Below are 265,202 nucleotides of genomic sequence, written 5' to 3'. Positions count from 1 at the left end.
AAAGGTAGCCCCACGTAGAGCGCATTGCAGTAGTCCAAGCTGGAGATAACCAGAGCATGCACCACTCTGGCCAGACAGTCTGCGGGCAGGGAGGGCCTCAGCCTGTGTACCAGAAGGAGCCACCCTGGACACAGAATTAAGCTGCGCCTCCATGGACAGCTGTGAGTGGCAGCTGTGAGTGCGGGAGGCAGTGAAAGACAGGAGGGCCTGGCGTGCTCTGGTCCAGGAGGTCACGAAGAGTCGGACATGACTAAACAACTAAACAACAACGATATCCTTTGCAGTGTTTTTCCCCCTGCATCTTCCCCCACTCCAGTTGAAGCCAAATAGAACATAATTTTCAGGCACAATATGCAACAATGTTGGAAATTTTTAGTGAAGTGTTCCTGTTAAAATATTTTCAACACTGATAACAACATTTCAAAAGCCGTTTCTCAGACTTGAAAAGAGAACAGTCAACCATCATCTGTAATTTGCTTCAGCTGAAAAGCTGTGATAAGGCACTGCCTCTTCTGTGGAGGGGTAGAAAATAAATATATATAAATCCGTCGTCATACATAAATCTCAGTTCTCAAAATAAACACCTGCCTCAATATAGAACTTCTCGTAACTATTTTATTAAAACATCATCCCGTTTCCTGCCCACCATAAAATGCATAACCGCTATTTTAATGAGCCTTTCAAAGTCTATTAAAAGTATGAAATCTGGAACATCAGTTGTTGTTTAGTTGTTTAATCGTGTCCGCCTCTTCGTGACCCCCTGGACCAGAGCACGTCAGGCCCTCCTGTCTTCCACTGCCTCCCGCAGTTTGGTCAAACTCATGCTGGTAGCTTCGAGAACAGTGTCCCACCATCTCGTCCTCTGTCATCCCCTTCTCCTTGTGCCTTCCATCTTTCCCAACATCAGGGTCTTTTCCAGGGAGTCTTCTCTTCTCCTGAGGTGGCCAAAGTCTAGGAGCCTCAGCTTCAGGATCTGTCCTTCCAGTGAGCATTCAGGGCTGATTTCCTTCAGAATGGAGAGGTTTGATCTTCCTGCAGTCCATGGGACTCTCAAGAGTCTCCTCCAGCACCAGAATTCAAAAGCAACAATTCTTCGGCCATCAGCCTTCTTGATGGTCCAGCTCTCACTTCCATACATCACGACTGGGAAAACCATAGCTTTTACTATACGGACCTTTGTTGGCAAGGTGATGTCTCTGCTTTTTAAGATGCTGTCTAGGTTTGTCATTGCTTTTCTCCCAAGAAGCAGGCGTCTTCTAATTTCATGGCTGCTGTCACCATCTGCAGTGATCATGGAGCCCAAGAAAGTAAAATCTCTCACTGCCTCCATTTCTTCCCCTTCTATTTGCCAGGAGGTGATGGGACCAGTGGCCATGATCTTCGTTTTTTTGATGTTGAGCTTCAGACCATATTTTGTGCTCTCCTCTTTCACCCTCATTAAAGGGTTCTTTAATTCCTCCTCACTTTCTGCCATCAAGGTTGTGTCATCTGCATATCTGAGGTTGTTGATATTTCTTCTGGCAATCTTAATTCCGGCTAGGGATTCATCCAGCCTAGCCTTTCGCATGATGAATTCTGCATATAAGACCAAATTGCATACATGTGCTGGATTATGGAGAAAGCTAGAGAGTTCCAGAAAGACATCTACTTCTGCTTCATTGACTATGCAAAAGCCTTTGACTGTGTCGACCACAGCAAACTATGGCAAGTTCTTAAAGAAATGGGAGTGCCTGATCACCTCATCTGTCTCCTGAGAAATCTCTATGTGGGACAAGAAGCTACAGTTAGAACTGGATATGGAACAACTGATTGGCTCAAAAATTGGAACATCAGTGCTCTGCCCCAAACATTGCTTTCCCTCCGCAAAATCCTGCCCCGTGCCAGGACAGCTCTGACGCTATCCCATCCATTGACAAGAGTCTCAAGGTCCCAAAAGCTAATCAAGATGTTTTATAGATGGTACTGAACACCTACCAAAATAGGTAAAATGTATAAGACAAAAACAAATCTGTGTTGGAGGTGTGGTAAAACAGAGGGGACACTTATACATGTTTGGTGGACCTGTGAAAAAATCAAAAGCTTCTGGAACATAGTACAGTGGTGCCTCGCAAGACGAAATTAATCCGTTCCGCGAGTCTCTTCGTCTTGCGGTTTTTTCGTCTTGCGAAGCACGGCTATTAGCGGCTTAGCGGCTATTAGCGGCTATTAACGGCTTAGCGGCTTTAAGAAAAAGGAAACAAACTCGCAAGAACTCGCAAGACGTTTCGTCTTGCGAAGCAAGCCCATAGGGAAATTCGTCTTGTGGAACGACTCAAAAAACGGAAAACCCTTTCATCTAGCGAGTTTTTCATCTTGCAAGGCATTCGTCTTGCGGGGCACCACTGTATATGACGAGCTTAAAAAAATGTTTAAGTATAACTTTATAAAAAATACAGAAGCTTTTCTGCTAGGGATAACAGACGCAGGTATAGCAAGAGAAGATCCGAAAATATTCCTCTATGCTACAGGAGCGGCAAGGATCCTAATTGCTAAAAACTGGGAAAAAGAAATTGTGCCAACAAAAATGGAATGGCAAGACAAACTGTTAGAGTATATTGAACTGGCTAGATTAGCAGAGGCAATTAGAGATCATACTAGACCAGAATTTCAAAAAGCATGGGGGAAACGCAGAGAATATTTCACAAAACAGGGCCCTAAAATACATACCTGGACTTGTTTTGATTAACGTCTGCAGGAGACTTTGTGGATATTTAAGTTATAATTAGAAAAATCTTAATAATTATTCATAAAGGAAACAGCTTATAAGAAGTAAATAAGGACGCCAGAAACAGGATAAAGGAAGTCTTTTATTTGGTTGTTTGAATTGTTGTATATTATGCTTGTTATGTTTGTGTCTGATGGGGGTGGATTTCTGTGTCGGGGGGTGGGGGGTTTGTGTTACGTTGTAAATAAAATTTCCCCCCCAAAATTATTATTTTTTTAAAAAGGAGTCTCAGGGTCCCTTTGTCCCGGCCAAAATATACTTCGAACCGCAGAACCACCCCCAAGCGCCAGATGGCGCCATGCTCCAGCTGCACCCGGCTCCAAAAGGTGGGATAAGATGCTCTCTGTTTGCCTCCATCACTTAAAGTTAAAAAGGTAAAGGGACCCCTGACCATTAGGTCTAGTCGTGACTGACTCTGGGGTTGCGGCGCTCATCTCGCTTTACTGGCCGAGGGAGCCAGTGTCCAGCTTCTGGGTCATGTGGCCAGCAGGACTAAGCCGCTTCTGGCGAACCAGAGCAGCACACGGAAACGCCGTTTACCTTCCCGTCGGAGCGGTACCTATTTATCTACTTGCACTGGTGTGCTTTCGAACTGCTAGGTTGGCAGCAGTTGGGACTGAGCAACAGGAGATCACCCCGTCGCGTCACTCCATCACTTGCCAATGCAAAAATCCTTGAAGATGAGCTCCAGGATCTCTTCAGACCCCACCTGTCCCGTCAGACGTCCCAGCAGTCGCCGGGCTTGCCGCAATTCCTCCGCGGCCAGAGCGAGGTCCACGGCCCGGTAGTGGCCAAAGCGCCCCAGGGCCTCTAGACATTTGGCTAAGCTGAGCTGGTGGCGCGCTTGCGTGGGGCTGGGGGAGCCTGCGAGAGGGTCGCCGCACCTGGAGGGCAATAAGACACATTAACTGTGGTTGGGTAAAAGGCTTTGTATGTACAGTGGTACCTCGGGTTACATACACTTCAGGTTACAGACTCCGCTAACCGAGAAATAGCACCTCGGGTTAAGAACTTCAGGATAAGAAATCCTGCTCCGGCATAGCGGTGGCAGCAAGAAGCCCCATTAGCTAAAGTGGTGCTTCATGATAAGAACAATTTCAGGTTAAGTATGGACTTCTGGAACGAATTAAGTACTTAACCTGAGGTACCACTGTATAGGGGGAACTGCAAACCTAGGAAGCTGCCTTAAAAGGTAAAGGGACCCCTGACCATTAGGTCCAGTCGTGGCCGACTCTGGGGTTGCGGCGCTCATCTCGCTTCCGGGTCGTGTGGCCAGCTTGACGAAGCCGTTTCTGGTGAACCAGAGCAACGCACGGAAACGCCGTTTACCTTCCCGCTGGAGCAGTACCTATTTATCTACTTGCACTTTGATGTGCTTTCAAACTGCTAGGTGGGCAGGAGCAGGGACCGAGCAACGGGAGCTCACCCTGTCACGGGGATTCGAACCGCCAACCTTCTGATCGGCAAGCCCTAGGCTCTGTGCGCTCCTCTGGTTCGTCAGAAGTGGCTTAGTCCTGCTGGCCACATGACCCGGAAGCTTTACGCCGGCTCCCTCGGTGAGTAAAGCGAGATGAGCGCCGCAACCCCAGTCGGCCACGACTGGACCTAATGGTCAGGGGTCCCTTTACCTTGAAACCCAGTCAAAAGCACTGGTCCACTTGGTTCAGTGTTGCCTACACTGACCGGTTGCAGCTCTCCAGAGTTGCAGGCAAGAGGGGCAAGCCCAGCCCAGCCCACCCCTCATGGCTCCTTCCCTCCCGGTCCTCACATGTCAGCCAGCTGCTTCCCCAACATGCTCAGGAAGGTAGCAATCCCTTCTCCCGTTTTGCAAGAGAGAAAGCAGGCCGGCGCCAGGTCCGAGTTGGCACAGTTCTCCAGCAGATCTGCCCGTTCCTTGTCGCCTAGCAGATCCATCTTGTTCAGAACCAGCAAGTACGGCCGGGTCCCTTTCGGGTCGTCTGGCGGCAAGATGTCCAGCAAGGCAGGGACCAGTTGGTTAGGCTTCTGGGCCACTTCCGCTGCATCCAGGACGGCAAGAACGAGGTCAGCAACCTCCACCCTGCAGGGAACAGAGAGCCAGTTAAAAGCCTTAGCTCAGTGCAACAAAATATAGAATCATAGAGTTGGAAGAGACCACAAGGGCCATCGAGTCCAACCCCCTGCCAAGCAGGAAACACCATCAGAGCACTCCTGACATATGGTTGTCAAGCCTCTGCTTAAAGACCTCCAAAGAAGGAGACTCCACCACACTCCTTGGCAGCAAATTCCACTGTCGAACAGCTCTTACTGTCAGGAAGTTCTTCCTCATGTTGAGGTGGAATCTTCTTTCTTGTAGTTTGGATCCATTGCTCCGTGTCCGCTTCTCTGGAGCAGCAGAAAACAACCTTTCTCCCTCCTCTATATGACATCCTTTTATATATTTGAACATGGCTATCATATCACCCCTTAACCTCCTCTTCTCCAGGCTAAACATGCCCAGCTCCCTTAGCCGTTCCTCATAAGGCATCGTTTCCAGGCCTTTGACCATTTTGGTTGCCCTCCTCTGGACACGTTCCAGTTTGTCAGTGTCCTTCTTGAACTGTGGTGCCCAGAACTGGACACAGTACTCCAGGTGAGGTCTGACCAGAGCAGAATACAGTGGCACTATTACTTCCCTTGATCTAGACGCTATACTCCTACTGATGCATATGTTTTATGGAATCGCTGTCTTGAGCACATGAGCAAAGTCTGTCCTGGTATGGAACTCCTCTCAACCTGCCATCCAACACTGCAGAAGGAAAGACGTTTAGTCTGGCTTTGGTGAAAAGCCTTCGATAATTTGGTACTGTCAGGTTTTTGATGTAAGATGTTAACTTAAAGACATGCCCATATTGTACTCCTACTGCCAGCGGACTACAGACTGCGTGTGATCGAGATCGCAAGTCACTGTATCCCATAATCTTTGCTTTAGCGTCTTTAGGGCACCTTCATAACCCAGGTAATACAGTTGGGGGGGAACAGACCAATAGAGGTGGTTTTCTGCCATTTGCTGACAAATTCCTCATTGGTCAGGTGTTGGTACCAACCCTTCCCTAGATCAAACACTGAAATCCTGAGCCAATGTTTCAGGGCAGCCCACCGCACTTTAGTTGAAATTGGGCGTTCACCAGCTTCTGACAGAAGTATGGAGTTGGGGACACAGTTGGGTACCTGCAGCAGAGATCGTAGAAATTTTGCCTGAAAGCCATCTAGCTTTGGCAGGTCCCCATTATGCCAGACATAAATGCTCGTTTAACCTGGAAGTAGGCTGCATGAATTGCGTATTGCTTTGTAACGATCTGTTGGGTCTCTGGACCGTAATAAAGGCTGATGATGATAAAAGCCTTAGCTCAGTGTTTCTTAAACTATGGTCTCCACCTGCCGTCAACTCCCATCATTGCTAGCTAGCAGGACCAGCGGTCAGGGATGTTGGGAATTGTAGTCCAAGAATGGCTGGAGACCCAAGTTTGAGAGGCACTGCAGCTATTTCCCAAGATTTCCTCCAGAGCTCTTCTGCCTGCGAACTTTGACACGCATGGCTCAACATGTTTTACAACACAGTCGTACCTTGGATCCCGAACGCCTTGCAAGTCGAACGTTTGAGCTCCCAAACTCCGCAAACCGGAAGTGGCTGTTCTGGTTTGCAAACTATTTTTGGAAGCCGAACGTCCGACGGGGCTTCCATGGCTTCTGATTGGCTGCAGAAGCTTCCCACAGCCAATCAGAAGCCGCGCTTTGGTTTCCGAATGTTCCGGAAGTTGAGCAGACGGATTCCATTCGACTTCCAAGGCATAACTGTAATTATATAGATGATTTTCAGGCAGATGAGCAAAACGTAATGGGTATTTCACGGTAGCAATCAAGCTGGACATAAAACATGCCATTTGTATGATGGTCTCCTAATCCGTCCATTAAGTCAATCTCTTAATTACGAAAAGTTCTTCCGTCACCTGAACTGAAAGCGATCATAATAAACCCCAATTGTCAAAATAAACTGCCATATTCTGTACCCTCTTTTCAATTCCTCTTCGGCTTTCAGCACTGCATAAATGTATCCCGCTGTCTGAGCAAGCCATTATTTGCTCCGTCCTTCCAAAATCCTAAAGGTCAGTAAGGTAAAGGTAAAGGGACCTTTGACCATTAGGTCCAGTCGTGGCCGACTCTGGGGTTGTGGCGCTCATCTCGCTTTATTAGCCGAGGGAGCCGGCGTTCAGCCGCCGTCGCCTTTTCCCACTCACCTCTGCCGAGCCCGGTTCACTCCCTCCATCTCAACAACATCGCTGGTGTCCCGCAGCCCGGCCGTGTCGCTCAGCACCACAGGGAACCCGGAGATGTTCAGCGCCGCCTCCACCACATCCCGTGTGGTCCCTGCTATGGGGGAAACAATGGCTGCCGGCTTCTGACCTGAGGGAGGACAACAGTTGAATGAGGGAGAGAAGGTAGACTTTAGAAGCAATCACCAATGCTCAGAAGATGGGAAGAACTCTGGAGCTGGATGATGAAGAAGAAGAGTTTGGATTTGATATCCCGCTTTATCACTACCCAAAGGAGTCTCAAAGCGGCTAACATTCTCCTTTCCCTTCCTCACTCTGTGGGGTGAGTGGGGCTGAGAGACTTCAGAGAAGTGTAACTAGCCCAAGGTCACCCAGCAGCTGCAGGTGGAGGAGCGGGGAAGTGAACCCGGTTCACCAGATTACGAGTCCACCGCTCTTAACCACTACACCACACTGGCTCTCAGGCCACACTGGATCAGGCCAAAGGTGGCCCGTCGAGTCCAGCGGCCTGTCTTCACAGGAGCCAACAAGATGCCCCTAATTATAGGAAGCCCCCAAAGAGAACCTGGGTAAAAAAGGTAAAGGACCCCTGGGTGGTTAAGTCCAGTCCAAGGTGACTATGGGGTTGCGGCGCTCATCCCACTTTCAGGCTGAGGGAGCCGGCGTTTGTCCGCAGACAGCTTTCCAGGTCATGTGGCCAGCAGGACTAAACCGCTTCTGGCGCAACAGGACACAGTGACGGAAACCAGAGCGCACGGAAATGCCGTTTACCTTCCCACTGCAGTGGTACCTATTTATCTACTTGCGCTGGCGTGCTTTCGAACTGCTAGGTTGGCAGGAGCAGGGACCGAGCAACGGGAGCTCACTCCGTCGCGGGGAATCGAACCACCGACCTTCCAGTCGGCAAGCCCAAGATGCTCAATGGTTTAGACCACAGCGCCATCCAGTGAACTTCCCTCTACTTGTGAGGCAGTGAACTCCCCTTGCGATTCTCAGCCACTGGTGTTCTTCGTGTTTACAGTGTTGGCAAAAGCAACCGTATGCAGAGGGAGCCGAGGATTATAATTATAATTAATCCATCCAGAGAACCAGCAATTAGCATAATGATCTATAGCACAAAGGGGCAGAGGTGGCGGACGGGTCTGGGCAGCAAGCCGTTTCGATGGCAGGATCCCCAACTCAGCTGCAGCCGCTGGGATAAAAATAAATAAATCAGTCCTCCACAAAACAGGGAAGAGAAATTTGGAAGGTTCTCTGTAAAGCAAGGGGTGGGGGCTGTATGGATTCCTTGCCTCCTTCACCAGCTCCAGTTTAAAAGGTTTCTGAAGGAAGTTGGGCAGGGGAGAAACCCCTCTGCCTCCCGAATCCGTGCCGAGCCAGTGCTGCCAGCCGGAGTTGACATTACTGGGCTATGTGGCTGTACGAAGCATTACAAGCAAATATCAACAGCTGCAGGGACGTGGGTGGTGCTGTGGTCTAAACCGGTGAGCCTCTTGGGCCTGCGGATCAGAAGGTTGGCGGTTCGAATCCCCACAATGATGGGGTGAGCTCCCATTGCTCGGTCCCAGCTCCTGCCAACCTAGCAGTTCGAAAGCAGGCCAAAGTGCAAGTAGATAAATAGGTACCACTCTGGCGGGAAGGTAAACGGCATTTCCGTGCGCTGCTCTGGTTCGCCAGAAGTGGCGTAGTCCTGCTGGCCACATGCCCGGAAGCTGTACGCCGGCTCCCTCAGCCAGTAAAGCGAGATGAGCGCCGCAACCCCAGAGTCGGGCACGACTGGACCTAATGGTCAGGGGTCCCTTTACCTTTTAACTTTTTTTCCCCATTCACGCCATGCCCAAAGAACTCCCCGCCACCACTCAGTGTCCTTCCTGCTCACATAGGTGGTTGAGGAGGCTGCTTTTCCCGGCGTTGGTGGGCCCTGCGATCACCACATGGACTCCGTCCCTCAGCCTCTCGCCGCGGCGGCCATCTTGCAAGTGCTCCCGCACCTCCTTCTCCAATGCCTCAACGGCCTCTTCCACTGTGAAGCAGTCAGAAGGAAGAAATAAAAGACAGAGCCTCTCCGATTATGGCTATTGGCTCAAAACTGCACATTTTCCCCCAAAATACTTCCCTTCCTGGCTTTCCAATGCTTTTCCTTCCTTCCCCCAGCCATGAGGACTAGCACCTTTCACATTTTATTTTAAATAATTTTTGTTGGTTTTCCAATAAAAAACATCCAATTAAATATCCAATCATAATACTTCAATTAAAACATAAAAGACTAAAATAAAGGAAAAGGTAAAGGGACCCCTGACCATTAGGTCCAGTTGTGGCCGACTCTGGGGTTGCGGAACTCATCTCGCTTTATTGGCTGAGGGAGCCGGCGTACAGCTTCCGGGTCATGTGGCCAGCAGGACTAAGCCGCTTCTGGCGAACCAGAGCAGCGCACGGAAATGCCGTTTACCTTCCCGCCGGAGCGGTACCTATTTATCTACTTGCACTTTGATGTGCTTTCGAACTGCTAGGCTGGCAGGAGCAGGGACTGAGCAACGGGAGCTCACCCCGTCGCGGGGATTCGAACCGCCGACCTTCTGATCGGCAAGCCCTAGGCTCTGTGGTTTAACCCACAGAGCCACCCGCGTCCCACCAAAAGACTAAAATAAAAAAGATCAAATTATAGTCCAAATAGTATTTATTAATTTCTTGGGGCTCCCCACGGTCTGGATCCCTGGAGCATATCTCCACATCTTAGTCCTCCATCTCCTTGCTGTTTCCATATTTTCCACATCTCGATTTTAATGCTTGGTAATCTTTTGTCCCTGGGTCCAGGATTCTCATTCATGTCAAACACCATATACAGTGGTAACTCGGGTTACATACGCTTCAGGTTACATACGCTTCAGGTTACAGACTCCGCTAACCCAGAAATAGTACCTCGGGTTAAGAACTTTGCTTCAGGATGAGAACAGAAATCGTGCTCCAGCGGTGCGGCAGCAGCGGGAGGCCCCATTAGCTAAAGTGGTGCTTCAGGTTAAGAACAGTTTCAGGTTAAGAACGGACCTCCGGAACGAATTAAGTACTTAACCCGAGGTACCACTGTACTTTCATCCGCTGAATATAGCTTTGTTAATATAAAGTTTTTCCAGCTGCCTTTTCATCAGCTCAGCTTCGTCTGATTCCGTTCCAATTCTGTCCAAATCTGTTATCTTTGATGGCGCAGAAACTCTTTTCCGTATTTTTCGCCCTATAGGACGCACTTTTCCCCCTCCAAAAATGAAGGGGAAATGTGTGTGCGTCCTATGGTGTGAATGCAGGCTTTCGCTGAAGCCTGGAGAGCGAGAGGAGTCGGTGCGCACTGACCCCTCTCGCTCTCCAGGCGTCAGGAAGCTATCCTTAAGCCTCCCGCGCCCGGCAGGAGGTCCCGGCAGGTACACGAGACTTGGGGCAGCAGCCTTCAGCCCGCAGCACGGGGTGCCCTCCGGAGGACGCCCCGTGCTTCGGGAAGGTGTCCGCAAGCCTGTTCTGGGGGCTGGGGTCGGGGGAAGCTCAGGCTTCCCCCGCGCCAGCCCTGCGCCTGGGGGGGGAAATAATTTTTTTTTCTTTATTTCCCCCCCAAAAAACTATGTGCGTCCTATGGGGCGGTGCATCCTATGGGGCGAAAAATACGGTAATTGTCCAACCTTTTATTTTAAAGGCAGGGGGGCTGCGCTTCTATCACTGCCGTTGGGGCGAAACCGTTGAGAGGTCAACATTTATTTGGCCGTGGGAGGAAGGGTTCTAAGTGGGGTCGCCCCTCCATGGCAGGCTCCTTACCTTGAGCAAGGACCCCCTCCTCAATGTTGTCGTCTTCGCTGAAGTCAATGTAGGCTTCAAGGTGGGCCAAGGCCTGCAGGAACAAAAAAGGTCAGCAGCTCCTTTTATTGGTCAGAGAGGAGGGAGTAATTATGTAAAAAGGTAAAGGGACCCCTGACCGTTAGGTCCTGTCGTGGCCGACTCTGGCGTTGCGGAGCTCATCTCGCTTTACTGGCCGAGGGAGCCGGCGTACAGCTTCCAGGTCATGTGGCCAGCAGGACTAAGCCGCTTCTGGCGAACCAGAGCAGCGCACGGAAACGCCGTTTACCTTCCCACCGGAGCGGTACCTATTTATCTACTTGCACTTTGTGCTTTCGAACTGCTAGGTTGGCAGGAGCAGGGACCGAGCAACGGGAGCTCACCCCGTCATTGCGGGGATTCGAACAGCCGACCTTCCGATCGGCAAGTACTAGGCTCTGTGGTTTAACCCACAGCGCCACCCGTGTCCCAGTAAGTGGCCCCAATTCCACCCAGTAAGTGACCCCAATTCCCTTGCCTTTGTGAGGGTGTCGCTCCAACGGCGGTAGAGTCGCCCCAAGTCCCCTTCCATCTGGCGGAGAGCCTGCCGGCGCTGGCTTTCCGTCTCGGCATGAATCAAGTCCCCTAGGCCTTCCGCCGCGGTCAAGTCCAGCTTGCCGTTCTGGAAGGCCCGTTTGGTGAACTCCCCGGGTTCGGCAAGGCGCAGCAGAGGGAGGCAGCCTGGAACCAAGAGAAGAGGCCTTCCTATTAAAAGCTTCTGGGAAACGATCTATAACGAACTGAAGAAAATGTTTAAAGTAACCTTTGCGCAGAAAAACAAACCCCAAAAGCTTTCTTACTAGGATTGATAGGAACTGAACTCCCTGAAGAATGAATGAATGAGAATGAATTTTATTATTACGGTCACAGACCAGTTCCGGCTCACTTACAATATCAGGAAAATCATAAAACACAACAGGAATACATTGAATTGCAATTGGGTATAACACAGAGAATTCAGATATAGTGGCAGTTAAAAATATATATTAAATCTTGATCACTGAAATATAACCTAAAATTGTCCTTTAAAACCTTAATCATTTTGGTAGTACAGCTTGTTCCCTAAGTTTTATGGCAGTCGCACAGCATTTGGCCACCCTTAGCATGATCTCTAGATCCTTGTCCTCTACCAGGAGTTTTAGACATTGAAAACTCCCTGAAGAACAGAAGAAAATATTTATGTATGCTACAACAGCCACCCAGATATTGTTAGCCCAAAGATGGAAGGAAGAAAAGATATCGACTAAAGAAGAATGGCAAATCAAGCAAATGGACTATGCAGAAATGGCAAAATTAACGGCCAAAGCTCAGAGACTATGACAACGAGAAGTTTAAGAAAGAGTGGGCATCGTTTACTATTTATGTGCAGAAATACTGCAAACAGGTTTGATACATTGGCAGGATTTTGAGTTAATGCTTGCAACCAGTAGAAAATTAGAGAGAAAAAATACGGGAAATAATAATTGGAAAAGTACAGTGGTACCTCTATTTACGTTCACCTCCGGTTACGTATACTTCGGGTTACACATGTGGCAAACCTGGAAGTATTTTTCCGGGTTACGCCGTGCGCACATGCGCAGAAGCGCTCTACCGCGACGCTCACATGCACAGAACAGGCACCTCCCGTTGCGGAAACCCCAGAATCCGACCGGAGCTCCGGAACGGATCCCGTCCACAACCGGACGTACCACTGTATAAATATGGAAATGCAGAAGAATTTGGATTATATATAAAAGAACCAGAAGAGAATATGGAGGAAAGTCTAGAGATTCAAAGAATCTCTAAGAGAAGTGTTATGTACTGAAGTTCTCACCCTGGGCCAGCAGGGGGATACTGTAGATAGTTATGCAAATGAAGGATCGAAAGTGACGTTCAGCGATTGGATAGTTTGTATGCAAATGAAGGATCGAAAGTGACGTTCAGTGATTGGGTAGTTTTAGAAAGTTGCTACAGTTACGTTGTTCTGGAGCTCTATATAAGCAGGCTGACTGAGCTCTTCAGTTCAGTTCTGTTCTGGCTTCTGAATAAACAAGAGCTGTTTGAAGAATCGCTGTGTCGTCTGATATGTCCACCCACAACTTAACAAGAAGGTTCGTGAAAATGTATTTGTATAAATCTAGATCCGGTAGAAATGTGAGTTAATTTTTGTTTTCAATTGTGAAAACGTAACTGTGAAAAATTAATTGAAAAAAATTCTTTTACAAAAAGCAACAAGAGAAGAGGTCTTCAAAACAGGGTCCTTCAGCCCAAGTCACCCAGCCTAACAAAGTCAGCATGGAACACAGGAAGGAAGACACACCCAAAGCCTTCAAGACACCGCTCACCACAGCCGGCCCTCCGTGGACGTGGAACTCTGCGCTGTCTTCACCCGTGAAACTGCCCGGCCCTGAAAAACAACAACACCACAGCGCTTGGGATTAATTACTCCTTTGCCGCCTGCTGCCCCGAGGTGCCCCGTGCGGGGAAAAGGAAGGGCAGAAATTTAAACAATGATTACTATAATTGCCGCGCCGGGCAGAGCAGATGCAAAGAATTGGAAGGCCTTGTCATAAGTCCATGTGGGGTCTACACCAGCGGCCAAAATTGGGGAAACCTTTTGGGGAAAGTGTGTTTCTGAGGTTTGATGGCTCGTAACACCCGATTGGCTCTCTAAACACTCATGCTCACTGGCTACATTCAGATGAAGGAAAGCTACGGCCTATCAACCTTAAGCAAGTTGCGCTTCCTTTTTCTGGTTATTTGGCTATAGCTTTTGGTAGAATTTATGGGACGTGGGTGGCGCTGTGGGTTAAACCACAGAGCCTAGGACTTGCCGATCAGAAGGTCGGCGGTTCAAATCCCCGCAATGACGGAGTGAGCTCCCATTGCTCAGTCCCTGCTCTTGCCAACCTAGCAGTTCGAAAGCACATCAAAGTGCAAGTAGATAAATAGGTACCACTCCAGCGGGAAGGTAAACGGCGTTTCCGTGCGCTGCTCTGGTTCACCAGAAGCGGCTTAGTCATGCTGGCCACATGACCCGGAAGCTGTACGCCGGCTCCCTCGGCCAATAAAGCGAGATGAGCGCCGCAACCCCATGAGTCGGCCATGACCATGGAAACGCCGTTTACCTTCCCGCCGGAGTGGTACCTATTTATCTACTTGCACTTTGACGTGCTTTCGAACTGCTAGGTTGGCAGGAGCAGGGACCGAGCAACGGGAGCTCACCTAGTCTCGGGGATTCGAACCGCCTACCTTCTGATCGGCAAGTCCTAGGCTCTGTGGTTTAACCCACAGAATAGTATAAAATAATAATATCAACATATAAAAGTTAAACAGAAATCCACTCAACAGTTACAGTAATATCTAAACTATAATCAATAAAACAATGGCAAGCCACAGTACATAAAACAATACAATTCACATTGAGAAGCAGAGACTGGAGGGTGTGGCAAGGCAGGTGGAAGGAGGCCTTGCCCGATGGGAGTCTCTCCCCTCACCCTCACAGATACATTCCCCGCAGGTGTCCAGATCCGATCACCTGGGAACCACAAGATGAGGCCGCGGTCCAGGGTTTCGGCAGACCGGGGGTCGCAGATCCGCCGCAGCGTGGCCACTCTCGGAGGAGGCACCTCCGCCCTCGTCAGGCGGACCAGGGCCATGCTGCTGGCCGGGCCGCTGGTTCGAATCACGGCCACCCCGCATTTCCCTTGGCCCGAAGACTGCGCAAAGATGGTATCCCTCTTCGCGGCTCGGCAGTACGACCTGCGGTGAAAGGAAATGGGACAAGTGAGATGGCTGGCGAGCGTCAGAACTGCCAAGCAGCAGGTGGACCGGGACAAAGGGAGCCCATCTAGTCCAGCCTCCTGTTCTTACAGTACCAGGAGAAGCCCAGAAGCTGGACCTGAGTGCAAAAGCAGCAACTCTCCCCTACTTGTGATTTTGAGCAACTGGTATTCAGAAGCATTTACTGCCTATAACAGTAAAGACAGCATCTTAAAAAGGAGACATCACCTTGCCAACAAAGGTCCGTATAGTAAAAGCTTTGGTTTTGCCAGTAGTGATGTATGGAAGTGAGAGCTGGACCATAAAGAAGGCTGATGGCTGAAGAATGGATGCTTTTGAATTCTGGTGCTGGAGGAGACTCTTGAGAGTCCCATGGACTGCAAGAAGATCATATCCATTCTGAAGGAAATCAGCCCTGAGTGCTCACTGGAAGGACAGATCCTGAAGCTGAGGCTCCAAGACTTTGGCCACCTCATGAGAAGAGAAGACTCCCTGGAAAAGACCCTGATGTTGGGAAAGATGGAGGGCGCAAGGCGAAGGGGACGGCAGAGGACGAGATGGTGGGACAGTGTTCTCGAAGCTACCAGCATGAGTTTGACCAAACTGCGGGAGGCAGTGGAAGACAGGAGGGCCTGGCGTGCTCTGGTCCAGGGGGTCACGAAGAGTCGGACACGACTAAACGACTAAACAACAACAACAAACAGTAGAGACAGCCATTGAAGCTGGAGCGTCTTTTCTGCCATGGATTTCCCTCCTTCTCTTGAAAAGGCATATATAACACTTTATTTAATCACTTTTATTTATTTATTCATACATACATACACACCCCACCTATCTGACTGGGCTGCCCCAGCCACTCTGGGCAGCCTCCAACACGTATAAAAACATCAAACATGAACAGTAACAACCTGATCCAATACAAAAAGTAACAAGAACTTTAAAATAAACAACAAAGCAACATTCAGCAACAAATTTTTACTTAATTTATACCTTGGCCTTCCTCCCAAAGAGGGGCGGCAAATAGATAATAGAACTCAAATAACAAATGGCAAACATTATAAAGCAGTTTTACGATTCTGAAAACGTCGTCAATTAAGAACCAACTCAAAGCAGTCAAGGGTTTGAAACATTCCAAGAACGTGTTTAAAGCGTTCTTCAGCTGGATAGCTCAGTCGGTTAGAGCATGGGTAGGCAAACTAAGGCCAGGGGGCCGGATCCGGCCCAATTGCCTTCTCAATCCGGCCCACGGATGGTCCAGGAATCAGCGTGTTTTTACATGAGTAGAAGGTGTCCTTTTATTTAAAATGCATCTCTGGGTTATTTGTGGGGCATAGGAATTCATTCATTTTTTATTTTATTCTTCAAAAGATAATCCGGCCCCCCACAAGGTCTGAGGGACAGTGGACCGGCCCCCTGCTGAAAAAGTTTGCTGACCCCTGGGTTAGAGCGTGGTGCGTGTGGCAGTTAGCACCCAGCTGCAACAGTTTAATAAAGATCAGGCTCACTAGCTGTTTTGCTTCTCAATATTCTCTGGTTGGCCTCTGTTATTTTTCTCCTACCGATAGAGAACCTACAAAAGGACTCCTGTATATGGGCTCTTGGGTACCCCATAAGGGAAAAGGAGCAGTTTTTCTTATAACAGGAATTAAGATTGCTGGAAGAAATACCAACAACCTCAGATATGCAGATGACACAACATTGATGGCAGAAAGTGAGGAGGAATTAAAGAACCTTTTAATGAGGGTGAAAGAGGAGAGCGCAAAATATGGTCTGAAGCTCAACATCAAAAAACGAAGATCATGGCCACTGGTCCCATCACCTCCTGGCAAATAGAAGGGGAAGAAATGGAGGCAGTGAGAGATTTGACTTTCTTGGGCTCCATGATCACTGCAGATGGTGACAGCAGCCACGAAATTAAAAGACGCCTGCTTCTTGGGAGAAAAGCAATGACAAACCTAGACAGCATCTTAAAAAGCAGAGACATCACCTTGCCAACAAAGGTGTGTATAGTTCAAGCTATGGTTTCCCCAGTAGTGATGTATGAAAGTGAGAGCTGGACCATAAAGAAGGCTGATCGCTGAAGAATTGGTGCTTTTGAATTCTGGTGCTGGAGGAGACTCTTGAGAGTCCCATGGACTGCAAGAAGATCAAACCTCTCCATTTGGAAGGAAATCAGCCCTGAGTGCTCACTGGAAGGACAGATCCTGAAGCTGAGGCTCCAGTACTTTGGCCACCTCCTGAGAAGAGAAGACTCCCTATAAAAGACCCTGATGTTGGGAAAGATGGAGCACACAAGGAGAAGGGGACGAAGGAGGACGAGATGGTGGGACAGTGTTCGCGAAGCGACCAGCATAAGTTTGACCAAACTGCGGGAGGCAGTGGAAGACAGGAGTGCCTGGCGTGCTCTGGTCCAGGGGGTCACAAAGAGGAGGACACGACTAAACGACTCAACAACATTTTTCTCCTACCGATAGAGAACCTACAAAAGGACTCTATATGGGCTCTTGGGTACCCCATAAGGGGAAAGGAGCCGTTTTTCTTATAACAGGGGGTTAGGGAATGCAGTGAAGCTGAGGCTCCAAGACTTTGGCCACCCCATGAGAAGAGAAGACTCCCTGGAAAAGACCCTGATGTTGGGAAAGATGGAGGGCGCAAGGAGAAGGGGACGACGGAGGGCGAGATGGTGGGGCAGTGTTCTCGAAGCTACCAGCATGAGTTTGACCAAACCGCGGGAGGCAGTGGAAGACAGGAGTGCCTGGCGTGCTCTGGTCCAGGGGGTCACGAAGAGGCGGACACGACTAAACGACTAAACAACAACAAGGAAATGCAACCGCTGGCAATTGCTGCGCCTGGAGAAAGCTACTCTCTGCGCGCACACCCACCCTCAGCCACCTTACCTGCACAACACCTTGGAGCTGCCAGGATTCCTCGCAAGCCACAGCCTCCCCTGCAAGGCACTCCACATGACCCCTCAGCAAGTCACTGGTGCAAAGCCCCGCCTCCCGCAAGCACGCTTGCCCCCTTCCCAGGCTCCATCCTGCGCGCAGCCTATTGCATGAATGAGCGCAGGCTTTTGCAAGCTCCCCTTGCCAGCACGGCAGTGACGCACGCTTTCGGCTTCAACTGCGGGCACGCGCCCTTCTGCGACGCGATTGGTGGATGTGGGAAAGGGGCGGGGGGAATGGAACGGAGAGGGGAGGAGGGGAGGGGCTTAGCGAAAGGGGCGGGGCCTCGAGCCTTCCCCCCCCCCCCCCCCCGCTATTGCTGCCGCCGCAGAGACTTTAGGTTTGAAATTGCACGGCTTTTAAGCTTGGTTAAAGTTTTCCTTTCCAAGCGGCGACTGATCCCAAAGCGAGATGATGGTGGAAACTTCAATATCTGCCATTTGAGCATCTTTTTCTTCTTCTATTATTATTATTATTATTATTATTATTATTATTATTATTATTATTATTTGGCTGATGGTTTTGTAAAGGTTTGCAAACGCTTGCCTATATAAGCTCGATTAATAATAATAATAATAATAATAATAATTTGGCTGATGGTTTTGTAAAGGTTTGCAAACGCTTGCCTATATAAACTCGCTAAATAATAATAATAATAATAATAATAATAATAATAATAATAATTTGGCTGATGGTTTTGTAAAGGCTTGCAAACGCTTGGCTATATAAACTCGATTAATAATAATAATAATAATAATAATAATAATAATAATAATAATAATAGAGGGCAATGAGTTTTCTTGGGGTCCTCAGCACCTTTAACCCAAGAGCTGCAAAATAATGGACCGCTTCCCGGCCCTGTAGCTCGCTTCCTGCTCTGTGAAGAAACGGGGGGGGGGGATGCACTCTGCGTATGCGCAGGTGCACGCTTGCCTCCCTTGCGAAACGAGCCCTCGCCTGCATTGCATCCCCCGAAAGGGAAGGCGCGTGCACCCAGCTGAACCCTGGGGTGACGTCACGTCCTTGCTGCTCCGTGGTGGGGGAGCCTTTTTGGAAATAATCCCTTAGTGATCCATTACGAGCTGGCCTGTCGCCGGAGCCGGGTGTCTCCTTGCAAAGCGAGCAACCCTGCAGCTGCAATCTTTCCTCCTCCCTCTCGGCGTCTCCTGCCTACTTTATGCAAAAAAAAGAGAGAGAAAACCAAACGGGCTTCTCCCCGCCTCAAACGCGCCCTCCCGCACCACAGCGCTTGCCTGTGAAACATAACATTTTATTTGGGATCTCGCCCTGGCGCTGGGTTTATGCAGGGCTGCATGGATCTCTCTCTCTCTTGCAAACACCGTTGCACAGGACTCCTGGGTCTCCTCCTTAGCCACAGGGTCGAGGAGGGTCTGGAAGGGTTGGTGGGGGCTCCCATCAGTTTTGAAGAAGAAGAAGAAGAGTTTGGATTTGATATCCCACCTTTCACTCCCTTTAAGGAGTCTCAAAGCGGCTAACAATCTCCTTTCCCTTCCTCCCCCACAACAAACACTCTGTGAGGTGAGTGGGGCTGAGAGACTTCAGAGAAGTGTGACTGGCCCAAGGTCACCCAGCAGCTGCATGTGGAGGAGCGGAGAAGCGAACCCGGTTCACCAGATTACGAGTCCACCGCTCTTAACCACTACACCGCACTGGCTCACTTTTGTCCTTTATCCTGGTCTGTGGGCGCGTATGGGGAAGATTGCAAAAAAGTTTTACCCTAGTGTTATAGGAATTCTAAGGTCTTTTATATCTACATCTATCTATCTATCATCTATAATGTTCATAAATGTACAAGGCAAACACATACAAAAGTGTACAAACCACGTGTCTGAAATAGTAAGTACAGTGGTACCTCGGGTTAAGTACTTAATTCGTTCCGGAGGTCCGTACTTAACCTGATACTGTTCTTAACCTGAAGCACCGCTCTAGCTAATGGGGCCTCCTGCTGCCGCCGCGCCGCTGAAGCATGATTTCTGTTCTCATCCTGAAGCAAAGTTCTTAACCTGAAGCACTATTTCTGGGTTAGCGGAGTCTGTAACCTGAAGCGTATGTAACCTGAAGTGTATGTAACCTGAGGTACCACTGTATCTATCTATCTATCTAGGCTCTGTGGGTTAAACCACAGAGCCTAGGACTTGCCGATCAGAAGGTTGGCGGTTCGAATCCCCGCCACGGGGTGAGCTCCCGTTGCTCGGTCCCTGCTCCTGCCAACCTAGCCGTTCGAAAGCACGACAAAGTGCAAGTAGATAAATAGGTACCACTCTGGCGGGAAGGTAAACAGCGTTTCCGTGCGCTGCTCTGGTTCGCCAGAAGCGGCTCAGTCATGCTGGCCACATGACCCGGAAGCTGTACGCCGGCTCCCTCGGCCAGTAAAGCGAGATGAGCGTCGCAACCCCAGAGTTGGCCACGACTGGACCTAATGGTCAGGGGTCCCTTTACCTTTATCTATCTATCTATCTATCTATCTATCTATCTATCTATCTATCTACTATCTATCTATCTATCATGTTCATAAATGTACAAGGCAAACACATACATAAGTATACAAACCATGTGTCTGAAATAGTGCCTGAAGGTACTCTGAAGCCGTTTTGACTCTCCCAAATTGACCTCAAATGCAGTGGCGTATCGTGGGGGGTGCAGGGGGGCCAGCCGCACCGGGTGCAACATCTTAGGGTTAGGGTGCGCAAATCCACGGGTTAGGGGGCGCAAATTACTTGCCTTGCCCCGGGTGCTGACAACCTACGCTACGCCACTGGTCAAATGTTTCTCTGCAAGGAGGAAGGAAATGGGAAAAGCTTTCCGATTGTCTTTGGACCATAGGGGCTTATGCTTCCCTTTGCAAAAAACAGTCTGGCAAGTATCTGTTAAGCTGAGCACACTCTCAACATGCGTAAGAGATTCAGGAACTAAGTATTTACCATCTCCAAGGAATGTCCAGGCTACCCAGAAAAGGCCATCAGATAAGGCATTGTCAGGTATCCTGGCAGACAGGAGAGAAGCAACACGCTCAAATTTCTGCTGGAGACCACCTCTTTCTGTGATGTATGCATGATGTTTTTTGGGGGGTGGTCTTGAGCTACAGGGGAGGCAGTTTCAAAAGTCTATATAAGAGCTTGCGCACCAATGTTCTGGGTTCCCATCCTCCCTCCCTGCATGCGGTGAGCAGGGGACCCTGTTGCAACAGTTTAATAAAGATCAGGCTTACTAGCTGCTTTGCTTCTCAATATTCTCTGGTTGGCCTCTGTTATTTTCTCCTACTGATAGAAAACCTACATAAGGACTCTATACAGGCTCTTGGATACCCCATAAGGGATAAAGGGGCATTTTTTTCTTATAACACCAAAGTAAAGGTAAAGGGACCCCTGACCATTAGGTCCAGTCGTGGCCGACTCTGGGGTTGCGGCGCTCATCTCGCTTTATTGGCCGAGGGAGCCGGCGTACAGCTTCCGGGTCATGTGGCCAGCAGGACTGAGCCGCTTCTGGCGAACCAGAGCAGCGCATGGAAACGCCGTTTACCTTCCCACCCCTTCTGTTGGGTCATCTGCCTGGGCACAGTGAGAACAGGACGCTGTACTAGCTGGGACCCTTTTTGGTCTGCAGCGCCTGATGTCCTTAACCACGTGGAGCATCAGCAACCAAAATCAATACAGTGGTACCTCGGGTTACAGACACTTCAGGTTACAGACTCCGCTAACCCAGAAATACCTCGGGTTAAGAACTTTGCTTCAGGATGAGAACAGAAATCGTGCTCCGGCAGCAGCAGGAGGCCCCATTAGCTAAAGTGGTAACACAGGTTAAGAACAGTTTCAGGTCAAGAACAGACCTGCAGAACGAATTAAATTCTTAACCCAAGGTACCAATGTATATGGGTTTCCTTTAAAAAAACGAGTGTGGGGTAAGCATTCTGAAAAACTGCCCCCCTCCCTTTTTTTATCAGGACTCATGAAATCTGCAAATTAGAAAGATGTATAATTGTAAAAAGAAATCAGCCCTGAGTGCTCACTGGAAGGACAGATTGTGAAGCTGAGGCTCCAAGACTTTGGCCACCTCATGCGAAGAGAAGACTCCCTGGAAAAGACCCTGATGTTGGGGAAGATGGAGGGCACAAGGAGAAGGGGACGACAGAGGACGAGATGGTGGGACAGTGTTCTCGAAGCTACCAGCATGAGTTTGACCAAACTGCGGGAGGCAGTGGAAGACAGGAGGGCCTGGCGTGCTCTGGTCCATAGGGTCACGAAGAGTCGGACACGACTAAACAACAACAACATAATTGTTTTTAAGGCAGTCCACTGACAACACGCAGAGTGCCTTTATTCCAAACAATGATTAAGCAACAAATACAGTGGTACCTCGGGTTAAGAACGTAATTCGTTCCGGAGGTCCGTTCTTAACCTGAAACTGTTCTTAACCTCAGGTTACCACTTTAGCTGATGGGGCCTCCGGAGCACGATTTCTGTTCTCATCCTGAAGCAAAGTTCTCAATCTGAGGTACTATTTCTGGGTTAGCGGAGTCTGTAACCTGAAGCATCTGTTACCTGAAGCGTCTGTAACCCGAGGTACCACTGTAAATGCTACACGGTGCTGGCAAATTCAAGTTTCCGGAATGATATGGAGCTTTAAACAATACCTCCAAAAAGCGCTCCCTTACCCACAAGGAAGCCGGTCCCTTGCAAAGTGGTCCTGTTGCCCAAAAATGACACTTCACACCTGCATACACTGAACCCAAACACATTGTTGTTGTTTAGTCGTTTAGTCGTGTCCAGCTCTTCGTGACCCCCTGGACCAGAGCACGCCAGGCACTCCTGTCTTCCACTGCCTCCCGCAGTTTGGTCAAACTCATGCTGGTAGCTTCGAGAACACTGTCCCACCATCTCGTCCTCTGTCGTCCCCTTCTCCTTGCGCCCTCCATCTTTCCCAACATCAGGGTCTTTTCCAGGGAGTCTTCTCTTCTCATGAGGTGGCCAAAGTCTTGGAGCCTCAGCTTCAGGATCTGTCCTTCCAGTGAGCACTCAGAGCTGATTTCCTTCCGAATGGAGAGGTTTGATCTTCTTGCAGTCACGTTACACAAACACATTACAGGCCTTAAATTCAACCTCAGCAAAGGGACCTTGTACATCCCAGGTCAAGTTACCTTGCTGGTATTTTTACACCCATCTCGGCTCCCCGTCTCTAGAAATAACAGCCTGACCTTTGGGGGACCCAAGGAGACGTCTGAGGTCAAGACAGGAAAACAACTCCGGAGAAAAGAGAAATCTGGGAAGGTTTTTATGGCAACTTCAGCAAAAAGAAGCGGTGAGCCGAAGTGGGGAAGGGCTAAGGCCCACTTTAAAGAGCAGAACAGCCTCCGAAGCGATCAGCAAGCTATTTTGGAGTTCTAACTCCCGGGAGGCCAAATATCACGACAATATCTAACAAGAGGGATTATTTAGCTGTGATTCCTTCATTGCATAGATGGTTCTTGGGTCCCTTTCAAGCCCACGATTCTGTGATTCGAAGAGAAACCTTTTCTCCTTGTCCCATAAATACCAAGGCTGGGAATAATAATAATAATTTCTTATTTATACCCCGCCCATCTGGCTGAGTTTCCCCAGCCACTCTGGGCGGCTTCCAATCAAGTGTTAAAAACAACACAGCATTAAATATTAAAAACTTCCCTAAACAGGGCTGCCTTCAGATGTCTTTTAAAGAGAAGATAGCTGCTTATTTCCTTCACATCTGAAGGGAGGGCATTCCACAGGGCGGGCCACTACCAAGAAGGCCCTCTGCCTGGTTCCCTGTAACCTCACTTCTCGCAATGAGGGAACTGCCAGAAGGCCCTCGGCGCTGGATCTCAGTGTCCGGGCTGGATGATGGGGGTGGAGACGCTCCTTCAGGTATACAGGACCGAGGCCGTTTAGGGCTTTCAAGGTCAGCACCAACACTTTGAATTGTGCTCGGAAACGTACTGGGAGCCAATGCAGATCTCTCAGGACCGGTGTTATGTGGTCCCGGTGGCCACTCCCAGTCACCAGTCTAGTTGCCGCATCCCATTGCCAAACCAGTTGGGCAGTAAATTCAAGAGAGAGGGTGTCCTGGAATTGTGGTGGCCTTTTTTAAAATAAAAAAAGGAAGATTGTTATTGTGGCGATGACAATTTGTCAAATAAACTCTGCAGAGGGTAGAGGCCTAGGCAAGCCAAGCCTCCATATTCAGGTGCAATCTTATCTCTCAGGAGCCAGATGGCCAAAATGAGATGTCCATTCTTGCCCCGCTGACAAACTCACACTGTTTCATTGATTTGGGTTCAACTGAGTTTTTTTAAAAACATTCTGTGCACATGCATTAAAAACAAACAAACCACCACTTCTTTTATTGTAAGCGCTTTTGGGTTGCCTTTGCAGGAAAGCAGGGTATAAATACGGTGTTTCTGTTTTGCTTTGTTTCGGCTAAAAATCCTGCCATGTCCTTCACTAGGAATGTGGGGGATATTAAATCAAACAACGTATTTTGGGTATATAGGATAAGTTATTCGAGAATTCAACCCGCCTCCTTCCATACGCTTCATTCCATAGGAGCCAACACCTAGGGGCCGAGGTCCCTTCAGCCCCCACCCACAATGAAATATTTGAGCCCCCTAAAGTTAAAGTTAACAAGGGACGCGGGTGGTGCTGTGGGTTAAACCACAGAGCCTAGGGCTTGCCGATCAGAAGGTCGGCGGTTCGAATCCCCGCAACGGGGTGAGCTCCCGTTGCTCGGTCCCTGCTCCTGCCAACCTAGCAGTTCGAAAGCACCTCAAAGTGCAAGTAGATAAATAGGTACCGCTCTGGCGGGAAGGTAAACGGCGTTTCCGTGCGCTGCTCTGGTTCGCCAGAAGCGGCTTAGTCCTGCTGGCCACATGACCCGGAAGCAGTACGCCAGCTCCCTCGGCCAATAAAGCGAGATGAACGCCGCAACCCCAGAGTTGGTCACGACTGGACCTAATGGTCAGGGGTCCCTTTACCTTTACCTAAAGTTAATGGGCATTGCCATTCAAATGGTGTGCTTGTCTCGCATTTTGTGATCAATTATGTGGGGTGTCAAGGATTACCTGCTCCTCCCATAATATTTTATTCAAGTCCCCCCCCCCCCGCCCATGCTTCATTCCAACTGGGTATAATTTTTTTAACTGAGATGGCATGTCAGTGGAGCATAGGAGACTCTGCATGACCTTTGGCTTGGAATCAACTTGATCCCCTCCCCCTCTTTCCTTTTTCCTTTTGCGATGGAACTCCTATTTGGGGATTTCCCTGGCTTTTTTCTGGCCCATGTAGGACCAGTCTGGATCGTTGGCCTTGGTGAAGACTTCACGTTTTCATCCCCAAAGAAGTTTCTACTGAAATGAGGCTGCATTTTAATGTTGTGTTCTAATCTTGTTTTTAAGTTGTATTTCAATCAATTGTTTTTATACCTGGTGTCAGCCACCCTGAGCCGGGTCTTGGCTGGGGAGGGCGGGGTATAAATAAAATTTATTATTATTATCATCTCTTAAGAGTCGTGGGTTCGAGTTCCCTTCCAACGCCACAGTCCGACGATTCTGACTTATCTGCTAGCTCTCAAGTCTCATAATCTTGAAGGAGGGAGGAAATTGATCCCTGGCAGGCTGCTGGCAGATGGCGCTGAGGAGACGCTGGCCAACCATACTATTAAAAGCTCCTTGCCTTTTAACTTAACAGCTCCCCCCACCCTCTCCTTTGTCCCTCCTTCTGGCTGGCTGGCTGCTCGCTCGCTCGGAGGCACCTTTGGCGCTGGTTGTGTTGGAGGCTCTCCGGCAGGGGCTCACCTGGCCCGGGAAAAGAGAGAGAGACCCCTCCTTTGCGCACCTGCCTCGGGTCTTTGCACCCCTCTCCTGCCAGCCAGGATGGCGCTTCGGATGCGGCAGGTCGTCGGCCGTCCTGCGCTCCCGCTGCAGCCGCCGCCGCGCTGGCTATTGTGAGAGCAGCAGCCCGGGGTTTCTTGGCTAGCGGGGAAGCCTGCATCCCGGCCTCTGCAATGCTGTCTTCTTTGCGGTCCAGCCCTCAACCTTGAGCTCAGCCGCGATGCCAGAGAGCGGGGCAGGAGCGGCGCCGGGCTCCCAGGACAGCGAGCGCCACAAGAGGGGCGCCACAGATGGCGAGGCGTCCGGGCCAGCCGCCACCGGGGTCCTGGGTGAGTATTTGGCGAGGTTTGGGCTACCTCAGTTGCGCTATCCCTTGGGAGGGTGGGGAAAACAGGGTGGGGAGGGGGGTGGACGAGAGATGAGGCCGGGTTTTCCTGCTTTTCGGGGGTGCCCAGCAGACTTTGCCAAAGTTGGGGGAAACCGAACCTTTGGACCCGACTAAACCCGGGATGGGGGGAGGAGGGTCGTCCGGCGCGAAAGGAGCGATGCGGAGCATCCGTGGTACCCGGGAAAGCGCATCTCTGGGGCGTCGAGCTATTGTCTGGCAATCGTTAAGCCCCTTCCGCTGTCGAGGAAGGAAGACCCTCGCCCCAGCCTTTTGTTGTGCAATGGCCAGCCACGGGTTTTCGGGAAGAGGGTCTCCGGAAGCTGTTTCGGGAGGGGGTCCTCCTTTCCACCGGTGCGTATTTTTACGCACGCTTGGACCCGACACCGTTTTGGTCCGGGCTCTCTCTCCCCGCCTGATGTCATCCTTCCACAACGTGCCGGGGGGGGGGGAGAGCGGGGGATGCTCAGCCCATTCAGAAATTCTCCTCCGCCGTACGCTCCTGCGGAGGAGGAGTGCGGAATTGCCGCCGCGGGCACAGCAGAGCGGGAGAAGCAGCCCCGGCGCTGCGGTCCACTGCGGATGCGCTCCTCGGGGTGGCACCGTCGGGGAGGCGTCCGAGGGGCTCGGAGGCAGCACGTGGCGCTTGAGCTGCGGGCGAGGAGGAGGCCGAGGGCCGTGGTCTGCCGCGGCGCCGAAGGACAGAGGAAGCGCAAATCCAAACGCCGAAGGCCTTTCGACCGGACCAACCAGCTTCTCCATACTGGACCCTTTTGGGTTGTCCGAGCCTTTGCGCCTTGACGCTTTTCGGCACGGTTCGTAGGTCCGGGAGGGTTGTTTCTGCCTCCAATGGCCTGGGATTTATTTACATTTTTTAATAAAATAAATAAACTCAGGCGTCTCCAGAAGAGAGTCCCTCGCCTTCACCGCAGGCAATTCGGATGCGCTTAACAGCTGGGGATGCCTTGACCAGTTTGGTCCAGCTTCTACAACTACAATGGGTGCAAATATCTCCATGGGGCAGATAGAAGTCTATCCATAGGTGCCAGTTCCTTGGGTGCCCGAGCACCCACAAATCCCCCCTAAAGGAGCCGGGCACCCACAAATATCTGGGCCAGGGTCATGCCTGCTGCATGATGGCACCCGCCGTTGAGAGGCCAAGCCGGCACACCTGAGTCTGACGGAGCTTTCGCTTCCACCACCAAGCTGCCAAACCACCCCAGTTGTCTGAGTGAGCGACAGCCCTTTGATTCTGCAGCAAAGGTGACCTTAATTCACGCTCCCCAAGGTTAGGAGTGGGGAATCTGGGGAGGGATGCCTGCAGATCTGACAGAAAGAGATCAGGGAGACGGGGCAGGCCTGCTAGGGACCCGAGGCTCAAGACCACTAGAACACCCACCTTCTTTACCCATTAAATTTTAATTAAATTTTCCAACATACATTTATAGTATCCAATCTAAATTTATCACATATTTTCTCTTTTAGACTTCCTTCAACCTCTCTGACAATCATCCATTATTCAAATTTTTAAATACGCATTTCCTAATTTTATATTGCATTTCATAAACCTTCACACACTTAGTTTTCATCAACACAATAGTCCTCTATCATTTACAGAACTTCTTGAAATCCCACTAGCGTTATTTGCTCATCACATACACATTTCAGATAGTCTGAAAATTTCCCCCAGTCTTCAATGAACTGTGGGTTAAACCACAGAGCCTAGGACTTGCCGATCAGAAGGTCGGCGGTTTGAATCCCCGCAATGACGGGGTGAGCTCCCGTTATTCGGTCCCTGCTCCTGTCAACCTAACAGTTCGAAAGCACGTCAAAGTGCAAGTAGATAAATAGGTACCACTCCAGCGGGAAGGTAAACGGCGTTTCCGTGTGCTGCTCTGGTTCACCAGAAGCGGCTTAGTCCTGCTGGCCACATGACCCGGAAGCTGTATGCCGGCTCCCTCGGCCAATAAAGCGAGATGAGCGCCGCCACCCCAGAGTCGGTCACGACTGGAGCTAATGGTCAGGTCCTTTACCTTTATATCTGATATTTCCTGTTAGTTTGTCTAGTTCTGCATACTCCATCAGTTTCATTCTCCATTCTTTGACCGTTGGCAGTTGTTCCTGTTTCCACCCACCTTCTGCTAATGAACACAACTGCCCCAGGACACGGTTGTGGGGTATAGGTGGGGGAGAAGTCCCCAAGCTATGAAGCAGGGCATCTTGGTGCCATGGCATGCTGCAGAGGTCCACTTTGGGTGTGTATTGTCCGGCCGCCCCCTCCCCCTTCCTCTTATGTCTTGGGCCTTCTGGGAACGGAGAATTATTCCCAGTGCAGCTTGTTGGAAGATTTGGGACAGCTTAAAGCAGGACTCAGCAAACTTTTTCATCAGGGGGCCAGTCCACTGTCCCTCAGACCTTGCGGGGGGCCGGACTATATTTTGAAAAATATAAATACCCAGCAAGCTGGGTTGCCTCCGGGCCTGGAGGAGGAACGCACTCTGCACGCACTCAGGAGCGCGTCTCGGCGCTCACCGGCGTTGTTGGCGAGCAGCGGCCGCTCCATTGGCCTTTCCCTGCAGAGCGCCCAGGCGGCGTGCACCAGCGCTGCGGCCCATTGTCCAAGGCCAGGTCGGTGGGCAGGCTGCACATGTGGAGTGCTGGGCAGGCGGTGGGCAACTCGCCCTCCAGCTGCTCCAGCGCGGCCGCCAAGCGCAGCAGCAGCGCCGAGCCAGGCGCCAGGCACAGGGCTAGCAGGTGTGCCAAGCTCTGGCTGAATATAATAATATTAATAATAATAATAATAATAATAATAATAATAATAATTTATTATTTATTCCCCAGCCACTCTGGGCAGCTTCCAACAAAGTATTAAAATACAGTAGTCTGTTAAACATTAAAAGCTTCCCTAAACAGGGCTGCCTTCAGATGTCTTCTAAAAGTCTGGTAGTTGTTCTTCTCTTAGACATCTGGTGGGAGGGCGTTCCACAGGGCGGGCGCCACCACCGAGAAGGCCCTCTGCCTGGTTCCCTGTAACTTGGCTTATTGCAGCGAGGGAACCGCCAGAAGGCCCTCGGCGCTGGACCTCAGTGTCTGGGCAGAACGATGGGGATGGAGACGCTCCTTCAGGTATATAGGACCGAGGCCGTTTAGGGCTTTCAAGGTCAGCACCAACACTTTGAATTGTGCTCGGAAACGTACTGGGAGCCAATGTAGGTCTTTTTATGTGGTCTCAGTGGCCACTCCCAGTCACCAGTCTAGCTGCCGCATTCTGGATTAGTCACGATGCCCATGGCACGGACCAGACCCGCTGCCCGTTCACTAACCTTGCTGTCCTTGGCCACGCCGGGTTTACCTCAGCGCACGGGTGGCAAGGCTTCGGATTGGCTGCAGGAGCTTCCTCTGGTTCACCAGAAGCGGCTTAGTCCTGCTGGCCACATGACCCGGAAGCTGTACACCGGCTCCCTCGGCCAGTAAAGTGAGATGAGCGCCGCAACCCCAGAGTTGGTCACGACTGGACCTAATGGTCAGGGGTCCCTTTACCTTTACTTAACTCTGGTGAAAACCCAGCAGTGTCAAACATTATTAATTGTGTGAGAGAAATGAGATCAGATGCCAGATGTACCTGATCACTTGCCAAAACAGTTGCAAAATATATATATATATATGTTTTTATTGCAGCAACTTGGAGGGGAAAGATTTGCTTTGCAGGAAATCTTGTGTGCCAAACCAAAATGCTTTGCAAGACCTCAGCTGCTTGTTTAGTCATTCAGTCGTGTCCGACTCTTGGTGACCCCCTGGACCAGAGCACGCCAGGCACACCTGTCTTCCACTGCCTCCCGCTGTTGGGTCAAACTCATGCTGGTAGCTTTGAGAACACTGTCCCACCATCTCGTCCTCCGTCATCCCCTTCTCCTTGTGCCCTCCATCTTTCCCAACATCAGGGTCTTTTCCAGGGAGTCTTCTCTTCTCATGAGGTGGCCAAAGTCTTGGAGCCTCAGCTTCAGGATCTGTCCTTCCAGTGAGCACTCAGGGCTGATTTCCTTCAGAATGGAGAGGTTTGATCTTCTTGCAGTCCATGGGACTCTCAAGAGTCTCCTCCAGCACCAGAATCCAAAAGCATCCATTCTTTGGTGATCAGCCTTCTTTATGGTCCAGCTCTCACTTCCATACATCACTACTGGGAAAACCATAGCTTTAACTATACTGACCTTTGTTGGCAAGGACCTCAGCTGCTAGGCCATCACAAACTACCAAGCAAAAGGTTTTTGTTTGGGTTTTAAATCCCCTCTGCCGGTTAATTGATGCCGCAGTCCTGTGTGCGCTTACCTGGGAGTAAGTCCCATGGGATTCAGCAGGACTTTTCTGCTGAGCAAAATGCACACAGCACCGGGCTCTGTGGGAAGAGACAGGTTGCAAGCTTTGCAAAAGGCGTTTGGGTTCTTGCTGGCAGTTTTGGTTAGCGACAAGGAAGTTTATCCAGAGCCGAGGTGTTAGAAAGGAAAAGCAGACCTCTTTGTCCCACGGGCTGATTTACTCGGAACTAAGTCAGGGAACAGCTAAAAAAGCCAATGCAATTCTGGGCTGCATCAATAGGAGTATAGCATCTAGATCAAGGGAAGTAATAGTGCCACTGTATTCTGCTCTGGTCAGACCTCACCTGGAGTACTGTGTCCAGTTCTGGGCACCACAGTTCAAGAAGGACACTGACAAACTGGAACGTGTCCAGAGGAGGGCAACCAAAATGGTCAAAGGCCTGGAAACGATGCCTTATGAGGAACGGCTAAGGGAGCTGGGCATGTTTAGCCTGGAGAAGAGGAGGTTAAGGGGTGATATGATAGCCATGTTCAAATATATAAAAGGATGTCACATAGAGGAGGGAGAAAGGTTGTTTTCTGCTGCTCCAGAGAAGCGGACACGGAGCAATGGATCCAAACTACAAGAAAGAAGATTCCACCTAAACATTAGGAAGAACTTCCTGACAGTAAGAGCTGTTCGACAGTGGAATTTGCTGCCAAGGAGTGTGGTGGAGTCTCCTTCTTTGGAGGTCTTTAAGCAGAGGCTTGACAACCATATGTCAGGAGTGCTCTGATGGTGTTTCCTGCTTGGCAGGAGGTTGGACTCGATGGCCCTTGTGGTCTATTCCAACTCTGTGATTCTATGATTCTAACAGGATACACTTTGCAGATGTTTCCGGATGTACAGGCAACAAGAATAAGAAATAAAAAACACAGGGCAAAGTCTTCCTGATTCAGGGCCAACATCGCTGGAACTGTGCTGATTCCGAGTGCCGAAGGGAGTCTGCAATATCAGAGTTCTGCACCGCATGAAACATTCATCGGAAAGCCAAGCTGTTGCTGCCCCAGCCCTGACTACCGTATTTTTTGCTCTATAAGACTCACTCTTTCCATCCTAAAAAGTAAGGGGAAATGTGTGTGCATCTTATGGAGCGAATGCAGACTGCACAGCTATCCCAGAAGCCAGAACAGCAAGAGGGATTGCTGCTTTCACTGCGCCGCGATCCCTCTTGCTGTTCTGGCTTCTGAGATTCGGAATATATTTTTTTCTTGTTTTTCTCCTCCAAAAACTAGGTGCGTCTTGTGGTCTGGTGCGTCGTATAGAGTGAAAAATACAGTATGTCCTGTGTTTTTCTGTCGCCTCTGCACTGCGATCAACGCCCTCCTCTAAGCCTAGGCTGCTGCCTGCCAGAGCGCATCTATCATGCACATATATTCGCCCAGCAATGCCAGCCTCTGCTCCCACTATTCCTGTGCCAAGGCTGTCCCTGGGCAGGCCACAATGCCTGGACTGTTTCCTTCCATGCTCCGAAAGAAGCAGTCTTTATTCCCGCCCAAACAGGACCCAGATGACTGCGATGGATGAAGAGAGGCCTTCTTTGTCAAGGCTCCGATCCACGCTGGATGAGTGGGTTTTTTTGGGGGGGTGAGGGCAGTTTTCAACGTCCTTCTCCAGATCCTCCCCAGCTTAGCAGGGGATGCCAAATCCTGAAACCGATTCAGCCTGGGGAGTAGGACGAGTTACAAGCCCGTCCCCATATCCCAGAAGAAAACTGGGTTTGTTGAAGCCTGCGAAAATGGACCAGATTCACAGATCATTTCGTAACCATCCCAGAAAGGATGGAGTTGGGAACCGTGCAAGATGGCCAGTGGTCAGAGACGATGGAAACTGGAGTACGGGAACATTTGGAAGGAGGCAGTCTGTTCTAAAACTAAAACGTTCCAAAACCGAGCCTCATTTTCCCATAGAAAGCAATGCAAAACAGATCAGTTCCCAGACTTTTAAAAACAACTCCTAAAATGACAATTTAACATGGGTTTTACTATCTAACGAGACCACAGATCCATAAAATGGAAGCAATAATCAATGTGCTGTACTATAAAATGAATAAGACAGTACATGGGATGCGGGTGGCGCTGTGGTCTAAACCACAGAGCCTAGGGCTTGCCGATCAGAAGCTCGGCGGTTTGAATCCCCGCAATGACGGGGTGAGCTCCTGTTGCTCGGTCCCTGCTCCTGCCCACCTAGCAGTTTGAAAACACAGCAAAGTGCAAGTAGATCAATAGGTACCGTTCCGGCGGGAAGGAAAATGGCGTTTCCATGCGCTGCTCTGGTTCGCCAGAAGCGGCTCAGTCATGCTGGCCACATGACCCGGAAAAACTGTCTGCGAACAAACGCCGGCTCCCTTGGCCAGTAAAGTGAGATGAGCGCCGCAAACCCAGAGTTGTCTGTGACAGTGACGACGACGACAACAAGAATAAGAATACAGTGGTACCTCGGGTTAAGTACTTAATTTGTTCCGGAGGTCCGTTCTTAACCTGAAACTGTTCTTAACCTGAAGCACCACTTTAGCTAATGGGGCCTCCTGCTGCCACCGCACCGCCGGAGCACGATTTCTGTACTCATCCTGAAGCAAAGTTCTTAACCCGAGGTACTATTTCTGGGTTAGCGGAGTCTGTAACCTGAAGCGTATGTAACCTGAAGCGTATGTAACCCGAGGTACCACTGTAATAGTAGTAGTAAAGGTAAAGGGGTAAAGGGACCCTTGACCATTAGGTCCAGTCATGACCGACTCTGGGGTTGCGGCGCTCATCTCGCTTTACTGGCCGAGGGAGCCGGCATACAGCTTTCGGGTCATGTGGCCAGCAGGACTAAGCCGCTTCTGGCGAACCAGAGCAGCGCACGGAAATGCCTTTTACCTTCCCACCAGAGCAGTACCTATTCATCTACTTGCACTTTGACGTGCTTTCAAACTGCTAGGTTGGCAGGAGCAGGGACCGAGGAACGAGATCTCACCCCGTTGCGGGGATTCGAACCGCTGACCTTCTGATCGGCAAGCCCTAGGGTCTCTGGTTTAACCCACAGTGCCACCTGCATCCCACAATAGTAGTAGTAGTAGTAGTAATAGTAATAATAATAATAATAATAATAATAATAATAATAATAATAATATACCCCTTCTGGCTGGGTTGCCCCAGCCACTCCTTTTCTACAGATGACTAAGGGCCGGGTGGAACTGAGCGGGGACTTTTGGGGGCCAAAGAACTGACAGGGAACGGATTTGGGGTGAAGGATCAACAGAAGGATTTTTCCGTGGGCACTGTGGGGCAGGAGGAGCCGTCAAGCCTTCCTTCTGCACGACGCTTAGGAGCCTGAACCTCCGTCTCTGCATATAAATGAGCATATATGTAAGATTTATGCAAATTTGTGTCTGCAAGCCAGGGTGGGGACGGGCATGCCCCAAATCTTGCTAAGCCCTTAACGAAGCGGACGGAAAGCTAGAATTAATTTTGGTCGGCGCAGAGCTTTCGAGAGGGAGGCGCTTCAGGCCCCAGGGAACTCCCTGACCCCATTATTCCCCTACTTAGGGCGGTGAACCTTTGCTTGTTATCGCTCTGCGAGGCCCGATCCGAGAGCAGCCGTGCTCTTTGCACCCTCTTGGCTTTGAACCAAAGCCTCTGGCCGTTCACACCCATTTCCTGCCAGCCTGCCACCCGTTCCAGTCCGGCCGGATATTTTTGATGTGGCGCAAGGTATCCGTGATGCCTAGAAGGTTTCTAACACCCTGCTGGAAGCAGTAAATGTCTCTAATAACCATTTCTGGAAATCACAAGTGGGGAGAGTAATAATAATAATAATAAACTGTTCTAAGGAGAACATGTTGGTGTGTATAGACTAAGTTTGTAAAGCAGACCTAGGAAATAATAATATTCCAAGAATATTAAAGAAGAGATGGGTAAGATGCAATGTAGAAAAGAACTTTAAGGGATAATGAGGATTGGAGGAGGGAAGTCACATGGGTCTATTAATATTTTCTTTTTCTTTCCCCCCTTTCTTTCTTTTTTGTTTTTACTTTATCATATGGGTTATTATTTGTATTATTTGTATTTCTGTTTATGTGAGTGATCAATGTTTGTTTGTTTGCAAAATAAATAGTTTTACAATAATAATAATAATAGTAGTAGTAGTAGTAGTAGTAGCAGTAGTAAGGTAAAGGTAAAGGGACCCCTGACCATTAGGTCCAGTCGTGGCCGACTCTGGGGTTGCGGCGCTCATCTCCCTTTATTGGCCGAGGGAGCCGGCGTACAGCTTCCGGGTAATGTGGCCAGCAGGACTAAGCCGCTTCTGGCGAACCAGAGCAGCGCATGGAAATTCTGTTTACCTTCCCGCCAGAGCGGTACCTGTTTATCTACTTTCACTTTGACGTGCTTTCGAACTGCTAGGTTGGCAGGAGCAGGGACCGAGCAACGGGAGCTCACCCCGTTGCAGGGATTCGAACCGCCAACCTTCTGATCGGCAAGTCCTAGGCTCTGTGGTTTAACCCACAACGCCACCCGCGTCCCTCTAGATAGGCCTCCTTTGGGCCGGATCCAGCAGCCGGGCTCTTATGAATCATACGAACATGTGGCAAAACTGAATGCCCTTTGCACCTGTGTGTATTTCTGCACAGACGGACATACAAAATAGCCAAGGCGACCTGTCTTTGCACGGCCTGCTGGCTTTGCTTTCGAGCCCTGGACCAAACCTTGGCCTTGCCCCTTAATTTTGGACTTTCCGTTGCTCGGGAGAAGCGGAACGGGTGGGAAACAGAACAAAGGAGACCGCCTGGCCCCGTGCATCCGTTCTGGTGGGAACTCCATCACCGGAGGCGGTTGCCATAGAGACGGGTAGCGTTTAGCATCCCTGCTCCTTCTCCTCCTTTCTCTCCCCCTTTCCACTGTTTTCCCAGCGGAAGGCACTGGCGTGGGGAACAAACTGCTGCTGGCATCTTTCAGCAACCAGGTAAGAGACTTCTTTGATCGAGTTGCCGAGGGGCGAGTTGTTCGCACAGCAACGTCCTTCAGAGATGAGACAAACTGGGGAGCTTGCAGGCGCTGAGTTTTAGGCCTGTCGTAAAACATTAGCTGCAGTTGGCTCGCGCTGCAAACCTTTCTTTCCGGCTGCAGAGCATGTTTCTGTTCCTATCATTGTGTCTCCGGTTTTCATTCTGACGGCTTTTTGAGGTTACCTGTTTCTGAACGTTGCTGCGTTTGTCCCTGTGCTGTGCACCTGGGTGGAAGGTCAGGACTGCAAATGAGCTGGGCGCGAGGTGGGCTGCAGGACAGAAAGCCATACCTGTTGGATTTTTGCTGCCAAGGTGGCCATTGAAAGCGCAGGAACACTGCCCTTGAGGGGAGGTTTGGCAACCCTGCAGAGAAGAGAACTATTGTGGGGGGACTCCAGAGGTGCTTTGTTGTCCATTTGTGATTATTTGTGCTCAGAACAGCACCAGGGTGGTTAAGCATCTTGTTTTCAAGACTTCAAAAGTTTCTGGGCAGGCGTTCCCTACCTGTGCGTGTCCCCAAACTTCCTTGCTGAAAGGGCTGGGACTTTTCATATCGTCAAAGTTCCGGTTATTTGTTTATTTTCTCCCGCTTTCGTTCTGCAAGAGCCAGTGTGGTGTAGTGGTTAAGAGCGGTGGACTCGTAATCTGGTGAACCGGGTTCGCTTCCCCGCTCCTCCACCTGCAGCTGCTGGATGACCTTGGGCTAGTCACACTTCTCTGAAGTCTCTCAGCCCCACTCACCTCACAGAGTGTTTGTTGTGGGGGAGGAAGGGAAAGGAGATTGTTAGCCGCTTCGAGACTCCTTAGGGTAGTGATAAAGCGGGATATCAAATCCAAACTCTTCTTCTTCATCAACATCCAGCCCCAGCGTTCTTCCCATCTTCTGAGCATTGGTGATTGCTTCTAAAGTCTACCTTCCCTCCCTAATTCAACTGTTGTCCTCCCTCAGGTCAGAAGCCGGCAGCCATTGTTCCCCCCATAGCAGGGACCACACGGAATGTGGTGGAGGCTATTATTATTATTATTATTATTATTATTATTATTATTATTATGATGCAGGAGGTACGAGGTTCAATCCCCAGCATCCTGTATATTAAAAAAGGGATGCAGGCATCTTTCTGCACAAGTCCCTGGAGAAGTTCAGCGTGTAGGTGTGCCAGTGTGGTGTAGTGGTTAAGAGCAGTAGACTCGTAATCTGGGGAACTGGGTTCGCTTCCCCGCTCCTCCACATGCAGCTGCTGGGTGACCTTGGGCCAGTCACACTTCTCTGAAGTCTCTCAGACCCACTCATCTCACAGAGTTTTTTTTGTGGGGGAGGAAGGGAAAGGAGAATGTTAGCCGCTTTGAGACTCCTTAGGGTAGTGATAAAGCGGGATATCAAATCCAAACTCCTCCTCCTCCTCCTCTTCTTCTTCTTCTTCTTCGGAAGCGCCCCCTCCCGGGTGGCATTAACACAATAACACTTGGCAAGCAGTGCAGAAAGGCAGATGAAGTTGAACAATGCATCGAAAGCGAAGGGTAAACCCCACCAGCGAATGCACAATTGTTACATCAGTGACATGTCGCAGCAGACCCCTGACATAGGCGCCAACTGCATGGGGCTGAGGACAGCTCAGCCGCCCCCCCCCCCCCAGTATGCAAGGATGGGGCTGAGAGGGCCTTCTCGGTGGTGGCGCCTGTCCTGTGGAATGCCCTCCCACCTTCCATCTTCCAGCCCGGACACTGAGGTCCAGCTCCGAGGGCCTTCTGGCGGTTCCCTCCCTGCGAGAAGTGAGGTCACAGGGAACCAGGCAGAGGGCCTTCTCGGTGGTGGCGCCCGCCCTGTGGAACGCCCTCCCATCAGGTGCCAAGGAATAAACAACTACCTGACTCTTAGAAGTCATCTGAAGGCAGCCCTGCTTAGGGAAGTTTTTAATGTGTGATATTTTATCGTGTTTTTAATCTTCTGTTGGGAGCCGCCCAGAGTGGCTGGGGAAACCCAGCCAGATGGGCGGGCTATAAATAATAAACAATTATTATTGTTGTTATTATTATTAATCTGGGCCTCCCTGTGGCGGTGGCAGGCCTCTCTTCGAGCCTCACGGCCATTTCCCGACGCACGTGATGTCACACGTGTGACATCATGCACACAGAATGATCTCCCCCCAAAATGTTGGGTGGAACTCGGCGCCTCTGACCCCCAAAATCCTCCAATCTGAAGGGACTCTCTCTGTGTGTATGTTTGTGGAGTTTATGAGCTTTAACCATAAAATCGCAGAAATGTGGAAGACACAAGATTTACCCACCATGGAAGAATGGCAGATGAAGGTGATGGACTACATGGAATTGGCGGAAATGACTGGCAGAATACGAGACCAGGGAGAAGAGTCGGTGGAAGAAGATTGGAGGAAATTTAAAGACTATCTACAGAAATACTGCAAAATTAATGAATGTTAGAATGATGTTGGATTGAAGTTAAGTGGTTTTTAGCAGTAATGTCATAAAGGAATGTGTAAAAGTGGATTGTTAACAGGTGATAATCTAAAGTTATAATGTATTAAGATTAAAGATTAGGATAAAAACAAAGAGGGAAAGGATTTGCTGAATTAACTAATTGAACTGGAATACAAAAATGGGAGGTGTGAGGAGGTCTGGGGAACAAGCAAATGAAAGATAAGATACGGAAAGATTGAATTGTTTTTAACTGTTTTTACTTTGTATTTTTTTCTTTTTCTTTTTTCTTTTTGTAATATTTTGAAAACTTTAATAAAAATTTTTAAAAAATAATAATAAATAAAATCGCAGAAATGTAGAGTTGTAAGGGACCTCCAGGGGTCATCCAGTCCACCCCCCTCTGCAATGCAGGAATCTCAGCTAAAGCATTCAGGACAGGTGCCCTCCAACCTCTGCTTAAAAACCTCCGAGGAAGGGAAGTCCACCACCTCCCGAGGGAGACCGTTCCACTGTTGAACAGCTCTTGCTTTCAGAAAGTTCAGTTGGAATCGCCTTTCCTGTAACCTGAATTCGGCAGAAAACAAGCTCTCTCCGTCTTCCATGTGAAAGATTATTCGGTGCCATGGTTTTTTTTGGCCGCCCTGAACCTCTCACGCCAGGCCTTCCTCCTGCGCCACAGCCTCTCTCTCGCACCTGCAAGAGAAATGTCCGTAGCTCCTTTGCCAGAGGAGCGAGAAACCCAGATCTCCCAGTGGATATTTTAAGCTGGCAACTGACCTCTCTCAAAACACGGTCAACGGTCAGGTGTCCAGCTGGGTCAAAACACAAGGGGGCCTGGCTGAACGAGGAACGGGGCCCAACCCTCACTGTCATCCAAATGCACTATTTTTAAATTAATCTTAAAAAAGGACCTCAGAAATGTAAACAGAAGCTTATTTATCAAGGCTAGCCTGATGGACTATTAATAGCTTTAGCATCATTCATTCAGAACTTGACACAGATCTGTTTATTTCATAAATTGGACACCAGAAAAGCCCAGGTGCGCATTTTGGACTCACAGCTGTCCATGGGGGCACAGGTCAATTCTGTGTCCAGGGCAGCTGTCCACCAGCTCCATATGGTACGCAAGATGAGACCCTACCTGTCCGCAGACTGTCTCGCCAGAGTGGTGCATGCTCTGGTTCTCTCCCGCTTGGACTACTGCCATGCACTCTCCGTGGGGCTACCTTGGAAGGTGACCCGGAAACTACAACTAATCCAGAATGCGGCAGCTAGACTGGGGACTGGGAGCGGCTGCTGAGACCATATAACACCAGTCTTGAAAGACCTACATTGGCTCCCAGTACGTTTCCGAGCACAATTCAAAGTGTTGGTGAGAGCCAGTGTGGTGTAGTGGTTAAGTGCGGTAGACTCGTAATCTGGTGAACTGGGTCCGTGTCTCTGTTCCTTTTTTCTTTCTTTTTTGATTCATTCTCACTCCCTTTTTTCTTTCTTTTCCTGTCTCCCTCTTACCTTTCTATACATGAAATTCATATATATTTGTATGGGGTTGGGGCAACTTTGTCACTGTGAGCCAAACTAGCTTTTAAAAGAGCAGGACGAGCATGCCTAGCTTTGCTTTCTGATAAGCTGGCAACCCGGCGGAGATGAAGATGCAATGCTGGACTTGTTCCCGCCTGCCGTCATATTGCACACCACTCTTGAAAGGCGGAATGTTTCAACTGGCTCATCCTTGCTCTTCTTCACCCCACAGATAAGCTCTTCGGGAAGAGGCTGCTGCAAGCCGGCCGTTACATCATGTCTCACAAATCGTGGATGAAAACGGTGCCGACGGAAAACTGCGATGTCCTAATGACCCTGCCAGGTACGTTTTCCCAAATTCGGCAGTTTCAGTTCTTTGGTTCGAAACAGAGGGACTTAGGAGGCTGCCTGCTGCCAAGTCAGAACTCTACTCCAACTAGTTCAGTTTTGCCTACACGGGTTGGCAGCAGCGGCCGTCCAGGGTTGCAGGCAGGGGATCAAGTGGTGCTGTGGTCTAAACCACTGAGCCTTTTGGGCTTGCCGATCGGAAGGTCGGCGGTTCGAATCCCCGCGACGGAGTGAGCTCCCGTTGCTCTGTCCCAGCTCCTGCCAACCTTGTAATAATTAAATAATAATTTATTATTTATACCCCGCCCATCTGGCTGAGTTTCCCCAGCCACTTCCAATCAAGTGTTAAAAACAATACAGCATTAAATATTAAAAACTTCCCTAAAACAGGGCTGCCTTTTAAAGAGAAGATAGCTGCTTATTTCCTTCACATCTGAAGGGAGGGCGTTCCAGAGGGCAGGCGCCACTACCGAGAAGGCCCTCTGCCTGGTTCCCGGTAACCTCACTTCTTGCAATGAGGGAACCACCAGAAGGCCCTCGGTGCTGGATCTCAGTGTCCGGGCTGGACGATGGGGGTGGAGATGCTTCTTCAGGTATTCTGGACCGAGGCCATTTAGGGCTTTAAAGGTCAGCACCAACACTTTGAATTGTGCTCGGAAACATACTGGGAGCCAATGCAGATCTCTTAGGATCGGTGTTATGTGGTCCCTAGCAGTTCGAAAGCACACCAGCGCAAGTAGATAAAGAGGTTCCACTCTGGCGGGAAGGTAAACGGCGTTTCCATGCGCTCTGGTTTCCGTCACGGTGTCCTGTTGCGCCAGAAGTGGTTTAGTCCTGCTGGGCACATGACCTGGAAAGCTGTCTGCGGACAAACGCCGGCTCCCTCAGCCTGAAAGCAAGATGAGCGCTGCAACCCCAGAGTCACCTTTGACTGGACCTAGCCGTCCAGGGGTCTTTACCCTACGGTCCTTCCCCCCCAGTGAACCCAGAGAATAGCAGGGACGGACTGCTAGGGATGGAGCCTCCACATCCAGGCACCGTCTACCTGCAAAGCCGCAAAGGAAAACGTGCAGGTGTAGAAGCTTCCAGATCAGTTCTGCGGGCTGAAAAAAGCCGACTTTGCCAAGGCCCTGGCGGGTGGGGGCTCCCTTGCTCCCCCCCCCCCCAATTCCGGGCAGGGAAACGAAGATCGCTGCCTGTTGGTTTCAGGCTGGATCTCTTGTAATCAGACACCAGGCTGGGCGAGAGGCCAGACCGTAATGTAGTATGGAGGAAAAGGATAGAGAGAGAGAGATGATTTTCTCTCCTTAAGCCTTCCGATGTGCCCCCCCCCGCCCCATTTTGATCAGGAAGGTCCCCCGAGGGAACCTGGCAATTGCGTCACTTGCCCGATTTATTTATTTTTAATTCGTTTCGTTTCGTAACGTACATGAAGCGGAGAGGGCGTAACAACACGTGAAAGTGCAAAAAGAGGAAAACTAAAATACGAAGCGGGCACGTATAATGCGTGCAGTGGGAGTTTGTTATGCAAGAAAAAAACGTCCACGTTATCGGATGATCAAGTCTGGTTACAGATTTTCCAGGCTTGGGTTCTTAAACCAGTGGTTCCGTTGTAAATAATAATAATAATAATAATAATAATAATAATAATAATAATAATAATAATAATTTATTACTTATACCCCATCTGGCCCAGCCAGAGACCAATAATACACTAAAATGTTACACATTAAAAACTTCCCTGAAAAGGGCTGCCTTAAGATGTCTTCTGAATGTCAGGTAGTTCTTTGACATCTGGTGGGAGGGCGTTCCACAGGGCGGGTGCCACCACCGAGAAGGCCCTCTGCCTGGTTCCCTGTAACTTGGCTTCTCGCAGCAAAGGAACCACCAGAAGGCCCTCGGAGCTGGACCTCAATGTCCGGGCAGAACGATGGGGGTGGAGACGCTCCTTCAGGTATACTGGACCAAGGCCGTTTAGGGCTTTAAAGGTCAGCACCAACACTTTGAATTGTGCTCGGAAACGTACTGGGAGCCAGTGTAGGTCTTTCAAGACCGGTGTTATATGGTCTTGGTGGCTGCTTCCAGTCACCAGGCTAGCTGCCACATTCTGGATTAGTTGTAGTTTCCGGGTCACCTTCAAATGTAGCCCCACGTAGAGCGCATTGCAGTAGTCCAAGCGGGAGATAACTAGAGCATGCACCACTTTGGCAAGACAGTCTGCGGGCAGGGAGGGTCTCATCCTGCGTACCAGATGGAGCTGCCCTGGACACAGAACTGACCTGCGCCTCCATGGACAGCTGTGAGTCCAAAATGACTCCCAGGCTGCGCACCTGGTCCTTCAGGGGCACAGTTGCCCCATTCAGGACCAGGGAGTCCCCCACACCAGCCCGCCCCCTGTCCCCCCAAAACAGTCCTTCTGTCTTGTCAGGATTCAACCTCAATCTGTTAGCCGCCATCCATCCTCCAACTGCCTCCAGGCACTCACACAGGACCTTCACCGCCTTCACTGGTTCTGATTCGAAAGAGAGGTAGAGCTGGGCATTATCTGCATATTGATAACTTCTGTCTTCTGTCTTCTCTCTTCTTCTTCTTCTTCTTCTTCTTCTTCTTCTTCTTCTTCTTCTTCTTCTCACCCTCCTTTTCCAAATGCCTCTCCAGACACGACCGACGACCACACGCTTCTATGGCTGCTGAATCACATCCGGCTGGGTATTCCGGAGCTCATCATTCAGATACGGCACCACAAGCACACCCGGGTCTACGCCTTCTTCGTCACAGCGACTTATGAAAGGCAGGTCCCGTTTCCGGTGGGCGGCAGGTTTTGGGCGTGCAGGCATGTGGTGGGCCGGCGGGAAGCAAGGAGGGTCTTTCTTCCTCGCTGGACAACCCTCCTTTCCCTGCCTTTTAAAACCATGTCAGAATTATGAAGAATTCCAGTCGCGCCTCGGATCCTGAACGCCTTGCGAGTTGAACGTTTCGGCTCCTGAACGCCGCAAAACCGGAAGCGAGTGTTCCGGTTTGTGAACGTTCTTTGGAACCCGAACGTCTGAGGGGGCTTCCGATTGGAGCTTCCTGCAGCCAATCGGAAGCCGCGCCTTGGTTTCCGGACGTTTTGGGAGTCGAACGGACTTCCGGAACGGATTTCTGTTCGACTTCCGAGGTACCACTTCTTGGGGAGGAGAGAATTCAGGATGCGGCCCCCAAGTCCACTATCTCCACTGCATATGGGCTAGAACTTTTCCCACGCTGACCTAAAGATGTTTTCAGAGATGCATGGCGCTTTTTGTATGGAAGGGAAAAGTGTAGGCAGCCTTCCCTTCTCTCTAAAAAAAAAATAGTATTTTTTATTATGTCCTGAGCAAATCTATCATCTGCTGCTTTAAATCAAGATCAAAAGTCGAAGCAAGCTCATTTCGCTCAAGTCTGATCGGCAGTGCAATATAGAAACTTATTTGGCAGGTCTGTGTCTCGAGGTATATTATGTATAAATTGGTCATCGCTGTAGTTTAATGGTGTATCTTTGTGTACAGTGGTACCTCGGGTTAAGTACTTAATTCGTTCCGGAGGTCCATACTTAACCTGAATCTGTTCTTAACCTGAAGCACGACTTCAGCTAATGGGGCCTCCTGCTCCTGCCGTGCCACTTTAGCTGATAGGGCCTCCGGGGCACGATTTCTGTTCTCAACCTGAAGCAAAGTTCTTAACCTGAAGCACTATTTCTGGGTTAGCGGAGTATGAACCTCAAGCGTATGTAACCTGAAGCGTGTGTAACCCGAGGTACCACTGTATTCCTCAGAAGTGTGAATAGAATATATTTTACAGTGGTGCCTCGCAAGACGAAATTAATTCGTTCCGCGAGTTTTGTCGCCTTGCGATTTTTTTCGTCTTGCGAAGCACGGTGTCGGGAAAGTTTTGGAAAAGCTTCAAAAATCACCAAAGTCTTCAAAAACCTCAAAAAAGGCTACCACACCGCGTGCTATGAGTTGCTCCTCGAAGTCAAGTCGCAACTGTATTAATGGTGTTAAGAAAAAGGAAACAAACTTGCAAGACGTTTCCATAGGGAAAATCGTCTTGCGAAGCAGCTCAAAAAACCCTTTCGTCTTGCGAGGCATTCGTCTTGCGAAGTACCACTGTATCTCCTTTTCTTGGCTGAAAGGCCGAAGGATGGTCGCAAACAACAACAAATAAACTTTGACTGAAGATCCTTGCTGTAGCTACCAGGGGCGAAACCCTGAAATTAGGTTAGAGAATATTAAGTCGCCAATGGGGTGCAACATCTTCTATTGGCAAGTTCTGGTGGGGATAATGCACAGCAACTCCCCTTTGAAGGGGAAATAAACTTTGACAGGAAATAAACGTTGCTATCGTGAAGTTAAGGGTGCATTCGGCACGCCTGGGGAATCAAAAAAGGAGGGAACGATTGCTTTGCAGACCGAAAGCTGCAATAGGCGATAGGTTTGTCTAGTTGCCGCTTTAGCTGCTTGGGCTTCAGAGCACGTGCAGACTTCCTGCCCTTCTTAGTCACCTTTCTCCACCCCCGTTCTTCTCGGCAGTTTGCTCCGAGGAGCCGATGAGATCGGTTTGCGGAAGCCTGTGAAAGCAGAGTTCGGAGGCGGAATGCGGAGCTTCTCCTGCGAGGAAGATTACATCTACGAGAACATCGAAAACGAACTTTATTTTTTCACTTCTCAGGTGGGTGCTGCCCCCAGGACTAGGCTGTGTGGGGTGTGGTACCGTATTTTTCACTCCATAAGACGCACCTAGTTTTTAGAGGAGGAAAACAAGAGAAAAAAATATTCTGAACGAAACAGTGGATGTATGATTTTTGTGGTTCATGCTGTGGTCCCAGACATGTGATCTGACGGTGAATTTGGGGTGACCCAATGCAAAAATCCTGAGGATCCATGTGGATCCGTGCTTTGTAACCACATTTTTGCACCATAGCAAGCCCCAGGAAACAGTAGATGGATGATTTTTTTGGTGCAGGCTGTAGCCATGGACATGCTATGTGATCTGATGGTGAATTTGGGGTGACCCAATGTAAAAATCCTGAGGATCCATGGGCTTTTACCTCCCCCTCCCAGGCAGCCTCCGCTAGGTCCCTTATCTCTCCTCCGATCCCACTGATCAGCTGTATCCTTTCAACACTCCTTTCCCTCTTGTTTGCCTTAGTGTCTTTTCCTTAGCTGGAGCAGTTTTTTGCTCCTTTTCTTCTAATTTCTCTCCTTATTGCTTTAGTCTTCCTGTTTCCCCCCTTTGCAAGTTTGCTGTCTTTACCTCCCCCCTCCCAGGCAGCCTCCTTTATCTCTAGAGTCCCTTATCTCTCTCCCCGATCGGCAAACGATCAGCGGAACTTCCTGGACTGGGACATCCTCTTGTGTGTGACTAGAGGTGGGCGTAACCTTACCTGTTCAGGTAACAGAACCACAAGGCACACAGCCCTCCTCCCCTCTTTTTCCATCTTCCTTTCGTCCTGTGAGCTGCAGTGACTGCCAGCCTGTAGTCACTGGGATTAACCCCCCCATATTGGGTACATCCACATGTATAAAACTAGGTCCCCCCCCCCTAAAAAATAATGTCCAAAATTTGAGGGTGTCTTATACACGGATAGATCTTCCCCCATTTTCTTAAATCGGAGTCCACCAAAATAGGGGGTGTCTTATAGACGGAAAAATACGGTATCTCTGTAACTAAGTCTGCCTTCAGGGATCCATCTGTGAACTGAATGTGTGAGTAAACTTCTTTTATATACCTTATTATTCTGTGTTTAAGATGCCCCCATGTATAAGACGTCCCCTATTTTTGGGGGGCTCAAAATTAAGAAAACACCCCCTCACCACTACCTGTGTTTAAGAAGAGCCCCAATTTTAAACCTAATTTTTGGGTTTAAAAAAACAACCCTAGCCTTATACATGGAAAAATACGGTACTTTACACAAGATTGTGTCGTGCCCATTCTTTTAAGAGGGATATAAGGGAAATTACCAGGCAGTCCGATGGAACAGTCGCCGCCCGCTTTGTAATGTTTCTTAAAAGATCCGTGGGTGCCAAGACCCAGTTGTGGCTCGAAGGGTGTGGGGCTGGTGTCCCCTGTGTGGTCCATTCACTGCTTTCCCCTCTCTCCTCTTTCAGGAACGCCAGAGCATCATCAGGTATTGGCTGGAGAATCTGCGAGCCAAACAGGGCGAGGCTCTGCACAACATCCACTTCCTGGAAGGCCAGCCAATCGGTGAGTGGGGATTGGGGCCAGAAGGCGGGGCATGTGGAGCGGCGTCTGTCTGTCTGAAGAGCTGAACTGAGATTTGTTCGCTGTCCGAACAACCGAACAGAATCCTTTGCTGGGTCTTCTGAATTTTGTAGAGTTTCCCATTTTGCTTTTGAAATTCAGCGGCGTTTTAAACTATAGAGCCTAGGACTTGCTGATCAGAAGGTCGGCGGTTCGAATCCCCGTGATGGGGTGAGCTCCCGTTGCTGGGTCCCTGCTCCTGCCAACCTAGCAGTTCAAAAGCACGTCAAAGTGCAAGTAGATAAATACCGTATTTTTTGCACCATAACACTCACTTTTTTCCTCCTAGAAAATAAGGGGAAATGTCTGTGCGTGTTATGGAGCGAATGCCTGCGGGTGGCGGGGGGGATCTGCTGCAGTCGTGAGCAGAGGATCCATGGTTCCCCTTCCTTCTCTCCTCCGTGGTTACAAAGCATGGATCCACATGGATCCTCAGGATTTTTGCATTGGGCTACTCCAAACTCACTGTCAGATCACATGTGGCCACAGCATGAACCACAAAAATCATATATCCACTATTTCGTTTAGAATTCCCCCCCCCCTTGTTTTCCTCCTCTAAAAACTACGTGCGTGTTATGGTCTGGTGCGTGTTATAGAGCGAAAAATACGGTAGTTACCGCTCCGGCGGGAAGGTGAATGGCGTTTCCGTGCGCTGCTTTGGTTCGCCAGAAGCGGCTTAGTCCTGCTGGCCACATGACCCGGAAGCTGAATGCCAGCTCCCTTGGCCAGTAAAACGAGATGAGCGCCGCAACCCCAGAGTCAGTCACGACTGGACGTAATGGTCAGGGGTCCCTTTACCTTTACATTACATAAAATAACCAACCAAGAAATAAAGCTCAGTTTAAAATCAGTAAACACAAACCGGCGACGAGCCCAACCAGAAGAAGGAAACATAACATGGCCATTGTCGTCCTTCTGCCACATCCTTCTAGTTCACCCGTTTGGCAGAAACTTGCTGAGGGAGGTACCACTTCTGAGGAGGGGGCTAGGCCTGCCCACCCACACCAAAAGCTCGTTCCACTCTTGGGGTCCGGCAGGGCAAAGTAGGTCTGTTTTTAAACTTTTAAATTGCAAAGGACTAGTGGCGCTGTGGGTTAAACCACAGAGCCTAGGATTTGTCGATCAGAAGGTCGGCGGTTCGAATCCCCGCAATGACAGGGTGAGCTCCCGTTGCTCGGTCCCTGCTCCTGCCAACCTAGCAGTTCGAAAACACGTCAAAGTGCAAGTAGATAAATAGGTACCGCTCCGGCGGGAAGGTAAACGGCGTTTCCATGCGCTGCTCTGGTTCGCCAGAAGTGGCTTAGTCCTGGTGGCCACATGACCCAGAAGCTGTACGCTGGCTCCCTCGGCCATTAAAGCGAGATGAGCGCCACAACCCCAGAGTCGGCCACGACCGGACCTAATGGTCGGGGGTCCCTCTACCTTTACCTACAGCTTTGGTAGCTCCTGTTGGCGCATCCAGGGTCGAAGGGGGGGGGGGTGTGGCACCCCTGCTCCACTTAACTCCTGCGCCCCCTTTCTTTTCTCCGCAGTTCCTGAATTGGCTGCCCGTGGCATTCTCCAGCAGGTCTTCCCCATCCACGAGCAACGGATCCTCAACCGGCTGATGAAATCGTGGGTACAAGCCATTTGCGAACCGCAACCTTTGGGTATGCAATTCCGTCCTTCCCTGTCTCCCTCCTGTTCTGAGAACACTTGGGGGGGCGCAGGTTCCCCTCCCTGCCCCTGATCTAAGGAGAGACATTACCCCCCCCCCCCAGGGACGCAGGGGGTGCTGTAGTCTAAACCACTGAGCCTCTTGGGCTTGCCGATCGGAAGGTCGGCAGTTGGAATCCCCGTGACAGAGTGAGCTCCCGTTGCTCTGTCCCAGCTCCTGCCAACCTAGCAATTCAAAAGCACGTCAAAGTGCAAGTAGATAAATAGGTACCACTCCAGCGGGAAGGTAAACGGCATTTCCGTGTGCTGCTCTGGTTCACCAGAAGCGGCTTAGTCCTGCCGGCCACATGACCCAGAACATGGCTCCCTCGGCCAGTAAAGCGGGATGAGCGCCACAACCCCAGAGTCGGCCACGACTGGACCTAATGGTCAGGGGCCCCTTTACCTTTACGATATCTGTATTGTCCCTGTTATACCTATTTGCAAATTCAAAGGTATCCCTATTGTGTTTTATGACTTCCTTGATATTGTATGACCAAAATAATAAAATTCATTCATCTCCTAAATAAAAGAACAGGATGCTGAATTAACTTTGGTCCAGCCAGGTTCTGATTTCCTTGCCCCTTGCCACCCCCAGATGATATCTGTGACTACTTTGGCGTGAAAATCGCCATGTACTTTGCCTGGCTGGGCTTCTACACATCGGTCATGGTTTACCCGGCTGTCTTCGGCTCCCTTCTCTACACCTTCACGGAGAACGATCAGGTGAGGACGGGTTACCTGTAGAACAGGGGAGGGGAAGAGAGAGTGAAATAACAAGGGAGGCAGGGCCGGATTTCGGTTTGATGCGGCCCTCAGCTCCTGAAGGTAATGGGGCCCTTTCTATGTCCAGCGGTCCTTTGTCAACAACAAATTGCCGCTGTGTTTTTGTGTTGAATACCGTATTTTTCGCCCTATAGGACGCACTTTTCCCCCTCCAAAAATGAAGGGGAAATGTGTGTGAGTCCTATGGGGCGAATGCAGGCTTTCGCTGAAGCCTGGAGAGCGAGAGGGGTCGGTGCGCACCGACCCCTCTCGCTCTCCAGGCTTCAGGAAGCTCTGCGCAACCCTCGGGAGACCGGCTCCGAGGGTTGTGCAGAGCTGCCTGCAGTCCCGGGCTCAGCGCACTTCTCCCCATCGCCAGCCCCACAAGCTCGGGGGACAGCGGGGAGGCAGAGCGCGCCTTCCCGCTGTTCCCCGACCTGGTTCTTCCAGCCCCGCACCGGGGGGGAAATAATTTTATTCCCCTTTATTTCCCCCCAAAAAAACTAGGTGCGTCCTATGGGCCGGAGCGTCCCATGGGGCGCAAAGTACGGTATATGCAGGCCTAGGCAAACTCGGCCCTCCAGATGTTTTGAGACTACAGTTCCCATCATCCCTGACCACTGGCCCTGTTAGCGAGGGATGATGGGAGTTGTAGTCCCAAAACATCTGGAGGGCTGAGTTTGCCTAGGCCTGCTATATGGTAATTTATGAACCTAAATGGGTATCGAAAGCCATTTGCACATAGCAAAATAAGTATTTTATCAAAGTAATTGTTGGACTGAAATACAATGAGGAAGAAGTATATGCGAATAGTGAAATACAGTGAAGGAGAAGTATATGAATAGTGGAATAATTTAAAATGATTTTTGTATTCATAGCAAACTTAATGATGCAAACACATTGGCATTTGGCAGTAACAAAAGTTCCTTTAGAAACACAATTTACAAAGACTCACAGTCGAGTCTCTAGAATCTTGCTATAACATGAAATAATAATAGGTGTGAATATTTGATGCAAACTACTAATCATTAGGGACGCGGGTGGCGCTGTGGTCTAAACCACAGAGCCTAGGGCTTGCCGATCAGAAGGTCGGCGATTCGAATCCCCACAATGACGGGGTGAGCTCCCGTTGCTCGGTCCCTGCTCCTGCCAACCTAGCAGTTCAAAAGCACGTCAAAGTGCAAGTAGATAAATAGGTACCACTCTGGCGGGAAGGTAAACGGCGTTTCCGTGCGCTGCTCTGGTTCACCAGAAGCGGCTTAGTCCTGCTGGCCACATGACCCAGAAGCTGTACGCCAGCTCCCTCGGCCAATAAAGCGAGGTGAGCGCCGCAACCCCAGAGTCGGCCACGACTGGACCTAATGGTCAGGGGTCCCTTTACCTTTATCTTTATTCCCCCACCAGACCAGCCGGGACGTCTGCTGTGTGATCTTCGCCATCTTCAACGTCATCTGGGCCACCCTGTTCCTGGAGGAGTGGAAGCGGCGGGGGGCCGAGTTCGCCTACAAGTGGGGCACCCTGGACACGCCGGCGGAGTCCATCGAGGAGCCGCGGCCGCAATTCCGGGTCAGTGGTGGCGCCGGATCCAGCCCTGGGAACTGGGGCAGGGGAAAGAACGTTGTGGGGAAGCCCAGACCATCCCCTCCCTCCTTTAAGAAAGAGGGTGTGGCCTAAGGAGTCCGCCGAGGGCCAGGTAGAAAGGCTTCGGGGGCCACATTCACCCCTCTGCTCCTGAGGTTCCTAAGGAGACCCTCAAGGGCCAGATAGAAAGGCTTTGGGGGCCATATTCACCCATATGCTCCTGAGGTTCCTAAAGAGACCCTCAAGGGCCAAATAAAAAGGTTTTGGGGGCCACATTCACCCTTCTGCTCCTGAGGTTCCTAAGGAGACCCTCAAGGGCCAGATAAAAAGGTTTCGGGGGCCACACTCACCTCTCTGCTCCTGAGGTTCCTAAAGAGACCCTCCAGGGCCAGATAGAAAGGTTTCGGGGGCCACACTCACCTCTCTGCTCCTGAGGTTCCTAAAGAGGCCCTCAAGGGCCAGATAGAAAGGTTTCAGGGGCCACATTCACCCCTCTGCTCCTAAGGTTCCTAAAGAGACCCTCAAGGGCCAGATAGAAAGGTTTTGGGGGCCACATTCACTCCTCTTCTCCCGAGGTTCCTAAAGAGACCCCCCAGGGCCAGATAGAAAGGCTCTGGGGGCCGCATCCACCCCCCAGGGGCCTGAGCTCGCCCTGCTGCAAGCGGACCCACAATCTTCCCTAGCTCCTCCGGGCAGGCAGGTCTCTGCGGCCGCCGCCTTGCTGACCCCTCTCCCCGCCCGCAGGGGGTGAAGCGCGTGAGCCCCGTCACCAACTCGGAGGAGTTCTACTACCCGCCCTGGAAGCGGCTGCTCTTCCAGTGCTTGGTCAGCCTCCCGGTCTGCCTCTTCTGCCTCTCCTTCGTCTTCCTCGCCATGCTGGGCTGCTTCGAGCTACAGGTGAGCGGGCGTTTTCGGAGGGGAGGAAGTTTCCGCAGGAGGAAGAGACAGATTACGGGGTTGTCATTGTCATCATCATCCTTATCTGTTGCTTTCTTCTCATTTTTACAAGAAGTAACTGAATCCGTTTGAAGGGACGCGGGTGGCGCTGTGGGTTAAACCACAGAGCCTAGGGCTTGCCAATCAGAAGGTCGGCGGTTCGAATCCCCGCAACGACGGGGTGAGCTCCCGTTGCTCGGTCCCTCCTCCTGCCAACCTAGCAGTTCGAAAGCACGTCAAAGTGCAAGTAGATCAATAGGTACCGCTCCGGCGGGAAGGTAAACGGCGTTTCCGTGCACTGCTCTGGTTCGCCAGAAGTGGCTTATTCATGCTGGCCACATGACCCGGAAGCTGTACGCCGGCTCCCTCGGCCAGTAAAGCGAGATGAGCACTGCAACCCCAGAGTCGGCCACGACTGGACCTAATGCTCAGGGGTCCCTTTACCTTAACTGAATCCGTTTTGGTTTCTCTGGACAAATCTCTCAGCTTATTTATTTGTCATACACAATGGACCCTCCGGATACGAACTTAACTCGTTCCGGCGGTTCTTAAGTACCCCAAAAAGTTTGCATCTAGAGGCGCCGCTTCTGCGCACGCGCACGGTATTGGTTTTGATTGGCATTTCCGAGCAGCGAGTTTTTTCGGGCGGGGGGAACCTCCTCGTTGCCCTCCCTGCGCGAACCCCCGCTTTCTGTCTTCCCTCGCCAGGAATTTGTGCTGAGCATTAAGGAGCTGCCGCGCATCGTGCGTTTCCTGCCAAAAATTGTGCTGGCCGTCATCGTCACCGCCTGCGACGAAGTCTACAAGAAGATCGCGTACTGGCTGAACGACATGGGTGAATTCTTTGCGGGATCTTCCTTCCTTCCTTCCTTCCTTCCTTCCTTCCTTCCTTCCTTCCTTCCCCTTTTCTTTCCCCTTCCTTCCTTCCTTCCTTCCTCTTTCTTTCTTTCTTTCTTTCTTTCTTTCTTTCTTTCTTTCTTTCTTTCTTTCTTTCTTTCTTTCTTTCCCCCTTCCTTCCTTCCTTCCCTTTTTCTTTCCCCTTCCTTCCTTCCTTCCTTCCTTCCTTCCTTCCTTCCTTCCTTCCTTCCTTCCTTCCTTCTTCTTTCTTCTTTCCTCTTTCTTCCTTCCTTCCTTCCTTCCTTCCTTCCTTCCTTCCTTCCTCCTTTACTTCCTTATTTCCTTCCTTAATTCCTTCCTCATTTCCTTCTTCCCTCCCTCCCTCCCTTCCTCTTTCTTTCTTTCTTTCTTTCTTTCTTTCTTTCTTTCTTTCTTTCTTTCTTTCTTTCCTCCTTCCTTCCTTCCTTTCCTCCCTTTTTCTTTCCCCTTCCTTCCTTCCTTCCTTCCTTCTTCTTTCCTCTTTCTTCCTCCCTTCCTCCCTCCCTCCCTCCCTCCCTCCCTTCCTTCCTTCCTTCCTTCCTTGAGATAGACATCCTAAACATGAAATTTCCTTCTCCTTGCAGAAAATTATCGCTTGCAGAGTGCCTACGAAAAACACCTCATCATCAAAATGGTCTTGGTGAGTTTGGGCTCCCCGGGTGCAACGGTTGGGCTGCCACACGTTTGTGGGAACGGTGGAGGGAGCCCCTGATTTGCATGCAGAATGTACCAAGTTCAGTCCCCGGAGACCCCCTGGGAACCTGGAGAACTGCTGGTGCCAGCCAGTGTTGACAGTACTGGCCTCGGTGGACCCGATGGTCCAAGTCCGGTGCGTCAAACTAGTGGGTTTGACGGTTTGTTGGGACAGGAAGAGGAGCCTTCGATAGCCTGCTTGAAACCAGCTGGCTTCCCCATGCAGATAGAAGTGGGCTGTGTTGTCCTACTTCACCTGTTGGACAGCAGCCTGGGGCCCCCCAAACTAGTGGGCTTGACAGTTTGTCAAGACAGCAAAAGGAGCCTTTGCTAACCGGCTTGAACCCAGCTGGCTTCCTCGCGGGTGGGAGGGCAGCTAGAAGTGGGCTGCGTTGTCCTACTTCACCTGTTGGACAGCAGGCTGGGGGAGAGAGGGAGCGGGGGAGAAAGGAAGAGGCAGCAGTATGTTTCCAAGCACAATTCAAAGTGTTGGTGCTGACCATGAAAGCCTTAAACAGCCTCTGCCCTGTATCCCTGAAGCAGCGTCTCCACCCCCATCGTCCAGCCCGGACACCGGGGTCCATCTCCCGAGGGCCTTCTGGAGGTTCCCTCCCTGCGAGAAGCGAGGTTGCAGGGAACCAGGCAGAGGGCCTTCTCGGTGGTGGCGCCCTCCCTGTGGAACACCCTCCCGCCAGATGTCAAGGAAATAAAGAACTATCTGACTTTTAGAAGACATCTGAAGTCAGCCCTGTTTAGGGAAGGTTGGAGAATCTATAGTTACGCCCGTCAGAGCACAACAGGAGTGTCTCTCAAGCAAGTTTACAGGAAATGTGTCTATCTAGGAAAAACACGAACGGTTGTTTTCAGCTGCCTTTTAAACAGCCCACACTTAATGTAGCCTTCCCATGTTAGGTTAACCGGGGACAGGGCCCAGGTGTTGGAGAGCACAGCACGGTAAAAGTACAGTGGTGCCTCGCAAGACGAAATTAATTCATTCTGCGAGTTTTGTCGTCTTGCGATGTTTTTCGTCTTGCAAAGCCCGGTGTCGGGAACGTTTCGGAAAAGCTTCAAAAATCACCAAAGTCTTTAAAAACCTCAAAAAAGGCTACCACACCGCGTTCTATGAGTTGCTCCTCGAAGTCAAGTCGCAACTGTATTAACGGTGTTAAGAAAAAGGAAGCAAACTTGCAAGACGTTTCCATCTTGCGAAGCAAGCCCATAGGGAAAATCGTCTTGCGAAGCAGCTCAAAAAACAAAAAACCCTTTCGTCTTGCAAGTTTTTTGTCTTGCGAGTTTTTTGTCTTGCGAGGTACCACTGTGTGTGTATATATATAACATCTCCTCTCTCTCTTTTTCTCTAGTTTCAGTTTGTAAATTCATACCTAAGTCTTTTCTACATCGGATTCTACCTCAAAGACATGGATCGCCTCAAGGAGGTACGGGATTCGCGGGGTATAAAGAATAAAATTATTATTATTATTATTATTATTATTATTATTATTATTATTATTATTATTATTATTATTATTATTATTATTATGTCACAGTGCCCGAAGCCGTGAGGACTGGGGAAGAGGGTGGGAACCCTCCATTTCAGTTTCTCTGGCTTTCATCACTTCCCTCCTCCTGGATTCCATCTTCCCCCTTCCCATTTCAGCCTGTGAATCAAGTCCCGTATTTTTCGCTCTATAAGACGCACCAGACCACAAGACGCACCTAGTTTTTGGAGGAGGAAAACAAGAAAAAATATATTCTGAATCTCAGAAGCCAGAACAGCAAGAGGGATCGCTGGGCAGCGAAAGCAGCAATCCCTCTTGCTGTTCTGGCTTCTGGGATAGCTGCGCAGCCTGCATTCGCTCCATAAGATGCACACACATTCCCCCTTACTTTTTAGGAAGGAAAACGTGAGTCTTATAGAGCAAAAAATATAGTATTTTAAAAAGTCATCATGAAAGCTAACCCTAATACTCACATTCCCATATTATTTGGCCCAAGCACCCGCAAGCCCGTTTGCCTGGCAGAGCAAATTTGTACGTGTGAATTGCACCAATATATGCCTTTTTAATGAACACTCCCCCCTGACACCACCCGCCCCCACTGGAGAACCAAATTGCAAAATTCAGAAAAGTGCCAATTTGAAACAATCGCAGCATTTCGGTCCCCTCCTTGTTTCGAGAAGAGGCAACCCGGGTGGGTTGTGCAAATGGAACCAAATTTCTTCCCATCCCCTTAAGGTAAAGGGACCCCTGACCATTAGGTCCAGTCGTGGCCGACTCTGGGGTTGCGGCGCTCATCTCGCTTTATTGGCCGAGGGAGCTGGCGTACAGCTTCCGGGTCATGTGGCCAGCATGACTAAGCCGCTTCTGGCGAACCAGAGCAGCGCACGGAAACACCGTTTACCTTCCCACTGGAGTGGTACCTATTTATCTACTTGCACTTTGTGCTTTCGAACTGCTAGGTTGGCAGGAGCAGGGACCGAGCAACGGGAGCTCACCCCGTCATTGCGGGGATTCGAACCGCCGACCTTCTGATCGGCAAGCCCTAGGCTCTGTGGTTTAACCCACAGCGCCACCCGCATCCCTTCCCATCCCCTAAGCATCCGCCAACTCCTGCTTTTATCGCTGTTCTTCCGCCGCGAGGTGCAATAAGAGCGTTCCAGCTTTCCGCTCGCTCCCCGGCGGACGCAGAGCCAACAATTACTCCAGAAATCCACTTTGGGGAGGTCCAAGAAAATGCATAGAGGGGGATACTATCGAAGGGCTACTCGCCACAGTAGAGATATCCTCCAACCACTGCTGGAGACAGTAAATGCCTCCGTTTCCCGACATCAGTTGCTTGGGGAACCACAAGAGGGGAAAATTTCTGCCCTTGTCCTCAGGCTCTGCTCAGGGGGCTTCCCTCCGGGGGGGGGGGGGAGCATCTAGGTGACTGTGAGGATAAGAGTCTGGCCTTAGATGGCTCCCCTTTGGCCCGATCCGGCTGCAGAACATGCCTTGGTTTCCTTTGAAGAAATGGGTTTCTCATTTCTTCTGCTATCCGGATAGCAGAAGGCACTTTTGTGGTCCGTCCACAGCAAGTCCAAAGAAATGAGAGATTTCATGCAGTATATATATATCCTCCAGGCACCCTCTCCCCCCTTCCCCAGGAATCCAACCACGTCAGCTTATACACGCAGGTTGACATCACAGATGTTCCTGCTTTGGGACTCTTCACCATAAAAGGGTGTTCCTCTTCCTGTACTCTTGACCATATAAGGGTATTCCTGTTCCGGCACTCTTATCTTGGGGTAAGAAGGTCACCAACTCTCCTGGCGCTGTTCCCGGACTAGGTCTGTGCGTCAGAGTGTGGTCAGGCGTAAGATAAGACCCAGACGTGCCATCCCTTCTCCACTGGAACAGCCAAGGCCACTCATTGCCGTCATGGACTGATAAGGGAGAGGGCTTTGAGCACTTGTTTATACAGCTTGGTTTTCTGTTTATACATTGATTCAAGCTCAAGCTTCCTGAGCTTGAAAAGCTCAAGTTAATGCATTTTAGAAGTGCTCCCTTGGAGGAGGAAAATGGGGATTTTGGGTCAGTTTCAAACTGACTGCACAGAAACCCATTCCTTCATTTTCGGTTCCTAAATGGAGCCTCCATGGGAAGGGGCAGTCTACCTTTGCCTGGCAGAACACCCCCCCCGAACGTGAACCCGACAGGCGTCCATCAGCGTCTTAAAGAACCCAGCCGGCGCATCCAACATGGGTTGCCAGCCACTTCGAACCCTTCATCTTCCCGTTTCGTTGCATCGTTTTTTGGTTGGGTTTTGATTTTGCATTTTCTCTCTCTGTGTGTGTGTCTCTCTCTCCCTCTGTCCGTCTGTCGGCCCTCCGCCTTCCTCAGCTCCTGCTCATCTTTTCCCTCTTCCAAAGCCTCGTGCGTCAGCTCAGAGACGCCCTCCTTCCCACCGTCATTCTCCAATTCCACCTCTGCCTCATCTCCTTTAAGGGTCTCCTGAGCTTCTGTTGGCAGCTGGCTGTCTCCAAAGTAGGAGCGCTGGGCTGGGGTCTTGGGGCAGAGGGATGGAGTGGGGAGCCTGGGAGAAAGACCTGATTTCCATCTCATGTTGGTTGGCCTCTGCCATTACGGGAACGTGCCTAGGGCCCAAGGGTCAAGGGTCGTGCCGTTCGAGACCCCGACAACATCTCGCACGAGGGAGACATGGGCACCCGTTCTCCTATCTAGGAGGGAGCTTACAGCTCGCTCCCACAGAAGACAGCAATGCTCCCAAACCTGGACGGTTTGGAGGGAGTAAAGGTAAAGGGACCCCTGACCATTAGGTCCAGTCGTGGCCGACTCTGGGGTTGCGGCGCTCATCTTGCTTTATTGGCCGAGGGAGCTGGCGTACAGCTTCCGGGTCATGTGGCCAGCAGGACTAAGCCGCTTCTGGCAAACCAGAGCAGTGCAGGGAAACGCCGTTTACCTTCCCGCCGGAGCGGTACCTATTGGTCTACTTGCACTTTGACGTGCTTTCGAACTGCTAGGTTGGCAGGAGCAGGGACCGAGCAACAGGAGCTCACCCCATTGCAGGGATTCGAACCGCTGACCTTCTGATCGGCAAGTCCTAGGCTCTGTGGTTTAACCCACAGCGCCACCCGCGTCCCTTCTTGGAGGGAGTCAATATCTCCAAATAGTCGCAAGGTATCACCAGCGAGGAGAGAGAGGATGTTCTTGTGTTCCCTTCTTGCTTTTAGGGTTCCCATTGGGAGGATGGGGTTGGTTCATCTGGTTCGACTTAGGTGGGCCCGACTCAGCTGCCTAGGGGCTCTTCTTATGGTTCCTAAATAGAGCCTCCATGGACATAGCCAGTCAACCTTAGAACAAGAGTGGGAGAAGGCTGTAGCTCTCATATCCTGGTTCACCAGGAGGCTGGACTTATTGGGCCCCCTCTGGCCCGACTGCTGCCTTGGGGCTCTTCTCGTTATTCCTAAATAGAGCCTCCATGGACAGAGCCAGTCTACCTTAGAACAAGAGTGGGAGAAGGCTGTAGCTCTCATATCCTGGTTCACCAGGAGGCTGGACTTATTGGGCCCCCTCTGGCCCGACTCAGCTGCTCTTCTCATTATTGCTAAATAGAGCCTCCATGGACAGAGCCAGTCTACCTTAGAACAACAGGCTGTAGCTTTCTAGGGGCTTCCCTTTTGGGGGGATCAGCTTGGCCGCTTATGAGGACAGAAGTCTGGGCCTCCTTGGGCCTGGCCCAGCTCTCGCTGCAGGGCTCCTCTTAAGTTAGAATTGTAGCGTTGGAAAGGACCCCCCGGGGTCGTCAAATCCACACACACCTGCAGGAATCTCAGCTCAAGCATCCAGGTCAGGTGGTCCACCCAAGGAAGGACGCTCTTGAGGTTCTCCTTTCCCTGACCAGCCTCTTTCTTCTCACATCCCTCCCACCAGATGCTGGCGACCCTCCTCATCACTCGCCAGTTCCTGCAGAACGTGAAGGAGGTCTCCCAGCCGCACTTGTACAGCAAATTCAAGCGCGGGGACCTGAGCGCGCAGAACTTCCGAGAGGCGGCACAGACTATTCTCCGCCTGCTGGCCCAGAAGTGTGCCCCGGCCAGGCCCCGCGGAGCCCACCACCGGGGTCCCCGGCACGGCGGGGACCCCCCGGCCGGCCACGGCCCGGAGGCCGCCGAGGGTCCGGAGGGGGCTCCCCGCGGGGAGAAGAAATGTCTCAACGGCGGCTGCGGCGTCCCTGAGGAAGAGGATGAGGAGAGGAAGGACTCCGACTCGGAGGACGAGAGCATCATCGACTGCGGGCTGAAGTTGAAGAAAGTGAGCTTCATCGAGAAGGCCGACCGCAAGGCCGGCGACCCAGGTCTGGAGGAAGGGGCCAGTTTCCTGGAGGAAGGCAGCCCCACCATGGTGGAGAAAGGTATGGACCCGGCCTCCGTCTTCGAGCTGTGCGAGGACGATGACGAGAGCGACGGGGCCTCCGGGAGTCCCCTGCGGGGAGCGCCGGAAGCCAAGGAGCCGGCGGTGACCATGAGAGCCCGGAGGCCACGGGGCGTCAGGAACCCCTTGGAAGAGGGCGAGGAAGGCGAGGAGGGAGAGGAAGGGCGGAAGTCCAGCAGGAGCTCCTGGATCGACCCACCAGAGGAGGTCTTCGCCGCCCAGCTGGCCCAGGCCGAGGTGGAGAGTTGCATGAAGAAGTACGAGGTGAGGCAGCCAGCACCCGGGGCAGCGCAGAGGAGGAGGAGGGAAGGAAGGCACATCGGGGTGAAGCACGGGGGGACGGACAGGGCATAACTGTCAAGTGTCCCTTATTTGGCGGGAAACTCCCTTATGCCAGCGCCGTGACCCGCTGCTGTCCCTTATTGATGATGTCCCTTAAAGTTCCCGGGTTTCAAAGGAAGCAGCTCCTCTCCCTCCCTCCCTGCCGGCCAGGGAGGAGGGAGGCTCCAACTGTGTTGCTTGGCTGCCCGGCCCGCCCCCCCCCCTTCGGCCTCTTCTCACCAGCCTCGGCCCCCGGGAGCGCCTCCCCGCCGGGACTGAGGAGCCTTGAGAGGAGAGCGAGGGCAACCATAGAGAAAGCAGTTCAGAGAGAGGAGGCGGAGGCGCGGGCAGGTGTTCCAAGAGCTACAAGGGAAGGACCGCAAGTGCTTCTCCCATAGATTTGTAGTGGTAGACTAGCATAGATGGTCTGATCTGCGGGTTTACTTTGGGCGCTATTTCCGCCCCCCCCCTCCTCCCGCCCCGCCTGATGGAACTGAGAGCTGCAGATGGAGCACGAGAGAAAAGATACAGAACTGCAGCAGCATCTTCATAGCTCGGACTTCGTTTTGCGCAAAAAGTGGTTGCTGCTTGTAGTTATTTAATTGCAGTGTTTCATCGGCTGGTGTCTTGAGCAGCAACCTCTGGAAACGAAGGGCTAAAAACCGGCGCTGCTCTCCCAAATTATCTGGTCCCTTTTAACTTTGCATTTCAGCTGGTTGACTAAAATCCCTTATTTTGGCTGCTGGTCCCTTATTTTCGAGGCTGCTGGTCCCTTATTTTCAAATCTGTAAGTTGACAGCTATAGGACAGGGAAGTGACTGGGGACCTCAGGAATGAACGAGAGATAATAACCTGGTAGCCTCAGAGGCAAAAACAGTGGTCAGCAAACTTTTTCAGCAGGGGGCATTTTGCGCATGCGCGGGTTGCGATTCGGTGCTTATGCGCAAAGCGCGATTTAGCGCTTCTGCGCATGCGCAAACGCAGAAACCTGGAAGTAACCCATTCAGGTACTTCCGGGTTTCGGCGGTCCATGACCCGAAAAAACTCACCCTGAAGCGTCTGTAACCCGAGGTATGACTGTATTATAATATATCCAGCTGCGTCCTCCTTGCACGAGGCTGGTTGAAATGAAGGAGTCATCATCAATGTACCATATTTTTCGCTCTATAGGACACACTTTTCCCCCTCCAAAAATTAAGGGGAAATGTGTGTGCGTCCTTTGGAGCGAATGCAGGCTCCTTGGCTTCAGCGATAGCAATGCAAAGCCTCCGAAGCGCAGAGGGAGCGCTCCCTCTGTGCTCCGGAGGCTATGCGTTACTTTCGCTGAAGCCTGGAGAGCAAGAGGGGTCAGTGCGCACCAACCCTCTCGCTCTCAAGGCTTCAGAGATAGCCGCCTGGAGCCTGCGGAGCGCAGCGCGAGTTCCCGCTGTGCTCCACAGGCTTCGGGTTCCTTTTGCTGAAGCTGGGAAAGCAAGACTCTCCTGGCTTCAGCAGAGAGGGAGAGCTGCACAGCGCCCCTTCAGCGAGGCGGGAGGAGAACTGGAAGGGGCTCCGTTTTCCTGCTGCTTCGCTGAAGGGGCGCTGAGCAGAGAGGGGGAGAATTTTTTTCCCTTGTTCTCCCCCTCTAAAACAAGGTGCGTCCTATGGTCCGGTGCGTCCTATAGAGCGAAAAATACGGTAATAACATTATTGTTATTCTCTCTTGCACACCAATCTCTTCCCTTTCTCTCTCTCTCTCTCTCTCTCTCTCTCTCTCATACAACCCCCTATTTCTCTTTCTCTCCCCCCCCCCCCCGATCCAGGACACTTTCCAAGACTACCAAGAGATGTTCATCCAGTTTGGCTACGTGGTCCTCTTCTCGTCCGCCTTCCCTCTGGCCGCCACATGCGCCTTGATCAACAACATCATTGAGATACGGAGCGATGCCTTCAAGCTCTGCACGGGTCTCCAACGCCCCTTTGGCCAGCGGGTGGAAAGCATCGGGGAGTGGCAGGTAAGGTAAAGGGACCCCTGACCATTAGGTCCAGTCGTGGCCGACTCTGGGGTTGCAGCGCTCATCTCGCTTTATTGGCCGAGGGAGCTGGTGTACAGCTTCTGGGTCATGTGGCCAGCAGGACTAAGCTGCTTCTGGCGAACCAGAGCAGCGCACGGAAACGCCGTTTACCTTCCCGCCGGAGCCGTACCTCTTCATCTACTTGCACTTTGACGTGCTTTCGAACTGCTAGGTTGGCAGGAGCAGGGACCGAGCAACGGGAGCTCACCCCGTCATTGCGGGGATTCGAACCACTGACCTTCTGATCGGCAAGCCCTTGGCTCTGTGGTTTAACGCACAGCGAGCACATGGTCTCTATACCTGGAGGCTCCATTTAACTGTCATAGCCATCCATTCGGGCCACACCTCACTCCCTGTGACTTCGCATTCACCTGTCGAGCCCAAGGCTGTGTCCTGAGACAGCAGTTTCTGTAAATTTATTCTTCTTCCATGAAGCAAGTTGTTCGTTCCGTCTGTCCCAAATCTTCGGGCAAGTCCGTTACAACGGATGACCCTGACTTCCAGTATTATTGTTGATCTCTCTCTCTCCCCCCCCCCCATCTTTCCCCTTCTTCCACACTGGCCATTGTTTTATAAAACCATTTTTCTAAAAGAGTTGAATTGCTTAGAATTCATGCTTTAACTTCCTTCCGATACTGCTCACGGGCCTTGGCCCCATAGACCTGAAGGAGTGTCTCCACCCCCATCGTCCAGCCCGGACACTGAGGTCCAGCTCCGAGGGCCTTCTGGCGGTTCCCTCCTTGAGAGAAGTGAGGTTACAGGGAACCAGGCAGAGGGCCTTCTCGGTGGTGGCGCCCGCCCTGTGGAACGCCCTCCCACCAGATGCCAAGGAAATAAACAGCTACCTGACTTTTAGAAGACATCTGAAGGCAGCCCTGTTTAGGGAAGTTTTTAATGTTTGATGTTTTATCGTGTTTTTAATATTCTGTTGGGAGCTGCCCAGAGTGGCTGGGGAGGCCCGGCCTGATGGGCGGGGTATAAATTAAAATAATAACAATAAAAATCCCCACAAACGAAACAGGCCCTGACTTCTTACAAAGCCACGACACGAAAGGAAAATGGGTTGGCTGGGAGGAGGAAATAAGCAATCTCAGCAGCAAGTTCTTAGCTATATAGATGTTCTGGTAAAAAAAATTGCTAGTCTCTTTTAGGAAAATGTCCTTCTTTTCCCCTCTGCAGAAGGTGATGGAAGCCATGGGTGTCCTAGCCATCGTGGTGAACTGCTACTTGATCGGTCAGTGCGGGCAACTTCAACGCCTCTTCCCCTGGCTTAGCCCAGAGGGGGCCATCATATCCGTGGTGGTGCTGGAGGTAACGCCCTTTTCTGCCGTACACACACACACCTAACTCGGTTCTCCTCCTTCGGACCACGATCCCAAGCTGAAATACCCCAGTTCCATAACTGGGATGTCCCAGGTCTGCTCACTAAGATCTGCCTTTCCGCCTGGGCTCCATTTGAGCTAGAACACCAAAGTTGTGGTTTTGTGCTAACCATGGTTTGCTGAGCAAACCACGGGTCGAGCAAAGGAAGCAACGGTTTGCTCCTTGTGTGGCTCTTGTCTTTGCACCGCAGCTCAGTGAACATCATGGGTGGGGTTGCCGAAAAAACGACCATTCAGCGAGGCCATCGGGTTCTGACATGCAGCAAACCATAGCTGTCAACCGTCCCTGATTTGGTGGGAAAGTCCCTTATCCCAGCGCTCTGTCCCGCTGCTGTCCCTTACTGATGATGTCCCTTAAACTTCCTGGGTTTCAAAGGAAGCAGCTCCTCTCCCTCCCTCCCTGCCGGCCAGGGAGGAGGGAGGCTCCAACTGTGTTGCTTGGCTGCGTTGCTCACCCAATAAGGAGTCTAAGAACGACTGGGGGGTGGAGCTTGCATGCCTTGTGCCAATCAAATCGGCTGCGTTGCCTGGGGACTCGCCTTTGCTCAGCGCTTCCCAGCGGAGAGATGACGGTGGTTTTCCTTGCTGCATCCCCTTTGCCGGGTTGCTGCGCTGTGGGAACCACCGCTTGAGGCTTCGTTGGGCTGCTGGCTGGGCTTTCTGCCTTCGGCTCAGAGGGGCTCAGAAGTTGAACATACCTGTGCCCGGAAAATCCCTTATTTTGGCTGCTGATCCCTTATTTTCGAGGCTGCTGGTCGCTTATTTTCAAATCTGTAAGTTGACAGCTATGCAGCAAACCATGGTTCTAAAAAGCCATGGTTTGCAAGACTCCGGCAAACCATGGTTTCGCATGGGGAGGTGTTGGAAAGCAAAACAATAGCAACAATGGCGATGTCTTATGCCCAGGGAGCTGTAGGCCTCAGCCCCTCTCACCCCACTGTTTTCTCCCCATAGCATTTTGCCCTCCTGCTCAAGTACGTCATCCAAGTGGCTATCCCGGACATCCCTGGCTGGGTGGCGGAGGAAATGGCAAAACTGGAGTACCAGCGGCGAGAGGCTTTTAAGGTGAGTCTGGCCCAGTCACACGCGGTTACTCAGGAACAAGCTCTGTTGACCCCGGGGATGGCTTTGAACTTGCTGCAGGAATGCCTTACAAGGGTAAACTCAGAATCCTGATCAGAATCCGTCGGGACCACATAACACCGGTTCTGAGAGATCTGCATTGGCTCCCAGTACGTTTCCGAGCACAATTCAAAGTGTTGGTGCTGACCTTGAAAGCCCTAAATGGCCTCGGTCCAGTACACCTGAAGGAACGTCTCCCCCCCCCCATTGTCCTGCCTGGACACTGAGGTCCAGCGCTGAGGGCCTTCTGGTGGTTCCCTCCCTGCAAGAAGAGAGGTTACAGGGAACCAGGCAGAGGGCCTTCTCGGTGGTGGCTCCCTCCCTGTGGAACGCCCTCCCTTCAGATGTGAAGGAAATAAGCAGCTATCCTATCTTTAAAAGACATCTGACGGCAGCTCTGCTTAGGGAAGTTTTTAATATTTAACACTGTACTGTTTTTAACACTTGATTGGGAACCGCCCAGAGTGGCTGGGGAAACTCAGCCAGATGGGCGGGGTATAAATAATAAATTATTATTATTATTATTATTACTTAAGACAGAAGTACTGTTCTGGGTGTGGGCAGGTGTGGAGGACTCCCTGGTCCTGAATGGGGCAACTGTGCCCCTAAAGGACCAGGTGCGCAGCCTGGGGCTCATTTTGGACTCACCGCCGTCCACGGAGGCACAGGTCAATTCTGTGTCCAGGGCGGCTGTCTACCCATATCCCTGCCCATCTGCCTGGACCTCCTCTGCCACTCTGGCTGGCTCCCAACAGAATATTAAAAACACAATGAAACATCAAACATTAAAAACTTCCCTAAACAGGGCTTCCTTCAGATGTCTTCTAAAAGTCAGATAGTTGTTTATTTCCTTGACATCGGATGGGAGGGCGTTCCTCTAATTGATGCTGTTCATTTTGCCATCTCCGCGAATTCAATAAATTTGGTTCTCCATTCTAATCATTCTGATATCACAAACGGGTGGAGGGAACTGCTAGGTTGCAGGGGGAAGGATTTGAAGGGATTAATTGAAACTGTTAAAGATCGGTATAGTATTTAAGAGATTTAAATGTTTACAAAGATTCTATAAGGAAAGCAGAAAGCGGCAAGAAATATTAAGTAAAGGTATCAGACCAGTGTAAATGAAAACATGAGACTTATGGTTTTGTTACATATGATTTTATTTTGGAGTTGTCTGCTTATTTTGGAGTTGTTTGTTGTAAAGAATCTTTACAGTGGTACCTCAGGTTAAGCACCTAATTCATTCCGGAGGTCCGTTCTTAACCTGAAATTGTTCTTAACCTTTAGCTAATGGGGCCTCCTGCTGCTGCCACACCACCGGAGCACGATTTCTGTTCTCATCCTGAAGCAAAGTTCTTAACCTGAAGCACTATTTCTGGGTTAGCAGAGTCTGTAACCTGAGGCGTATGTAACCTGAAGCATATGTAACCCGGGGTACCACTGTATTAGGTAAAGGTAAACGGACCCCTGACCATTAGGTCCAGTCGTGACCAACTCTGGGGTTGCGGCGCTCATCTCGCTTTATTGGCCGAGGGAGCAGGCGTACAGCTTCCGGATCATGTGGCCAGCAGGACAAAGCCGCTTCTGGCGAAGCAGAGCAGGGCAGGGAAACGCTGTTTACCTTCCCGCTGGAGTGGTACCTGTTTATCTACTTGCACTCTGACGTGCTTTCGAACTGCTAGGTGGGCAGGAGCAGGGACCGAGCAACGGGAGCTCACCCCGTCATGGCGGGGATTCGAACTGCTGACCTTCCGATCGGCAAGCCCTAGGCTCTGTGGTTTAACCCACAGCGCCACCAGCTTCCCTGAATGTATATTATGTGAATTAAAGACATGAAACATGACCCTGTGGTCTTCCTTCCTCAGAAACACGAACGCCAGGCGCAGCACCACTTCCAGCAGCAACAGCGCCGCAAGCGAGAGGAGGAGGAACGCCAGCGCCACGCCGAATATCACGCCCGCAAGGAACGGGAGAGCGGGCGGGAGGAGGGCAAGTCGGACGGAGGGGGCCCCGAGACCGGCCACGAGAAGAGCCAGCCCAAAGGGAAGGGGGCAGGGGGCTCGGGCCACGGTTCGGAGAAGCCCAAAAGGCCCAGCTCTCTGCTGGCCACCAACAACGTCATGAAACTGAAGCAAATAATTCCCTTGCAGGGGAAGTTCTTGTCTGGGGGGGCGGGGGGCGGCGGCAGCACATCGGGGGCGCGCTCTCCGCAGTCCCCCACCGGCACCGACAACAAACTGCCCGGCTTCCTCAGCTTCAAGTTCCTCAAATCCCCGGAGACCAAGCGGGAGGCCACCACCGAAAAGGTCCAGTCGCCCACCAAGCCTTTCAACCCAAGCAAACTGTTCAACTTCAGCAAGTCGGAAGGGGGGAACGGCGCGGCCCCTCTTCCGCAGCAGCAGCAGCCGCGGCCCGGGACCTCGGCGGACGAGAAACCCGCGGCACAGAGATCGCACCTCAACGGGCTGGTGGACGATGAGGCCGAGGAGGAACCGGAGATCCGAACGGCGGCGGAGGAGGAGGGTCCGGGGCACAAACTCTAACCGTCCCCCTACCTCCGGGCGAGGGCTGGGGAGAGAGAGAGAGAGAAAGGACAGGGAGGGAGAGAAAGGCGGAATTGGGTTGCCGGTCGGTTCTTCAAGCGGATTTGGGGCAGGTCCACCATTTGGCCGCGGCGGTGGCACTTGGGGGAGTCGATTTGGCAGCTTGCTGAGGTCGCAGCCTGAAAAGTAGAAAGGTTCCCCCTTCCCCAAATATCTCTGGTGTTCCGGATGGGTCAAGCTTGGCACCTGGTTTGGGCTGCCGCTGGCGGCCGACGCATTTGAGGCACGGTCCAACTCAGGAACGCCAGAGGCAGAAGAACCTCAAAATGGAGGGGGTGTCTGCAGATTTTTGAGGTGCGATAGCCACAGGTTTTTGGGGTGCGGCTGTTGACTGGCAGCACATGGCTTCCTCCCCAACCCCATCAGTTCCCTTATCAGAGCTGTTCCTGCAGTCTTTCTGAAGGGCTTTTTGTTGCATTTTAGAGGAGAGGGCCCCCTTCCACCACCCCCTCTTTGGGCAAAAATCTGTGGGGTCTCAGCCAACCCCCTATTTTAGGCTAGGGAGGAGAGTCCACAAATGGTGAGTTTGGGGGAGTTCTATGAGGAGAACAAGGTCTGCTTGACTCTCAAGAGTCCTGTCGGATTGTGTCCCCTCCTTCCAGGTAACCCCCCTTTGTGTTTTGAGGGGCTGTTGAGCCCCCGCTCCTTAGTCTTGCAGCTACTCTACATCCGCCCCAAAGAAGATTTGGATAGGATGGAAAACCTCGGCTCAGATTTGCTCCTCAAATCCCTCTGCTCAACATGAGGAATGATGGGTAATGTTAATTCCCGGGTCTGTGTTTCCTTCCTCCACCTCCCTCTAACAGCAAAAAGTATATTGTATTTGGCAAAGTAAATCACTGCCTTAAAACGGAGAGGTTGCGCTAAGTACCTCCCCTCAAAGGTTGCGTCTGAAAATCTGGAAAGGGGCAGCCTTCGCAGCGAAATCGTAGCCTCAGCTTTGCCTCACGTTGCGTCAGCCAAATTTTATTCCAATGATTTCCGAACAGGCTGTGTGCAAAACCAGCCATGTCGCTAGTCCTCATCGTAAACGTTTGTGGGCACTTGAATTAGAGACGAATAATCTCCTGTTTGAGGGACGCGGGTGGCGCTGTGGGTTAAGCCACAGAGCCTAGGGCTTGCCGATCAGAAGGTCGGCGGTTCGAATCCCCGCAATGACGGGGTGAGCTCTCGTTGCTCGGTCCCTGCTCCTGCCAACCTAGCAGTTTGAAAGCACACCAGCGCAAGTAGATAAATAGGTACCGCTCCAGCGGGAAGGTAAACAGCGTTTCCGTGTGCTGCTCTGGTTCGCCAGAAGTGGCTTAGTCCTGCTGGCCACATGTCCCGGAAGCTGTACGCCAGCTCCCTTGGCTCATAAAGCGAGATGAGCGCCGCAACCCCAGAGTCGGCCACGACTGGACCTAACGGTCAGGGCGTCCCTTTACCATTTTTAATCTCCTATTTGCCTCTCACCTCTCCCCGCCGGTAAAATCTACCCAGTAAAACAGAACAAGCCCCGCCCTTTCCCTTTTTCTGCTTGAAGAACAGAGGTGGAATTTGAAGTACCAGGAAGCGGTTGGGAGCAGACGAGACACTGTTTTGAACTGTCCATGCATGGTCAACATATCTTGCACTAAACAGAATGAAAACAAGGGGATTATTTTTGGGTTTTGCTTTTCCTGACGGTGCTCGTAAAAAAGCAGGCGGGGGGTGGGTGGGGGCGAGAAGGGATGGTTCTGGAAAATCCATGATTTTTTATTTATTTTTTTATAATTTTCAGTGGCAGGGAAAACAAAGGCCGAGGAGACATCGCCTCGCCTTTGCAACATGTGAAAGAGACCGGTGCGTGCTTTTTTCTCTCTCAAAAAAGGACAAAATTATTGCAATAAGGACTTCAGACCGCAGTAGCAGTGCCAAGGATGGAACTTAAACAGCCGGCCGCTGCCTTTTCTTAATTTGCTGTGTGAATAGGATAGAAGCAGGGAGAGTTTCGGCCAGATTTTTTTTTTGGGGGGGGAGGGAAATTCGCAATTAATTGCAGGTATTCTGCCGTTTTTAATTTGGCGCAAGCTGAAAAATCGGTCAGTGTAGCTTAGAGAGGTAGCCACAGGTAGAACTTTTAGCCACTTGGGGAAATGTACCTGGCAAGGCTTTGTGTGGGGTTGTTTTCTGTCCCCCTTCTTTCCCCACAGTCGCGAAACTCTATGTCCTACGGAGGGGAAAACCCCAAGTCCTTTGGCCCAACCGCAGCTGCTTAAAGAGTAGACAGGTCTCCCTGCTCCGGCTGTTTCGAAATCGCATCTTTACCGTCACACGCACCGACTCCCAGCTCGCAAAACGCTGCGGTTAGTGCTTCGCTCAGCTTAGAAGGGATGGAGTTAGGGCCACCTTCCCCCTCCGTCCGTCGTGGCCCCCCCAAATGGATCACGCCGCAAGCCAAGAGACGGAATCTCAGGTCAGATCCCAAGGAAACGACAACTTTTGTCTTTTCCCCCCCATTCGCCACCTGACTTACGGAGAGTGCCGCTTTGCAGAAAGAGGAAAAAAATAAGGGAAAGAAATCGCCCAGCTCTCCAGATCTCTAGCTGTGTTTCCCATGACTTCGCTGGATCCGACGCACCATTGGCCAATAGTGCAATTCCACCCCCCTGCTAAAAAAGCCATTGAAAGCAGTCATGTGCTGCGAGGAACTTAGACATAACGGCCGTTTCCGTCGCTGACCCTTTGGGCTGGCGAGGCAAGGAAGAGCGGTACCCACACGTCTACAACTGCAAACCGCTCTCTGAAAAACATCAGCCGTGGCGGACGAAAGAATGGACTGCATTTGCTTATATCGTTCTTCCACGGCGGAAGCGCTATGTTATTATTATTATTTTTTGCAACAGGCGACGAGCTTTTTTCCTTTCTTTTCGGTAACAGCAATAACGCGACGATAGCAGGTGGGGATGGGTGCTGACGACCCGTACGGATTTCTTGCAGATTGTCGTATTTTTTGCTCTATAAGACTCACTTTTCCCCTCCTAAAAAGTAAGGGGGAATGTGTGTGCGTCTTACGGAGCGAATGCAGGCTGCGCAGCTATCCCAGGAGCCAGAACAGCAAGAGGTATTGCTGCTTTCACTGCACAGCGATCCCTCTTGCTGTTCTGGCTTCTGGGATTCAGAATATTTCTTTTCTTGTTTTCCTCCTCCAAAAACTAGGTGCGTCTTGTGGTCTGGTGCGTCTTATAGAGCGAAAAATACGGTATGCATTGACGCCAGAAAAGGCTTGCGGGGTTCTTGACACCCGCTGCCAAGGCGGTGGGACGACGGTCCAGCTTGGAGGGTCCATTCACCAGGTGGACTGCAGGCACCTGAGTCCCATCGTTGTCCCCCCCCCCCCCCGAGAACAGGACACAATTTAGCCAAAGTGGGCAAGCGCTTAACCCACTGTAGAAAAAGCGAGCACTTGCAACAGATTATAGATGCTGTCTTCGCATAGCCTTTATTGTAGAAGGTGCTTCGACGGCGGCCCAGAAATTCATCGACCTTCATGATGTCAGCCTACCAAAGTTTCAAACCCGACTGGGGGGGGGGGAGGATTTGGGGGAGTGCCTCTCAGAGATCCTTGAAGGTGATAGGGAGGTGGTGGTGAGAATGCAGAGTTCGTAGACCCCCCAAAAAACCCAGCAAACACCCCCACCCATGGCAAAGCCCCGACACAGATCCCTGCGAGCAATTTATAAGACCACCTGTTTCAATGTCTTACTCTTCCAAGCAATGAACTGTCCGAAAGAATTGGGGTGGGGTGGGGTTTGTGGTTGTCGTCGGAGCGGGACAGGAAAAAAGGGGAGTAGTACTATTATTATTTATTAACTTGCTGCGTTTTAATTTACTTTTGGCGTCTCAGACAAAAGAAGGAAACAAAAGGAAAAAAGCGTTGGGGCGGGTTTTCAATTTCTTTTAAGTTATTTTTTTGTCATATTTTTGTAATATCAGCAGAAATGCAATAAAAAAAAAGATATATTTCAAAAAGAGGGGAGCGAGACCCCCCGGGGAGGAATTATTGCACGCACCTCGCAAACAATCACTTCTCCGTAGCTAGAAGATACACAGGGTCCCTTCTCCCAAACTCTTGGATTTGAAAGCAGTTTTAAGAATCAAATGGGCAAAATATGCAAAAATCACAATTGTGGGGGAAACCGTGAAGCCAGTCAACGCCGCAACATAGCTCCATCCTTTTACAGTGGTACCTTGGTTCTCAAGCTTAATCTGTTCCGGAAGTCCGTTCCAAAACCAAAGCGTTCCGAAACCAAGACACGCTTTCCCATAGAAAGTAATGCAAAGTGGATTAATCCATTTCAGACTCTTAAAAACAACCCCTAAAATGGCAATTCAACATGAATTTTACTATCTAAAGAGACTGTTGATCCATAAAATGAGAGCAATAATCAACGTACAGTGGTACCTCAGGTTACATACCTCAGCTTCAGGTTACAGACACTTCAGGTTACAGACTCCGCTAACCCAGAAATAGTGCTTCAGGTTAAGAACTTTGCTTCAGGATGAGAACAGAAATCGTGCTCCGGCGGCACGGCAGCAGCAGGAGGCCCCATTAGCTAAAGTGGTGCTTCAGGTTAAGAACAGTTTCAGGTTAAGAACGGACCTCCGGAACGAATTAAGTACTTAACCCGAGGTACCACTGTACTGTATTATAAAATAAATAAGACAGTATAGTAGATGATTAAAAAAAATCTTTTAAAAAAATTCTTACTTGCACTGACAAAAGTCATTGTTTAGATGAGGGGCTTTTATCCATTTCCGCAATCGCACAATCAGCAGCTGAACTGGGTTCCACAGTCACAAAAACAAACAAACTGAAAAAGCCTCAAAAACCAAAACGCAAAACAAATAGCAAAAACAAAAGTGCCAAGCTTAATGGATTCCAGAAGTCCGTTTGACTTCTGAAATGTTCCAAAAGCAAGGCGCAGTTCTGATTGGTGCAGGCACACTGGAAACAATAGCCGACAGCCACATTGGACGTCTGGCTTCTGAAAAACGTTCAAAAACCGGAACGCTTACTTCCGGGTTTTTGGCGTTTGGGAACCAAGGCGTTTGGGAACCAAGGTACCACTGTACCAGACATTGGGATATATTGGTATATTGTGATATTTGGCTAGTGATGTATCAAGATGTCGAAAACTGGGTATCGCCCAGCCCTACTCCTCACGGTCTACTCTTTCCCGCATGACCTCTAAATCTAAGTCCGGGGGGGCGGATTCCCTATCCTGGAGCAGATTTATGGGGTGCCTGGGAGGAAAAGTCCCATTGCACAGCTAAACGTCTAGCGGAACTGTTGGGTTGGATTCCATGGCTGTGGTTCCTGTGCACTCCAAGAGGGTTGGACTCATAGCTGTCAACGATTCCCCTTTTTACAGGGAAATTCCCTTCTTCCAAATAGGATTGCTTGCAAGAAAAGGGAAATAGTTGACAGCTATGGTTGGACTAGGGACCCGGGTGGCGCTGTGGGTTAAACCACAGAGCCTAGGACTTGCCGATCAGAAGGTCGGCGGTTCGAATCCCCGCAACGGGGTGAGCTCCCGCTGCTCGGTCCCTGCTCCTGCCAACCTAGCAGTTCGAAAGCACGTACCGCTCCGGCGGGAAGGTAAACGGCGTTTCCATGCGCTGCTCTGGTTCACCAGAAGCGGCTTAGTCATGCTGGCCACATGACCCGGAAGCTGTACGCCGGCTCCCTCGGCCAATAAAGCGAGATGAGCGCTGCAACCCCAGAGTCGGACACGACTGGACCTAACGATCAGGGGTCCCTTTATCTTTTTATGGTTGGACTGCGAGGCCCTTGGGGGACGGCTTTTACTTAACTCAGGTCTGTTCAGTTCAGAAGAGGAGGAGTTTGGATTTGATATCCCGCTTTATCACTACCCGAAGGAGTCTCAAAGTGGCTAACATTCTCCTTTCCCTTCCTCCCCCACAACAAACACTCTGTGGGGTGAGTGGGGCTGAGAGACTTCAGAGAAGTGTGACTGGCCCAAGGTCACCCAGCAGCTGCATGTGGAGGAGCGGGGAAGCAAACCCGGTTCACCAGATTACGAGTCTATCGCTCTTAACCACTACACCATGCTGGCTCTCAACGGGTTTCCTGCTAAATCGGGAGTCAACCCGGCACAGCTCACGGCGCGGAACCCCGAAATAAACCCAGCCAATGTGGTGAGAAAGATCCTTCTTTATTCTACTGCAAAAGTTGCACAGAACTGGTCCATTCATAGAGTGATCTGAGAGAGAGAGAGAGAGAGAGAGAGAGAGAGAGAGAGAGAGATTTGCGGGGTGTGGGTCAGGGGATGGAGGGAGAAACGGGTTGGTGGCAAACAAAAATGTTTTCCTTTCCTCTTCACGACCTACGGCTGACATGCTAACGAAACCCCCCAGAACAGAAAGCTAAAGATGGGTGTTTTTCTTTTTAATAAAAATAATACAGCAGTTATCAGCTAAAGAGGACACGACACGTCTGGTGGAGAGCATCCATCGAAGAAGGACCGCCGACGGTTTTTTTTTTAATTAAAAAAAATCTTTTCCAGAAAACGAAAACATCGAAATGAAGGGGAGAGGGAGGTCAGGATACGGCCTCCTCGCCTCAGATCACACTTAGATTAGGAGGTGCAAAGGAAGAATTGGAAAACCACACCCCCTCTTTTACACACACCAGTAATTGTACAGATGGAAGGTCTCGATTCCACAAAAAAGTCAGGGGGTGTTTCAGCATGAGCTTGGATACAGTTCACGTTAGTACAAAGATATTTTTTTTGGGGGGGGGGGGAGAGATTAGCCGCAAAAGTGTGGGGTGTGTGTGTCTTTTTTTTTGCCATTTCCCCCCAAACAGAAAGGGAATCGATCACAGTTTAAGCATCATTTTCTTTTCCCGACTTGTTCCAACAGAGAGAGCGAGAGAGCGCATAAATAATAATGGAGAGGGAAAAAATGGAAGAAGAGACCTCTCTCTCTCTTTCTCTCCTGCCCCACGACACCCCTCTGCCATGCCTCTTCCGCCAACACACACACACACACAAATAAACAGAAATAAATAAATTGGCTGCTACGGATCTGAAGTGCCTGCATAGTGAAGGGTAGACCAGGAGGAGGAGGAGGAAGAATGGCAAGCTGTTCATGGAATTGTGTGTGTTGGTGTGCATACATGGTCAACAGACACTCCCCCCCAACCACAAAAAAATACCACACAGGAAGCCCCTGTAAATTTTAACACAGAAGACAAGCCAAAAAAAAAAAAAAGTTTGTTTTAGTTTTTTAAGTGTCCTCATTCATATCCTGGCTGTCCGTCCGGGCGATTTTCCGGGGTGGGGCTGAATTCTCCCCTTCTATTTCCACCTGTTCGGGGTCTCTTTTCTTCGCTGCGTTCTGGTGGGAGCAAGCAGAGGAGAGAGAGAGAGATGGAGGGTAGGTTAAGAGAAACCCAGGGTGAGATTGACCGCTGATCGGGTTCGGAGCGATTCGTATACACAGGTTTTCGCCCCCCGAAGTAAAGGAACGAGGCGGTTCCCCCACAAACAAGAACGGCAAAGAGGCAAGTTAAATTGGGAAGTTAAATTGCCAAAGTGTGCCTCCAACGTCCTTAGGGGCCGACCCAAAGAAATGAACCGGGAGGGGTCTTCCGATCAGAAGGTCGGCGGTTCAGATCCCTGCGATGGGGTGAGCTCCCGTTGCTCGGTCCCTGCTCCTGCCCACCTAGCAGTTCAAAAGCACGTCAAAGTACAAGTAGATACATAGGTACCACTCCGGCGGGAAGGTAAACGGCGTTTCCGTGCGCTGCTCTGGTTCTCCAGAAGCGGCTCAGTCCTGCTGGCCACATGACCCGGAAGCTGTACGCCGGCTCCCTCGGTCAATAAAGCGAGATGAGCGCCGCAACCCCAGAGTCGGCCACGACTGGACCTAATGATCAGGGGTCCCTTTACCTTTACTCGGGGTGTAACACAGCTGGATACAATTTCAAAGGGTTGTGTGCATGTTTTGGGGCTTAGATGCATAAATCATTATTATTATCATCGACTTTGTTTACGGGGAGCTTCCCAGAGCACTTTGCCATGTAACAATTCAACTGTTTATATATACAGTCGTACCTTGGATCCCTTGTGAGTCGAACGTTTTGTCTCTCGAACGCCGCAAACCTGGAAGTGAGTGTTCCGGTTTGCAAACGTTCTTTGGAACCCGAATGCCCGGCGCGGCTTCCGATTGGCTGCAGGAGCTTCCTGCAGCCAATCGGAAGCCGCGCCTTGGTTTTCGAACGTCTTCAGAAGTCGAACGGCTTTCCGGAACGGATTCCGTTCGACTTCCGAGGTACCACTGTATATATAGAATCAATCTCTTTTAAAACAAAGGTATGTACAAAAGAATTGTAATATAAAGGGAGAAGAAAACGACAGCCCACATATAGAAATCAATTCAGAACCAAGAGGGATAAAGTTCTCATAAGGTTTATGGAAAGAAGGGCAGCATTAGTAAGAGCCCCAAGCAGAACAGATGTGTTCCAGGAACGTAAAGCCAGGGTAGGCAGGTGTCGGCGTACGAAAAGAGGCTCTGTAGCCTTTCCCTACCACCCACTTTGCAGGGGACCTGAAAAGAAACTTTGAAGGCCTCCCTCCCTTGCCAGGAGATGCTTTTGAAATTAGACAAGATTGCGCAAATTGCTAGCACAGCACATTCCATACCTTTTTGTCCCACTGTTGATGTAGGTAACGCAAAAGTATGTTTGTCTTTTCTGTTACTATAACTGTTGGAAGAGAGAACCGGGGAAGGGGGGAGAGAAAGGATATTATCACAATAAATTTCTTAGTTTTACACATCACTTGGGAAGACAGGAGAACTAGGGCCAGCGTACTGGGAGAAGCAAAGATCACCGGCGTTGAAGCAATGATTCTTCTACATCAACTTCGTTGGACTGGTCATGTTGTGTGGATGCCTGATTATCGTCTTCCAAAGCAACTACTCTATTCCGAACTTGAAAATGGTAAGCGTAATGATGGTGGACAATGAAATAGGCTTAAAGACTCTCTCAAGGCAAATCTTTAAAAATGTGGGATAAACACCGACAACTGGGAAACACTGGACTGCGAGCGCTCCAGTTGGAGAACAGCCTTTACCAAAGGTGTCATGGGCTTTGAAGACACTCGAACTCAAGGGAGAAATGTGCTAAGAGGAAGGCACGCTTGGCAAACCCTCACCGTGATCAACTCCCGCCCGGAAACCTATGTCCCCACCGTGGAAGGATGTCTGGATCCAGAATTGGCCTCCACAGTCACTTACGGACTCACTGTTAAAACTGTGTTTATAGAAGACAATCTTACTCGGCTACGAGGGATCGCCAAAGACGAAGATATGGGGAAGGGGGTGCAGTTTTTTAAATCTATTTATAAAGACATTTATATATGCTGCTATTATTCACAACTGCCTTGCAACAATAAACCACATAATAAAAGCCGTGCAGAAAGTTAAGATCAGGTAACTATTGCGGAACGATATACTTTGCTGCCTGCATAAGGCTAACAGAAATGGAAAGTTTACAGCAGGCGCTAACTGAGAAGCTGCCCGCAGGACCTTGTGGCAGAGAGTTCCATAGGCTCAGTTTATTATAGCCAAATGAACCTCGCTGGCTTGGGGAACGACCGGCAGCGTTCCTGCAGGTGATCTCAGGTGAGCGAGCGGCAAGGCAAGCGCTCGCCGCCTTCTCAAAAATTGCATAGCCCAGTTCTGTTTTACACTGTCCCTGCCAAAGTTCCTGGACCGCGTCTCCCAGCAACCCTGATGGCCATCATGACCAATGGTCAAGGGCGACGGTGGAAGGGGGTGCCCAGCAAGATCCGGAGGGCCACAGATAGTTCCCAAATGGAAAGCTCAAGAAAAGAGGAGCGAAAAAGCCAGTGCTTACTTTGTTCTGACGGATATTCCCGCGTAGGGAGGTATACTGATGGCCTTCTGTTCTGTAAATTGAAAAAGGAGAGAATGAGATTTTTTTGCATCAGAGAGAAATCTTTGCGGTTCAACCATCATCTTGCTGATTAACCACATTGTCCCGGTAACTTGGTTCTTCTTGAAGTTACTGGCCCACAAGGGCAAAAACAAAACTACAAACAAACCTCTGCCTGCAAAGAGCTTACAGATTAAAAAATAAAAGGTCCCTGGTGTATCTGTGCCCCTGAAGGACGAGGTGCGCAGCCTGGGAGTCATTTTGGACTCACAGCTGTCCATGGAGGCGCAGGTCAATTCTGTGTCCAGGACGGCTGTCTACCAGCTCCATCTGGTATGCAGGATGAGACCCTTCCTGCCCGCAGGCTGTCTCGCCAGAGTGGTGCATGCTCTGGTTATCTCCTGCTTGGACTACTGCCATGCGCTCTACGTGGGGCTACCTTTGAAGGTGATCCGGAAACGACAATTAATCCAGAATACAGCAGCTAGACTGGGGGCTGGGGGCGGCCGTAGAGACCACATAACACCGGTCCTGAAAGACCTACATTGGCTCCCAGGACGTTTCTGAGCACAATTCAAAGTCTTCGTGCTGACCTTGAAAGCCCTAAATGGCCCAGGGTACCTGAAGGAGCATCTCCACCCCCATTTTCTAGCCCAGACACTGAGGTCCAGCTCCGAGGGCCTTCTGGCGGTTCCCTCCCTGCGAGAAGTGAGGCTATAGGGAACCAGGCAGAGGGCATTCTCGGTGGTGGTGCCCACCCTGTGGAACGCCTTCCCATCAGATGTCAAGGAAATAAACTATCTGACTTTTAGAAGACATCTGAAGGCAGCCCTGTTTAGGGAAGCTTTTAATGTTTGAAGTTTTATCGTGTTTTTAATATTCTGTTGAGAGTGGCTGGGGAGACCCAGCCAGATGGGCGGGGTAATAATAATACTATTAATACTAACACTACTACTACTAATAATAAAATCATTATTATTATTCTAAGTCCAAAGATCCCTAAATGGCCTGGGCCCAGTATACCTGAAGGAGCGTCTCCACCCCCATTGTCCAGCCCAGACACCGAGGTCCAGCGCCGAGGGCCTTCTGGCGGTTCCCTCCCTGCGAGAAGCCAAGTTACAGGGAACCAGGCAGAGGGCCTCCTCGGTGGTGGCACCTGCCCTGTGGAACGCCCTCCCACCAGATGTCAAAGAGAACAGCAACTACCAGACTTTTAGAAGACATCTGAAGCCAGCCCTGTTTAGGGAAGCTTTTAACGTTTGATGTACTACAGTATTTTAATAATTTTTTTTGGAAACCGCCCAGAGTGGTTATTATTATTATTATTATTATTATTATTATTATTATTAATTGTCATGCATGATTTAGTTGAGATTCCTGCACGGCAAGGGGTTGGACTAGGTGATCCACAGGTTCCCTTCCAACTTGACAATACTACGATTCTATGAAATCGGGCACAAATGGTGTGTCTTAGTGCGAGATCAATTCTGGGTTCACCCTCCCCCCCAAAAAACTGAAATAACCAGGACCCTCAACCCTCGAAAAGACTCTCTGAAAGGACCTCAAGTGCGACTCTTTGTTGGATCTCAAGCCAAGAGCTGGTACTCACCGACGCTTTACATACAGAATCTGCGTGGAAACGGCTGAAATTGCTTTTATTGTAGACAGGCAAGCCTTTCAGAAAATCAGCCTGGAATGAAGCAAAACAGAAAGGAAAGTGAAACCACAGGCAGGCTTTTAAGCAGCAAGCGTCTTTTGAGGCAGATGCTCCCTCTTTGCTTTTCTCTTTCTGGACTCCCGTTCTCATCAGCTCCACAAATACAGGAAGCTGCCTGACCCTTCGCAGCCCTTAAGGACTAGAAACTTGATCCCTCCTGCATAAAACCCCTTAATTTTAGCAACGTATTCATATTAGCATTATATATATAGGTAAAGGGACCCCTGACCATTAGGTCCAAGTTGTGACCGACTCTGGGGTTGCGGCGCTCATCTCGCTTTACTGGCCGAGGGAGCCAGCGTACAGCTTCCGGGTCACGTGGCTAGCATGACTAAGCCGCTTCTGCAGCGCAAGGAAACGCTGTTTACCTTCCCGCCGGAGTGGTACCTATTTATCTACTTGCGCTTTGACGGGCTTTCGAACTGCTAGGTGGGCAGGAGCTGGGACCGAGCAACGGGAGCTCACCCCGTCATTGCGGGGATTCGAACTGCCGACCTTCTGATTGGCAAGTCCTAGGCTCTGTCGTTTAACCCACAGCGCCACCCACGTCCCTCTCATTTTATATATATATATATATATATATATATATATATATATATATGTTGCCCCTAAACAGTAAGCTACTAGTCTTCGTGGTTCCAAATATAGTCAAAATAGGAAGATGCCTTATATAAAGCCCTAGGCTCAAAGTGCCACATCTGCAATCCACTGGGTAGAATAATAATAATAATAATAATAATAATAATAATAATAAATTTTTATTTATACCCCGCCCTCCCCAGCCAAGACTGGGCTCAGGGCGGCTTAATTGGTTAGAGCGCAGTGCTAATAACGCCAGGGTGCGATTCCCGTCAGGGACAGCTGCAAATTCTTGCATTGCGTGGGGGTTGGACTAGATGGTCGCCAGGGTCCCTTCCAATTCTACAATCCTGTGATTTCTTCTATGATCTAGGGAGGCCTCACCACAAGCTATAAGCACCCCTGAAACAGGCAGCCGACTCACCCCAACGCAGAATCCGCTAACCTCTCCCAGAGGCATATTCTTGCTGCGCAGAAACCATCCAGACCAACAACAAAAAGTGTGGCACAACGGTTTGGGTGTCAGGCTACAGCCTGGCAGAGACCTGAGTTCAAATCCCAACTCAGCAACACAAAGCTCACTGCGGCGACTTTGCGGCCAGTGGCTGCCTCTCTCAACCTAGCCTACCTTTCAGGGCTGTTGTGAGCAGGGAGAATTGCATAAAACACCTGGAATGACACCCCCTGACAACAAAGCTTGCTCTCTGAGCAAAGCCAACCCCCCCAGCAGGAAACGTGCTCAACGGTCGCCCCGAACCCCCGTGTCCCCCCCCCATTCCGACAGCAAAGGCCGAACCCTTGGAAAAGCAACGTTTTCCAGACGCCCCACATTCAGGTCTGGGGTCTTCCCAAGTCACCCCAGCCTCACTGACGGATGCTTTTCCTGTCCCCCCAAATTTGCACCTCCTGCCCTATAAGCTCACTAAGACACCCCCTAACCCCCACCCGGGCTTTGTTCACACAGCAACCCAACAGGGGTGCTTCTCTCCCCCCCCCCCCGCCGTAAGAAAGCCCCTCCCTGATGGAAGGGGGATGGGACGGGATGGGGGGGAGAAGCCCCATAAAGCTCCCAAACAGCTCCCCCCATTCACTGGGGAGGGGGGGTTTGGAGGCAGAAAAAAGGACCACCCCCATGGCCCCCCTTTTCCCTCAGCAGACTCCCCCCTCTGCCGCCGACCTGAAAGCACCCCAGACCCCAGTCTGCCTCCCTGCCCCACAGATGAGACACCCCCCCCCCGCTTAGCCCCACCAGTTTGTAATGCACAGCAACCTAACCCCACTGGACCCCCCCAGCCTCAGTGCTGCCCCCTAAAAGCACATCCTCGCCCCCCCAAAAAACAGACCCAGGCCTTCCCCCCCTTGCAAGCCTATGCACAGCCCCCCAAATAATAATCACCACCCCCAGGCCCCTTTCCAGAGCCCCCTGCCCCACCTTGGAAGCCTGTGGACAGGACTCCCCCCCCCCCCATCCTCAGTGCTGCCCCCTAAAAGCACATCCTCCCCCCCAAAAAACAGAGACCCAGGCCTCCCCCCCTTGCAAGCCTGTGGACAGGACCCCCCCAAAACCTCATTGGACTCCCCCCCCATCCTCAGTGCTGCCCCCTAAAAGCACATCCTCCCCCCCCAAAAAACAGACCCAGGCCTCCCCCCCTTTGCAAGCCTGTGGACAGGACCCCCCCCAACCTCATTGGACTCCCCCCCATCCTCAGTGCTGCCCCCTAAAAGCACCCCCCCAAAAAACAGACCCAGGCCTCCCCCCTTTGCAAGCCAATGCATAGCCCCCCCCAATAATAACCACACCGACCCCCCAGGCCTCTTTCCAGAGCCCCCTGCCCCACCTCCCCCAATGGGACCCCCCCCCACACCTTATTGAGGCTCCCCTCCCCCCCTCAATGAGCCCCCCCACCCTCCGCCCCGCCCCCCCACCCGTTGGGGGGGCTCCTTCCCCCGGGGGAGGGGCCTGCGCGGGGCGGGCGGCCGCCCACCTACCATCTTCCCCCTCCAGGCGCCTCCTCAGCAACTTCTCGCCCCCCCTCCGGCCGCCGCCGCCTCCCCGGCCCCCCTCCCACGGCGAGGCCACGCCCTTCGCCGGCGCCCATTGGCTGCCCCCAGGCGGAAGCGGCGTCGCCATTGGCCCGCGCGGATGCCGCTCCCAGGGCCACGCCCCTCCTCCGCCCTCCCTCCCTCGCGCGCTCGCCGCCGCCGCCGCGGAAAAGGGAAGGCGAGTCAGAGGGAGGGAAGGCCGGATGTGGGTGGGCGGGGCTTCCGGCAGGGCATGCCGGGAAATGGAGTTTCTCCAAGAGGCCTGGGTTTTTAAAGGGGCTGCGGCTGCAAGAGGAAAGGGCGGGAGTCGGCTGGCGGGGAGGGGCTGGAGGAGGCAGCTGCACCTGACGGGTTCCTGCCTGCAGAAGGGGCTGCCTAGGCAAGAATCTGAAAGGCGCTGGGGATTTTTTCCAGGCATGGAGGCCCAATGGTGTGGGGCTGGAGGGTTTCTCCATAAATCACCTTCCTATGTTCCTATAGGGACACGGGTGGCGCTGTGGGTTAAACCACAGAGCCTAGGACTTGCTGATCAGAAGGTCGGCGGTTCGAATCCCCGCAATGACGGGGTGAGCTCCGGTTGCTCGGTCCCTGCTCCTGCCAACCTAGCAGTTCGAAAGCACACCAGCACAAGTAGATAAATTGGTACCGCTCTGGCGGGAAGGTAAATGGCGTTTCCGTGCGCTGCTCTGGTTCGCCAGAAGCGGCTTAGTCCTGCTGGCCACATGACCCGGAAGATGTACACCGGCTCCCTCGGCCAATAAAGCGAGATGAGCGCCGCAACCCCAGCGTCGTCCATGACTGGACCTAATGGACGGGGTCCCTTTACCTTTACGTTCCTATATGCCTGTTGCCTTTGTCCATGGAGTTTTCTTGGCAGGGATACTGGAATGGCTTGCCAGTTTTCCCAGTAGTGATGTATGGAAGTGAGAGCCGGACCATAAAGAAGGCTGATCGCCGAAGAATGGATGCTTTTGAATTCTGGTGCTGGAGGAGACTCTTGAGAGTCCCATGGACTGCAAGGAGATCCAACCTCTCCATTCTGAAGGAAATCAGCCCTGAGTGCTCACTGGAAGGACAGATCCTGAAGCTGAGGCTCCAAGACTCTGGCCACCTCATGAGAAGAGAAGACTCCCTGGAAAAGACCCTGATGCTGGGAAAGATGGAGGGCACAAGGAGAAGGGGACGACAGAGGGCGAGATGGTGGGACAGTGTTCTCGAAGCTACCAGCATGAGTTTGACCAAACCGCGGGAGGCAGTGGAAGACAGGAGTGCCTGGCGTGCTCTGGTCCAGGGGGTCACAAAGAGGCGGACACGACTAAATGACTAAACAACAACAACATATTCCTATATGGGGTGCTAGGGCAGAGGAAGGGAAGTACCTCTTCTGGGGTACTTTGTTCTTCTTTGGTCCCCACCATGCACTCAGCTCTCACCTGTGGCTCCTAGCAGCTGTCAACATGCAACAGCGGCCGCACACCAGGAACAGCTGGCTAAACCAGGGGAGGGGAGCCGATGGGTCTCAAACCATGGGTGAGTTAGGGGCTTGCCCTGCATGCGAAGACAGGCTCCAGCGAGCGGAGTGGATGAGACCAAGAGGGGGGTCCAAGGGTCAAGCAGGCAGTTTCTGTCCGTGCTACTAGAGGGAAAGATTTATACGATCAAATTCCTGGGGAATGATCAGGAGCTCACCAAGTTAGTGTCTAAATATCTCTATTTGGTTTTTTGGCGTCGAAATACACTGCAGACGTCTGATCTCCCTGGAGACCAAGAGATGTGACGATAAGACTATTCTGCCTCCTTTCTTTTAGCAAATGTTTGCGCCACTGGGGAAGTGGTAATTCTGTATTGATTTGTTTTGGATGTTGTATGTGATACCAATAAAAGGTTTTACGATACGATACTAGAGCGAATTGAGGGGCAGTTGTGGTTCGTCCACCTGGGAAGGGAGCCCATCAGGGAGAAGGAAGACTCTGATCCCAAACCTCTCCTGGCTTGAGGGATATACAGTGGTGCCCCGCAAGACGAAATTAATCCGTTCCACGAGTCTCTTCGTCTTGCGGTTTTTTCGTCTTGCGAAGCACGGCTATTAGCGGCTTAGCGGCTTTAAGAAAAAGGAAACAAACTCGCAAGAACTCGCAAGACATTTCGTCTTGCGAAGCAAGCCCATAGGGAAATTCGTCTTGCGGAACGACTCAAGAAACGGAAAACCCTTTCGTCTAGCGAGTTTTTCGTCTTGCGGGGCATTCGTCTTGTGGGGCACCACTGTATTTGGGAGAAGAAAATGCCCACTGGTCCATGGAGTCACAAAGAGTCAGACACGACTAAATGACTAAACAACAACAACAATTTATTTGCTTTGCAGAAAGGTGGGAAATAAATCTCGATTCCTGTACGGCAATGACACCTGTGAAAGTTTCGATTCAGTTGATAAATCCCCATAGAAAATCCTTGGCTTGCAATCCAAGCAAGGACCCACACAGACATTGCAGAAATGGAAGACCTTCTGTTCCAGTGTGTGGTGCGCAAGGTTCTTTAGCGCATTATAGCAGAACGAACCGGTTTGAAGCTTTTGACGCAGGGGGTGTTTTTTTTAATGGGTCAGAGACTTCCTGCCTTTCAACATCCGTCGGAGGATCACCTCGATGCCGCTGCGAGTGCGGATGCGCTTGATCCAACCATGCTTGTGTTTCCTCTTGAGGTTGGAGGGTTGGTACTCATTGCCGCGGGCTTTCGTCCGGATCTGTTGGCAGCCCCATGGCGTCACCAGCTGAGGGAAACTCCGGCAGGCAGCTGCTGGCTCTGGAGACAGCGGCATGGAGAAAAGAGAACTGATCCCACGCCGATAAAGCACAAAAGCCGAAATCCTCTGCATGAGGAGAAGAGATCTGGGGGAGAGAGAAGAGAGAACTTTTTGCTTGCTTTGTTGAGGTTTCATTACAACAGACATTTCTGCTTTTGTGTGTGTTGAGTTTTATATTTTTATAAGCGTACAGTCATACCTCTTGTTACGTTTGCTTCAGGTTAAATCTTTTCAGGTTGCGTCCTGCGGTGACCCGGAGGTACCAGACAGGGTTACTTCCAGGTTTCGCAGCTCGCGCATGCACAGACACTCAAAATGACGTCACGTGCATGCACAGAAGCGGCGAATCGCAACCCGTGCGTATGCTGGTTGCGTTCTCCTCATGTTGCGAACAGGGCACCGGAACGGATCCTGTTCGCAACCAGAGATACTACAGTATGTTTTGATGAGGACGTTCAGGTCTCAGTAGAAAGCCTTAGACCTCTCCCCTCCAGGCCAGAAATGCACTCTGTACATGCTCAGAAAGTAGACTGTCTGCAGGGGGAAGGAAACCAGTGTGGTGTAGTGGTTAAGAGAGGTGGATTTGTAATTTGGTGAACCGGGTTCGCTTCCCCGCTCCTCCACCTGCAGCTGCTGGGTGACCTTGGGCCAGTCACACTTCTTTGAAGTCTCTCAGCCCCACTCACCTCACAGAGTGTTTGTTGTGGGGGAGGAAGGGAAAGGAGAATGTTAGCCGCTTCGAGACTCCTTCGGGTAGTGATAAAGCGGGATATCAAATCCAAACTCTTCTTCTTCTACTTGCCTGTAAGACAGAGTTGTTCCTCCAGGCCTTTGGCTTAGAATCAGTTTGATTCCCTCCCCCTCTTTCTTTTTCCTTTCTCCTGTGATGAGGCTGCACCCTATTGTTTTAATGTTGTACTTTAATCTTTTTAAAATTGTATTTTAATCAACTTGTTTTTATTATTGGTTGTTAGCCGCCCGGAGCCCGGTCTTGGCTGGGGAGGGCAGGGTATAAATAAAAAATTATTATTATTATTATTATTATTATTACGTTCACAGGTATTCTGCATATGCTCTGGTGCATATTCGCACTCTGGAAGTGGAAGGAAAAGGGAAAAGACCCTGCACAAGGAACACCACGTCCTGCCACATGGCTTTAATAGATAAGGTGCACTCTGTGCATGCTCAGTGGCTTCAACCACCAGGGGCAATTCTGCGCATGCGCAGAAGCTTCAATCACTCTGTGCATGCTCAGAGGCTCCCAGCACAATTCAGGCCTCGCCCTCTCTCTGCTGCTGCTCCGGCCGAGCCCTTACCTGCCTCCTGCCAAGCTGACCATGTTTATCCTCGTCCCTCGCCCCGTCCTCTCGCTCTCCAGAAACGGAAGTGACGTCGCGCCAATCAAAATCGAAAGATTGGACCGGAAGAGGCGGTGCCCGTCCGCCGCTTTGCATCCCGGGTAGCGTAGTTTTTTTGCGGCGGAGGCGCAGGCGCACTTCTCGGCTTCGACCAATAGAGGGCGGCGTCTCGCTGACGTCGGAGAGGTCGGGGAGAAGGAAAAACACCTTGGCCCCGCCCCTCGTGACGCAACACGTAGGCGTCATTTGAATGGCCCCGCCCCCTCAGCCACAGTATTATGAGTTTGGTCTGTGACGCGCCTAGCAACAAAGAGGCGGGGAGACAGAATTACCCAGCATTCTTTGCGCGCCTTATTTATTTATTTATTTATTTATTTAAATAAGGAATAATAATTATATATATATAATTATTATTCCTTATTTCGAGAGATACACATAGCAGGCAGCTATGGATAGCAAGAATTATGTAATTATTTGGGAAAAAATGTAATAGCGACGCTGTTACCCAGAGTGAAAACAACACTTCCCAGCGTGCTTTGCGGCAAGGCGCTTGCGCACTGCGCGCCAAAGCGAAACGAAAGAGGCTTTTTGGCCCTCTCGCGCTGCCGTACATGTAGTCTTTCTCTACCTCTTCCTAAGAAATTAGATTTCTATACTGTATAAAACTTTGTTAAGGCGTATAAATGCCACTAAACGCATAAGTACAACCGTGTGATTCATCAATAAAAAAATTTAGTAAATAAAAGAGTTGCACAACATGCAAATAAGAGTTTATAACCACATGAAATATAAATTGGGGTCAGTTGTTGCATCCAAGTACATAAACAGAGTAGACCCATTGAAAATCACTGGGCACAGCTAACGTAAGTCCGTTCATTTCCACACGCTTAATATATACCGTATATAAAAAGAACGATAAATTACACAACATGATGCTCTACGACTAAATGTACGTCCTATAGTGAATATAGCTGTTTATGCTAAATTAACTTGTTAATCAAATCTGCATCCAACGTTAGCCATAGGGGGGTGGGGGAGGCCCTTTGGAATTAATGGATTCTACTGGTTTATTATTATTTATACTCCGCCCATCTGGCTGGGTTTCCCCAGCCACTCTGGGCGGCTTCCAGCAAGATATTAAAATACAATAATCCATCAAATATTAAATATAATTTAGTATTAAATATTATTTATCATTTGCCCCCCCAAATTTTTTTATTGGTTTTCACAACATTATAAACAAACACATAAAAGAAACAAACTTACATCATGGACCCCCTCCTCTGGCAATCTGCACAGAATTTTGCTTGATGGTTGCCATTAATTTGATTTTAATTTGATGTAATTAATTTTATAATGAATGTTTTTAGAATGTTGGACTATTTTGATTGTTGTTAGCCGCCCTGAGCCCAGCTTCGGCTGGGGAGGGCGGGATATAAATAAAAATTATTATTATTATTATTATTATTATTATTATTATTATTATTATTATTATTATAACCTTATTAAAAATTACACTTATTAATTATTCAACGATTAATATTTATTATTATTATTATTTATTATTATCGTGATGATCATTATTTATTATTATTCTTTATCGCCGTTGTAGAAGACAGCATGCCCTCCCCTCCCTTAGTTTAACCCAGCGTGGGATAGAGAGAGAGAGAGGGGAAGAACAGCTGGGGGGGACCCAGACTACATTTCCCGGCGTGCTTCGCGGCTGCGCGATGACGCCACGGGGGGCGGGGCGGAGCGAGCGTCGGAGGTTCTCCTCGCGAGGGTCAGGGGGAGGGCGTGGAAGGCGTGGCGCCGCATAATCTAGGCATGAGGGGGCGTGGCCGGGCGCCTGTGCCTCCTCCGCCGCCGCCGCCGCCTCCTCCTCCCTCGGCGGAGGTTCCCAAGATGGCGGCGCTGGCGGAGGGGGGCTACGCGCTGTCGTGCGGGCGGCTCGGCCGCGGCACCCGCGTCTCCGTCTTCCACGTCAAGCTCACCGACTCGGCCCTGCGCGCCTTCGAGGCCTACCAGGGGCGCAAGGTGGGTGGTCGCGGTGGGGGGGGGGACGGGAGGGGGCGGGGTTTCTGTGGGGGGGAGGGGAGGCACGACCCCCCCATATAAATTGGTCTTGGAGGGGACCCCCACCACCACCACACACATTCCCTCTCCTCGCGTGGACGGGGGAGGAAAAGGCCACCCCCCTCATTAATATGGGGAGCACCCCCTTTTTTAAAAAACTGAGGACCCCCCCTCTTTAAATAGAGTCCCCCCACTTTCCCTCTCCTCCTGTCATTATAATGGACGGGGGAGGAAAAGGCCACCCCCCTCATTAATATGGGGAGCACCCCCTTTTTAAAAAGAGGACCCCCCACCACACACACTCCCTCTCCTCGTGTCATTATACTGGACAGGGGAAGGAAAAGGCCACCCCCCTCATTAATATGGGGAGCACCCCCTTTTTTAAAAAACTGAGGACCCCCCTTTTTAAATAGAGCCCCCCCCACTCTCCCTCTCCTCGTGTCATTATAATGGACAGGGGAGGAAAAGGCCACCCCCCTCATTAATATGGGGAGCACCCCTTTTTTAAAAAAAACAGAGGACCCCCCTTTTTAAATAGAGTCCCCCCCACACCACACACTCTCCCTCTCCTCGTGTCATTATAATGGACGGGGGAGGGAAAGGCCACCCCCCTCCTTAATGTGGGGAGCACCCCCTTTTTAAAAAGAGGCATTCATTAATATGGGGAGCACCCCTTTTTAAAAAAACCAGAGGACCCCCCTTTTTAAATAGAGTCCCCCCCACCACCACACACTCTCCCTCTCCTTGTATCATTATAATGGACGGGGGAGGAAAAGGCCACCCCCTCATTAATATGGGGAGCACCCCCTTTTTAAAAAGAGGCATTCATTAATATGGGGAGCGCCTCCTTTTTTAAAAAAGAGGACCCCTTTTTTAAATAGACAGAGTCCCCTTCCTCGTCATAACTGGGGGAAAGGGAAGCAGGACCCCCCCTCCACACACACTCCTCTTTACTATGAGAGGAGGACCCCTACCTCATGTGTAGTGGGGGACCCCCACTTCGTCACTAGAGAGGAGCACCTCCTTTTTTACAAAAAAGGATCCCCCTTTTTAATAGACCTTCCTCATTATAATTTGGGGGAGAGGGAAGCGGGACCCCTACCTCATGTATAGTGGGGGACCCCTGTTAAGGTAGGGAAGGAAAGGGGGACCCCGACTTCGTCACTAGATAGGAGTACCTCCTTTTTTAAAAAAGCAGGACCCCCCTTTTTAATAGAGTCCCCTTCCTCATCATAATTGGGGGAGAGGAAATGGGGACCCCCCTCCACACACACTCCTCATTGATAGGAGAGTAGGACCCCCCACATCATGTATAGAGGGAAGGGAAGGGGGGCCCCATTTCGTCAGTAGAGAGTAGCCTTCCCCCTCATTGAAAAGGGGGACCCCCCCTCCACACACACTCCTCATTAATAGGAAAGCAGGACCCCCGCTTCATGTATAGTGGGGGACCCCCATTAAGGGAGGGAGGAGGGTACCCCCTCAATTCATCACTGGAGAGTTGCTTTCCCCCTCCTTAATGTAGGGGAGAGGAAAGGAGCCCCCCCTTATCAGTAGAGTGGGGGGCATTGTAATGGGGGGGGGAGGGAAGGAGAACTCTCCCCACCTTAGAGAAGGGCTTGGGGACGGACACCCCTATATATTTACGGAGGGAGGGATCTCTCTTATCACCTATGGAGACACCCCCCTTATAATGGAGGAAGGAAAATGAGACAGCCCCCCCCCTTATGAACAGGCAAGAGAGGACTGAGTCCCTTATTAGTATGGGAAAAGGAGGGAAGAGGGACCCCCCCCGTCAATAAGTGCCCCTTTTCTTATAATAAAGGGGTGTAAAAGAGGAGAGAACTATAATGAGGAAAAGAAAGGGGGGTCCCCCGTATTGTTAGGGAAGGGACAAGATCCCCTACACTGAATGAGATGGACCCCCCCTTCAAATATATTTAGGGCTGGGTTGGAGGGGGTGGTTACAGGATTGGGGAGACAGATCTACACCCCCCCCCAAATGGTGAGTCTGAGAAGTGGATTTTGTCCCCCTCTCTCTGTCGGCTCTTCCAAAATTAGTCTGAATAAGCGTGGAACACCCCCTCCCTTCCATAATTGTGGGGGGGTTGTTGGATGAACTGGGGGTCCCTTTTTCTCCCCTTCCGCAAAAGGGCCATTTTGTAGTGTGATTTCTTCTTCTTCTCCCTACCCCCCCCCCCCACCTCCGGAAAAAGTAACCTGGAAAAGGAGGAAGTTGATGGAGGAGAGTTTGGGGAGGGGGGAGGAGAAGGTGTGTCCTTGGGGTGTGGTGAAATGAGGAAAGACAGAACTCCCCCTCCTAAAAATAAAAAATAGGCTACTATTGTGAGAAGCTCCCCCCCCCCCCCCAAACACAGAGGCCTGGATACAAACAGATCCATGTTTTTAAAATTATGAATGGAGGTGACTTGGTTTTGGGGGGGGGGGAGATGTGACTGTTATAGGACTAAGGAAACAGAGACAGAACTGTCCCCCCCCCACTAAGCACCTGTCTCTAAAGATTTCCCCCCCCCCCCAAAAAAAAATGGGGACCTGGAAAAAGAAGGGAATCCCCCTCCCCATTTTCATAAGGGAGCTGTGTATTATTAGAGCATGATGTGGAAAGGTAGATTTACAAACCGCCCCCCCCCAAATGTCCCAGCAGAAAATTGGGAGGGTGAGCCCATAGACTGGGTATACCTCCCCCCCTCCCACTTTAAATATATGTACCAGTTTGGGTGGTGAGTTATGGGCCTGACTTTGGCGAAGTCTCGGTATACAAGGAGTTCTCTGTTCTCGCCTGAAAAAGCTCAGTGAGATATTGACAGATATTGGGATGGGGGAAGATGGACAAAGTAACCTCCACAGAGTTCTATAGCTCTTCCTCCCGAAACCGCCGCCCCCCACCCAAAAAAAGTCTGCCTTGTGAACGAGAGAATCCCATTCCCATTAGTACGTACTGTAGTGGAAAGACCAAGGTGGAGGTTTAAAATCAATAACCCCCCTAATAATAATAATAATAATAATAATGAACAGCTGAGTGGAGTTCGCAGTAAAGACAGGGCCCTTGAATGTATGGAGAGTCCCTTATATGTGGGGAGGGGAGTTTCAAGGAGGCTTAATGCCCCCCCTCCCAAAAAAACCCAGTGCTCAAACCCCGCCTCCCCCCCCCCCGCCAATAATGCCATGTCAATCAAAGGGTGGGTCAAATTGGAAAGGGGAGAGTCTTTGGGGGCTGTTTTGTAACGACTGACCCCTCCAACAGCTTTAAGAAATAAGTGGTTTTTCCCAAACCCCAGAGCTCTTGACTTTTAATCCATCGTTCGCCACCAATTGCGGCATCCATTTGAGTAACCCGCGCGAAGAGACCCATTTCCCGGTGGCAGGAAAATCAGGGTGCGTGCTCGCTGGACCCATCAGTCTTCCTGCTAAACGGGGGGGGGGGCACCCCGCTTTCTTTGACACGTGGGGCTAGGCTTGGGAAATGAGGGGCCCGGGGAATGGGGCGGGTGCCCCATGCTTAGGGGGAAGCTTAGAGCTTTGTGTCCTTAGCTGTGTTGCATTGCCGGCCTCCGTGTCACACAGGACTCTTAGGCTGGATAGCCCAACACAGCCAGCAGGTTCTTGCCCCCTATTTTCCAGCCCCTCTCTCTCCCCCTGCCCCAAAAATCTGGAGTTTTGGAGAGAGAGGAAGTCGATATTCGGCATCAGTTACAGAACCAGCTCACCACCCACCTAATCTCTCCTTCCCACCTCCAGCCTGAGAGTCCTGTGTAGCCCAGAAGCTTGCATCCTGCCTTTTTGACCCCCAGCCCCTATCCCCAAGCTGTGCGACAGTTTGAGGCCTGTTCGGGGCTTGCTTTCTCAGGGCGGCGGGGGCAGCCAGTCCCTTTCCCCCTGGCGAAAACCCTTGGCACCCAGCTGCTTGAGTCTGAGTGTTTGTGCTCATTCTGGGGCGCCACCCCTGAATTGACTTCAAAGGCGCAGGAGGGAGAGCTTGCGTCGTGGGGCGAAGGATGGGGCGAGTCTGGCTTGTTGGGCGACCTGGTGAGGGAGATCCCAAGCCTGGGTTTCCTGGAGGGTTGCCAAACAATCCTCCGGATGTGCTCTTGTGGCGGCTCGGCAACTGTGCGAATGTTTTGAAACACTCCCTGGCCTCTTAAGACGGACTCAAGTTTTTTCAGCGAGAAATAAAAAGTTTCCGCTCAGCAGGGACTCCTGAAAAATCTAATATTCTGGTTCGTTTTTTTTCCTTTTTAAAGGGCACATTTCCCCCTGCCCGATCCATAGGCTGCCTGCCTGCTTGCCTTCCCTCCCTCCGAGTTGGGCCGGCAGGAACCAGGAGAGGCAAACCTGTTTGTCGTTGGCAACCTCAGCCTCCGGTGAGGGCAAATTGGGACTGCGTCCCGGACTCTATTTTTAACGTAGGGTGTTGGTTACACGGCGAGGGCCTCAGCCGAGGGCAGGAGGAGGGTTTGTGCTAATTACACACTGGATGGCATGGCTGCTGCTGCTGCTTCTTCGTTACAGCAATTGCTTGCTAATGAGTGTTTATCAGCTGCAAGAGACGGCAGAGCGAGGTTGCAGAAGGCTGCTTTCCTCTGCAACCCCGGAACATGACTTGCTTGCCCATGCGGTTTATTTTTCGGTGGGATGCATCGAAAACACCAAGGAAATGGGGTCGTTCTGCTGTTCTCAGTCTGTTTTGAGGCCCCCTGGGTGGAGCCAAATCGTTGCTTAGGAATCAGCAACCCCGGTGTCCAGCGTTAGAAATTAGCCAGTAGCCAGGCGCGCTTTGCTACTGGCGAGGGGTCCGTTTGCAACCGCGTGGCGAGCACAGTTTAAAAACCTCTTCCTTAGTCCATTTTTAGTGCCATTTCCATTTCCACTGATGGGACGCGGGTGGCGCTGTAGGTAAAAGCCTCAGTGCCTAGGGCTTGCCGATCGAAAGGTCGGCGGTTCGAATCCCCGCGGCGGGGTGCGCTCCCGTTGTTCGGTCCCAGCACCTGCCAACCTAGCAGTTCGAAAGCACCCTCGGGTGCAAGTAGATAAATAGGGACCGCTTACTGGCGGGAAGGTAAATGGCGTTTTCGTGTGCGGCTCTGGCTTGCTAGAGCAGCGATGTCACGCTGGCCACGTGACCAGGAAGTGTCTCCGGACAGCGTTGGCCCCCGGCCTCTTGAGTGAGATGGGCGCACAACCCTAGAGTCTGACAAGACTGGCCCGTACGGGCAGGGGTACCTTTACCTTTACCATTTCCACTGTGTGTGTTTCTCCTTCTTGCTAGTGAATTGTTGCAAAATAGGGTTGCCGGAGTTCCCTGGACATACCCGGAATACTGTAGCCGGAAGTAGTGTCTGGGAGAAAATCGGCTAAAATAGCTCAAAAACGGCATTTATTATTTTAACCCAACCCCCTGGCAAACAGATGTTCTGTGGTAGCAACCGTAACCTAGATTTTTTCTGAGTTTCTAACGCTGGAAGGGACTTTATAACCTCTCAAACCTCTGGCCCAGTATCACACAGATTTTGCAGGGTCTCGAATCCACACCCTTGCTGCTGGAGTTTGAGGAGTCGGGTTTGAGGAGTCTAGCCCAGCACCCTTCCTGTCTTCGCAGTGGCCCACTGCGATACCCGCAATGGGAAGCCCACCCGCAGGATTCAAGAGCAGCAGCCTTCTCCTGCTCTTGTTCGCCACCAAGGTAGACTGGCTCTGTCCATGGAGGCTCTATTGGAAATCCACACTCCCACCATGAAGCTCACTGGGCGACCTTGGAGTTGGTCACAACCTCTTGATCTGCCTCATAGGGTCCTTGCAGGGATGAATTGAGGAGGGGGCTGAACCATGGAGAAAACGGTGGGAGATCAGGGCAACAAATAAGCTCTTCTGCTGACTTGCTTAAGAAAGCTGGAGGGGCCAGCTTGATGGAGATGTCAGCCGCCAACCTTGGCACCCAGAGATCCCCGTCGTAGTCGCAACTGGACCTGCGCCGGTCGCAAAACGCGCCTTGGCGCCCGGCTAATTTCTAACACCGGGAGAAAGCTACTGCTGCCACCTCCTACTTGAGGGTTTGCCTTTGGAGCACTGCGAGGACAGGAGGCTGGGCTTAGACAGGCCTCCTTTGGGTCGGATCCAGCAGCCGAGCTCTTATATGAACATGCGGTCTCAATCGGACCCGTTGCAAAACGCGCCTGGCATCTGGCTAACAACAAGCCTGCGAGGCAGGGCAGGCCAAGAGCGAGTGGCCAGGGAGCTACCCTGGCCGAGTGCGGGGACTCGAACCCTGGTCTCCCACAGATCCTGAGCGCAGCACCCTCGCCAGTCGGCCACACACTCTCACTCCAAAAAGCCTGTTGCAACCCAAGGCCCGCTGTCACAGCCACAGCATCTGGGTTGGTTGTGACACTCCAAAGTGAGTTGGCCCACATACACCCAGCTGGGGCCTCATTTCCTGGGGATGGCCATCGCAGGATGACTAGCAGCTGGGTGGAGAGGTGATCCGGTTAGGAAATCCCGGCACCTGATCTTACTTTGGGAGAGAGAAAGAAAGAGCACAGCTCATATTAATAATAATAATATATTTTTATTTATACCCCGCCCTTCCCAGTTCAAAAACCGGGCTCAGGGCGGCTAACAACAAATTTAAAACAATTATAAAAGCGGCATAAAAGACAATATAAAAACGTGAATAACAATAAAAATCAGAAATCATTTAGATAATCCCCTGGGCTAGCTGGCTGAATTGGTCCTACTTGGGCCAGCGAGGAGGCCGGGGGAGAATTAGCTGTGGGGTCTCAGAGCGGGTGATCTTCATAAAAGGGGAGGGGAAGGGAAATAAAAGATCAGGCGGGATTCAAATTAAAGGCCAGGCAGAATAGCTCTGTCTTACAGGCCCGACGGAAGGAGGTTAAATCCTGAAGGGCCCTGGTCTCATGGGACAGAGCATTCCACCAGGTCGGAGCCATCACTGAAAAGGCCCTGGCCCTGGTGGAGGATAGTCTGACTTCCTTAGGGACCGGGACCTCTAAATTATGGTTATTCATGGACCTCCTCTGCGGGGCAGACCAGGAGAGGCGGTCCTGTAGATACGAGGGCCCTAAGCCACAGCTCAGCAGTCTTTCTGTGTGCAGAAGCTCCTGGGTTCGAGCCGGGTTCAGGGAAAGGCGGTCCTGTGAACGTCCCTGGGACCTGCAGGTATAGGGCAGGATGTAAACTCACTAAATAATAATAACCCACCAAGGGGATGGAGCAGACTTACAAGCTACAACATCTGTGGGTTGTTTTTTTATTTCCAGTTTAGAGAAAACTGAAAGATGGGAGCATATAAAATAAGGCATGGCATAAAGAAAATGAGTCGAGATTATTTCCCTCCCTCTGTCCTAACGCTAGAACTCAGGGACATCCAGTGAATTTCTCTGGAGCATTTTCCTCACCGGAGTCATGGAATTGTTGTGTTGGAAGTGACTGCCAGGGTCATTTAGTTCTTCCAGTGCAGGAATATGAGGTCAGGCCCCTGGCGGCTCCTCTGACAGCTCTCTCAGGTGCAAATTGCCGTCTCGTATTTTTCCATGGTCACTGCCAGGATTGAACCAGGCGCTCTCTGCGTGCGAAGCAGGTGGCCCCCCCAGTGTTTTTTAAAAACAAACAAGCAAAAACCCATATCTCTTGTCCTGCTTTGCAAATCTGCTCCTCTTACTAGGTAAAGGTAAAGGGACCCCTGACCATTAGGTCCAGTCGTGGCCGATTCTGGGGTTGCGGCGCTCATCTTGCTTTACTGGCCGAGGGAGCCGGCGTACAGCTCCCGGGTCATGTGGCCAGCAGGACTAAGCCGCTTCTGGCAAACCAGAGCAGCGCACGGAAACACCGTTTACCTTCCCGCCGGAGTGGTACCTATTTATCTACTTGCACTTTGAGGTGCTTTCGAACTGCTAGGCTGGCAGGAGCAGGGACAGAGCAACGGGAGCTCACCCCGTTGCGAGGATTCGAACCGCCGACCTTCTGATCGGCAAGCCCTAGGCTCTGTGGTTTAACTTACAGCACCACCCGCGTTAAGTTACTAGTCCACAGTAAAAGAAGAAGGAAAAAACCACTTCCTGCTCGCACCCTCCCCCACACCTCTTAGTTAATTACTACTCACCGTCAGCTGAAGAGTGACACAACTCTTCCTTCTCTTCGCCCGGCGATTGCTATGTTGCCATAGGTGAGCAGGTGCAAGGTAACTGGAACTGTGACCAGTTTTCACCTCCAGTTGGTTTCCGACACCTTCCAGCGCTGTTGGGAGGTAATAAGGATGTGTGCATGAAATTCATATGTGTGCATAAGGGATGCGGGTGGCGCTGTGGGTTAAACCACAGAGTCTAGGACTTGCCAATCAGAAGGTCGGCGGTTTGAATCCCCGCAATGACGGGGTGAGCTCCCGTTGCTCGGTCCCTGCTCCTGCCAACCTAGCAGTTCGAAAGCACGTCAAAGTGCAAGTAGATAAATAGGTACCACTCCGGCAGGAAGGTAAACGGCAGTTCTGTGCGCTGCTCTGGTTCGCCAGAAGCGGCTTAGTCCTGCTGGCCACATGACCCGGAAGCTGTACGTCGGCTCCCTCAGCCAATAAAGCGAGATGAGCGCCGCAACCCCAGAGTCGGCCACGACAGGACCTAATGGCCCAGCTGCTATGCCCGTATCTGAACAGGGATAGCCTAACTACTGTTGTCTATGCTCTGGTAACCTCAAGGTTAGATTGCTGCAATGCGTTCTACGTAGGGCTGCCTCTGAAGACGGTTTGGAAACTTCAGCCGGTGCAGAATTCAGCGGCTGTGGCACTCGCCGGGCTGCAAGATGGTTTGAGCACATTGCACCGATCCTGGGCTGCCGGTTCATTTCTTAGCCCGATTCAAAGTGCTGGTGTTGACCTGTAAAACTAACCCTATATTTAACTGATAAGCAGTCATGGTCAGTCCGTCATTTGGAAAAAAAAAAAAGGCTTTACAGCCATCTTGCCCCAAAAACGATATTTTGCTTTGGTGACGGAAACCTGGCTCTCAGGAGCCATTGGGCACCTAGCTTATATATCTTTGGGCATGTCTTTAAGTTAACACCTTACATTTTAAACCTGACAGTACCAAACTATCGAAGGCTTTTCACCAAAGCCAGACTAAACGTCTTTCCTTCTGCAGTGTTGGATGGCAGGTTGAGAGGAGTTCCCTACCAGGACAGACTTTGCTCATGTGCTCAAGACATCGATTCCACAAAACATATTTTGTTGCACTGTGCAAAATATGAGCAAGCCAGGGCTGAACTGATATTACCCTTGCTGGTACCTTTCCCGGGAAAATCAGAGGCTCACTATGTCAGGTTCCTATTGGAAGACCGGACAAACGCTAGAACATTAGCAGTGGCAAAGTTTTTATCGGTGGTTGCAAGAACCAGTGATCCCTATATTCTGAACAAAATGCTTGTTTAACCTGGAGGTAGGCTGCATGGATTGTGTATTGCTTTGTAATGATTTGTTGGGTCTCTGGACCATAATAAAGACTGATGATGATATATCTTTGAGTTTCAAACTCTGGCAGCAGTGCTTCTGAATACCAGTCGCTGGAAGCCGCGGGAGGGGAGACTGACCTTGTATTCGAATTCTGATTGCGGGTTTCCTATTGGGAGATCTGGTTGGCCACTGTGAGACCAGGATGTGAGGCCTGGACAGACCAGTGGCCTGTATTTGTGTATTCCAGCAGTCGGAGTGGAGTTGGGGGGCCAGAATATGAACACTAAGTCTTACTAGAAGGGAAGGTTGAATCTTGCGTTCCAGGAACGCTGAGCCTCCCTCCTTAGCCGTAAAAGAGCCCCTCCAACCCAGTCGGAACCTGAGCCTTTCTCCCCGAAGCTCTTTAGAATTATTGCCTGTGAAATTTACCTCTGAAACAAATATAGTTGCTATGGGATTCAGCAGCAAATCAGAAGGCTGTTGTGTTATCTCTCCCTTCCTCTCCCTGAGCACACATTGCAGGTGGTGGTTGGGAAGAGAGGTAAGCGAAAGATGCGGATAATTTGGGTGGGTCGGTTGGCAGTTGGGTTGTAAGCTACTTAAATCTTATTTTGGGGAGCAGTGAGAAGGCTCGACTTTTAAGGGTTTCCTGGAAAGTGGTTCTGTCAGCTGCGTTTGTCCCGCCGGTTGTGTTTTGCAGCCCTGTAATAATAATAATAATAATAATAATTTATTATTTATACCCCGCCCATCTGGCTGGGTTTCCCCAGCCACTCTGGGCGGCTTCCAAAAGAATATTAAAATACTGTGATACATCAAACATTAAAAGCTTCCCTAAACAGGGCTGCCTTCAGATGTCTTCTAAAAGTCTGGTAGTTGTTGTTCTCTTTGACATCTGGTGGGAGGGCGTTCCACAGGGAGGGCGCCACTACCGAGAAGGCCCTCTGCCTGGTTCCCTGTAACTTGGCTTCTCGCAGTGAGGGAACCGCCAGAAGGCCCTCGGTGCTGGACCTCAGTGTCCGGGTAGAACGATGGGGGTGGAGACGCTCCTTCAGGTATACTGGACCGAGGCCGTTTAGGGCTTTAAAGGTCAGCACCAACACTTTGAATTGTGCTCGGAAACGTACTGGGAGCCAATGTAGGTCTTTCAAGACCGGTGTTATATGGTCTCTGTAGCAAAACCCTTGAAGGGAAGCGGGTGGCGCTGTGGGTTAAACCACAGAGCCTAGGACTTGCCAATCAGAAGGTCGGCGGTTCGAATCCCCGCAATGACGGGGTGAGCTCCCGTTTCTCGGTCCCTGCTCCTGCCAACCTAGCAGTTTGAAAGCACGCCAGTGCAAGTAGATAAATAGGTACCGCTCCAGCGGGAAGGTAAACGGCGTTTCCGTGCGCTGCTCTGGTTCGCCAGAAGCGGCTTAGTCCTGCTGGCCACATGACCCGGAAGCTGTACGCCGGCTCCCTCGGCCAGTAAAGCGAGATGAGCACCGCAACCCCAGAGTCGGTCACGACTGGACCTAACGGTCAGGGGTCCCTTTACCTTTTAGCAAAACTCTTAATCCACTTCTGACACCCTGTTGCACTAGGGGCGTTGATGTTGCGGCGATGGCCCCTGACATGGGTGACTTTGCCCGTGTTTGAAATTAGCCAGGCGCGCTTTGTGTACACACAGTCAGAGGCTGAATCCCCAATTAGGTCACACCCTGGCCTCTCCTGGGGTCCAGCACTCTAACCATTGCCCCTCACTGCCTTGCATGCACGCAGCACACCTCAGCAGGACCAATGGAGCGGCTTAAAGTGCCCAGGTAAAGTTTCAACCTGTCCTGGGAAGCATCTCTCGAGAACCTTTTATTGTTGGACTAGGCACCTGCCTCATAGGAAAACCAAAAAAGCTCGCTCCTATGGAATCGCATGCAACACACAAAAAATGTGTTGCTTGGTCATACAGGTGAAACTCGAAAAATTAGAATATCGTGGAAAAGTTCCTTGATTTCAGGAATTCAACTTGAATGGTGAAACTAATATATGAGATCGACTCGTGACACGCAAAGCGAGACGTGCTTCTACTTCTTAGAGGTCCAATCTTGCTCGCTTTGCAATCCTTGTTTTGCTGATTTGCTTGAATATTCTAATTTTCTGAGATGGTTAATTTGGGGTTTTCACCAGCTGTACGCCATGATTATCACAAATCAAGGCTTGACATATCTCGCTTTGCATGTCACGAGTCGATCTCATATATTAGTTTCACCTTTTAAGTTGAATTACAGAAATCAAGGAACTATCTCACGATATTCTAATTTTTCGCGTTTCACCTGTAATTAAGCCCTCCATGCTTTTTATAAGGGATATATATAGCCTGTCCAGATCTTCCTCCTTTTTCCTTTCCTTTCCTTTCCTTTCTTTCTTTCTTTTTTTTTTTTTTTTTGCATTGATCACAGGGTGGATTTGATTTAAATAAAATCAATTTAAATCACTACTCAGTAAGACTCGATTTAAATCTCTCTTTTTTTACGGAAAGACTCATTCTTGCTGGTGTAATCTTAATATTTACAACCAGATGGAGGTTTCATTTTCGGAACAGCAAATTTTCAGAGTAGTTTTTACAGTTATATAAAAAATTACTGATTTGTTTATACCCTTAGAAATACATAGACAGAAAATTGTGAAATGATTGTGAGGTTTAGTAAGTTAACTGTTTATGTTTGGACAACCTTTCTGCTGTGCTTTATAGGCAGGAGAAAAATAACCATTACCTTAGTAACAATTTGAACAACTTATTTAACTGAAACGGTAACATTATAGCATATATGTATACCATGTTTGCTAGCTGATGTGGTTAAACGATTTTAAAAAAACCAAACTTAGACTGAGTTTTAGCACACATGAAAAACTTAAATCCTTATTTCCTGATGATAGCCTTTGGAGCAGGGGTCATCAAACTTTTTCAGCAGGGGGCCAGTCCACTGTCCCTCAGACCTTGTGGGGGGCCGGGCTATATTTTGGAAAAAATAATAATGAACGAATTCCTATGCCCCACAAATAACCCAGAGATGCATTTTAAATAAAAGCACACATTCTACTCATGTCAAAACACCAGGCAGGCCCCACAAATAACCCAGAGGTGGATTTTAAATGAAAGCACACATTCTTCTCGTGTAAAACACGCTGATTCCCAGACCGTCTGTGGGCCAGATTTAGAAGGCGATTGGGCCAGATCCAGCCCCCGTGCCTTAGTTTGCCTACCCATGCTTTGGACTATAAGGCTTCCTCAACCTCGTCCCTCCAGATGTTTTTGGCCTACAACTCCCATGATCCCTAGCTAGCAGGACCAGTGGTCGGGGATGATGGGAATTGTAGTCTCAAAACATCTGGAGGGCCGAGGTTGAGGAAGCCTGGACTGTGATGTAACTTAAATTGAAAACTATCTTTAGAAAGATTTTCCCTCCAAAAGCATTTTACACTGGTACCTCGGGTTAAGTACTTAATTCGTTCCAGAGGTCCGTACTTAACCTGAAACTGTTCTTAACCTGAAGCACCACTTTAACTAATGGGGCCTGCCACCGCGCCGCCGGAGCACGATTTCTGTTCTGATCCCGAAGCAAAGTTCTTAACCTGAAGCACTATTTCTGGGTTAGTGGAGTCTGTAACCTGAAGCGTACGTAACCCGAAGTACCACTGTATTTTTAAAAATCCGATTAAAATAAAATAAAACGATTAAAAATTTTTAAAATCTGATTTTTTTAAAAAAAAGTCATTGATTTATATCCACCCTGATTGGGCAGTTGTTGAGTTTGGGGGCTCTTGCCCTGTGTAGGTTTGTGCTTTGTGTATGTATGCGTGTGTGTGTGTGTGTGTGTGTGTGTGTCCCCCGCCTCCGTTCTTTCGCAGTCTCTTTCTCGGAATTAGCCCGAAGCGCTGGGCTGCAACTCTGTCTGTGCAAATCCTGCAATAACAACCTGGCTTTCACAGCTGAGTCTTGTAATAACAAACAGGGAGAGGTGGGGGGGGGGGAGAGAGAAAGTTGAGCAAGGAAGTGGGTTTCTGGTTTCCCAGCTTTCCCGGAGACTTTTGCAAGCCTGAAGGCCGGCAGTGTGTATTGCAGGTGTTGTACATAAAATATGCCCTTTTCCCTTATGGGGTATCCAAGAGCCCATATAGAGTCCTTACATAGGTTCCCTATTGGTAGGAGAGAATAACAGAGGCCAACCAGAGAATATTGAGAAGCAAAGCAGCTAGTAAGCTTGATCTTTATTGATCTGTTGCAACAGGGTCCTCACTCCCCACACGCAGGAGAGGAGGAGAAGGACCCACAAAAATGCTGTGCAAGGGCTTATAAAGACTTTTGAAATTCCCATCCTCTCGATCAAGACCACCCCCAGAAACATTACACATACATCACAGAAGGGGTGTATCCTAAGACCACCCCTCAGATACATCCCACCTACATCACAGAAATTTAAATGTTGTTTTTCTCCTGTCACAGTTTATCTCCTGTCTGGCAAGTTACTTGATTGGATTTCCCGGGGAGCCTGGCCATTCTTTTGTAGTGGTAAAATACTTAGTTCCTGGGCCAGGTCACAGGCTCACACCTTATTCATATCTTAAATGTGTCCTCTTTAAGACAGGATTTGTGAGGAAAGAGACAATGGGGAGACTTTTCCAGTTTGACCTTGCAGAGAAAACATTTGGTCAGTTTAGGAATCAAAATGGTTCCAGGTTGGTCTTCCTGTGTTGATCTATGTATGTGCAGTTATGAACATTACCATATATCTGTTGTTGTTTAGTCGTTTAGTCGTGTCCGACTCTTCGTGACCCCACGGACCAAAGCACGCCAGGCACTCCTGTCTTCCACCGCCTCCCGCAGTTTGGTCAGGCTCATGTTTGTAGCTTCGATAACACTATCCAACCATCTCATCCTCTGTCGTCCCCTTCTCCTTGTGCCCTCCATCTTTCCCAACATCAGGGTCTTTTCCAGGGAGTGTTCTCTTCTCATGAGGGGGCCAAAGTATTGGAGCCTCAACTTCACGATCTGTCCTTCCAGTGAGCACTCAGGGCTGATTTCCTTCAGAATGGAGAGGTTTGATCTTCTTGCAGTCCATGGGACTCTCCAGAGTCTCCTCCAGCACCAGAATTCAAAAGCATCAATTCTTCGGCGATCAGCCTTCTTTATGGTCCAGCTCTCACTTCCATACATCACTAACCATATATCTAAGACCATATAATTCCTATCACACAGGCCCTCGCGTTTTTGGCGGTGGAGGGGGGGGTGTCCCCTTCCTGCCTTGGGGTTTTAAAAACCACCGCATATCACGAACCCAGCGCCATTATGGGGTGTGCAAAGGGCAAAGGAACAGAACCAAAGAACTGGGATTGGATGGGATCCAGTTGTTCTCATATTTTGGTCAGGACTTCATGTGACGCAGTGGTTTAGAGTCTCGGACTGGAACTTGGGAGAGGCCAGGGTTCGAATTGCCACTCGCTGGGTGATCTTGGGACACTTGCAAAACTCTCGGCCTAGTCTCCCTCGCAGGGTTGTTGCGCGGATAAAATGGGCAGGGCGGGAACTTTGTACGTCCCCTTGAGCTGCCCGGGGCCGGGGAAGGTGGCATATAGACGCAGTAAACGACAAGACTATAAATGCCGTAAATGAGCAAACTTCCTTGGGTACAGTGTTAGAAACTCAGGTATATAAGGTAAAGGTAAAGTGACCCCTGACCATTAGGTCCAGTCGTGGCCAACTCTGGGGTTGCGGCGCTCATCTCGCTTTACTGGCCGAGGGAGCCGGCGTACAGCTTCCGGGTCATGTGGCCAGCAGGACTAAGCCGCTTCTGGCGAACCTGAGCAGCGCATGGAAATGCCATTTACCTTCCCGCCAGAGTGGTACCTATTTATCTACTTGCACTTTGACGTGCTTTCGAACTGCTAGGTGGGCAGGAGCAGGGACCGAGCAAGGGGAGCTCACCCCGTCATTGCGGGGATTCGAACCGCCGACCTTCTGATCTATTTCCATTTCCACTGTGTGTTTTTCCCTTCTTGCACACTGGGACGAGTGAATTGCTGTAAGAGCGAGCCGCAGTTGAGCGATGAGATCGTAGCATTGGAATGGGACCCCATGGGTCATCTATTCCAACCCCCTGGCGAACAGACATTCCATTGTGGTGACTGCAGCCTAGGTTTAAGGTGCCACGCAGAGAGAGTTAGTATAAAACCCTCCTTGCAGCCCAGTCCTGCAGCCGGAAAGCGTGCGTTTTGTATTCAGACGCACGGTTTACTATATACGTATGCCCACGTTTTATAAAAATGTATGCACCGCTTGGTTGTAAAGAGAGAACGGGGGAAGAAAAGCTCAGGGCAGTTCACAGAGAGAACAAAACAATGAAGCGATGTGCAGAAACAACTCTTTAAAAACACTTGAAAGATAAAATAAGCCATAAATGTAAGAGCAGATTAAACCCAACACCTGAATTCTGCATGTCAGGGCAGGCTTGCTTAAACAAAAATGATTTTTGGCAGGTACTGAAAAGAGTGCGGGCTTCGCCACACTAAAATGCACACTGTATTCATTACCATTGTGGAGTGAACATTATGCGGAACCTCAGAGCAGTTGAGAGGGTGTTTATGGTAAGGCGATATTTGCAAGCAAACTGGTCCCAAGCTGTTAAGGGCTTTGTAAAGATAAAGGGACCCCTGACCATTAGGTCCAGTCGTGACCGACTCTGGGGTTGTGACGCTCATCTCGCTTTACTGGCCGAGGGAGCTGGCGTACAGCTTCCGGGTCATGTGGCCAGCAGGACTAAGCCGCTTCTGGCGAACCAGAGCAGCGCACGGAAACGCCGTTTACCTTCCTGCAGGAGCGGTACCTATTTATCTACTTGCACTTTGATGTGCTTTCGAACTACTAGGTGGGCAGGAGCAGGGACCGAGCAACGGGAGCTCACCCCGTCGCGGGGATTCGAACCGCCGACCTTCTGATCGGCAAGTCCTAGGCTCTGTGGTTTAACCCACAGCGCCGCCCACGTCCCACCAGGGTTAAGAGTTGCCAAAACGGAATGGCCTAGTTGCCATTCTTGGACCAGATTGTTTGAAAGCCGTATTTTCCAGTACGACTTTTTGGTTCCTGAAATTCTTTCTGATGGTGCTGAGAAAACAGAATGGATGGAATTCTACAGGATGGGGTTTGAGAGTGTGAAAACACGTCTAAGGATTCCCAGGCATGCACCTCCAGATTTTGGAGACACCGGGTGCAAAAAGCGCCTGTTGAGTTTTGAACTCGGCTTTCACCCTGGCTTCTAAAAACCAGCAGTCTAAAAAGCTTTTGTTCGGGCAGGGCTGTTGCTTCCTTAAACTATCTCTGGCAACCGGACGGGCGCCTGGGTGGTTTCGAGAATTGCCATCTTTTGCACGCAGAGCCTTAGGTTGTTGGTATCAACTCGGATACGGGGAAATATATTTAAGTTACTACGCTGGTGGCATTTGACACCATTACGGTGTAGCTGTGTTGATAAAACTATCCTACTGTTGTTCTGCAGAGGCTGCAATAGTTATAGGTACATTATTTCACATGTGGTGGAACTGCCCTGAAAGCCTTGGGGGTATAGGGCCATATATAAATTCAATCAATCATTCAATCCATCAATCAATAAATCAATAAAACGTGAACATATAAAGCCCTTCTGGCAGAGAGTGCTCACTGGAATAACCTTTATTATGGGTCAACATGCACAACGTACCAAAGTTTGGGATTGTTAACTATTTTTTAAGAACGGCAACCCGACCTTCGTTATAAAGAACTAATTAATTTTATTTTAGTAGCTGCTCCGAATCGGAAAGGGACCTCTGTGTATCTCGTTGGAAACAGAATGTACGGTCTCCCGCTGTTATCAGGAAAATTATCAAAGAGATCATATCCATTGCATAATACGAACAATGTATAGACTGTTTTGTTGAAATGGGCTATCCTTTTGTGAAAACACTTTCCTGCTAACTTTACTGGCAAGCTACCAAAATTGTCACTTTTGCAAACATCCAGTTTTCAAAAAAAGCAAATACCGCCTTTGACTTCCTTCCCTCTCCCTTTCTGTGCTTCCTTGCGTTCCAATTTTCACGCTACACCTCCTTTCTAATTCCAGCTATGAATAAATCCCTTAATATCGCTTGATTTTGGCTGCGAGTCCCCAATCAGTCCTGCTGCTAATGAATTTAGTCGTTTGCAGGGCTTTATCGAATACGTAGCATACTTCCCCTTTTCTTTATTAAAAGTTCATATTTCCTGGTTTCTAGTTCTTCCTGTAAGTTTTGGACTTTTTCGGCGTAGTCCATTTGGCAAACTTAACTGGATTGATCCGCCGGGGAGTGTTGAGGAGTTTTGCTTTTGTATTTTTCTCTCTATTGCAATTGCTAGGTCCTGGAAATTAATAAAACTATATAGTGTATTTTTCGCTCTATAAGATGCACCAGACCATAGGACTCACCTAGTTTTTGGAGGAGGAAAACAAGAAAAAAAATATTCTGAATCCCCGAAGCCAGAACAGCAAGAGGGATCTGGCTTCTGGGATAGCCTCTTGCTGTCCTGGCTTATGGGATAGCCTCGCGCAGCTTCTTCTGGGCAGGGGCATGAAGGCTCCCCCAAGAGCCGCGCTCCCTTTAAAGAGTGTGTGGAGCGTGTTCTTCTCCCTCCTCGGGCAGTTCTTCTCCCTCCTCGGGGAAAAGCCCCCAAGAGCCGCACACACGCTCCACGTGGCTCTTTAAAGGGAGCGCTGAGCAGAGCCTCCCACTTGCATTCGCTCCATAAGACGCACACACATTTCCCCCTACTTTCTAGGAGGGGAAAAGTGCGTCTTATAGAGCGAAAAATACGGTATGTAATTCTGGCAGGATCTTCAGGTTGGGCGAGGGCAAAAGGCTCTCAGAGCAGTTTCCCTGGGTCTTATTTTTCCAGCACTGTGTGCATAGGGAGGTACCACCCTCCAGCTAATTACCACCCCGGCGCCTATTAGCTGTGAGCTCTCGGCTTGCCTTCTGACCCCAGCCAAGCCTTCCTTCCTTTGGGTTCTTCCTTTGACACACCCCGCAAAACCGCTTGGATGTTTCGAATCTCTCCTTCTCTCATTAGAGCTGGCGGGAGGCAGGGAGAGACCTGCGCCTTCTCCCAGCTTCGTAAGGACTCGTTTTTTCCTTCCTGATACTGTCTCTTTTCCTTCCTTCCTTCCTTCCTTCCTTCCTTCCTTCCTTCCTTCCTTCCTTCTCTGCCTTGTGGCATCAGCAGCTCCTCGGAAGCGCACAGGGAGAGGGAAGAGGGCCTGTTCCGCCTCACAACCCTAGCACGCAAGTTACTAGTCCACAAGGAAAACGAGACGGTCACTCTCAAAGCTCTTGACCTAGCTCAAGGTTGTCCTCTGAACTGTTTGTTGTTTAGTCATTTAGTCGTGTCCGACTCTTTGTGACCCCCTGGACCAGAGCACGCCAGGCACTCCTGTCTTCCACTGCCTCCCGCAGTTTGGTCAAACTCATGCTGGTAGCTTCGAGAACACTGTCACACCATCTCGTCCTCTGTTGTCCCCTTCTCCTTGTGCCCTCCATCTTTCCCAACATCAGGGTCTTTTCTAGGGAGTCTTCTCTTCTCATGAGGCGGCCAAAGTATTGGAGCCTCAGCTTCAGGATCTGTCCTTCCAGTGAGCACTCAGGGCTGATTTCCTTCAGAATGGAGAGGTTTGATCTTCTTGCAGTCCATGGGACTCTCAAGAGTCTCCTCCAGCACCAGAATTCAAAAGCATCCATTCTTCGGCGGTCAGCCTTCTTTATGGTCCAGCTCTCACTTCCGTCCTCTGAACTAGCCAGACGTTTAACTGAGAATCAACCACAGCCAGTCCATCATTTGGGAAACGAGACGTGCCCAAAAATGGCAGCTGGGCGTTCTGTTTTGGTGACTGTAACCCTGATCCAATGAGCCATTTGGCGCCGAGCTTATAAATCTGAGTTTCTAACACTGGCCAGTTCCTGGAAGGGATGGGGTGGGGGTCTGTTTCCACGTTCTTAAGATCCTGGGCCCAATGCATAGGATGCTGCCCGTATCCTAACATATAGCCGTTTCCGGCAACCTGCCGCCCTCCATAAGTTTCGCACTACAACTCCCAACCGGGCGCCGGGTTGCCGGAGCTCATCAGCTGGTTTTGCTGCGGTGGGGGCAGCTGGGAGGGACGGAAAGAGGTTATTTCTGCAGGCTCCTTAGATTTTGAAGAAGCCGCTAGTCCTCACGGGGGTAAATTCAGCGCAGGGGCGTAGAACCTTCCGGGGAGTGCGCAATCGTTTTGCAAGGAGGGGCAGAGAAGGGTGCCTTGGTTCTCTCCCCCCCCCCCCCCCCCCGCTCACCTCTCCAGCTTTTCTGCGCCTGCAGCAGTGGGTCTCTCTTGGGGGAGCAGGAGGGAGTTGTGGAAACCATAGGAAACCGACCTCCCTGCAGGGGAAGCCTTTTAAAAGCACCGCCCCGTCGTTCCGCCTTAGGCGGAGAGATAAAACCGTACGCTGATGTCATGGGGGGAAAAGGCTCCAGTCTGTTCCCAGGGCTACCAGAGTGTCTCGTGGGGTGGGGCGGGGGGGAATCCAAGCAGAGAGAACCCCCAAGGCCCTTTAGAGCTGGCAGAGCCGTTGGGACATTAGATGGGGCGACGGCAGTTGGGTGCCCCTGCCAGCATGGCGTCCTATGGCACTATGCAATCAAAAATAAGTCTGCGGAAGTTGCTAGTCCACAAGACAAAACGGTTTCCGAGCCTCCCTTGGGTTATGCGGTAGATCAGCTGTTTTGCATGCAGATGGTCCCAGATTCAGTCTACAGTGGCAATCTTCAGGTATGGCAGAAAAACAGAGAGAGAGAGAGAGAGACAGCTGGTTGGTTCATCTACCTCGCAAGGTCCTTGTAGGGATGACCTCCATTGTTTTGCCCGGACACTGAGGTCCAGCGCCGAGGTCCTTCTGGCGGTTCCCTCCCTGCGAGAAGCCAAGTTACAGGGAAGCAGGCAGAGGGCCTTCTCAGTGGTGGCCCCCGCCCTGTGGAACGCCCTCCCACCAGATGTCAAAGAGAAAAATAACTACCAAACTTTTAGAAGACATCTGAAGGCAGCCCTGTTTAGGGAAGCTTTTAATGTCTAATAGGTTATTGTATTTTAGTGTTTTCTTGGAAGCCGCCCAGAGTGGCTGGGGAAACCCAGCCAGATGGGCGGGGTATAAATAATATATGATGATGATGATGATGATGATGATGATGATGAACTCAGATATATTAGCTAATCAACAAACGGCACCTGAAACCTAGGTTGCAGTCGCCACAGCAGAATTTCTAGGTACCTTTTCTTTTTGCAGTGAAGTTTATTATTATTATTATTATTATTTGTTTCAAAAATATTTTTATTGAAAGTTTTCACCATAAAGATACAATAAAAACCAATCTAATCCAAACAAGAAAGAGATAAAGAGGAGCGTACGTAAGACAATAAAAAGCAAGGCGAGAGAAAAGAAAGAAAAAGAAAACAAAACAGATTTTTTAAAAAACTGTAGTCTAAACCACTGAGCCTCTTGGACTTGCCAATGAAAAGGTCGGCGGTTCGAATCCCCGCAATGGGGTGAGCTCCCGTTGCTCAGTCCCTGCTCCTGCCCACCTAGCAGTTCGAAAGCACACCAGCGCAAGTAGATAAATAGGTACTGCTCCGGCGGGAAGGTAAACGGCGTTTCCGTGCGCTGCACTGGTTTCGCCAGAAGCGGGCTTAGGTTGCCTACCCCTGGGTCTGTCTCTGTAAAAGGCAGCTTTCTGTGTTCTTATGCATGCCCCTTATTTATGTGCCTGTTTGTGTATCTGTAAGTTGCGCTCTCAGGGACGCGGGTGGCGCTGTGGGTAAAAGCCTCAGCGCCTAGGTCTTGCCGATCGAAAGGTCGGCGGTTCGAATCCCCGCGGTGGGGTGCGCTCCCGTTGCTCAGTCCCAGCGCCTGCCAACCTAGCAGTTCGAAAGCACCCCCGGGTGCAAGTAGATAAATAGGGACCGCTTACTGGCGGGAAGGTAAACGGCGTTTCCGTGTGCTGCGCTGGCTCGCCAGAGCAGCGATGTCACGCTGGCCACGTGACCTGGAAGTGTCTCCGGACAGCGCTGGCCCCCGGCCTCTTAAGTGAGATGGGCGCACAACCCCAGAGTCTGTCAAGACTGGCCCGTACGGGCAGGGGTACCTTTACCTTACAAGTTGCGCTCTCATAAAAAATAAATCAAGGATTAAAAAAAGAAGAAGTCAGCAATAAAGTGTCAGCAAAAAATACTTATTGGTTCAGAAGAGAAAATCACTTCATTTGCGGGAATAGGTTCTGTGTGGGCTGTTTCGGAGGGAGAAACCAAACTTCGTTATCTGCAAAAAGTTTTGCAAACTTGTCTGCCCGAATGCCTGGAGGCACCAGGCCTCCACTTGCCACAACCAACCCTGTCATAAGGCAAGTTCCCACTGTGTGTTTCAGATCCCCCAGTAGCTTAGCTTCTCGGTTCTCATCTGCCTTCCTCCTTCCTGCCAACTTTCTGTTTCGAAACCTTTGCTGAAAAAAAGGCGTCTTTTTTTTTAAAAAAAAGATAAGTCTGAATACAGGGACCCCGGAAGCGTCTGCTTATTGGAAACCAAAAGACAGAATAAGAATAGAACGGGGGGATTTTTTTTAATTTTAAAAATTCTCTCCTGGTTGGAAGCCAGGGGCTTTTTCCCTCTGCAAAAGGGGAAGTTGGCAAAGAGAGAGAGAGAGAGAGAGAGAGAGAGAGAGAGAGAGAGAGATAGTAGATTCCTTTCCTGAGGGAGGAGAGGAAATAAGAAGTCTATAAGGTTGGCGGGGGGCATTAAAATGCCCAACAGTCCCCACCCTGAGAGGCACACACATACCCGAAATTGATTTTTGCCGCTGCCCGATATCTGTGTTTTCTCTATCAGTTGCAAAAAAGCATGGCACAGCTTTGAGTGTGTGCACACAAATACACACTCGCACTGGAGGGACAGAGGACCAGTGGCGTAGCATGGGTTGTCAGCACCCGGGGCAAGGCAAGTAATTTGCGCCCCCTAACCCGTGGATTTGCCCTAACCCCAGATGTTGCGCCCGGTGCGGCCGGCCCCCCCTGCACCCCCACGCTACGCCACTGCAGAGGACACTGGCAATGCAAAGCCGGGCGCTTAATCTCTGGCTTTTGCAAAGTAATGATTTTTATTAGCGGGCCGTGATGGCGATAAGGAGCAGACTTATCACTTATCACAGAAAGTGTGCTCACAGTGACTGGGGAACCTAAAAACCCGACCCAGGGGTGCTTTGCGGGAGCGTATTGATTCATCAAAACTGTGGGTAGGCAAACTAAGGCCCGGGGGCCGGATCCGGCCCAATCGCCTTCTAAATGCAGCCCGTGAACGGTCCGGGAATCAGCGTGTTTTTACATGAGTAGAATGTGTCCTTTTATTTAAAATGCATCTATGGGTTGTTTGTGGGGCCTGCCTGGTGTTTCTACATGAGTAGAATGTGTTCTTTTAATAATAATAATAATTAATAATAATAATAATAATAATAAATAATTTATTTATACCCCGCCCATCTGGCTGGGTTTCTCCAGCCACTCTGGGCGGATTCCAACGAAATATTAAAATACAATAACCTATTAAACATTTAAAATGCATCTCTGGGTTACTTGTGGGGCATAGGAATTTGTTCATTCCCCCCGCCCGCCCCGCAATATAGTCCAACCCCCCACAAGGTCTGAGGAACGGTGGACCGGCCCCCTGCTGAAAAGGTTTGCCGACCCCTGATCAAAACAATACATTGTGGGTTGAATTGCGCAATCGGGGCACTTTTTTTGGGGGGGGGGGTTGGCCGGATGGGCCAGATCTTTATCTCCCCGCTGCCGCGTCCGCACAGGCCAGCTTCCTGTCCACTCGCCCAAAGCTGGCCAGTAGGAGAGAGAGCAACCAAGCAAGGTCGAAGCCCTCACCCATCAGTTGTATGTGCTTCAATCCTGCATTCTTCATGGATTGAACCCGGCCTTCGAGGTGGCCTCTGCCGATGGACAGGTTCAGGCCCTGCTTTCCAGAACAGCAGAAAACAGATTTTTCCCCACCTCCCACGTGGCGGCCCTTGAGGGATTTGGAGGCAGCTGCCCTCTCCCCTCTAACCATGACTACCACCCTGCGGTTTTATTTTGCGCTGCCCTATATCTTCCCTGGGACCCAGGTGGCGCTGTGGGTTAAACCCCAGAGCCTAGGACTTGACAATCAGAAGGTCAGCGGTTCGAATCCCCACTACAGGGTGAGCTCCCGTCGCTCGGTCCCAGCTCCTGCCAAACTAGCCGTTCGAAAGCACGTCAAAGTGCAAGTAGATCAATAGGTACCGCTCCGGCGGAAAGGTAAACGGTGTTTCTGTGCGCTGCTCTGGTTCGCCAGAAGCGGCTTAGTCCTGCTGGCCACATGACCCGGAAGCTGTATAAAGCCAATAAAGCGAGATGAGCGCCACATCCCCAGAGTCGGTCATGACTGGACCTAATGGTCAGGGGTCCCTTTACCTTTTATCTCTCTCTCTCTCTCTCTCTCTCTCACACACACACACACACACACACACACACACTGTATGTTTTGGGCAGGAATGGAACGCTTAGTGGAGAGGAATTCGTGTTTGTTAAAACCAGTCAGTCTTTTGTGCGTGAAAAATAGCAGGAGAGATGGATTGTATGTACGGATCATTGATTCACGACTAAGGATTTATGTGGGCTGACAAAGTGAGGGGTTAAGTTTTCTTGAGCCTTGGGAATACAGTCGTACCTCGGAAGTTGAACAAAATCTGTTCTGGAAGTCCGTTCAGCTTCCAAAACATTCAAAAGCGCGGCTTCTGATTGGGTGCAGGAAACTCCTGCCAGCAGCTTTACAAACTCCAGTGAAAGCATATTCTGAGCATCATTCAAAGCGCCGCAACCCCAGAGTCGGCCACGACTGGACCTAATGGTCAGGGGTCCCTTTGCCTTTTTATATCTTCCCTGCCGTTGCAGAAGGTTGCTATCCTGCCAGGGTGCTGTGCAGCTGCACGAGCACAGGAAGTGGGGGCAGAGCAATCTTGTTCAGTACCGAGAGTTCATCTGAATCTCTTGTTTTCACTTAATAATAGCGTCGCCGTTTCTAGTTTCTAGAGCCTTGAAAGTTTGCGGGCGGCGCCTGGGAAACCTCAGAATCGGCGTGCGGCTCCTGGCCGGCGCAGGCCAGTTTTCCACCCTGCCCAACGTCCCAGCCAGCCGGATGCAGAAGCGATGGCAGGAGGGGAAGTTCACCTCTGCTGAGCAGCTGGTATTTGGAGATATCCCTCTGTGGGTGGGGGTTCTGCTGTGGCCTCCGTGAACTCATCCCACGATGGAAGAAGTTCATTTATAAAAATAATAAAAAGCAGGCACTCTTTGAGAGCTACATCTTGTGTCACCAGCCTCCTCTCAACGAGGAAGGTTCTCTTGCTTAACTAGTAAAGGTAAAGGGACCCCTGACCGTTACATACAGTCGTGGCCAACTCTGGGGTTGCAGCGCTCATCTCGCTTTATTGGCCGAGGGAGCCGGTGTACAGCTTCCGGGTCATGTGGCCAGCAGGACTAAGCCGCTTCTGGCGAACCAGAGCAGCGCACGGAAACGCCGTTTACCTTCCCGCCGGAGTGGGACCTATTTATCTACTTGCACTTTGACGTGCTTTCGAACTGCTAGGTTGGCAGGAGCAGGGACCGAGCAACGGGAGCTCACCCCGTCGCGGGGATTCGAACCGCCGACCTTCTGATCGGCAAGCCCTAGGCTCTGTGGTTTAACCCACAGCGCCACCCGCTACTTATCTAGTTTGTAGTCATTTAGTCGTGTGCGACTCTTGGTGACCCCCTGGACCAGAGCACGCCAGGCACTCCTGTCTTCCACTGCCTCCCGCAGTTTGATCAAACTCATGCTGGTAACTTCGAGAACACTGTCCCACCATCTCGTCCTCTGTCGTCCCCTTCTCCTTGTGCCCTCCATCTTTCCCAACATCAGGGTCTTTTCCAGGGAGTCTTCTCTTTTCATGAGGTGGCCAAAGTCTTGGAGCCTCAGCTTCAGGATCTGTCCTTCCAGTGAGCACTCAGGGCTGATTTCCTTCAGAATGGAGAAGTTTGATCTTCTTGCAGTCCATGGGACTCTCAAGAGTCTCCTCCAACACCATAATCCAAAAGCATCCATTCTTCAGCGATCAGCCTTCTTGATGGTCCAGCTCTCACTTCCATACATCACTACTGGGGAAACCATAGCTTTAACTATACGACCCTTATTAAATCTCATTTTAGCCCCCGAAGGAGCTGAAAAGTGGTGCTTGCTCAATGAAGGAATCCCGACCCAGCTGAAATCACCCAGGGCAGACAGAAGGAAGGACTTTTTCACACAGCGTGTAGCTAGAACTGTGGAACTCACTTCTGCAGGATTCAGGGGACCCCAAAGGTCTTCTAGACCAACCCCAAGCATTGCAGGAGTCTCGACTAAAACACCCAGGATTTTATACATCTGTTTAAAAGCCTCCAAGGATGGAAGAGTACACATCCTCCGGGGGGGCGGGGGGGGGGACACCGTTCCACTGTCAAGTTCTTCCTGATGTTGAATTTCCTTAAGGTTCCCACATTAATTTCTCTCCTCTCTCTACCACTCTCTTTCCAGGACTCGGTGGCGCTGAAGCCGTCGATTCAGTTCGAAGGAAGCCAAGGGGTAAGTCGAAGGCCTGTGACTGAATGTAAAAAAAAATCTGCTTTGCACGCTCTCTCTCTCTTAAAAAAAAAAAATCATAATGGCCATAATGGGACAATGTGATTTCGGTTTGGAGGTCCAGAAACCGGGCCGAATCTCGTAGGAGCCCCCTTTAAAAAAAAAAAGGTAGTTCAGATATGAGTTTTCAGTAAGAAACTGGAAACGGCCGTTATTCTATTCTTGGGGCTGGTCTGTTGGAAACTGAGCCTTTTCTCTTTCCCTGTTTCGCTTTGTGAGAGCTGCTGGTGGCAGCTGACATCTCCTTGTCATGCAGAACGGTCCCTGAGGCCCCTCTGCAAGGTCCACTTCTGCCATTAAGCTGGGAACTGGGGTAGAGGATTGCATAGGGCACCCCTTTCCTCCATCACCGAACGGCTCCGCTGGCTCCCCCCACCCCCCCACCCCAAGGCTTTGGCGAGGCTCTCAAAAAGAAATTCTGCAACGGATTTTTTTTAATAATAATGATTTATTATTTACACCCCGCCCATCTGGCTGAGTTTCCCCAGCCACTCTGGGCGGCTTCCAATCAAGTGTTAAGAACAATACAGCGTTAAATATTAAAAACTTCCCTGAACAGAGCTGCCTTCAGATGTCTTTTAAAGAGAAGATAGCTGCTTATTTCCTTCACATCTGAAGGGAGGGCGTTCCACAGGGTGGGCGCCACTACCGAGAAGGCCCTCTGTCTGGTTCCCTGTAACATCACTTCTCGCAGTGAGGGAACCGCCAGAAGGCCCTCGGTGCTGGATCTCAGTGTCCGGGCTGAACGATGGGGGTGGAGATGCTCCTTCAGGTATACAGGACCGAGGCGGTTTAGGGTTTTAAAGGTCAGCACCAACACTTTGAATTGTGCTTGGAAACGTACTGGGAGCCAATGGAGGTCTTTCAGGACCGGTGTTATGTGGTCTCGGCGGGCACTCCCAGTCCCCAGTCTAGCTGCTGCATTCTGGATTAATTGCAGTTTCCAGGTCACCTTCAAAGGTAGCCCCTCGTAGAGCGCATGGCAGTAGTCCAAGCGGGAGATAACCAGAGCATGCACCAGACTGGCGAGACAGTCCACAGGCATGTAGGGTCTCATCCTGTGTACCAGGTGGAGTGGTAGACAGCTGCCCTGGACACAGAATTGACCTGCGCCTCCATGGACAGCTGTGAGTCTAAAATGACTCCCAGGCTGCACACCTGGTCCTTCAGGGGCACAGTGACCCCATTCAGGACCAGGGAATCCCCCACACCCGCCTGCCCCCTGTCCCCCAAAAACAGTACTTCTGTCTTGTCAGGATTCAACCTCAATCTGGTAGCCGCCATCCATCCTCCAACCGCCTCCAGGCACTCACACAGGACCTTCACCGCCTTCACTGGAAAGCCCTAAACAGCCCAGTATACCCGAAGAAGCGTCTCCACCCCCATCGTTCTGCCCGGACACTGAGGTCCAGCGCCGAGGGCCTTCTGGCGGTTCCCTCCCTGCGAGAAGCCAAGTTACAGGGAAGCAGGCAGAGGGCCTTCTTGGTAGTGGCACCTTCTCTGTGAAACGCCCTCCCATCAGATGTCAAAGAGAAAAAGAACTACCAAACTTTTAGAAGACATCTGAAGGCAGCCTTGTTTAGGGAAGCTTTTAATGTTTAATAGGTTATTGTATTTTAGTGTTTTATTGGAAGCCGCCCAGAGTGGCTGGGGAAACCCAGTCAGATGGGCGGGGTATAAATAAATTATTATTATTATTATTATTATTATTATTATTATTATTATTATTATTATTATTATAGCAAACCACTAGCCCCCCCCTTCCCACAAACACATTTAAAAGGCCTGGTTGAAGAAGAACGCCTTTGCCTGGTGCCTAAAGGTGTATAACGAAGGTGTCAGGCAAGCCTCCCTCGGGAGAGCACCCCACAAGCGGGGAGCCACCGCAGAAAAGGCCCCGTTCTCGTGTTGCCACCCTCCGGACCTCTCAAGGAGGAGGCACATGAGGAATGCAAGGCCCTGGTTAGTTTATATGGGGGTCGCTGGGCTTCCTGCCCCCAAATGTTCCCCACCCCATACCCTTTCCCCACCTGCCTTGCTTCATTAGAGCAGAGACAGGACCAGCCACCTGGCTGCGGTTCTTTAGGAGCGATTCCTGCCTTGCAGGGGGTTGGACTAGATGAGCGCTGGGTGCCCCTTCGAACTCCATGGTTCTGTGATTCTGTCAATAACAGCAGCAACAGCTCCTCTATTTTTAGTAGCATTTGTGTCCGTGTTCTTGTCATTATTCTCTGTTTTTTATTTGGCTTTTTGACGCTGTGATCTTCAGATGAAGGGTGGTGGTGAACAAATTTTAATACACAACAATAATAATAGATTGGAGGTTTCTGAACAGAGGTTGGGACCGCCAGATCTGATGGGGCGTCTTCGGGTGGGATTCCTGCGTTGCAGTGGGTTAGATTGGATGAGCCCTGGGTGCATCTTCCAAATCTCCTATTCCCTTATATTTTGTGACCTGCTGGCTAAGGCTTCACATGTACATCTTCTAAACTTTTTTTCCTTTCAAAAAAACAACCCAGCACATCTCGATACCTCGGCCGGACGGAGCAGCAGGAGCCCAGACGTTCTCGTTTTACCTCTCCAACATCGGGAAGGATAGTCCCCAGGGGAGCTTTGACTGTGTCCAGCAGTATGTCTCCAGGTGAGTTGCCCCGTCCAGGCCCCAATCACTGCAGCTCCCACGGCCGGCGATGTGGGTTTTCCGCACGTTTTCAAATGGGAGCAGAACGCCCCAGAAAACCTCCTTACGCCGATAGGGCAATTTGCGACACGTTCGACTCCGGGGTGGGAGCCTTCCCCCTTTGGCCAGCGGTCAGCGGGGCCAGAGGGGGGAGTGGGCAGGGCGCTGGGTGCAAATACTACCTTTGTACGGTAGGCTCGTTTCTGCACATGCTCAGGAACCCCTCTTCGTCCCCCGATCCACACAAGCAGAGTGTCTGCCCAGAGAAGTCCATGCTCTAGTTATCTCCCGCTTGGACTACTGCAGTGTGCTCTACGTGGGGCTACCTTTGAAGGTGACCCGGAAACTACAACTAATCCAGAATGCGGCAGCTAGACTGGGGATTGGGAGCGGCCGCCGAGACCACATAACACCGGTCTTGAAAGACCTACATTGGCTCCCAGTACGTTTCCAAGCACAATTTAAAGTGTTGGTGCTGACCTTGAAAGCCCTAAATGGCCTTGGCCCAGTATACCTGAAGTAGCGTCTCCACCCTCATCGTCCAGCCCGGACATGGAGGGAGGGCTTTTTGGTGGTTCCCTCCCTGCAGGAAGTGAGGTTACAAGGAACCAGGCAGTAGGGCATTCTCAGTAGTGGTGCCCGCCCTGTGGAACACCTTCTCATCAGATGTCAAGGAAATAAGTAACTGTCTGACTTTTAGAAGACATCTACAGGCAGCCCTGTTTAGGGAAGTTTTTAATGGTTGATGTTTTATTCTGTTTTTAATATTCTGTTGGGAGCCACCCAGAGTGGTTGGGGAAACTCAGCCAGATGGGCGGGGTATAAATAATAAATTATTATTATTATATTATTATTATTATTATAATATAGCAGACGCTATATTCTGTTGGGAGCTGCTGTATTGTGTTTTTACTCTCCGATAGGGAGCAGCCAAGAGTGGCTGGGGAAACCCAGCCAGATGGGCAGGATATAAGTAACAAATTATTATTATTATTATTATTATTATTATTATCCTGCGGACAACATTGAGGGCCACACAGGGAGGTTCCAAGGGCCGCATAGCCTAGAAAGCCAGCAAACCAGGAGACTTTTAGAGGAAGGCGAAGAAACAGAGGCGGGCAGGGATTTTAGCCCTGGTATCTTCCAGGGACTCTAACCACAATGCAACACTGTCTCTGACCTGGGGTGGGGTGGTGACCTGTGCTTTAGGTGCGATGACCAGGCGGCTTCTTCTTCCCGAAAGACTCCGGTTCCTTTCTGTTTCTCATTTCTGCCTCTGCTTACCCTTCAGCAGCAATGGGAACATCCAGTTGGACTGCCTTGGCACCATCCAGGACAAAATCACCGTTTGTGCCACCGACGACTCCTACCAGAAGGCGAAGCAGAGCATGGCGCTGGTGGAGGAGGAGACCCGGAGCCGGGGGGCCATTGTCATCAAGCCCGGGGGCCGCTATGTTGGTGAGCAGCGACAGCGTTGCGTACGGTCAATCTTTGCAGCAAGGGAGAGCCGCGAGCGTCTCCGGCCGGGGAGCAGGTCTGGGGAGATGTTTCGAAACCTGCATTTTCTCGCAAGCAGCCTTCCAGGGGAGCAGAGCTTTGGTTTCCAAACATTTTGGAAGTTGAACAGACTTCCGGAACAGATTCCGTTCGACTCCCAAGGTGTGACTGTATTGATCTGAACATTTTTGACCCGTCAATATACAGTGGTACCCCGGGTTAAGTACTTAATTCGTTCTGGAGATCCGTTCTTAACCTGAAACTGTTCTTAACCTGAAGCACCACTTTAGCTAATGGGGCCTCCTGCTGCCGCTGTGCTGCCAGAGCACGATTTCTGTTCTCATCCTGAGGCAAAGTTCTTAACCCGAGGTACTATTTCTGGGTCAGTGGAGCCTGTACCCTGAAGCATCTGTAACCTGAGGTACCACTGTATTGTGAATAGTGATGTGTGTCAGGGGCAGGGCTGGTCGATGCATCATTCAAACCCGGTTTGAAGTCTGTATCGTGATACCGGTTTCATAATTTTTATCCTGGCAGTATATTGTGGGTTAAACCACAGAGTCTAGGACTTGCCGATCAGAAGGTCATCGGTTTGAATCCCCGCGACAGTGTGAGCTCCCGTTGCTCATCCCTGCTCCTGCCCACCTAGCAGTTCAAAAGCACGTCAAAGTGCAAGTAGATAAATAGGTACCACTCCGGCGGGAAGGTAAACGGCGTTTCCATGCGCTGCTCTGGTTTTGCCAGAAGCGGCTTAGTCATGCTGGCCACATGACCCAGAAGCTGTACTCCTGCTCCCTCGGCCAATAAAGCGAGATGAGCGCCGCAAACCCAGAGTCGGTCACGACTGGACCTAATGGTCAGGGGTCCCTTTACCTTTACCTAGGGAAGTTTTTAATGTTTGGTGTTTTATCTTGGTTTTAATAGTCTGTTGTGATCCGCCCAGAGTGGCTGGGGAAACCCAGCCAGGTGGGCAGGGTATAAATAATAAATTATTATTATTATTATTATTAGTGATCAAGAGGGAGCCCATTTCAGACTCTCTGAGCTGACAGTGCTTGGCCTGCCTCTCTCGCCCTTCCTCCCAGGAGTCCATGTCTGTAAACAGAAGCAGATTGCAGTTTGCTGAGTTATCTCTGACTCATCGTTTTGGTGTGCGTTGCCAGCCAAACTCTTGCAGGAGCAAGCAATGGCAGGAAGTGTGTGTTTTCCTGTGTGCTGGGAAGAACAACGTAAGGGTTTTTTTTCCCCTGTCGGGAGGGGGCGGGAAGCCTTATCAGCAAGCTGTAAAAGGCGACAGGCCTCTCCGCAGCCGCCTTCCTGCCAAAACGAAAAGCTTCGGAACTTTTCTCGGGGGCAAAGTTTCATTTCCTCTGGGAAATTTTCCTCCAGCGCAAATTAGGTGGTTGTTGGGCAGCTGTCGGCCACACGTGAATCTCCTCCTAAACTCAGCCTTCTATAGCAAAGGTTCTCTACGTCAGAGAGGGAGAGAACAGCTGTGACGAACAATGAATTATTTTTTTAAGAGAAGGCTATAAAACCAGGCATGTACTGTAGACTTGAGTCCAGTTGCACAGGGGTTAGAATTTGTTGTTTAGTCGTTTAATCGTGTCCGACTCTTTGTGACCCCCTGGACCAGAGCACGCCAGGCACTCCTGTCTTCCACTGCCTCCCACAGTTTGGTCAAACTCATGCTGGTAGCTTCGAGAACACTGTCCCACCATCTCGTCCTCTCTCGGCCCCTTCTCCTTGTGCCCTCCATCTTTCCCAGCATCAGGGTCTGTTGCAACAGGGTCCTCGGTCACCACATGCAGGGGGGAGGAGGAACCCAAAACAAAAGTGTGCCTGCCCTTATATAGACATTTTAAATTCCCTCCCTGGAGTCCAAGACCACCCCCAGATACATCATACCTACATCACAGAAAGGGCGGTCTACAGCAGAAATCCGAGTGCTTTGTTTACCTCTTGTCTGCCAGGTTACCTGTTTAATGGTCACTTGATTGGATACCCCGGGGAGCCTGGCAGGTCTTTTGTAATGATAAATACTTAGTTCCTGAGCCAGGTCACAGGCTCACACCCTATTCATATCTTAAACGTGCCCTTAAGACAGGATTTGTGAAGGAAAAGACAATGGGGAGGCTTTTCCATTTTCCTTTGACCTTGCACGGAAAACATTTGGTCAGTTTGGGAGTCAAAAATGGTTCCAGGTCGGTCTTCCTGTGCTGATCTATGTACGTGCTTGGTTGGTACACTTATGAACATTTAACATATATCTAAGACCTCAAAATTCCTATCACAGGGATACAATTCTATGATTCCCACCGCGTATTGAACTTTCTTTCCTAAAACATTGGGGTGCTGCTGTTGTTTGGGCAAAGCTTCTCTTAATGTCCAGCCTCTGTACAAAATAAAATAAAGACAGAGAGCATCTTTGACCCTGCAAGCTTTGCCTGTATTCTAGGAAGGCGAGGGTTTTCGGTGTGCGTTTGTTTTTAGAAAAGGAAATCGCGGCGAGCCAGGAGCAGGAAGCCCCTTCATCTCGGAACGCGATCAGCCCCGTTCTGGCCTCCTATCTGATTTAGGTTCCTAAGAAAAAAGGAAGCTACATTTTGCCGCGTCAGATCCTGTCGTCTGTCTAGTTCAGTGGTGCCTGCATAAACTGGCAGCCTTTAGTGACTCGGGTTGTTGGGGGGGGGTGTCTTTCGGGGCTACCATAGGCCAGCATCGTTTTCTGTCCAAACGATAGAAGTGTTGTCCAATAAACTCAGAATATTACGTTCTGTTGTATAAAGCCGTTGGTGCTGTTGCAGGAATTTATGTATAGGTTTGGGGGGGGGGGGTTGCCCCTCCAGCAGATATCATGCACATGCAGCCCACTACCAAAACCAGCACAACCACTTTTGTGATTTGTCCCCACAAAACACTTCATCACAGTTTATTCCTACCTATTCAAAGGGCCTTTGCTGCATGATACCAAATGTAAGAATTCACTGATAAATGCAACTATGTACTGGCTCACTGGGAAAACTTCAGAAATTCATATAGGCATGTGAGCTCAGCTCCTCAGCAGCCCCTCTCCCTGAGTGGTAATCCCTGGCCTCCTGATACCTGAGTGCCAGACAGGTAGCCATTCCAGAAATAACAAACCCAGATGAAGACAAAAGGGTGTGATGAACTTGGCTGGGAAACAGGGAAATGTAAATATCTCTTTTGTTTCACTTGATGGGTGTTTGGCGGAGGGCAAGGGGAACCATGGGGCAGGGTCCAGGATGCTCAGATTCCTGCCACCAGACCTCCCCTTTCATGATGTAACTATGATGTATTAGTGATGTAGTTTGGGGGGGTGTAACATGGGGATTAGCAGCTAATAAAAGTTTGGGTTCTCTTTTGTTCGGGGCTTCCATCTTGTTCCACCTGGTGGCAGGTGGGAGTCCTGTTGCGACAGTCTTCAATAAAGACCAAGCCGACTGGCTGCTGTTTTGCTCTGGTATTCCTGGCTGGTGTCCTGGTTTTTTGTCCAAGGGAGCCCTCAGATTTCTCCGTTAACAGTACCAAATGGCCAGAACGCTTTCCCAATCAGTTGTTTCTTAGAGTCTGCACATCAAGCTTGCCTGTTGGTAACACATATATAGAAAGCGACCACTGCTTTTTCAGTTTCGAAAGATCAGTCCAGTTGTTCCAATATCTGCAGCGAGGCTCCTCACGGGGTCTCTGCCATGGGAGCATATTCACCCAGTGCTTTTCCAGCTGCACTGGCTCCCGGTGGGGTACAGGGTCAGATTTAAGGGACTGCTTTTTACCTTTAAAGCCCTTCACGGCCTAGGACCCTCGTACCTATGGGACCACCTCTCCCGGTATGCCCCACGGAGGACCTTAAGGTCCATATATAGCAACACCGTAGAGGTCCCCGGCCCTAAGGAAGTTAGATTAGCCTCCACCAGAGCCAGGGCCTTCTCAGCACTGGCCCCAACTTGGTGGAATGCTCTGTCTCCTGAGACCAGGGCCCTGCAGGATCTGATCTCTTTCCGCAGGGCCTGTAAGACAGAGTTGTCCGCCTGGCCTTTGGCTCAGAATCAGTTTGATTCCCTCCCCCTCTTTCTTTTTCCTTTCTCCTAATTGCTCCCTAATTGTTTTAATGTTGTATCTTAATCTTTTAATTGTATTTTAATCAACTTGTTTTTATTATTGGTTGTTAGCCGCCCTGAGCCCGGTCTTGGCTGGGGAGGGCGGGGTATAAATAAAAAATTATTATTATATTTATTTATTTATTTATTTATTTATTTATTTATTTATTATCATCTCTGTTGTCTCGGGAGCTCAGGAAGGCTGCTATAGGGTGTTGTAGCTTCAGGTACAGCGGTGCCCCGTTTTTCGGACGTAATCCATTCCAGAAGACCGTTCGACTTCCAAGGGAGGGGTATAAATAAAATTTATTTTTATTATTATTACTTTCTATGGGACGCGGGTGGCACTGTGGGTTAAACCACAGAGCCTAGGACTTGCTGATCAGAAGGTTGGTGTTTCAAATCCCCACGACGGGGTGAGCTCCCGTTGCTCGGTCCCTGCTCCTGCCCACCTAGCAGTTCGAAAGCACATCAAAGTGCAATTAGATTAATAGGTAAGGTAAGGTAAACGGTGTTTCCGTGCGCTGCTCTGGTTCGCCAGAAGCGGCTTAGTCCTGTTGGCCACATGACCCGGAAGCTGTACGTCGGCTCCCTCGGCCAGTAAAGCGAGATGAGCACCGCAACCCCAGAGTCGTCCGCGACTGGACCTAATGGTCAGGGGTCCCTTTACCTTTACCTATGGGAAAGCACGCCTTGGTTTTGGAACAGAGTTCTGGAACGGATTACGTTTTGAGAACCAAGGTACCCCTGTATATCCATTTTTCCATATCCCCACCCTTTTCTCCCCCCCAAAACAGCACGGACCCTAACCCTTTCCGTTTCTTCTCGCTTAGGCAAGACGGTCAAGGTGCGAAAGCCGGCCCCGGTGGCTTCGGACGCCGTCCCCTCGCGGATCCGCCCGACGCCCGTCAACCTGGCCAGCGCCATCAAGAAAGGCAACAGCGCCGTCTCCCAGCGGCCCTTCAGGGACCGTGTCCTGCATTTGCTGGCCCTCAAGCCCTACAAGAAGCCGGAGTTGTTCTTGCGGCTACAGAAGGATGGCCTTACAGCGCAAGATAAGGACTCTCTAGACGGGCTGCTGCAGCAGGTGAGCCAGTGCGCGGCCTGATTCTCCATAGAAGTCGTGGGTGTGGGACCATGCATCTTTATCACCGTATTTTTCACCCTATAAGACGCACCAGACCACAAGACGCACCTAGTTTTTGGAGGAGGAAAACAAGAAAGAAAATATTCTGAATCTCAGAAGCCAGAACAGCAAGAGGGATCGCTGCGCAGCGAAAGCAGCAATCCCTCTTGCTGTTCTGGCTTCTGGGATAGCTGCGCAGCCTGCATTCGCTCCATAAGACGCACACACATTTCCCATTACTTTTTAGGAGGGAAAAAGTGAGTCTTATAGAGCAAAAAACACGGTATTCCTCCTCCTCCTTTTTTTTTTTGATTATTTGATTTTACAAATTCGTTCACCCTCACAATCACAAACAACAAAAATTACACAAGACTCTTCCGAATCTCAAGACCTCCCTCCTCCATGCGTTCTTTAAGCAGCTTTTGTAAAAAAAACCTGCATATTATAAGTCCGTCTCATTTACAATCCTCCGTTGTATCCAGAGTCCTTGCAGGAGTTATTTAAAACCTGTTCAAGTGTTTGCAGCGGTCTTTCAGATATAATGCAAATTTGTCTTTTATGGAGGTTTTGATCCTCATGGTTTCTGATTTTCCCGGTTAGCCTCTGCGTAGTCCAATAATTTCACCTGCCAGCAGTGGCGTAGCGTGGGTTGTCAGCACCCGGGGCAAGGCAAGTAATTTGCGCCCCCTAACCCGTGGATTTGCGCCCCCTAACCTGTGGATTTGCCCTAACCCCAGATGTTGCGCCCGGTGCGGCCGGCCCCCCCTGCACCCCCCACGCTACGCCACTGCCTGCCAGTCCGCCCTAGACTCTCGTGGTCCCTCCCAACTCTCGGGTTCTGTGTTCAGGAATTGACAGATAAACCCTTCCCTGTCCTCTCCCTCCCTCTTCCAGGTTGCAAACATGAACGCCAAAGACAGCACCTTCACCCTGAAGGATTACCTTTACAAAGAGGTGCAGAGGGACTGGCCAGGATACTTGGAAGGAGACCAGCAGTTGCTGAAGCGGATCCTTTTCCGGTAAGGGCATTTCCCCTTGGGTTAAGCTTCCCTAGGTGTTAGTATCACAGAAGGGGACGCGGGTGGCGCTGTGGTCTAAACCACTGAGCCTAGGGCTTGCCGATCAGAAGGTCGGTGGTTCAAATCCCCGGGTCTGGAGTGCTCTGTCCCAGCTCCTGCCAACCTAGCAGTTCGAAAGCACACCAGCGCAAGTAGATAAATAGGTACCGCTCCGGCGGGAAGGTAAACGGCATTTCCGTGCGCTCTGGTTTCTGTCAAAGTGTGCCGTTGCGCCAGAAGCAGTTTAGTCCTGCTGGCCACATGACCCTCGAAAGCTGTCTGCGGACAAACGCCGGCTCCCTCGGCCTGAAAGCGAGATGAGCGCCGCAACCCCATAGTCACCTTTGACTGGACTTAACCGTCCAGGGACCCTTTTCCTTTTTTTAACTTTAGTATCACAGAACAGGGGCAGGGGAGGTCTGGGGCCTTCCTAAATGTTGTTGGGGGTCAGCCGCGTGACACAGAGCGTCTGTCCCACATGCATAAGTTTCCAGGTTCAATCCCTGCCTGCTTCCTGTTTCCTAATAATAATAATAATAATAAGCGATAAAACATCAAACATTAAAAACTTCCCTAAGCAGGGCTGCCTTCAGATGTCTTCTAAAAGTCAGATAGTTGTTTATTTCCTTGACTTCTGATGGGAGGGCATTCCACAGGGCAGGTGCCACCACCGAGAAGACCCTCTACCTGGTTCCCTTTAACTTCACTTCTTGCAGTGAGGGAACCGCCAGAAGGCCCTCGGAGCTGGACCTCAGTGCCCGGGCTGGACGATGGGAGTGGAGACGCTCCTTCAGGGATACTGGACCGAGACTGTTTAGGGCTTTAAAGGTCAGCACCAGCACTTTGAATTGTGCTCGGAAACGTACTGGGAGCCAAGATCTTTCAAGACCGGTGTTATGTAGTCTCAGTGGCTGCTCCCAGTCTGGCTGCCGCATTCTGGATTAGTTGTCGTTTCCGGGTCACCTTCAAAGGCAGCCCCACGGAGAGCGCATTGCAGTAGCCCAAGCTGGAGATAACCAGAGCATGGACCATGTCACCACACAAACCGCCTCGTCAAAGGTGAAAATAACAAGCTACCCGGAGTACTTGTTGGAAGAGTAACACACATCAGGCAGTTTTGTTCAGGCAGGCTTAAAATGGTACAGTGGTGCCCCGCAAGACGAATGCCTCGCAAGACGGAAAACCCGCTAGACGAAAGGGTTTTCCGTTTTGGAGGTGCTTCGCAAAACAAATTTCCTATGGGCTTGCTTTGCAAGACGAAAATGTCTTGCGAGTTCCTGCAGGGTTTTTTCCCTCCCCCCCCCTTTTCCCAAGCCGCTAAGCCGCTTATCAGCTGATCCGCTAAGCCGCTAAGCCGCTTAACAGCTGATCCGCTAAGCCGCTAAACTGCTTAACAGCTGATCGCTAAGCCGCTTATCAGCTGATCCGCTAAGCCGCTTAACAGCTGATCCGCTAAGCCGCTTATCAGCTGATCCGCTAAGCCGCTTATCAGCTGATCCACTAAGCCGCTTAACAGCTGATCCACTAAGCCGCTAAACAGCTGATCGCTAAGCCGCTTAACAGCTGATCCGCTAAGCCGCTTAACAGCTGATCCGCTAAGCCCGCTAATAGCGCTAAGCCGCTAATGGGCTTGCTTCACAAGACAAAAAAACCGCTAGACGAAGAGACTCGCGGAACAGATTCTTTTCGTCTTGCGAGGCACCACTGTAATTCGGTTACAAAGTTGTGCTCAGTGGAGATGCTCCTTCAGGTATACTGGGCCGAGGCCATTTAGGGCTTTCAAGGTCAGCACCAACACTTTGAATTGTGCTCAGAAGCTTACTGCTGCCTCCTCCTTTCTCCCCAGCTCTCTCCCCCCCCCCCCATGAAGGACTTCCTTTTGTCTCCCCTGAATCTCCCATCCATCCGCTCCATCGAATGCCCACAAATTCCAGGGTTAGGAGAGAGGGAGGAACGCTTTCCCTGCATGCCCTTTCTCCCTGCCACGCGAAATTTTGCAGACCGCGTCGCCTCTTCCTCGCCTTCTCTCTAAGCTAGAAAGTCCCACACGCTGCCGCCGCCTTTCTCCATGGGGGGATTGCTCCCGTGGGGATGCCGGTGAAAAATAGGAGGAATTGGGTCAGTTTGGATAAGAAAACACAGCTCGCCCGCCCAGCTGTCGCAGGCGCAAGGATATGGGCTTCCTGGGTGCAGATTTTTTAAGAAACGGGAAGTCAGCCCTCGCTTCTAGCTTGGTGGGCTCAGTTTTCTCTGCTCAGGTGGCCGGATCCTTGCCAGTGGTTATTTTTAGGCTGTTGCTCATCCAGATGCCGGGATATACGTGCCCGGGGGGGGGCGAAAGGGGTTGGCAAGAGACGTAACTGCTTCATCCTCCTCCTCCTTGGGAAACATCGGCGCAGCTACCGTATTTTTTGCTCTAGAAGACTCACTTTTCCCCTCCCTAAAAAGTATGGGGAAATGTGTGTGCGTCTTACGGAGCGAATGCAGGCTGCGCAGCTATCCCAGAAGCCAGAACAGCAAGAGGGATTGCTGCTTTCACTGCGCAGCGATCCCTCTTGCTGTTCTGGCTTCTGAGATTCAGAATATATTTTTCCTTGTCTTCCTCCTCCAAAAACTAGGTGCGTCTTGTGGTCTGGTGCGTCTTATAGAGCGAAAAATGCGGTGCACGCCTCCGTGGCACGATTGCGTGTCTGTGTAGGCCCGTTTGCAAACTTGTAATTTTCCGTTTCAATTAAAATTCGGCGCCCGGGCCTTCCCAATGCCTACACACACACACACACACACACACACACAGCCCCCAGGGACCTCGTCCCTTGCCAAAGAAAACTCTCGCCGTTTTTCAGACTCTCATTAAACCAACCTCGTCTCCTCCGCCAGCCAACTGGGTTTACGGACCATGGAAACTGTTCAAAACAGAGGGTGGGGAGGGTGCACGGGGGGGGGGGGAGTGCATTGGGTTTTTTTTACCTTACCTGGGTCTGGCGGGGGGGTGGGGAATAACTGCAATAGAAATAACCCCCTCTCCTTTTGCTTTATAACAGAAAAGGTCCAAGCCCAGTGATGCCTTTGGAGACTCAATTATTTTATTGGGTTTTGCTAACAAGCTGGTTTCAGGAAAAGAGAAATAAAGACAAATAAGTTTTTTTAAAAATAATAATAATAATAAAAGGATTAGTTGCCGTTAAAAGGCATACAAGATACTGCTGAGCAATAATCGAACAGCACAAGAGGGAATACATGTGTGGTCTCTGTGGCATAATTTCGAACTAATTTCTCATACAGTCGTACCTTGGATCCTGAACGCCTTGCGAGTCGAACGTTTCGGCTCCCGAACGCCGCAAACCCGGAAGTGATTGTTCTGGTTTGCGAACGTTCTTTGGAACCTGAACGTCCGACGCGGCTTCTGATTGGCTGCAGGAGCTTTCTGCAGCCAATCGGAAGCCGCGCTTTGGTTTCTGAACATTTTGGAAGCCAAACGGACTTCCGGAACAGATTCCGTTCGACTTCTAAGATACAGCTGTATTGAAAAGAGTTGTTTTTTTTTAATTGGATTAATGCTGTGGCTTCTGACGACTTCTATTCCCATAAGTTTTTGTATGCCCGAGACACTTGCTGCTGCTGCTTCTGGCCTTGGTTGATATTTTGAAGTCCGATATTTGAAGCACAAATAGTCCCCCCCCCCCAAAAAAAAATATTTAAGTTGGCACCCTTGGTTAGGAAGGGCAACATGCCAAGCCTTGGAATGCCAGCAGTCCAGGTTATTGGGTTGAGAAGCCTTCCCTGGCGTGTTTTAAATTACATTTGCTTGCCTCTCATCCTTAGGGGACGCGGGTGGCACTGTGGGTTAAACCACAGAGCCTAGGACTTGCCGATCAGAAGGTCGGCAGTTCGAATCCCCACAATGACGGGGTGAGCTCCCGTTGCTCTGTCCCAGCTCCTGCCAACCTAGCAGTTCGAAAGCACGTCAAAGTGCAAGTAGATAAATAGGTACCACTCCAGCGGGAAGGTAAACGGCGTTTCCGTGCGCTGCTCTGGTTCGCCAGAAGCGGCTTAGTCCTGCTGGCCACATGACCCGGAAGCTGTACGCCGGCTCCCTCGGCCAGTAAAGCGAGATGAGCGCCGCAACCCCAGAGTCGGCCACGACTGGACCTAACGCTCAGGGGTCCCTTTACCATCCTTGATTACACCTGTTGGTCCCTTTAACGCAAAAAACAAATAAATGAAGACTTGGCGTGGCTTAACGAAACAAACACCTTTTTGTTTTTTTGTTGTTGTTCTCCCCCCTCCCTGCCTCCAGGAAACTCTGCCAGCCGCAGAACACGAGCTGCCCCCCAGAGGCGCCAGCTCCCGCATCACCAAAAGACAACGCAAACATCTCCTCCTGTTCTCCGCCCCAGGTAGGTTATCAGTATGAATTGGGTATACATGGCAGTTAACCATGGCTCAGCATCCTTCGAATCCAAGGCCCGGATCTCTTGGAAACTTGAAGGTTCAAATACCTTCTTGGAGCTATTGTTGTAAATAAAATATGCCCTTTTCCCTTATGGGGTATCCAAGAGCCCATATAGAGTCCTTACATAGGTTCCCTATTGGCAGGAGAGAATAACAGAGGCCAACCAGAGAAGATTGAGAAGCAAAGCATAAGCCTGATCTTTATTGATCCGTTGCAACAGGGTGCTCCCCTCACCCGCAGGAGAGAGGAGGGACCCAGAAAAATGGTGTGCAAGGCCTTATAAAGACTTTTGAAATTGCCATTCTCTAGATCAAGACCACCCCCAGAAACATCATGCATACATCACAGAAGGGGTGTAACCTAAGACCACCCCTCAGATACATCACACCTACATCACAGAAATTTAAATGTTGTTTTTCTCCTGTCACAGTTTATCTCCTGTCTGGCAAGTTACTTGATTGGATTTCCCGGGGAGCCTGGCCATTCTTTTGTAGTGGTAAAATACTTAGTTCCTGGGCCAGGTCACAGGCTCACACCCTATTCATATCTTAAATGTGTCCTTAAGACAGGATTTGTGAGGAAAGAGACAATGGGGAGACTTTTCCAGTTTGACTTTGCAGAGAAAACATTTGGTCAGTTTAGGAATCAAAATGGTTCCAGGTTGGTCTTCCTGTGTTGATCTATGTATGTGCAGTTATGAACATTACCATATATCTAAGACCATAAAATTCCTATCACACTATTAACAGCAGTTACAGCTTTTGCTGCTTTAGCAAATTCGTCACCAAATCTCTCTGGAGGTCTACCTTTTGTGGCTCTTTCAGACCTGCGAATTAGACGTAGGTCTTCGACGCTCTCCTCTCCTTTCTTAGGAGAAAAGTGGCCCATTCAATTCCTCCAATTCTCGACCAGAGCCTTCAGAGGGTCGCATAGAGGCCTTAGCACTCTTGAAATCCTCTGAACCATCTGATTCGGTTTCAGATTCAGAACCAGAGCCTTCATCAGTGGGTGTGGGGTTTTGCTGCTGTTTTATCCTCAGTCTCTTCACTGTCATCAGGATAACATTGGAAAATTCCCACAATGAGCCCCCATTGCAGGGCTTGGTGAGGTTTTCTGCTCCCAGGCAACCTGGTGGCGTCCTCGATGTTCGGGAAAAGAGAATTTTCCCGCTCGCTGTGAAGTTTGTGGCTAACAGGGGCAATCTTGTTTTTAAAAAAATTATGATTATGATTTATTTTTTTGCTTGTGTGCTCAAGACATCGATTCCATGAAACATATTTTGTTGCACTGTGCAAAATCTGAGCAAGCCAGGGCTGAACTGATATTACCCTTGCTGGTCCCTTTCCCGGGAAAATCAGAGGCTCACTATGTCAGGTTCCTATTGGAAGACCGGACAAATGCTAGAACATTAGCAGTGGCAAAGTTTTTATCGGTGGTTGCGAGAACCAATGATCCCTATATTCTAAAACAAAATGCTTGTTTAACCTGGAGGTAGGCTGTATGAATTGTGTATTGCTTTGTAATGGTGTATTGGGTCTCCAGACCGTAATAAAGATTGATGATGACGATGATTACAGTCATACCTGAGCTCCCAAACGCCTTGGGAGCCGAACGTTCTGGCTACCGAACGATCGGAAACCGGAAGCGAGTGTTCCGGTTTTCAAACGTTCTTTGGAAGCCGAACATCCGACGGGGCTTCCAATTGGCTGTTCAAGAGAAGCCAGTGTTGGCTTTTCCCTCCTGTGTTTCCGTGGTCCTTTGAGCTATCGTATTTTTAATATTCTGTTGGGAGCAACCCAGAGTGGCTGGGGAAACCCAGCCAGATGGGCGGGGCGTATAAATAAATTATTGTTGTATTGGCATCATACGGAATACCAATCCTGCTAAGTCTGTATCATCAAAAATACTCCACAACATTATTTTTGGGCAACGGAACAATCGTTTCCTTAGTGATAATTATCATTTCCATCAAAATCAAACTGGCGGTTCCTTCCTGTTTACTTGCCATCCTCTAACCCTGTGGGGCGGGACGTGGGTGGTGCTGTGGATTAAACCACAGAGCCTAGGGCTTGCTGATCAGAAGGTCAGCGGTTCGAATCCCCACGACGGGGTGAGCTCCTGTTGCTCGGTCCCTGCTCCTGCCAACCTAGCAGTTCAAAAGCACCTCAAAGTGCAAGTAGATAAATAGGTACCGCTCCTGCGGGAAGGTAAACGGCGTTTCCATGCGCTGCTCTGGTTCGCCAGAAGCGGCTTCGTCATGCTGGCCACATGACCTGGAAGGTGTACGCCGGCTCCCTCGGCCAGTAAAGCGAGATGAGCGCCACAACCCCAGAGTCGGTCACAACTGGACCTAATGGTCAGGGGTCCCTGATCATGGCCAAAATGAAAAAGGTTGGGAACCACTGCTCTAAACCTTAGTTTCCCAAACTTTGGTCTCTCTTTGAACTACAAATCCCATCATCTTGAAGAGATGAAGAAGAGTTTGGATTTGTTATCCTGCTTTATCACTACCTGAAGGAGTCTCAAAGCGGCTCACAATCTCCTTTCCCTTCCTCCCCCACAACAAACACTCTGTGAGGTGAGTGGGGCTGAGAGACTTCAGAGAAGTGTGACTGGCCCAAGGTCACCCAGCAGCTGCAGGTGGAGGAGCGGGGAAGTGAACCTGGTTCACCAGATTGCAAGTCCACTGCTCTTAACCACTACACCACTTGAGCTGGCAGGGCAAGGGATGATGGGAAATGTAGTCCAAAAATGTCCCCACGTTTGGGGAAAAGCCTGCCTTAACGCTTCCTGTTCTTCTTCCCTCCACCCTAGAAACGACCCCAGCCCACGGATTTCACCGACCCTCTGTCCAACAAAAAGCCCCGCATCTCCCACTTTGCCCAAAGGACTCAGCCCGCGCTCAACGGAAAACTGCGCTCGGCTAACGGCAGGGAAGCCCCCCTAGTGCCACCCCCGGAGGCGGTCGCCTCCAGTAACCTCTTGCCGGCCCTGGAGCCCCCCAGACCCCACAACCCCCTCGCCGACGTCAGCAACGACCTGGGACATGGCGGCCCCAACTTCGAGGCTCCGGATCCCACCGAGAGACTGGCGGCAGCGGCGGAGGTCCCCCTCCAGCCGGTGACGGACTCTGTCCAAGTCAGCAAACGGAGCAAGAAGAGGCTAAAGAAGGAGAGGGAGAGGAGAGGGGCTGAGCAGGAGTCGGAGCCCCGGGAGAAACCGAACTGCAGCCTCAGGAAACGCAGCTCAAAGACCACGGCGCCTTCGTCGCAGGATACAGCAGGTGGGTTCGGCGGCGCTGGGCGGGGATATTTGTGGGTTGCAGGTTCCTCTGGGTCGCGCGCGGGTTATTATGATAGGAAAAGTGCCAGAACGTGACGTTCCCTGTATGGAGATGGCAAAATGGGTGGCAAAAATACGAGACTGAAAATGTGGCCGGTTTGTGGGAGAGTGGAGATGCTTTTCAGGCTATCTGGGGAAATGTTATAGTCTTGAGAATGAGAAATGAGAAATGTTATAGGCTTGAGAATGAGAAACGGAATGCAATAAAGGGTATCTGTTGTAAACAAAAATTGCCCTTTTTCCTTATGGGGTATCCAAGAGCCCATATAGAGCCCTTACAGGACATCCAGAAAATGATAAATGTCACAGAGAACTGTGGAAGAAGAGATCTATGCACGTTCTGCAAAATGTAGATCTGTATTTTGATGCCATCGCAATGCTCCACCACTACTGAAAAGTCCAAATGTTTCTCTTGATTCTCCTTCCCGTGAAACTTGCCGCACCCTTTTTGAGAACCACTGCTCTAATCCCGGAAAGCCCCAAATTTTTGTTCTTTGGCTTTCCGTGTGGCTAGGTGCTTTTCCCTTGGTATGGCCACTAGGTGGTGGTCAAGGTCAACACGAATACAGTGGAACCTCTGGATACGAACGGGATCCGTTCCCGAGGCCCATTCCCATCCTGAAGCGAACACAACCCGCGCCCGCAGCTTACGATTCACCGCTTCCGCACATGCGTGATGTCATTTTGACCGTCTGCGCATGAACGCATGTGGAGGCCAATTCTGGATCCACATGTCCTTCCACAGTGGGGACATAGCTTTCTGGGCAGGAGCTGATCACGGTGTCGATTTGCCAAGCGTGCCTTCCTCTTAGCACGTTTCTCCCTTGCGTCCTGAGTTCGAGTGTCTTCAAAGCCCATGGCAGCTTTGGAAAAGGCTGTTCTCCAACTGGAGCGCTCGCAGGCAACTGTTTCCCAGTTGTCGTCGTTTATACTACATTTTAAAGATTTGCTTTGAGAGAGTCTTTAAACCTCTTTTGTTGATCACCAGCATTAAAGCTTTCCATTTTTAAGTTCGGAATAGAGTACAGCGGTACCTCGGGTTAAGTACTTAATTTGTTCCGGAGGTCCGTACTTAACCTGAAACTGTTCTTAACCTGAAGCACCACTTTAGCTAATGGGGCCTCCTGCTGTTGCCGCGCCGCCGGAGCCCAATTTCTGTTCTTATCCTGAAGCAAAGTTCTTAACCTGAAGCACTATTTCTGGGTTAGCGGAGTCTGTAACCTGAAGTGTATGTAACCTGAAACGTATGTAACCCGAGGTACCACTGTAGTTGCTTTAGAAGACGATGATCAGGCATCCGCACAACATGACCAGTCCAATAAAGTTGATGTTGAAGAATCATTACTTCGACACTGGTGATCTTTGCTTCTTCCAGTACACTGGCCTTAGTTCGCCTGTCTTCCCCAGTGATGTGTAAAAATTTTCGGGGACACCATTGATGGAATCTTTCAAGGAGTTGGAGAACTGGTGGAATTCTACAGCATGCGGTTTTAGTGTGTGAAAGCAGTCCAGATCTGTCTTTAAAGCAGAATGCCTCTCTTTGGAGAGGCATCTTTCGCGATGTGGAACCAGGAGCTCTCCTTAGGACTGATTTCCTCGTCTCCTTCTCCCTTCCCTGTTCTCCAGGTTTAAATGGGACGTGCAACAGCGCCAGCGATCCCACGTCGACATCCGAAAGTCAAGACTATTTTATGTAAGTGTTGGTGGACCCCTTGTACTGTTGCTGCCGCTTTGGGTGATGAGAAAGGGCCGTTCTAGGTCAGAGCGATGCCCAAGCGATTCGGCATCCTCTACTTTTTGGATCCCGCTTGCGAACGAATGGGCTTCCGGTCGGGTCTAGAAGGGACTCATCTGGGCTTTGCAAAGTCCCCACCACCTTCCTTCTCTGTCTCCCCCCTCAATACACTTTTGTTTTTGTTTTTTTAAATAAGCTCTCTCACTCGACTTCACCCCAAGCCTCCCCAGGGCAGCTTATGTCAATAGAACCTGCCATTAAAAAAACAGGACTCGAACCCGTGGCTTCAAGTCACAAGAAAGGAGATTCCGACTGAACATAAGGAAACACTTTCTGACAGAGCTGTTCGACGGTGGGATGGAAAGTGGCGGGCTCCCCTTCCTTGGAGGTTTTTAAGCAGAGGTTGGGTGGCCATCTGTCTTGGACGCCGTAACTGAGATGCCTGAATCGCAGGGGGTACGACTGGATGAAGATCACCCGCTCTGAGACCCCACAGCTAATTGTCCCCCGGCCTCCTCGCTGGCCCAAGTAGGACCAATTCAGCCAGCTAGCCCTGGGGATTATCTAATGCTTATTTCCCCTAAATTGATTTTTGAATTTTATTGTTACTCGTGTTTTTATACTGTATTTTATGCTGCTTTTATCATTAAATGTTTTACATTTGTTGGCCGCCCTGAGCCTAGTTTTTGAACCGGGTAGGACGGGGTATAAATACAATTTTTTTATTTTATTTTTTTCTGGTCACCAAGGGGCAATGCAAGCCTGGGGTTGTTGCTGTTGGTTTTTTTGCCCTTCATTTCCCTCCTCAATTTTCTCGCAGCAAATACGGCCCCATCTCCTCGTCTGAGCAGCGGCAGAGCTACAAGAACGACTTCAACGCGGAGTACAGCGAATACCGCGACCTTCACGCCCGGATCGAGAGGGTGACGCGGCGGTTCATGCAGTTGGACTCACAGCTAAGGCAACTCCTGCAGGGCACTGAGGAGTACAAGGTGGGCTGGCGGCAGCCTCGGACTACAATTCCCATCATCCCTAGCTAACAGGACCAGTGGTCAGGGATGATGGGAATTGTAGTCCCAAACATCTGGAGGGAGGGGCGGAGTTTGCCTATGCCTGGCTTAGGGTCTCTAAAGGTACCGTATTTTTTGCTCTATAAGACTCACTTTTCCCCTCCTAAAAAGTAAGGGGAAATGTGTGTGCGTCTTATGGGGCCAATGCAGGCTGCGCAGCTATTCCAGAAGCCAGAACAGCAAGAGAGATTGCTGCTTTCGCTGCGCAGCGATCCCTCTTGCTGTTCTGGCTTCTGAGATTCAGAATATTTTTTTTTCTTGTTTTCCTCCTCCAAAAACTAGGTGCGTCTTGTGGTCTGGTGCGTCTTATAGAGCGAAAAATACGGTATTAATCTGGTCCTCACCACAAGCTCCTGTAAAAACGTACCATCTCCTTAGAGCCAAAACAACATAAAATGTAAAACAAAGCAGCAAAACACTATAGAGCAGAGGTTTCCAAACCTGGGTCTCCAGATGTTTTTGGACTACAACTCCCATCATCCCTAGAACTAGCAGTGGTCAGGGATGATGGGAATTGTAGTCCCAAAACAGTTGAGAGACTCAAGTTTGGGGAATACTGTGGTCCCTTGGTTCTCAAACTTAATCCGTTATGGAAGTCTGCTCCAAAACCAAAGCGTTCCAAAACCGAGGCGCGCTTTCCCGTAGGAAGTAATGCAAAACCGATCCATCCGTCCCAGACTTTTAAGAACAACCCCGAATTCAGCAGTTTCACATGAATTTTACTATCTAACGAGACCATTGATCTATAAAATGAAAGCAATAAACAATGCACTGCAGTCGTACAATCAATCAATCAGTAGCTGAACTGGGTTCCGCGCAGTCACAAAAACAAAACGAAAAAGAGCCGCAAAAGCAAAAAGGCAAAATAAATAGCAAAAACAGACAGACCTCAGTGTAACACTCAAATTGGAAGCGTAACCCTCAAAACGTAGCACGTTCGGCTTCTGAAAAAAGTTCGCAAACCGGAACATTTACTTCCGGGTTTGCAGTGTTTGGGTTTCCAAGTTGTTTGAGTACCAAGGCGTTTGAGAACCAAGGTACCACAGTGAAAAGGGAGTAGGAAAATTGGATCATCTGAGGTGGAGGGTCTAGAAACCAGAAATCGTCTGTCCTAAGAAAGCTTGATCTCAGATCAGTGCCTAAATCTCATTAAGATGCTGCCAGCTTGATTTTCAAACCTTTATTGGCCATGCTTTGCCAGTTGTTGCTGTTGTTAACACACGGTGTGTTCATTCCTTTGCAGTCTATCCACAATCAGATACTGCAGGAATACCGGAAAATCAAAAAAGTGAGTCTTGCTTGCTTATTTTTATAGAGCGTTTGCACCAAAAAAGAGAGAGGCTTACATAATAATAATTATTATTTTTATTTTTATTTATACCCCGCCCTCCCCAGCCAAGGCCAGGCTCAGAGCGGCTTACAAGCAATAATAAAAACAAGTTGAATGATTACAACTTAAAAACAAAATTAAAATACAACATTGAAACATTAAAACATTAAAATGTAGCCTCATCGCAGGAGGAGAAGGGAAGGAAAAAAGAAAGAGAGGGAGGGAATCAAACTGGCTCCAAGCCAAAGCCCAGGCGGAACAACTCTGTCTTACAGGCCCTGTGGAAAGAAATCAGATATTGCAGGGCCCTGGTCTCATGAGGCAGAGCGTTCCACCAGGCCGGAGCCACCACTGAGAAGGCCCTGGCTCTGGTTGAAGCCAATCTAACTTCCTTAGGGCCCGGGACCACATGCAGTCAGTTTTTAAATGAGACAGTCCTTGCGCCCCCACCCACCTTAGAAATGACACACAAGGAAAAGGGGAGGAGGAGGGAAGAGGAAAGAAGGAAAGTCAGGCGTCCCCAGTTCGTACCCCGCCCTTGTCACAGCAAAGCAAGTTTCCCCCCGCTGTGTGTGTGAGAAGCAACTGAGGAAATAAACTGGGATTCATGGCAGGCTCCTGGAGAAAGGAGGATGTCAGAACAGCCTTTCCTTCCAGCCTTGGTTGCTCCCAGATGTTTGAAACAGCAGCTTCCACAAGCAAATGGAAGTTGTAGGACAGAAACGTTGGGCAGTCATCAGGGCAGGGCAAAGGAATGGAGGCTAATAGGTAAAGCTCCCTGTTCAGGAGTAGTCTACCTTAGAATGCCAGTTGCCAGAGAGCAAAAAATAAAAAAAATGGTGGAGATTCCTCATTGCAGTGAGGGGGGTTGGACTATGCTAAAGGTAAAGGGACCCCTGACCATTAGGTCCAGTCGTGGCCGACTCTGGGGTTGCGGCGCTCATCTCGCTTTATTGGCCTTTATTAGGTCATGTGGCCAGCATGACTAAGTCGCTCTGGCGAACCAGAGCAGCGCACGGAAACGCCGTTTCCCTTCCCGCCAGAGTGGTACCTATTTATCTACTTGCACTTTGACGTGCTTTCGAACTGCTAGGTTGGCAGGAGCAGGGACCGAGCAGCGGGAGCTCACCCCGTCATTGCAGGGATTCAAACTGCCAACCTTCTGATTGGCAACTCCTAGGCTCTGTGGTTTAACCCACAGCGCCACCCGCGTCCCCTGTAACCTGAGGTATGACTGTATAATTATAATTGTAATAATAATAAATTTCTTTTCCCCTTCCATCTCTCTCTCCATCCTTCCTTGCAGACTAACCCAAACTACAGCCAGGAGAAAAACCGCTGCGAATACCTGCACAACAAACTCGCCCACATCAAAAAACTGATAGCCGAATACGACCAACTGCAGTTCCAGTCTTGGCACTGAGAGGGGTGGGGGGACGGTGAAAGTTTTTGCGGAGAGCCCACCACCCTCCGGTTCTGCTGGCGGCGATTGCAATCCTGTGAACAGCTTCCGGAATAGGGAAGAGGAGCGGCAGCAGGAGGAGGAAAACGCTTGAGAGATCTCTGTGCGGCACGACAAGGATCAGCGCGCGATTCGCACCCCCGCGTGAGAGACGACCCGTCGCTTTTGCTGTACAAACCCCGGAGTTTTCAGGGGCGGTGGGGGGGGGAGGTACAAGGGGCCCGGTCCCCGTTTTATATAAGCAATTCTCTTCCCGGATATTAAAGAAGACAGTGAAAGAAAGGAGAAGTTTGCTTATTTTTCGGATAGCATCTACCCAAAAAAACGAGAGAGAGACTGTTTTTCACGTTTGCCCCTCCACGACTTACAGGAAACCCAAGAACTGTGTAGATCAGCAATGTCCACATATGGCCCTCCAGCTGTTTAGGGACTCCAGTTCCCATCATCCCTGACCACTGGTCCTGTAATAATAATAATAATAATAATAATAATAATAATAATAATAATAATAATAATTTATTATCTGTATCCTGCCCATCTGGCTGGGTTTCCCCAGCCACTCTGGGTGGCTTCCAACAAAGACCAAAAATACAGTGGTACCTCGGGTTACATACGCTTCAGGTTACAGACTCCGCTAACCCAGAAATAGTGCTTCAGGTTAAGAAGCTTGCTTCAGGTTGAGAACAGAAATCGTGCTCTGGCAACGCGGCACCAGCAGGAGGTCCCATTAGCTAAAGTGGTGCTTCAGGTTAAGAACAGTTTCAGGTTAAGAACGGACCTCCGGAACGAATTAAGTACTTAACCCGAGGTACCACTGTACACTGTTAGCTAGGAATGATGGGAGTTGTAGTCCCAAAACAGCTGGAGGGCTCAGTTTGGCCGTCGCTGGTGTAGATCAATCAACGGGGAGGGGGTGTTTCCCCACAATGTTTCTGGGGCGAGGTTGGCGGGGAGAGCTTGTGGGACGACGACCCCCAGCACTGCTGGGTCTCGCTTTGGGCAGAGTCTGGCCTGGCACACCCCCTTTCCCCCAACGCCCCAAAGGCCCAGTGAACACCCCAGAAGAGACAACGGGCCTTTGCTACGCTCTTCCCAAGGTTTCCTTGAAACACAGCCAGGTTTTGTCGATTCCCAACAGGTCTAAATTTTTGCACATTCTTTTATCGTTCTCATTTATGGGAGCGTTCGTGAGCCCTGCTTTTCAGCGTTGCCAGCTTTTGGGCCCCTCCGGGAGCCCGAGAAACGGCGGGGCGTTAAAAGGTGTGGGGGCGCTTTGGAAAGGGGGAGCAGAATTGCCATAGGAACCCCCCGTTCTTTCCTTTCAACTTGTGCACACAGCACAGAACCATTTTGAAAGCAGAGGGGAAACCGGAGGGTTGGTTTCAGGCAGGAGAGCAAAAGCACAACGACAATACTTGCCCTCCGATTTGGGTGCCCGTCCCCGCCAGCTCCCTCAAGAACGACCTCTCCCCAGTCTTCCACTCCTTTTCCAAACTCTTCCGCCTCTCAGGAACTATGGGCCTGCTGGAAACTGAAAACAGCCTCTTGCAAAAAAAGGATGTTCCTATTCGGTGCAGATTATTCGGGTACGTGCAGTGCAGATTGGGATATGATTTTTTTGCTTTCCACTTTGGCCGAAAAGGGACGCGGGTGGCGCTGTGGGTTAAACCACAGAGCCTAGGACTTGCCGATCAGAAGGTCAGCGGTTCGAATCCCCGCGACGGGGTGAGCTCCCGTTGCTCGGTCCCTGCTCCTGCCAACCTAGCAGTTCGAAAGCACCTCAAAGTGCAAGTAGATAAATAGGTACCGCTCCGGCGGGAAGGTAAACGGTGTTTCCGTGCGCTGCTCTGGTTCGCCAGAAGCGGCTTAGTCATGCTGGCCACATGACCCGGAAGCTGCACGCCGGCTCCCTCGGCCAGTAAAGCGAGATGAGCGCCGCAACCCCAGAGTTGGCCATGACTGGACCTAACGGTCAGGGGTCCCTTTACCTTTTTGGCCGAAAAGGCCTCATCGGGCAAAGGGAGGGCAGCGCCCCCATCTTCTCTGGCGCAACACCAACCTCTCGCAATGGGCCTTCCTAGGAGAGGAGTCGAGAGGAGAGATATCCGGGACAGTTGTCCAAAGTCCTGGGCGCACAGAGAGTTTCCCATCGTCAACATGAAAGTGGGTTTAGTGTTTTTCTCAAAACGCAGAAAGCATTTTCCCTCCGCTCTGAACCGGATCTCTGGGATCGCGCTCTCTCTGACGACCAGCTTTTTGCGACTCCGAAATCTCGGGCCGTTTTAGGGGGAAATCTTCCCTCACCATCTGGTCAATCCCAAAACCGTCGCTGCCAAATCTCTTAACCGAGGTTGATTTAGCGACAAACAGCCCAGGATGAAGAAATCAAGTGGATCCCAAGTTAATGCAATGAGGATTTACCTCTCAGAACTTCTAATAATATTGGGGAGGGCCACGGGAAGAGGGGAGGGGGATGAATTCTTATAATTATTATTTTTGGAGGAGGGAGACTGTGGACAAGAGAAAGAAACAAAAAAACGGACTTCTGTTCTTTATATGACAAACCTGCTCTATAGATAATATTTTTGCAAACGAGAGTTGGATACAAAGATATATTGTGTACATTACACAACTTGCGTGTGTGTATATATATATATATATAAATATATATATATATATATTCTGGGACTTTGTAGAATTTGGAAAGAGATATTTAATGACTATCCAAAGGGGGGGGGGCGGAATACTGTGAGATTTTGCTTTTTGCTGCTTCTTTTTCCGAGACCGTGTGTTTTGACGGGAGCACAGTTTCTTTTCTCAAAGAAAATTTTTTTCTGTTCCTGGTTCCGTGATTGATTTGGGCAAAACTTTATCCTTGGGCCTAGTGGGGGAAGGTGTCGCCAAAGCCCCTTAAGCTAATTTGAACATGATCTTAACTTATTCCATAACGCGGTGGGTTTCCCCCCCCCCATCCTTTGTAATAACAGTACAATGGATAAAAATACCTTGAACCGTGAAGTCGTTTACAGTATATATGTGTGTTTGTGCGTTTATACACCCAAACACATACACGAAAGGGTCCCCCCCCCCCACGTTGCCAAACTCGCCATTTAAAAGCAGCTTAAAGTCCTTTCTCCGCTTGCCTTTTTTAAAATAAAAAAAGCTGGTATCTCTCCATTTTTTGTACACAGGAGGGGGGGAATACAAAACCGAATATTTCTTTTTTTTCTTTTTGCAACACATAATAAAGTCATTGTATGAAAACCTGTCTGCTTTTGGAGCTCTGTCTTTATAATAACATCCCATAGTGTTTTGCATCTTCCACGACTCTTCTTTACCTCTTAAGCTGGTCAGAGCCCGGGCTGAGGTCCAAGGTGGGGCCAGGATAACCCATAATTTATCCCCCACTTGCAGACCCAGTTCCCTACTACACTCGGCACGGGAGGGCCTTGTGTAAAGTACCGTCTTGCGAAGAAATCTGTTCCATGCAGCGTTCTGGTCTCCTCGCCTCAAAATGGATATCGAAAAGGTTCAAAACGGGCACCAGTCATTACATACCCGGCAAAAATCAGGCGCGTGGCTTAAATCCTCTTAAATCAGGCGTGTGGCTGATGGACATTCTGTGGCCTTTTTTAATGCATCTGGGGGAGTATGTGCTACTCAGAAAATTCTACAAGGTGCGACCGGAAAGTTCGGTGAATGGTCACAGAAATCGGACCTCGAGAAATATTCGAACATACAGTTGGCATCGGAAACCCACAAAATGCTCACAATTGTGTATGGAGATGAAGCTGTAATTCGAAAGACAGTGTATGAGTGATTTCTGTGAAGGGCGGAAAACCGTCGAAGATGACCCACAGTTTGGCAGACCGGCAGCGAGCAGAACAGCAGCAAATGTCAACAGAGTCTGTGAGTTATTGATGTGGGATCGGCGTTTGTCCATCCGAATGATGGCGGAAGAATTGCATATTCCGTGCGAAATTGTTCCTGAGGTTACTGAGTTGCCCCACCCTCCGTATTCTCCAGATCTGGAGTCACCGGATTTCTTTCTGTTTCCAGAGCTGAAATCCGGACTGAAGGGGCACAGATTTCCCCAACATTTCACGCGTCCAAGCCGCTGCGACGAGGGACCTGGAAGCAGCACGGAAAGAGGACTTCTCCAGAAGTTTCCAACAGTTCTACGAACGTTGCCAATGGTGCGTTGTATCAGAGGGGGCCTACTTTGAAGACCTGTAAGGTGCAGGCTCCATGATCACTGCAGATGGTGACAGCAGCCACGAAATTAAAAGACGCCTGCTTCTTGGGAGAAGAGCAATGACAAACCTAGACAGCATCTTAAAATGTAGAGACATCACCTTGCTGACAAAGGTCCGTATAGTTAAAGCTATGGTTTTCCCAGTAGTGATGTATGGAAGCGAGAGCTGGACCATAAAGAAGGCTCATCGCCAAAGAATGGATGCTTTTGAATTCTGGTGCTGGAGGAGACTCTTGAGAGTCCCATGGACTGCAAGAAGATCAAACCTCTCCATTCTGAAGGAAATCAGCCCTGAGTGCTCACTGGAAGGACAGATCCTGAAGCTGAGGCTCCAAGACTTTGGCCACCTCATGAGAAGAGAAGACTCCCTGGAAAAGACCCTGATGTTGGGAAGGATGGAGGGCACAAGGAGAAGGGGACGACAGAGGACGAGATGGTGGGACAGTGTTCTCGAAGCGACCAGCATGAGTTTGACCAAACTGCGGGAGGCAGTGGAAGACAGGAGTGCCTGGTGTGCTCTGGTCCAGGGGGTCACAAAGAGTCGGACACGGCTAAACGACTTAACAACAACAACAACAACAAGGTGGTATGTTCTCGCTGTCCGATTTCTGTGACAATTTGCTGAACTTTCTGGTCCCATCGTGTCAAATTGGAAGGGATCCCAAGGGACATTGAGTCCACCCCCCACCCCACCCCCCACACAATGCCAGAATCTGGATGGGTTTGGTCTGCTTTTTGTTCCTATTCTGAATTTTGCCTATTCTGTGAAGATTTGCCGCCCTTCACAGAAACACTTAAACCACTCATATACACTGTCTTTCGAGTTACGACTTCGCCTCCGTACAAAACTCTGAGCATTTCGTGGGATTTTATGTTTTCTCGCCGTCCGATTTCTGTGACCGTTCACTGAGCTTTCCAATCGCACCTTGTAGAATCGGTCACTCGGGATGTGGTGGTGTTGATAGTAATAATAATGCAAATATTTGCTAAAAGTAACAGTAGAGGAAATTGCTTTGCAAACGTATGCATTGTTAGAAATCTTCAGGGGGGAAAACGCCAGCGAATCTATGTGCAGGCTTTGCAAAATCTTGAAAACGGAACTGAATTTATAATCGGGGGAAATGAGGATCTGTTTCTGTCTCCTCCTCGCCCAGCCAGGCCTGACGGTGGCAGAGATGGAAATTTCCACATGGCACTGGGTGTCTCTGCTCTGCGTTGCTCCTGATCCTTGCTCTTGGGGGGGGTGGGGAGACTGGTGCAGTCCCCTGAATATTTAAACATGCTGGAACTCTGTGTGCAGAATGCTAAAGCAAAGGCAGCTAGCAGCTCTTTGGCTTGCAGGAGTTATTTTGGGAATGGCCCAAAATGAGAAAGTTGAATGGCTCTGTCTTTTTCTTCCGACACCCCCCAATCTATCAGCCAACCGGGGGGGGGGGGCTCCTTTTATTCCCAGAGGCTTCCGCTTCCCTGCCGAGCGCAAAAGATGAGCTTCAGTATTCCCAGTGGAAAACTACTGGCACGCAGCAGCTCTTGCGACTCTCCTTATCTGGGCAGCGAGATTCCACCCTGTCCCTCTTTTGTATGGGAGCAACCGGGCACCCCTGCTTCGCATGCCAATGGGGTGTTTTAACTAACGTGTTTTTTTTAGGCCAGCCCTCCGAGCGGTTTGCAAAAACGAAACGAGACCCCGGCGATTATTCTTTATCATATTCCCTTGCAATCGCACCTTTCCCCCCCAATAATAGGACTCGGATAAAATTACAAATCAAGTGGAGAAAGCCAAAAAATATTTTGTTGTTTAGTCGTGTCCGCCTCTTCGTGACCCCCTGGACCAGAGCACGCCAGGCCCTCCTGTCTTCCACTGCCTCCCGCAGTTTGGTCAGACTCATGTTGGTAGCTTCGAGAACACTGTCCCACCATGTCGTCCTCCGTCATCCCCTTCTCCTTGTGCCCTCCATCTTTCCCAACATCAGGGTCTTTTCCAGGGAGTCTTCTCTTCTCATGAGGTGGCCAAAGTCTTGGAGCCTCAGCTTCACAATCTGTCCTTCCAGTGAGCACTCAGGGCTGATTTCCTTCAGAATGGAGAGGTTTGATCTTCTTGCAGTCCATGGGACTCTCAAGAGTCTCCTCCAGCACCAGAATTCAAAAGCATCCATTCTTCGGCGATCAGCCTTCTTTATGGTCCAGCTCTCACTTCCATACATCACTACTGGGAAAACCATAGCTTGAACTATACGGACCTTTGTCGGCAAGGTGATGTCTCTGCTTATAGGTAAAGGTACCCCTGTCCGTACGGGCCAGTCTTGACAGACTCTAGGGTTGTGCACTCATCTCACTCTAAAGGCTGGGAGCCAGCGCTGTCCGCAGACACTTCCGGGTCACGTGGCCAGTGTGACAAAGCTGTTCTGGTGAGCCAGCGCAGCCCACACGGAAACGGCGTTTACCTTCCCGCTAGTAAGCGGTCCCTATTTATCTACTTGCACCCGGGGGTGCTTTCGAACTGCTAGGTTGGCAGGCGCTGGGACCGAGCAACGGGAGCGCACCCCACCGCGGGGATTCGAACTGCCGACCATGCGATCGGCAAGTCCTACGCACTGAGGTTTTACCCACAGCGCCACCCGCGTCCCTACAAATTAAGTAGAAGAAGCCAAAAAGTATAGTCACTAACAAGTAATGGAAAAAACGCTACTAGAATAATAAAAAACAACCCAAATCTACAGATTATGACTGCAGAGAATATGAGCATCACAGCGCTATTAAAAGCCCTTTCCTAAAAGAAAGCAAAGAAAACCAGGCAGTTGCCAATCAAATCCATGAGTGCAATAGAATCAATTAAAAAATTGCACAGAAAAAACCAGTGATAAAGGGCCATCTATTTTCCTTGAGGGCTAGAATCATGCTTTCCAAAAGAAAACGGAAACCAAGAAATGTGAGATTTGGCATTTTTGCCAGACCCCCGAGAAAAGCATGGACCTCAGAGAAGGATTTATTTTTTTGCACCTTGTAACACATGCAGTAAAGGCACCCCCCCACACACACACACAAAGAAACCTGGGTGCTACAATTCCCAGCACCCTCAACTCCGCTTACCCAGAAATAATACCTCGGGTTAAGAACTTTGCTTCAGGATGAGAACAGAAATCGCACGGTGGAAGGCCCCATTAGCTAAAGTGGTACCTCAGGTTAAGAACGGTTTCAGGTTAAGAACGGACCTCCGGAACGAATTAAGTACTTAACCCGAGGTACCACTGTAATTTGAAGAAAAACAAATAAATAATTAAAAAAATAATAATCTTAAAACGATGAGCTTCATGGGGTATGCAGGATTTATCGCATTAGGAGAGAGGGAGAAGGATAATTTTTCCATCCGCTTTCTCCCATGCCATGCCGTTTTACAAACTTCCATCCTGCCTCTGCCTGTGCCTTTCCTCCAAGCTGAAAATGCTGCAAGCTCTCCTCATAACCATAGTTTAGAGGTCCCAGGCCCTAAGGAAGTCAGACTATCCTCCACCAGGGCCAGGGCCTTTTCAGTGATGGCTCCGACCTGGTGGAATGCTCTGTCCCAGGAGACCAGGGCCCTGCAGGATTTAACCTCCTTCCGCAGGGCCTGTAAGACAGAGCTATTCCACCTGGCCTTTAATTTGAATCCAGCCTGATCTTTTATTTCCCTTCTCTTCCCTCCCCCTCCCCTTTTATGAAGATCACCCGCTCTGAGACCCCACAGCTAATTCTCCCCCGGCCTCCTCGCTGGCCCAAGTAGGACCAATTCAGCCAGCTAGCCCTGGGGATTATCTAATGCTTATTTCCCCTAAACTAATTTTTATTGTTATTCATGTTTTTATACTGTATTTTATGCTGCTTTTACAATTAAGTGTTTTGAATTTGTTGCTAGCCGCCCTGAGCCCGGTTTTTGAACCGGGAAGGGCGGGGTATAAATAAAAAAATATTATTAATTTATTACTATTGGCGAAGTCATGGAATCGTAGAGTTGGAAGGGCACTCCAGCGGTCATCTAGTCCAACCCCACCCCCTGCAATGCAGGAATCTCAGCTCGAGCATATGGCCACCCAACCTCTTGCTTTAAGGAGAGTCAAACAGCTCTTGCTGTCAGAAGGCTCTTCCTGACAATTTAGCCGGAACCTCCTTTCTCGAAACCTGAAGCTGTGGGTTCGAGTCCTACCCTCCGGAAAAACGAGACCCAAAAGGAATTGGCAGTTGGGTGAGGCGAGCTGCTGGCTCGGTGCCCCCATTCCAGAAAGATCTGACCGCAGTGGGGGGGCGGCGTTGGCACCTCTCTGAGTGGCGTGGGGCCAAGCGGTCAGCCCTCAAGGCTGCCGTGGGGCGGGCGCCGCCGCGAGCCAGTGGAAATGTACCCACTTGGCATCGCCGGGGCCGAGAGGACAAAAAAAAGCGCTACTTTTGTTTCCCCAAAACTCGCTGAGCTCAGGAGATTCCAGAGCAGGGGGAAAAGAATCATCTTGTCCTAATATTCAAACAAGCGTGCCATCGCGGGAGGCCTGGCGGAGCCCAGATGTGGGGGGAGAGAGGAGAGGAAACTATTTCTCTGCCCTCCCACGAACACCCCCACCCCGTGGGAAAATGTGCTTCCGCTGGTGAGAAAAATTATAGGGGGATAGGAGAGGGTCACTGATAAGGGACAGCTACATTTCTGAAGGACAGGACAGGATGTCGAAAGAGAAGGGGGGGGGGTCGTAGCTGTCAACGTTTTCCTTTCTTTAAGGGAAATTCCCTTATTCCGAATAGGATTCCTCGCAAGAAAAGGGAAAAGTTGACAGCTATGGGGGGCGGGTGGATGAGAGAAACCGTACACACTCATTACTCACTGGGAGACCTTGTGCCCAGTGCCAGATTTACGTATAAGCTAAACAAGCTATAGCTTAGGGCCCCACGCTCTTGGGGGTCCCCCAAAAATTTAAAGGAAAAAATATATAAAATAAAAAAACAAATAAAACAAAACCGACATACAGCAACAGTGTTTTGTGTTGTATAGGCTCCTAGGATGTAAGTCATGGGCCCCGCCTGCTAGCCTGCTCCCTAAAACAAAACTGGTTTGCTCCTTTCTATATATAGGGTGCCTACATTCTGCATTGCCAACCTAGCAGTTCGAAAGCACGTCAAAGTGCAAGTAGATAAATAGGTACCGCTCTGGCGGGAAGGTAAACGGCGTTTCCGTGCACTGCTCTGGTTCGCCAGAAGTGGCTTAGTCCTGCTGGCCACATGACCTGGAAGCTGTACGCTGGCTCCCTCGGCCTGTAAAGCGAGATGAGCGCCGCAACCCCAGAGTTGGCCACGACTGGACCTAATGGTCAGGGGTCCCTTTACCTTTTACCTCCAGGTCCTAGTCTGACACTCTAATCACTTTGCCACACTGGGTGACAGGTCTCTTGCTGCATCTAATATCTGCTGGAGGGGCAACACCCCCCCCCCACCTACACATAAATTCCTGCAACAAATGTAGATGTGAAAGATTTGGATTATATTATAAAAGGGACGCAGGTGGCGCTGTGAGCTAAACCACAGAGCCTAGGACTTGCCAATCAGAAGGTCGGCGGTTCGAATCCCCGCGACGGGGTGAGCTCCCATTGCTCGGTCCCTGCTCCTGCCAACCTAGCAGTTCGAAAGCACAAAGTGCAAGTAGATAAATAGGTACCACTCCGGTGGGAAGGTAAACGGCGTTTCCGTACGCTGCTTTGGTTCGCCAGAAGCAGCTTAGTCCTGCTGGCCACATGACCCGGAAGCTGTACGCCGGCTCCCTCGGCCAGTAAAGCGAGATGAGCGCCGCAACCCCAGAGTTGGCCATGACTGGACCTAATGTCGGATACGTGATTGTAAAACTTTAATTTGAGAAACCAAATAAATAAATTTTTAAAAGGGAAGGGTCATCTAGTCCAACCGTCTGCAGAGCAGGAATCGCGCCACGGGGCTGCCAGGTCCCAGCAGCCAGCAGGGCCAATGGTCAGAGATGATGGCGGCAGCTGGAACGAGGCAACAATTCCTGCCTGTGGGGGTCAGACTGGATGACCTTTGGGGACCCCTCCCAACTCTACAATTCTATATCTGGAGATGCTCCCTCCTTCAGAGGAAGGATGGGGGTTAGATGATGCAAGAAGCAAGAACCCCCCCCCCGCCTCCTGAGCGGTTCCGGGGTGGGGGGGGCACTCTCATTCATGAAAATTCTCCAGGAAATCTGAAAACCTTGAATGCTAACCCCCCCTCAAAAAAAGTAGTAACAATGAGGTTAAGATTTCCTAACGCCCCCCCCCCACCCAAAAAAAGGCCATAAGGGAGGAAGGCTAACTCCCGCATTGCAGAACCTTCCTGGAGAAGGATGGGGGGGTCTCCATCTCAATGCCAAAGGGGGGGGGGAGAGTTCAGTGGCAACAGCTCCTCTACCCAAATAGGGGGCCCCCTTGGAGCACGTGGCTGGCGGGGGTGAGGGGGGGGGTCTTGGGCACGGAGTGGATGGAAAATTTTTCCAGAGGGGGCGGAGCCGCGAGTGGGGGGGGGGAAAGAGGGATAGGCGGGTCCCGGGGAAGAATTAAGGCGCCGCCGGCAGGAGGCTGAGCGCATTGCGCAGAGCGGAGCAGCTTCGGTCAGGTGCGCCCGGGCGCGGGGCTGGGAGATGCGTCAGCCCAACACCGCAGCCCTTTGTCTGAAGATGGCCCGGGTGGTGGTGGGGGGGAAGGTTTGGGCTTGGAAGAGGGGGGTTGGACGCCGGGGACCCCTTGGGCGTCTCCAAAACGCCCGGTTTACCTTTTCCAGGACGCCTGGGTCCTCCTCTCTCTCTCTCTCTCTCTCTCTCTCTCTCTCTCTCTCTCTCTCTCTCTCTCTCTCACCTCTGTTCCTCCAGGACGCCTGGGTCCTCTTCCTCCCCGCCCCCACTCCACCTCTGTTCCTCTAGGACGCCTGGGTCCTTTCTCTCTCTCTCTCTCTCCCTCCCTCCCTCCTTCCAGGACGCATGAGTCCTCTCTCTCTCTCTCTTTCTTTCTCTCTCCCCCACTCTCACCTCTGTTCCTCCAGGACGCTCGCGCTTTCTCTCTCTCTCTCTCTCTCTCTCTCTCTCTCTTTCTCCCTTCCTCCTTCCCTCCTTTCAGGATGCCTGGGTCCTCTCTCTCTCCCTCCCTCCCTCCCTCCTTCCAGGACACCTGGGTCCTCTTCCTCTTCCTTTTCCTCTCCCCCACCCCTCTCCACCTCTGTTCCTCCAGGACGCCTGGGTCCCCCCCCGCCTCTCCTTCTCTCCCTCCCTCCCTCCCTCCACCTCTGTTCCTCCAGGACGCCTGGGTCCGTCATATCTCTCTCTCTCTCCCTCCCTCTCCTTCTCCCTCTCCCTCCCCCCCCCCGGACGCCTGGGTCCCTTTTCCCTCCTGCTTTGCAAAGGGAGGCGCTGCGTCCCCCGGGAGGAAAAGAAGAGGTTGAGGGGGCTTTCCTCCATGTTTCAAAGACCTCTTCGCCTTTTCTTTTTCTCCTAAATTGTCTAGATCGGATGAAGAAGGGGGGGGGGGGGTCGGACACCTGGGTCCCCTCCCCCCAGCGTTGCCACTTAGTTAATAATTGGACAGTGCATTGTGGTTATTTCTTACAGCAATGTAAAAATGCAATGTTTAAATCGCGTTGAAACCATTTAGGGTGGGTGGGCCACTGACCTCAACTGGCAGTCTAGAGTTTGGGGGGGGGAGCGCAGGGATGTTTCTCGGACACCTGGGTCCGCCCCAGCCCCCTTTCCACTCTGTTTTCCTCCCCATGTTTCCCCAAGATTTATTTTTCCTGTCTTAATGCATCCACGCCATAACGATTCCTGGTTCTCTCTTCCTGCCATGCCTCTGTAGGAGTCTCTGTTCAGGCTTCTCCCGCCTTCTGAGCGCTGGGATTGGCTCATTGCCCTTTCACTCCCCCTTTCCGGCACAGAGACTCTGCAGAAACGCCTTTGCCCTTTTCCTTCCTGCGTTCCTCCATCCATCCATCCGGAACAGGAACTCGCGCAGAGAGACGCATGCCTCACTCTGTGCTTCTGCAAGAGGAAGAGCGAAGTGTCCCTTAGGCATATTGAAGCGGCTACCAGCTATTTCACCCTCTTTCTCCCCCAGAACAAACATCATGACATCCCCGTTTGTGGTCGAGAGCCCAGATGTCAAGTACACCCCAGACTTCATTGAGGCCAGATACAGCTACCCCACAGCTCAAGTCTGCCAGGAAAACGGGGTGACCAAGGTATGGTATAAAATGGGGAGTGGGGGGGGGGCTCAAGATGGGTGAGTTGAATGAAGGAGTAGAGGTGAGGGGGGCATCAGACGTGCCTTAAACTGGTCCACACCAATTTGAACTATCTGGCAGTGTGCAGAGGTACAGTGGTACCTCGAATTAAGTACTTAATTCGTTCCGGAGGTCCGTTCTTAACCTGAAGCACCACTTTAGCTAATGGGGCCTCCCACTGGTGCCACACTGCCGCCACGCGATTTCTGTTCTCATCCTGAAGCAAAGTTCTTAACCCGAGGTTCTATTTCTGGGTTAGTGGAGTCTGTAACCTGAAGTGTATGTAACCCGAGGTACCATTGTATATGGCTGGCAGGCATGCAGCTTCCTTCCTAAGTCTTCGTGGGAGTAGAGCGATCCCCGCAGAGACTTGGGAAAAGGTCAACAAGTGGCAGAGGCGTAGCGTGGGTTGTCAGCACCCGGGGCAAGGCAAGTAATTTGCGCCCCCTAACCCCTAACCTGCCACCGCTGCCAGCTTCTTCTTGCTGCTGCCTGGGCTGGGGTATTTACGGTAAGGTAGCCACGGCGGCGGCGGGTCCGTGTCAGGTGATCTGAGGCGAGTTGCCGCTGGCGCTGGCGCCCAAACGACACCGCTTGCCCAGAGGAGGAGGAGGGCAGAGAGGCGAGGAAAATGCAACATGGCCCAGCAGCTGCAGCAGCAGCAGCGGCGGCGGGGCTGTGAGGAGGGGCTGCCTGGCGCGCCCTCCGCGGCCCTGACGCGCGGGGACCACGGCGAGCGCTGAGAGCCGCTGCCAGCTCGTCGGTTCCGCGAGACATGGGCCTCTGCTACAGCCTGCGCCCGAGGCTCTTTGGCGACTCCGAAGGCGGCGAGCGTGCCCCCCCAGATGTTGCGCCCGGTGCGGCCGGCCCCCCCTGCACCCCCCACGCTACGCCACTGACAAGTGGACAACTCTGGGAAACGGGTGCGGTGGGGGGCGGAGGGATCTTTGCACCACGGCGCCAGGTATGCTTAAGACGGACCTGACCATCTCGTCCTCTGTCGTCCCCTTCTCCTTGTGCCCTCCATCTTTCCCAGCATCAGGGTCTTTTCCAGGGAGTCTTCTCTTCTCACAAGGCGGGCAAAGTCTTGGAGCCTCAGCTTCAGGATCTGTCCTGACGTTCTTCTGCATTGTCACTCCCGCAGGTGAAGCCGTCCACCACCGATGTCGTTTTCCGCACGGAGAGGCGTGTCCCCAAGCTGGGCGTGATGCTGGTCGGCTGGGGCGGGAACAATGGCTCCACGGTGACGGCTTCTGTCTTAGCCAATCGGCTGGGCCTCTCCTGGATGACCAAGACGGGACGGAAGGCGAGTGAAACTGGGGGCAGCTATCGGGCTTTATGTGGGAACGAGGGCTAAAAACAGGAGTAAGGAAAGTTTTGTGCCGGGCCAAGTCCGACTAGCCTTTTGGTAGCAACAAATGTATTTTATCTTTTTTTATTTGCGGAGTGTGTGTGTGTGTCCATGATTGTTTTTATTTTTGCCAATTTGTTGTTTCCTTCACTTCTGTTTTCCTTTTGTTGTCGTCGAGTCACTCTGGGAAATTTGTTTGAACTGAGATGCATTCCCAGCATCAGGGTCTTTTCCAGGGAGTCTTCTCTTCTCATGAGGTGGCCAAAGTCTTGGAGCCTCAGCTTCAGGATCTGTCCTTCCAGTGAGCACTCAGGGCTGATTTCCTTCAGAATGGAGAGGTTTGATCTTCTTGCAGTCCATGGGACTCTCAAGAGTCTCCTCCAGCACCACAATTCAAAAGCATCCATTCTTCGGAGATCAGCCTTCTTGATGGTCCAGCTCTCACTTCCATACATCACCACTGGGAAAACCATAGCTTTAACTATACGGACCTTTGTTGGCAAGGTGACGTCTCTACTTCTCAAGATGCTGTCTAGGCCTGTCATTGCCCTTCTCCCAAGAAGCAGGCGTCTTTTAATTTCGTGGCTGCTGTCACCATCTGCAGTGATCATGGAGCCCAAGAAAGTAAAATCTCTCACTGCCTCCATTTCTTCCCCTTCTATTTGGCAGGAGGTGATGGGACCAGTGGCCATGATCTTTGTTTTTTTTGATGTTGAGCTTCAGACCATATTTTGCCCTCTCCTCTTTCACCCTCATTAAAAGGTTCTTTAATTCCTCCTCACTTTCTGCCATCAATGTTGTGTCATCTGCGTATCTGAGGTTGTTGATATTTCTTCCGTCAATCTTAATTCCGGCTAGGGATTCATCCAGCCCAGCCTTTCGCATGATGTATTCTGCATATAAATTAAATAAGCAGGGAGACAATATACAGCCTTGCCGTACTCCTTTCCCAATTTTGAACCCATCAGTTGTTCCATATCCAGTTCTAACTGTAGCTTCTTGTCCCACATAGAGATTTCTCAGGAGACAGATGAGGTGATCAGGCACTCCCATTTCTTTAAGAACTTGCCATAGTTTGCTGTGGTCGACACAGTCAAAGGCTTTTGCATAGTCAACGAAGCAGAAGTAGATGTCTTTCTAGAACTTTGCTGGATACCCTCCCTGAATGGGGAAGGTTGTGGCTGAAGCTGTGAGCCAAGATCTCGACGTTTCTAATAAGTCCCCTTCCTTTCTCTCTCCTAGCATGCGAATTATTATGGATCTCTCTTGCAAGCCTCCACCGTGTGTCTGGGCAGCGGTCCGGCCGGCGACATCTACATCCCTTTCCGGGATATTCTCCCAATGGTTCACCCCAATGATATCGTCTTTGATGGTAAGTGCTGGGTTCGAATCTCCCCAGACGTAGCAGGGATTTGGCCGTCGGAAACGGCGTCCGGGCGGAAATTGCTTAAATGTTATTTACAGATAAATTAAAGGTAAAGGGTAAAGGGACCCCTGACCATTAGGTCCAGTCGTGGCCAACTCTGGGGTTGCGGTGCTCATCTCGCTTTATTGGCCGAGGGAGCCGGCGTACAGCTTCCAGGTCATGTGGCCAGCAGGACTAAGCCGCTTCTGGCGAACCAGAGCAGCGCACGGAAACGCCGTTTACCTTCCTGCCGGAGTGGTACCTATTTATCTACTTGCGCTTTGACGTGCTTTCGAACTGCTAGGTTGGCAGGAGCAGGGACCGAGCAACGGGAGCTCACCCCATTGCGGGGATTCGAACCACTGACCTTCTGATCGGCAAGTCCTAGGCTCTGTGGTTTAACCCACAGCGCCACCCGCGTCCCATGACCCCTATCTTAGATAGCTCTTTTTTTTTTTTTGAAGGTATTGGGGGGGCCAGTATATTCACAGTGTGACCATTCCTGTGACCGTCTTGCCCTTTTCCCTCCTGCCAGGCTGGGACATCTCTTCCCTGAACCTAGCGGATGCCATGCACCGGGCGCAAGTCCTCGACTGGGCGCTGCAAGAGCAGCTGCGCCCCCACATGGAGAACTTGAAGCCAAGGGCCTCCATCTACATCCCCAAGTTCATCGCGGACAACCAGGAGGAGAGAGCGGACAACGTCCTGACGGGAACTATCGCACAGCAGGTGGGCGCTTGGGACCACCAGGTGCGGGGCTCCCAGCTGCTGGCATTGCCCCTCGTGACGGACTGGACCCAGACCCCCTGGGCTGTTCTGTGCGCAGGATAGCTCTGCAAAGCTCGGGTTTATTACAATGTCCTGGGTTCGATTCCTGGCAGCGTCGCCTGGGAGAGAAACGCTGCCAGTCCGTGTTTGCCAAACTGGGTTAGATGGCCCAGGGGGTTTGACTTGGCCTAAAGCAACGTTCTCTGATTTTAAACCAGTCGTTTATTCAGAAGCTTGAAGACTTGTCTTAGTTTCTAAGGGAGGAACCGCAGCTCAGCTGTTCAACATCCCAGAATACTCCTGGGGAAAACTCCCTTGTCGGAAACCCTGGATAGCTGCTGCCAGCCAGTGGATACAATACTGGCCTATGTGGACCTTTGGTCTGTAGGAGGCATTTTTCCCTCCTACTTAAAACGACCCCTTTTATTCAAAACCACGAGAACTGCAATCGTAGGTTTTGTAATAATAATAAAATAATAATAATAATAATAATAATAATAATAATAATAATAATAATAATAATAATAATTTTATTTATGCCCCGCCCTCCCCGGCCAAAACTGGGCTCAGAGCGGCTAACATCAGATATATAACATATTACCATAAAATCAAGCAATCAATTAGAATACATCCTGAAATCAAATCAGAATCAAAGTGAAATCTAATCAGATGGCAACCCTCAGATTAGGGACAGGGACCTTAAATGCTTAGATTCCTAAAAAAAGGAACGGTCCCATAGGGCAGTAATGGATCACCTGCTTTGGATGTGATCTCTTCGGGTTCAGAAGTACCACTGGATCCATCCCCTTGCCTGAAATCCCAGCAAATTGTGGCTGCCAGTCAGTGCAGGCAGCTAGATGGACTTAGCTGGCTCCTCAAGGCATCCCAGGGATTCGTTCGCCATTTTGGGTTGGGAAATGACATTGTAGCATGCCTGGTCCATCTCCTCCCCTCCTCCCCTTTACTTAGATGGCCCAGATCCGACAAGATATCCGGGACTTCAAGAGTTCCAGCGGGGTAGACAAAGTGATTGTGCTCTGGACGGCCAACACGGAGTGCTTTTGCGACGCTCAGCCCGGTGTGAACGACACAGCCGACAACTTGCTCCAAGCCATCGAGGCAAGTTGCCCAAATACCTCCCTTTGCCTTCCTCCTCTTTAATCTGCACCGCCTCTTTTCCTGAGCCTTCTACTTCAATTGTTGATTGGTTTGTTTTTAAATGAATTGCAGGGTCCTTTGCTGCAGAGCGAGTTCAAACTTCCCTTGGCTCCCAAACTTCCCTTGGCTCCCGAGCAAGCGAAGGAGCCATGGGAAAGGCAAGGGGGTCCATGGGAAACTGAAGTTCTGCAAAGGACTTGGCAGCCATTTTTGGGACGGCATTTCTCCAAATTGTGGTTGGGGGGACATAACTGTGGCCCTCCAGACCTTGCAGGACCCAGGCTTCCATGGCTGTTGCCATCATCATCTCTGACGGGGGGGCTGATGCGAGTGCGAGTCCTGCAACCTCAAAAGGGCCACAGGCGCTCGCCTTCCCTGATCTGAGGATTTTTCCCCTCTCAGGAAAGGGAAGGTCTTTTCTAAAGAGCAGGAGTCGCCAAGCTAAGATGCAACCCACGGAGGGCTTCTAACCGGTCCACAAGCCGCCCCCCAACCGAGCCGCCTGCTTGGCGAGTCCCGACGCGCTGCGCTAAACTGGCGCAGCGCAGGGACTCTCTTCCGCGGCTCTGGAAATAGCGCCTGCACATGTCTGTGCCGCCGGAAATTGCTTCTGCGCATGCCCAGATGCCGAAAATCGCTTCTGCGCAGGTGCGATTTTCGGCATCTGGGCTTGTGCAGACGCGATTTCCGGTGTCGCGCTGCGCTGGCCCGGCCCACGGAGGATCTCTACGGGACTGATCCGGCCCATGCCCGGTAAGCCTTGCTGACCCCTGCTAAAGAGAAACACTCGCCCGACTCTCGTATCAAGGGATGCTTGCAAAATCCCAAATGTGTCGCTGCAGGACAGAACCCAGCAAGTTCCTAGTCCCTGGGGTGTATGGTTTTAGGGAGAGGGGATCTAGGGTCATCTAGCCCAACCCCCTGCAATACAGGAGTTTTTTGCCCAACCTGAGACTCGAACCCACAACCCGGAGATTGAGAGTGAGGGATCTTGCTGGCCGCCAAGATTTGGGATCTAGAGGCTCTCCCCTGTGAGTTTTTGTGGTTGGGGGGCGTGCCTGGGTGGGAGAGGTGCCCCCCAAGACATCTTCTGCCTTGCCGCCCATCGAACCACCCCTTTTCTCTTTCTTTTTTGGGGGTCCAGTGCGGACTGGACGTCTCGCCCTCCACCCTCTTTGCCGTCGCCAGCATCTTGGAGGGGTGCAGCTACATCAACGGCTCTCCCCAGAACACCTTCCTGCCAGGGGTCATCCAACTGGCGGTTCAACGCCGCGTCTTCATCGTCGGCGATGACTTCAAGTCCGGTCAGACGAAGATAAAGTCGGTCCTGGTGGATTTCCTCATCAGCTCTGGGATTAAGGTCAGCCGCTTAACCCAAAAGGTCCGAAGGAAATTTCCCCAACCATTCTCTTTTTGTTGGGGTGCTGTCTTCTTTCCAATAGGGGGGGGACTTTGCGAGTACCTGGAACTAGCAAAACCCACGGATATAATAAGGAGGAAATCCAAAACCATGGTTATGAAGCAATGGGAGTTCTTAAATGATCACCGCATTCGTCGCTCTATAAGACGCGCCAGACCACAAGACGCACCTAGTTTTTGGAGGAGGAAAACAAGAAAAAAAATATTCTGAATCTCAGGAGCCAGAACAGCAAGAGGGATCGCTGTGCAGCGAAAGCAGCAATCCCTCTTGCTGTTCTGGCTTCTGGGATAGCTGCACAGCCTGCATTCGCTCCGTAAGACACAGACACATTTCCCCTTACTTTTTAGGAGGGGAAAAGTGAGTCTTATACAGCAAAAAATACGGTATTTACAGAACCAGGGCTCGACTACAAAAACCTGGCTGTGTTTAGAATAATCTTGTACGTAATATAAAAAAACACAAAGTGAGACGTTAAAGGAAATCCAAAGGGAAAATGTGAAGAACGAACGGATTATAAAAAACGGTGGAAGTCTTTTAAAAACAACAACACTTTTTAAGATAGATAAGGACAAGATGAAATTATGCAATTGAGTATAAATATAGATGGGAAACGGCTATGTATAGTGAATACTTATCTACTTAAAAAAAAAAATCACCTATGATCTTTTTCTTTTACTCCTTTATTTTTTCTTTGTTCCTTTGTTCCTTTTTCTGATATCTTGTCTTTCATTTCACTCCTTTATTATGAACAGCATTTTATAGAGGTATAAATAACTGTAAATATGAAAAGAGGCAAAGTATTCTCTAATTTTTTTCCCTTGGTTATATGTATTTTCTTTTTCTTTTGTATTTTCTTTTGTTGTAAATATGTATGTTTTCTAATTTGTACTTAATAATAATAAGGTCCTAAGGAAACGTCAAAACCATCCCTTGCCCCACCTGCTATTGCCTCTGGACCGTCCTATCGCTGGCGTGGCGCCCCCAAAACGTTGCCCAGAAGTGACTCTTGATACAGAAACGAGAGCAGTAGGGAGATCTGTCCACAGGAGTCTCTGCTGACCCCTAGCTTGACCCTTGGGGCAGCCAAACCGGCTCAACTGGTTCCAAACTGGAGTGCTTAACTGCCTCTTGAACCAGGAGAAGGCAGCTGTTAGGTGCTCTGCTTTGCAACAGTCCCACTTTGCTATTTAATCGAGCTGTTCCCTGAGGCCTAGCAGCTTTGTGTGGTTTTAGTAATACAAATAGGGACTCGGGTGGCGCTGTGGGTAAAAGCCTCAGCGCCTAGGGCTTGCCGATCGAAAGGTCGGTGGTTCGAATCCCTGCGGCGGGGTGCGCTCCCGTTGTTCGGTCCCAGCGCCTGCCAACCTAGCAGTTCGAAAGCACCCCCGGGTGCAAGTAGATAAATAGGGACCGCTTACTAGCGGGAAGGTAAACGGCGTTTCCGTGTGCGGCTCTGGCTCGCCAGAGCAGCGATGTCACGGTGGCCACGTGACCCGGAAGTGCTGGCCCCCGGCCTCTTGAGCGAGATGGGCGCACAACCCTAGAGTCTGTCAAGACTGGCCCGTACGGGCAGGGGTACCTTTACCTTTACCGTTATTAATACAAATAGTAATAATTTTATCATTTAAATGCCGCCCATCGGACTGCCCTAGTCACTCTGGGCGGATGCCAGCAAAATATTAAAAACGTGATAAAACATCAATGGTTAAAAACTTCCCTAAACAGGGCTGCCTTTGGGTTTATACAGATAGTTGTTTATTTCCTTGACATCTGCTGGGTGGGCGTTCCACAGGGCGGGTGCCACCACCGAGAAGGCCCTCTGCCTGGTTCCCTGCAACCTCGCTTCTCGCAGGGAGGGTACCGCCAGAAGGCCCTCGGAGCTGGACCTCAGTGTCCGGGCTGGAAGATGGGGGTGGAGACACTCCTTCAGGGATACAGGGCCGTTTAGGGCTTTCAAGGTCAGCACCAACACTTTGAATTGTGCTTGGAAACGTACTGGGAGCCAGTGTAGGTCTTTCAAGACCAGTGTTATGTGGTCTCAGCGGCCGCTCCCAGTCCCCAGTCTAGCTGCCGCATTTTGGATTAGTTGTAGTTTCCGGGTCGCCTTCCAAGGTAGCCCCACATAGAGCGCATGGCAGTAGTCCAAGCGAGAGATAACTAGAGTATGCACCACTCTGGTGAGACAGTCCGCAGACAGGTAGGGTCTCAGCCTGCATACCATACTGGGAGCCAGTGAAGGTCTTTTGGGACCGGTGCTATATGTCCCAGTCACAAGTCTGGATTAGCTGCCATTTCCGAGTCGCCTTCAAAGTGAGCCCCGCGTGGAGCGCATGGCAGTAGTCCAAACGGGAGATAACCAGAGCATGGACCGCTGTGGCGAGACCATGGGCAGGCAGGGAGGGTCTCCGATGGAGCTGGTGGACGCGGAATGGACCTGCGCCTCCATGGACAGCTGTGAGTCCAAAATGACCCCCAGGCTTCGCACCTGGTCCTTCAGGGGCACAGTGACCCCATTTGGGACCAGGGAGTCCCGCAAGCCAAGCCTCTCATTGCTGCCCCCCTCTCTCTCTTGGGTTCCAGCCCGTCTCCATCGTCAGCTACAACCACCTTGGCAACAACGACGGGAAGAATCTTTCTGCCCCGGCCCAGTTTCGCTCCAAGGAGATTTCAAAGAGCAACGTCGTGGACGACATGGTACAGTCAAATCCCATCCTCTATGGGCCCGGCGAGCGCCCAGACCACTGTGTGAGTAGGGGCAGAGGGTGGTCAACATTTGCCCTGTGCCTTCCTGCACCAGGCTAGGGCAAGGCTTGCCTGGATGGGGCGAGGAAAATAATAATAATAATAATGATAATAATTTATTATTTATACCCCACCCATCTGGCTGAGTTTCCCCAGCCACTCTGGGCAGCTCCCAATCGAGTGTTAAAAACAACACAGCATTAAATATTAAAAACTTCCCTAAACAGGGCTGCCTTCAGATGTCTTTTAAAGATAGGATAGCTGCTTATTTCTTTCACATCTGATGGGAGGGCGTTCCACAGGGCGGGTGCCACCACCGAGAAGGCCCTCTGCCTGCTTCCCTGTAACTTGGCTTCTTGCAATGAGGGAACCGCCAGAAGGCCCTCGGTGCTGGATCTCAGTGTCCAGGCAGAACGATGGGGGTGGAGAAGCTCCTTCAGGTATACTGGGCCGTTTAGGGCTGTCAAGGTCAGCACCAACACTTTGAATTGTGCTCGGAAACGTACTGGGAGCCAATGCAGATCTCTTAGAACCGGTGTTATGTGGTCTCGGTGGCCGCTCCCAGTCACCAGTCTGGCAGCCGCATTCTGGATTAATTGCAGTTTCCGGGTCACCTTCAAAGGTAGCCCCACATAGAGCGCATGGCAGTAGTCCAAGCGGGAGATAACTAGAGCATGCACCACTCTGGCCAGACAGTCCACAGGCAGGTAGCGTCTCAGCCTGCGTACCAGGTGGAGCTGGTAGACAGCCGCCCTGGACACAGAATTAACTTTTGCCTCCATGGACAGCTGTGAGTCCAAAATGACTCCCAGGCTGCGCATCTGGTCCTTCAGGGGCACAGTCACCCCATTCAGGACCAGGATTGTTTCCCCTGTTTCCTCACCAGCGCCCATTTCCCCTCCTCTCCCCGGACAGGTGGTGATCAAATATGTCCCCTACGTTGGCGACAGCAAGCGGGCTCTGGACGAATACACCTCCGAGATTGCAATGGGCGGCACGAGCACCATAGTCATTCACAACGTCTGCGAGGTGCGTGAGGAATGGCGCCGGGAGCGGATGAGGAAGTGGGGAGTGGGGAGAAAGAGACCTAGAAAATGAGCGGCTGAGGTTCGCCAGCTATGAAGGACTTGCTTGCAAATTTTCTTGACAGCTGCACGAATCACCGTATTTTTCGCTCTATAAGACGCACCAGACCTCAAGACGCACCTAGTTTTTGGAGGAGGGAAACAAGAAAAAAATAATATTCTGAATCTCAGAAGCCAGAACAGCAAGAGGGATCGCTGCGCAGCGAAAGCAGCAATCCCTCTTGCTGTTCTGGCTTCTGGGATAGCTGCGCAGCCTGCATTCGCTCCATAAGACGCACACACATTTCCCCTTACATTTAAGGAGGGAAAAAGTGAGTCTTATAGAGCAAAAAATACGGTATTATATCTAGGAAGCAGAAGGGGCAAGCAAAATATGAAGGAGGAATGGTATATATAGAGGTGTGGGATATAGTATTGATGATAACATGTGCCGTTAAGGCAGCCTTTCTCAGCCTGTGGGTCCCCAGATGTTGTTGGACTACAACTCCCATCCCTGAGCTCTGGCCTTGCTAGCTAGGGGTGATGGGAGTTGTAGTTCAACAACATCTGGGGACCCACAGGTTGAGAAAGACTGCGTTAAGGCAGCGTAAATGATTTGGAGGCGAAGTGGAAGGTGTTTGTAGAATTTGTACTGTTAAAACGGAAAGGGGTCAAACCATCGCAAGAGGTGTTGAAATTGTGGGAGGTTGGATAGTTACAATGGTATGGTATTTATTCATGATTATTACTTTGTCAAAATAGGGACCCGGGTGGCGCTGTGGGTTAAACCACAGAGCCTAGGACATGCCGATCAGAAGGTCGGCGGTTCGAATCCCCGCAACGACGGGGTGAGCTCCCGTTGCTCGGTCCCAGCTCCTGCCAGACTAGCAGTTCGAAAGCACGTCAAAGTGCAAGGAGATAAATAGGTACCACTCCGGCGGGAAGGTCAACGGCGTTTCCGTGCGCTGCTCTGGTTCGCCAGAAGCGGCTTAGTCCTGCTGGCCACATGACCCGGAAGCTGTACACCGGCTCCCTCAGCCAGTAAAGCAAGATGAGCGCCGCAACCCCAGAGTCGGCCACGACTGGACCTAATGGTCAGGGGTCCCTTTACCTTTACCTTATTTTGTCAAAGTAATAAAATATTGGGGGGGAGGGGAGAGATAATGAGCGGCTATTTCCAAGCTGGGGAGACAGGTGCGAATCATCGCTTCCGAGGTGGACGGTTTGGAACAACAAAGCAAATTCTTCCTGCTGCTCCCGTCTCTGTAGGATTCCTTACTGGCCAGCCCTATAATCTTGGATTTGGTGATCCTGGCTGAGCTCTGCGAACGGATCCGAGTGACCGTCGCGGGCGACTCGGAGCCTGAGCCACTACACAGCATCCTGTCTCTCCTGGGTTTCCTCTGCAAGGCTCCCCTCGTCCCCGAAGGAGCGCCAGTCGTCAATGCTTTCTTTCGCCAAAGGGCCGCTATTGAGAACCTGTTCAGGTAATCGCAGGAAACTTTGGAAACTGGATGGTAGTTGGCCTTGGTCTTCCTTCTGAGGAGACCCACCAAACTGAGCAGGCGTAACTAACTTGGATCTGTTATTTTCAGAGGGTTTGCTCTGAGAGGGACGCGGTTTGGTCTAGTGTATCAGGACGTGGCTTTAAGTAACCATAGAAACTAGCTATCTTCCTATATACATGTAAACGTAAGCCTGTCATCATAGAATCATAGAATCATAGAGTTGGAAGAGACCACAAGGGCCATCGAGTCCAACCCCCTGCCAAGCAGGCAGGAAACACCATCAGAGCACTCCTGACATATGGTTGTCAAGCCTCTGCTTAAAGACCTCCAAAGAAGGAGACTCCACCACACTCCTTGGCAGCAAATTCCACTGTCAAACAGCTCTTACTGTCAGGAAGTTCTTCCTAATGTTTAGGTGGAATCTTCTTTCTTGTAGTTTGGATCCATTGCTCCGTGTCCGCTTCTCTGGAGCAGCAGAAAACAACCTTTCTCCCTCCTCTATATGACATCCTTTTATATATTTGAACATGGCTACAGTTTGCGTAGCTGCCAATGGAAGTGTGTGCATTTGTGCACATAAACACACACACATATATACTGCAGACCATGGTTTGTATTTGCCCCCTCCCAAAAAGGTTTTGTTGTGTTTCAAAGCACACACACGCAATTTGCCATTTTGAAATCCTTTTCCAGCTTTAAACATATTGCTACTGACATCTCCTTTGAGTCCTCCATCGTGAAGCCTTTTATATATATAATAAACTATTTTTTATTATTTTTAAAGCTTGGAAAATGAATATACAGGGCCGCCCAGGCCTAAGAGTCCACATCACTGAGGCAGTGCTGACAGAATAGCCCATACTGAGCATTTATAGATGGTCCAGAGGCTTGGTTTCAGTATCATAAAGGCCTCATAAGTCCTTTTCCCTCCTTCCAAACACATCTTCCGGGGGCTTAGCCCCCAAACTCATTGGGTGTGTCTGAGGCTACTCCAGGTTACTCCAGGTGCAAACCAGCTCCAAATCTAGACCTTTAAAATAAATAAACCTCCCAAATATTATATTTATATGTCACCCATTTGACTGGGCTTCCCCAAGCCACTCTGAGCGGCTGCCGACAAAAAAATGAAAACACAACAGAACATTAACCATCAAAAAAACTTCCCTGAAAAGGGCTGCCCGTTTTGGCGATGCTCTGGTAACCATGGAAACCGCCTCCCTGTATCTTTTAACTCTCACCCCCACCCAAAGGGATGAGTTGCACCAGTAACCATGGCAACCCTGGGCCTAGCGAAACCCTCATTGATTGGGGTCTCCATGGTAACCCTGTGTGTTGCTCCTCATGGGATGAGGTGTCTACAATTCTCCCTCCCTCTTTTGAGACAGACAGATGGAAAATAGGGTCTGATCCTGGCACTAGGGAGCTGCTGCCAGTCAGGGTAAGGCAATACTGAACTGTATTGCTCACTGGTCTGCGGTGTCCAATTTGTTGTTGTTTAGTCGTTTAGTGGTGTCCGACTCTTCGTCACCCCCTGGACCAGAGCACGCCAGGCACTCCTGTCTTCCACTGCCTCCCGCAGTTTGGTCAAACTCATGCTGGTAGCTTCGAGAACACTGTCCCACCATCTCTTCCTCTGTCATCCCCTTCTCCTTGTGCCCTCCATCTTTCCCAACATCAGGGTCTTTTCCAGGGAGTCTTCTCTTCTCATGAGGTGGCCAAAGTATTGGGGCCTCAGCTTCAGGATCTGTCCTTCCAGTGAGCACTCAGGGCTGATTTCCTTCAGAATGGAGAGGTTGGATCTTCTTGCAGTCCATGGGACTCTCAAGAGTCTCCTCCAGCACCATAATTCAAAAGCATCAGTTCTTTGGCGATCAGCCTTCTTTATGGTCCAGCTCTCACTTCCATAGATCACTACTGGGAAAACCAGAGCTTTAACTATGTGGACCTTTGTTGGCAAGGTGATGTCTCTGCTTTTTAAGATGCTGTCTAGGTTTGCCATCGCCTTTCTCCCAAGAAGCAGGCGTCTCTTAATTTCGTGACTGCTGTCACCATCTGCAGTGATCATGGAGCCCAAGAAAGTAAAATCTCTCACTGCCTCCATTTCTTCCCCTTCTATTTGCCAGGAGGTGATGGGACCAGTGGCCATGATCTTCGTCTCCCCCCCCCCCCATTCAATTTAAACAAGTGCTTCAATCAGAACCAGGAGGACTGGAATCTTAGCTTATTTTAAACGCTTTGCGTGTAGAAGGTCCCAGGCTCCCTGGAGAGCGACTGCTGCCGGTCCGTGCTGGCAATATTCAGGGTCAGCTCACTATAAAGGCAGCAATCTGTGTTCCCTGTCTGAATCAGCCACGAGGAGTAGAAACTCACCTTGTTTTTAGGAATACAGCGGTACCTTGGTTCTCAAATGCCTTGGTGCTCAAACAACTTGGAACCCAAACACTGCAAACCCGGAAGTTAAGTGTTCCGGTTTGCGAACTTTTTTTGGAAGCCGAACGTGCTCCGTTTTGAGTGTTACACTTCTGATTTGAGTGCTACGGTGAGGTCTGTCGGTTTTTGCTATTTATATTGCGTTTTGTGGCTCCTCTTTGTTTTGGTTTTGGGACTGCGTGGAACAGTTCGGCTACCGATTGATTGTGTGACTGCAGTACATTGTACATTGCTTTCATTTTATGGATCAGTGGTCTCGTTAGATAGTAAAATTCATGTCAAATCGCGCATTTTAGGGGTTGTTTTTAAAAGTCTCGAATGGATTAATCTGTTGTTGTTATTATTATTACTATTATTATTATACAGTGGTACCTCGGGTTAAGTACTTAATTTGTTCTGGAGGTCCGTTCTTAACCTGAAACTGTTCTTAACCTGAAGCACCACTTTAGCTAATGGGTCCTCCCGCTGCCGGAGCACGATTTCTGTTCTCATCCTGAAGCAATGTTCTTAATCCAAGGTACTATTTCTGGGTTAGCAGAGTCTGTAACCTGAAGCGTATGTAACCTGAAGCGTATGTAACCCGAGGTACCACTGTAATAATAATAATAATAATAATAATAATAATAATAATAATAATAATAATTTATTTATATCCCATTCTCCCCAGCCAAAGCCGGGCTCAGAGCGGCTAACAACAATAAAAGTAACACAGCATTTTCATTCTAAAATCAACTCAAAATCAAATTAATGGCAACCATTGGGCTAGAGTTCTATGGGGATTTTGCATCGCTTTCTATGGGAAAGCACGCCTTGGTTTTGGAACGGTCTTCCGGAACGGGTTAAGTTTGAGAACCAAGGTACCGCTGTAAATGAGTTCAGGATTAGGGGAAGCAACTTTCATTTATCTCCTTGCACAGAAGATGCTCTGAGTACGTAACTCGGGTTTTTCTCGCCCTACAGAGCCTGCGTGGGTCTCCCCCCACAGAACCACATGCAGCTGGAGCACAAGACCCGGAGGACGTGGCCCTGCGCCAAGCAGGCCCCTCCGACGCCTGAACCCCCAGCGGCTCGGCCAGCCGCCCCCAAGAAGGCCGCCCCCCACGTGAACGGATTTGTGCGGTCGGCAGAGAGCAACGGGCACCAGCCCCCCGCAAGCCACCTCCTCGGTTTGCAAAACTAGGCTGGCACACCGAATCGTGGCCGGGCCACACGGCTTGGTTAGTTTTTTTGTGGGGGTGGGGGGTGGGAATGATCCTTCTCTTTCCAACGAAAATTCAGAAGCTGCGGGTGTTTCGGGTTGTTTGTTTTTGAGTTCGAAACAATAAAGGCTTAGCTAAGAGTCGTTCTGGTAGTTTTTGTGTGAAGGGTTTGCTGGAATAATAATAATAATATTTGGGTAAAGGGACCCCTGACCATTAGGTCCAGTCATGGCCGACTCTGGGGTTGTGGTGCTCATCTCGCTTTATTGGCCGAGGGAGCCGGCGTACAGCTTCCGGGTCATGTGGCCAGCAGGACTGAGCCGCTTCTGGCGAACCAGAGCAGCGCACGGAAACGCCATTTACCTTCCCGCCGGAGTGGTACCTATTTATCTACTTGCACTTTGACGTGCTTTCGAACTGCTAGATTGACCGGAGCAGGGACCGAGCAACGGGAGCTCACCCCGTCATTGCGGGGATTAAAACCGCCGACCTTCTGATCGGCAAGTCCTAGGCTCTGTGGTTTAACCCACAGCACCACCCTCTTTAATTCCCCAACACCCCCCTTGCCAAACTGGCTGTGTTTCAACGATTAAAGGAGGGCAGAAATTGCTGCATGCTTGGCATGCAGAAGGCTGCAGGGTCCGTCCCTGTGTGAGGTTGATGATGCGGAGCGTATGAGCACTTCATGAGGACTGCAGCCTTAGCTTATTTTTTAAAGCAGAGGGCAAATAGTTTAGCGGCAGAGGCTGAAGTTCTGTAGCTCCGCAGTCAGAGCAGCTGCTTGGGCTTGCAGAAGGTCTCTGGTTCCATCCCCAACGGCACCTTCGGGTAGGGGAACAGCTTCTGTCTGAGAGCTGCTGGCAGTCAGCGCAGGTGGACTGGCTGCAAGGCAGCTTCTGGAGTTTAAATCTGCATTTCACGCGGGATAATGAGGAGTAGTGCCTTGGCATGTCTTTACAGTAGGGGTCATAGCTGAGCGGAGCATCATGCGCCCTGCCTGCGCAAGGCCCTAGCTTGCTGGCAGTCGCCGTGGAACTGCAGAGTTGGGACCCCGAGGGTCATCCAGTCCAACCTTCTGCAATGCAGGAATACGCAGCTGCCCTCGCAAACAAGACTGAACTACCATATTTTTCGCTCCATAAGACGCACCTAGTTTTTAGAGAAAACAAGAAAACAAATATTCTGAACAGCGGATGTATGATTTTTGTGGCCACAGACATGATTTGATGGTGAGTTTGGGGTAGCCCAATGCAAAAATCCTGAGGATCCATGTGGATCCGTGCTTTGTAACCACGTTTTTGCGTCATTGCGGCCCCACGCAACAGTGGGTGTGTGGTTTTTTTGGTGCAGGCTGTAGCCATGGACATGCTGTGTGATCTGATGGTGAATTTAAAGGTAAAGGTACCCCTGCCCATACGGGCCAGTCTTGACAGACTCTAGGGTTGTGCGCCCATCTCACTCAAGAGGCCGGGAGCCAGCACTGTCCGAAGACACTTCCGGGTCACGTGGCCAGCGTGACAAAGCTGCATCTGGCGAGCCAGCGCAGCACACGGAACACCGTTTACCTTCCCGCTGGTAAGCGGTCCCTATTTATCTACTTGCACCCGGGGGTGCTTTCGAACTGCTAGGTTGGCAGGCGCTGGGACCGAGCAACGGGAGTGCATCCTGCCGCGGGGATTCAAACCGCCGACCTTTCGATCGGCAAGCCCTAGGCGCTGAGGCTTTTACCCACAGCGCCACCCGCGTCCCATGATGGTGAATTTGGGGTGACCCAATTCAAAATTCCTGAGGATCCATGGGCTTTTACCTCCCCCCTCCCAGGCAGCCTCCTTTATCGCTAGCCTCCCTTATCTCCCTCCCGATCGCTTGCCGATCAGCTGCTTCCTTTCAACGCTCCCTTCCCTCTTGTTTGCCTTAGTGTCTTTTCCTTAGCTGGAGCAGTTTTTTGCTCCTCCTTTTCTTCTAATTTCTCTCCTTATTGCTTTAGTCTTCCTGTCTCCTCTCCTTGCAAGTTCGCTGTCTTTACCTCCCTCCCTCCCAGGCAGCCTCCTTTATCTCTAGCGTCCCTTATCTCTCTCCTGATTGCTTGCCAATCAGCGGCTTTGTTTCAACACCCACTTCCCTCTTTCAAAAAAATAAAAGCACAATCTGCTTTTTTCCCCTGGGCAATTCGGCTCCAGGGACCACGCATTCGCTCCATAAGACGCACAGACATTTCCCCTTACTTTTTAGGAGGAAAAAAGTGCGTCTTATGGAGCAAAAAATACGGTATACAGACTCTGTATATGCAAGTAGTCTCTCTCCCCATGTAGCAACCATTGCTAAGGCCAAAGCATGTTTGTGGCAGGTGGGGGGGGAAAGCTGCACCTGTTGAACTAGCAAGCTGCTACAAAGCTAAACGTAAAGGGGCGAATAGCCCTCTCTTACCTGCTAGGACCAGGATAAGCGGGGGCTGTTTGCGTGTGAGCACCCAGGGAAATAGGGTGTGGGGAATCTGGAGGGATGCTGTTGGGGGGACGGGAATCCGGTGGGACCCCCAAAAAATGTACCTAAATGAAACATCATTCCTGGATTTTGTGGGGGTGGACTAGATGACCCCTGGTGTTCCCTTACCAACTCCGTAGACTCTTGCTTTGCGAAAAGAACACACACAATTCCTCCCCCATTGTTTTTTCTTTAAAAAATCCAAGTTTAACATTTATTGATGCAAGGTTTTCTATTATTTTTCCCCTCCTTGTCGGCGACTTTTTAAAAAAATTGAAGCGGCTTTCCAAAAAACGGTAAGTTCTATTTACAGCGACGAAAGAAACCACCCAGGTTTGGGGGGCGAGGCAAGCAATTTCTACCCCATCCCAAAGATACACCCCCCTTTTGCAATAATAATAATTAATAATAAGGTAACGTCAACCGGCCCAGGCGAATTTGCTCTCTTGTTCCCCACTCCCCGTTCTGAATTCAATTCTTTTTGCAGATTGCATGAGGTTCCGTAGCAAAAGCAGAATGTTTTAAAAAATATAAAGTTTAAACGGAGGGGGAGAGCGGGTAATCTGGCAGGTTTTCCCCATTTTGCATATAGAATCGTCGATCTGGAAGGGACTATGAAATCTCCTTTTATCAAAAGTTTAGGAGCAATTTAGTGGCAGGGAACGTGCATTAAAAAATAGTAATAATGCCACTGGGAATTTATATAGGAAGGGAAAGGAATGAGTTTTCCAGCCTCTGAGCGACCTCATGCCAGGGCTGGGGCGGAGCCAAAGGCTAAATGTGGGCGGAGCAACAGTTTCTGTGGACACCCCCCCTTTTCTTAAAGGCCCACAACTACCACTGCTCTAGTCCAGCATTCTTCAAAAAAAAATTGGGGGGGGGGGGGCGTCCCCAGATGCAGCTGGACCACAGTTCCCATCATTCATGGCCACTGACTGAGCCAACTGGCGCTGATGGGATTTGTAGTCCAATTACATCTTTGCAGAGTGGAGGAATCGAGGTTAATGATCGCTGCTCTTGGCTGACAGAAACGGGTGGGAGTTTTAATAAATTGGGATGCAGAGAGGTAAATAAAAAACCCTGCAAAAGAGCGCCGCCCTCCTGGCCACTACAGGAATTTCAAGCCAGCTTTAAAAAAATAATCATTAAGATTCTGTTTTTTTTGGGGGGGGGGGGGTGAGAAGAGAGGGAAGGGGGAAAATGTGGGGATTCCCCCACACCAACAACGAATCATGTCTTGCAAAACCAAAAACCACACACATTTAAAAGACGCAAGGCCAGCTCTGAACCAGTATTAAATTGGGGTTTGGCGTGGGTTTCTTGATTAGAGGCTACTTCCCTCCCTCTCTGGGGGCTGGAGGCAAAAGTGGGGAGGGCCACGGATGCAAATTCTGCCTCTGTACAGCAGGCCATGTTTCGATATGCACGAAACCCTCTCCTCTTCCATCGGGGAGGCGGTCCGAGTTCGAGGGTGCCAGAAGAAAACACTCCAGGGAGGTGCAAAAGCAGGGTTCCCGCGAGCCTGCCCCCCAAGTGCTGCCCCTCTTCCACCCCACTTACAAACCGTGCCTCCCACTCAATTCCCCAATACAGAATCGCAGCCCCTACGCTGCCCCTCTCCCCAAAAGACAATCCAGCTCTGTAGCATTTTTTTGGGGGGGTTGCCCAGCGCCCCCCCCAAGTACCCCGGGTGCTCCTGGTGTCTTCGAGGGGCTGTGAAGTCAAAAAAAGCCGGGAGATGGGGAGAACAAGGCAGTCCAGCCTGCCCCATTGGAGATTTCGCGAGCGTCTGAGAGATGAGGGCGACACAAGTCGATCTATAAATGTGTTTGGATCAGCAGTTCCGAGTTGGGATAGGCAGCCGGGATAGAGAAGAGTTTATTAAATTATTATTCTTTGAAAGGACCTCCCCGTCTTGCCTCCACGGCGGTCAGTCCAGGTCGTATCAAAGGAGGCGGATGCTAGGGAAATGTCACTGGAGTGTTTGGGAACCAGTGGCGTCGCTCCATAGCGAGAGACATTAGGGGGGGGCAGCCGCCCCCCGGGGTCACAACTCGGACAGCTGCCCCTGTTTCCAGTACGAGATGGTTTCGTCGGTGTTGGGAGTGGCCGGTCCGGTCCTGCCTGGCCACGGGGCGCCCCGGCCCCCACGCGGACCCCGGGACCCGCGGGAACCTCGCCCCCGCCGCGGGCGGCGCTCCACGCAGGACCTGCCGCTCTCGGTCTGGAACGGGTTGAGGAATCCGGCGCCCATCTCTCCGTCATTTCGCGGGGTGCCAGGAGGATTGTTCAAAGGCGCCAGGCTGCTGGGAGAAGCCTTAGGAACCGGGAATAAGAAAACGGGGGTGGAGAGACAGTTAATTCCGTTCACCACAAAATGACCAACTTATTACCAAACTTAAAACCGTGGAGAGACCTGGCCTGAATAGAGACATTGGATTCTTATCTCGTTATACATGATAAAGCTGTTTTAACCATCTCACCCCTTGCTTTTTCCTGTAAAACCAATTGCAGTCGTTAATTACCACACCTATCAGCCAATCACCCATTCCCACCACCCTTCTGAGCAATACCCCTCCCCACCCTCTTACTATATTTAAGGGTCTGGTGACTTCTGTTTCAGTGTATCTGAAGAAGTGTGCATGCACACGAAAGCTCATACTAACTTAGTTAGTCTCTAAGGTGATACTGGAAGGAATTTTTCATTTTATTTATTTTATTTCGACAGACCAACGCGGCTACCTACCTGTAACTAGCAAAGGTAAAGGTAAAGGGACCCTGACCATTAGGTCCAGTCGTGGCCGACTCTGGGGTTGCGGCGCTCATCTCGCTTTATTGGCCGAGGGAGCTGGCGTACAGCTTCCGGGTCATGTGGCCAGCAGGACTAAGCCACTTCTGGCAAACCAGAGCAGCGCACGGAAACGCCGTTTACCTTCCCGCCGGAGTGGTACCTATTTATCTACTTGCCCTGGTGTGCTTTCGAACTGCTAGGTTGGCAGGAGCAGGGACCGAGAAACGGGAGCTCACCCCGTCATTGCGGGGATTCGAACCGCTGACCTTCTGATCGGCAAGTCCTAGGCTCTGTGGCTTAACCCACAGCGCCACCCGCGTCCCATGCATAGAAAAGGCCATAAGTGCCATCTAGTTCAGCCCCCTGCAATGCAGGAATCTTCCGCCCAATGTGGGGCCCGGATCCACAACCCTGAGGTCAAGGGTCTCGCGCTTGACCGACAGAGCTACCTCACCCAGCAGATCCCAGCTCCCAGGGGAAACCTCAACAGTTTGTTGTTTTGAAAACTTAGGTTTCTAGCCCTTAGGATGCTGGCATCGACCTGTCTGGAGGGCCAATGGAGTGTGCCTCTGGGGGTGAAGCCAGATTGCTGCTTTAGCAGCACTGAAGCGACCTCCCTCTGGGGGGCAAGCCTAGCAGTGGGTCTGGAGGTCTTGGGCTGCCCAGACGACAAGACCCCCGTCTCGGCCTCAAAGATGGGGGTCCGAAGGAAAGCGGAGCAAGACGTTTGGCTGGGCTGCAGGAGTTGCTGGAAGGAGCCGTATAGGGTGCCGTCCAACCATCTTAGGGATAAGTGTAGGGCTATGTGTAGGGCTTAAAAGGTAAAGGACCCCTGACCATTAGGTCCAGTCGTGGCCGACTCTGGGGTTGCGACGCTCATCTTGCTTTACTGGCCGAGGGAGCCGGCGTACAGCTTCCGGGTCATGTGGCCAGCATGACTAAGCCGCTTCTGGCGAACCAGAGCAGCGCACGGAAACGCCGTTTACCTTCCCGCCGGAGCGGCACCTATTTATCTACTTGCACTCTGACGCGCTTTCGAACTGCTAGGTTGGCAGGAGCAACGGAAGCTCACCTCGTCACAGAGATTCAAACCGCCGACCTTCTGATCGGCAAGCCCAAGAGCTATGCCCCTGCCCTTAAAAATAAAGCAAGTTTCTGGTCCTCAGGACTGATTTAAATAAAGAGATGCCCTAGGGGGGTGATCTGCATGCAGAGCAGAATCGCCCTTGGAGCACCCTTCCCCGCATTATCGAATCCCCAACAGTGCCCACCCCTCCAATTAAACAGACCCTAAACGCTTGGCCCTCCTGCCCCCCCCCAAGGGCAGCACAGTGCAAAATCTCACCTTTGACATGGGTTCCATTTCACCAGGACCTGCGGAGGAAACAGAGGCGGTTGGAATGAAACACCAGACCCTGTTAGCAGGGGCTTGGTGGGCTAATAATCATCATCATCATCATCATCATCATCATCATCATTTATATCCCCAACCATCTGGCTGGGTTTGCCCAGCCACTCTGGGCAGCTCCCAACAGAATATTAAAAACACGATAAAATATCACACATTAAAAACTTCCCTAAACAGGGCTGCCCTCAGATGTCTTCTGAAAGTCAGATAGCTGTTTATTTCCTTGACATCTGATGGGAGGGCGTTCCACAGGCTGGGCGCCACCACCGAGAAGGCCCTCTGCATGGTTCCCTGTAACCTCACTTTTCACAGGGAGGGAACTGCCAGAAGGCCCTTGGAGCTGGACCTCAGTGTCCGGGCTGGACGATGGGGGTGGAGACGCTCCTTCAGGGATACTGGGCCATTTAGGGCTTTAAAGTTCAGCACCAACACTTTGAATTGTGCTCAGAAACGTACTGGGAGCCAATGTAGGTCTTTCAGGACCAGTGTTCTATGGTCTCGGTGGCCACTCCCAGTCCCCAGTCTACCTGTCGCATTCTGGATTAGTTGTAGTTTCTGGGTCACCTTCAAAGGTAGCCCCACATAGAGCACATTGCAGTAGTCCAAGTGGGAGATAACCAGAGCATGGACCACTCTGGCCAGACAGTCTGCGGGCAGGGAGGGTCTCATCCTGCGTACCAGATGGAGCTGGTAAACAGCTGCCCTGGAAACAGAATTGACCTGCGCCTCCATGGACAGCTGTGAGTCCAAAATGACTTGTGGTCCTAAGAACCCCAAAGGCAAGACCCCCACCCCCATCTCTTCCTCCCAGGATGGAATCGTAACTGGAGAGACAGGAAACTATTCGGATTTTGTACTGATGGAATCGAGAGACAAGGAATATGTTGAATCGGCAAAGCTTAACAGCTATAATAGGAGACTCTAATGAGGACTAGTTGGTTTTTTGGGTGGGTTTTTTCTCTTTTTTGGGTAAGCCTTTCTCGGATTATTAAAACTACACCATGAATAATCCGTGAGCAGGACAAGCGATTCTTAAACCAACCTAAGGATCCGTTCATGTGTTGTGGCTCCATCGCGTTCATTCCGGGCATCGCGCCTTCGGGGCTCAGCCCCATGGAGAACTAAAAATGGGGACAGGGGAGGCAGGAAGGGGGACAGGGTGTGTGGGGTGGGAGAAGTTGGATGGGGGTGGGGTGGAGAAAGAGTTAGTGGCAAGGGAGAGGATGCTTCCGTCTCCCCCCCTTAAACATTTCTTTCTAAAATTTAGCTGCGGACCAGTCCGGGGTTGGTCTGGATGACCTCTGAGGTTCCCTTTTCGACCCCATGTGTTCCTGCAAATTGGTCCGATCAAGAATATTCAAAAGCAATTGTTGGAAGACATCGGGACGCGTTGAGAACCAGCAATGAAAAGCCGGTTTTCATCTGCGCCTCGGTTTTCATAGCATCACAGAACTGAAGGGCTGGAAGGGACGCAGCAACCGCAACTACAGTGGTACCTCGGGTTAAGTACTTAATTCGTTCCGGAGGTCCGTTCTTAACCTGAAACTGTTCTTAACCTGAAGCACCACTTTAGCTCATGGGGCCTCCTGCTGCTGCCGCGCCGCCGGAGCACGATTTCTGTTCTCATCCTGAAGCAAAGTTCTTAACCTGAGGTAATATTTCTGGGTTAGCGGAGTCTGTAACCTGAAGCGTCTGCGGTGTGGCAGCAGCAGGAGGCCCCATTAGCTAAAGTGACTCCTTGCTCCTCGGACCCTTGACTTCGTGACACCTTGCTACTCGACCCTCGGACCCTTGACTTCGTGACTCCGTGCTTCTTGACCCTCGGACCCTTGACTTCGTGACTCCTTGCCCCTCGACCCTCGGACCCTTGACTTCGTGACTCCTTGCTCCTCGACCCTTGGACCCTTGACTTCGTGACTCCCTGCTTCCTGACCCTCGGACCCTTGACTTCGTGACTCCTTGCCCCTCGACCCTCGGACCCTTGACTTCGTGACTCCTTGCTCCTCGACCCTTGGACCCTTGACTTCGTGACTCCCTGCTTCCTGACCCTCGGACCCTTGACTTTGTGACTCCTTGCTTCTCAACCCTCGGACCCTTGACTTCGTGACTCCCTGCTCCTCGACCCTCGGACCCTTGACTTCGTGACTCCTTGCTCCTCGACCCTCGGACCCTTGACTTTGTGACTCCTTGCTCCTCGACCCTCGGACCCCTGACTTTGTGACTCCTTGCTCCTCGACCCTCGGACCTTTGACTTTGTGACTCCTTGCTCCTCGACCCTCGACTTTGTGTCTCCTTGCTCCTTCAACCCTCAGACCCTTGACTTCGTGACTCCTTGCTCCTCGACCCTCGGACCCTTGACTTTGTGACTCCTTGCTCCTCGACCCTCGGACCCTTGACTTTGTGACTCCTTGCTCCTCGACCCTCGGACCCTTGACTTTGTGACTCCTTGCTTCTCGACCCTCGGACCCCTGACTTCGTGACTCCCTGCTCCTCGACCCTCGGACCTTTGACTTCGTGACTCCATGCTTCTCAACCCTCGGACCCTTGACTTCGTGACTCCGTGCTTCTCAACCCTCAGACCCTTGACTTCGTGACTCCTTGCTCCTCGACCCTCAGACCCTTGACTTCGTGACTCCTTGCTCCTCGACCCTCGGACCCTTGACTTCGTGACTCCTTGCTTCTCAACCCTCGGACCCTTGACTTCGTGACTTCTTGCTTCTCAACCCTCGGACCCTTGACTTCGTGACTCCCTGCTCCTCGACCCTCGGACCCTTGACTTCGTGACTCCTTGCTCCTCGACCCTCGGACCCTTGACTTCGTGACTCCTTGCTTCCTGACCCTCGGACCCCTGGCCTCTGGACTCTCGTTCCTGCTCCCACCCCGCCATCTTTCCCCCAGTTCCAATGTCCTCAGCCGGGACTTCGATCGCCCGTAGACCAGACCGTGACAAAGGGATTTCAGCACCCAGGTAGGTGTTCATATGTGGGCAGACTGGGCTCAAGCCATACTGAGGTTGTGTTCGATAGGTACTTACGCTGAGCCGACTTCCGGGGGGTCCGATGGGATTCATCAGGTACATGCTTTCGCTGGAGTTGGTGGAGTCTGGGGAGAGAAGGGAGGCAGATGAGACAACCCTGTAGGGCTCTTAAACTCGAACTCAAGTCTCAAAGGGTAAGGTAAAGGGACCCCTGACCATTAAGTCCAGTTGTGGCCGACTCTGGGGTTGCGGCGCTCATCTCACTTTATTGGCCGAGGGAGCCGGCGTACAGCTTCCGGGTCATGTGGCCAGCAGGACTAAGCCGCTTCTGGCGAACCAGAGCAGCGCACAGAAACGCCGTTTACCTTCCCGCTGGAGTGGTACCTATTTATCTACTTGCACTTTGACGTGCTTTCGAACTGCTAGGTTGGCAGGAGCAGGGACCGAGCAACGGGAGCTCACCCCGTTGCGGGGATTCAAACCGCCGACCTTCTGATCGGCAAGCCCTAGGCTCTGTGGTTTAACCCACAGCGCCACCGGCGTCCCTTGTCTCAAAGGGTACAGTGATGATAAGTGTTTCCTGGCAGATATCGAAAGAGTCTTGTTATATATATATATATATATAGTATGTGTGAAGTAAAATCTGTAATGACATTAATGAAGAATTGTTTCATCCAAAAAACCCCACAAAAAACAAAACAAAATAACCCGAACGTCTGACGGCGCTTCTGATTGGCTGCAGGAGTTTCCTGCAGCCAATCGGAAGCCGCGGCTCGGTTTCTGAACGTTTTGGAAGTCGAACGAGCTTCCGGAACGGATTCCGTTCCGCTTCCGAGGGACGACTGCACTGACAAGAAGTAAATGAACTGACAACCTTTCCTTCTGGGCTGTGTAAAAAGCACTCACCTCCGGGGCTGGGAAGGAGGGGGGTGCCAGGGGGGCCCCCACCGCCATGGGGGCCCTGAGGTGAAGCCGAGAGCGACAGGACGGTGGAGTTCGGCTGCGTCTAGAAGATAAATAGAAACCCGGAAGTGTTTTCATGAGATCCCTCCACCGGTTGGCTTCCCCAGACTCACGCTGCACCGAAACTCGAACACCCCTTGCACAAGGGGGTCTCAGCGCCCCCAGATTCTCACCCCACCCCACGGGAAACTCACCCCATAGCCGCCCGGAGACGAGGAGGAATACGGGACCTGAAAGAAACAAGACAGAGAGGGATGTACAGTGGTACCTCGGGTTCAGTACTTAATTCGTTCCGGAGGTCCGTTCTTAACCTGAAACTGCTCTGAACCTGAAGCACCACTTTAGCTAACGGGGCCTCCCGCTGCGCTGCCGGAGAACGATTTCTGTTCTCATCCTGAAGCAAAGTTCTTAACCCGAGGTACTATCTCTGGGATAGCGGAGTCTGTAACCTGAAGCGCATGTCACCTGAAGCGTATGTAACTCGAGGTACCACTGTAATAGGAGTTCAGGCACTGAACCCATCGCTTATCCTGCCCTCTGGTGCAACAGAAAATAAGATTGCTCCCTTTGGATATTGAAGATGGCTCTTGGATCTCCTCTGTCTCCTCTTCCCCAGGCTGAACATACCCAGCTCCTTCAACCGTTCCTCATCAGGCTTGGTTTCCAGACCCTTGATCATCTTGGTCTCCCTCCTCTGCACACCTTCCAGCTTGTCAACATCCTTCTTAAATTGGGGTGCCCAGAACTGGACACAGTATTCCAGGTATGGTCTGACCCAGGCAGAAGAGAGGAGGACTATGACGTCCCTTGATCTAGACCCAGGGGTCAGCAAACTTTTTCAGCAGGGGGCCGGTCCACCGTCCCTCAGACCTTGTGGGGGCCTGGACTATATTGGGGGGGGGGGGAATGAACAAATTCCTATGCCGCACAAATAACCCAGAGATGCATTTTAAATAAAAGCGCACATTCTATTCATGTAAAAACACACAGATTCCCTGACCGTCCGTGGTCCAGATGGAGAAGGCGATTGGGCTAAATCCAGCCCCCGGGCCTTAAGTTGCCTACCCTGATCTAGACCATGGATAGGGAAATTAAGGCCCGGGGGCTGGATCCGGCCCAATCGCCTTCTAAATCCGCCCTGCAGACGGTTCGGGAATCAGCATGTTTTTACACGAGTAGAATGTGTGCTTTTATTTAAAATGCATCTCTGGGTTATTTGTGGGGCATAGGAATTCATTCATTATTCTTTTCCCCCAAAATATAAAACCCCCCACAAGGTCTGAGGGACAGTGGACTGGCCCCCTGCTGAAAAAGTTTGCTGACCACTGATTCTAGACACTAGGTAAAAGGTAAAGGTACCCCTGCCCGTACGGGCCAGTCTTGCCAGACTCTAGGGTTGTGCGCTCATCTCACTCTATAGGCCGGGAGCCAGCGCTGTCCGCAGACACTTCCGGGTCACGTGGCCAGCGTGACAAAGCTGCATCTGGTGAGCCAGCGCAGCACACGGAAACGCCGTTTACCTTCCCGCTGGTAAGCGGTCCCTATTTATCTACTTGCACCCGGGGGTGCTTTCGAACTGCTAGGTTGGCAGGCGCTGGGACCGAATAACGGGAGCGCACCCCGCCACGGGGATTCGAACCGCCGACCTTTCGATCGGCAAGCCCTAGGCGCTGAGGCTTTTACCCACAGCGCCACCCGCGTCCCTCTATTCTAGACACTAGACTCCTGTGAATGCAGCCTAGAATAGTATTAGCATTTCTTTGCTGCTGCATCACACGGTGGGCTCATGTTAAGTTTGTGGTCCACCAAGACCCCTTAGATCCTTTCTGCACGTACTGCTGGCCAGCCAGGTGTCCCCTGCCCTATATTTGTGCATCTAGCTAGGGTACAGTTTTCGCGCAAACACCCATATACATGTCCGTGGAGAGAGCACGCATGAGAGCTCAGTTTAACATGTAAACAAGCCTTTCTCTGTGAGGAGAAATCACATTGGTGAGGTCTTAGGAAGTGGGGTTCAGTAGAGGGGACGAATTCTGCAGTTCAGAATTTTATAGCAGGGGTGGGTTTTCAGTATATTTTTTTAAGTTACCGAGTTTGCATTCATATTTGGCCAGGGGCTTCGTACTCCAGGACCTCTGCAAAAAAGAAGAGAGAATATATACATTGACATATTCTATTGATCATTTTAAGTCTTTAGGACTTTTGATTATTTCTCGTCTTGTTCAGAGCATTCAACCCTGCATTTAGGCTTCATTTGCGATGTTTTATTGTCGTCTGTGAGCCGCTTTGGGGTTCGTCTGAACGAAAAGCCGTACGGGAATAGAATAAATCGGATCAAATATAAGAGGTTGCTTGGATGATTTACTGAATTTATATACTGCCCTATACCCAGGGGTCTCAGGACGGCTCACAGAATAAAATCAGGATATAAAACCACAAAATAAAAGGTAAAGGGACCCCTGACCATTAGGTCCAGTCGTGGCCGACTCTGGGGTTGTGGCGCTCATCTCACTTTACTGGCCGAGGGAGCCGGCGTACAGCTTCCGGGTCATGTGGCCAGCAGGACTAAGCCACTTCTGGCGAACCAGAGCAGTGCACGGAAATGCCGTTTACCTTCCCGCCGGAGCGGTACCTATTTATCTACTTGCACTTTGACATGCTTTCGAACTGCTAGGTTGGCAGGAGCAGGGACCGAGCAACGGGAGCTCACCCTGTCGCCGGGATTCGAACCACCGACCTTCTGATCGGCAAGTCCTAGGCTCTGTGGTTTAACCCACAGCGCCACCCGCGTCCCATATAATAAAAATAAAAACAACCCAACAGCCCCCTCCCCAGAAAAAAAAAAACGCATTTTAAAGGGGCATAAGATGTCAATCAGAACAACTAAAAGCCTGGTTAGAAAGGAAAGAGGCGGTCTTTGACGTATTGCAGTCCTGAGTCATTTAAGGCTTTACAGGTCAGAACCCGCACTTTGAATTGGGCCCAGAAACTAATTGGTAGCCAGTGCAGTCAGACCAGGATCAGTGCAATGTGCTCAAACCGTCTTGCCACCCGGTGAGTGAGCCGGCCGCTGTATTCTGCACCAGCTGAAGTTTCTGAACAGTCTTCAGAGGCAGCCCTATATACAACGCATTGCAGTAATCTAGCCCTGAGGTTACCAGAGCATAGACAACAGTAGTTAGTCTATCGCTGTCCAGATAGGGGCGTAGCTGGGCCACCAGCCGAAGCCGATGGAAGGCACTCCGGGCCACTGCGGCCACTTGAGCCTCGAGTGACTGTCGCAATGCCAGCCTGAACATTTACTGTATTTTTCGCTCTATAAGACGCACCAGACCGCAAGACGCACCTAGTTTTTGGAGGAGGAAAACAAGAACAAAAATATTCTGAATCTCAGAAGCCAGAAGAGCAAGAGGGATCGCTGTGCAGCGAAAGCAGCAATCCCTCTTGCTGTTCTGGCTTCTGGGATAGCTGCGCAGCCTGCATTCGCTCCATAAAATGCGCAAACATTTCCCCTTACTTTTTAGGAGGAGAAAACTGAGTCTTCTAGAGCAAAAAATACGGTATTTATTATACAGTCTTGGAACTCGGGACATTTTGGTTCTCGAACGCCGCAAACCCGAAGTGAGTGTTCCGGTTTGCAAACGTTCTTTGGAACCCGAACGTCCAACGGGGCTTCTGATTGGCTGCAGGAGCTTCCGGTTTCCGGCTGTCTACCCCCACCCCAAAAAGGAAAGCAACCAGGGGGTTTCTCACGTGCTCATCGCCGGCATGCCAGGACCTGCGAAGGATCCATGCGGGGGTCTCATCACAGCACCGTAACTCTGGAGGGTAAGAAAAGAGGTGTGTTCCCGTGACAAGGCGAAGGGCTTTCGGGAAATGATGTATAATGAATGGAAAAGGGTGTTTAAATTGGCAATCCCCACCCCCCAATACCTGAAGCCTTTTTACTAGGAATAATTTGGACAGAGGTTCCAGGAAGCTGAGTTTATTTATGGACTGGACAACAACAGCCAGAGCTTTCTATGCAGAGAAGCGGAAAGGTTACTAACGGAGGAGGAATGGCTTACGAAACTGATGGGACTATGCTGAAATTGACTGCAAAACTAAGAGGACGTAAAGGTAAAGGGTAAAGGGACCCCTGACCATTAGGTCCAGTCGTGGCCGACTCTGGGGTTGCGGCGCTCATCTTGATTTACTGGCCTCCTTCCCTTGTGGGTCCCCCAATCTGGTTCCTAGCACCGTCCCTCTGCACCCAACCAGTCAGCAACACCTTCGAAGGGACCCAGGAACCTCAATGCGAATTCTGGGCATTTGGTGACCCCGGGCCTCAGTTTGGGGGTGCTCACCTGTGGGGCCATCCCTGTTAGGCCACGTGGGGGGCTCATGCGTTGCATTGGACCCACGGAGGGGTGCCCTGGTGAGGAGGAGAGAAAGAACAAGACGACGCTTAAGGCAGCGACACAGAACCTGCTTGCTAACCTCATGAGATCCGTAAGCTTGGGTCTGGGCTTTTTGGTATTTGTTTTCCGTTATTATTATTATTAATTTTTTCCCGACAATGTAATTATCATAGATAAACTAGAATAAAAATGTTCACCCCACACCCGAGACCGGTCCATTGTAACTATCCAACTTCCCAAAATTTCAACACCTCCTGTGATGGTTTGACCCCTTTCTGTTTTAACAGTCCAGCGGACGCTCGGGTTGCGAACGTGATCCGTGCAGGATGCACGTCCGCAACCCGCAGCGCTGCGTCTGCACATGCGCAGGTTGCAATTCGGCGCTTCTGTGCATGTGCAAAGTGCGATTTAGGGCTTCTGTGCATGTGCAAGCGCCGAAACCTGGAAGTTACGTGCTCCGGTATTTCTGGGTTCGGAGCGGTGCACAACCTGAAATCGCGCAACCCGAAGCGTCTGTAACCCGAGGTAAAGGTAAAGGGACCCCTGACTGTTAGGTCCAGTCATGGCCGACTCTAGGGTTGCGGCGCTCATCTCACTTTATTGGCCGAGGGAGCCGGGGCGTACAGCTTCTGAGTCATGTGGCCAGCAGGACTAAGCCGCTTCTGGTGAACCAGAGCAGCGCACGGAAACGCCGTTTACCTTCCCGCCGGAGCGGTACCTATTTATCTACTTGCACTTTGACGTGCTTTCGAACTGCTAGGTTGGCAGGAGCAGGGACCGAGCAACGGGAGCTCACCCCGTCGCGGGGATTCAAACCGCCGACCTTCTGATCGGCAAGTCCTAGGCTCTGTGGTTTAACCCACAGCGCCACCCGCGTCCCATAACCCAAGGTATGACTGTACGAATTCTACAAACAGCTTCCACATCTCCTCGGCCAATAAAGCGAGATGAGCGCCGCAACCCCAGAGTCGGCCACGACTGGACCTAATGGTCAGGGGTCCCTTTACCTTTAATAAATATTGGGTCTGTTTTTGCAGTGAGGGTCCCGAATCTTGCTTGGTATGCAGAAGGCAAACTTCTTCTGCAGAGGATCTTTTGTGCAAACCCCTGGAACGCCGCCCCCCCCCCAGGAAGTTGGTGACGGGGAGGCCAACTGTACTGAGCCTGACTCGGGGACAAAAACCAGCTTCCTCCACAGCCCCACACCCATTTGCCAGGCGAACCTCGCCGCCCCCCCGACCCCACAACTCACCTTGCACCCACGCCGCGGGGTCCATCGCGCTGGACATTGGAGGCTGGGGTCCAGGCACGCCACCCGGTGGCTGTTGGGGGAAGCGCAAGGGCAATGAATCTGAGAACGTAAACCTGTCTTCAGCATGCACACAACTTTGGAACTCCCTGCCACTTGACCCCACTTTTCCTTTTGGCGTCTGCTAGAAGCATCTTTCTTTAGGCAATGCCCCGTACGAGGTTGACATGGGTCTTAATTAATCTTGATTTTGTTTGTTTTTTTAAAAAAAATGTTTTATATGTTTTTATTTTTTTTCACATTTTATTTAATTTTGCACAAAGAATTGTCCAGGGAAGCAGAAAAGCCATCACAGCAAGTAAGAGCTTAACCACATAGTTTTCCTCTGGATGTGTTTTTTTTTAATGTATATTTTTTATTAATTTTTTCTCTTTTACGTTCATTTAAACAACCTTAAAATATCAACGACTTCCCTTCTTCTCTTCCCATGGTTCGTTTCACACAAATCCCTGCATATTTTGCTCAAAGTAAACCATTGGGTGACCCATGGTTACATCCATCAAAACTTATTTACGCTGTGGAATTTATCTTAGTGCTGCCAACGTTTTCAAATGTGCAGAGTTTTCACCCACATATTCAATAAACGTTTTCCAATCTTCTGGTTTTTTAAAAATGTTTTAAATGCTTGTTTTTAACCGTGTGCTGTTGGTTTTTGTTTTTGATCTGACAATTTCATTGCATTTTTCCTTTCGTAAACCTCTTTAAGGTTGTTAAAGGTAAAGGGACCCCTGACCATTAGGTCCAGTCGTGACCAACTCTGGGGTTGCGGCGCTCATCTCACTTTATTGGCCGAGGGAGCCGGTGTACAGCTTCCGGGTAGTGTGGCCAGATGACTAAGCCGCTTCTGGTGAACGTCGTTTACCTTCCCGCTGGAGCGGGACCTATTTATCTACTTGCACTTTGACGTGCTTTCGAACTGCTAGGTTGGCCTTGAGTGCTCACTGGAAGGACAGATCCTGAAGCTGAGGCTCCAAGACTTTGGCCACCTCCTGAGAAGAGAAGACTCCCTGGAAAAGACCCTGATGCTGGGAAAGATGGAGGGCACAAGGAGAAGGGCCAACAGAGGACGAGATGTTTGGACAGTGTTCTTGAAGCTACCAGCATGAGTTTGCCCAAACTGCGGGAGGCAGTGGAGGACAGGAGTGCCTGGCGTGCTCTGGTCCAGGGTGTCACGAAGAGTCGGACACGACTAAACAACTAAACAACAACAACCACCCTACGGACTGGGTGGGTGCCCTTTGGTGGGTGGTCTCACCTGGCTTGGCATCCGTAGCGAAGGCCGCAGTCCGGCTGGGAAGCGTGGAGACATGAACGGCTGTGGGAGACACAGAGAGAGTCAAAGAGCAAGTCAGCCATAAATCACACCGGAGTTAGTGCGGGTAGGAAGGGTCTCATCCTGCGTACCAGACTGTCTCGCCAGATTGGTGCATGCTCTGGTTATCTCCCGCTTGGACTACTGCAACGTGCTCTACGTGGGGCAACCTTTGAAGGTGACCCGGAAACTGCAATTAATCCAGAATGCGGCAGCTAGACTGGTCACTGGGAGTGGCCGCCGGGACCACATAACACCGGTTCTGAGAGATCTGCATTGGCTCCCAGTACGTTTCCGAGCACAATTCAAAGTGTTGGTGTTGACCTTTAAACCCCTAAACGGCCTCGGTCCTGTATACCTGAAGGAGAGTCTCCACCCCCATCGTTCAGCCCAGACACTGAGGTCCAGCGCCGAGGGCCTTCTGGCGGTTCCCTCATTGCGAGAAGTGAGGTTACAGGGAACCAGACAGAGGGCCTTCTCGGTGGTGGCTCCCACCCTGTGGAACGCCCTCCCATCAGATGTGAAGGAAATAAGCAGCTATCCTATCTTTAAAAGACATCTGAAGGCAGCCCTGTTTAGGGAAGTTTTTAATATTTAACGCTGTACTGTTTTTAACACTTGATTGGGAGCCGCCCAGAGTGGCTGGGGAGACTCAGCCAGATGGGCGGGGTATAAATAATAAATTATTATTATTATTCCATGGGTCAACCCCCAGTGTTACAAAAAAAGGGGGCGGTAGGATTTGCAAGCGACGTCAAATTGTCGCGTGGGAAGGGGACCCCCCGAAGGTCATCCAGCCCAGCCCCCTACAATGCCGGAATCTTTATAGAGTGAGAATGCAGAAATGTTGCAGAAGAATGGCTCTGTAGCCTCACCTGACTTTGAAGCCCCATCATCGCGGCACTGGGGTGGTGAGGCGAGCCCTGGGGGGCCTGCTGGGAGCCTGGAGGTCCCTTGTGGGGCACGGAGGGAAACAGAAACAGAGTTAGGGGGGAGAGGGCCCCTAGGCTGTGGTTCCAGCCTCCCGTCCTCACCCCCCAAAAATGCCATTTTCCCACAGCTGATGAGCAAAAATGGAAGGTGCCCCCCGAACTGGGGGGAAGGTTGGGGTACAGTGATCAGAAAGTCCAGGAGGGATCATTCGGGAAGGAACTGAAAATAAAAGCTGCCGGCGTCGTAATACCGTTAGATAAATTGATGGTGTGGCTGGAATTGGGAGTGTTCTGGTTGCCTTAGGATATTGTAGGGTTGGAAAACGTTCGGGAAAAGGGTGTTCCGAGTGCTAAAACCAAGAGATGGAGGTCTACTATGAGGGAAGGTTGCAGGATGTGGGGCCAGGGTAGGCAAACTAAGGCCCGGGGGCCGGATCCGGCCCAATCGCCTTCTCAATCCGGCCCATGGACGGTCCGGGAATCAGCGTGTTTTTACATGAGTAGAATGTGTGCTTTTATTTAAAATGCATCTCTGGGTTATTTGTGGGGCATAGGAATTCGTTCACCCCCCCCAAAAAAAATATAGTCCAGCCCCCCACAAGGTCTGAGGGACAGTGGACGGGTCCCCTGCTGAAAAAGTTTGCGGACCCCCGGTTTGGGACTCGTAAGTTTTAAGTTTGTCAAACAATGCACGTCACGGGGAAATGGAAGGTTTTTTTCCTCCCTCTCTCAGAACGCCAGAGCGGACCATGAAGATCCGGGACGGGGGGAAAGATAGGACTTCTTCCAGCAGTGCAGAGCCTGTGGAACTCCCTCCCACAAGAGCCAGCCACCAAACCAGACAGCTTCGAAAGAGAGCCAGCCAAACTGATGGGAACAGGAGAGAGTGATTGATGGCTATCACTGCTGTGACGGCTTTGCTCGGCTTCCGCGCTTATGAATCCCAGTCGTAGGAAACAGAGTCGATTGGGATTCCGCTAAGGGGCGCTGTTGGTTCACACTTACCAGGGAAAATAGAGCTTCTCTCTGCCTCCGGATTTCCCTCTCCTGTTCCCCACACACCCTGGCCGTCCCCCTCCCCACATAATTTTCATATGGACCACACCTTCCCCACCAAGCCCCCACCCCAGGAAATTCCACAAGCAAGGCACCATCTAATTCACAGGTTCTCCCTGTCGGGCCGAGGTCTGATGTAGACTGCTCCTGCAGCTGGAGGTTCCATTCCAGGAGAGAAAATCCTACGGGACCGCCTCTCCTGGCATGTCCCACAGAGGAACTTACGATCTTCAAACAAAAACATCTTGGAGGTCCCAGGCCACAGAGAGGTTAGGCTGGCCTCAACCAGAGCCAGGGCCTTTTCGGCCGTGGCCCCGATCTGGTGGAGCGCTCTGTCCCAAGAGACTAGGGCCCTGCGGGACTTGACATCTTTCCGCAGGGCCTGCAAGACAGAGCTGTTCCACCAGGCCTTTGGCCAGGGCACAGCCTGACTCCCTCCTTTAGCAATCCTCACAGAACCTCTGGCCCAATGGTTGCCATCAATGTGATTTGAATTAATTTTATAATGAAATGATTTTAGAATGTTGTATTGTTTTATTGTTGTTAGCCGCCCTGAGCCCAGCTTCGGCTGGGGAGGGCGGGATAGAAATAATTTATTATTATTATTATTATTATTATTATTATTATTATTATTAAGAGAAAGGAGCTTTGCCGGCTCAGACCTGAGACCCCGCAAGCGTTACCTGGAAAAACCCAGACATCATTGGACTGGGCGCCATTCCATCCCCGGGGGCCACATTTGCCATCACAGGACTGGGTGCGGCCGTGGAGCTCTGTCGAGAAAGAAAGGAAAGCGGGTGGGTCAGAGCAGAACGCGGGTTGGACTAGATGACCCCACCGGGTCCCTTTTAACTCTTGTGATTCTACTATTCTGTTCTACGATTCCAATAATCCAGATTTGGAAAAAAACAACACGGACCATAAATCCCTGGCCAGAGGGAGCCAGTTCTGGTATCTGAGGGGGTCTCAGAGATGAGGACGGGCAACAGAGATGCGGATACAGTGGTACCTCAGGCTAAGTACTTAATTGGTTCCGGAGGTCCGTTCTTAACCTGAAACTGTTCTTAACCTTGAAGCACCACTTTAGCTAATGGGGCCTCCTGCTGCCGCAGGAGCACGATTTCTGTTCTCATCCTGAAGCAAAGTTCTTAACCCGAGGTAATATTTCTGGGTTAGCGGAGTCTGTAACCTGAAGCGTATGTAACCTGAAGCGTATGTAACCTGAGGTACCACTGTATTTATTTATTTCGCAAACATATACACTGCTCGTGTGTGCAAACACACACACACACACAAACAAAACAGCCTGAAAACAGTTGACAAAATAAAAATAAGAATAAAACAATACAATTGTGCCCAGGAAAAATCAACAGCAGCAAATTGAGGCTTTAAAAAAAAGTTGAAATAACAGTAGACTAAAAAAGCACATTAGAACTTGAGTTTTCCAAGCCTGCCTGAACAAGAATGCTTTTAAAGGTAAAGGTAAAGGGACCCCTGACCATTAGGTCCAGTCTCAGACGACTCTGGGGTTGTGGCGCTCATTTCGCTTTACTGGCCGAGGAAGCCGGCGTACAGCTTCCGGGTCATGTGGCCAGCAGGACTAAGCCACTTCTGGCGGACCAGAGCAGCGCACGGAAACGCCGTTTACCTTCCCACTGGAGTGGTACCTATAGAGCGCCCCTGATACACAGGATGAGACCCTCCCTGCCCGCAGACTGTCTGGCCAGAGTGGTGCATGCTCTGGTTATCTCCTGCTTCGACTACTGCCATGCGCTCTACTTTTGAAGGTGACTTGGAAACTACAACTAATCCAGAATGCGGCAGCTAGACTGGTGACTGGGGGCGGCCGCCGAGACCACATGACACCGGTCCTGAAAGATCTACGTTGCCTCCCAGGACATTTCCAAGCACAATTCAAAGTGTTGGTGTTGACCTTTAAAGCCCTAAACGGCCTCGGTCCTGTATACCTGAAGGAGCGTCTCCACCTCCATCGTCCAGCCCGGACACTGAGGTCCAGCTCTGAGGGCCTTCTGGCGGTTCCCTCATTGCGAGAAGCAAAGCTACAGGGAACCAGGCAGAGGGCCTTCTCAGTGGTGGCGCCTTCCCAGTGGAACGCACTCCCAGCAGATGTCAAAGAGATAAACAACTACCTGACGTTTAGAAGACATCTGAAGGCAGCCCTGTTCAGGGAAGTTTTTAATGTGTGACATTTTAATGTATTTTAAATCTTTGTTGGCAGCCGCCCAGAGTGGCTGGGGAAACCCAGCCAGATGGGTGGGGTACAAATAATAAACTATTATTTTATTAATGCTCCACATGCCCTGAGTGACTGGGCTTCTTTAGGCGTCACAGAGTTAAACTATGGAACTCCCTGCCACTTGAGGCAGCGATGGCTATGAATTTGGATGGCTTCAAAAGAGGACTGTACAGATTCAAGGAAGGGGGAGAGGGCTATTGATGGGTAACTAGCCAGAATGGCTATGCCCCCTATTCCAGAACTGGAGGAAGGGGTGCTGCTGAATCCCAGTTGCTGGGAACCTCCAGGAACGGAGAGTTGCTCTCGCACTCGGATCCTGCTCCCTGGTTTCCCACTGGCGTCTGGCTGGCCCACTGGCTGGATCCATCAGCTGCATCTTCTTGCGTTGCTGCGGGTTGGACTAGATGACCGCCAGGGGTCCCTTCCGAGGCTACGATTCTACCCAACATCTTAAGTCTGGCTGGCCCCCCAGCAAAGAGAGAGAGAGAGAGAGAAGGGGGGAGGCAGGCAGAGCCGGGGGGCTGTGGGTCTGTGTGTGTGTGTGTGCTGGAGGAAAGGTGGTCCAGAGAGGATGCGGTTTCCATGGAAACCGGCAGGGAAGGATGCTCAGCGAGAGGTGTAGAGATGCCAGCCACCTACAGAAGCAGCCGCACAGAGCTCGTTCTCGGAAAACAGAGAGTCGACCGAAGAACGCTGAATTCTTCTCTACCTATCCTTTGCTCCACCCCCCCCCCCCAATTACAGGCAATTTTAATTTCCCCTGTCTTTCCTCGTTGTTGGTTTTCGAGGCTGATACATTTCCCTCCACCCCGATTTTAAAACAGTCTTTCAAATCCCACCCCCCCACCCTGTGGTTTTATAACCATCCGATTTGTATATCGCCACGTCATATTTTTGGGGCGGTTTACAGCAGCGAAATAGAACAACAACAACAAATAAATAAATAAAATTAAAAACCGTAAGAAAATTAAAAAGGGATGCTAATTAACCGTTGCGGAAGGGTCTCTTCTTAATTGCTTGCACAGGCCTGGGCAAAATAGGTGCTTGAAATGCAAAAACAGAAAAATTTGTCTGCTAGGTCTCTATAGCTGCAGAGTATTTGCTAACTTGGCGCCCAGCAGATGTTTTAGGGAGCGCCAGACGAGGAGTTGTAGCCAGACACATCTGGGAGGTTCTCAATTGACAAAATTGTTTATTATTATTGGGGGGTTAACCTCTCCACTCCACCCCACACCTCCTCAAAACTGCTCCCTGCTGAACGTTATAGCAAGAAGAATCGGTCCCTGGCCTTGCTTTCTTTCCTCATCCCTCCTCCTCGCGCCTTCCTCACATGCCATGGCAAATGCGCATACTCACGTAATCGTGGAAGGTCTTGGCTTCGCTCGAGTGCTCGCACGTCTCCCTCCGGTCGGGCGCAGCGCAGTACAGGTCCCAGAAGACACTGCGGAGTGACGGGGGGGCAGAATTAAGATACGTAGCTCTGTCTTAGACCAGATCAAGACTAATTTGCCCATCCAGCAAAGAGCCAAAGTGGTTGCTATAACTGCTTTATATATGTTCTAACACGAAATACCTTTAAAAGCAGGGTGCATAAAAATCGATGATTTTATAAAAAAATAAATTGATTATTTTGATTTAAATTGGATTTTTAAAATAAAATGCTTTGGGAGGAAAAATCTTTCTAAAGATTTTTTATTTAAGTTACATTAGGAAACAAGGAAACTCAGTCTGTTTTTTCTTTTTTAAAAAAAGTTTAACCACATCAGTTAACAAACATGGATACATATGCTATTATGTTGCTGCTTTAGCAAAATAAATTGTTTAAATTGTTATTAGTTTTCTCCTTCCAATAAAGCACAGCAGAAAAGTTGTCCAAATGTAAACAGTTAACTTATTAACCCTCACGGTAATTTCATAATTATCTGTCTATGTATTCCTAATAGTATAACCAAATCAGTCATTTTTTTATATAACTGTAAAAACTACTCTGAAAATTTATTATTCCAAAAATGAAACCTTCCTCTGGTTGTAAATATTAAGATTATACCAGCAAGAATGAGTCTTTCTGCAAAAAAAAATAAAATGTTTTAAATCAAGCCTTACTGACTAGTGATTGAAATCGTGATTGACATCAATTTGATTTAAATCAAATCCCCCCTGTTTAAAAGAAAAACTTTTCTTATAACGGTTTCTTTTAAAAAAAAAAAACCAGACATCAATCTTAATTAATTAATTAATCTTAATTAATCTTAATGACAACATTGTCTTAATTGCCCGCACAGACCCGCTGGAATAGACAAGTTTTCGGATGGCGTCACCGTGAAGTTAAAACAGGAAGCCCCCCTGCTGCATCTCTAGTGGCAGAGAGTTCCGCCGGACGAGGTCAAATGGGCTTCGCTAACTCGGGAAACGCCGAACGACGCTCCTGCAGGCGGTCTCAGCGACCCATAGAATTGGAAGGGACCCTGAGGACCAACGACGGCTGAGCCCATGGGGCACAGGGAATCCCACCCTTTTCCAATGTCCACCAAACTTTCTGGGATAGTGAATTTTTATTTTTATTGGGGGGAAACAATTGATTTAGTGTGATCTTATCTAGAGGTGGCTGAGGGAATGCGTATACACAGCGTATAGGGCAGGGGTGCCCAATTTTTTCCCAAAGAGGGCCAGATTTGATGAAGTGAGGGCCGACCATGGCTGTTGAGCTTTTTTAGGATTTTACCCCAGGACATATACTGCAACACGGGCTGGATTAAATCGACGGGCGGGCCAGATTAGGCCCCTGAAATGGACTTTGGACGTGTATAGGGGGTAATCCACTGGGAGCAAGAATATTTGGGGAATTGGGAGTTGGGACTCAATGATTATACAAATGGAAAAGGAACCGGCTTGTTTGTGGGTGATCCAGGGGGGGACGGGACACAAACCAAATTAAATAATTTATTTTGGAGTGATGTGTTAGTTAGTTAGCTGTTTACAGCCGTACCTTGGTTTTCGAACAGCTTAGTTCCCGAACGTTTTGGCTCCCGGACGCCGCAAACCCGGTAGTGACTGTTCTGGTTTGCGAACTATTTTTGGAAGCCGAACATCCTAATGGGGCTTCCAACTGGCTGCAGGTTTTGGTGCTTGCGCATGTGCAGAAGCGCTAAATTGCACTTTGCGCATGCGCAAAAGCTCTGAATCACGACCCGCGCGTGTGCATGCGCGGCGCTGCGGGTTGCGAACCCAAGTATCTTGTGTGTGTGTGTGTGTGTGTGTGTATGTGTGTGTGAGTATCTTGCTATAGAAATAGAAACATAAGGCTGTCGTCACGCTGCTATACGGCAGCGCAAACGGCTCTCCCCGCTCGGCGTTGGCGTTCATAGAAGATGCGCATGCGCAGAAGCTCCGAATCATGACCTGCGCATGCGTGGCACTGCGGGTTGCGAACACTGCGAGATGCGAACCCGAGTGTCTACTGTGTGTGTGTGTGTGTGTGTGTGTGTATACAGTGGTACCTCGGGTTAAGTACTTAATTTGTTCTGGAGGTCTGTTCTTAACCTGAAACTGTTATTAACCAGAAGCACCACTTTAGCTAATGGGGCCTCCCGCTGCCACCACCGCACGATTTCTGTTCTCATCCTGAAGCAAAGTTCTTAACCCCAGGTACTATTTCTGGGTTAGCGGAGTCTGTAACCTGAAGCGTATGTAACCCGAGGTACATGTGTGTGTGCGTGTGTGTGTGTGTGTGTGTATAAAGTGGTACCTCGGGTTACATACGCTTCAGGTTACATACACTTCAGGTTACACACTCCACTAAGCCAGAAATAGTGCTTCAGGTTAAGAACTTTGCTTCAGGATAAGAACAGAAATCGTGCTCCGGCGGCGTGGCGGCAGCAGGAGGCCCCATTAGCTAAAGTGGCGCTTCAGGTTAGGAACAGTTTCAGGTTAAGTACGGACCTCCGGAACGAATTAAGTACTTAGCCCGAGGTACCACTGTATATATATAAAATGTGCTATATGCATCTTGCTATAGAAATAGAAACGTAAGGCTGTCGTCAGGCTGCCATCCGGCAGCGCAAACGGCTCTCTCCGCTCGGCGTTGGCGTTCATTGAAGAAGCCCTGCTGCCTCTGGCGGAGGAAGGGGGAGCATAGCGACTGTGGCGAGTAGCCACTGATAAAAAGAAACCGAGAAAAAAAGAAAGAAAGAATTGGGGGGGGGGTGGCAGAGACACAGAAAAAACGATGGAGAGAATGAGAAAGCAAGGAAATATTTGACCCCTGACTAGAGCTTTGGGGGGCTGCCAGGAAGGATTCTACACACACACACAAAATATAGATGCATGCTATTCCGAGCAAACCCCATTCGTCTCCCCCCCCCCAAAAAAAAAATTGTGGCTCCATTTGAAGGAGAAATTTGAGGGGAGACAAAAAGGGTGCGCATTTATCAGTTGAGGTCTCAGCCCCTCGACTCTCCTCTGCGCCCCCCCCACCGAAAAATGAGGCGGTTTTTTCCCCTCCCTTCCAAATTATATCCATGTGTGGAGAAACAAGGCAGCCAGAATCTGTAGAGGGCAGGGAGGGGCTATTTCCGGGGGGGGGGGGGGTTGGGGGGAGGAACGAGGAAGCGGAGGGAGAGAGAGGAGGTTTTGAACGCATTCCAGTTCTGCCTGAAGCCAGAAGCCGAAGGGAAGTGGGGGAGGAAACTATACTTGGCTTTATTAAATAGGAACCCCCCCAAAAATTTGGGATCTCCCCCCCCCCCGCAAAAAAAAAATTGTGCCAAAGTTTTGAAGTCGTTTTGGACCTTGGGTTTTCGGGTGTTAGCGGCAAACCCCGGTTTGATGAATCGATCACACGGTTTGTAGCGGGGGCTATATAAAACAACCCCCCCTCCAGGTACAAAACTTTGGCACAAGTTTAGAGGGGTCACCAGATTTCTGGGTTCCTGTTTAATATACTTTCCAATGCCAAGCTCTTTTAAAAATTTCTGCTCCCTGAAATGAGGCTGCGTTTTAATGTTGCGTTTTAATCTTGTTTTTAAGTTGTATTTTAATCAATTGTTTTTATAGCTGGTGTTAGCCGCCCTGAGTCCGGTCTTGGCTGGGGAGGGTGGGGTATAAATAAAATTTATTATTATTATTAAATCTTAAATCTGCAGCTGACCAGGAAGCTGGACCTCATAACGGCCTAGAATCACATAATTGAGGAGAGAGATGGGTCCCCCAGCGGACATCTAGCTCAACCCAGATGATACAGACATTATGTCGACGGGGTGGTGCAAAATTTAGTATAGCAGCGCCATCAAGTTAATTATTTCCAGGCTGGCGTTGGTGGAGTAGTCAGAGTGTCGGGCCAGGATCTGGGAGGGTTCAGGGTTCAAATCCCGCCGCAATGGGCCACGAAGTTCCCATTAGGTGACGCTGGGGCGCCCAGCCACTCACTCTCAGCCCAACCTACCTCTCAGGGTTGTCGTTAACATGGGGAATGTGTGGAGGGCCCTTAAGGTGGACGGCAAATGTAATCCAAGAAATAAATATTATTGAAACTGATTAGCCATCTTTTTTTAGAATTCATCATGCGAAAGGCTGGTCTGGATGATTCCCTAGCCGGAATTAAGATTGCCGGAAGAAATATCAGCAACCTCAGATATGCAGATGACACAACCTTGATGGCAGAAAGCGAGGAGGAATTAAAGAACCTTTTAATGAGGGTGAAAGAGGAGAGTGCAAAAGATGTTCTGAAGCTCAACATCAAAAAAACAAAGATCATGGCCACTGGTCCCATCACCTCCTGGCAAATAGAAGGGGAAGAAATGGAGGCGGTGAGAGATTTTACTTTCTTGGGCTCCATGATCACTGCAGATGGTGACAGCGGTCACGAAATTAAAAGACGCCTTCTTCTTGGGAGGAAAGCAATGACAAACCTAGACAGCATCTTAAAAAGCAGAGACATCACCTTGCCAACAAAGGTCCGTATAGTAAAAGCTCTGGTTTTCCCAGTAGCGATGTATGGAAGTGAGAGCTGGACCATAAAGAAGGCTGATCGCCGAAGAATTTATGCTTTTGGATTATGGTGCTGGAGGAGACTCTTGTGAGTCCCATGGACTGCAAGAAGATCAGACCTCTCCATTCTTAAGGCAATCAGCCCTGAGTGCTCACTGGAAGGACAGATCCTGAAGCTGAGGCTCCAATACTTGGGCCACCTCATGAGAAGAGAAGACTCCCTGGAAAAGACCCTGATGTTGGGAAAGATGGAGGGCACAAGGAGAAGGGGACGACAGAGGACGAGATGGTGGGACAGTGTTCTCGAAGCTACCAGCATGAGTTTGACCAAACTGCGGGAGGCAGTGGAAGACAGGAGAACCATAGCTTTAACTATACGGACCTTTGTCGGCAAAGAGATGTCTCTGCTTTTTAAGATGTTGTAGATTCCTAAATGGAGCCTCCATGGACAGAGGCAGTCTACCTTAGAGTGGTCACACACACACACACACACACACACACACCCCTCCCTGGACAGCTCCAGGCCCCCAGCCCCACCCCACCCTTTCAAAAAGGACGTAAAATGTACTCACCACCACCAGGCGTGCAGAAATCCGGGCGGTTCTCCGAGTGTGATGTTTTTTTCCCACCGGATCTGGCCCAAAAAAACCACACACCCCACAACCCAGTTAAGACAGGCTGGAGGGAAAGTGGTTTGGTACCCCAAGTGGGGGAAACTTCTAGGGGAGAGTGCAAAGGGAAGGATGCCCCGAAGGTTCGGACGACGACGACACAGATGTGCCTTAGGGGCAGAACACATGCTTGGCATGCAGAATGTCACTGCTTGGCGCCCGCTATTAAAAAAAACAGCTCTTTCCTCGAAGCAGGAGACTTGGAAGTTTATTTTTTAGAGGGTGTGTGCCGTCGCTTCGCAGGTAACAGCCGCTCCTGGGCATGTAGAACGTCTCCAGGCGTGGGCTGGCAAGGACTGCTGCTGCCAGTCCGTGTCTGCGGTACTGAGCAAAGCAGGGAGAGGCTCTTCCTGTCTGCCCTGCGTTCAGTGAATTACTGTATTTTTCGCTCTATAGGACGCACCGGACCATAGGACACACCTTGTTTTAGAGGGGGAGAACAAGAAAAATAACAATTCTCCCCCTCTCTGCTCAGCGCCCCTTCAGCGAAGCGGCAGGAGCAACGGAGCCCCTTCCATTTCTCCTCCCGCTTAGCGGAAGGGGCGCTGCGCAGCTCTCCCTCTCTGCTGAAGCCGGGAGAGTCTTGCTCTCCCGGCTTCAGCAAAAGGAACCGGAAGCCTCCGGAGCGCAGCGGCTATCCCTGAAGCCTTCGCAGCGCAGCGCGAGTTCCCGCTGCGCTCCGGAGGCTTCAGGTTCCTTTCGCTGAAGCCAGGAGAGTCTTGCTCTCCCGCTGCGCTCCCGCGGCTATCCCTGAAGCCTGGAGAGCGAGAGGGGTCAGTGCGCACCGACGCCTCTCGCTCTCCAGGCTTCAGCAAAAGCAATGCGAAGACTCTGGAGCATGGAGGGAGCGCTCTCTCTGCGCTTCGGAGGCTTCGCGTTGCTATCGCTGAAGCCAAGGAGCCTGCATTCGCTCCATAAGATGCACACACATGTCCCCTTAATTTTTGAAGGGGGGGGGGGACATTTTATCATATGTGGTGGGATTGTAAGGTAATTTAAAAATTGTGGGAAATGATATACAACGAATTGAAGAAAATGTTGCATTTAACGTTTGTTAAAAAACCTGAGGCATTTTTGTTGGGGATTGTAGGGAAAGACCTGGCAAAAAAGTTGAAAAACATCTTCATGTATGCCACAACAGCCACAAGAGTTCTAATAGCACAAGGATGGAAGACTGAAGAAACCGCAACTAAAGAATCATGGCAAGAAAAATTGATGGGCTATGCAGAACTGGCAAAACTGACATACAAGCTACGGGACAAGGATAACTGTGACGTTAAAGATGAATGGGAACCCTTTACAAAGTATCTGAAGACGCAACAAAGCGAACTGGACTCCTTGGCAGGTTTTGAATAAACATTCACAAACTTTTTATTGATAATAATCAGCTAAATAGTTGGAGGATCTATACAACTGTGTAACATGCAGAAAACAGCATTCTTAGAGAAACCAAAGACTGGAACTGAGGGAAGTCGGGGGGAGGGAGGAAAAATGGGGGGTGGACAAGGATGATATGTTTTTGGATATGTCTTGTTATAATTTTGAATAAAAAAAAATTGGAGGGGGAAAAGTGCATCCTATAGAGCGAAAAATACGGTGTTTGCTTCCCCAAAATAAAATAAACAGATACATCTTTTTTTGCAGGTTATGGCTCTGCCCCCACCCCGTCTTCCAGACCCCTATCTCCTCACCTCTGAGAGGAAGGTCTGCGCTGATTTCTGCGCTCCGATGTGAAGAAGGTATTCATAAACGTACAACGCCAACCTGGAAGGGTGAGAGGCGTCAGTCAAGGGCCTGCCGGGCCTGGATAGCTCAGTTGGTGAGAGCAGGGTGCAGAAAACGCAGGGGTTGCGGGTTCGAATCCCGGTCATTTCAGGGGGTTGGTCTAGATGACCGCCAGGGTCCCCTCCAATTCTATGGTTTCTGATTCTATTCTGCTCCCCCTCGCCAAAGCTCCCTTTCTACCTATTCCCAGCAAATCCTTTGCGCGGGGATGAGGCCCGTATCCGGTCCCTTTCAAATACTGCTGGACTCCCAGCCAGCCAGCAGGACCAATGGTTAGCGTTGGTGCAAAGAGATGCTATTTCGAAAAGAAGCATTCTCTCCTGAGAGGGGAAAAGGTGTCTTAAGAACAGGGGCAACAGCTACGAACTGCGACGGCAATGTTCTACGCTCCCCTGTCGGAGGCAGTAAACTCCTCTGGATAATATCAATCACTGGGAATCACAAGCCGGGAGCAGCGCCGGATTTTGGCGCTTTCCCTGAACCAGGTGCCAAGCAGTAAAGGTAAAGGGACCCCTGACCATTAGGTCCAGTCGTGGCCGACTCTGGGGTTGTGGCGCTCATCTCGCTTTATTGGCCGAGGGAGCCCGGAGGTACAGCTTCCGGGTCATGTGGCCAGCAGGACTAAGACACTTCTGGCGAACCAGCGCTTGGAAAAGCCGTTTACCTTCCCGCCGCAGCGGTACCTATTTATCTACTTGCACTTTTGACGTGCTTTCGAACTGCTAGGTTGGCAGGAGCAGGGACCAAGCAATGGGAGCTCACCCCGTTGCAGGGATTCGAACCGCCAACCTTCTGATCATCAAGTCCTAGGCTCTGTGGTTTAACCCACAGCGCCACCTGCGTCCCTTGTGCCGAGCAGATGGGGGCACAAAAATATCACTATTATTATTTACTAGATTAGTCGGCCGCTCTTCCAACCGCAGAACCCAGGGTGGTTCGCAGCAGGAAAAGGGAAGGTAGCAAAACACACAATAAATAAGGATATGTTTTCATTGCTTAGCTATGGTCCCAAGGTCCTAGTCCTCCTGTACAACCGTAGAATCGTGGAGTTTGCAATGCAGAAATTTCAGCTGAAGAATCCAAGGCAAGATGGCCTTTGAACCTCTGCTTAAAAACCTCCAAGGAAAGAGACCACCTCCAGAGGGAGTCTGTCCCACTGCAGAACAGCTTTTACTATACAGGATGCTAGCATAACAACAGGGACACGGGTGGCGCTGTGGGTTAAACCACAGAGCCTAGGACTTGCCGATCAGAAGCTCGGCGGTTCGAATCCCCGCAATGATGGGGTGAGCTCCCGTTGCTCGGTCCCTGCTCCTGCCCACCTAGCAGTTCGAAAGCACGCCAGTGCAAGTAGATAAATAGGTACCGCTCCAGCGGGAAGGTAAACGGCGTTTCTGTGCGCTGCTCTGGTTTGCCAGAAGCGGCTTAGTCCTGCTGGCCACATGACCCAGAAGCTGAACGCCGGCTCCCTCGGCCAGTAAAGCGAGATGAGCGCCGTAACCCCAAAGTCGGCCACGAATGGACCTAATGGTCAGGGGTCCCTTTACCTTTTAGCACAACAACAGCAGCAGCAGCAGCAGCAGCACAAGCATATATTTCCTATTTTCACAATACAGTGGTACCTCGGTTCTCAAACTTAATCCGTTCCGAAAACTCCGTTCCAAAACCAAAGCGTTCCAAAACCAAGGCGTGCTGCTTTCCCATGGAAAGCAATGCAAAACGGATTAATCTGTTCCAGACTATTCAAAACAACCCCTCAAACAGCAATTTCACATGAATTTCACTATCGAACGAGACCGTCGATCCACAAAATGAAATCGATAAACAATGTGCTGCAGTCACACCACCCATCCATCAGTAGCTGAACTGGGTTTCATGCAGTTGCAAAAGCGCTGTGACGACAAAAACACAAAAATAAATACAGTGGTACCTCAGGTTAGTTACTTAATTCGTTCCGGAGGTCCGTTCTTAACCTTAAACTGTTCTTAACCTGAAGCACCACTTTAGCTAATGGGGCCTCCTGCTGCACCACACGATTTCTGTTCTCATCCTGAAGCAAAGTTCTTAACACGAAGTACTATTTCTGGGTTAGCGGAGTCTGTAACCTGAAGCGTCTGTAACCCGAGGTACCACTGTAGCAAAAACAGACAAGACCTCAGCATTACACTCAAATCGGAAGTGCGACACTCAAAACGGAGCATGTTCGGCTTCCGAAAAAAGTTCGCAAACCGGAACATTTCCTTCCGTGTTTGCCCTGTTTGGGTTCCAAGTTGTTTGAGATCCAAGGCATTTGAGAACCAAGGTACCACTGTCATTCATTTTTGTGCATTCATGAATCTTCTCATTAGGTACCTGTATGAATATAGGTAAAGGTAAAGGGACCCCTGACCATTAGGTCCAGTCATGAACAACTCTGGGGTTGCGGAGCTCATTTCGCTTTACTGGCCAAGGGAGCCGGCGTACAGCTTCCGGGTCATGTGGACAGCAGGACTAAGCCGCTTCTGGTGAACCAGAGCAGCGCACAGAAACGCCGTTTAACTTTCCGCTGGAGCGGTACCTATTGATCTACTTGCACTTGGACGTGCTTTCGAACTGCTAGGTTGGCAGGAGCAGGGACCGAGCAACGGGAGATCACCCCGTCGTGGGGATTCGAACTGCTGACCTTCTGATCAGCAAGCCCTAGGCTCTGTGGTTTAACCCACAGCGCCACCCACATCCCCTGTATGAATATAGCTGTATATATATTTTTGGGAGGTGCCATATTTTGTCCTCGCTCAGGGCAGCATATTACCAAAATCCGCCTCTGTGGGGAGAGTCGGTTCCCCTATGGGGGGCAGCTGTTTGGACATGGGGGGCAACCGGACTGGACCTGCCCCCTTGGGCCTGATCCTACCCCAGTGATCCTCCTATGTTAGGAAGCCTGCCATCCTCTCTGGGTGTTGGGTACCTCGAATTCCCAATGAGCCAGCATACAATGGTTAGCGATGGAAGGAGTTTTGGGTCCAGGAAAGAGGACAAACTCACTTCCCTGTGCTGGGGGGTTTAACTGAGACACTCCTCCCCCCTCCAGGCTCTGTAGGTTGGGAGATGGTTCTTTTGGATCGGGGCAAATAACCTGGCATGCAGAGACTCCAAATGCCACATATGATCAGTAAGGTAAAGGTAAAGGGACCCCTGACCATTAGGTCCAGTCGTGGCCGACTCTGGGGTTGCAGCGCTCATCTCGCTTTATTGGCTGAGGGAGCCAGCGTACAGCTTATGGGTCATGTGGCCAGCAGGACTAAGCCGCTTCTGGCGAACCAGAGCAGCGCACGGAAACGCCGTTTACCTTCCCGCCGGAGTGGTACCTATTTATCTACTTGCACTTTGACGTGCTTTCGAACTGCTAGGTTGGCAGGAGCAGGGACCGAGCAACGGGAGCTCACCCCGTCGTGGGGATTCAAACCGCCAACCTTCTGATCAGCAAGTCCTAGGCTCTGTGGTTTAGACCTAAAGGTAAAGGTAAAGGGACCCCTGACCGTTAAGTCCAGTCACAGCCAACTCTGGGGTTGCGGCGCTCATCTCGCTTTACTGGCTGAGGGAGCTGGCGTACAGCTTCCGGGTCATGTGGCCAGCAGGACTAAGCCGCTTCTGGCAAACCAGAGCAGCGCACGGAAACGCCGTTTACCTTCCCGCTGGAGCGGTACCTATTTATCTACTTGCACTCTGACGTGCTTTCGAACTGCTAGGTTGGCAGGAGCAGGGACCGAGCAACGGGAGCTCACCCCGTCGTGGGGATTCGAACCGCCAACCTTCTGATCGGCAAGTCCTAGGCTCTGTGGTTTAACCCAGAGCGCCTATTTAATAAATTTGTAGGCCGCTTTGTGGGAGAAAAAACCTAACGCGGGACGAGTTGTAATTCTCACATTGCAGGGGGCTGGACCATAGTGGTCAACTGTCCCCTTTTCTTGCGAGGAATCCTATTCGGAATAAGGGAATTTCCCTTTAAAAAAGGGAAACGTTGACAGCTATGGGCTGGACTGAATGACTTCTGGAACTCTGCAAAGCTAGGCATCTTGGATAAAGGGCAAAAACAATATACGCTTTCCCCCGGAAAATAAAAATAAAAACCATTTCGGCAAACTTTGAAGGAAAACGAAACTAAAAATTGTTACAGCAAAATAAACAACAACTGGATAGTAGCTTCAGCTGGTTAGAGACTGGCTTCATTGGAAGGGGTAATAATAATAATAATAATAATAATAATAATAATAATAATAATAATAATAATTTATTATTTATACCCCGCCTATCTGGCTGGGTTTCCCCAACCACTCTGGGCGGCTTCCAACAAAATATTAAAATACAATAGTCCGTCAAACATTAAAAGCTTCCCTAAACAGGGCTGCCTTCAGATGTCTTCTCTAAAAGTAGGGTAGAGGATTCCGGGGTTCCCTTCCAGTTTGACAATTTTACGATTCTATAACATCCCCCCCCAAAAAAAAATCAATATAAATGTGTAACGCACAGACATTTGAATCTGAAACGCAGATCCTAAACTCCGTATGTGTGGATGGCCAATCCACTGCTCAGTGCCTGGTAAGCCGCAGGTAGACTGCGCCTGTGGGTGGGGGCTCAATTCTTAGCCGTCACCATTGCTCAGAGTTCCCCCTTTGGGACTGATTTTTTTTGGGGGGGGCAGGGAATTGGGGACGAAGACTTGTGCTCTAGTCAACTTGCCATTAGCCCTTGTTCAGAGCCGCCTCCTCTCCCCCCAAAAATAAATAAATGTCCAGGAAGGCTGGACATTTGCAGCTCCCCCCTGGTTGCAGCTCCCCCAAAAATGTTCCTGCACGCCCCCCCAAAACTGTCCACCAGGTCTGCCAAACATTTGGGGGGAGAACAAGTTATGAGCAGGTCTTCCCAACTTGACAACATCCTCTAAAGGTCCAGTGCACACCCATATATTTTTTTGGGGGGGGCACACAAACACTCTCTGCCCCCACTCCCTCTTTTCACCTCCCCCCAGAAATACTTTCAGACCCTCTCTGCTCCCCCAACTCCAAAGTCCCCCTCTCTGTTGTTGCCCTAGCCATGAAACCACACACAAACCCATAGCTAACCCCCCAAAAACTAATTTTCCTTCTGACAGAGTCCATGAATTGCTAGGGAAATAAAGGGGTGGGGAGGCAGGTCAGGACACCCCCCCAGCTTTGAAACACCCCCCAAGCCTGCTTCTGATTCATGGGGGGGTCCTCTGCATGGGAAAGTCGACACAGGAAGTTTGCAGCAAGGAGTTGGGCTGATTTTGGGAAACGGGCTCCCCAAATCTCCAAAGGAAATTGATGTTTGGGGGGGCTGTCTTTTTGGGGAGGGGGTCCCGCTGCCTGATAAAACTCCCTCTGGGAAGTTTCGGGAGTGCATTTGGAGTGGGGAAGGGGGGTGATTGAAACAGGGCTGATTTTAGGGGGGGGAGACGGGGGTGCCCAAATTTTAGGGAAATTGATATTTGGGAAACTGGTATTTAGTAAGATGTCCCACCGTCTGAAAAGCGAGGAAGTTTCAGGAGTGGGTTTTTCTCTGGTGGGGGGAGGTGAGTGGAGCTGATATGGGGGGGGGGAGACCCCCAAATTTCCAAGGGGGGGTATTTTGGGGAGGAGAAACTCCACCTTGGAAGTTTTAGGAATGCTTTCATTTTTGTGGGGGGGGGGGCAGGGTTTAGGCTGAGAGGCACTGAGCTATTTTTTGGGGGGGGGTCTCTAGATTTCCAAAGAAAGGGGTCTTGTCGGGGTGGTCGTGGGGTTTTTTTCGGGGGGGGGAGAGGGAGGGAGGGAGGGAGCGGGTTTCCAACTCACTTCTCTCGCGCCTGCCCGTCGGAAGGTACGCCGGAGCCTTTCCCTTTGGCGTACATGGCTGGCTGGGGAGGGGGGGTCTCTCCGGCGTCTCTGGTGGGAGGGGGGGTCCGCACCTGCAGCTAGAGGCAGGATCGGGGCCGCCACCCCGGGGAGCATCGCCGCATGGCGCCCTCAAGGCTCCTCGGCTCCAGGAAGCGGCGGGCGCGCCAGGCTCGACGCCGCCGCGGTGATGGCTCCTCCGGGCGGGCTCCAGGAGACCCTCCCTCCTTGCTTTTCTCTCTCCCCCCCACCCCCCTTAAAAAAAAACCCTCTTTTTTTTTCCAGTGGCTCTTCCGAGGAAGAAGCACCCTCCCTCTTCGACTGCGACGCGCGCGCTCTTAAAAGGGCAACGGCGCCGTCGGAAAGGAGTGGGCCGCGCGCGTGCGTCTTTGGAGACGCGTGTTCCTTCCTTCCATCGCCAGGTGAAAAAAGGATGCTTGGGTATCCTGACCTGCGGCGCCGGGTTTACGTGTAAGCTAAACAAGCTACAGCCCGCCCCTAAAAAAAAAATTATACACAAATAATATTGGGATTCATTGATTGTATGGGGAAATAAATGGTGAAGGTATATGAAAATATACCTGTAAGCTAAACAAGCTATAAGGTAAAGGGACCCCTGACCATTAGGTCCAGTCGTGGACGACTCTGGGGTTGCGGCGCTCATCTCGCTTTATTGGCCGAGGGAGCCGGCGTACAGCTTCCGGGTCATGTGGCCAGCATGACTAAGCCGCTTCTGGCGAACCAGAGCAGCGCACGGAAACACAATTTACCTTCCCACCGGAGTGGTACCTATTGATCTACTTGCACTTTGACATGCTTTCGAACTGCTAGGTTGGCAGGAGCAGGGACCAAGCAACGGGAGCTCACCCCGTCGCAGGGATTCGAACCACCGACCTTCTGATCAGCAAGTCCTAGGCTCTGTGGTTTAACCCACAGCACCACCTGTGTCCCTTAAACAAGCTACAGCTCGCCCCTAAAAAAAAATATACACAAATAACATTGGGATTTATTGATTGTATGGGAAAATAAATTGTGAAGGTATATGAAAATATACCTGTAAGCTAAACAAGCTATAGCCTGCCCCTAAAAAAAATTATACACAAATAACATTGGGATTCATTGATTGTATGGGGAAACAAATTTTGAAGCTATATGGAAATATCTGGCAAGGACCCCGTTACATACAAAGATTAAAAGTACAATACTTTCCTTTTTCTTTTCTTTTTTGCCTTCATCATCCTTTATTATTTGATTCACATAATATACATTCCTTACAACAAACAACTCCAAAGTAAACAGACAACTCCAAAATCAAATCAGACATTGGGATTCATTGATGGTATGGAGAAATAAATTGGGAAGCTATATGGAAATATCTGGCAAGGACCCCATTGCCTACAAAGTTTAAAAGTAAGTACAATATTATTATTATTATTTGCTTCTATCATCCTTTATTATTTTATTCACATAATATACATTCGTTACAACAAACAACTCCAAAATAAAATCGGGGGGGGGGGGGGAGAGAGAATTAAAAATTAAAGGGGGAAACAACAATATAAAATGAAAAAAGAATAAAATGAAACCCACATACAGCAACAGTGTTTTGTGTTGTGTAGGCTCCGATGATGTAAGTCGCGGGCCCCGCCCATCAGTGGACTACTATGGTGATACAGTAAAGGTAAAGGGACCCCTGACCGTTAGGTCCAGTCGTGGCTGACTCTGGGGTTGCGGTGCTCATCTCGCTTTACTGGCCGAGGGAGCCGGCGTACAGCTTCCGGGTCATGTGGCCAGCATGACTAAGCCGCTTCTGGCGAACCAGAGCAGCGCACGGAAACGCCGTTTACCTTCCCACCGGAGCGGTACCCTCAGCCATTAAAGCGAGATGAGCGCCGCAACCCCAGAGTCGGCCACGACTGGACCTAATGGTCAGGGGTCCCTTTACCCTTTACCTTTAACCTCAGGCATGGCTATACTGGCTATACTGAATAGCAGCAGCTGTGCCGGAGTTCAGTCAGAGAGTCCCAGCGCTACAGAGATTACAGGGATTTAACCCTTCTGCATGCAAAGCAGGTGTTCTGAGGTGCAGCCCTGCTATATTCATAGACCCGGGAATAAAAACCACATAGCCCTGGAATGATGGAGACAAACCCAACTGTGGCTGATGTTTGCACTTTGGGCAAAGGCCACCAGGTGGCGTCCCAGTGCTAGCGATGGATGGGGAAAGGTTTTCACCCTAAAGGTAAAGTTAAAGGGACCCCTGACCATTAGGTCCAGTCGTGACCGACTCTGGGGTTGTGGTGCTCATCTCGCCTTACTGGCCGAGGGAGCCGGCGTACAGCTTCTGGGTCATGTGGCCAGCAGGACTAAGCCGCTTCTGGCGAACCAGAGCAGCGCACGGAAATGCCGTTTACCTTCCCTCCGGAGTGATACCTATTTATCTGCTTGCACTTTGACGTGCCTTCGAACTGCTAGGTTGGCAGGAGCAGGGACCGAGCAACGGGAGCTCACCCCGTCATTGCGGGGATTCGAACCGCCGACCTTCTGATCGGCAAGTCCTAGGCTCTGTGGTATAACCCACAGCGCCACCCACGTCCCGTTTTCATTCTAGAACTGTACAATTGCAGAGTTCGAGGGGACCCCAGCGGTCATCTAGCCCAACCCCCCCACCATGCCGGAATCTCAGCTTAAAGCATCCATGACGGATGGCCATCCAACCTCTGCTTAAGAACATCCAAGGAAGGAGAGACCACCACTTCCCAAGGAAGACCGTTCCACTGCCAAACAGCTCTTAACATCAGAGAAGTTATTCCTGATGTTTAGTCTCTTGTAACTTGGAAGCCACGGGTTCGAGTCCTACCCTCCAGAGCAGGAGAAAACAAGCCCGTGCAACAGCCCTTGAGATATTGGAAGATGGCTCTCATATCTCCTCTCAGTCTCTGCTTTTCCATGCTAGACATACCCAGCTCCTTCAACCGCTCTTCATAAGGCTTGGTTTGATCATTTTGGTTGCCTTCCTCTAATTATTATTATTATTATTATTTATTTATACCCCGCCCATCTGGCTGGGCTTCCCCAGCCACTCTGGGTAGCTTCCAAAAAAATACTAAAATACTGTAGTACATCAAACATTAAAAGCTTCCCTAAACAGGGCTGCCTTCAGACGTCTTCTAAAAGTCTGGTAGTTGTTGTTCTCTTTGACATCTGGTGGGAGGGCGTTCCACAGGGAGGGCGCCACCACCAAGAAGGCCCTTTGCCTGGTTCCCTGTAATCTCACTTCTTGCAGGGAGGGAACTGCCAGAAGGCCCTCGGTGCTGGACCTCAGTGTCCGGGCTGGACGATGGGGGTGGAGACGCTCCTTCAGGTCTACTGGGCCGTTTAGGGCTTTCAAGGTCAGCACCAACACTTTGAATTGTGCTTGGAAACGTACTGGGAGCCAATGTAGGTCTTTCAAAACCGGTGTTATATGGTCTTGGAACGCATATGGAACACATATGGAACACATGTTCCAGCTTGTCAGCATCCTTCTTAAATTGTGGGGCCCAGAACTGGACACGGAACTCCAGGTTGTGGTCTGACCAAAGCAGAAGACAACAGGACTATGACTTCCCTAGACTTATGTTGATGCAGCCTACAATAGCATTAGCCGTTTTTGCTGCTGCATCACACTGTTGACTCGCAGTTGAGCTTGTGGTCTACCAAGACCCCCTAGATAATGGTTACCAGTTTTTTTCAATGAATCCGGGGACACTTTATTTATTTATTTATTTTGAAGCTGAGTAGCAACAGAGAGTCAGTAGTGGAGATGGTGAGGCAAAAGACTCTGGGCCCAAGCACACATGCATATATTGTATAAAGGTGCAAAGCCCTTCTTTTGCACCCTGTGAAACATACTGTGTTATTTATTTTATAGTACAGTACATTGATTATTAGGGAAGCGGGTGGCGCTGTGGGTTAAACCACAGAGCCTAGGGCTTGCCGATCAGAAGGTCGGCGGTTCGAATCCCCGCAGCGACAGGGTGAGCTCCCGTTGCTCGGTCCCTGCTCTTGCCAACTTAGCAGTTCGAAAGCACGTCAAAGTGCAAGTAGATAAATAGGTACCGCTCCGGCGGGAAGGTAAACGGCGTTTCCGTGCGCTGCTCTGGTTCGCCAGAAGTGGCTTAGTCCTGCTGGCCACATGACCCGGAAGCTGTACGCCGGCTCCCTTGGCCAATAAAGCGAGATGAGCGCCGCAACCCCAGAGTTTGGCAGGAGCTGGGACTGAGCAATGGGAGCTCACTCTGTCGCAGGGAATCAAACCGCCGAACTTCTGATCGGCAAGTCCTAGGCTCTGTGGTTTAACCCACAGCGCCACCCGCGTCCCTGTTGCTGTATGTAGGTTGTATTTTATTTGTTTTTTATCTTATTTTTTGGAAATGTACATCCAGTTGTTTTTTCCTTTAAATTTTTTTGGGGCCCCCAAGAGAGTGGGGCCCTAAGCTATAGCTTGTTTAGCTTATACGTAAATCCAGCACTGGACACAGCGTAGAAACAGAAGCTTTGTCCAACTCAGCTCTCGAAACCGAAAGCCTGGAGTCCCCTTTCTCCAGCTGCGAATGGCTTTGGCAAGTGGTAAAATGAGGACAGGCTTCTGAGACCGTTTCGGAGGACTCTGATGTGAGCTTCAGCTGTAGCTGATGATCTGTTTTTTTCGCCAGGGCTTTCCGGGAACCGGGGGGGGGGGTGAGGGGGTGTCCCCATAAAAGGAAGTAACCTTTCCTGTGTGCTCCCTCGGAAGAATGTGGTCAAACCAAATGCAAAACTCAGAAGGTTTGCAAAAGAGGAACGCAACTCCAATGGTTAAGTGCTGGAGGACAGGCAGATATGACAAATAAATTTAAATAGTTATGGGAGACACCGCGGCCTCAATATCAAGCTTTCCCCTCATTCACTTTCTCATAAACTCTCTCACAGAATTGTAGAGTTCGAAGGGATCCCAAGAGCAATTTCGTCGTGTCCTTGACAATGTAGAAAGTGCCCCCCGATTCTTAGGAATTCAAAGAAGAAGAAGAAAGACCACACAATTTTGAAACCAGCGGTTAAAATCTGTTCCGGTCGACCCAGTCTGCCATATTGGTTCCAAATGGCTTTGGATACGAATTTTGAGGTCTTAGATATATGGCAACGTTCATAAGTGTACCAACCAAGCACCTACAGTGGTACCTCGGGTTACATACGCTTCAGGTTACAGACTCCACTAACCCAGAAATAGTGCTTCAGGTTAAGAACTTTGCTTCAGGATGAGAACAGAAATCGTGCTCCGGCGGCACGGCAGCAGTGGGAGGCCCCATTAGCTAAAGTGGCGCTTCAGGTTAAGAACAGTTTCAGGTTAAGAACGGACCTCCGGAACTAATTAAGTACTTAACCCGAGGTACCACTGTATATATATAAAATGTGCTATATGCATCTTGCTATAGAAATAGAAATATAGAAATGGTTGGCCTCTGTTATCTTCTACCAATAGGGAACCTACGTAAGGACTCTCTATGGGCTCTTGGGTACCCCATAAGGGAAAAGGGCAATTTTTGGTTATAACAGCTTGGATCAAAACGAAGAAAACAGTTCCCTGATCTCGGGAACCGATGTGCAAAACCTCCTTTATGCCATCTCTTTTTTGTATATATATGTTGTTGTTTAGTTGTTTAGTCGTGTCCGCCTCTTCGTGACCCCCTGGACCAGAGCACGCCTGGCCCTCCTGTCTTCTACTGCCTCCCGCAGTTTGGTCAAACTCATGCCGGTAGCTTCGAGAACACTGTCCCACCATCTCATCCTCTGTCGCCCCCTTCTCCTTGTGCCCTCCATCTTTCCCAACATCAGGGTCTTTTCCAGGGAGTCTTCTCTTCTCATGAGGTGGCCAAAGTCTTGGAGCCTCAGCTTTAGGATCTGTCCTTCCAGTGAGCACTCAGGGCTGATTTCCTTCAGAATGGAGAGGTTTGATAGAATTCAAAAGCATCCATTCTCCGGCCATCAACCTTCTTGATGGTCCAGCTTTCACTTCCATACATCACTACTGGGAAAACCATAGTTTTAACTATACGGACCTTTGTTGGCAAGGTGATGTCTCTGCTTTTTAAGATGCTGTCTAGGTTTGTCATTGCTTTTCTCCCAAGAAACAGGCGTCTTTTAATTCCGTGGCTGCTGTCACCATCTGCAGTGATCATGGAGCCCAAGAAAGTAAAATCTCTCACTGCCTCCATTTCTTCCCCTTCTGTTTGCCAGGAGGTGATGGGACCAGTGGCCATGATCTTCGCTTTTTTGATGTTGTGCTTCAGACCATATTTTGCGCTCTTGTGTATATATATATATATATATATATATATATATATATATATATATAATTTTTTTTGTTTTTACAATTAAAAATACTCCACCTTAGCTCCACCCCTCTATTCAGCAGGCTCCGCCTCTTGGACCACCAGCTCCCATCCTGGCCCCTTGGGCTCAGAGCCCCCGAAACCGAAACCCCACAATTCTTGGAGGGCGTCTCAACGCTGCCTGGCTTGGCGGGTTGAGCAAGGCTAGGTTTCCCCAGAACAAACTTTCCTTTCTGTTAGTATTTCCTCTCCTGCCTCGCCCCCCCCCCAAAGAGGGAAGTTGAGCTTCTCCTTTTTCCCTCCCCACAAGCGATGTCAAGAGTCCCGAGGCAGAAGGCAGACGTCCGAGATCTCTGCAGGAAGCAGGTAGGGCCGGGGTGTTTGGGGGGTTGGTTGAGGGGGCGCTAAGCCCAGTATTGAGGGCCTCTCTGCCCTGGAGGGAGGTGGGGGGGTCAGTGCTGAAGCTGTCAACATGTGAGCTGTTGAGTCAGGCCATTTGGGTCAGTGTTGTCGGCACGGACCGGCAGCAGCTGTCGCTTGGCGGTGGTGGATGGGCACCACCAGCCAGGACCTAGAGGTGTCAGGATTCGAACGCAGGACCTCCCACGTGCAAAGGATGAGCTGTGATCCTTCCCGTGAAGGCGTCCCAAGGCCCTAGTCCTCATGAGCCCGAATAACCACAGAATCATAGAATCGTACTCCAGCTTGCTGCAGGGCAGGAATCTCAGCTTAAAGCATCCGTGGCGGACGACCGTCCGACCTCTGCTTAAAAACTTCCGAGGAAGGGGAGTCCACTACCTGAGTCGGAATCTCCTCTCTTGTGACTTGAAGCCGTGGGTTCGAGTCCTGCCCTCCAGAGCAGGGGAAAACAAGCTTGCTCCCTCTTCCGTGTGACAGACCTTGAGATATTTGAAAAGGGGTCTCATATCTCCTCTTTGCCGGGAGAAACATACCGAGCTCCTTCAACCATTCCTCATCAGGCTTGGTTCCCAGACCCTTGGCCGCCCTCCTCTGCACGCCTTCCTGCTTGTCCGCACCCTTCTTAAAATGGGGCGCCCAGAACTGGACACAGTATTCCAGGTGTGGTCTGACCAAGGCAGAACAGAGAGGGACTTTTACTTCCCGCTGGTGCAAACGGAGGACTCTGCCTTCTTAGTCTTGTCCACACTCACCAACTCTCCGGGTTTTCCGCAGCGCCTGGGATGGGCATAGCCTGGGGAGAATTTCAAGGGCCAGAGAGAGCAGTTTGGGGGCCAAATCCACCCGCCGCCGCTGACTTAAGGGTATGAGATTCACCTTCCTGAATCAGGTCCTCATCGCAGGGAGCAAATGTCATGCTCTGCTATCATTGCGTAACGCATCTCCGATTGGCCCCGGCCTCACGCCAAGGCTTCTGGCAGATTATTATTATTATTATTATTATTATTATTATTATTATTATTATTAATTTTTATTTTACAAGGTTGTTAATTGCACTTCACCAGATGTTAACCTATCACAGCCTTTGTAAGAATGGATTCCAAGTATCGTTGAATTTGTACATGTTTATCTGTTGTTCAGGGACGCGGGTGGCGCTGTGGTCTAAACCACAGAGCCTAGGGCTTGCCGATCAGAAGGACGGCGGTTTGAATCCCCGTGACGGGGTGAGCTCCCGTTGCTCAGTCCCAGCTCCTGCCAACCTAGCAGTTTGAAAGCACGTCAAAGTGCAAGTAGATAAATAGGTCCCGCTCCGGCGGGAAGGTAAACGGCGTTTCCGTGCGCTGCTCTGGTTCGCCAGAAGCGGCTCAGTCCTGCTGGCCACATGACCCGGAAGCTGTACGCCAGCTCCCTCGGCCAGTAAAGCGAGATGAGCGCCGCAACCCCAGAGTCGGCCACGACTGGACCTAATGGTCAGGGGTCCCTTTACCTTTACTTTATATGTTGTTCATATGTTGTGAGTTTGTATAAGTTTTTGATCCAGTCGTAGAAGGGACCCGCATTTTTATTTTCACAATTCAACAGGATCAGCCTTTGTTGCCGTGCTTAAGGCAGCCATAGGGAACCTTTGACCCTCCAGATGTTTTGGTTTTTAAAATTTTTTAAATTAATTTTCACAAAATTATAAACCAAACAAACAGATAAACAAACAAGCATAGATCATAACCTTATTAAAATCACACTTATTAACATGGTTAAATGACTTCCTCGCTTTTCCATACACTTCCTTTTAACGGTTTTCCAAATCAAAGTTCTTATGAAATTTCACTTGAACATTAACATCCTTATATCCTTTAATTGTAAAATTAAACATATTGATTCATCACTTAACTTATATAAAATCCTAAGCCAATTAAATACCTGCAAGCTATTTCCAATTAATTTAATTTTACATGGTTAACTAAATAATCATTAAATTTTGTCCATTCTTCCTGATACTCCTCCCCCTTCTGGTCGCGGACTCTTCCGGTTAGGTTGGCTAGCTCCAAAAACTCCATCATCTCCATCTGCTGGCCCTCCAGATGTTTTGGACTACAATTCCCATCATCCCTGACCACCGGTCCTGTTAGCTAGGGATGATGGGAGTTGTAGTCCCAAAACATCTGGAGGGCCGAAGGTTGCCTATGCCTGGGTTAAAGACACAGAGAGTCCATTTGTATTGTCCTTTTCGTAAGGTTCCACGTGCTGGGCATACAATTCAAGAGGATATTTTGCTCTGTAAATGTAAGGTTGTTCCATACGGTTCTGTGGACGGTTTCAGTTACCTTCTGCCGAAAATCTTTCAATACAGTGGTAACTCGGGTTAAGTACTTCATTCATTCCAGAGGTCTGTTCTTAACCTGAAACTGTTCTTAACCTGAAGCACCACTTTAGCTAATGGGGCCTCTTGTGGCCGCCGTGCCACCGGAGCACGATTTCTGTTCTCATCCTGAAGCAAAGTTCTTAACCTGAAGCACTATTTCTGTGTTAGCGGAGTCTGTAACCTGAAGCGTATGTAACCCGAGGGAGCTAAAAGCCCATGGATCCTAAGAATTTTTGCATTGGGTCACCCCAAATTCACCATCAGATCACACAGCATGTCCATGGCTACAGCCTGCACCAAAAAAACCACACACCCACTGTTGCGTGGGGCCGCAACGGTGCAAAAACGAGGTTACAAAGCACGGCTCCACATGGATCCTCAGGATTTTTGCATTGGGCTACCCCAAACTCACCATCAAATCACGTCTGTGGCCACAGCATGAGCCACAAAAATCATACATCTGCTGTTTCGTTCAGAATATTTGTTTTCTTGTTTTCCTTCTCTAAAAACTAGGTGCGTCTTATGGTCAGGTGCATCTTATGCAGCGAAAAATACGGTGTCTGTCTAGATAATAATAATAATAATAATAATAATAATAATAATAATAATAATAATAATTTTATTTATATCCCGCCCTCCCCAGTCGAAGCCGGGCTCAGGGCGGCTAACAACAATCAAATAATCCAACATTCTAAAAACATTTCATTATAAAAATTAATTAAAATCAAATTGATGGCAACCATTAAGCAAAAATTCGGTGCAGATTGCCAGAGGAGGGAGTCAGACTGCGCCCTGACCAAAGGCCTGGTGGAACAGCTCTGTCCTGCAGGCCCCACGGAAAGATGTCAAGTCCCGCAGGGCCCTAGTCTCTTGGGACAGAGCGTTCCACCACATTGGAGCCGCAGCCGAAAAAGCCCTGGCTCTGGTTGAGGCCAGCCTAACCTCTCTGTGGCCTGGGACCTCCAAGATGTTTTTGTTTGAAGACCGTAAGGTCCTCTGTGGGACACACCAGGAGAGGCGGTCCCATAGGTACGAGGGTCCTAAGCCGCATAGGGCTACCTTAAACCTGATCCTGTACTCCACCAGGAGCCAGTGCAGCTGGTATAGCACCGGGTGAATGTGATCTCGCAGTGAAGACCCCGTAAAGAGTCTCGCCGCGGCATTCTGTACCCGCTGGAGTTTCTGGGTCAGTCTCAAGGGCAGCCCCACGTAGAGCGAGTTACAATAATCCAGTCTGGATTCTCTTGTGGTTGCTTCCAGTGTCACAACTCCATGATGCGCAGCTAAGATGTGTGAAGCGGGAACTGACCCAAGTTGGCTCCACGCTTGGGCCCGATCAGGGAACGATGGGAAGGGGTCTTCACTGCCAACGGGACCCCCTGCCAACCTTCCCTTCCCCACATTCACCACAGCCCCCTCCCCCTTTCCAAATTGTGTCTCCGCAGGATGTGGCGACTCCTGGCGACCGCCGTCTTCTGCCTCCTCGCCCGGCCCGCGTACCCCAAGTGCCCTTTGCCCAACCAAACCCACCCTCCGGAGAATCTGGCCCGGTTCTTCCGGGACTCTGCGGATACGCTGGCACTCGCCGGCTGCGGAATCCCTGAAATCCCTGACAACGCCACTTTGGGGCCCCGGGTGGAAGAGCTGGACTTGTCCGGGAACGACCTCCGATACTTGCCGGATGGTTTCCTGAGCCGCGCCGCCAAGGTGAGGAAGCTTCGCCTGTCGAACATCAGCCTGCAGGAAATAGCTCCCCAGTTCTTCGCCAATGCGTCCGGGCTGCAGGAGCTGTGGCTGGAGAAGAACCCCCTCCGCTGGGTGCCAACCGGGGCATTCCACGGCTGCCTGGAGAAACTCGCCGTGGATTGCCAATGCCCCGTGTCCGAGAGCGTCCTGTCCTATTGCCAAAACTGCTCCTCCGACACCGACTGCCAGTGCTTCACCTCGGAAGGCCAGGCCCGAAACGTGAGCGACTTCCACGCCCAGCAGTGCCAAGGGATGCCCGCTTCGCTCTATGCCGCCATCGTGGTGCCCATCGTAGCTGTGGTCCTCCTCGCCGGACTCGCTTATTTCCTGATCCGGAGGAAGGGGGCAGTTGCCATCAGCCACAACAAGAGGGACTCCTCTGCCTCCGAGGGGGTCCACGGGCAGCCGCGGTACATCAGCCACGCCGGCCCGCAGGGCGAAGGGAGCCACAGCTGCCACGCCAACTACGAAAACATCGACCATGGGGCCGGAAACAGGCAGGGCAAAAGGCGGGCCAGCAAGCCGTCAACTAGCAGGTAAGCTTTTTCTTTTAAAAAATGGTTTTACTTTTGCCTTCTTGGTTCCTGAAAACTTCAAGGAAGAATGGGGAATTTTTTATATACCGTATTTTTTGCTCTATAAGACTCACTTTTTCCCTCCTAAAAAGTAAGGGGAAATGTGTGTGCGTCTTATGGAGCGAATGCAGGCTGCGCAGCTATCCCAGAAGCCAAAACAGCAAGAGGGATTGCTGTTTTCACTGCGCAGCGATCCCTCTTGCTGTTCTGGCTTCTGAGATTCAGAATATTTTTTTCCTTGTTTTCCTCCTCCAAAAACTAGGTGCGTCTTGTGGTCTGGTGCGTCTTATAGAGCGAAAAATACAGTATATACTCACCAGAGTGGTGCATGCTCTAGGTATCTCTCGCTTGGACTACTGCAATGCGCTCTATGTGGGGCTACCTTTGAAGGTGACCCGGAAACTACAACTAATCCAGAATGCGGCAGCTAGACTGGTGACTGGGAGCGGCCACCGAGACCATATAACACTGGTCCTGAAAGATCTGCATTGGCTCCCAGTACGTTTCCGAGCACAATTCAAAGTGTTGGTGCTGACCTTGAAAGACGTAAACGGCCTCAGCCCACCTCCACCTCCATCGTTCTGCCAGGACACTGAGGTCCAGCTCCGAGGGCCTTCTGGCGGTTCCCTCGCTATGAGAAGCCAAGTTACAGGGAACCAGGCAGAGGGCCTTCTTGGTGGTGGCACCCGCCCTGTGGAACTTCCTCCCACCAGATGTCAAAGAGAAAAATAACTACCAAACTTTTAGAAGACATCTGAAGGCAGCCCTGTTTAGGGAAGCTTTTAATGTTTAATAGGTTATTGTATTTTAGTGTTTTGTTGTAAGCTGCCCAGAGTGGCTGGGGAAACCCAGCCAGATGGGCGGGGTATAATATACTGCCTGCAACTGATTGTTTTCTAGAACTCTGCTTATGCTCTGCTAAGGTCTGGCTAAGGTCCTGCAACAGGTCAAAGCTGCAAAACACCAACAAAACATTAGCAGGATTTTAACATTTCTTGTAATGTAACAACCACTTTGGATAATACGGACAGGTACGAAACATAGATTATGAAATAATACGCAGTTGAAAAGACCCGTGGAAGGGTCTCAAGATTCAGACAAATCTCTCTATACGTATGCACATCTGGTATTGTTATAAATTTTTATTTGAAAAACCAAATGAAAACGATTTCAAAAAATAAGTAAATTTATTGCTGAATGTTTCAATTTTGCAAACGTCACATAAAAACAGAAAACAGATGGCGATGGTGGGCTTAATGGCAAATTCAATATATTTTCAAAACTTTTTTTAAAAAAGCATTTTCGCAGCGTTTTTAATATGGGTCTAGAAGGGGAAGAAATGGAGGCAGTGAGAGATTTTACTTTCTTGGGCTCCATGATCACTGCAGATGGTGACAGGAGTCACGAAATTAAAAGATGCCTGCTTCTTGGGAGAAGGGCAATGACAGGCCTAGACAGCATCTTGAGAAGTAGAGACGTCACCTTGCCAACAAAGGTCTGTATAGTTAAAGCCATGGTTTTCCCAGTAGTGATGTATGGAAGTGAGAGCTGGACCATAAAGAAGGCTGATTGCCGAAGAATTGATGCTTTTGAATTCTGGTGCTGGAGGAGACTCTTGAGAGTCCCATGGACTGCAAGAAGATCAAACCTCTCCATTCTGAAGGAAATCAGCCCTGAGTGCTCACTGGAAGGACAGATCCTGAAGCTGAGGCTCCAATACTTTGGCCACCTCATGAGAAGAGAAGACTCCCTGGAAAAGACCCTGATGTTGGGAAAGATGGAGGGCACAAGGAGAAGGGGACGACAGAGGACGAGATGGTTGGATAGTGTTCTCAAAGCTACCAGCATGAGTTTGACCAAACTGCGGGAGGCAGTGGAAGACAGGAGGGCCTGGCGTGCTCTGGTCCAGGGGGTCACAAAGAGTCGGACACGACTAAACGACTCAACAACAACAAAGCTTCCACCTGGGAGGCCCCCAAGGTCACATCCAGGGGGTTCGAATCTGGGGGGGGCAGTGTCCTAGGGAACTGTCTCCCGCAACCTCCCTGGTTTTGTCTTGACTCACCTCCCAGGAACTTCTCCATTCCGGTCAAAACATGGCTTGCAAACTCGCCCATAGCTTCGCTTTCCCAAATTTGGGTTTCCAGCTTTTGCTGAGACTACAACTCCCATCATCCCTGGCTAGCAGGACCAGTGGTCAGGGATGATGGGAATTGTAGTCAGAATACAGCCGGAGGGCCAAGTTTTGCGAGAGAACCTGATTTAGAAAGTGGAAGAGAGGTGTCAGCAGACTTTAACTCCGAAGCAGGAAGTCCAGACTTCCTCCAAAACACTTCCCTCCAGCCCAGAGGTCAACTGAAGAGAAAAGCCCAAATGCAAACTCTCCTAAAATGCTGACACTCAGCAATTTGGGCTGCGGCGCCTGCGGAGGAGCTGGCTTTGCAGAAGAAGTTGAGGCAGAAACGAGATTTCGCCTGCGGTTTTTAAATGAGCGGCAGGGATCTCGTTCGTGCTCCTCGCTTCTTTGCGGAAAAGCAGAAGGCAGCTGTCTTCCGAAAGCAAGAAGCAAAAAAGCAGCTGTCTTATTTTCACGGGGCATCGCGGAGCGGCGGAACTCACCGCCACAGGAAACAGGGACGCCCGGCAACTCCGAGAGCTTTTAAAAAGGATCAGACCACACGCACGAAAGATCAAGGCTAACCACTGTTACTAGCCGCAGTTCCTCAGCTGCTGATGGCATGTGGGTCTTTGTTTTTTCTTCAATAGTTGGTACATGTAGGTCTTAAAAGAGCCATCTTGTTGGCCACTGTGAGGACAGGATTCTGAGCTGTGTTGCACCCCCTTGGGCCTGATCCAGCGGCTTGCAGGGCTCTCCTTAGTTTCATGTTGTTGTTGTTGAGTCATTTAGTCGTGTCCGCCTCTTCCTGAAGAGAGAGCCTCTGGTAAGCCGAGCGAATTATGGAAGGGGGCTGCAGGAAGAGAGAGACTCGGCTCCTTTTACCTTGGTTCGATCCACTTTGTTTTTGTTTAGTTGTTTAGTCGTGTCCACCTCTTTGTGACCCCCTGGACCAGAGCACGCCAGGCCCTCCTGTCTTCCACTGCCTCCCGCAGTTTGGTCAAACTCATGCTGGTAGCTTTGAGAACACTGTCCAACCATCTCATCCTCCGTCGTCCCCTTCTCCTTGCGCCCTCCATCTTTCCCAGCATCAGGGTCTTTCCCAGGGAGTCTTCTCTTCTCCTGAGGGGGCCAAAGTCTTGGAGCCTCAGCTTCAGGATCTGCCCTTCCAGTGAGCACTCAGGGCTGATTTCCTTAAGAATGGAGAGGTTGGATCTTCTTGCAGTCCATGGGACTCTCAAGAGTCTCCTCCAGCACCAGAATTCAAAAGCATCAATTCTTCGGCAATCAGCCTTCTTGATGGTCCAGCTCTCACTTCCATACATCACTACTGGGAAAACCAGAGCTTTAACTAGACGGACCTTTGTTGGCAAGGTGATGTCTCTGCTTTTTAAGATGCTGTCCAGGTTTTGTCACTGCTTTCCTCCCAAGAAGCAGGCGTAATGGAGCCTCTATGAAAGAGGCAGTCTACCTTAGAGTGGCAGAGAACAAGAGTGGGAGAAGTCAGTGGCTCCCACATCCTCGTGGGACTTCTCGTTTAGGGCATCTGTGAGGACAAGGATGCTGGATCCAGCGGGTCTCTTTTTAGATCCCCCGCTTTCAGAATTTGCACCCGAATTTTGCGATGTGAGTTCCCCAACCCACCAGTGGGCCCCCAAAATAGCATATATTGCGGGGAGAGCAAGCAAAACACATATATCCCTGAAAATATCATGCAGCCCGTTAGAGGAAATTGCGAAAACGTGTACCTGCTAGCAGAACTGTTCGTCTACAGCAAAACGCTGGTGAATTTTCGCGATGATCTTTCGTTTCTTATTTTTTGAAAATTGCAGTAGAAACATCAGCGGATTGGGGAAATGAGAGGAATGAATAGAAAGCGAAACTGCTTATAGAGGAATGTATTGAGAGGGAAAGCCACAGAAATCATGAACGGCTGTCCGTTTTGGACGGGGCTCAGAGGTCACCCCAGGCTGTATGTTGCGTAATCTGGTGGTGTCAGAAGTGGCGTAGGGGAACGAAACTCAGTCTTGAAAAAGCTGCCCCCAACACAGCAAACCAATGAGTGTCCATTGTGGTGGCAGAGAGCACCGTATTTCTCTCTCTATAAGACGCACCAGACCACAAGACGCACCTAGTTTTTGCAGGAGGAAAGCAAGAAAAAATATATTCTGAATCTCTGAAGCCAGAACAGCAAGAGGGATCGCTGCGCAGTGAAAGCAGCAATCCCTCTTGCTGTTCTGGCTTCTGGGATAGCTGCGCAGCCTGCATTCGCTCCATAAGACGCGCACACATTTCCCCTTACTTTTTAGGAGGGAAAAAGTGAGTCTTATAGAGCAAAAAATACGGTATTTTTTCTCTTCCACGGTTAGCAATTCCAATTGTAGCTGAGTCACAGAGACTCTTGGATGCTGAGACAGGATCTTGCGAGCCGGGCGTTTGTGCGCACCCGTTCCAAAGGTGGCGGGAGAGTCACACGCCCATCCCGAGACAGCTCACGCTCTTAGCTAATTTCCGATGGGGCAATTTGCTCTCTCTGAGTTAACAGGAAAAGATGGGGGGGGGTTTGGGTGTGTGTGCAAATCCGCAGGGTGCATCGCAACCGCTTGTTCCAAAGAAACTGGGAGGGGCTGCAGCTCAGGGGCGGAGTGCTTACTTGGCATGCAGAAGGCACCGGGTTCAAGCAGGTTGCCTCAAATTTCAGCAGCAACACTAAAATCAAGCCCGTTTCAGTTGCAGCAGCTGCTGTGTTCCACCTGAGGCTCAGCCTCACCACTGGGAAAAGACTTTCAGGCTGAGACCCTCCCTGCCCGTGGACTGTCTTGCCAGAGTGGTGCATGCTTTAGTTATCTCCCGCTTAAACTACTGCCATGCGCTCTAAGTGGGGCTACCTTTGAAGGTGACCCGGAAACTACAATTAATCCAGAATGCTGCAGCCAGACTGGGAACTGGGAGCGGCCGCTGAGACCACATAACACCGGTCCTGAAAGACCTACATTGGCTCCCAGTATGTTTCGAAGCACAATTCAAAGTGTTGGTGCTGACCTTCAAAGCCCTAAACGGCCTTGGTCCAGTAGACCTGAAGGAGCGTCTCCACCCCCATCGTTCTGCCCAGACACTGAGGTCCAGTGCTGAGGGCCTTCTGGCGGTTCCCTTGCTGCGAGAAGTGAGGTTACAGGGAACCAGGCAGAAGGCCTTTTCGGTAGTGGCGCCCACCCTGTGGAATGCCCCCCCTTCAGATGTGAAGGAAATAAGTAGCTATCTTATCTTTAAAAGACATCTGAAGGCAGCCCTGTTTAGGGAAGTTTTAAATAAACCACAGAGCCTAGGACTTGCCGATCAAAAGGTCGGCAGTTCGAATCCCCATGACGGGTTGAGCTCCCATTGCTCAGTCCCTGCTACTGCCCACCTAGCAGTTCGAAAGCACGTCAAAGTGCAAGTAGATAAATAGGTATCGCTCCGACAGGAAGGTAAACGGCGTTTCCGTGCGCTGCTCTGGTTCGCCAGAAGCGGCTTAGTCATGCTGGCCACATGACCCGGAAGCTGTACGCCGGCTCCCTCGGCCAATAAAGCAAGATGAGCGCCGCAACCCCAGAGTCGGTCATGACTGGACCTAATGGTCAGGGGTTCCTTTACCTTTACCTTTAACCTCTTCCCAACAATGTCTGGGAAACTGAACTGGGGAAACTGAACTAGGTACCGGAGCGGTACCTATTTATCCACTTGCACTTTGATGTGGTTTCGAACTGCTAGGTTGGCAGGAGCAGGGACCGAGCAACGGGAGCTCACCCCGTCGTGGGGATTTGAACCACCGACCTTCTGATCGGCAAGCCCTAGGCTCTGTGGTTTAAGCAACAGCGCCACCCGTGTCCCGCTGGGAAGAGGTTGCCCCAAACCCCAAAAAACCTGGAGAGCTGCTGTCAGTCAGTGTGGACAGCTAGATAGGACAAGGTGAGCCAGTCTTTTTGATTGTGGTTGTGCCGAGAAGCGACAGAGCGCACCGCATGGGCGTGAAGTCAAACTGCTGCTTTGGCAGCACCGGTGACTTTCTCGGGGTGCAAGCCTGGGCAGTGTGTCTGGAGGTCCCGGGCTGCCCAGACGACAAGACCCCCCTCTCGGCCTCAAAGATGTGGTCCGGAGGAAAGCAGAGCAAGACGTTTGGCACCCGCTTGGCTGCAGAAGTTGCCGGAAGGAGGTGTACAAGGCGCCATCCGACCGTCTTAGGGACTCCGCTCCAAATTTGTCTAGGACCACAGATATGGCCCCCCCAAGCACATTTTGGAGAAATGCCGTCCCAGAAATTGCGGCCGACTCCTTTGCAGAATTTCAGTTTCCCATGGACCCCCTTGTCTTTCCTATGGCTCCTTTGCTTGCTTGGGAGCCAAGGGAAGTTTGGGAGCCAAGGGAAGTTGGAACTCGCTCTGCAGCAAAGGACCATGCCATTCATTTAAAAAGAAACACTTGAAGTAGAAGAAAGGAAGGCGGTGGCTTAGGGAGGGAGGCACAAAAACAAAACCCCACTCCTTTAATTTCTTCCTTTTGTCCACAGGATGAGCCCCGGGGGCCCAGATCCGGACGTCCCCCAAGACGACCAGCCCGTCTATGCCAACACTCAGGATCTGTATTACAACTACAGCGGGGGACCCCCCTCGGGAAACGCCGAGGAAGACATTTATATTGTTCCTGATCAGTGACCACATAAAACCCCACAACGGCTGGCTCCCCACCCCATTGCATCTGATGGTTTTAGGGCAACTGGTGTATTCAATGCTTCTCTGGTGGAACACCGCCCCCAATTCCTTCCTTCCTTCCTTCCTTCCTTCCTTCCTTCCTTCCTTCCTTCCTTCCTCCCCTCCCTCCCCCTCCCCTCCCCTTCCTTTCTCCTCTCTTCCTCCCTTCCCTCCCTTCTTCCCTCCCCATCGCTCCCTCCCTCCCTCCCTCCTTTCTCATCTCACTTTTCCTTCCTTCCTTCCCTCCCTCTCTCCTACACTCACTCCCTCCCCTTCCTTCCTCCTCTCTCCCTCCCTTCCCTCCCTTCTTCCCTCCCTCCCCCTCCCTCCTTCCTTCCTTCCTTCCTTCTCCCTCCCTCCCTCCTTTCTCATCTCACTTTTCCTTCCTTCCTTCCTTCCTTCCTTCCTCCCTCCCCTCCCTCCTTCCTTCCTTCTTTCTTTCTTCCTTCCTTCCTTCCTTCCTTCCTTCCTTCCTTCCTTCCTTCCTTCCTTCTCCCTCCCTCCCTCCCTCCCTCGCTCCCTCCCTCCTTTCTCATCTCACTTTTCCTTCCTTCCTTCCTTCCTTCCTTCCTTCCTTCCTTCCTTCCTTCCTTCCTTCCCTCCCTCACTCTCCCTCCTTTCTCATCTTACTTTTCCTTCCTTCCTTCCTTCCTTCCTTCCTTCCTTCCTTCCTTCCTTCCTTCCTTCCCTCCCTCCCTCCCTCCCTCCCTCCCTCCCTCCCTCCTTCTTCCCTCCCTCCCTCCCTTCCTTCTTCCTCCTCCCTCCCTCCCTCCCTCCCTCCTCCTCCCTCCCTCCTTGTCTTCCTTCCTTCCTTCCTTCCTTCCTTCCTTCCTTCCTTCCCACCTTTAAACAGAACCTTGGAATGGCAGAGTTGTAAGGGGACCCCCAGAGTCCTCTAGCCCACCCACCCCTGCAATGCAGGTCTCCCTGACGGTTGGCCATGCAACCTCTTTTTTTGAAAACCTCCAGGGAAGGAGCCCACAACCGCCAGGAAGTGCTTTCTAACGCTTAAATCGGGATTCCTTCTCAAATCCGTTGCTTTGCATCCTGTGTGCTCAGTTCCCCTCTTTGGCCTGCGGGGGGCAGCCTTCCCACGCTATCATGGGACCATCTCCGACATCGGAAGTGTAGATCTCTGTAAGCGAAGTGTCGCGGAATCCTCGGATTGGGACCCCGAGGGCCATCTAGCGCAACCCTGTGCGGTGCTGCACAAAGCGCAACTCTGCACCTGCGCATTTCATGACGCTTTTGTGCTAGCGCATGGGCATCGTTATTGAGGGGAAGTGCGTGGAACATGTCTCGGTGTTTCGATTTCTGGGAATGGAGTTGAGAGATGACCTAACCTGGGGAGAAAACAGCAAAGACCTGGTGAACAGAGCACAGCAGAGGTTATATTTTCCGGAAAAACAATCTCTCAAAGGATCTGTTGATGGCATTTTACCATTGCACTGTGGAGAGCGTATTAACTTATGGTCTGTGTGTGTGGCTTGGGAGCTGCACGGCCAGGGGAAAAACAATGCTGTCCAGGGTTGCAAAGACTGCGGAGAGAATAACTGGGTGCGCTCTTCCCACCTTGGATCAAATCTACGCTTCCAGGTGCCATAAGAAAGCTGCAGAGATAGCGCAGGATAGTGCGCACCCCGGAAACAATCTCTTTCAGCTTCTGCCTTCTGGAAGAAGGTACAGGGTTATAAAGACTAGGACTAGCCGCCTGAGAAACAGTTTCTACGCAAATGCAATTCTGGTTTTAAACGCAGTGTAAGGTAGTCTCTATGGGAGTATATTTAATTATGGGGTATCAGAGTTTTTAGGGGGCTAACCAGGCTGGGATAGCCGGCTTGTTGGCTTTTGAATGTCTGATGTAGATGTTTTCAATTCCGTTGTTCTGTATGGGACAATGACAATAAAGATTATCGTATTGTATTGTGTCGATGCTCACGAGCTCTGCAAAAGAAGCACACACACACACACACACACACACACACACACACACACACCACTGTTCCCCAATGATGTGTTTTTCTTCTTGTTGTTGTTTAGTTGTTTAGTCGTGTCTGACTCTTCGTCACCCCCTGGACCAGAGCACGCCAGGCCCTCCTGTCTTCCACTGCCTCCCGCAGTTTGGTCAAACTCATGCCGGTAGCTTCGAGAACACTGTCCCACCATCTCGTCCTCTGTCGCCCCCTTCTCCTTGTGCCCTCCATCTTTCCCAACATCAGGGTCTTTTCCAGGGAGTCTTCTCTTCTCATGAGGTGGCCAAAGTCTTGGAGCCTCAGCTTCAGGATCTGTCCTTCCAGTGAGCACTCAGGGCTGATTTCCTTCCGAATGGAGAGGTTTGATCTTCTTGCAGTTCATGGGACTCTCAAGAGTCTCCTCCAGCACCAGAATTCAAAAGCATTAATTCTTCGGCGATCAGCCTTCTTCATGGTCCAGTTTTTCTTACTAGGGACCTAAAAGACTTGAGGGACCTGGTTCTCATGCAAAAGGATGTAAATTTAGGCCAATTTGGGGGGTGGGTTTGACTTCAACCTTGGAGGTGTACTCCATTGTCTCTCGAGACAAACGGAGGCCGACCGAAGCAGCTCTGTGTTGCCTGCCCAGCAAAATTCTCCTCCCCACAACAGCAGCCTGTAGCCTTGGCTTTTATTGAACTGTTGCAACAGGGTGCTCCCCTCACCCGCAGGAGAGAGGGGGGACCCAGAAAAATGGCGTGCAAGGCCTTATAAAGACTTTTGAAATTGCCACCCTGTAGATCAAGACCACTCCCAGAAACATCATACATACATCACAGAAGGGGTGTAACCTAAGACCACCCCTCAGATACATCACACCTACATCACAGAGAAGGCTGTCTACAGCAGAAATTTGAATGTTGTTTTTCTCCTGTTGTTGTTTATCTCCTGTCTGGCAGGTTACTTGACTGGATTGCCTGGGGAGCCTGGCCAGTCTTTTGTAGTGATAAATACTTAGTTCCTGGGCCAGGTCACAGGCTCACACCCTATTCAAACATGAGACATACCCTTAAGACAGGATTTGTGAAGGAAAAGACAATAGGGAGGCTTTTCCACTTTGACCTTGCAGAGAAAACATTTGCTCAGTTTAGGAATCAAAATGGTTCCAGGTTGGCCTTCCTGTTCTGATCTATGTATGTGCTTGGTTGGTACACTTATGAACATTATCATATATTTAAGAGCATAAAATTCCTATTACACTTTCTTTCTTTCTTTCTCACTCTCTTTTGCAACACAAGTTATGACTCAAAGGTACTAAACACCCTCGTTCTCTCTCTGCGTCCTTTCGTCACTTGCCATAAAATTGTCCGGATTCCTAGCCAGGCTGGGGGATTCCTGATCGCACGGGAGTATAAACTGAACAAAACCTGTGCAGGAAATGAGATTCATCAAGCCATCGGGAAAGTGAGACATAGCAAATCACACGATGATCACACTTTATTTACTGGGCTACAGGAGTTCAAAGCAGTTCAAAGCTCAAGCAACACCCTGGTTCGGCGGCTGCTCCCCTTTTCTGACCGTTGACAAGACAGAAGGACTGTTTTGGGGGGACAGGGGGCGGACGGGTGTGGAGGACTCCCTGGTCCTGAATGGGGTAACTGTGCCCCTGAAGGACCAGGTGTGCAGCCTGGGAGTCATTTTGGACTCACAGCTGTCCATGGAGGCGCAGGTCAGTTCTGTGTCCAGGGCAGCTCCACCTGGTACGCAGGATGAGACCCTACCTGCCTGCGGACTGCCTCGCCAGAGTGGTGCATGCTCTGGTTATCTCCCGCTTGGACTACTGCCATGCGCTCTACGTGGGGCTGCCTTTGAAGGGGACCCAGAAACTGCAACTAATCCAGAATGCGGCAGCCAGACTGGTGACTGGGAGTGGCCACCGGGACCACATAACACCAGTCCTGAGAGATCTGCATTGGCTCCCAGGACGTTTCCGAGCACCATTCAAAGTGTTGGTGCTGACCTTGAAAGCCCTAAATGGCCTCGGTCCAGGATACCTGAAGGAGCGTCTCCACCCCCTCAGCGAGATCCAGCGCCGAGGGCCTTCTGGTGGTTCCCTCATTGCAAGAAGTGAGGTTACAGGAAACCAGACAGAGGGCCTTCTCGGTGGTGGCGTCCACCCAGTGGAACACCCTCCCTTCAGATGTGAAAGAAATAAGCAGCTATCCTATCTTTAAAAGACATCTATTTTATCCTACTGATAGAAAACCTACTTAAGGACTCTAGATGTGCTCTTAAAGGTAAAGGGACCCCTAACCATTAAGTCCAGTCGCGGACGACTCTGGGGTTGTGGCGCTCATCTCGATTTACTGGCCGAGGGAGCCGGCGTACCGCTTCCGGGTCATGTGGCCAGCAGGACTAAGCCGCTTCTGGCGAACCAGAGCAGCGCACAGAAACACCATTTACCTTCCCGCCGGAGCGGTACCTATTTATCTACTTGCACTTGACATGCTTTCAAACTGCTAGGTAGGCAAGAGCTGGGACTGAGCAACGGGAGCTCACCCCATCGTTGCGGGGATTCGAACCGCCGACCTTCTGATCGGCAAGCCCTAGGCTCTGTGGTTTAACCCACAGCGCCACCCGCGTCACTTAGACGGGCTCTTAGATACTCCATAAGGGAAAGGGAGCAGTGTTTTTCTCATAATAAAACAAAGCAGGAATGCTCTCTCCCGCCCTCAAACGCACATGGTCAAAACAAGACTCGGCGGAATGGCACCTGAGGAATAGGGTGTGTGCGGCGGGGCTCACACAACAGGTGTCTCTCACCTGGCCTGCCCGAGGCAACATTCCACCCCTTCCCCAAATATGAGAAGCAGTTAGACACGGCCCCTATTTATCTTCCCATCGCAGGCTCAGTTCCTAGAAATCCAGGGAGCCTACAGGGTGTTTGTTTCTGCAGAAACACCCTCCAGCGATCTCTGCCCTATAATTTCTTGCAGGTGGGGCAGAGGGCATTCTTCCCCGTCCCTTGAGCGGTTTGGAGAAAAACAAACCGGGGCAATGGGTTCGGAGGGTCCGGTTTTTCCCCCGAGACCCCTCGGAAAGGCAGGGCTGTGTGGCGCAGTGGTTAGAGCAACTGCTTTGCAGGCAGGCAGACCACCCCGAGATAGCATCTCTGGGCCAGGCCGCTGCTGCCAGTCCGTGCAAGGTAGGCCAGTCTCTTCCCACGTTGCGATTTAAATCGGGTTCATGAGGACTAGGATTCTGATTTATCGTTTGGCAAAGAAGGGCCAACTAAATCCGTAGGAGAGGCCCGTTTTCGCACTGCTGGTCTGTCGGCGGAGGAGATCCCACTTCTGCCACCATCTCTCTTGGGATGATGCAGCTACGGGGTCTCACGTGCCCACCAGCTCTGACCATTGGGCATGCTGACCGGGGCTGATGGCAGTTGGGGTCCCCAACATCGAGAGAGCACCAGGTCACTGACGCTGCAAACTCTATGCAAGGGCTTTCTTCCAGATGCGAAGTCCCAGATGCGAATCCTGGTGGCGGGGCAGCCCTCCCTGGGGCCAGGAAGAGTCCCGCTTTGCCCCCAAATGGCAACAGGATAACCTGCCATTTGGCCTCCTCCTCATGCTTAAAAAGAGGCAGTGCAGCTTCCGGGTCATGTGGCCAGCATGACTAAGCTGCTTCTGGCGAACCAGAGCAGCGCACGGAAACGCCGTTTATCTTCCCACCAGAGTGGTACCTATTTATCTACTTGTACTTTGACGTGCTTTCAAACTGCTAGGTTGGCAGGAGCAGGGACCGAGCAACGGGAGCTCACCCTGTCGTGGGGATTCGAACTGCCGACCTTCTGATCGGCAAACCCTAGGCTCTGTGGTTTAGACCACAACACCACCCGCGTCCCTGCAACCCGAGGTACCACTGTACATAAAGGAAATGGCCATTGAGAGCAGGCATTTTCCCACGGCTGATAAACTCCACCTTTTGCCTTCTGTTTTCGGAACGTGCTCAGGCCTTCCTTGAAGAGGCCTCATGAAACAACCGCCTCGCCCCTCCTGGAAACCTCCGGGGTATCTTCCTTTTTCACAACTCTCTGACCCAAGTCTTTACCCCTGCTTTGTCCCTCCCCGCCCCACGGAGGGAGGAGATCGCTTGGGCCTCCATATGGACTAGTAGCTTGTGTTAACGGGAAAATCCGAGGGCTCCCTTGGACAAAAACAAAGACACCGACCAGGATAACTTGGAGCAAAACAGCAGCCTGTAGGCGTGGCCTTTATTGAACTGTTGCAACAGGGTGCTCCCCTCACCCACAGGAGAGAGGAGGGACCCAGAAAAACGGCGTGCAAGGTCTTATAAAGACTTTTTAAATTGCCACCCTGTAGATCAAGACCACCCCCAGAAACATCATACATACATCACAGAAAGGAGGGGTTGAGGGAGGGGTTGTGGAGGTAACCTGAGTGTCCTGTCACCTGGCTGGTTCCTCCTTTCCCCCTCCCCATGAGTACTTTCCAGGTGACAGAGGGGAGTTTGCAGTTTCCTGCCCCCAGAGGGAAGATCTGATCATTGTCCTTTGTTCCAGTCCGTGCTGAATCCACTCCCATATGCAAGTTCTTTGTGATCTTGATGGTCTTCTGTCTAGGACCATCAAGGTTGGCATAGCAACTGGGCAGGGCTCCTGTGGATGTGCTGGGATGCTCAAGGGATTATGTCTGGCCTGTATCAAACCTTCCCCATTTTGTAGTCCTTCCTTCATGGAGTAAAATAAAAGTGGAACGGTGCAAATCTGATGTATGGTTGATTTTCTATGAATTGATAACAGAAGCGTAGCGTATGTAGTGTGTGAGTGTGAGTGTGTGTGAAGTTTGTACAAACTGAATGATTGGGGGGGGTGTGTGTTCTGCGACACTTGCGTTGCCTAACCTGCAGTTGGTCAGCCAGAGTCAATTTGAAGCACGTGAGCCGGCCCATTTTGGGGGAGGTGTCTACCTGCCGCTCAGGGTTTCAGAAATAATTCTCCTTAGAAGAACGGTTGAACTAAATAGACGAGCCATTTCCATGAATTAAAAAAAAACAAAAAACTCTAGAGTTCGAAGGGACCCCAGTGTTCATCTAGCCAACCCCTGCCATGCAGCAATTTCAGCTAAAGAGATTTAATTTTAATCCAGTTCCATATGTCTGCTCTAACATGGGATACAGACCTTGTTGTTCGGAAGTTTAATTTATCAATCACTTGTCACATGTGGGCTTGAGTATTACGTTAGTCCAGCTCATAGTATATTATTGGCATCTGTTTGTCTTGAGAGACAATGGAGTATGCCTCTGGGGGTGAGCTCTGGCGGCAGTTGTTTGTTCTGGATCTTAGGAAGTAAACCCGAAAATTGCGTTTTCGGAGCGTTACTTTGTCTAAAAAGTTCAATGACTTTGGGGTTTCTCTACAAAAAGCTCAATAACTTCCAGGTTTTCTATAAGAAAGCTCAACAATTTTGGTGGTTCCCCCCCCCCAAAAAAAGGTTAATCAATTTTGGATTTTTAAATTATTTTATGATTTTTAGTTTTATACGTTTCAGTAATTTTAATATCCTTTTAACATTTCAAAACCAGACTTCATTCCCCCTCTTTCTGCGGTTCCTTAAATCTGCTTTTTATATTTTCTGCACATTCCAAATCAACTTAATCTACTCGTTTATTAATCTACCGTACTTTAAATATATACTCTTCTAAAACTGCAGGTCACTACAATAATCCTGCCAATCTTCTTATCTGTTTACAGTTTGTAAATATTCAATAAACCATTTCCATTCTTTTATATATATAAAAAATTGTTATCTTGATTTCTTATTTCCCCCCAGTAAGTTTCGCCACTTCTGCGTATCCCGTAAGTTTTTGTATCCATTCTTCTTTCGCTGGGACTTCTTCCCATTTCCCAAATGCTCAGTGATTTTGGGTCTTCCTAAAAAAAACCACACTTTTGAGGTGTCCTGGATTTTACTTTTTGAAATATGGCAGCCCTACTGTTTTCATCTCGGGACGCGGGTGGCGCTGTGGTCTAAACCACTGAGCCTCTTGGGCTTGCTGATCAGAAGGTCGGCGGTTCGAATCCCCGCAACGGGGTTAGCTCCCATTGCTCAGTCCCTGCTCCTGCCAACCTAGCAGTTCGAAAGCACATCAAAGCGCAAGTAGATAAATAGGTACCACTCCGGTGGGAAGGTAAATGGCGTTTCCATGTGCTGCTCTGGTTCGCCAGAAGCGGCTTAGTCCTGCTGGCCACATGACCCGGAAGCTGTACGCCGGCTCCCTCGGCCAGTAAAGCGAGATGAGCACCGCAACCCCAGGGTCGGCCACGACTGGACCTAATGGTCAGGGGTCCCTTTACCTTATATAATAGAATAATGATACCATTCAAATTGTAGGAAGAAGCCAATCTCCCCTGGTTTCCTATCTCCCCCTACTGAAGCCCAATTGCTTGCCTGTTCACACAAAACCATGGTTTGCCTAGCATTTTGTGTGCGCCAGGGCTGCGGTTTGCCTATAGCACGCAATGTAATTCAAACTCAACTTCTTTAAAGGAGGGAAGGTGTTTTTTCAGGTAATAAAGGCATCTTTTAAGTCAGGCTTTATCAGCCGGTGAAATGGAAAATTTCCAGTTGCTTAACCAGTTTTCTGGCTTCCTCAAAGTGCAACTGAGGAGGTTTCTGGTCTTCGAAGAACCTCTCCAAGGTTATCAGTCGCTTGACGTCGAAAGATTCCTCAGGTAAATGTCTCTGCTTCGGCTGTTGAGATACAAGCTACCACAGTTCCCTAACACAGAGGTTCAAGGACACTGACAAACTGGAACGTGTCCAGAGGAGGGCAACCAAAATGGTCAAAGGCCTGGAAACGATGCCTTATGAGGAATGGCTAAGGGAGCTGGGCATGTTTAGCCTGGAGAAGAGGAGGTTAAGGGGTGATATGATAGCCATGTTCAAATACATAAAAGGATGTCATATAGAGGAGGGAGAAAGGTTGTTTTCTGCTGCTCCAGAGAAGCGGACACGGAGCAATGGATCCAAACTACAAGAAAGAAGATTCCACCTAAACATGAGGAAGAACTTCCTGACAGTAAGAGCTGTTGGACAGTGGAATTTGCTGCCAAGGAGTGTGGTGGAGTCTCCTTCTTTGGAGGTCTTTAAGCAGAGGCTTGACAACCATATGTCAGGAGTGCTCTGGTGGTGTTTCCTGCTTGGCAGGGGGTTGGACTCGATGGCCCTTGTGGTCTCTTCCAACTCTATGATTCTATGGTTCTATGATTCTAAGCCAGGTTCAAACCCTTTGTGTTTTATGTTGCAAAACTGCACCGTGGTCTTTGGACAAAAAGTGGCGTACCAATTTAATTCGCTCGCAAACAATCGCTGGCTCCGACGAGCGGCTCCTCTAGAACAGCACCTTGTTCTCTCAATAGCCAACCAGGTGCTCCCGAGGGGAAACTGCCTCCATATGGACTAGGAACTTGAGTGCGCCATCCCACTGCCAGTCACCAGGGCTCGGCGTGGGACGATCTCCAGAGATGATCCCTGATCCCTTCCAGCTAAACATCCCAGCTGGCTGTTTCACTGAGTCAGAGATCAAGGAGCGTCTTCAGAAATGCCACCTTTGCCCTTCCCCTCCTGCGCCCCACTCAGCTTCCGGGCACAATTTTCTCGCCTGCTGAGCTCAAGGGGTCAGAAAACTCGAGGTTAGGAGGAAGGTTCAGGGAAAGCAAAGGTGTTTTTGCAAAAGCCAACCTGGGGGGAGGGGGTGGAGAGGCGTGGGAACTGTTTATGATAAAGTAAGGGCAGCGGTCAGCAAACTTACTGCGCCTCAGGCCAGTGTCTCCAGCGCCGATCGCACGGCGGGCCGGAGGGCGGGAGAGCGCGTGCCCATACGCGTGCGAACACGCTATTTCCGGCGCACTTCCGGGTCAGAGGAGCACCGGAAATAGCTTGTGCGCATGTGCACGGACCTCCTCCGACCCAGATGTGCACCGGAAATAACGCTTGCGCATGCGCTCAAGCTATTTCCGGTGCTTCTCTGACCCGGAAGTGGGCATCTGCGCAGCGCCGGTAAGAACGGGTGGCGGCAACGGGCGGTGGCGGTCGCCGCAGGCCGGATAAACGAGTCCCTCGGGCCTTATCCGGCCCGCAGGTCTTAGTTTGGGGACCCCTGAGCAAGGGCATAGCCCGGAGGAGGACATGGAGGCAGAGGCCCCACCCCTCAAGTAAATAAATAAAAATACTTAACTAAAAGCAGAAATAATCAGCGTACCCGTCAACATTTCTCTGATGAAAACAGTACAGGTAAAGGGACCCCTGACCGTTAGGTCCAGTCTACTATTATTTCTACTAACTATTAGCCTACGTGTCAGGGGCTCAGGAGCAGAGGCGCAGGGGAGAGAGGAAATGGAGAGCGAAGGGGAAGAATCTGAGGGCAGCGGAGGGCAGAATGACAGTGACCCGAGAGATTCCATGAGCCTCTCCAGTGAATCAGAAGATTTCCAGAAGGGGGCGCCGATGGCCAGGGCAAGGGGGGTCCCAGGGGGGACACACCAGAAGCAGGGGGCCAGCGGAGACTCCCAAAGCAGTAGCTGGAAATCAGGACCAGCTTCCCCACCAGAGCGTAGTGGGGGGGAAGAGCCCCATAGGTCAGAGTCAGCATCTCCTCCGGCAAGCAGGGAGGAGGAGTCAGACCCAGCTGGCATCCCCAAAGAGGGAAGCAGCGACAGGAGCAGTATAACGGTCAGAAGGAAGGTGGCAGGCTGGGCGCGCGCGCCAAGTTCAAATGTACAGGCGCGCGGGACAGCAGAAAGCCCGGATTGGGAACCAGGTCCTAAAGCTCGCCGGAGGGAGGGGGAAGACTCAGGGGACTCAGCGTCAGAAGAGTCTAGGAAGGGCAGGACCTCGGCGGACAAGCGGACCCAGAGGAGGAGGGAGCAGAGGAAGAGGTGGAGCAAGGCTAGGGTCTTAAACTGGTGTCTGGGGGGAGGAAACTCAGACGGAGCTTCGACGGTCTAGGGTTTCAGACATAGGGCTGCGCGCCACGGCTGTCAAACCAATAATGAACTTCAATAAAGACTTCTGTATATAAAGAGGAACTGGCGTTGGTCCTTTGTGAGCTGGGACCAGGGGCAGCTCTGACACTACGTGTTGTGTTTGTACTGTTGTGAGAGGGGAGATAGGCGATATTTTGGTCTTCCTCTGGTCATTGTGCCGCTGAACCAAGCCACGGTCCGGTCAAAGGTGTCATTGAAACCAGACATTTTCTCAGCTGATTGGCAGTTTTTATTACATCCATGGGTAAAAATGAAAACGAGAGGAGGTCTCCCCTCACATTGTGAAACTTTCCGGCTCACTGTCTATCGACTTTATACAAATAGGAGTCTGGGATAAGAAGTTCTCTTTTGTTTTTAAAATTCATTTTGCAGAGAGGAACCGTTGCGACAACAGATGGACACCAGAAGGTGGAAAACAAAACTATAAAACACTGCGGGAGTCCCCATTGCACCGAGGTTAAAATAACAAAGTCCAAGACTATCAGCGTTATCTGATTATCAAGTTCAATTCCAGATGCGCCAGGCGTAGGTGGCCTTGAGAATGATGGCTCTGCTGTGCTGTGTATGAAATAAAGCGCGTCTGAAGATTCCAGTCCTCAGCCAAATCTCAAATTATGTGTCATTTTCTTCATATTCCTGATACCAAGCGCTCAGCGTCGGATTCTGGGCTGTTTTCTGCTGAGCGGCAATTCCTACTTGAGTTGCCAAGGTCATATATAAGACCAAGAACTTGCGATATCCGGTTGCTAATTTCTTTGTATTGCCTAAATACCGGGTCCCTTTTAACTCTTGTGATTCTACTGTTCTGTTCTACGATTCCAATAATCCAGATTCGTAGAAAACAACATGGACCATAAATCCCGGGCCAGAGGGATCCAGTTCTGGTATCTGAGGGGGTCTCAGAGATGAGGGTGGGCTGATATTCATTTATTTCGCAAATGTATACACTGCTTGAGTGTGGAAAAACACACATACACAACACCCTGAAAACAGTTAACACACACACAAAAAGATAAAATAAGAGAGAGAGAGAGAGAGAGAGAGAGAGAGAGAGAGAGAGAGGGATGAGAAGGAGGAAGAACTACATACAGTGGTGCCCCGCAAGACGAATGCCTCGTAAGACGGAAAACCCGCTAGATGAAAGGGTTTTCCGTTTTGGAGGTGCTTTGCAAAACGAATTTCCTATGGGCTTGCTTCGCAAGACGAAAATGTATTGCGAGTTCCTGCAGGGTTTTTTTCCTCCCCCCCCCCTTTTCCCCAAGCCGCTAAGCCGCTTAACAGCTGATCCGCTAAGCCGCTTAACAGCTGATCGCTAAGCCGCTTATCAGCTGATCCGCTAAGCCGCTTATCAGCTGATCCGCTAAGCCGCTTAACAGCTGATCCGCTAAGCCGCTTAACAGCTGATCCGCTAAGCCGCTTAACAGCTGATCGCTAAGCCGCTTATCAGCTGATCCGCTAAGACGCTTAACAGCTGATCCGCTAAGCCGCTAAGCCACTTATCAGCTGATCCGCTAAGCCGCTTAACAGCTGATCCGCTAAGCCGCTTATCAGCTGATCCGCTAAGCCGCTTATCAGCTGATCCGCTAAGCCGCTTATCAGCTGATCCGCTAAGCCGCTAATGGGCTTGCTTCGCAAGACGAAAAAACCGCAAGACGAAGAGACTCGCAGAACGGATTCTTTTCGTCTTGCGAGGCACCACTGTATGCCATCTCAAGCTCCTTGGGGAATAGACAGCCATGTGCTATAACCACCGACTTAGAACCATATACCGTAATAATAACAATTTATTATTTATACCCCGCCCATCTGGCTGGGTTTCCCCAGCCACTCTGGGCGGCTTCCAACCAAATATTAGAAACAACACAGCGACAGACATTAAAAACTTCCCTAAACAGGGACGCTTTCAGTTGTCTTTTAAAAGTAAAATAGTTGTTTATTGCCTTGACATCTGCTGGGAGGGCGTTCCACAGGGCAGGCACCACCACCAAGAAGGCCCTCTGCCTGGTTCCCTGTAACCTCACTTCTCGCAGGGAGGGAACCGCCAGAAGGCCCTCGGAGTTGGACCTCAGTGTCTGGGTGGAAGGATGGGGGTGGAGACGCTTCTTCAGGTCTACTGGACCGAGGCCATTTAGGGCTTTCAAGGTCAACGGCAACACTTTGAATTGTGCTCGGAAACGTACTGGGAGCCAATGAAGATCTTTCGGGACCGGTGTTATGGTCTCGGCGGCCGCTCTCAGTAACCAGTCTAGCTAGAATTGCAGAGTTGGAATAGACCCCCCTGCAATGCACGGCTCGAACCCACAAACTTGAGATTAAACTTCGCCACTTAGCTGCTCCAGGAGCAATCAGACGCCATCCCTCCATCTCTCCAACACAGGGCGCTGCTCATTTAATTTCCCTTTTTGTTTCGTCGGCCTACCTTGCAAGGTCGTTGTGCCGGGCGGATTAAATGGGGAAGAACTATGTACAGCAAATTCAAGCTACTTCGGAGTGTGTGTGTGTGTGTGGGGGGGAAACGGGGTGTATAACGCAATAAATAAGAGATAAACTAAAATGAGAAATTTTTGTGTGCAATTGCTAAGTGAGATGGGGAGAACGCGATCCCTGGTTCCTCGTAACAGCCTGGCAACTCAGCTCCAGAAAGGAAATCGGAGGGGGAAAGGTGCAGGATGAGCCCGTTTGCCTTGCCTTCTGGGCTGGCATTCCGGCAGACTATAGCCTCTTTGCCAGGCTGGCTGGAAGCCCAGAGTTTATGCCCGTCGCTGATAGCCTCAAGGCCAGGGAGAGACACAGAGAGCTTATTCCAAGGCCGCCAACGAGGCAAAGGCTTCGGAGAACCCTTTGCAGAGGATGAGCAAATGAACTTGGAACCGTAGAAATGGAGAGCTGGAAGGGAACCGAAGGGTCATCCAGACCAACCCCTCCACGCTGCAATGTTGATGCTGCTATTCCTCCCGGCAGCCACGAAATTAAAAGACGCCTGCTTCTTGGGAGAAAAGCAATGACAAACCTAGACAGCATCTTAAAAAGTAGAGACATCACCTTGCCAACAAAGGTCCGTATAGTTAAAGCCATGGTTTTCCCAGTAGTGATATATGGAAGTGAGAGCTGGACCATAAAGAAGGCTGATCGCCGGAGAATGGATGCTTTTGAATTCTGGTGCTGGAGGAGACTCTTGAGAGTCCCATGGACTGCAAGAAGATCAAACCTCTCCATTCTGAAGGAAATCAGCCTTGAGAGCTCAATGGAAGGACAGATCCTGAAGCTGAGGCTCCAGTACTTTGGCCTCCTCATGAGAAGAGAAGACTCCCTGGAAAAGACCCTGATGTTGGGAAAGATGGAGGGCGCAAGGAGAAGGGGGCGACAGAGGACGAGATGGTGGGACAGTGTTCTCGAAGCTACCAGCATGAGTTTGACCAAACTGCGGGAGGCAGTGGAAGACAGGAGGGCCTGGCGTGCTCTGGTCCAGGGGGTCACAAAGAATCGGACACGACTAAACGACTAGACAACAACAACAATTCCTCCCAGCCAGCACAGTGAGGTTGGCCCAGGGGGAAAAGGCACCCAGATTTCTAGTGTGCGGTTCAGTCACACAGGCTGGGCCGGGAGAAGCGTTTGGGCGAGGACGCTGCTATTCCTCCCGGCAGAGGCGTGTAGAGGGTCTCAACTAGAGCCGGGGCCTTTTCAGTACTGGCCCCGACTTGGTGGAACGCTCTGTCACAAGAGACCAGGGCCCTGCGGGACTTGACATCTTTCCGCAGGGCCTGCAAGACAGAGCTGTTCCACCTGGCCTTTGGTTTGGACTCAGTCTGACCCTTATGTTTCCCTCCCCTTACGGTTTTGATCTATGGGCTACTTTTAAAATGAGGCTGCATTTTAAATTGCATTTTAGCCTGCATTTTAAATTGGTCCCCCCCCTTATGTTTTTACTGTAATTTTACTGGTGTTAGCCGCCCTGAGCCCGGCTCTGGCCGGGGAGGGCGGGGTATAAATTATTATTATTATTATTATTATTATTATTATTATTATTATTATTATTATGAGAAAGGGCAAGGCATGGAAACCCAGCCAGCACATTTCCCTTGGCAATACGCTCCCTTTATTCATCGCCTTGAGGACTAACACCTTATATTGCAGGGGAAGGTGAGTAGCTCAGCAGCAAGTTCAATCCATGGCATTGAAACCTCAGAGAGCCGCTACCTCAGCTCAGTATACCTGAAGGAGAGTCTTCACCCCCATCGTCCAGCCCGGACACTGAGGTCCAGCTCCGAGGGCCTTCTGGTGGTTCCCTCCCTGTGAGAAGTGAGGTTACAGGGAACCAGGCAGAGGGTCTTCTTGGTGGTGGCACCCTCCCTGTGGAACGCCCTCCCATCAGATGTCAGGGAAATAAACAACTACCTGACTTTCAGAAGACATCTGAAGGCAGCCCTGTTTAGGGAAGTTTTTCATGTTTGGTGTTTTACTGTGTTTTTAATATCCTGTTGGAAGCTGCCCAGAGTGGCTGGGGAAACCCAGCCAGATGGGCAGGGTATAAATAATATATTATTATTATTATTATTATTATTATTATTATTATTATTATTATTATTAGTGAGATGGACCAAGGGGCTGAGTTGGTTTAAGGCGGCTCTCCACGCCCCCTCTTCAATTATGAGGGACATAATTACAATTATGAGGGACCCTTAAAGCAACAGGTCGTTTATCGGGGAAAGCTTCGCAGGCAGAATGTTCCAGGATTCGAATTCAGGGCCTCCAGAACGAGAATATGTCTAGGAAAACAGAACCACTGTTATCCAGAGGAGCAAAAACCCTGGCTGGCTGGATCAATGGTCTTACTCGGGGTAAAGATAAAGGACCCCTGGACGGTTAAGTCCAGTCCAAGGCGACTATGGGGTTGCGGCGCTCATCTCGCTTTCAGGCCGAGGGAGCCGGCGTTTGTCTGCAGATGGCTTTCCGGTTTGTGTGTACCAATCTGTCAACTCCAGTTTCTCTCTCCCTCCCTTCGTAAGTGTATGCATATATTTATACAGTGGTACCTCGGGTTACGTACTTAATTCGTTCCGGAGGTCTGTTCTTAACCTGAAACTGTTCTTAACCTGAAGCACCACTTTAGCTAATGGGGCCGGAGCACGATTTCTGTTCTCATCCTGAAGCAAAGTTCTTAACCTGAAGCACTATTTCTGGGTTAGCGGAGTGTATAACCTGAAGCGTATGTAACCTGAAGCGTATGTAACCCGAGGTACCACTGTATATGGAATTGCTTTTACGTTACCACTAATCGTTTCAAACTGTTTCCTTATTCCGGATGTTTTCACTGCGAAAGTCCTTTGAGATATTCCAGTGGGGAGAGATTCACAATAAATAAACCGTTCTGGTGTGGGCGGTCATAAGTCCTCCTGACTGAGATAGCTCAGTCGGTAGAAGGTGAGACTTTTAATCTCGGGGTTGCGAATTCGAGTCCCGCATTGGGCAAAAGGCTCCTACATCGCAGAGGGTGGGACCACAATTCTATGATACTTCCAAGATTCCCCAGGATTTTATAGAAGGGATTCGGAACAGCTGGATGAAACATTAGAAATCTCCAATGGATTTGGGGACAGATGTAGAGTCTCTGTGTTGGGTACAAGATAGTGGAAAGGCTGTTTGAAGCCCCTAATCTTTACCTTTGGAATGAAGAACATAGACAAGACCTATTTAGAGAATTTTTTATTGCTATTTTCATTACTCCCCAGCCGTCTCCAGATAAATCTTATATAAATAATACAAACCAACAGCACGTCCAAAACACTGGCAACACAAACAAGAATAAGTTAACAATAAATAAGAGGACCGGGTTTTAAAAACACACACACACACACACACACACACACACACACATATTTAGAACCACAAAACAGGTTGGGGTTTTTTGACAGGTGTTCAGAGAACGGGGGGACATGATCAAACTCATCTCTCTCACTCACACACACACCCTGCAAGACCCTGCTTTTGACATATACACCCCCAAAGAACCCCAGAATTACTACTTATCCTCCACATTTAATACCACCCACTTATAAATAAAGCTCTTTGTTTGCTGCATTAAAGTGCTTGTAACCTGTAATGGTGTTTCGCTGACACTGCGATGCCCCATTGGTTGGGTTTTTAGGGGACCAACCCTGATTGGTTGGGACGGACTTTTGAGATAAGAGGTCTTTGGTTGGGACAGGGCTTTATGAAAAGAGATCCCAGTTGGGACGGGCTTTTGATAAAAGTGGTCCATGGTTGCCAAGGACAGACTTTCGAGAAAAGATGGCCTAGATAGGTCCTTGATCCCTGATTGGTTGGGAAGGGCTTTTGGAGAAAAAGTCCCTGATTGGTTGGGATGGTCTTTTAGGAAATGAGGTCCCTGATGGGTTGGGGCGGGCTTTTGATAAAAGAAGTCCCTGGTTGCCTAGGACAGACTTTCGAGAAAAGATGACCAAGATAAGATAGGTCCTTGATCCCTGATTGGTTGGGAAGGGCTTTCGGGAAAAACGTCCCTGACTGGTTGGGATGGTCTTTTAGGAAATGAAGTCCCTGATGGGTTGGAACGGGCTTTTGATAAAAGAGGTCCCTGGTTGGCTAGGACAGACTTTTGAGAAAAAATGACCTAGTAATAAAAAGGAGCTGCCAACTGGGCAATGCACTGGCAAGAAGAGACAATGTTCATCACACACACATCCTCCCGAAAAGTGCTGTTTTGCACCAGAGATGGCACTGAGCCTGGGCTGTTCCTATTGTCCCCTTGCTCCGGACAGACAGGACGCCGCTTCCCGCAGAACCCCTCTCTCTGCCCTTGCCGGGCTGCTACGCACAATGGCAACGTGTGACGATCATGTCATCGAAGAGCTGCGTCACCACCTTCCCGTCGCTGGCGTAGTGCATGAGGACCATGGGTTCGTAGGCGGCGGGGACGCAGCAGGGGGCGGGCGTCTCCCCGGACAGGCTATGGAGCCTGGCCTTGATTTGGGCGTGCATGCTGGCCGGCTTGTAGTTGTGGGGGCATGAACCCTCACAGAACCTCATGGAGTAGCTGCTGGGCGCCAGCACCCAGTCGGACCACCCGATGTCAGCGAAGGAGACCTTGAGCGAACGGAGGCAGCATTTGGTGTCGCCTTTGCCGCACTCCTCGTCCAGCTGCCTCCGCTTCCGGACCTGCCTGCGCTCCTGCGTCTCGACCTCCAAGGGGAGCCACTCTCTCCCTTCCAGGATGGAGGCAGCCTCATCCGTGGGAAACTCCAGACCCAAATGGAGCCTTGGGTCGGGCCCGGCTAGCCACTGCCCCACGGCGTCTCCGAGGCTGAGGACGGGTGTGGTTCTTAAAACCACCTGGGAGGCCAGGAGCGTGGCGGTTTCTCCATCCCCACCGGTCAGTCTGTAGATGTTGACGCGAGCCAACCTGGTCGAGTTGAGCTGGGAGATGCTGGGGACGTCCGAGAACTTCTTGGACAGAGACAGCTCAGCCCGAAAGACATGGAGGTCCCGGCTGAGCGCTGCTGTCCTGGAGACTTCCAGGCCGTATAGGGGCCTGAGTGGGTCGCTGTTGACCCCTGGACCTGCAGCCAATCCATGGCCCAGAAGCTTAACTGTGGAGAGAATGAAGAGAGGAAGACGTTAGGAGCGAGCCAGCAATAAATCACACAGAGTAGGCCAAGTTAACTCTTTATTAGCAAGAACACAATCTTTTTATTATTATTGATTTCTGATACACACAATACAATAATACACAAAGATACAAAACACAAAGATATAAAAGAAACTACAAAAGAAAACCACAAAAAAATGTACCGTATTTTTTGCTCTATAAGACTCACTTTTTCCTTCCTAAAAAGTAAGGGGAAATTTTCTAACAGAAAATCTAATTTTTTTGAAGAACGGAAGTCCTTTTCGGATCATTTGAAGAAAAATTACAGCAGGAAGAATCCGCGACCTCGGTTTTGAGCTATGAGCAGCAGAAAGAATGAGAGGCGATTGTGTTACGATTATGATTTTTTAAAAGAGAGTGAAGATGCAGCAAAATTGGAGAGGGATAAGGAAAACGTCTCGGAAGCCGAAAATAGAAAAGAAATCTCTTTTTGAAATGCATTTGGAATTTTCTGTGTAAATTTTTCGGAAGTTTAATAAAAATATTATTAAAAAGAAAGAGAGAGAGAGAGAAAGCGACAGTCAAATGAAACCACGATCAGGATTCGAACAGCAGGCAAGGGAAGGAGAATAAATAAATGACAGTAATATAAGTCATAATGCAGTATAAAATAAATGGCAGTTACGGGAGCTTGTAAAGTAATGCAATAGGAGCATCACAGCTGGGAAATCGAAACGTAAGGAATTAGGAGATTGAAAGTGAACTGAATGATGTCAGATTTTGCGTAAAAAGCTTTATGGGTGCAATGAAGCTTACCTTTCGCCCTCAAGGTATGAACAGTTTTCGCTGCCGGTGGCAAGGTCTGGTTCGCTCTGAGTTGTGCCAGCATCTCCTGGTAGACCAGATGAGCCTCTTGCAGCTCACCTTGACCCAAAGCCCCTCGGACGCTGGGAGGTTTCTCCACCCCAAACCGGTCCAGGATGCTTTGTTTGACAGCCTCCAGTTGCGGGTGGGTGTCTTGGGGGCCGTGGGGTCGCAGGTCAACCACGCCGGAGAGGAGAGACTGCAGGAACAGCACCCAGAGGCTGGTGGCAAGGCGAGAGGCTCCGGGCATCGTGGTTGGAAGTCAGAGACTTCGGAGGTGGCAATTTTCTCCAGCGAACTGTGCTTGGCTGGCCCAGACCTTTGGCTTTATACCCGAGGCGAAGTTAAGTCACCAATGACGTGGAAGTACTGTAAACAGAGAAAAGGAAAAAAAGAAGAAAAAGATTTTGACAGTCGGCTTTGTGTGTTTTTTCTTCCTTGGAGCAGACAGGTTTATAATAACTCGAAGACGCTTAGGGTGTGTGGGGCAAAGGACAGGTCTTCTGCCCTCTGCGGCAGTGCCCAACCGGACACTGATTTTTGGGAAGCCGCAAAGTGGGAACAGAGCGCAACAGCAGCAACGGTTGCGTTTCCCTAGGGAGGTTGTGGACTTCCTTGCGGGTTTTCCAGCAGAGCTCGGATGGTCATCTGTTGTGGGTGCTTGAGCCGAGATTCCTGCCTTGCTGGGGTTGGGCTGGATGACCCTCGGGTGTCCCACGCAACTCTAGTTCTATGATTTCCACCTGTGGTTTCCAGCTGCTGGGTCTCAGAGGCGTACTCTCGGCTCAAGGATCCAGGACAGATGACCGTCCAACCTCTGCTGGAAAACCTCCAAGGGAGACCGTTCCACTGTCGAGCAGCTCTTAACCACCAGAAAGTTCTTCTTCATATTTAGCTGGAATCTCCTTTCTTGGAACTTGAAGCCGTGGGTTCGAGTCCTACCCTCCAGAGCTCAGGCTTGCAAAGTGACGGGTCAATACAGTGGTAACTTGGGTTTGTTTTGGAGGACCGTTCTTAACCTGAAACTGTTCTTAACCTGAAGCACCACTTTAGCTAATGGGGCCTCCCGCTGCTGCCACTGCGCCGCCAGAGCACAATTTCTGTTCTCATCCTGAAGCAAAGTTATTAACCTGAAGCACTATTTCTGGGTTAGCGGAGTCTGTAACCTGAAACGTATATAACCTGAAGCGTATGTAACCCGAGGTACCACTGTAATAATTAATAATAATAATAATAATAATAATAATAATAATAATAATAATAATTTATTTATACCCCGCCCATCTGGCTGGGCTTCCCCAGACACTCTGGGCGGCTTCCAACAAAATATTAAAATACAGTAATGCATCAAACATTAAAAGCTTCCCTAAAGAGGGCTGCCTTCGGATGTCTTCCAAAAGTCTGGTAGTTGTTGTTCTCTTTGACATTTGGTGGGAGGGCGTTCCACAGGGCGGGTGCCACCACCGAGAAGGCCCTCTGCCTGGTTCCCTGTAACTTGGCTTCTCGCAGTGAGGGAACCGCCAGAAGGCCCTCAGAGCTGGACCTCTAGAGTTCAAATCGGGCTTTCAGCCTGATCCAAGAAGGCTTTCTTTGTGAGTTCGCTCCTTCTCCAAACGAGCCTTTGGCTTTTGCTTTTTTGGCAACTGGTCTGAACACAAAACATCAGCCAGAGGTTCCAATCAGCCTCCAAACATGGCCATTTTGTATGTCCAACTAAGGCAAAAGACCAGGATGGGGGGCAGGGGGGTCACCTGTGGCCCCCTCCATATGTGTAAGGTAAAGGTAAAGGGACCCCTGACCATTAGGTCCAGTCGTGGCCGACTCTGGGGTTGCGGCGCTCATCTCACTTTACTGGCCGAGGGAGCCGGTGTACACAGGTCATGTGGCCAGCAGGACTAAGCCGCTTCTGGCGAACCAGAGCAGCACACAGAAACGCCATTTACCTTCCCGCCGGAGTGGTACCTATTTATCTACTTGCACTTTGACGTGCTTTCAAACTGCTAGGTTGGTAGGAGCAGGGACCGAGCAACAGGAGCTCACCCCCAAATCCCACCAGCCTCGGCTGAATTGGTCAAGAATGGTCAGGAATGATAGGAGAGACCACCAACATTACACTGCGGGGGTTGGACTAGATGACCCCTGGGTCCCTTCCAACTCTGCAATCGCATGATTCTGATGCTCCCTTCCTTTGATACGAGGCTTCCTTTCAGAACCCCTGGCGCAAACCGGATCGCACCCTCTCCAAAGGGACTGGAACGTCAAGTGTTTTTTTTGGGAATCTGGGCCTCCTTTTCCCATCCAAATATTTTTGCGGTGATTCGACGCCTTCCATTATTGGGTCAGTCGGTGGTGAACTTTCGTGAAGAGCCTTCGTTCCGAAAATGCCGGCCGGGCGATTTACAAGGCAGCGGAAGCCATAAAACAGGCCCCGGTGATCCGTGTGGAATGAACCCGTCCAAACATTGGAGTCGCGAGGGATGTTGATTCACGAGGGCGTCATTGCTGCTGCATCCCATATACCCCCCCCTCGCCCATCACCAGGGGACCTGCAACCCAAAAACCCTTCCCTGGAGGGAAACAAGACTCTCACAATCATTTCACAACCTCCCCTCCGGGGCTAGGAACAAATTCCTCACCATATTTGAGAAGCCGCGAGCCAATTCTGTTGGGAAACCTTCGCTGAAAGCATGGCTTTGGAGCTGTTTGCGAATGTTTCGCCTCTATGAGACCAGAGGGCTGTTCCTTATAGGGTGGGGATTAGCTTTATGGGACGCCGGGGGGCTGGTTTGGGGGGAGCGGGGCCTTGCAGGGCGTGGCCCAGGTCCCCAAATCATGGTGTGTGTTTTTTAATGACCTCTGTTCAGGCAACTGATTTAGAGGGGGGAATCTGAATTGATTTCTCTCAGCCGTCCCTGGAGAATTGAAGTTTCTGAGACGTTCGATGTGCAAAGCCGATGCTTTCCCCAGAGACTGCAGCCTTCTCGCAAAGAAAGCATGTCAAAGTGCAAGCAGATAAATAGGTACCGCTCCGGCGGGAAGGTAAACGGCGTTTCCGTGCGCTGCTCTGGTTCGCCAGAAGCAGCTTAGTCCTGCTGGCCACATGACCCGGAAGCTGTACGCCGGCTCCCTCGGCCAATAAAGCGAGATGAGCGCCGCAACCCCAGAGTCGGCCACGACTGGACTTAATGGTCAGGGGTCCGTTTACCTTTAATAAAAGGGCAGTGAAAACAGCCTGGGAGGTCTCAGCGAGACGCCCAAAAAGCGTTGAGATTCCACAGCAGAAGAATTAATCGAGGCTGCTTCCAGGCAAAAGTCAAACTCCGAGAGAAGTTCCATCCCGCTGCTGCAGCTCCATGGAGATTCTTTCCATTCCAGAAATCCATCGTCATTCATGGAGGCGAGAAGAGGACCAAAAGGCCAGTTTTGACCTGGATCCCACACAACCATGGAGGAGTTGATGAACCGACTTCTCTGGGTGGCAAGGCCAAAAACAGAACATTTATATATGGGAGTAGTTGCAGGTGGGATGCGGGTGGTGCTGTGGGTTAAACCACAGAGCCTAGGACTTGCCGATCAGAAGGTCGGCGGTTCAAATCCCTGCGATGGGGTGAGTTCCCGTTGCTCAGTCCCTGCTCCTGCCAACCTAGCAGTTTGAAAGCACACCAGCGCAAGTAGATAATTGAAGTTAATTGAAGTTTCTGAGACGTTCAATGTGCAAAGCCGATGCTTTCCCCAGAGACTACAGCCTTCTCACAAAGAAAGCATGTCAAAGTGCAAGTAGATAAATAGGTACCGCTCCAGCGGGAAGTTAAACGGCATTTCCGTGCGCTGCTCTGGTTCGCCAGAAGCGGCTCAGTCCTGCTGGCCACGTGACCCGGAAGCTGTACGCTGGCTCCCTCGGCCAATAAAGCGAGATGAGCGCTGCAACCCCAGAGTCGGCCACGACTGGACCTAATGGTCAGGGGTCCCTTTGCCTTTACCAGATGGCCCCCTGTCACGGATGCTTTAGCCGAGATTCCTGCATTTCATGGGGTTGGACTAGATGACCCTTGGCTCCCAACTCTTAAGATTCTATGATTCTATGGTTCTCTCCATTGATGAGTGCCCAGGTACTCTGCAGATGGGCAGAGGCACGCTTTCTCTCTCCTATTTATAATAATAATAATAATAATAATTTATTATTTATACCCCGCCCATCTGGCTGGGTTTCCCCAGCCACTCTGGGCGGCTTCCAACTGAATATTAAAAACAGTACAGCATCAAACATTAAAAACTTCCCTAAAGAGGGCTGCCTTCAGATGACTTTTAAAAGTAAAATAGTTGTTTATTGCTTTGACATCTGCTGGGAGGGCGTTCCACAGGGCAGGAGCCACTACCGAGTAGGCCCTCTGCCTGGTTCCCTGTAACCTTACTTCTCGCAATGAGGGAACCGCCAGAAGGCCCTCGGCGCTGGATCTCAGTGTCCGGGCTGAACGATGGGGGTGGAGACGCTCCTTCAGATATACTGGACCGAGGCCGTTTAGGGCTTTAAAGGTCAGCACCAACACTTTGAATTGTGCTCGGAAACGTACTGGGAGCCAATGTAGGTCTTTCAGGACTGGTGTTATGTGGTCCCGGCGGCCACTCCCAGTCCCCAGTCTAGCTGCTGCATTCTGGATTAATTGCAGTTTCCGGGTCACCTTCAAAGGTAGCCCCACGTAGAGCGCGTTGCAGTAGTCATGTAGTTTATGACTGTAAACCACTTTTTGCATCAAAAAAAATGGAAGTGGGGTACTTTAAAGTATTATTATGAATATTTGGGCTGCATCTGATTCTGATGCCAGTAAATGCATTTATGTATAAACGCAATAAATACTGTACGTAGATAAAATCAATTAGACGATTGTGGGTGTGCTGTTTTAAGCACAGCTGCAGCGTTTACAAACGCAAACAAGCAACTTATTCACAAGAGGGCGAACGCCTTGCTTTAAGAAAATAAAAAAACTTCAACTCCCAGCAGAACTTGCGGCCATCCCTTTCCTTTCGCTTGGGAAACGAGCGCAAGGCCCCACGGGAGTCGTAGTTCCCGCGCCCTCCCGTTCCGGCTTCCCGTCGCCATGGCGACCGCGCCCCTCCGAACACGTGGAGCTCGACGAGCCCGCCCTTGGCCTCCTGGCGGCGGGCGTGGAGTGGAAATCGAGGCCCAGGCTTCGGCGGGGCGTGCTAGGCCGCACCCCGTTATAAAAGCCACCTGGCGGGGCAGGTCTTCCTTTCCCTGGAAGCCATGAAGCGGGTGGCGGCTGCGGGGCTGGTGCTCTGCCTCTTGCTCCTCTGGGGCCGGTTCCCCCGAGGGGCCGCGGGGCCGCGCGTCTACCTGAGCAGCTGGGCGGTGCGCGTCCCCGCGGGGGCCCAGGTGGCGCAGCGCCTGGCGCGCAGGCATGGGATGCTGTACCTGGGACAGGTGAGGGTGGCTTGCATCTACCTGGGCAAGGAGAGCAGCAGCCATCCTTCTCCCCAATGAAATAGGGTGGGGATAATAATAATAATAATAATAATAATAATAATAATAATAATAATAATTAATGTGTCCCCCACCCATCTGACTGCCCTTCCCCAGGGATGAGAAGGGATAGGAAAGAAGATGGGGCCAATTTCTTTCCCTGGAAGGAGTCAGGTTGAGTGTGGCCTCTGAGCATGCGCGGAGTGCATTCTGCACTGGAAGACTTGGTGCCAGTGGCGGGTGGCTGCCCGGTTGCCCCAGTATGGAGGTGTGATTGAGCCGGATTGATGGGATCGGGGCGACCCACGGGCAGTCCCAAGGCTCTGCCCTCTTAGCTCCTGGGATGCTGTACCTGGGACAGGTGAGGGTGGCTTGCATCTACCTGGGCAAGGAGAGCAGCAGCCATCCTTCTTCCCAATGAAATAGGGTGGGGGGAATAATAATAATAATAATAATAATAATAATAATAATAATAATAATAATAATTAATAATAATAATATAATGTGTCCCCCACCCATCTGACTGCCCTTCCCCAGGGATGAGAAGGGATAAGAAAGATGGGGCCAATTTCTTTCCCTGGAAGGATTCGGGTCGAGTGTGGCCTCTGAGCATGCGCGGAGTGCATTCTGCACTGGAAGACTTGGTGCCAGCGGCAGGTGGCTGCCCGGTTGCCCCAGTATGGAGGTTTGATTGAGCCAGGTTGATGGGATCGGGGCGACCCACGGGCAGTCCCAAGGCTCTGCCCTCTTAGCTCGGGTCGAAGGGACCTCTGAGCACGTGTGGAGTGCTTTTGCACCGAAAGACTTGGCGCACCCAACGCCCACCCGGAGCAGCGTCCAGGTTTTGCGAGCGGCCCGATAGGCTGCTCTTGGACATGGAGGTTTGATTGAGCCGGGTTGACATGATCGGGGCAAGCCACAAGCTCTGCCCTCCTAGCTTGGGTTGAACGGTGGCCTCTGAGCATATGTGGAGTGCCGAAAGACTTGACACACCCCGGACTGAGCCGTCTCAAAGCTCTGCACACCTAGGTCTGGTCCTTACAGATAGACTGCTTCTGAGTATGGGGTTTAAACTTATTTTTGGTGGCTGATGGCGCCCGGTTGCGGCATCTCAATGCATCTGTTCAGGGAAGTTTTTAATGTGTAACATCTTAGTGTGTTTTTGGTCTTTGTGGAAGCCGCCCAGAGTGGCTGGGGAAACCCAGCCAGGTGGGCGGGGTACAAATAATAAATTATTATTGTTGTTGCCGCTGTTGTGTCTTGCGGTAGTGTACTTGCCTTTAAGCGGCAGAAAAAACTATGCGTTCCTTTTTGTGTGTTTTGTTTTGTTTGTGGGCAAAGTGCCTCTGGACCTATGAGGAATGCCGTGATTGTAACAGCTAACAACTCTTCTGTGATAACACACACACACACACACACACACACACACACAGAATCAGAAGTGTAGCATTGGAAGGGACCCCAGAGCTCATCTAGTCCAACCCGCTTCAATGCAGGAATCTTAGCTGAAGCATCCAGGGCCCACCAGTGTGTAGATATTGCTGGACTCAGCCATGCGAGCAAAACGAAATAGGTCCATGGCCAAGGGAGCTTCCAATTGAAAATTCAACACAGGGTGGCGATTGAGCCGGATCTAGCCCCTGGGCCTTAGTCTGCCTACCCATGGGATAAAAAGGGTAAAAAGACCCCTGACCATTAGGTCCAGTCGTGGCCGACTCTGGGGTTGCGGCGCTCATCTTGCTTTACTGGCCGAGGGAGCCGGCGTCCAGCTTCCGGGTCATGTGGCCAGCAGGACTAAGCCGCTTCTGGCGAACCAGAGCAGCGCACGGAAACGCCATTTACCGTCCCGCCGGAGCGGTACCTATTTATCTCCTTGCACTTTGACGTGCTTTCGAACTGCTAGGTGGGCAGGAGCAGGGACCGAGCAACGGGAGCTCACTCCGTCATTGCGGGGATTCGAACCGCCGACCTTCTGATCGGCAAGTCCTAGGCTCTGTGGTTTAACCCACAGCGCCACCTGCGTCCCTATCCCTGGGATAGGTCTTCCTTTTTGCCACTGCCCTCCTTCTGTGTCTTAAAAATGTTCCCTTTCCTCCAAGCTGAAGTTTCCCCCTTGCCTTTTTCAGTCCTGATGGCCAAGGAGGAAGGGAAAGCTCACCCTAAGACTTCCTGATTCTTCCTTTTGTCCCGGCAGGTGATTGAGGGGGAGCCTTATTACCACCTGAAGCACAGAGGCATCGTACAGAGGTCACTGACTCGACACTGGGGCTGGCACATCCGTCTGAAGAGAGAGCCTCTGGTAAGCCGAGCGAATTGTGGAAGGGGGCTGCAGGAAGAGAGAGACTCAGCTCCCTTTTTGTTGTTGTTGTTTAGTCGTTTAGTCGTGTCCGACTCTTCGTGACCCCATGGACCAGAGCACGCCAGGCACCTCTGTCCTCCACTACCTCCCGCCGTTTGGTCAAACTCATGCTGGTAACCTCGAAAACACTGTCCCACCATCTCGTCCTCTGTCGTCCCCTTCTCCTTGTGCCCTCCATCTTTCCCAACATCAGGGCCTTTTCCAGGGAGTCTTCTCTTCCCATGAGGTGGCCAAAGTATTGGAGCCTCAGCTTCAGGATCTGTCCTTCCAGTGAGCACTCAGGGCTGATTTCCTTCAGAATGGATCAGTTTGATCTTCTTGCAGTCCGTGGGACTCTCAAGAGTCTCCTCCAGCACCAGAATTCAGAAGCACCCATTCTTCGGCGATCAGCCTTCTTTATGGTCCAGCTCTCACTTCCATACATCACTACGGGGAAAACCAGAGCTTGAACTAGACGGACCTTTGTCGGCAAGGTGATGTCTCTGCTTTTTAAGATGCTGTCTAGGTTTGTCACTGCTTTTCTCCCAAGAAGCAGGCGTCTTTTTATGTATACCCGGCAGTAAATTTCATATCAACTCTACACTGCATGCAATCTTGACAGGCAGCCCATAAGATCATACTGGCATCACTGGGGTGGCGAGCGTGGAGGGAAGCACTTTTTAAAACGCCCGTCATTTTGCCTGTAGGTCCCTTGGTTTGAACAGCAGGCGGTGAAGAGGCGAGCGAAGAGAGCCGGCACAGTCGTCCCGACTGATCCGTGGTTTTACAAGCAGTGGTACATAGTGAGTGTCATCAGATACGGTCTGGGGCGCTGGCAAAGATTCGGAGGAGGGTACGCAAGGAGCTCAGAGACGCTCAGGCAGGGGTAGGCAACCTAAGGCCCATGGGCCGGATGTGGCCCAATCGCCTTCTCAATCTGGCCCGTGGACGGTCCGGGAATCAGCGTGTTTTTACATGAGTAGAATGTGTGCTTTTATTTAAAAGGCATCTCTGGGTTATTTGTGGGGCATAGGAATTCGTTCATTCCCACCCCCAAAATATAGTCCGGCCCACCACATGGTCTGAGGGACAGCGGACCGGCCCACGGCTGAAAAAGGTGGCTGTCCCCTGGGCTCAGGGGTTGGCCCGAGAGGTTGCTGGGAGAAATGGGGCAAATGTTTTTAATATTGTTTCGATTTTATATATTGTGATCTTTTCTGGGAACCGCCCCAAGACCTCCGGGTATAGGGCAGAATATAAAATCAATAAATAAAATAAGAAATAAATAAGTAAAGGACTTGATTTAAATCATTTTCTTTTTACAGACAGACTCTTTCTTTGCAACCAGATGAAGGTTTCATTTTTGGAATAATAAATTTTCAGAGTGGTTTTTACTGTTATATCAGAAATGACTGATTTGGTTATACTGTTAGAAACACATAGACAGATAATTATGAAATTATTGTGATGTTTAATAAGTTAACTGTTTGGACAACTTTTCTGCTGTACTTTATTGGAAGGAGAAAAGCAACCATTTCCTTAATAACAATTTGAACAATTTATTTAACGAAAACAATGACATTATAGCCTATGTATCCATGTTGTTTAACCACATCAGTTAACAAACATGGATACATAGGCTATAACGTTATTGTTTCCGTTAAATAAATTGTTATTAAGGAAATGGTTTTTTCAATTGTTTAAACTGAAAAAAGAAACTTAGACTGAGTTTTAGCATACACGGAAAAACTTAAAACAAATCCTTATTTCCTGATGAACTTTGGACTACAATGTAACTTAATGTAATGTAACTTATATAATGTAACTTTCAGCCTTTGTACTATAATAACTTAAATAGAAAACTATCATTGGAAAGATTCCCTCCCAAGCATTTTATTTTAAAGATCTGATTTAAATTTAAAAAATCTGATTTAAATAAAGAAAATTCGATTAAAAAAAATCTGAATTTTTTTTAATCATTGATTTTTATCCACCTTGCTCCTTTGAAAAGGTGGGTTGAGAGAGCAAAACAGAACAGCAAAGCTGACCTCATTTTCCTGCCGTCTTTTGTGCTCTTCCATTTCAGAACAGCGATGTGTCTCCAGACCTCAACGTCCTCTCAGCCTGGAGCCAGGGCTATACGGGCTCAGGTGTGGTGGTGAGCATCTTGGATGACGGTATTGAGAAAGACCACCCCGACCTCATAGCAAACTATGTAGGTAGAATCGGGGTCTCTTGTTTAGGGAGGGGGAGAAACACAGTTCAGCTCATATTTTATTTCACGTTTTCTGAAATGATAAACGAACTGAAACAAACTTATTGCAGAAGTATAAATGCGATTTACGAGAAGCAGCAGGCTAGTTTAATAAATAATAGTGTCAAGACAGAATGCTTTCCAGTGGAGAAGGGCACCAGACAACGATGTCCTCTCTCACCTTTACTTTTTATATTGACGTTAGAAATATTGTTGTCGGAAATAAGGAAAGAGAAAGAGACCATATATAAGATCAGGGCCTATGCGGATAATATTTTGTTAACAACAGAAGAACCAGAAGCAAGTATCGCTAGAGCAATAAAGATAATATATGATTTCGGCGAGGTGTCTGGCTTTAGAATGAATATGGAGAAGACAAAACTTATGGTAAAAAATATACAAGAACAAGAACAAGAACAAAAAGAACTTCAGGAAAAGGTTGGCTTACAGATGGTGAAGAAAGTAAAATATTTGGGTATAGATCTAACTATGAAGAATATCAATCTGTACAAAAATAATTATGAGAAAGTTTGGAAAGGAATAAAGAAAGATTTTGAAAGCTGGAGTAGATTAAAGTTACCATTATGGGGAACAGTCTCCATAATTAAAATGAATGTCCTGCCGAAAATGCTATATTTGTTCCAAAAGATACCAATTATAAATAAAGAGAATTGCTTTGAGGAATGGAGGAAAGATATAACGAGATTTGTATGGCAAGGAGAAAAACCGCAGATAAAATATAAATTATTGACAGAAAGAAAGGAAACAGGAGGATTATCATTGCCAAATTTAAAATTATATTATGTTTAATTTGGGTAAGAGATTGGATTAGATTGGAAAAACTAATATATTGAAACAAACAGCCTTTCTTCTTCATGTGCCTATTCGATGAGAGGTCCGGAGGGTGGCAACACAAGAACAGGGCCATTTCTGCGGTGGCTCCCCGTTTGCCTCCCAGTACACTGTACGTTTCCGAGCACAATTCAAAGTGTTGGTGCTGACCTTTAAACCCCTCAATGGCCTCGGCCCAGTAGGCCTAAAGGAGCGTCTCCACCGCCATTGTTCTGCCCGGACACTGAGGTCCAGCGCCAAGGTCTTCTGGCGGTTCCCTCCCAGCGAGAAGCCAGGTTGCAGGGAACCAGACAGAGGCCCTTCTCGGTGGTGGCGCCCACCCTGTGGAACACCCTCCCACCAGATGTCAAAGAGGAAAACAACTACCACACCTTTAGAAGACATCTGAAGCTTTTAATGTTTAATAGACTATTGTATTTTAATATTCTGTCGGAAGCTGCCCAGAGATATAAATATTATTATTATTATTATTATTATTATTGAATGCTCTCCCCAGGGAGACTCTCCTGGCACCTTCATTATATATACCTTTATAAACCGTATCCAACGTATACGCCAAGTGGAAACGTTGTTCTGCAACCACGTTTGGGGCTGATTAACACCCTTTTAAATGTGTTTGTGGGGTTTTTTTGTTCTTGTTTTTACCGTGCGCTTTCTGTTTTTATATTGCATTTTTACGTTGTGAACGTCCCCGAGGACTGCGAACGAAGGGTAGGATACAAATTTAACAAAATCCTTTGACATTCACACTTGCTGCTGTAGCAGCATTCATAAGTAAATTTATACCCCAATCTGTCCCTATAATTCCCAAAAGAAATCTTCTGACTTTTTTTGAACATCCTTTTCAATTCATCGTATATCATTTCCCATTCAGCTTTAACCTTACTACAAGGCCACCACATGTGATAAAAAGAACCTTCTTTCTTTTTACATTTCCAACATTTGTTCTACAGTGGTACCTCGGGTTAAGTACTTAATTTGTTCTGGAGCAAACACTTTAGCTAATGGGGCCTCCTGCTGCTGCTGTGCCACCAGAGCACAATTTCTGTTCTCATCCTGAAGCAAAGTTCTTAACCTGAAGCACTATTTCTGGGTTAGTGGAGTCTGTAACCTGCAGCGTATGTAACCCGAGGTACCACTACTGTATTTAGATTTATACATTTTTGCCAATTTACTCGGTGTTAGATACCAATGATATATCATTTTCATATAATTTTCTCTTAAACCACAACATGCTGTAAATTTTATATCCATATTCCACTCTCACCGGACTGCTATTAACTTATTTTTTTTCTTGTTTCTTGGGAACTGGAGCTTCATAGATCTTGGCTTTTTCTTTTAGGACCCCGAGGCCAGTTACGACTTCAATGACGACGACCCTGACCCGCAGCCTCGATACAATGCATGGGATGAGAATCGGTGAGTTTATTCTTCTGCCAGAGTCTTGCGGCAGGGAGTCAGATCTGTTCTGGCAAGCGCGATCCATCTTGGAGTGGCCACAACCGGACTGAGGAACACAGAGGAATTATTTGACAAACATTCTTCCTAAATTCAGTACAGTGGTACTTTGGTTCTCAAACTTCATCCGTTCCGGAAGTCCGTTCCAAAACCAAAGTGTTCCAAAACCAAGGCACACTTTCCCATAGAAAGTAATGCAAAACGGATTAATCGGTTCCAGATTTTTAAAAACAACCCCCAAAACAGCAATTTAGCATGAATTTTACTATCTGACGAGAAAATGAAAAGCAATAAAATGAAAGCAATAATCAATGTAATGTACTGTAAAATAAGACAGTATTGTAGATGATAAAAATTAAAATTATTACTGTTTTCTTACCTGCACTGATGATCGTCATTGTTTGGATGAGGGGCTTTTATCCATTTCTGCAGTCACACAATCAATCCATCAGTAGCTGAGCTGGTTTCCACACGGTCACAAAAACAAATGAACCGAAAAAACCTCAGAAACAAAAAATGCAAAATAAATATAAAAAACAAAAGCGCCAAATTTCTGGAAGTCCGTTTGACTTCTGAAATGTTCGAAAACTGAGGCACGGCTTCTGATTGGCGCAGGCGCCCCGGGAACAATAGCCAACAGCCGCATTGGACGTTTGGCTTCCCAAAAATGTTCGAAAACCGGAACACTTCCGGGTTTGCGGCATTTGGGAACCAAGGCATTTGAGAACCAAGGTACCACTGTACTCTACATTTCCCCATCAATTTGCAATTTATTAATTTTTTTTAAAAAAGTCACCATGAAAATTCACCAGCGTTTTAGTGTGAATTTCCCTAAATGTACATGTTTGCATGCCATTTCGCCTCCTGCCCATGAGTTTTCCGCAGCTATTTCCCTTAAAATTATGCACAATATTTCCAGGCGCAGCTCCTAATAGGTGCGTATTTCTGATCCATCCGTTGGCTGGAGAAACATACTGCAGAACTCTTGTTGTTGTTGAGTCGTTTAGTCGTGTCCGCCTCTTCGTGACCCCCTGGACCAGAGCACGCCAGGCCCTCCTGTCTTCCACTGCCTCCCGCAGTTTGGTCAAACTCATGTTTGTAGCTTCGAGAACACTGTCCCACCATCTCGTCCTCTGTCGCCCCCTTCTCCTTGTGCCCTCCATCTTTCCCAACATCAGGGTCTTTTCCAGGGAGTCTTCTCTTCTCATGAGGTGGCCAAAGTCTTGGAGCCTCAGCTTCAGGATCTGTCCTTCCAGTGAGCACTCAGGGCTGATTTCCTTCAGGATGGAGAGGTTTGATCTTCTTGCAGTCCATGGGACTCTCAAGAGTCTCCTCCAGCACCAGAATTCAAAAGTATCCATTCTTCGGCGACCAGCCTTCTTTATGGTCCAGCTTTCACTTCCATACATCACTACTGGGAAAACCAGAGCTTTTACTATACTGCAGAACTCAGAGAAGCACAAATTTTAAAACGCAGCAGCGTTTAGGTTCGCGAGTTGCTTTGTTTTTTGGTAGGTTCGCCTTTAAACGTGGAACAGAACTGGACTGCTCCCTTGTCCTTAACTGCTGTTTGCGTCTTTTAATCGCAGGCACGGGACTCGCTGCGCTGGGGAGGTCGCCGCCACTGCTGACAACGACGTTTGCGGAGCCGGCATCGCTTACCGGGCAAAGATCGGGGGCGAGTGAGCCCTTGTTTTGGGGAAAGGGAGGGGGTTTCGGGTGAATTGCAAGAGGATGACTGTGGAGGAAACAGCCCAGGTTCCCTTCCCAGGAGGAAGCTACAAGAAAGGAGCCAAAAGATTCCAGATTATACGACTGGCATTTTTGGCTGCATGTACCCCATACCTTTAAAGTACACCCAAAACCCACACACCTCCAAGAATCCTCTCTGAGCTACAGTTCCCAGCATTCTTAAACTACAGTTTAGAGGTCACCGGGCCCTAAGGAAGTCAGACTATCCTCCACCAGGGCCAGGGCCTTTTCAGTGATGGCTCAGACCTGGTGGAATGCTCTGTCCTATGAGACCAAGGCCCTGCAGGATTTAACCGCCTTCCGCCAGGCCTGTAAGACAGAGCTATTCCGCGTGGCCTTTAATTTGAATCCAGCCTGACCTTTTATTTCCCTTCTCTCCCCTCTCCCTCCCCTTTAATGAAGATCACCCGCTCTGAGACCCCACAGCTAATTTTCCCCTGGTCTCCTCGCTGGCCCAAGTAGGACCAATTCAGCCAGCTAGCCCTGGGGATTATCTAATGGATTTTTGAATGTTATGGTTATTCGTGTTTTTATACTGTATTTTATGCTGCTTTTATAATTGTTTTAAATTTGTTGTTAGCCGCCCTGAATTGATAATTGATTTATAGATATCAGCAACTTGGTATTCATGTACCTCCTTGTATACACAGCCATGAATTTTTGGGGGGAAATATTTCTGTTTAATTTGTCTGTTGTGGCTTCAGGTTTAAGATATATTTTGTAAGATATTAAGCTGTATGGAAAATAACTAAACATATAGGTATAAATATAATAATAATAATAATAATAATAATAATAATAATAATAATAATAATAATAATAATAATTTATTATTTATACCCCGCCCATCTGGCTGAGTTTCCCCAGCCACTCTGGGCGGCTCCCAATCAGTGTTAAAAACGGTACAGCGTTACATATTTAAACCTCCCTGAACAGGGCTGCCTTAAGATGTCTTCTGAATGTCAGGTAATTATCTCTTTGACATCTGATGGGAGGGCGTTCCACAGGGCGGGCGCCACTACCGAGAAGGCCCTCTGTCTGGTTCCCTGTAACCTCACTTCTCGCAGCGAGGGAACCGCCAGAAGGCCCTCGGCACTGGACCTCAGTGTCTGGGCTGAACGATGGGAGTGGAGACGCTCCTTCAGGTATACTGGACCGAGGCCGTTTAGGGCTTTAAAGGTCAGCACCAACACTTTGAAAATAATGGAGACTGCGGCCTGGGAAAACCGACAGAGCATCTCACCCTTTTTTCCCCTTCCTCTCAGGGGTGAGGATGCTTGATGGCACCGTGACGGATATTGTCGAAGCTCAGTCCTTGAGTTTCCACCCTCAGCACATTGATATCTACAGTGCTAGCTGGGGCCCGGAGGATGATGGGAAAACAGTGGACGGCCCCGGCATTCTGGCCACGGAAGCCTTCCGCAAGGGCATAATTAATGTAAGATTTCGCACCCGCCAAAACGGTCCCTGGCAAATTGTTTCCAGCGTTCGGAATGGGCTGATGTATAGTTTCTTGGGCTTCCTGATCAGAAGGTCGGCGGTTCGAATCCCCGCGATGACGGGGTGAGCTCCCGTTGCTCGGTCCCAGCTCCTGCCAACGTAGCAATTCGAAAGCACGCCAGCGCAAGTAGATAAATAGGTACCGCTCCGGCAGGAAGGTAAACGGCGTTTCCATGCGCTCTGGTTTCAGTCATGGTGTCCCGTTGTGCCAGAAGTGGTTTAGTCTTGCTGGCCACATGACCCGGAAAGCTGTCTGTGGACAAATACCAGCTCTCTCGGCCTGAAAGCGAGATGAGCACCACAACCCCATAGTTCCTTTTGACTGGACTTAACCGTCCGGGGTCCTTTATCTTTTAAAGGTAAAGGGACCCCTGACCATTAGGTCCAGTCGTGGCCGACTCTGGGGTTGCGACGCTCATCTCGCTTTACTGGCCGAGGGAGCCGGTGTACAGCTTCCGGGTCATGTGGCCAGCATGACGTAAGCCGCTTCTGGCGAACCAGAGCAGCGCACAGAAACGCCGTTTACCTTCCCGCCGGAGCGATACCTATTTATCTACTTGCACTTTGACATGCTTTCGAACTGCTAGGTTGGCAGGAGCAGGGACCGAGCAACGGGAGCTCACTCCGTCACGGGGATTCGAACCGCTGACCTTCGGATCGGCAAGTCCTAGGCTCTGTGGTTTAACCCACCCACAAATGCATCTTTCTTGATGGTAACATTTCCTTACCTCCCACCAGTGCTCGATGGAAGGAGGATTCAGCTTGTGCCCCTACCGCCCCCCTAGAATCCTGAAACACCCACTAGTGGGCAATAGGAATAACCCTTGATCTATGCATATCTACATACAGGAAATGGAACCATCAGAATGATGCATCTTTATGGAATTATATCCCCGCAACAGATCTCCCCCTTCTGTTTTCAGGGCCGCCAGGGGCTGGGCTCCCTCTTCGTCTGGGCCTCAGGGAACGGCGGCCTCCGCGGCGACAACTGCAACTGCGACGGCTACACCAACAGCATCTACACCTTGTCGGTGGGCAGCACGACCGAGAGGGGCAGGGTGCCGTGGTACAACGAGGCCTGCGCCTCGACCCTCACCACCACTTACAGCAGCGGGGCGAAAGGCGAAAAGCAGATTGTGAGGGTGCCTTTTTGCTCGCGGTTCTCTTGGCAAAGACGGGGGGCAGTCGGAGGGCAGGCAGGGCATTCAGCCAATCTCACACACGCGCCGTTTGGTAAAAAGGCTGTTTTTAGAATACATACACCTTCTTCTTTGGCGACCCCTCGTAGCCGAGTAAGATTGTCTTCCATAAACACGGTTTTCACAATGAGTCTGTAAGCGACTGTGGGGGCCAATTCTGGATCCCCACGTCCTTCCACAGTGGGGACATTGGTTTCCGGGCAGGAGTTAATCCTGGTGAGGGTTTGCCAAGCGTGCCTTCCTCTTAGCGCGTTTCTCCCTTGCGTCCTGAGTTCGAGTGTCTTCCAAGCCCACGACACCTTTGGCAAAGGCTGTTCTCCAACTGGATGAACTCGCGAGCAGGATGCGGGCCATGAGCAGCAGAGAGAATTAGAGATTGCTGTATGTTAGGATAGGAAAGGAGGAAAATAAGGTCTACAGCAGAGAGCGGAAAAGAAAAAGATCACAGAAAATGGGGGGAGGGAAGTCAATAATATAAAAGAAACACATATTGGAACTTTGTGTGCAATTTGTGGAAATTTAATTTTATATACACATACACACACACACACACACACACTATATTAAACAACAACAACAACAAAACAACAACAGTAATAAAGACTTGAGAAATGGCCCAACCCCTTAGCCAAAGACCACTGTTAGAGGATTTATATATATGAGACCTTTGTTGTTGTTTAGTCGTTTAGTTGTGTCTGACTCTTCGTGACCCCCTGGACCAGAGCACGCCAGGCCCTCCTGTCTTCCACTGCCTCCCGCAGTTTGGGCAAACTCATTCTGGTAGCTTCGAGAACACTGTCCTACCATCTTGTCCTCTGTCGTCCCCTTCTCCTTGTGCCCTCCATCTTTCCCAGCATCAGGGTCTTTTCCAGGGAGTCTTCTCTTCTCATGAGGTGGCCAAAGTATTGGAGCCTCAGCTTCAGGATCTGTCCTTCCAGTGAGCACTCAGGGCTGATTTCCTTAAGAATGGAGAGGTTGGATCTTCTTGCAGTCCATGGGACTCTCAAGAGTCTCCTCCAGCACCAGAATTCAAAAGCATCAATTCTTTGGCGATCAGCCTTCTTGATCTCACTTCCATACATCACTACTGGGAAAACCAGAGCTTGAACTATACGGACCTTTGTTGGCAAGGTGATTGCTTTTTAAGATGCTGTCTATGAGACCTTAGAATTCCTATAACACCACCCGAAAGCATTATGCAAGCGTCACAGAAAAAGGCGGTTTGCAACAGAAATGTGAGAGAGTGTGGCTTTTGTCTCCTGTTTTGTCGAGATACCTGATAATGTTTGCCGATTGCCTTAACCTGGCCAGCCTGGGCCGTTACATTGAGGTGGCAAATACCTTAGTTCTCAAACCCAGTTCTCTGGCCTCCCCTATTCACACACAAAACATGCCCTTTTGATTGGATTTGAAGCCTTTGGGAATGAAAAGAACGATTGGGAGAGGTTTCCCCCAAGATATTTCCTTCTGCAGAGGAAATATGGGGGGGGGGGTGTCATTAAGAATGATAGAATTGCAGGATAGCTCCCCTGTACTATTTCAGACGTGTGGTCTATGTACCTTGCCCATAAACATTCATTTTATTGACGGCAACTTAGAACTCTTATGATAATGGGAGAATACAGGAGGCTGGCTGAGGAATCTGTGCAACCATATTTTATTTTTGGTGACTCTCTTTCCCCTCGCAGGTGACCACAGACCTGCGCCACACCTGCACCAGCGGCCACACAGGAACGTCTGCTTCCGCCCCTCTTGCGGCCGGCATGATTTCGCTCGCTTTGGAAGCCAAGTAAGAAGGGAGGAGTGTTGGTTAGCCTCTTTGGGGTCCAAGGGCCCCACTGCAAGTCTTCCGGAGGGGCTGGGGTACAAATCTGACTTCTCAGCTCAGTTGATTTGATCTCTTTCAAATGGGAACCAGTGAAGGCGGTGAAGGTCCTGTGTGAGTGTCTAGAGATGGAGGATGGATGGCGGCTAATGGATTGAGGTTGAATCCTGACAAGACAGAAGGACTGTTTTTGGGGGACAGGAGGCGGGTGGGTGTGGAGGACTCCCTGGTCCTGAATGGGGTAACTGTGCCCCTGAAGGACCAGGTGCGCAGCCTGGGAGTCATTCTGGACTCACAGCGGTCCATGGAGGCGCAGGTCAATTCTGTGTCCAGGGCAGCTGTCTACCAGCTCCATCTGGTACGCAGGATGAGACCCTCCCTGCCCGCAGACTGTCTCGCCAGAGTGGTGCATGCTCTGGTTATATCTCGCTTGGACTACTGCAATGTGCTTTATGTGGGGCTACCTTTGAAGGTGACCCAGAAACTACAACTAATCCAGAATGCAGCAGCTAGACTGGTGATTGGGAGCGGCGCCAAGACCACATAACACCGGTCTTGAAAGACCTACACTGGCTCCCAGTATGTTTCTGAGCACAATTCAAAGTGTTGGTGCTGACCTTGAAACGGCCTCGAACCAGTATACCTGAAAGAGCGTCTCCACCTCCATCGTTCTGCCCGGACACTGAGGTCCAGCGCCGAGGGCCTTCTGGTGGTTCCCTCATTGCGAGAAGCAAAGCTACAGGGAACCAGGCAGAGGGCCTTCTCGGTGGTGGCGCCCGCCCTGTGGAACGCCCTCCCATCAGATGTCAAAGAGAAAAATAACAACCAAACTTTTAGAAGACATCTGAAGGCAGCCCAGTTTAGGGAAGCTTTTAATGTTTAATAGGTTATTGTATTTTAGTGTTTTGTTGGAAGCCACCCAGAGTGGCTGGGGAAACCCAGCCAGATGGGCAGGGTATAAATAAATTATTATTATTATTATTATTATTATTATTATTATTATTATTATTATTATTATTGATTAGAGCCTGGTGCTGATAACCTGGCAAAGTCAGGGGCTTGATCGCCATACAAGCTACCTGCATATTAAAGGTAAAGGTAAAGGTAAAGGTACCCCTGCCCGTACGGGCCAGTCTTGGCAGACTCTAGGGTTGTGCGCTCATCTCACTCTATAGGCCGGGAGCCAGCGCTGTCCAGAGACACTTCCGGGTCACGTGGCCAGCGTGACAAGCTGCATCTGGCGAGCCAGCGCAGCACACGGAAACGCCGTTTACCTTCCCGCTAGTAAGCGGTCCCTATTTATCTACTTGCACGTTGATGTGCTTTCGAACTGCTAGGTTGGCAGGCGCTGGGACCGAGCGACGGGAGCGCACCCCGCCGCGGGGATTCGAACCGCCGACCTGACGATCGGCAAGCCCTAGGCGCTGAGGCTTTAACCCACAGCGCCACCCGCGTCCCTTACCTGCATATTCCTGCATTGCAACTCTTATGATTCTCACTCCCTTCTCCATCTTTGTAGCCCAGCCCTGACATGGCGTGACATGCAGCACATCGTCGTGAGGGCTTCCAGGCCAGCCCACCTCCAGGCAGACGACTGGGCTGTGAATGGCGTAGGGCGCAAAGGTAAGGCTGGGGAGAGCTGGCATCAAGGCAACATCTGGAAGGCTGCCACATCTGGAGTGCTGCAGGTTCCCCCCCCTCTGTCTTTGTTGTTGTTTAGTCGTTTAGTCGCCTCTTCGTGACCCCCTGGACCAGAGCACGCCAGGCACTCCTGTCTTCCTCTGCTTCCCGCAGTTTGGTCAGACTCATGCTGGTAGCTTCGAGAACACTGTCCAACCATCTCATCCTCTGTCGTCCCCTTCTCCTTGTGCCCTCCATCTTTCCCAACATCAGGGTCTTTTCCAGGGAGTCTTCTCTTCGCATGAGGTGGCCAAAGTCTTGGAGCCTCAGCTTCAGGATCTGTCCTTCCAGTGAGCACTCAGGGCTGATTTCCTTCAGAATGGAGAGATTTGATCTTCTTGCAGTCCATGGGACTCTCAAGAGTCTCCTCCAGCACCAGAATTCAAAAGCATCCATTCTCCGGCGATCAGCCTTCTTTGTGGTCCAGCAGCATTTCCCAAACTTAGGTCTCCAGCTGTTTGGGGACCACAGCTCCCATCCTCCCTAGCTATCAGGACCAGTGGTTAGGGGCGATGGGATTTGTAGTCCAAGTTTGGGGAAGCGCTGCTCTAATTCCTCCGAGGGAGCAGGATCTCACCATTGTTTCTCTCCTCCTTTCAGTGAGTCACTATTACGGATACGGGCTCTTAGACGCCGGACGCCTGGTGGATCTGGCCAAGAGGTGGAATGCGACGGGGCCCCAGAGGAAATGCTCCATCAGAATCGTCTACAAGCCATTGTAAGGGACAGACTCTCAACAGGCAGAGGGCCTTCTCGGTGGTGGCGCCCGCCCTGTGGAATGCCCTCCCATTAGAGGAAATAAACAGCTATCTGACTTTTAGAAGGCATCTGAAGGCAGCCCTGTTTAGGGCAGTTCCCTCCCTGCGAGAAGTGAGGTTACAGGGAACCAGGCAGAGGGCCTTCTCGGTGGTGGCACCTGCCCTGTGTAACACCCTCCCTTAAGATGTCAAGGAAATAAACAAAGATCTGACTTTTAGAAGACATTTGCTTGGTTCCCTGTAACCTCACTTCTCGCAGGGAGGGGACCGCCAGAAGGCCCTTCGGAGCTGGACCTCAGTGTCCGGGCTGGACGATGGGGGTGGAGACGCTCCTTCAGGTATACTGGGCTGTTTAGGGCTTTCAAGGTCAACACCAACACTTTGAATTGTGCTCGGAAACATCCTGGGAGCCAATGTAGGTCTTTCAGGACAGGTGTTATATGATTGATGGCAGGCAGAGGGCCTTCTCGGTAGTGGCGCCCTCCCATCAGATGTCAAGGAAAGAAACAACTATCTGACTTTTAGAAGACATCTGAAGGCAGCCTTGTTTAGGGAAGCTTTTAATGTTTGATGTTTTACTGTGTTTTTAATATTCTGTTGGGAGCCGCCCAGAGTGGCTGGGGAGACCCAGCCAGATGGGCGGGGTATAAATAATAAATTATTATTATTATTATTATTATTATTATTATTATTATTATTATTATCATTATTATTATTATTACAGTCATACATCGGGTTACAAACGCTTCAGGTTGTGCGTTTTCGGGTTGCGCACCACTCTGAACCCAGAAGTCCTGGGACGGGTTACTTCCGGGCTTCATTGCTCACACATGCGCAGAAGCGCTAAATCGCGCTTTGCGCATGCGTGCCGAACTGTGACCCGCGTGTGCGCAGACACGGAGCTGCAGGTTGGAATGCTGCGGGTTGCGAACATGCCTCCTGCACGGATCACGTTTGCAACCTGAGCATCCACTATATTATTATTATTATTATTATTATTATTATTATTATTATTATTATTATTATTATATACCCTCCAAGCAGCTTGGCAACTAATGTGCTAGCTAAAAAAGGCACTTTCTGGGTCATGTGGCCAGCAGGACTAAGCCGCTTCTGGTGAACCAGAGCAGCGCACGGAAACGCCGTTTACCTTCCCGCCGGAGTGGTACCTATTTATCTACTTGCACTTGGTGTGCTTTCGAACTGCTAGGTTGGCAGGAGCCGGGACCGAGTAACGGGAGCTCACCCCGTTGCGGGGATTCGAACCGCCGACCTTCTGATCGGCAAGCCCAAGAGGCTCTGTGGTTTAGACCACAGCGCCACCCGCGTCCCTTTGATATCTTTTAGACATTGACAAATTAGACTGTTTGCTTTGGAAAAGCCGAAATCCAAAGGTAAAAGGTAAAGGGACCCCTGACTGTTAAGTCCAGTTGTGACCGACTCTGGGGTTGCGGCGCTCATCTCGCTTTCTTGGCCGAGGGAGCCGGCGTACAGCTTCCGGGTCATGTGGCCAGCATGACTAAGCCGCTTCTGGCGAACCAGAGCAGCGCACGGAAACGCCGTTTACCTTCCCGCCACAGCGGTACCTATTTATCTACTTGCACTTTGATGTGCTTTCGAACTGCTAGGTTGGCAGGAGCAGGGACCGAGCAACGGGAGCTCACCCCGTCGCGGGATAGCTCCTCTTGAAAGGGCCTGAGCATGTTTGAACCCTACTGCAAATAACTCCGCCTCTTCTTCCTCTCCCTCCCCTCTGGCTTTCTCGCAGGCTGATTGGTTCAAGGCTGTCCATCGCTAAAAACGTCACCTCCTCCTCCTGCCAGAGGAAGGACCAGAGCATCCGTTCCCTGGAGCACGTCCAGGTCCAGCTCTCCCTCCGCTACAGCCGCCGAGGAGATTTAGCCATCTCTCTGACCAGCCCCATGGGGACCAAATCCACTCTGGTGGCTGTCAGGTAAGGCCCAACCCGAAGTCCATATCGTGATGTTGGCTTCACTGTTTCTGACCGGCCCTAATTTCGCGAATCATGATGGGCTGTACAGTGGTACCTCGGGTTAAGTACTTAATTCGTTCCGGAGGTCCGTTCTTAACCTGAAACTGTTCTTAACCGGAAGCACCACTTTAGCTAATGGGGCCTCCTGCTGCCGCCGCGCCGCCAAAGCATGATTTTTGTTCTTATCCTGAAGCAAACTTCTTAACCTGAAGCACAATTTCTGGGTTAGCGGAGTCTGTAACCTGAAGCATATGTAACCTGAAGCGTATGTAACCCGAGGCACCACTGTATTTTGCCCTGAAACCAGTTTCAAGCCTGTGTTGTGATATTAATCATTATAAATTTCCCCCAGATAAATAAAAGATAGTCAAGCATTTCCCAATACAGTGGTACCTTGTTTTAAGAACAGCTTAGTTTATGAACAACTTGGATTAACAATAATACCTTTATTGTCATTGTACAACCTGTGTAACGGTGTTTCCGTTACCCTGGTTTGCCAGAAGCGGCTTAGTCCTGCTGGCCACATGACCCGGAAGCTGTACGCCGGCTCCCTCGGCCAATAAAGTGAATATTATCACCCTTGTTTTAGACGCTATGTAATTCTGTGGATGCAGCCGAGAAGAGCGTTAGATTTTTTTGCTGCCGCATCACACCGTCGGCTCATGTTAAGCTCGTGCACGATTTCTCTATTTTGCCCGCCAGGCCTCACGACACCAGCCGCGAGGGGTACAGGGACTGGTCTTTCATGTCCACACACTATTGGGACGAAAATCCGCGGGGCGTCTGGTCCCTTCTGCTGGAGAACAAAGGCGACGCATACAACACGGGGTCCCTCGACAGCTTTGTGTTAAAACTGTACGGCACAGAGGAAGATATGAGGGCGAGACCGGCCGCAGCCTCGATGGTGGGCAGCTGTGCTATGCGAAGCGCTGACGGGGAATGCCTGGGTAAGTTGCGTCCATCCCTCCTTACCCCGGCGGGTGGGCCGCGGAGCCTGCGGAACTCCTTGCCACTGGATCCCAGTAACAAAATAAAGAGACTGTTGGAAAATGGGGGCAGGGGGCTCTTTTGGTTTGGCGGGAGGGACCATTAATCTCCCCCACCCCTTTAAAGAGCACACGGAGCGTGTGTGCGGCTCTTGGGGGCTTTTCCCCGAGTAGGGAGAAGGGCAGCTCTTTAAATCGAGCGCTGAGCAGAGCCTCCCGCCTGCATTCGCTCCATAAGACACACACACACATTTCCCCTTACTTTTTAGGAGGGGAAAAGTGCGTCTTATAGAGCGAAAAATACGGTACATCAAATTTGCCACCAGAGTTCTGGGTTTGGAACAAATGTGCGATGAATAATACAGTAAAATGCAAGCCGCGAAAGCCCCGCTGCTTTTCACGCCGTTGTCTCTCGAGATGGGCGGATGCCATCAATTCTCGGAATAATAATAATAATAATAATAATAATTTATTTATACCCTGCCCATCTGGCTGGGTTTCCCCAGCCACTCTGGGCGGCTTCCAACAAAACACTAAAATACAATAACCTATTAAACATTAAAAGCTTCCCTAAACAGGGCTGCCTTCAGATGTCTTCTAAAAGTTTGGTAGTTGTTGTTCTCTTTGACATCTGGTGGGAGGGCGTTCCACAGGGCGGGCGCCACTACCGAGAAGGCCCTCTGCCTGGTTCCCTGTAACTTGGCTTCTCGCAGGGAGGGAACTGCCAGAAGGCCCTCGGTGCTGGACCTCTGTGTCTGGGGAGAACGATGGGGGTGGAGACGCTCCTTCAGATATACTGGACCGAGGCCGTTTAGGGCTTTAAAGGTCAGCACCAACACTTTGAATTGTGCTCAGAAACGTACTGGGAGCCAGAGTAGGTCTTTCAAGATCGGTGTTATGTGGCCTCGGCAGCCGCTCCCAGTCCCCAGTCTAGCTGCCGCATTCTGGATTAGTTGTAGTTTCCTAGTCACCTTCAAAGGTAGCCCTACATAGAGCGCATTGCAGTAGTCTGACTTCCAAAACATTCAGAAACCAAGGCGTGGCTTCCGATTAGCTGCAGGAAGCTCCTGCAGCCAATCTGAAGCCGTGTCGGAAGATTCGGGTTCCAAATAACGTTCGCAAACCGGAACACTCGCTTCTGGGTTTGCGGCGTTTGGGAGCCGAGACGTTCGACTCGCAAGGCATCCAGCTTCCGAGGTACGACTCTGTTTTTACATGGTAGGGGGAATGAGTTCATGGAACCCTGCGGCCGTTCCAACAAAATTTGAGAACCGTTGCTCCCCGCCTCCCCTCCCGTGTCTCTCCTGTGTCGCTCACCCTCTCTTTCTCTTCTCAGAATGCCACGGCCCCTTCTACGTCCTCCAGCGCCGATGCGTCTCCTACTGCCCCCCCAGATATTACGCCCTCTCCCGGCCCTCGCTGGCTCCCGACGGGACGCCCCGCAGCGCCCGGTCCTGCGCCGCTTGCCACCCGTCCTGCTACACCTGTCTTGGAGGCACGGAAAACAACTGCACCGCCTGCCCGCCTTTCAGTAGCTTCCAAGAAGCCGACCACCGCTGTCTCCAGCACCCGTACTACACGTCCCGGGGAGGCGAGGTCGCCCAGGGGCACAGGAACCTTCCGCTCCTGCTTGCGGTGGCCCTGATGTTTGTGGGGCCCGTCGTCTTCTCCCTCCTCTATGGGGCTTACCGCCTGGCTTCCCGAAAGGGCAAGGGGCAGAAGGGGGCAGGGGCCCTGGCCGAATCCGGGTCGGAACCGCTGTGCCTGAACCAGACAGAGGAATGTTTAAAGGAGCCGCTGCGGAAGCCTTTCCCGTGAAAACGAAAGCTGGAGGACTCGAACCCGGCTCTGCATTGATGCCTTGTTTTGTTTTTTTACTCTCACCTCCCCAAAAAACACACCAAACCCTGTTTTTTCTTGAATACAATACAATCTCAGCCTGTGTATTGTGTGTTTGTGGTTTAGGGGTGCGGTTTGCGTCTTTAAATGGGACGCGGGCGGCGCTGTGGGTTAAACCACAGAGCCTAGGACTTGCCGATCAGAAGGTCGGCAGTTCGAATCCCCGCAATGACGGGGTGAGCTCCCGTTGCTTGGTCCCTGCTCCTGCTAACCTAGCAGTTCGAAAGCACATCAAAGTGCAAGTAGATAAATAGGTACCACTCCAGCGGGAAGGTAAATGGCGTTTCCGTGCGCTGCTCTGGTTCGCCAGGAGCGGCTTAGTCCTGCTGGCCACATGACCCAGAAGCTGTACGCCGGCTCCCTCGGCCAGTAAAGAGAGATGAGCGCCACAACCCCAGAGTCGGCCACGGCTGGACCTAATGGTCAGGGGTCCCTTTACCTTTACCTTGTGTCTTCGTGGGTTCTTCATTATTGCTTTTATCTTGGGCGTTCGTGCCGGAGCACACCTGGTAGCGCTTACCGAAGGGAACTGCGCTCTGCACATGCTCAACGACATTTCTTTTACTGCTATCCCTGCCTGCTGCAGGCCGAAGCTTCTGGTATTCCTTGGGTCCTTGCTTTGATGGAAAAAGCCTCTGGGTTCACCCTTGACTTTCCTTGGTCTTCCAGTTTTCGATATGAGAGTGGGAGGGAAGAGCAACACTTTGCACATGCTCAAAAGCACTATGAACAATCACATCGCTGGAAGGGGATTTCATACGTCACCGATTTCCAACCCGTTACAAATACAGGACATTCGAGTGTGGAAAATTAAATACCGTATTTTTCGCTCTATAAGACCACAAGACGCACTTAGGTTATGGAGGAGGAAAACAAGGGAAAAAATATTCTGAATCTCAGAAGCCAGAACAGCAAGAGGGATCGCTGAACAGTGAAAGCAGCAATCCCTCTCGCTGTTCTGGCTTCTGGGATAGCTGCGCAGCCTGCACTCGCTCCATAAGACGCACACACATTCCCCCTTACTTTTTAGGAGGGAAAAAGTGAGTCTTCCAGAGCAAAAAATACGGTACTTCTCTCTGCACGTTCCCCAGAGGCTCGATTTAAATCCGTTCTTATTTATGGAAGACATTTCCCCCTTACGACATCAGATGTTCAGTAGGATTGCAGAAGTGTAGAATTAAAAGTGCCCCCCGAAGTTCATCTGATCCAATCCCTTGGCAACGCAGGAACCTTTTTTGCAAAGAGAAATTTCACAGAAC

General features: G+C 50.4%; 10 protein-coding genes and 1 long non-coding RNA gene across 16 annotated transcripts; 5 read left to right on the top strand and 6 right to left on the bottom strand.

The window, feature by feature from the left end:
- Positions 1–2,833: 2,833 nt before the first annotated feature.
- Positions 2,834–17,770, bottom strand: GTPBP3 (GTP binding protein 3, mitochondrial). The gene is made up of 9 exons (XM_028713881.2): positions 17,571–17,770; positions 14,429–14,652; positions 13,211–13,297; positions 11,390–11,592; positions 10,855–10,927; positions 8,936–9,079; positions 7,021–7,186; positions 4,533–4,823; positions 2,834–3,648 (listed from the first exon to the last, which is right to left on the bottom strand). The coding sequence occupies exons 1-9, from the start codon at positions 17,636–17,638 to the stop codon at positions 3,417–3,419; spliced, it is 1,488 nt and encodes a 495-aa protein (XP_028569714.2). The 5' UTR covers positions 17,639–17,770; the 3' UTR covers positions 2,834–3,416.
- Positions 17,771–25,350: 7,580 nt separating this feature from the next.
- ANO8 (anoctamin 8) lies at positions 25,351–69,741 on the top strand. Of its 3 annotated transcripts, none has more exons than XM_028713601.2 (18): positions 25,351–25,805; positions 39,388–39,498; positions 42,162–42,294; positions 44,057–44,195; positions 45,635–45,731; positions 47,321–47,437; positions 48,082–48,209; positions 49,653–49,814; positions 50,574–50,726; positions 51,474–51,600; positions 52,226–52,281; positions 53,696–53,770; positions 56,216–56,359; positions 57,767–58,531; positions 60,391–60,582; positions 61,822–61,953; positions 62,979–63,089; positions 65,012–69,741. In XM_028713601.2, exons 1-18 carry the CDS (start codon positions 25,697–25,699, stop codon positions 65,687–65,689), a joined length of 3,429 nt encoding a protein of 1,142 aa, XP_028569434.2. In that variant the 5' UTR covers positions 25,351–25,696; the 3' UTR covers positions 65,690–69,741. The 3 variants fall into 3 exon arrangements, with proteins under 3 accessions (XP_028569434.2, XP_028569436.2, XP_028569437.2); XM_028713604.2 differs by lacking the exon at positions 25,351–25,805 and adding an exon at positions 34,737–35,158; XM_028713603.2 differs by lacking the exon at positions 56,216–56,359 and having other exon boundaries at positions 25,352–25,805.
- A 2,186-nt stretch (positions 69,742–71,927) lies between these two features.
- On the bottom strand, positions 71,928–80,064 carry DDA1 (DET1 and DDB1 associated 1). 2 transcript variants are annotated; one of them, XM_028713784.2, is made up of 5 exons: positions 79,981–80,064; positions 77,305–77,385; positions 75,657–75,708; positions 74,440–74,501; positions 71,928–73,132 (listed from the first exon to the last, which is right to left on the bottom strand). In XM_028713784.2, exons 1-5 carry the CDS (start codon positions 79,981–79,983, stop codon positions 73,022–73,024), a joined length of 309 nt encoding a protein of 102 aa, XP_028569617.1. In that variant the 5' UTR covers positions 79,984–80,064; the 3' UTR covers positions 71,928–73,021. The 2 variants fall into 2 exon arrangements, with proteins under 2 accessions (XP_028569617.1, XP_077777943.1); XM_077921817.1 differs by lacking the exon at positions 79,981–80,064 and adding an exon at positions 78,416–78,637.
- Positions 80,065–82,360: 2,296 nt separating this feature from the next.
- On the bottom strand, positions 82,361–84,247 carry MRPL34 (mitochondrial ribosomal protein L34). Its single transcript, XM_028713984.2, has 2 exons — positions 84,151–84,247; positions 82,361–82,919 (listed from the first exon to the last, which is right to left on the bottom strand). Exons 1-2 carry the CDS (start codon positions 84,171–84,173, stop codon positions 82,625–82,627), a joined length of 318 nt encoding a protein of 105 aa, XP_028569817.1. The 5' UTR covers positions 84,174–84,247; the 3' UTR covers positions 82,361–82,624.
- Positions 84,248–86,044: 1,797 nt separating this feature from the next.
- On the top strand, positions 86,045–139,606 carry ELL (elongation factor for RNA polymerase II). 2 transcript variants are annotated; one of them, XM_028713559.2, is made up of 12 exons: positions 86,045–86,229; positions 112,430–112,477; positions 115,054–115,175; positions 116,506–116,672; positions 121,666–121,919; positions 122,853–122,977; positions 127,314–127,413; positions 130,284–130,752; positions 132,438–132,504; positions 133,367–133,538; positions 134,860–134,904; positions 136,253–139,606. In XM_028713559.2, exons 1-12 carry the CDS (start codon positions 86,098–86,100, stop codon positions 136,367–136,369), a joined length of 1,818 nt encoding a protein of 605 aa, XP_028569392.2. In that variant the 5' UTR covers positions 86,045–86,097; the 3' UTR covers positions 136,370–139,606. The 2 variants fall into 2 exon arrangements, with proteins under 2 accessions (XP_028569392.2, XP_028569393.2); XM_028713560.2 differs by having other exon boundaries at positions 86,046–86,229; positions 116,509–116,672.
- Positions 137,606–147,843, bottom strand: LOC144326091 (uncharacterized). The gene is made up of 2 exons (XR_013391257.1): positions 147,438–147,843; positions 137,606–140,663 (listed from the first exon to the last, which is right to left on the bottom strand). It is a non-coding gene; the product is annotated as an uncharacterized LOC144326091 (long non-coding RNA).
- Positions 147,192–164,119, top strand: ISYNA1 (inositol-3-phosphate synthase 1). Its single transcript, XM_077922001.1, has 11 exons — positions 147,192–147,281; positions 148,769–148,892; positions 150,079–150,240; positions 151,528–151,657; positions 152,226–152,419; positions 153,428–153,577; positions 154,761–154,976; positions 157,617–157,781; positions 158,694–158,807; positions 160,112–160,329; positions 163,741–164,119. The coding sequence occupies exons 2-11, from the start codon at positions 148,779–148,781 to the stop codon at positions 163,958–163,960; spliced, it is 1,683 nt and encodes a 560-aa protein (XP_077778127.1). The 5' UTR covers positions 147,192–147,281; positions 148,769–148,778; the 3' UTR covers positions 163,961–164,119.
- Positions 164,120–166,644: 2,525 nt separating this feature from the next.
- Positions 166,645–200,441, bottom strand: SSBP4 (single stranded DNA binding protein 4). Of its 2 annotated transcripts, XM_028713655.2 has the most exons (17): positions 200,144–200,440; positions 194,216–194,288; positions 192,426–192,487; positions 187,225–187,309; positions 184,295–184,384; positions 182,499–182,576; positions 181,567–181,626; positions 180,255–180,324; positions 178,949–179,016; positions 178,356–178,423; positions 176,692–176,737; positions 174,797–174,832; positions 174,546–174,645; positions 173,697–173,764; positions 171,705–171,783; positions 170,600–170,628; positions 166,645–168,780 (listed from the first exon to the last, which is right to left on the bottom strand). In XM_028713655.2, exons 1-17 carry the CDS (start codon positions 200,197–200,199, stop codon positions 168,511–168,513), a joined length of 1,338 nt encoding a protein of 445 aa, XP_028569488.2. In that variant the 5' UTR covers positions 200,200–200,440; the 3' UTR covers positions 166,645–168,510. The 2 variants fall into 2 exon arrangements, with proteins under 2 accessions (XP_028569488.2, XP_028569489.2); XM_028713656.2 differs by lacking the exon at positions 182,499–182,576 and having other exon boundaries at positions 200,144–200,441.
- Positions 200,442–206,800: 6,359 nt separating this feature from the next.
- Positions 206,801–218,862, top strand: LRRC25 (leucine rich repeat containing 25). The gene is made up of 3 exons (XM_028713778.2): positions 206,801–206,901; positions 210,760–211,596; positions 218,298–218,862. The coding sequence occupies exons 2-3, from the start codon at positions 210,761–210,763 to the stop codon at positions 218,440–218,442; spliced, it is 981 nt and encodes a 326-aa protein (XP_028569611.2). The 5' UTR covers positions 206,801–206,901; position 210,760; the 3' UTR covers positions 218,443–218,862.
- Positions 218,863–235,191: 16,329 nt separating this feature from the next.
- Positions 235,192–238,441, bottom strand: GDF15 (growth differentiation factor 15). The gene is made up of 2 exons (XM_028713769.2): positions 237,923–238,441; positions 235,192–237,107 (listed from the first exon to the last, which is right to left on the bottom strand). The coding sequence occupies exons 1-2, from the start codon at positions 238,218–238,220 to the stop codon at positions 236,329–236,331; spliced, it is 1,077 nt and encodes a 358-aa protein (XP_028569602.2). The 5' UTR covers positions 238,221–238,441; the 3' UTR covers positions 235,192–236,328.
- Positions 238,442–243,083: 4,642 nt separating this feature from the next.
- LOC114588417 (proprotein convertase subtilisin/kexin type 4) lies at positions 243,084–263,988 on the top strand. The gene is made up of 14 exons (XM_028713705.2): positions 243,084–243,410; positions 245,644–245,748; positions 246,495–246,590; positions 247,874–248,002; positions 250,236–250,312; positions 251,941–252,029; positions 253,369–253,541; positions 254,527–254,739; positions 256,491–256,591; positions 258,147–258,250; positions 258,908–259,025; positions 260,834–261,019; positions 261,761–262,005; positions 263,381–263,988. Exons 1-14 carry the CDS (start codon positions 243,234–243,236, stop codon positions 263,860–263,862), a joined length of 2,295 nt encoding a protein of 764 aa, XP_028569538.2. The 5' UTR covers positions 243,084–243,233; the 3' UTR covers positions 263,863–263,988.
- Positions 263,989–265,202: the final 1,214 nt, after the last annotated feature.

This window comes from Podarcis muralis, chromosome 18 (genome assembly GCF_964188315.1).
Source record: "Podarcis muralis chromosome 18, rPodMur119.hap1.1, whole genome shotgun sequence".
Classification (NCBI taxonomy): domain Eukaryota; kingdom Metazoa; phylum Chordata; class Lepidosauria; order Squamata; family Lacertidae; genus Podarcis; species Podarcis muralis.
This window is presented reverse-complemented; position numbering and strand designations above follow the sequence as displayed.

Bases quoted from the DNA above. Each gene is read 5' to 3' on its own strand.
- MRPL34 (XM_028713984.2), bottom strand. From the start codon at position 84,173: ATGGTCAGCTTGGCAGGAGGCAG. The intron at 82,920-84,150 runs GTAAGGGCTCGG...TCTCTCCCCCAG, and splicing joins GTCAGCTTGGCAGGAGGCAG to ATCTCTTCTCCTCATGCAGA.
- GTPBP3 (XM_028713881.2), bottom strand. From the start codon at position 17,638: ATGTGGAGTGCCTTGCAGGGGAGGCTGTGGCTTGCGAGGAATCCTGGC. The intron at 11,593-13,210 runs GTGTGTCTTCCT...TCTTGGTTCCAG, and splicing joins CGGTGTCTTGAAGGCTTTGG to GCTGCCTCCCTCTGCTGCGC. The intron at 4,824-7,020 runs GTGAGTGGGAAA...TGTTCCCTGCAG, and splicing joins GTGAACCGGGCTCGGCAGAG to GGTGGAGGTTGCTGACCTCG.
- LOC114588417 (XM_028713705.2), top strand. From the start codon at position 243,234: ATGAAGCGGGTGGCGGCTGCGGGGCTGGTGCTCTGCCTCTTGCTCCTC. The intron at 250,313-251,940 runs GTGAGTTTATTC...TTTTAATCGCAG, and splicing joins AATGCATGGGATGAGAATCG to GCACGGGACTCGCTGCGCTG. The intron at 262,006-263,380 runs GTAAGTTGCGTC...TTCTCTTCTCAG, and splicing joins CGCTGACGGGGAATGCCTGG to AATGCCACGGCCCCTTCTAC.
- DDA1 (XM_077921817.1), bottom strand. From the start codon at position 78,451: ATGCCTCTGGGAGAGGTTAGCGGATTCTGCGTTGGG. The intron at 75,709-77,304 runs GTGAGTACCAGC...TTCAATTTACAG, and splicing joins ATTCTGTATGTAAAGCGTCG to AACAGAAGGCCATCAGTATA. The intron at 74,502-75,656 runs GTAAGCACTGGC...CTCTTCCAACAG, and splicing joins GGAATATCCGTCAGAACAAA to TTATAGTAACAGAAAAGACA.
- ISYNA1 (XM_077922001.1), top strand. From the start codon at position 148,779: ATGACATCCCCGTTTGTGGTCGAGAGCCCAGATGTCAAGTACACCCCA. The intron at 153,578-154,760 runs GCAAGTTGCCCA...TTGGGGGTCCAG, and splicing joins ACTTGCTCCAAGCCATCGAG to TGCGGACTGGACGTCTCGCC. The intron at 158,808-160,111 runs GTGCGTGAGGAA...CCGTCTCTGTAG, and splicing joins TCATTCACAACGTCTGCGAG to GATTCCTTACTGGCCAGCCC.
- ANO8 (XM_028713601.2), top strand. From the start codon at position 25,697: ATGCCAGAGAGCGGGGCAGGAGCGGCGCCGGGCTCCCAGGACAGCGAG. The intron at 53,771-56,215 runs GTACGGGATTCG...CGCCTTCCTCAG, and splicing joins ACATGGATCGCCTCAAGGAG to CTCCTGCTCATCTTTTCCCT. The intron at 63,090-65,011 runs GTGAGTCTGGCC...TTCCTTCCTCAG, and splicing joins AGCGGCGAGAGGCTTTTAAG to AAACACGAACGCCAGGCGCA.
- ELL (XM_028713559.2), top strand. From the start codon at position 86,098: ATGGCGGCGCTGGCGGAGGGGGGCTACGCGCTGTCGTGCGGGCGGCTC. The intron at 116,673-121,665 runs GTGAGCAGCGAC...CTTCTCGCTTAG, and splicing joins GCCCGGGGGCCGCTATGTTG to GCAAGACGGTCAAGGTGCGA. The intron at 122,978-127,313 runs GTAAGGGCATTT...CCCTGCCTCCAG, and splicing joins CTGAAGCGGATCCTTTTCCG to GAAACTCTGCCAGCCGCAGA.
- SSBP4 (XM_028713655.2), bottom strand. From the start codon at position 200,199: ATGTACGCCAAAGGGAAAGGCTCCGGCGTACCTTCCGACGGGCAGGCG. The intron at 184,385-187,224 runs GTGAGTATGCGC...CTTTCTCGACAG, and splicing joins CCAAGACCTTCCACGATTAC to AGCTCCACGGCCGCACCCAG. The intron at 170,629-171,704 runs GTTGGTTTAAGA...TTTCCTCCGCAG, and splicing joins ACACATGAACGGATCCTTAG to GTCCTGGTGAAATGGAACCC.
- GDF15 (XM_028713769.2), bottom strand. From the start codon at position 238,220: ATGCCCGGAGCCTCTCGCCTTGCCACCAGCCTCTGGGTGCTGTTCCTG. The intron at 237,108-237,922 runs GTAAGCTTCATT...TTCTCTCCACAG, and splicing joins TCATACCTTGAGGGCGAAAG to TTAAGCTTCTGGGCCATGGA.
- LRRC25 (XM_028713778.2), top strand. From the start codon at position 210,761: ATGTGGCGACTCCTGGCGACCGCCGTCTTCTGCCTCCTCGCCCGGCCC. The intron at 211,597-218,297 runs GTAAGCTTTTTC...TTTTGTCCACAG, and splicing joins AGCAAGCCGTCAACTAGCAG to GATGAGCCCCGGGGGCCCAG.